Raw genomic sequence first — 243793 nt, forward strand, 5'->3', positions numbered from 1 at the left:
GTCTCAGCCCTTCTGCACCCCAGGCCTCCCACCAGGTACGCACCAGTGTGGCCACTGCCCACTGCCTCCACTGCAGAGGGGACTTCTGGGAGTCCCCCCCACCTATGAGGGTACGGACCAGCCTCCCCTGTGCAGCTCCTGCAGGAGACTCACGTGGGCCTCTGTAGTGGAGTCACAACTGGCCAGGGGGTAGAATGTTCTCCAGTGCCAGCCAGCAGGGAAAGAAGCAAGGGAGAGGCACACAGAACTTGCTCTGGGGACCGCCACCCACTACGTGGCATGTACTGGCTTGTGGTTAGGAGGACCTGGGTTGGAAAGCTAAGCAGGCCTCATCCCCACCCATCTTTCATTGAGAAATAGTTTTGGGGGGCGGGCTCTGGATATGCAGGGGACTGCTCAGTGGCTGGGCAGCTTGGTGGCCTGCTCATGGAGGGAATTCAGGCCTCCTTTAACATCTGCTTTCCATCTGCCAAGGGGGGTTGGCAGTGGAGGGAGGTCGACACATGATCCCCAAACCCCCCACCCCCGGAACCTCCAGGGGCTCTATGCTGGCTGGTGAAGGCAGGTAGAGGGACCCCAGTGTTGGGTGTGGACCCAGGCAGGCCGGCTCGAGTGAGTGAGGACAAACATTTGGCCAATCCGACAGGACACCCAGGGAAGAGGAGTCAGGCCGGAACCACACCCGGGACGTTGCAAAGCACAGATAATTAAGGAGGAGCAAGGGAGGACCCAGGCGGGGCGGGGGGTGGGGGGTGGGGTGGAGGCGGGGGAGGGCCAGCCTGAGACCAGAAGGCAGGGAGGGAGGCAAGAGCCAGGCGGTCTCCACGGCCTCCCGCTCTGACTGGCCAGCGGGTGGCGCTGTAGGACAGCAGCTGAGGGCCGTCAGCGCTCGTCCTGCCTGGCTGGGGAGCACCTGGAGGCTGGGGGCTCCAGAGGAGGCTGCGGGGGCTCCCCCGCACCTGACATACCCCGCTGCTGCAAGAGATGATAGATAAATGAGATTTGGCCTTTTTTGGCCAAATCAATATTTTCCCCTGGGCAGGCTCCCAGAAAAGCAGGCCTGGAGGGGTTGCTTACTTGGGGGGGGGCAGCTCTCTGGTCACCCCAGCAGCCCCTGCCCCACACCTCCACTCAGGTGGACTGTTTCTGGCCCTTGAGGAGACCCTGCCCCCAGGACACTCCCTTCCACCCCACAGAGGATCCCAGAGCCCAAACGTGGGCTTGTTTCAACTTATCTTTTCTCTTCTTGATGCGTCTGGACTGTCTCGTCCTTTGAGCACCCCTTCCTTGTCCCGCAGTCCCCCCAGTGTCGGGCTGCCCCCTCTTCAGGGGCATTAATTCATTAATAACAGGGAAGTAATACGTCATTTCGATCTGCTTCAGAGTGCCCGGCCCGTGCTGACTGGGCTGTCCCTGGACGTGTCCTGCCGAGCCGAGGGCGTGTGCCGTGGTGTCCGCTCCTGTCTTGCGGGGGAGGCACGGAGAGGTCAGGCCCCGCCCGAGCGCACACGGAAACCCCGCGGTGGAGCTGGGCATGCTCTCGCCGCCTGAGCGGCTACCTGACTCGTCTCAGGCCCCGTGGGTGCCCTGCTGTGCCTACCGCTGTGCTCCCCGAGTGCTGCGCTCCCCGAGGTCGCAAGTCCCCAGAGTGGCTCTGGCCGAGATGAATGGAGACGCTGGTTTCCCCCCCGGCTGGCGTCACGGGGGGATTTCAGGCCTCAGGACGGTGCTGCTGGGACCCTGGGGAAGCCGCCGCCTTCGGAGCCCCTGTGGGGCAGCAGCGTCATTTCAAGAGCTTGAGGTCGGCTCTGCAGTCATGATGGGGTTACCAGCTTCCACATAAAGACGCAAGAGGAGCATGAGCAGTAGCGTTTATGTCTCAAGTAGCTCAGTACACACGTGTGGGGAGAAGCCAAAGAACATGCAGGAAACCAAGGCAAGAGCTTGGCCCGGGAGATTGGCCTGCGCGTGCTCAGCCGGCCCAGCTGGGGGCGCTGTCCTCCTGAGGGGTGGCCAGGTGGGTCTGGGTGGGGAAGCCCACCTTGGTGCCCCGGATTGATGCCGGGGGAGGGGGAGAGGACCCCGTAAGGAGCCCCAGAGACAACTGGCTGGCGGGACAGGGCAGCGGGCATGGAGGGGGAGGCAGGCAGCAGCAGGCCGCTCTGTGAGGGCAGCAGACGCCTGGCCCTTAGCCTGGGGGCTGATGTCTGCCTTGCCAGGGTGCCCTGCGGGCGCAGGGTTGGAGGAGGCCCCAAGGTAGAGGGCCCCCGAGACTCAGGTCAGGTAGGGGTGGCTAAAAAAGGGGGGACTCTTAGCAAAATAACTAACCTGAGACCTGACTGTGAGGTCCTAGCCAGCGCAGGGCGTGCGTGGGCACGGGGCAGGGAGTGAGTCGGGGGGCTGTGTGGGGTCAGGGCCTCAGGGGTGGGTGTAGTTGCCCATCCGCAGGGTCCCCTGGCGCACGGGGTGCTCCTCCCGGAGGGCTTTGAGAGCTCGCTGGCGGTCGGCCTCGGTGGGGAACGTGTCAAGGTGGGCGCCCACCTGTGGACAGAGAGAGGACCTGGTCAGAGGGCGGGTGCCCGACAGCACGCTCCGAGGACTGCCCTTCACCCCTTTCCCGCTCCCTACTTCCATCCTGGGGCAATACTAAAAACAGCTGTGGGGGGCAGAACCGTGTGGGGGCCCTCCTGGTACTGAGGGGTCGGAAGCCCCAGGAGGGAGGCAGCGAGGGCCGCTGGAGGCGGGAGAACGTGCAGTAAGGGCGCCTCGCGGCAGCCACAGCCTCCTGGGGGCCTCCTGCTCCACATGCCGATTCACCACCCCTAAGAGCCCCAGCAGCCCCCTTCTCCGGGGACCCCCTGGTGCCCTCCGGGCTCCTTTACCCAAGTTGATTCACCCAAGGTTGATCCCAGCCCCTCCTGCCAGAGGCAGCAGGAGTCAGGGGCCCTCGCTCCAGCAGAGCCCTGGTCCCAGCACCGCTCCCCGCCGGAGGGGGCTTCTGCAGGGAGGGGCAGCGCAGAGCAGGAGCCTCCTGGTTACTAGTGTAAGCAGCCAAGACCCCGACCTGCCTGCCCGCTGCCCGCCCGGAGGTCCGGTGTGGGGGTGCCCTGTGGGTTTGCGGAGGACAGAGGCTGCCATGTCTCTGGGGCCAAGGGACGCAGGCTCTGGGATGGGCTTCTCAGATTCGCCTCAGAACCATCTGCGGCTGCTCTGACACAGGCAGAGCCCGGGCCCCGTCCCCAAATCCATCCACCAGGGCAGGGCCAGTAAGCTCAAGGCTTCCAAGACACACTTTATGTCCCTCTCGAGGGGTGCTTGACTGTCACACGGTGACCTGATGTTGCTGACACCCGGGTTCCCAGAGGCAGCTAGAGACGCCCCCAAGGCCTCCAGGAGCCGCCTGGGCCCATGCTGGCGGCGCCCCCTTAGGTCCCGTGGCTATGCCCAGTGGCTGGTGGCCTGTCACCTGAGTGTCTTCACAGGGCGCATAGGTCTGCTGTCCGCAACTCTGCCACACCCTCCCAGGCCCTTGGAGCGAGCTGAATGATGACCCCAAAAAGATATGTCCACGTCCCAACCCCTAGAGCCTGTGAACGTGACCCTCTTCGGGAAAGGGGTCTTTGCAGATGCCATCCAGTTGGGGATCTCAGGATGAGAACATCCTGGCTTATTCCGACGGCTCTGAGTCAGTCCCCCGACACGTGTCTTTCTGGAGACACTGGACACACGAGGAGGCCATGTGGGGAGAGCTGTGGTGGCCGCGGCCCGGGAGCCACCAGTGGGTGGGGAAGCAAGGAGGGGTTCTCCCCTGGAGCCTGGGAGGGGGCGCATCCCCCTGAAACCTTGATTTTGGCTTTATCACCTCCAGAACTGTTGGAGAGGCGATTTTTATTGGTTAAGTCACCAAGCGTGTGGCAATTTGTTCGCCTCGGGACACTGATCCAACTCTCCCGAGGCCCCCCCGGGGAACAGTTCGGCATGTGGGTGCCTGGGCGGTACAAATGGGGGTGGTGCTGATTTGGTGCTTGTGGTGGGGGCTGCTGATGGTGGTGTTAATAGTGGGTGGTATTGATCTGATGCTGGTGGGGGTGCTGATGGTGGGGGTGCTGCTGGTGGGGGGTGCTGCTACTGGTGGGGGTGCTGCTGGTGGGGGACTCAAAGCCCACTCTCATCTCCGGGAATCAGGTTAACACCAGCACACAGACGAGAGAAAACCCAGCTAAAAATTCTTTTTTGCGATCTCCCTTTACTTAGAAGCTTCAGTATGGAGGAAATACTCATCCATCCACCCATCTAAAAAATATTAAGCGGGCAGCACTCTGCCCACCTGGGCCTATGCAGGTGCTTCCTTTCACCAACTCTCTCCCTCCGCAGGGCAGCAGCCCCCTGCCTGCCCGCCTGTGCCCTGTACCTGCCGGGGCATCTCCTCACTGACCTCCCTCAGCGGAGGCCGCGCTCCTCAAGGCCGCCCGCCCGCAGCCGCGCAGGCCTCCTTCAGCAAACCTGGCCCTTTCGGGGCAGCTCGTCCTGCCCGCTGGGGTCTGTGAAGTGTCTTTACTGTCCTATCCCTTTCCTAATAAACCTGCTCTTTAATATAAAAAAAATTAAATTAAAAAATTAAAAATATTAAGCGGCTACTCTGTGCCCGAGGCAGCCAAGCGCTCACGCCTTCTGCTCGTGCACACGTTTCTGGTTCTCGCCGCTTCCTAAGGACGCGCCCGCGACCGCCCGCGCGTGTTCTGGCTTCACGACACGCTTAGCAGGGCGGGGGCTGCCGATGGGTCCCCACTGCACAGGCATCTGGAGGGACTGAGTCACCCAGGCAGATGGGGGAGCTGCAGAGGTGCCTGGCCTTGGAGCCTTGTCGGGCACCGCACTGCACCCCGGCACTGGTGTGGAGCCAGGCCTGCCGCTCGGCGGCGTGAGGTGTGCGTTTCTCACAAGCCTCAGAACACCCAGAGGCGTCCCAGTGCCACAGAGGGGCCCCCGGAGCCCTGGCAGGTGACGCGCCCGGCTCCCGGTCACCCAGTGAGCCAGGCCCGGACTCGGTGGGGTCTTTCCGAAAAGCCGGTTTCCCTTCTCAGGGGCTGGGAGGGGAGCCGGGGGGGCTCGCGCCTCCCAGACAGCAGCGGGGAGATGAAGAGCCTCATGACCGTGTGCGGTCCTGACCCCACGCCCCAGCCAGAGGATGAAGAGCTGTGGAGCAAGGAATTCCTGCCGCGCCGCTTCTAAATGAAGCCATCTGCGGCCTGTCTCCGCCTGCAGCCGGGAACGCGGTGGGCTTTGGCGGGAGATGGCTTTGCCTGGTGGAGCCGAGCCGCTCCGGGCCCGAGCAGGTAAATAAGAGGCCACCAGCAGCCCTAGGAGCCGCGGTCCTGCTTGAGGGGTGTCCAGAGGGCGCCCAGCAAGGCCCAGGGCGAGGCCCGCAGCGCCCCCTGCAGGATGGCGCGGCCCCTGTCACGCGCGTGTCCAGCCCCAGCAAGATCCGGGACCTGAAAAGGAATCCTGTCTGGGCCAGGGAGGGTCTCCCCAAGGGGCAGAGGGAGCTACCGGGAGCTGTTCTAGAGTCCAGGAGCCACCTGAGGTAGGGAGAATTGGGGCAAATTGGTGAAAATGAAAGCAAGTACTGGAATGCGGCCGAGGGCCAGGGAACGAGGGGCATGAGCAGTGCGTCATCTCAGGAGAGAGGTGGGTCGTCAGGGCTCTCCTGGGAACACCCCGCCCGCCCCCGGCAGCCTCAGCCTCTCTGCAGGAGGATGGGCAGGAGATTCGCAGGGAGCTGCGTTGGGAGGGAGCTTGGATGTCAGCGGGGACTCCCCAGCCACAGCTGGGGCCACTCCCCCAGGGGCTGTGAGCTGCCCCCGGGCTGGAGATGCTTGGAGTCCCTCTCCCAGGGGTCACCTGAGAGCACCCACGCTCGCCTGACCCCCTTGCAGTGAGTTAGCTTTTCCTTGGATTGATACCCCTGGTGGTAGCTCTGACATTGCATTAATTTTGCGGCTGACTTCATTTCTTCCTTCTTTCAGGCGACGCCCCTGTGCTGCTTCTGACATCTAGAGTCACCTGCTTAGCTAATTACCCCCCAGCCTTTCTTCCCCCCAATAATGACATTTACACGACAGCATTAACTGCTGCGTTTCCCTCTAAATCTTCTATCTCATCTCATGGATTGGGAGTCTCTTATTTTTATTCAATTCTCTTTTCATCTGTTTTCTGTCAAGTTTCTGTTTGTATTTCTTCTCTGGTCCTTAAGTTGTTTATAACTGTGCTTTTGCATTTTCAGGCCATTTTGTTGCTTACATTTGGGGCCGTTTCTAATTTAACTTGTAATTTAATCTGTGTGCCCGACCCTTTGGTGCTTGGTGAGCTCTTGCTGCTTCTGCTTGTGGCAGGGAATGAACTGAGGAGGAGGCGACCCGTGACCTGGGTGGGGTGAGATGCAGCCCCCGTCCTGCCATTTGCGTGTCTGTGGCCTGTGCGTGTCCACTGAGCACACCTGCCAGGCGCCGAGGGTACCGGGAGGCCAGCACCACACCATGGATTGGTCTATGATGGGTGTGCAAACTATTTTAAAAAGGTCCAGATTCTGTAAGAGCTTACAATACGAGACATCAACTCGTCCTTTGGGGCCAGAGAGGCTGTGGAGCTCACACACAAGCCAAGACTGACAGAGGGGCAGAGTGGAGATTAGAGGGAGCAGGGCCTCTGGGGGATTCTCGGAGGGGACCTCAAGGGCCGACCGACGCAGGGAAAGGCGCTCAGCTAGTGGGCTGGGGGGACTGCCTGCTCCGGAGGAGCCGGAGCCCCAGGCATCAGGCTGGGCCAATGGGAGCCCTGGGCTGGCCAGCAGAAGTGCCAGCTCTGTGCACAGCCGTGTGGGTGCCCGTCGGCCCAGCCACTCCCAGGCGGCGGCGTCAGCTCGGGCTGGGCCTGTGCCCGCCTGGAACTGACAAGTCCCAGTTGGCATATGTGCCCTGGAGAAGCTTCCAGAAATGCCTGCACGAGCCTCACTGAGCAGGATGATGTGGGCAGAGCTGTGCACTGGCCGACGGGGAGTGGGTAGACAGCAGGTGGTAGGGTCCACTGAGAATGCTGTGGACGCGCTGTGCCCCTCGGATCCCGCAGGGGTGCTGCTGGGCCTGGTGGCCACCAGCCACGTGTGGCTCTCGGGATTCCCAGCCACTGAAATGAAATTGATACGGAAGGCGGCCCCTCTGCTGCACGCGTCCCACCCCGAGTGCGGCAACCCCGCGGCCAGGGGCGCCTGCATCGGGCCGGGCGGGCCTAGCTCATGTTTCTGAGGCCCAGCGCGGCCCCGGTGCTCTCTGAGCGAACGCGTGTCAGTCTCAGGAACACGGCGCTGCATGAAAGAAACTTAATTCACAGGGTGGGCGGAAGGACGGCGCCATCTGTGGAAGCGTGCGGAGGTGCGAAGTGAGGGCTGGTTGCTCCAGCGGGCGCGAGGCTGGTACCACGGAGGGCGAGGAGGGGAGGGTGAACCCCGACCTGAGGGGGGACCTCAGGCAGGGAGGCGTCGCGAGTGGGAGCCAGAGGGGCTCCCCCACGTTTCCTCTTTTAAACACGTTTCCTCTTTTTAGCGTAAGTGGGAGGGATCAGACTGCACGTGGGGAGGCGCCTGGACGCCCCGCGGCCATCCAGAGGCCCCGCCACGCAGCTTGGGAGGCGTGACCGGGAGAATTTGTTTCTTCAGAAGTGACGCCAGTGATTGGGACGGGCTGGTGCCGGCTGCCCCCGGCTGGCTCCACTTCACTCGGCCTCTTCCCCGCGAAGCCCAAGGAAGCACCCCAGGCCGGCGCGGGAGAGGGCTGCTCCCTCTGGCCAGGTCCCTCTGCTTTCTTTTCCCTCCTCTGTCCTCACGACCCGCTCCTGCAGCTCGAGGCGCCGCGCAGGTGGGACCCAGGGCTCCGGCCGGCGGGAAGGCAGCGAGTAGGTCTCCTTCGCCCCTGTCCCCAGGGCCCCAGGCTGGCTGGCCCCGGAGGCGCCGGGCCTGTGCAGGCAGGTGTGTGTCCACAGCGGCCAGGAAGCAGCAACCCCCCGGACAAGTTTACAGGCTCCTGGGGTGGGGGTGGGGGTGTCCTGATCCCATCTTGCTTAAAGGGTAGCTGGGCCAACTGACCCCCACCCTGGGCCCTCAGCTGGACACCAGGCCTTCACCTGCCAAGTCTGGGGGCCAAGAGGGCAAAAGAAAGGATTTGAGAATAAATAGCCAGGTTGCAAAAAAAAAAAAAAAAAATCTGCCAAAGAGCTAAAAAAAAAAAAAATGACAGCTATAGAGCTTTTAGTTTTTCTCTTAAGTGACAACCGCTCCAGTGACCAGGAGGAGGGTTTTGCTTTGGAAGATGGAGAGGCTGTCTCCTCTAATGAGAGGGGCTGCCGCGCGCGGCTCAGTCCCAGGTTGGTCGTTCATGTCAGGCCGGGCAGCGGCAGGTCAGGGCGCGGCAGGATCCCGGGGCTCACAGGTGCCGCTGCCGAAGGGCTGGGCCTGGGCTCCGGTGTGGCCGCCGAAGGCCAAGGGATTCCCGAGGACGGCCTCCCCTGAGACATCTGGTCCCTGCACTGCTTTTCTGCTGCCGGCTCTGATTCCTCTGTGGCTCAGAGACAGACGGAGCAAGGACACGGACCGGCCCCTGCTGCGTCGTCAGAGGACATCCAAACTCCGGCCCAAGTGGCTGACATGGGGCCGCCAGGGGCCGGGCCAGGGAGGGGAGGCCTCGGCCCTCAAGGGGGACCAGGCAGCAGGCAGACTCAGGAAGGTTAAGTCATGGCCCAAGGAGACCCAGCTCCCAGAGGCGAAGTGGGCCCGGGGTCCAGGTCTCCTCCGCATGCCGACGGAGGGGCTCTCCTGGGGCAAACACCACCAGCCATCCAGGCCTCCAAAGGAGACTTGATTTGCTGCTTCTAGAAGCCAGGCCAGGATCTGTAGATCAGCCTCAAGATTAGCTAAGGTGGGTCAGCAGCTCTTGAGGTCGGTCGAGCCTGTCTGCTCCGTGCTGTGGGTATAAGAGCGAGGGGGATGCCTGGAGCTCCTGAAGACCCCCAGTCAGTGCCACTCGCTCGCCAGCTTGCAGACTTCACAGGCTTCTGGCAATGAGAGCCGTCATCCTGCATCCTGGGGAGTGGGACATGCCGGGCCTCCCCAGCACCCGAGACCTTTTCCACTTGTCACCCCTCCCTGCTCCACACACAGGGGTCTGGCGAGGCCCCGCTTCTGACTCAGGTGGCCGGATTGAAAAAAAAAAAGGACAAAACAGTTTTATTGAGATATAATTCACATACCATAAAATGCACCCATTTAAAGTGATTTATAGCACCGCAATCTAACTTTAGAATATTTTTATCACCCCCCAGTGAACCCTCAGTCCATGATCTGTGGCTCCCACCACCTCCCCCCGGCGCTGCTCCTGTTCGCATCTGTCCCTGCGGCTGTGTCCGGTGCCTTCCCCGTGACGGGGAGGCATTGCCGGTCGTGAGGTGCTGGCTTCTCTTGTCACCCCCACTGCAGCCGACGTTGGGGTTCACTCCCTTCCACTGCAGTGAGATTCACCGCGCGTGTGTCCGCGCTGTGCCCCCACTCACCAGCCCACGGCCGCGCCGTTGCCGTTGTCTGGCTGCTGTGAAGCGTGCTGCCGAGGGCCTCCTGTGCAAGTGTTTGCCTGGATCCCTCTTCTGCTGGGGATGGACCTCAGAGCGGGAGTGCTGGGTCACGTGGGAGCTCTAGGTTTAGCCTTTCTGGGAACTGCCACGTGTTTTCCAAAGAGGCTGCCCCATTTTTTATTCTCAGCAGTGAGGCGCGAGTGTTCCGAGTGTTTTCTACATCCTTGCAGACGCTTGGTTGGGGATGACGAGGATGATGATGTGACGGTGATGTGATGCGATGGTGATGGTGGGGTGAGGGAGGGACGATGATGAGGTGGCGAAGGCCGCCCTAGCTTGTGGGTGCAGAGTGTTCTTCATTGTGGGTTTGACTTGCCTCCCCCCAGTGGTGAGAGACGTGGAGCCCCTTCTCATGGCCTGACTGGAGGTTTGCGTACTGTCTCTGGGGGACTGTCTACTCATGGCCTTTACTCACTTAAAAATGGGACTGCTTACCATCACTGCTCGTCTTACCATTCGAGGCACAAAAGGCAAATTTTTTTTTTAAAGATTTGTTTTATTTTTATGCATACAAGAGCTGGGGTACAGGCCAGAGGTGCGGGGTGTGTGTGAGAAGATTCACCAGAGACAGAGTGGGGAACAGAACAGGCAGACTGACTGAAACACACTGCCGAGGGGAGCAGTGGGTGAGACAGGAGAGGTCTGCTGCGCCCTGTGGGTAGCTCCCTGGCTGGCAGGGAATCGAACTCGTGCTGCAGAGGCTGCGGACAGCTTCATAGGGTGGTGCTTAGCCCCTTGTGCCACCAGGGAGGCCCAAAAGTTTTAAATTTTGGTGATGTCCCATGTATCTATTCTTTAGGGGTTTTATTTTATTTCCTTTTATATAAATGTCATCTTAATGTAGCATGAAAAGAAAAGGATTTTTAGGGTACTTAGCACCTTAGTAAATGGCCCCCCAAGGCGTGGGTGGCACGGAAGGGCTTCATTTCACGGGTCGGCTCCATGGACAGTTGGTGGCGATGACCGTCTCCCCTTACAAAACACTCGGCTGGGTCCAGGCTCCTAACTGATTAGCAAGGTCCACCCAGGGCACGGGGTGGAGAGGGTGTGTGTCTTTGCCCCAAGAGATCCCAAGTCTCCCATGGTATCGAGGAAGACTCAGAACACCCAGGCGTTCTGTGCTCATCTGCCCTTAACTCGGCCCCTCTCTGGCTACCTTGGGCCCCGCACCTGGGATGCCCGTGGTCGGGAGCATGAACAGGAGCGCGGAGACCGAGAGCGGAGTGGAGAGGCCAGCAGGCGGCTGGCAAAGGAGCCAGATCCCCTGGAGTCTTGTTATTTATAGAGCAACCCAATTTGGCATGGGTGCGGGAACAAACAAGGAGTAGCACATGCTCTCATTGCCATCTCTGGGGAGGATAACGCGTGCGACTTTTTAAGAAATGGTTCTGCTTTTCAAAACCATTAGCCCCTGTGTAGGACGCAGAGGAGGGGCGGAAGCTCGCGGCGAGGCTGTCCGCGGCCCGGAGGAGGTGGCGTGGCCCCAGGAGGTCTTGAGTGCGGCCCTAACACTGCGCTCCCGGGTGGCCCCGGGTCCTCCCTCCGCCCGGCACGGCCATCCCTGGCCGGGCTGCTGCCCGTAGCCTCGGGAGTGGACCGGCCTCGGGTGGACGGGTTTCTTCCGTGCCTCCACGGGGCGGCCTGGAAGCAGCCTGGAAGCCATCGATCCATCCGGCATCTCGGCTCTGCGGCTTGGCTTCTCTTTGAAACCCCTCAGCCCAGGGAGGATGTCACGCTGGGTGTTGCGCAGGATCCAGATGCATGGCAGGGAGAGGAAGACCCCTTCCCACTTCCCGTCTCCATCTCGAAGCCCCCACCAGCCGGCACGTGCACGCGCGCACACACACACACTCACACACACGCACACCCGCGCACGCTCGCACCCCAGGATGCAAATGATAACTGCAGAGCTATCGCTTGTGAAGCTTGACAGAAAATAATGAGAAACACTAAATCTTTTATAAGGTCAACACTCGCCTTAGCCGAGCAGCTGTCAAACAAGAAAAGAATTTAGCGCCGGAGCCACGAAACTTCCATCGGCTCATTAAGCCCAACAGGGCCCGGGCCTGGCGTGGCGGAGGAGACGCCCGGCCTTCCGTTTTGTGTCAGTAATTTGCGGCGGAGGAGGCGAGAAGAAACAGCCAACGCCAAAGGGGCCCAGGGGCTGGCTGGGGAATCGTTAGCGAGCCAGGAGCGGCCTCCGCTCCTAATTGGAAGCATTGGGCATTATCAACGGAGGATTTGCCTTGGTTCCCTGACAGCTAGTGGGCCCAAAATGATCGCCCACTTGTCAGTGTAAAAGACCATTAAAAACAAACCATTTTGATTTAATTGGAGGCGGTGCACGTGGGGCCAGGTGAGGACGCGGTGGCCGCTCACCCAGGCTGCGCCCGCCCCTGCTGGTGGCCGGGGTGGGGGTGGGGCCGCCTGTGTTTTCCAGACTTTTTGCCTTTCAAAAACTGTCTGGGAGCGGAGCGAGTGGGAGACAGAACGAGACTTCACAGCAGCAGTGAGGGCTGTTTCCAGGGGGCTGTCAACAAACACAGTGACAAGCGGGCTGTGGGGGGGGTTCCCCCTTCTCAGAGTCCAGATGATGGGTGTCTGCTTGGTGCCATTCTTCTGGGGGGCGGCCCCAGGGGCGGGGGCTCAGCCTGCCAGCGGGCCAGGAGCCTCCCAGCCCACGCACCCCTCTCGAGGTGCCGGGTCCGCGTGGACACAGCAGAATGGAGCTTCCCTTTTTGTGAAGCTCTAGTGAGAGTGGGCGGCGCGGGCGGCGTGGGCGACACCTGGCTGCGAACCTGCAGCGTCTCAGAGAAGAGGCCACTTGCTGTAGATATTAACTTGTCCCCCTGATGGGCTCACCCAGCAGGGCGGGGCCTCCAAGCCCTCGGAGCCTCAACTCTCCGTAGCTCCTGGTCGGACGGTGCCTCCCTGCCTCCAGGGCCATGTGTTGGGCGTGTTAACTCAGCCTCCCACACCCCGTGGGCCCCTGATAAATATTAACTGGCGCTTGCCAGGTCTCAGGGAGGCCTAGAGATTTGAATATTAATCTCCCCCTCCCTTCCCGGGGCCGGGCTTCCATTTGCTGCCCGTTGCTTCCCTGACAAGACGCCACCAGCAGAGACACCACGCTGGAGGGGCAGCTAGGAGCTGGGGAGGCCCCCCAGACCCTTCCTGAGTGTGCGCCGTTCGTTTTGATGAAGGATCAGGCGGGGAGGAGACACCCGGTCCCCGCGCGCACCCAAGGCCAGCGCTCTGAGTTCCGCGGCTGCGCGCAGACAACGGGGATTCCTTAATTACTTTCTCTGGAAATGTACCTGGCGGTGCGTTCTCAGGTAGTGCAAAGCAGTTATGCAGGCACACGGTTCTTAGGCTGGCGGAGTCTTTGATTTTGTGCTCGGGTGCAAATTAAGTCCTTTGCCTGGCCATCCACACACTGCCCGCCAGCACCTTGGCGCTTGTCCACAGCAGCTGTCCCCGGCTCTGTGTTACTCCAGGGAAGCCGAGACATGCTCGGATGCCGCCAGTGGTCTGTGGCCCATTGGGTGGCTGCCTGTGGTGAGGGCTGGTGTTGCTTCCCCCTTTTTCTATTATTGGAATAACAAGCAAGAAGAATTTTTTCTGGTATCTTTTAGAAGAAACAGAACCTTCTGTAGCTGGTGAGGCCAGGCCTCTGAGTCACAAATAGGCATGGAAGATTTAAGTGTCTTCAAAACACTGAGAATATTGATGTCATATTCTGGACACTGGGGGCAATGTCAACAGGCAGGAGACCTTCAAAGGTCTTGGGGTAACTTTAACATTAGGGGCACCCAGTAGACACTAAACAAATCTTGGCTGGTTGGGTGGATGGATGATGGGTGGATGGTGGACGGATGCATGGATGGATGATGGATGAATGATGGATGGATGGATGATGGATGGATGATGGATGGATGGATGGATGGATGATGGATGGATGGATGATGGATGATGGGTGGATGGATGATGGATGGATGAGTGAGTGGGTGGGTAGGGGGACAGGTGGAAGGATGGATGGGCAGACGAGCAGAGGGTGGATGGGTGAATGGATGAGTGAGTTGGCTGGTGGGTGGGTGGGTAGGTGGATAGATGATTGGGTGGGCAGGTAGGTGAATGGATAGGTGGGTGGACATATGGACAGACATATGGATGGATGTACGGATGGGTGAAGGAACCCAAGTAAGACAGCAGAGCCCTTTGAAAGCACCTGAGATTCAAGCACCCTAAAGATCCTCCCTATCTGTTCCACTCATTGAACTTCTACACCGGAGTGGTGCCTTGTTTCTGTGGAGAGGTAGCCTCTGTCTTCTTCCAGGTGATCTGCAGAAACCTAATGAATTGCACATGCTGTGAAGTAAGACAGTCAAGGGTTGCATAAAGCAAAGATTTTTTGAAAAAGGTGTAGAGACACTAAGGTCGCTGAGTGGAACAGACTCAAACTCAGGTGGTTTCCGCCGCGCCAAGTAAGGGGGAGCCTGCTGCACCACACCCCCGCGTGTTTCCACGAGGGAAAGGGCCGAGGTGGAGCTGGATGACTAAGGTCACGGGCTTGAGATCAGACAGATCTAGCCCCCCGTCACATTCAAGCCATGTGGCCTCAGTTTCTCAAGCGCAGAGGGTCTTAATACCCACAGGGTCACTGCCTGGCCCCTGGGCCAGGGCCTGGCACGCAGAGGGCCCGCTCCAGGCACGGGGTGGCATTCAGACCCAGATGCAATGTCTCCCCAAAACTGCCCCCACAGAGGGGCTGCACAGAGACTCCTGTGTGGAACGATGCACAGATGGACACCTGCAACCGCAGCTTCGTTCAGAAACACGCACAGAGGCAGTTCGGGTGGATGACTCTGTAGTGGATGCAGGTGGAACAGGGCCGCCTGGCCAGTCCACAGTCACTGCAGTGCAGGGTCCAGCGTTCAGAGCTCTCTGCCCGAGGAGCAATCCAGGACCTGGGCGCCACCGAAGAAACAGTGCCTGCTTGTGTCTCTGCAGGGCTGCCCCTGAGAACGCGAGCGGCGGTTGCAGGGGCTCCTTCCGGAGGAGCCCAGCCAGCGGTGGGGAGAGCTGGGGAGAGGTAGACGGGCTGAACTTGAGAAAGGAGCTGCCACGGGCCCAACCGTGTTCCATGTCCATGTGTTGACACCCTGTCCCCCAGTGAGATGGTGGCCCCCTCCTGGGATAAGAGCCCTCCTTGGGGAGACCCCACGTGCCTGCTCCGTCTCTGCCTCGTGAGGACACTTCACCGGAGCCCGGCACCCAGGCCTGGGACTTGCAGCTCAGGAGCAGGCAGATGTCTGTTGTGTAAGCTGCCGAGCATGGGTCTGAGCAGAATTTTGGCTGTGGGGCCGTTTAGCAGACGAGAGCCTGGCCCGACAGGCTTCATACAGGAAACACGCGAGCAGGGATGAACAAGCACTTTGAACGATGCTGCGGAGGGGAGCTGGCTTGGGTCCAGGGAGCTGGGGCGCTGCCTGTTGGAAATGCAGGTTTGGCGGCGCCCAGAGCGGCTGGGTCAGCGTCCCGAGTGCCGTCCTCCGCCGGGGCCGGGCACAGCCACGCGCGGGGCCCTTCCACCGCAGGAACAGGTGTGAAGCCCTCTGGCCAGAGGGGCTGCTACCCCCAGGCCCTGCTAAGCGTGTCACATGCTTCACAGATGCGGACATGGAAGGGCCGGGGCTGCCTGGCGCCTGCAGCGGATCTGGCAGCTTCTGAGCCCCTCGGCTCTGTCCTCCTTCTGTGGCCCCATCTCTGCCACCCACCTTTGGATACAGCAGCAGGAGTCCTCCGTCGGGGTCGCTTCCCTCTTTAGCCTTGGGGCCAAACTGCAGTTTAACAGATGCTCAGGGGTCTTATCAAGGTCTATAGGCTTCCAGGGCCGTGGGAAATTCTGTTACTGCAAAGGCTTAAATCAGCCAGAGTGGGCAGGCCTGGCCACGACCCTCTGGACACCCATAAACACCGAGCTCCTGACCACACCATCCTTCCCGGGCCCCCACTTGGCCCCCCGCCCCAGCTGACCTCACGTGCGGGTCTCTCATGTCTGTTGGTTTCTCTAGGCCTGAGGCCAGCAGCAGCCAGCCAGGGGCCCGTCCCTGGCCTGCCCCGTGGTGGCCGTGAGCCTGAGGACACGACCGTAGTCTCCTGGCGCTGGTTCCGCCTACTGAGAGGCACACGCCGGGTTATTAGGAACATCATCATCAGTGAGGAGGACGGGCAGTGCCCCCGCCGGCCCCGAGGGCGGTGCCGTGATGAGTGTCCCGTCTTTGGCTCATCTTGCAGCCGTGGCCTCAGCTCAGGCCACCCACGTTGCTTTTGCTCCACTTTAAAGCACCATTTCCCAGGACGTCCTTGAGGAGAGGACAGGAAAACACCCCCATCGCCAGACTGTCTCCCCAGCGTGGGGCCTCCAATTCCAAGGGAGTCTGCAGCCCCCACCGGCCCTCGGGCCCGGGCCCCCGGTGAGCCCCCTGCCTCTCGTTCAGCTCACCTGCACGCGGCTCTGTGTGCCCGAGCCCTGGGCTTGCCCCAGTGAGTCATCTCAGGCTGCTGACCCGGAGACCAGGCCGTGGCCCCTGCAGGCCCTCGGGGGTCACAGGGTCATGGCGGTGCCTGGTGACGGCTGACCAGGGGCTGTAGAGACGAGGGCTCGGGGTAGGGAAGGCACTGCGGGGGCGGCAGGCGTTGCCCAGCTCCTCCTCAGGCCGGGGAGATTCTTGTTACGTCATCAAGGAATTATTCTTTTGGGGATCAGCTGAGAGGGGAAAGGGAGGGCCCCCCAAGGCCCCATCGATTCCCAAAATTCAACATGAGACTTTGGCTACTTCTGGCGATTAGAAATAGATGCTGATGTCAAGGCGGGCAGTCACCTCCATTTCCTGGTTCATTTTCAACACAAAGTTTGAAATACCTTCCCCAGGGGGAGGAGAGTTTTCTGGGTTAAACCGAAAATCCCCAGGTGCTGAAGGAGGGGGGCACAGCCACACCGGGGGCCCAGGACTCCCGCCGTGACGCCCGGTGCCTCCTCTGTGACCATCTCAGGGGCCTCTGGGCCGCCCTCCACCTGCCCCCCCCCGCCCCCTCCCGCCCCCCCCCAACCCCAGCTCTGCACTGGGCTTGCCCTAGTGAGAGCAGGTGCCGGAAATTCTGTGTCTCGGGCGCCAGGTTACGTAAAACCAGTTAAGGTGCCGCCTTTGTTTCCTCAGCAAGTCGGCTCTCCTGCATGCAGGTCGGATTTGTAATGGGGGTTTCTGTATTTCGGGGAGCCATGTCAATGGCACCAGGGCCCCTGAGTCGCTCTTCAGGCGGTTCTGCGCTGACCCATCCGCCCCAGCTGGCTGCCCCTCTCGCCGCAGGGGCGAGTCTCCCTCGATGCCACAGAGCAGCGGGATCCTCAGACGCTCGCCGGTGGGGGTGGGGGCTGGGGGGCTGGACTCTGCCCTTCCCCGGGGGTGGCGGGGGTGACGTGGGGCTGGCGACCCCTGCATGAGAGCCCCCATCTTTACGATCCCTCCAGCCCTCTGGGGAGGCGGCCATGCGGGTGGAGGGGCCAGACAGGCGCCGGGGCTAACAGGGTCCACTTCCCGCCAGCTGTGATCTGAGGCGGCTTCGTGGGGGGAGAAAAGCCTTTTCTTAGGTTCGGCAGCTCTCGCTCATCGGCGGCGTCTCCGGTGTCACCGTTGGCTGCCGCCCGAGTCCCCCGTCTCCTGTTCTGGGGGCACCGGGGCTCAGGAGACAGCACAGGGTTACTCTTCCCAAAGAGGGGGTGCTAGTCCCGCGCTCGGGGCACAAGCCGTAAACCAAGCCGTGGGCGAGGCCGTTGCTCTAAGCAGGGCGCCCAATCCTAAGCCGAACCAACAGCCGCCGGCTCGCGGGACGCCAGCGCTGCCCGTGAAGAGGCCGCGCCCGCCTGGTGGCCACGGAGCCCCAGCACGGGCCCAGCCCTCGTTGGACTCGGGGTCCCTGGTTCCAGCACCCGGCTGGACTCGACAGCCGCTTGGGGGCCGGGGTGGGCCCCGCCTTCACCTGGGCGGGAGCCGCCGCTGGGGGCGGGGGGCGTCTGTGAGCCGTGGGGAGAGCGGGCCGGGCCGGGCGGCACCAGGTTCAAGCACCCAGGAAAGGGGGGCCCCGCCCTTTGAAAACATGTTTTAGACACAGCCTCGTGGGTTCCGCGGACGTTCCGTGTGTGGCCCGATGTCCCCCAACCACAGGACGCGTCCCGGGAGCTGCGCCCGTGGCAGTCGTGTCTGCCGTCGCCGAGGTCGTCACACGCCCCCCGACAACCCTCACCCCGGGCGCGTGCAGGGCGGCCTAGTGCTGCTCGGAAGGGGGCGCCCCCATCCCCAGGTTGCCGCCACCACTCCGGGGACCCCTCCTGGACATGTGTTCCTAGCACCGATGCCCGTGGGGCTGGACGGGCCCCTCCACCCACGCCGCTCCCGGGGCACGGCGCCTTCGCCCCCGAGTCGCTAAGTCACACGCGCACATGGGCTGGACCGTCCTTGCCTGCGTCTACACTTCACCCTGCGAGCCCCCAGCCGCTCCCTCGGGCACCCACCTCTCGCCCCGCTGCCGGTGCCCCATCTGACTCACCCACATGTTTTGGGGAGTCTTATCGCCCGCAGCCTTTTCCGAGGACGGATAAACCGTCTGCTTTCCTGGCTGCTGTCAGGCCCCGGCTGCCCGGCCGGGTCTCTTGGGAGCAGAAGGGACGCGTGACGCGTGGTGGGCCGGCTGGGGCGGCCCCCGTCTGGGAAGGCCCGGGGGTTCCAGTGAAAGGCACGTGGCCGGGTGGGATCTCAGGCTGTGGATGCTGGACACCACGGGGCGGAGCTTCCCAGACCCCGGTCTGGCTGTCCCCTGCGCAGCTGCCGGTCCGCCCATCTGTCTGTGTCCACCTCGCGCCTGGCCGACGCACAGGTGCCCTGAGACAAGCTCCATGAATAGCCAGGAGTAGGGTGGACCGGACGGCTGGTCACCAGGACCCTCGCCGTACCCCCCCACCGTGACCTGACAGGGCGAGGCCTCCGCCTGACGTGTCCTCGGAAGGTCTTCCCAGCATGGGGCAGGCAGGCAACAGAGAGTGGCGGGGCCACCACCGAGCCCAGCCTGGCCGCCCTGGATATGCCTCTTGCATCCCTGCCCCGCCCCGCGGGGGCCAAGCCCTGCCCTTAGCCCCGGCCCCCTGCCGTGGCCCCCCAGCCGGAGAGCTCCCTGCTTGGGTGGGAGGCCAGGCGTGGTGCAGGTCCCGGCCTGGAGAACCCGAGGGCGGGCAAGGCTGTTCCCGTGATGGTTCAGTCTGGGCTTGGGGTCTGCCGCGGCCCCCTGCCGTGGGGCCCCTGACCTGTGACCTTCGCATGAAGGAATCGCAGGTGGGGAGAGACCCTCAAGCACGACTCCGCCCCCTCATTCTCAGACAGGAAACTGGGGCCTAGCGGGGCTTGGGGGCACCCAGAGCCGCCTCAGCGCCGCCGCCCCTCCAGGCAGATGCGGACCAGGAGGGGCCTGTGGGGTGCGGGCAGCTCCTGCCGGCTCTTCCCCGCGGCTCCTCCCTGGGGCCGCCCGCAGGGCCGGAGTGGAGCCAGCCTGCCTGGACCCGCCCCGGCAGCGGCCGCCGCCCCTGCCTGCTGCTTTCCCGTGTGGAAGGTGTTTAATTATTTCTGACAGAGTTCAGCGTCGACATCTGTTCGCGGGGGGAGAGTCCATTTAGGTTATCCATCACCGTGACAGGTTCAACTTTTTTGGAAGCGCTGTTTCCCTTCATAATGGGGCTGGGTGGGGCGGTGGGGGCGGCGGATCCGCGGAGACACGAGGCACAAAGGCCCGCGGGGCCTCGGGCGGGGTGGACGCGGCGGACAGCGCTGACCCGAGGGGCTGGCCCACCGGCCCTGCTGAGACTGGACCCGCGGGTGGGGGCAGGGGAGGCGCCTGCACTGCGCCCCCTGCTCGGGGCCTGCTCCTCCTCCCTCCATTAGTTCCTTTACTCTGCAGACGCCCCGCGCGCCCTGGGCCCCAGGACACGGGAGACGTGTGGGCTGGGCGTGTGGTCTCACGGACACCGGGGAGGCAGAGCAGAAGCGCCAAGTGAGTGACCACATCGGCCTGTCGCTGGTGGCTTCAGTGGCCGGGAGGCAGCTCAGGGCGGGGCTGGGACGTGAGGGAGCCCCTCGGGGGAGCACAGCCCAGCCATCCGGAGACGGGGCCTCTCGCCAGCCCTGGGCTGTCAGGGGCCGCTGCTCACAGGGCAACCTCGGTGTCCGCATCAGTGGACGGGCACCCCAGGCCTCTGCGCTAACGTGCGTCCACACCTGGCCAGCGCCTTGCAGCCCCTTCTGCGCCGTCATGTCTCACACGAGGGATGAGCCGCCCAGCAGCGGGTCTCTGCCCCAGGGTCTCTGCCTGCGGACCAGCCTGCTCGGGGGGATCCTGCAGCTGAACCTCCCCACAACGGGGGAAACACCCAGGAACCCGGGGCTCACGTTGACGCCCCTGAGGGATGCAGCCAGAGACTGGTCCCGGCCCCGCCCCACCCCAAGGGCCACACAGCCCTCACCGCCTGGCGTCCGCAGGGAGCAGGATGCCGCTCTGAGGAGGACGTGAGGACACACGTCAGTGGCCAGTGTCCGACGCTGAATCACAGGCAGTGACGAGGGAGGCCGCCGCTCACGCGGGGCCTCGTGACAGCCGGAGGCCGGAAGGGCTGGGCAGCCGGCACAGATCCCCTCAGGAAAACAGAAACTCACGTGTTTGTGTCTGCATTTGAGCCCTGACTGTGGCTCAGGCCCCAGGGCACCTTGCTGAGGGGGGCTCTGGCAGGGGGGCTGGAGTTAGCAGGTGGGGTGCTGGAGGCGGGAGGGATCCTCCCTGGCTCCGCTGGGGGAGGCCAGCAAGCCCCCCTTTGTCCATTGCCTGGGAGCTTCGGGGAGTTCTAAGTGGACGCAAGGGGGCAGAGGGGCTGGGAGTGGGCGCTGCAGAGCAGAGCACCTGGGGGCACCCAGTGTGTGGGAACCAATGGGCCCTCCATCCCAATGACGTCTGTGCCCCCAAGGACAGGATGTCGGGTTGCCCGGGGAGGAAGGCAGAGGAGGCCCGGCAGAAAGGGGAGCCAGGGACAGTGAGGCAGAAGCGGGAAGAAGGACGAGGTTTAAAAGGCAGGACATGGAGAGGGAAACAGTGAGGGGTGGGGCGGCAGGGCAGCGCCTCGGTGACCCCGCGGCTCCCGAGCGGCCGGTCATGTCCACGTGCTCGGCGGCACAGCTGACGGGCAGCGGGGCGGATGGCCGCTGACATGTGCTGACGGGGGCCACTGGGCAGGACCGAGAGGCCGCGCGGGGGGCAGGCGGCTGCTCCGGGAGCTCAGCAGCCTGTTCGATTTCATTAGGCTCAGGCGGGCACCGGCCCCTTCACTGTCTACACCACGGCGTAGCTCGGCGCAGCGGCGGCCGGACCAGGAACAGCGCTGCACAGCTGCGTCCCGGCCAGGTGTGCCCTTGCTGCCCCCAGAAGGACTGGCTGGGCCCGCATTGTTCCCCCATCACCCCAAAGCCACTGTCCCCAAATCTCCCGGTCCCCATCCTCTGTATCGCCCCAGATCTCGCGTTGTCCCCCCACCCCCAAGAGCTGCGGAAAGGAATCTCTATTTGGGGGCTCCAGGGCCACTGGGCCCAGTTACGAGGCCCAGGCTTGGCGGGCGAAGATCGCCTGCCCTTACATCAGCTCCCACCCGCCCCCCTCCCGGGATGCCACCCTGGGGGCTCAGCACCGTGCAGGGTTCTTGTGCCCCAAGTCCCCAGTGAGGATGTGGGCATCCACGCTCCGTCTGTGGGGGCGGGTTCGACCTGCCAGTGTCCACGCTGGGACCCCAAGCCCAGCTGAGCCCCACCAGCATCGGCCGCGTTTCCCGCCTGCGAGCCAGCAGCAGCCCCCAAGAGTGAGGCATCGGGGAGATCTCGCAAGCGGAGCTCTGTGCGGCACTGGGAGCAGCGAGGATGCTGGCGGCGGCCGTCTCTGTTGCCACATTGGTCGGAGGCTAGAAGCCCGCAGAGCTCCCCGTCTTAGCGCACAGGCCGGGTACAGGCCACTGGCCCCGGGAGGGAGGCCCGGGGAGGTGACACTGACCTTCTGGAAGTGCGGCATGTGCCAGAGGGCGTCCAGCTTCACAGGCGGCTTGTACTTCCTCAGCTGGCTGCTCCGGGTGTCGTACAGCTTCCCCAGGACCACCTGTAGCCGGGGGGTGGGGGCAGAGGCCACCGGTCCATTACCTGGCTGCCTGGAGGGCCCCGCGCTCTGCAGGGATGCTAGAGCAGGGTTGGGTGCTTGGTTTCAGGGGCAAGTCCTCGCCACAGCCGCTCTGGGGGCGAGGAAGGAGGACTGGGGGTTTCGGGGCTCCATTCAGGGCCCACGTGGTGTCTGCAGCTGGGACCCCAGACGCACAGAGCAAGCCCCGCTCCTCCTGCAGCGCGGGCCCCTGCCTCGACCCCACCCCCACCCCAGCCCCAGACAAATGTGCACAAACGTCAGCCCCCCCAACCCCCCAACCCCAACAACCCGCCCCCCGGGGTGGGCCCACGTTCACCTTCTGCTTTTTCTCCAGCTTAATGGCTTTCTGGGCGGCCTTCTGTTCCTGCACCCACAGCTGCTGGTACCGGTGCTGCAGCAGGTCAAAGAAGGGGGTGGACGGCCTGGAGGAGAGGCCCAGACCGGCCTTGAGGTCTCAGCAGGACCACCCCCTCCCGCGAGGGCACCTGCCTGCCGGCGGAGGCGCTAGCAAGTTGCTCTCCCAGGCCGTGCCAGGCCCTCTCCTGCCCAGTAGCACCGTGGAAGAAACACGGCCCTGGTGGGAGTCGGTCAACAAACGCTCACTGCTTGCTGACCCAGCGCTGCGCCCGGCCTCTGCCCAAATTCAGACAGGCTCCTCCAAGCTCCCTTCTCTCTGGGCCCCGTCCGTGAGCTCTGTCCTGGGCCCGTGCCCTCCAGTCCACCCCTGTCCTTGGCCCCTGGTCCCCTGGCCCGTCCTTAACAAGAAGCCCCGTGGGAATCGGGTGGCTGAGCCAGGGCCGCCCTCCACGCCTCCTCTGGGGTGTTTCCCACTGCCCCCTCGCTCTGCTCCCGCTGGAAAGGCCCTTGTGCCGCTCGGGAGCCAGCCTGCCCCACCTGGGGCCCTGCCCCTTGGGCGACGTCCCGAGGAAGCTGGACTTCACCGTCCTGAGTGCCAGCCCAGGCTCACGCGTGCTCACGCCCCCAGGGCGATTTGTCTGCCGCCGGCTGACGCCAAGTGACACCGGGTGACGCTCCACTGCGGGCAGGACCCAGAGCTGGCGCCAGAGTGCAGCCCTCCAGCCAGCCTGGCTGGTGCCGAGCAGGCCAAGCAGATAGGACAACCAGGCCGTGCGTGAAAGTGGGGCTCTGACTCCGGCAGGCGGCCCCCAGCTAGGAAGACGCTGCGGGTCTGCTTTGCAGCTTTGGCGGGGTGGGGTGCGGCCCTGGTCACCCCGGCTGCCGCGAGGAAGGCACGGGTAGCAGCCGGGCGGGATGTGAAGTGGCTGCAGCAGCCCCAGTGACTCGTTTCCTTTATTGTGGTCAGAGACGTAACATGCGGTGTACCCCGAGGTTGGTCTGGCCGTCGTGCTGGTGTGAAGCCACCAGGGTGTGTGTGCCACCACCAGATATTTTTTTTGGGGGAGAAAAAGCAAAGTAAACCCGAAGGCCGCCGAGCTCCTGGGCGGGCGGGAGCCGCCGCGGGGCTGAGCACCCCAGCGGCCGTCTGTGGACAGGAGGGCAGAGGAGCAGTGGGGCTGATGTCACTAAGGTCTCCGCGGCCACGTCCGCAGGTCTCCAGTGACGTCTCAGCGATGCAGTAAAGGATTCCGGGTTTCCATTTGAATTGAAATATGTTAGGGTTACAGAAAGGGGAAAAGAGAGTCAGCTCCTGGGTGGTTCCGGCCACACGCCGCGGGGCTGGTGCTGCCACGTGGGCACCAGGCTGCCTGCCCGACCTGCGGGAGAGGCGGGAGCCGGGGTGTGGGCCGCGCCCCCAGGATGCCCCTGCCGGGTTCCGGCTGGACAAGTGACCCATTTTCTGTGGACAGAAGATGCCAGAGAGAAAGGAGGGTGAGGATGACCCAGATTAACACCCGTCAGCCAGGGCGGTGCGTGGCCCCCGGTCAGACCCTGTTCAGGCAAAGCCGCCGCGCGGACGTGTTTGGGGACGAGTGTGGACAGTGAGCGCTGGCTGCGCTCCGGGGCCGTCCAGCTGCTGCTGCTGGTGGCGTCGTGTGTGCTGATGCCCTGTGGTTGTCTCGCTCTCTTAGAGAGACACATGCAAGTGTCTGTGTGTGAAATCATGTTTTCAGAATTAGAATTTGCTTTAAAAAACGCCATAGAAAATAAAACAGCAGGATGAAATCGAGGGATGTGGCAAGGGCGGAGGGAAGCAGCGGGCGTGGGCCCCCCACAACTCCCCCATCTCTCTGGGGTGTCCATTCCTGGGGTGCCCGAGCCCCACCCCCAGAGGGGGGAGAGGGAGAAGCATTTCTAGCGTGTCTAGGAAGTGGGCGTGGTGCGGGGTGTGCTGGGCTGCGGGGCGGTCCCCAAAGACATGCATCCGCCCGTCGGGGCCTGCGCGTGCGGCTCTGCTCAGGGGAGGGCTCAGCGGACACGTCACGTTGCAGGCCCCACAGAAGGGAACTAGTGCTGCAGATGCTGCTAGGGTGAGCCCCGAGCCAGCTCAGGACCAGCGTCCTCCTCAGTGACCCGCAGGCCGCGCTGAGGGAAGGGGCGGTGGGGACAGGCAGAGGCCACCACAGGCCAAGGACTGCCCGGCGCCCTGAGGTCAGGGGGAGCACGGCCACCGACGCCTTGACCGCCACGTGTGGCCCCTGGGGCTGTAACATTCCTGTTGTTTGGCGCCACCAGCTCTGCGGGCAGTGTCACGGCAGCCCCCGGAGGCACATAACGGGGGTTCCTCAGCCCTCGCTTTGGGAGACAACTTAGGAACTGCTGTGCAGCTGGGTGCCGCCCCGAGCAGGTCCCGTGACGGGAGAGCAGTGGCTTCCAGCTGAAGGGGCCAAGCAGCATGTGCACTCAGACCCAGGAGCTCGCGCCGGCTCGTGCTGCTTGGGGCTGGAGCAGCCCGCAGTGCCCACTCCAGCCCACGCACAGGCTCATGACCTCTGAGATCCCTGGGCTCTTAGCGCCCTGCAGACCCAGGGTATCCCAGCCGGCCTGTCTGAACAGATGTGTGCAGATGTGTAGGGTCGGGGGGCCCGCCGCTTTATCCCATTTTCAGAAATCCAACTGCCACGGGAGAGTTCAGGTTGACCCCGTGAACCTTTCACAGACACGGGAATGAGGAAACAGGGGGATTGTGAAGAGAAGCGACCCCCAAGGCCGTGCACCCAAGGGCCCGAGACTGCAAACCGCAAGCCTCTGGCTTTGTGTTTGATTTGGTCTGCACTGCGGTCTTGAAAGACTGAAACCATCGTCAACACTGGAAAATTGGGAAATTTTTTAAAAAATTTAAATTTTTTTTTAAAAATTAAAAAAAAAACAAAACACCTGCTTCCCAGATTGCCTCCACAATGTGTGAGTTCTAATCAGCTGGATCTGCTTTCCTAGATAACAGCACTATGTTGGTGCCCTTTAGCCCCAGTCCTCTCCCTTCCCTGTTGCCCTTTCCTGGGCTCGCTCCACTCCTGCGCTCCACCCATGTGGGATTTTGTAGCCCCAGAGCTGGATGCAGAGCCGGAGCGGGCCCTAAATATTCATGCACACACCCCTGCCTGAGCGCTGGTGCGTCGCCCCTCCCCCCGCCTGCTCACAGGCCTCCTGGGACCAGCCTGAGCAGCGGCTGTTTGGGGGCTTTGAAGCACCACTTGTGCCGGGAGGCCCCTTTACAGAGCAGCCTGTGGTGCGTCTTCAAACCGTGGATCTTTGTTTCTGGTTGCTCTACCCCTGTGGTGACTTTTATTACTTAATTATCACACGCACCATGCTTCTGAGCAGCCTAATTTATAGCCACGCGTTCTAACGACACTAGATGCGTAATCTCTCAATATCTACCCCAAGAGGCCGTTCACCGCGGCAAAGCTACCTTCCCGGCAGCCCCCGCCACACGCCACACCGCCTGGGACCCGCCCTCCCGGCCGCTGCGGCCGTGGCTGACCGTTTGTGCGCTGGTGGCCACACTGCTTATTATCTGGAGAGCGGCAGGGAGGGGCAGCCAGGCTGGTGAACCTTGCGGTCCCGGGGCCCGGCGGGCCAGCGGGCATCCTGTGGCCTGCCCACTTGTGCTGTGGCTCATTCACCGGGGCGAGTTGATGGAGAGGCTTGTCCCTTGGGCGAAACCCAAAACCTAAACTGGATCCCATCACCCCTCCATGGTCTCCCGCCGCTTAGGCTAAGTCTAGACCCTTGCAGCGCCCACAAAGCCCTTCTGTCTCCCCCCGACACCCGCCCTCCCAGCCTTCTTGTCCACCTGGAAACTTCTCCCCTCAGAACACCTGTGGCTTTTCCTGAGCCTGCAGGTTTCCGCTGCCGGTCCCTGCCCGGAGCCGGTGCCTTGCCGGCCCTCCCTCGCGCGCCCCCTCCGAGGCGGGGACGGTGGACACCACGGGGCAGGGGTGGGGGTGTCCAGCGGGGACTGGCGCCGTGCTGCTCCGGTGATTGTTGTTGTTGGAAAGAAGACGGGACGGAGGCAGAAAGGAAGCCTGGGCAGGGTGCGAGGGGCTGTGCTTAAGCCCGGGTGTCGGAGACTGGGCTGTGTGACCGGCCCGAGGGGCAGCCTGATGGAAATGGCAGGTCAACTGTCTTTCAACGACGTCACTGGCAACACAGCGTCCTCCCGCAAGCCCTTCTCCACCGAAATCTCACCCTGGGGGCGCGAGCTAAATTGATCGCAGATTTCAACACAAAACTGTAACCCTTTTAGGAGAAAAGCTTTGTCTAGACGATGACTTCTTAGATTTGCCGTCAGAAGCGTGGCCGCCGAGACAGAGGACAGACAGGCCGGGCTCCTCCACACAGAGTGTTTGCTCTTTGAAAGAGGCTCTTTACAAGATGAAGCGCAAACCGCAGACGGGGGACGCTCGCAGCCTCGCAGCCGGCAACGCACTCGCATCTCGAGCATCAAGGAACTCTCAGATGCAACGGTGAGAAACAAACAAGCAAAGCGCACAACAGCTTGATTAGGGAACGGGCCAAAGGGGTGGAGAGACATGTGATCAAAGAAGGTAAGTCAGTCCCCGTGACAGTGGGCAGCGCCCCCGCCCCCGGCAGGAGGCCACCCAAGGCGGAGCACCCGTCGCCGGCCGCCCACCCGCACCGCAGACACAGGCCGCAGGCCGCGCCGGAGGCTGGCAAGGACACGGGAACCTGGCCTCATGCCCGCGGGCGGGGAGCTGCCGTGGTCCTAGCCAGCTGTGCCCTCCAGCCTGGGCGTGGGGGGGGCTCTATCACCCAGACTTATGACGACACCCCACTTTGTTGGCACAGTGAGGAAATGGCATTTCTCAGGACACCTGCCCTTTGTTACGTGACGAGTTCAACTGAACTTGGTGCATCAGGACTGTGGAATACGACTCAGCAATGAAAAGGGAAGGGCTGTTGACACCCATGTGAGCTGGACAGGCCTCAAGGTTGCTGGGCTTAATGAAAAAGGGCAGTCCCAGAAGGTCAGGTACTGTTTGATCCCATGTAGACAACATACCGGAATCTTCCAGGGATCAGGGAACGGTGTAGTGGGGAGAGGGTAGCCTGAGGGAGAACATGGAGGGGGCAGAACAGGCCTGGCCTTAGTTGCACCGCACAAATCTACACATGTGATAAGTTGCACAGCGCATGCACCCTCATGTGTGCACACGGGTGATGGAAAACTGGGAAACGAAAGACCGTGTTTGGCTCCAGCGTCCACTGTTAAATTCTGCTGCTGCGCTGTAGTTCAGCCCGATTTTATCACGGGGGGAATGTGAAGAGCACGCGGGAGCTCCCTGTACTCTGCTTTCCTGTGAAGCTACAGTTTTCCAAAGTAAAATATTTCTTAAATGCAATCAAGCAAGCTAGAGGAAAGACCAAAATAGTTTTGCACATTATGGTAAAATATTACGAAATTACCGTCATACAAAGAGGTAATCAAAGCCTGTGAAGCCAGAAATGCGGGGAAAACGGATCACTGTGGTGTGTGCCAGGTGATCAATTTTTCAAAGTGTGTTATTTTTCTGGCTCTCTGTGGCTTGTTAATGTCTTCAACTTGTCATTGGTTCTGATTCCTTTTCTATCCCAATTAGTTTTCAGTTTTGTGCCTGAATTTGTATTCATGATTTAGAATCTTTTTTCTGAAAGAGAGCCCCCAAACTAGAATTAACTCCAGGCCCCACAAAACCTGGGGTGGGGGTGGGGGGACAAGGGGACCAGGCCAGGGGACCTGGACCCATGAGCCTCCTCACCTCGCTGTCTACAGTCTTCCAGAACTTTCAATAAAAAGCCTCCCAGGTCATTTTATGATCCCCAAACAGAACCCCGGAGAATGTTACACAGGGTTCTCAGTCTCACAAGTGCACGTGAAAGGGCAGCAAGTGAGGTATTTCCAGCTCCGGGCCGGCATGAGTGTCTCACGGAAGGCCTTGGCCAACCTGGAGCCGGGGAGGCGGAGCAGAGCCACTTGGACAGAGGCTCAGCCCTGCCTCCCCGCTGAGCCTCCAGCCAGGGAAGAGGAGAGTCTGTCTGGGGCTGACAGCCCCGCTGGCCGGGCCATGGGAACTGCTGGTGTGATGCAGTCTCCTGTCCTGGAGAGGGCGAGAAGTCACAGAGCCCGAGGTGTCACGCGGGAGAGGGTGGGGGAGAGGTGTTCCGAAACCGGTGCCCACTTACTGTGTGTGTGGGCCCCTGGTGCTGTTGGTTATTAGTTAATGTTGCATGTCAGGCGTGCGGACTGACCTGGCGAGGCCCCGAGACGCCACCAAGAGCGGTAAGTCTCCGCTTACCATCGTCCATGGGTTCTTGGAAATGGGGCCTTGAATCCAGGTGTGCCCCAAAACCAGGTCCCTGAGGGATGTTTCCCTCCACTAAGCTCAGATTGTTTTTCTCACCGATGTTTTAACAAAGCGCCGTTGAAGAAAAAAGACATGATTGGAGGAGATGCCGTGTAAGAAAACGGCACACACACACCTGACACAGGTGCGGATACACCTGGCACAGGTGTGAATGGATGGGAAGAGATGGAAGGAAGCCGCCCCCCATAGTCCTGGGGGAGGGGGCAGACTCCCCCCAGGCTACATATGGAGTTTACACGCCTCTTTTGACACATAAAGAGCAATAACTCGAACACCAAGTCTGCGAGGTGGCTTGGCCGGGGCCACACGGCATGCTGGGGTGATGGTGGACTCGGGTGCCCGGCTGGGTGTCAGGATGCCACTGGCCTACCTCCCAGACCCTTGACCTCCCGACATGGGAGTTTGCCCACAGTATGCCCAGACAGGGAGCAGCCAGGTGCCAGGGGCAGGCCCTAGTTCTGTGACTCGGCACTCGCTCCTGTGTGCTTGGTAACCCCAAGGCCCCCGGTGGGCTGGGGGGCCCGCAGCTCTGTCCAGGTTTGTCGGGGTGGCCTCCCCGCTGCCCTGCCGTGCCCAGACGGTTGTTTCCTCTCTGCTACCCGGGACTTCTCCTGCGGCAGCTGCTCTGCCCGGTGAGACCGCGTGGTCCTGCCCCTGTGGACTCATCCTCGTCTCCGCCCCCCACCGTCGGCCGCCAGCTCCTCTGAAGGGCCCTTGCGCGGTTCTGAGTGATGTCGCCGAGTGCGCCCGTGATGGCGAGGCTGCCTCTGAGGACATGGGCGCGGGCCAGTCTCCCCATCACCTGGCAAGAGCCTCCTGGCAAGCTCCCACTGCCCCGCGGCCCTGCCAACAACAAACCGTGCCAACTCAGCTGATGACGGGGAGGGGGTGAGTGAGAGGAAAGCAGCTCCCACTCAGGGCAGGTCTGAGACAAACTTCAAATTAGTTCACTCCAACCCATCGCGGCCGCCCGGCGACGGACGCGCCAGGCCGGGGTTGGGCCCGGTGACAGCCCAGACGGCGGGGCGCGGCGGGAGGCAGGCCATCATCTGCGTCGCTCGGCCGGCGTGGGGCTGACAGCTCTGATTTGCGGTGGCTCCTCACTGCCAAAGAGCGCGGCGGATCCGGGCCGCTTTCATGGCGGTCTGTCTTCATCTTCGCTGCTCATTAAAACTTCGTGGAGCTGGAGAACTTGGCGGAAGAGAGGCGGCGGCAGGAACCTTCTGAGGGACTCTGGGTACACGTTTGTTGAAAGGTGTTTGAGAAGGAAGCCTTGGGTCTGACAAACCGGATTTTAGTGCGGCTCTCCGCTCGCAGCGGGCTGAAATAATTGGTCATCAGTGACTGCTAATTCGGTTTAGTAGCCAGAGGCAATTTTTTTCTTCCTGGAAAATCAATGACAGCGCGGAGGTCTGTTCGACGTGGTTCCGCTCCAGACGGGTCCTTATTTGGCGCTTGATGCTCCTTCCCGCAGAGACAGCTGTTTTGTTAAAATGAAATTAAAATCTGGCTCCCGGGTGCCAGCGGCCTGCGGCTCCCAGGGGGCAAGAAGGGCGGGGGCCTGGGGGTGGCCGGGCTCCTCCTGGCTGGATGCCTCGGGCCCTGCAGGGTCGACCTGGGGGCACGGAGAAGGCTGGAGAAGGCTGGAGGGTGGTTCTGAATCAGAGCCGAGCCTACAAGGGACACGTGGTGGGGGGCTCGCACCCCCCTTTTGCTGGAGGTGGCCCCCGCACCCGCCGCTACCCAGCACTGGAGCTTCGAGCAGGCTCACCCCTCTGGACGTCGAGGCCCAGGGGCCTCCACGGGCTCCTCGCCTGAGCCTGTGGCGTTGCATTTCTTTCTTCTCCTTTTTTATTGAGTCCATCTGTGGTTTTCTCTGCATGCACCTGCGAGCGAAGTCCTACGTGCTTGTCTTCCTCCATCGGCCTCTCTCACCGTGCGTGACGCCCTCTGGGCCCATCTGCGTCCTCGCAAAGGGCGGGATTTCCTGTCTTATCAGTGATGACCCCGCTTGCCTGGGAGGTTTGGAGGCCGGGGAGACATACCCCGCACGGCCAGGGGCTGGGGCTGGGGCCTCGGCCTCCTGGCTCCAGGGAGAACTCCCCTCCCGCTGCCTGCGTCTCCGCTGGGAAGGGAGGAGGAAGGGGGTGTGTGGAAGAGGAGCACCCAGAGGCGGGCACTCTCAGGGCCACAGGAGCCAACACCGCCCTTGAGTGGGGGCCACGGCCTCTCCTCCCGCACTCCACGGTGAGTCTCCTCTTCAGGATGCCTGGGGTCACCCAGAGGGTGCATTGGAAATGGAGGTGCCTGGACCCAGCCCCCGTCACCCGCCACAAGGCGCCCAGATGGAGGCCCTGGCACCTGCAATCCCACCAACGGATTGACCCTTTGGGGTCACAGCGCTGAGTATTTTCCAAGCCAAATCCTCCAACCTGGTGGCCACAGCCCCTCTGATGGGGGCAGCTGGTGGGTCAGCCTGGCCCCCAGGGGGCCGCTGTGGCCCATCATTTGCCTCCCTCCAGCCCAGCTTTCTCTTAATTGCTCCCCTTTAGCCAGAGGGGTTCTCTGGGGAGGTGGTGTAATTTTTGTAATTGTTTGTGGCCCAGATGAAAGCCAGTGGCGGGGGTGGGGGGGTGGGGAGGCAGTGCTTGGTTAGCAGAGCTCCGGACTTCTACAGGTTGTTTGCAATTTGTTGACATTTTTCACAAGGGCAGATTCAATTAGCAGCTCCTGACCGTGCCCAGCAGCGGGCTGGCCCCCGGGGAGCCTCCAGCCCCAGCGCCGCTGTGGACACTGGGCTCTCCCGGCAGCTGCTGCATGCGCCGCCCCCTGCACGGCTGGCTGGGCTGAAGCCTTCTGGAGAGAAAGGCTCAAGGGGGCCGAGGGGACTTGGCTGAGGATGCTTTGTCCTTTGGACCCCCCCCCCGAATCTACAGGGTAGGGGATCTCAGCACCCCAGGAACAGGTGGGTGTCCCTGCCGGGAGGCAGCAGACATAATAGAGAGTGCACAGGGGCAACTAGGGTTGGCGGGCACACACCAGCCAGCAGCCTGCTTGCTCGGGGTCCTGGACCTGGAGGACTCCCGGGGCGCCTTGCTGTTATGGAGAGACTAGAAGCCGCACGGGTGCCAGCGGGAGGACCAGAGACGCCACGTGGGCGATGCAGATGGGCACTGGGTGCGGGCGAACGGGAGAGGTGGGGACGAGCAAGTAGGCACGGGGCCTCCCTGGCCTGGGCAGTGCCCGCTGCTGGACCGCGTTAGCCGCGCAGCCAGAAGGGGACGCGGCGTGGGGCGTGTTCCGGCCTCTGGACGGCCCTGGGGACAGGGCGGTGGGGTTGGGAGCGGTGTCCGCCACACTTCGCTTCTTCACTAGGAATTTCGGGGTGACGGGGTCGGCGCGCCGGCCTGATGTGATGTTGGTCAGTTCCAGGCGGCGGGTCCGTGGGGAAGCACCTGAACTTCTCTGCGTGTTTGGGGGTTTCCCAGTAAATACCCGCAAGGGACGGCCAGAAACACCCGCTCCCCGGCAGCAGTCACGCCTGTCATCCTGGCTGATTGGGATGTTTGAGGTTACGAGCCACTCTCGTGCTTTTCGCGCAAACGTGTCAGGCACAGGGGCCAGACTCGGGGGCCGGCCCTCTGGGGAGATCGTACTTCCAAAGAGCGTTTTCTCAAAACCCAGCGACGCCTACGATTCGGGGCTTCCTGACTGGGCTGGGTGCTTTGGTGATCGTAGAGGGTGAGCAGTGGGTGGCCCTGAACAGATGCGTCCTGGGTCACACCTCCACCCCCGTGAAGGATGCGCGCTCGGGAAGGAGGCTCCGCCGGCCATGGGGGGCCTTGAGACCCGCTCTCCCGGGCCACCCCATCAAGACAACACACGTCTTTCCGAGGCACAAAAGGGGAGACTCAGGCGCGTGAGGAAGAGGCTGTGACCCGAGACGAGGGTGATGAGGCCACAGCGAGGCCTGCCTGGGGCCACGAGCACTGAAGAGGCGGGGAGGGGTCCCCTCGAGCCTGGGAGGGCGGGTGACCGGGACACCTTGATTTGGGACTCTTGTCCTCCGGATTATGAGCGAGTAAGTGCCTTGTGTTTAATCCACCAAGTGTGCAGCCGTTTGTCCCAGAAGCGCCGGGAGAAGCAGAACGGGAGCCGGGCGGGCAGGTCTGCTCCGGGGACCGCCGGCGCCCACGAGGGCCGCCAGGACGGGCGTTGGCGGCGTCCGCTCCTTGAGGGACGGGCCTTCGGAGAAGTCGTGTTGTTCGACATTGTTTCATTACGAGGATGAGGGAAGCCAAGTGTTCCCAGAGGGGGCCGCTGTCCACGGGGTCGGCCCCCACGTCTCCTGGGCTCCCTCCAGGGACTCCCCTCCCGGAGGTGCGCACACAGGGCCTGGCGCATCCCCGCCGCCCCAGTCCGCGGGAGCGTGGGTGCCGTGCCCCTGCCCTGTGGGGCGTCCTGACGGGTGATCCCGCCTGTGCCCGGAGCGACCAGCAGAGCCCCAACCCTGACCGGGGGTGAGTGGATTGGAAAATGAACGTGGAACCCACAGGACGGTTTCCCATTAGAAGCTGGAGACCTTCCTTGAAAAGTGTGGTGATGTCTCTGTGGCCAGAAATTCGCCCTAGAACTCAGCCCTTGTTTGTGTCGAACAGCCCGGGGAGAGGTGGCTCCCTTCTGTGTCGTTTGGCTCAAAGTCGCTCTCCAGGAGGCGCCACCCTCCCCCGCGCCCCACCCCAGGCACAAGGCAGGCGCTGCCCCTGCCCGCCCCCTCTGCCCGCCCAGAGGCCTCTCGCGGTTGTATCCTTTATCTCCCCATCCCAAGCACCTGGCATCACGCCCAGGCCCTGCGGACACTGGGCAGCAGAGCCCAGGATGGCGGTGCCCGATGTGGCCTTTGCATCCAGCCCAGCACGACCACTTTCTGGCCACATGCTTGTGCGCAAGCGTGTCTGGGTCTCGGTTTCCTCCTCTGTAAATTGGGGGTGAGAGTTGCCACCCAGCGCTCATGCCACCCAGCTTCCCGGTTCTGGCCCCAGGGAAGAAGAAGCGTCTGCTGCTGGTGTCGTCGTTGATCGAAGGGACGGTGGGCGCCGGGTGTCGGGCAGCAAAGGCCAGCCCCCTCCAGCTGGCCTGGCCCCCATCAGCTCAGGGGCTGAGCCGGGCCCTGCCTCCAGCTCTCTCTGGGCTGGGCACAAAAGGCTCATTCTGGCAATTATTTCGCTCGTGGTTGCTGCATGGCTGTGGGAACCGGGGGGCTGGGTGCTGGAGGCTTCAGGACCTGGGTGCTGGGAGGCTTTGGGGCCTGGGTGCTGGTTGTTGCGAGGCACCCAGGGTGCTGGCTGGCCCCAGCCAGTGCCAGCTCTTCTGAGCTCCGTGTCACGGGAGCCGCAGTGGCACTGCAGGGCAGAGCCAGCTGCACCCCACATCCCTCTGGTGTGTAGAGACTGGAGGCTGCAGAGGCAGGAGGAAGGCTCCAAGCCCACTCCCCACATTTTACCCCCATATGGGCAGGGCCCAGCTCTGGAAAATCAAAAGCAGAGCCGCAGCCTGTGGATGTGGCTGGGAGGCCCCGAGGGGAAGCAGGAGCGGCCTCGTTAGCGCTGACCCTGGCACCCAGCCGCTCCTGATGGATGGGGTTCGGGCGGGACAGGCCCCGGGGGAGCGGCGGCTCTATCCATTATGGGCCCATCAGCGCGGCCCTGAGTCCTCGCTGCTCCCAGAGCCGCGAGCCTCGGCCGGGAATAAATCTCTGTCTGGGCCGCAGGAGAGCGGAGAGGGGGAGAAAAGCAAAACATGAAAAATGTCTCCTTTCTGGCTCTGACAACAAAGCCGCCCAGGAGGAAGGAGCAAGCGGGAGTTTGGGGAGTTGGGATGGGGGTAGGGGGGCAGGAGCAGCCCGCTGGGGGTCCCAGAGAGGCTGGGCTTGCTAGGAAGGGCAGAGGACGGGGCCCTTCCCCGGCGTCCCGCAGACACATCTTCCAGCTTTTAAGCAACTCTAGATCCAGATCCGAGGAAGCAGCCTGGCTCGGAGGAGGGGAGACAGACCTGGGGTCCCCGACTACAGCAGGGGAGCCCCGGCTGGCCAGGGAGGTGCAGGTCTGGGATGCAGCTGGTCAGCAGGGGGTCCTGGAGCTTCCTCTTCTCACCGGTAATCTCTTGCTAAGGGTCGTCATCTCTCCATGCCTCGCTGCTGTTGGTGGCTGTAGCTAGTGTTTGCTGCTGCCTGGTCTGGTAGCCAGGACCCTCCTGGACGGGGCTCAGGATGAGAAATGACTTCTGTGCCAGAGCCCGGCTCTGCTGGGAGTGTGCAGCCTGAGGATCCCAGCAGGAGGACGTGCCGAAATCCTGGCCCCTGGGCAAGTGAACCCCTGAGCCTCCAGCTCCCCATCTGTAGAAAGGGCTGGTAGGGCCTGCTCGGTACAGTCGTGAGGGTTTAATGAGATGGTGCAGGCAAGGTGTTCAATATGTACCTGTCGGCCGCTTAGTGAGGGCTCTCGAAGCTGGCCAGGACGACTGCCCTCCAGATGCACACACTAGCCCTCATTTTGTCCTCTGAAGCCCCTGAGAGCAAAGCCCCTCAATTGTCCTCATAGCAGGGCTTCATTTCTCATCCAGCTTGGCAACCTCACCTCTTACCATGTTCTTTCTACATGTGGTCTCCCCCACCCCACCGGCCAGTCTCCTGTTTATGGCTCTTCCCCTGGAGGTGTGTTGTCCCATGTATTTTTTTTAAGGATTTATTTATTTACGCATATAAGAGCTGGGGGGTGAGAGGATCCACCAGAAACAGAGTGGGGAACAGAACAGGCAGATTGATCAAAGTACACTACTGAGGGGAGCAGCGGGCGAGACAGGAGAGGTCTGCTGCGCCATGTGGGTTGCTCCCTGGCCGGCCGGGAATCGAACTTGTGCTGCAGAAGCTGCGGATTGCTTCATAGTGCAGTGCTTAACCCCTTGCGCTGGCAGGGAGGCCCCTGTCCCATGTATTTTTAACTTGATGTGACAAGTAAGGCTTGAGCATCAGAATAGAACAGAAAGGTCACCTCCTTTGTTCTGGACTTGCTACTTCTATTAATGTGGTCAGGAAACACATCTACTCTTTGAGGCACCGTGTTGCTGATTCACAGCATCAAGCAGGAGAGAACACAGCAGAGTTTGCTCGGTGACCCAGGACTCTTCTTTAGGACTCAAATTGACCGAGTCTTCGCTTTCAATAACTCTGTCTCAAACTCTTAACAGGCCCTGGACCACACTTCTGCTCAGCAAATATTTATTTATTTATTTTTTAAAGATTTATTTATACATGCACTGGGTACAGTCAGAAGCGCGGGAGGGTGAGAGAATTCACCAGAGCCAGAGCGGGGAGCAGAGCAGGCAGAAGGACCGAAGGACACTGCTGAGGGGAGCAGCGGGCGGCAGGAGAGGTCTGCGCGCCATGTGGGACCCTCCTCTGGGGGGCGGGGAGCAGCCGGGGATCGAACCGGCGCTGCAGAGGCCGCGGGCAGCTTCACAACCCAGCGCTCAACTGCTGCGCCACCGGGGAGGCCCTCAGCAAATATTTATTGAGTGCCTACCGTGTGCCAGCCTATGATGGTATAGTTATGGGCAAAAAGAACACAGGCCTGCCCACCAGGAGTGTCCAGCGGGGAGAGCTGGCATCGGGCAGAGCGCTCTGTAGCTGCCGCTGGGGCAGTGCTAGGGGGCAGAGGGGCAGGGCGGCCGCCGGCGGCTTCCAGGCTGGCTCCAGGCAGGGGGAGTCTCTGCGAGGTCCTCAGGCTCCCCCTGGCGGTGAGCCCTCATCCAAACCTGCCTCCGCTCAGCCGCCCCACACACCTGCGGGGGGTCTCCCCATTCAGAACCGGCCTTGGGTCCCTGGGACACGCGTCTGGAAAGGGGCTTATTATTATTTTCTAGGCGCTTGGGTGCGTGGCTTGGATTTCACCATCGGCTCCAGGAGAAACAAAATAACCTGGGGTGATCGATGGGCCCCTTGTAAGTTTGTAAAATAAATCAGCTTGGCAGAGGGATTCAAAAAACCTGTCAGGCAGCAAACATTTTTTAACAGCCTGTAACATTTCCTGCCTCCTTCGCGTTTGTCAGCGTCAGGCGCACGAGGCATCTGGTCGCGGGCGGGCCGCACACGGGCCCCGGCCAGCGGGTCCTGCCTTCTCACGCTGCTGGCTTTGCACGGCCTGAGGCTTCAGCCCCGGGAGGGGGTGTAGACGGCACTAACTGGGGGTGACCTGAGTACCTACTAAAGTTGCTTGTCGTTGCTGTTTCCATAGCCACGTCCCAGTGTGGATTTAACCACGCGTTCCCTCAGAGAGGTTTACTGAGCAAAGGCACTGGGACTGGGGGTGCGGCTGGGGGTGCTGGAGAACAAAAGCAGGAACATCTGTATATGGAGGGGGGACCCCATCGAGGAGTCTGGTCACCGGGAAGCAGGAGGTGAGGGGAGGGAAACATCAAGAAGGGAAGCCCATTTTGTTGATTGTTTAAAGCTTTACGGAAACGCCAGAACGAGAGCCTGACCCGAGGCTCGTTCCGCCTCCGCCCTTCTCGGTGCGGGAATATCTCGGGAGCGGCTCTGACCCTCCATCCTGTGTCTGTGGGGGAGACGGATCAGGGCCAGGGTCACCATCACGGGTGTTCAGGCCAGACTGCTGGGCAGCCAGGGCCAGGGGGCGGCCTCCCTGACCCTCTGTCTCTCCCTCCGCATGGTGGGGTGGAGTTGCTGCCTCCTATTTATGGACCTGTTCAGGGTTTCGAAGAGGCTGGACCCGCGTGCTCAGATGCTGACATGTAAGAGGAGCAACACCCCGCGGTTGCCATCGCTAATTCAAGGGGGCGCCCCCTTTCCAGCTGCCCTGAGCCAGACCCCGATGGCACAGGGCTCTCTGCTCATGGACAGGGTGATGGCCCCCCTGGCGGGCTCCTGGCCTCACGTGGCACAAGGCCTCAGGCAGGGCCTGGGCAGAGCCCAGGGCACCCAGAACCTGCCAGAGTGCCAGCTGCTGCCCAGCTTGTTGCGGTCCTCCCCCCGTGACCGACGGCGCCGCAGCAATTAGGCACAGCCATGGCGACGCTGTGCAACACTGATTAAAAAGCATCAATAATTAAGTGCTCCGCTAACAGTTACATTCCTGCCTCCAGACACTGCTGCTGGAGACCCGGGGCGTCGCGCGCTTTGGGATCTGGGTCGTGGCCTTACACGTGGGTAACGAGAACTGAGACTCTGCCCTGACCGGAATTCTGAGATGCTGCGGTGGCGAGAGCGCCGGGTGCGCCCAGGGGCGGCTCCGCAGTCGGCCAGGGGACGCGTGGCTGTGCCTCGCACACTGGGGCTGCGCCCGTGCCCCCTTTCCTGGCCTGTGAACTGAGCAGGACGATTCCCGCCTCACAGGCTGGATGGAAGGTCAGCGGCCGCGCGTGCCCAATGCCTGCCGCCCCACGCTCAGTCCCCGGCAGCCTCCCTGGGGGCCAGCTATGCGGAGGGCAGACGGGGCTGCTGGGGGATCAAGATGACCGTCTGCCCCTGAGGCTGCCAGCTAGGAGCCTGCCGGAACCAGAAAGAAGGAAACTGAGAGAAGCGAGGCGGGGCAGGAGTAGGTCGGGCGGAGAACAGACCCAGGCCGCCGCCTTTGGCCTTGTGGGGAAGCCGGGCCCGGACGTCCACGGCTTTTTCACGTGGCGAGTCATTCAGACGTTTCTTCCTTCGTCACTGCATGGGCCAAACCCTCGTGGGCTGCCTTGGCGGTCGCCCCCGGGTGTGGCCTGTGTCCACGGGACCCGCTTTCTCCAATCACGGCCTCCCTCTCCACCTCCTTGAGGCCACGGAGGGTGTCTGTCGCAGTGATGTGGATGGGGCCAAGCAGGCGGCTGGAAAGGAAGCCTCTGAGGAGTCCCTGATCCCGCTCTGGATGCCTCCTGGTGTTGAGGGGCTCGGGGGACTCTATCCCTCCCCCGCCATTTATTTTGTCCTTGGTATAATGCATTACAGGCAAGACAGTGGGGTGCAGGGGGTAGAATTCCGTGTGGCACACCCCAGGCTCCCGACACCCTGGCGTGAGGGGCTCCTGCCTGTGGCCCCGGCTGGGCCCTCCCTCCCAGCACGAGCTGCTGTGGCCGGCGCGGCCTGTCTACGCCCACGTATGTGTTTGTTGGGCCAGCTCAGGCCAAGGAGTCGGCGGTCAGCACGGTCGGGTCTGTTGCTTTTAAAGTAAAGAAATAAATACAGTCGCGGCCTGTAAAAGGCCCGGTTAGAGGATGGGCCTCGCCCATAACTTTAAAGTAATAGCCCCATTACAGGGTGGGGGGGGTGTCCCCGCTGTGCTGGCATCCTGGGGGTGCGGGGCTCCTGCAGGCTGGCTGGCATCTCAGTAAAAGCTTTTTCAGCAGCCACTTAACCTCCATTTACGAAGAAATAAAGCGAAATTGATGCTGATTTGGGCCTGCTTTGGGGGACATTTCTGTGCCATAAAAGCCCTCTCGCCCGCCATTTGCTGGGCTCCCCGTCACATCCGAAGGGGCCGCCGCTGATCAAGATAAAGCTTTATGGCCACGATATTTGCTGCTAACAGCAACCTAATGCAACATTTTCATTTTTGTGCAATTAATGTTAACGTCTGCTACGAAAATTGTCATTAAATACCATTTTAAAATCCATTCAATTTGCATATGCAAAGCCCATTTACCATCACAGCAGATAGAGCCGGCGCTCCGTCACGTCCCCTCCCTGGAATTGTAGCCACTCGGTTTTAGAGCAATTTAGGATTTTATATTGAAATCAGATGATAATGGATGTCCTCTCTGAGCCCACTTGACGCCAGCTTTTCCACGGGACACGGGAAACGCAGCCCTGGGCCTGAGCCACGCTCACGGCCCCCGGGCGGGGTTCCTGGCGGCCAGGTCCCCACGGCGGGCAGCCCGGCACGTGCAGGAGCTGGGGCGGGCGGCGCTACTGCGGAGCGGGGCCCGCGGTGTCAGTGCCACGCCACCGGACGCTTTCAACGGTCAGTCTTACGTTACCTATGTTTTACCACAGTAAAAAAAATGATCAGTCAAAAATAGGGAACCATAAAAAAGAAGCGTGGCAGATCCACAGGAAGGCGCCTGGTGGGGCCCAGGGCCGGGGGAGCAGGAGGGCAGTGGGGTGGATGGCCGGTGGCTCGGAGGCAGGTGGCTGGGTCAGGGCTTCCCGGTCACAGTGTCCGGATGGGGCTCGGGTGGCCGGGGAGTCCGATCACTGGCCGAGGGCTGAGCCGCGTCTTGTGTTTTCGGTGCCAACACCAGTGGCTTTTGTGCTGCTCGCTGTGCTGTGCTACGTGTGGGCTGGACAGGCCCGCGGGCAGACACTGCTGTTCTTACCTGCTCTTGTGTTCAGTCCTCTCCTTCTGGGAACAGAACCCCCGTTTCTACATCGCTTTCCCCATCAGCCCCTGTGGACTGTGGGGACTGAGTCTAATCACACCCCCTCGGGGAGGGAGGGATCAGGCCTGGCCAGTCCGGGCATCGGACTTCCCTGGACTTGGCTTTGGCTTGAGAAAGGCAGACGTGTGACCCAGGACGGGCCAGACTTGCATCATAAGCCCTGCCCGTGGGGTTGGCCTGTGGACGCTGGACCTGAAGGCTTCTGTTGTTCCCAAACCCCACTGGGATCTCCACGAGACCAGGGCATAAGAACAGGCCTGCTCCCGGCTGTTTTGCCATGTGAGGAAAAAACTTGTGAGAATGGAGCCAGATCTGGGGAGCACAGCCAAGACACGGAGACACAGACCAAATGCAGATGGGATGGCCTGGTCGCCTAGATCCAGCTATGCCTGAAGCTCGGCCCCTGGGCTTTTCAATCCCGTGAGCCAATAAATTCCCATTTAAAGAAAACCAAGGCCGTGTGAGTTGAGATTTGATTATGTGCATAGACAGTCGCCCATGCCGGGGTGGGACAGGGATCAGCGTGTCCCTCTGAGCCAATCACTGTGACCAAGTCCTGAGAACTGTGCCACCGGCCAGCCCGCGCCACCTGCCCTCCCTGGAGTCAGGCGTCACCCCCCCCACATTCTTCTCTAATGCAGTCTCCGTGAGCTCCTCCTTACCGTGCCCTCACCCCAAACGTTATGTTTGGAGGGACGAAGGGTGGCTCCTTCTTCAGACGCCGGTCCTCCTGGTCACTGATGCGGATATCATTGAACTGGCGGTAGAGCAGGGCCTCGTGGGCGGTCACCAGGCCAGCTTTCACTGCCCCGCGGTTCATGGCGATGTAATTCCTGGTCAGCTCTTGGGGGCAGGTGGGCTGCTGCTTAAACACGTGCCAGTGACCAATGGCTGGGGCAGGAGAGACGGAGCCACAGTGCCGGGGTCAGTCCGGGTGTGATGACCCCTGACTGAGCAGAAATGGGGGACAGGGCCCGGTCTCATCCCTCTAACCCAAATTCTGCTGTGTGAACACCCTGCGTGCTCCCCAGGAAGGGAGGGACCAGGATCCCCAGACGTTCCAGAGGGCGCCTGAGGCCTTCGTAGAAACGGCTTTGACCCTTTTGGGTCGGTGCTGAGTGTGTCCTAGGCGTGCAGCTCCCACGGCAGAGCACAGACGGTCTCTTGCCTGGAGGCTCCACCCTGGCTGGGCCCTTGGCATCCCCCGATGCCTAGACCTGACCCTGCTAGACACCCCCATCCCAACCCGGCCCAGACCCAGGGTTTCCACCAGAACCCCCCGTCCCCAGAATGTGGCAGCCGTGCGGTGGCAGTCTAGGCTGAGAGCTCCGGCCCCGGCTCCGAGGGCTCACCTTCTGGGACCCCTCCGTCCTGCCCCCGAGTGTAGAGGCCGTAGTTGAAGTCGATCCCAGGCAGGCTGCAGCTCCTTTCCCGCGGCTTGCCGAGTTCAGCCTGTTGGGAGGGAGACCGAGAGCAAAGGTGAGACGTGGGGCCTCAGACCCACCGGTTGTAATAAACTCAGGCACGGGGCGTCACGGAGGGGCTTTGCCCCAGGCCCTGGCAGGAACTTCGGGGCTCCTGGGAAATGGACCACAGAGCCCTCCTGAGTGGACCCCAAATTGCTGATGAGTGAGCTGGTGCTGAGAGGCGCAGGAGAGCAGAGCCTGAGGCACCCGAGCAAGGGGTGGCCAGACTGAGCCCCTGAAGAAGGAGGTGCCTTGCTCCCGAGGGCAGGAGCTGCGTGTGCCCCGACTGAGCACCTGCATTTGGGGCCAGCCAAGCCGCCTGGTTCGAGCTGGAAGAGACGCCCCTTGTGGTCATGTAGGGGACGCAGTCACAGGCAGCTGCGGAGACCCCCGCCTGGCCCCCTGTTCCCATGTGGGGCCCACCCACCATGGTCCCTGACACCGATGAGGACATGGCTGCCTCCTCGCCATCCCCTGAGGGTGGGACAAGGCCCACGTCACCCTCCGGGCGGCTGGGAGCCCCTCTTTCTCCCTAGGTGTCTGGTGACTCCTCCTTGAGCCCTGCCCAGGGGGTTTGCAGAGTGAAATCACCTCAGTTCCCCATTCGATACACCGGGAAACTGATGCCTAGAGAGGCGGCGTCCCAGGGGCCAGGCCTGGGTTCCTGCTGTTTGGTCTCCCGCTGGAGCGCTTCATCAGACCCTACCCTGCCCCTCTGAGGGCGGCTCCCCAGCTCAGGCCCTGTGCTGTGTGCTGTGAAGTCTTCCTTGTCATGGATGAGCTCTCGTGAGCTCTGGCTGTTCCTCGGACGATACTTGGTTCTTCATGTGCTTCTCCCCATGTAGTCCTCCTCACGATCGCCCTGGGAGGCAGGTCCATGGCCGCTCCCACTTCTCAAACAGGGAAGCTGAGGCACAAGCCACAGAGAAGGAAGTGGCAGAGCGGGGATTTGAACCCAGGTTGACTGTCTGCAGCCTACATGCAGATCCACCTGTTAATCCGCAAATCCCACTGGCTCCCTGGAGCCATCTGTGGACCTTGTCAAGAAGGCAGGGTACTGCTTGCTGCCCCGTCTAGCCCCCACAGGCCACAGGTGCTCAATACATGCCCGAGATTTAAAAACCTCTTCCTCTGGGAAGCCCTCCTGGGCTGCCCTCAGCCCTGCTGCACTTCCTTGGTATATGGCACCAGAAGGCCCCCAACTCCACCTTCAGGGCACTTTCAAAATCACACAGTGAGTCCCTGCTGTAGCCTGAGTGGGTCTGGACGAGATGATGCAGAGGGAGCAGCCAGCCGGTCACAAACTACTGCACAGCGTTGACTCCGCTGACATGAAGTGTCTCAAGTAGGCGAATCCATAGAGGCAGAATGTAGATTAGCGGCTGCCTGCGGCTAGAAGTGGGAGGGGAGCGGAGTGAGGGGGGCGGGTGGGGGTGACGGCTAAAGGGAGGGGTGCTTCTTTGGGGGATAATGAAAATGTTCCAAAATCGATTGCAGTGATGGAGGTGCGATTCTGTCAATATGTTAAAAACCACCGAATTGTGCACTTTAAATGGGTTAATTGTATGGCATGCAAATTAGCTCTCTATCAAGCTATTAAAAAAATTGCAAAGGGATGTAATTAAGTCATTAATTGTAGGAGGACCAGTTTCCCGTCTGCTTTCCCCTGTAGGCTGTGCACTTGGTCTTTACTTATTTGTTTTAAGGTTAATTAAAGAAATAGATATCACAGCAAAACGGAGTGGAAGACTCTGCGGTTTCCCACATACCCCCCTTGGTCTTTCTCCCCGTCTTTGTCCCGGGCGGGACAAGAGAGGCTCGAGTGCATGGGAGGCCAGCTGGACACCCACCAGCTCTTCTCTGCACGGTGCCTGATCATTTTTCTCCCTCTTCGTTCACATCTCAAATCTTAGGCCCCAACCTCCCTGGAGAACCGCAGAGCTCTGAGTTCCAGCAGGGGCTGGGGCTTCCGCTGGTTTCTTGAATTTCTTCCACACGACTCGCTCTGAGCTGCAGACAAAGCTCTGGCTCCTCATTTGTTTATGAAAATGATCCGGCTTCTCCAGTGACTGGCGGGGAAGTTAATTAAAATATGACTTCTCCGGGAGAGGCCCCGCCTCCCCCAGGGCAGGTGCAAGTGGGCAGGCTTCCAGCTGGCAGAGGAAGGACAGACAGACTCAGGAACTGGCTGCCACTCTGATGGGGGCTGGGGGGAAGGCGGGGGGTGCAGGGAAGCAGGCAGGTGCCTTAATCTCTGTGCTTTTTGGATAGGGTTGCCTGGGAATCGGTTACTGCTGACACACATGGAAGACAGGCTCATCCCCCAGTGGGGAAGAGTTATTCCACAAATAATTTATTTTATCCCCTCTCTGCACCAAGCCTGGGGAGTTCTAAGGTTAACAAAGCAGACACATAGCCCTGCCCTTATGAAATTGATCATCTTGCAGAAAAGATGATAAAACAAGTAACGACAGTCAAGTGCACCAGGGAGTTTGGGGGGTGACAGCCCAGACTGACTCTAGCTCTGAAGATCTGTGAGTCCATAAAATGAGCAAAAATGTTTGCAATGCCTTTATCTGGCAAAGAAATCTTACCCATCATATATAAAGAGCTGCTACAAATCAATAAGAAAAAAAGCAGACAATCCTATAGATCAAACATCAAAAGACTTGAATAGGTACTTCATTAAAAGGGCATCTGAGTGTCAAAAAAATGGGCAGAAGAGCTAAAAAGAAACTTCTCTGAAGAGGAAATGCAAATGGCCAACAGACATATGAAAAAATGTTCAACATCACTTGTCATCAGGGAAATGCAAATCAAAACTACCATGAGATACCATCTTACACCAGTGAGAATGGCACATATTAAAAAAACTAGCAACAACAAATGTTGGCGAGGATGTGGAGAAAAAGGAACTCTCCTGCACTGCTGGTGGGAGTGCAAACTGGTCCAACCACTGTGGAGAGCTGTGTGGAGATTTCTGGACCTACTAAACATAGAGCTTCCACAGGATCCAGCAATTCCACTCCTAGGTATTTACCCAAAGAATACAGAAACATCAATTCCAAAGAGCACCTGCACCCCTATGTTTACAGCAGCACTGTTTACAATAGCTAAGCTTTGGAAACAACCCAAATGCCCAAAAATAGATGACTGGATCAAGAAGATGTGGTACATATATACCATGGAATATTACTCAGCATTCAAAAAAGATAAACACATGCAATTTGCAGCAACATGGATGGCGCTGGAAGGGATCATGCTCAGCGAAATAAGCCAAAAAGAAAAAGAAAAATACCGGATGGTCTCACTCATAGCAGGAATCTAGAAAACTTAAATAAGGGACCAGGAAAAAGACTAATCAATGCAAAGTAATAATCAAAATCAACAATCAACTATAAACCAGAGACACACTACAGGGGGGTGGGGGGAAGAGGTAGGGGCGGGGAGAGGAAGAACTAGGGTCAAAATAAGGGGGGGTGCAATTGTATGGGGAGTATAACCGATATGAAAATGCATACATTGTACAAAGTTGAAAAATGATGTAAGAATTATATAAAATAAAATATTAAAAAAAAACCCACAAAGTAAAAAAAAAGGGGGGGGGCATCTGATTGGCCAAGACCCATAGATGTGAAGAAATTCAACCTCTGAGAAATACAAAGTTAAAACTCAAGGTTATTGGCAAAGATGTAGAGCAAGTGGAACATGCTTGGTGGGAGTGTGAACTGGTACAGCCACAGTGGAAGCATGTTTATCAGTATCTGTGCCTGCCGATAGCCTAACGGCTCCCTCCTAGACACCCAACCGAAGTGAGTTCCTATGTCTGAGAGTGCCGCAGCGTGTCAGAAGCCACCCTGGGCAGCTCTGCGGGCCTCCTGGCCCACCTCACACCCGGGGAGTTTACTCCTTTGGGTCCCAGGGTATCTGTCCGGGAGCCCCCAAAAGGCCCTGCGGGAGCAGCCTGGGCACCCACAGTGGCACTCATAGCCCACCTGCTGGCCGCTGCAACACCTGTAACCACACAACCATGTGCCAGACCCCGAGGAGGCCCCCACCCCATTACCCTCGTGCTTATGGCTGCTGCCCTCCCCCTCCCCATATTCAGACGAGTGACAGGCCCAGTGCCCCGAGGCCTCGGTGACCAAAGCCGCAGAGAACCACAGAGCAGAAGAGTGACCTTTGACTGCAAATGGCTGCTCTGTGTTTTCTCCCTGTGGGGAAGATGTGCTGATTCCACCCCCCGCCCCAGGCGCTTTAGAGGTAACCAGGCCCCCCCCATAGCACCCAGGATGGGGCACCCCGCTCTGTGCTGAGCTCAGCCACAGGCCTAAGGGGTGTGTGGTCCCCCCACTTTGCAGATGCAGGACTGGGGTGCGGGTAGGCCGAGTGACCAGGCAGGGACTGCGCAGGCAGAGCCCGTGTGGGTGCGGATGTTCCGGCTTGAGGGGCCAGGGCAGCCGGGGGTCTGCCTGTGTCTAGGGCTCCGTCTCTCCAGGGAGCCTCTGACCTCGCCCGGGAGGAGAAGCCCCTGAGAGTTCCCTCCCCAGCGCGACCAGCTGCGCCGCCTGCCCTTGGTCTCAGACGACACCCAGCCGGTTTCTTCAGTCCAAACCGCGGGGCCTGCTCCTTCCACCTCTCCTGGCTGCTGTTTCAAAACGCTGCGTTTCCCCCTCATCCCCCTAAACCTGCGGCTGAGTTACCGGCCCCCCGAGGCACGGGCTCAGGGCGATGCGTCCCTGCACTTTGCTGCTCGGAGCCTTCTCGGAGTGTAATCAAACATCAAGCTAAGTAGCAAATAAATCTCTCGATCTCATAAGCTGCACAGCGAGATCATGTAAATGCAAATGAAGGACCTGGTTTCAAGCTGTTGAGGGGGAGGGGAGGGGGCAGCACCGAGCCCCGTCGCCGTGACCGCCTCGCCGGAGAGGGCCATCCATCACCCCTGTGCCGGGACGGGCAGGCAGCACCACGCCGACCCAGGGGCGCGACGGGGAGGGCCCAGCGGGCGGCCAGGCAGGCCGGGTCTGCAGAAGCGTCCACTCCCTGGGGGCTGAGCGGGCGGGCAGACGCGGGCCCAGACAGGGAAGTGACTCGCCCAAGGTCACCAGGAAGTGACAGTTCTGCATCACAGTGACAAGCTGGCGGCCTGCTCCCCTCCCTGTGCCCCCCCTCCCCGAGCCCCGTTATAGACTCGGGGCGCAGGTTGTGATGACCTGGGAGGACCTTCTCTTAACTGGAGCCCTTGACCCTCGACAGGCACATCTAAAAGGAGAAACTTGTTTTACTTCTGCTCTTTTGAGCGGAAGGGTGGTGGTCAGTGACCCGGGCCCCCGGAGGGCCGCCTCGCCTCCCTGCCCCACGATCCCGCTCTGCTTCCTCCCAGGATTTTTTCGGTGAACTTTTAAAACAGTGTTAAGCTCCGTGTATGTGAAGTGCCGAGTCCTGCTGGGCTCTTTTTCACTGGCCGGCCTCCCGGGCGCCTCTGACCGCACGTGGACGTGGGCTCCTGCCCTGTGGCTCCCGGGCGCCGCCGGGGCTGGGGGGCGCCAGCCGCGAGGCTGGTAGTCCACGACGCACCTTCCCGCACATGATTGTTTATCTGAGGTTCTCATTATGGAAATAAATAAATATCCTCTATGCTAATCATGATCACAATTTGCATTTATATTGTGCTTTTCATTCGAGGATCTTCAGTCGTTTTACGATAATGAACTGCCCTCCGCCGCGCAGGCACGTGTGTGCAGATGCATGCGTGGGCGTCGCGGACACAGATATTTATTTAATAACTACCAGGCAATAGCTGTGGGATTTCACACAACCACGCTTTAATAGGATGCAGGGAAGTGAGTGGGGGCTTTTCAACTGTCAAGCAAACATCCATTTAGTTTAGATGCGGGCAGAGGGTTAATGAGCTACACTGGGGCGCCGCCCCCAGGCGGGGCATTCCTTTGTGGGGTCTGCTCTGATGCAGTAAACCGTCCAGTTGGTCCAGCTCCCAGCCCTCGGGTCCCGGGAGAAAACCCACCCTCTTGCAAATGCCCGCTGGCCCTTTGTCCAGGGCGAGGCCCGGCTCAGGCCCTCTGAGAAACACGGCGATCGAGTCCACCCATTTCGCCTCTTGGATGGGCAGTTCAGGCTGGTTGAGAATTTCAGAAGCGTTTTGGATGAGGAATGAGGAGCCACGAGGCTGGAGACCTGCTTTGAAGTGTCCCTTGAGAATGGGCTCGGGTGAGGCTCCAGGCTTCAGATGACCTCAGGGCTAGGCCAGAAAGGCTGCCTGTGCTGGCGTCTGGAGCCCCGGCCGTCCTGTGGGGGGCTGGTCGCTTTGAGGGGGCTTCCGGGCCCAGGATGCTGCCTGGTCTGTTTCCCGGTGCGGTTTCCAGGCCCCGGTTCTTCAGGCTGCCGAGCAGAGGGAGCTTCTGTGCAGAAGGAGCCCAGAGAATCATCCCAGGACCCCTGGGACAGGGGAGAGATGGTTTTAATTAGAGCTGAGAGATGGGAAATAAGGCAGAGAGGGCTGACATCTTAATGAGGTTTAATGAAGCTGTCTGCTGATGGGGACAGCTGTCACCCAGAGCTGTATCCCAGCCAAGCCACTCAGTGACAGAGGGGACTCGGGAAAGGCGCAGTTTGAAAGCTGCCGGGGAGGCCAGGGTGGTCAGACGCAGCCCCGGGATTTTCTCCCACGTTCCCTGCTTGGTTGCCATGCCCGGATGACGGGGATCCTGGCCAGCGTGCCACACCCAGGTCCTTCCCATGCCCACACTCCTGCTGCATCACTGAGCGTGTGGCCCTGAGGCCTCGGTGACTGTCCACTCCGTGCCTTAGGGCTTGGCCATGAGGAGCGAGCCTGGCAGGGAGTGCGCGTCTGAGGGCTGGGAGGGCCTCGCCATCCTGGCCCTTCTGAGCCTCGGTTTCTCTGCCTGCCCGGTGGCGATAATGTGACCTCCCTTGTGTGTGGGGCCACGGGTCAGGCCCAGAGTTATGAGAGCTGAGTTAGCCCAGCTCCCTCGTTTACCTCCTGGACACCTGAGGGCAGGTGTGGATTTCGATTCTGCCATCTGTACAATGGGAGGCTCCCTCAAGTGTGGTTGGCAGAGTTGAAGAAGCATAGGAAGCTCTCAGGACATAGTAAGGGCTCAATAGAGGGGGCTGCCGGATGATTCTCACGTGAGGGGGTCCCCAGGGAATGCTGACTTGCCCCCGTTTCCTTACTCCTGCAGTGGAGAGCTGCGGGGGTGGTCCCAAGGGCACCTTGTATGAGGAGAGGGCTCCTTGTCTTCCTTCAGGCCAGCTTGTGCCACCTGCCCAGGACCCTTGCATATTCCAGGCTGGTGGGGCAGACCAAAGCAGAGAGGGGTGTGTGGGAACCTGGGTGAGATTGGTGACCCCACCTCATCAGTTTCCTGGGGGCTGCTGAGGCATTGGTGACCAACACCATCAGCCTCAAGGTCATTACGTTTCAACAGCAGCTGGCCTTGGCCATCTGTCCCAACCAGCACCCACAAATCTCGAAGTTCAGGGTCAGAAACCCCTCTGAGGGCCTGTCTGTCTGTCCTTAGTGGTCTCTTGAGGTGCCCAGAGCCACAGACTCTTTCGCTAGGCGGCTCTGCTCCCTAGGCCCTGGGAGGTCCTCTGGAAAGGCTGGGGTTAGGGCCGGAGGGCTGCCCCTGCCCTTTCTGCTCTACTGGTCCGCAAGGTGGAAGCTGGCGCTGGCAGGACTTCTCACAGCTGCTTAGTTTCAGCAAATATTTGGTTCAAATGCCCCCGAGGACCAAGGAAACTTCCGGGCTGTGATTCCTTAGCTGCAAATCTGGGTGCTGGAGCCCTTGGTATGAGGGATGGTAGGTTGGGGGGGATCTTGAATCTTTGGACCAGCCTGAACCAGATGTCTGAGGAAAGACAGGCTCCATCAAGTGAGGATTCCTTCCTCACTCCGGGGCGGCGGCTCTGGGGCGGGGAGCACCGCTGGCCTGCAGGTCTGGACCCCTGGGGGCCAATGACCTCATGCTGCCCTGCTCCCCGCCCCCATGCTCCTCCCCACCAAAGGGGGACCCCAGAGGCAATCAGTGACCGGCTGAACGCCAGTCCCTCCCGGCTCAGGGGGAGCTCAGGGCACCTCCTGGGCGACAAGGAGGGGCTCCCGGGAAGGCAGCCGGGCAGCCCTTGCAGCCCTGTTTGGGGGCCTCCACGTCAGACTTCTTTTGAAGAGCAAGTTCTAGAACTTTCAGGAGAAAAATGCAAAATCACTCAAGGAGGCCATCTCGGAGGTCCCCTGGTGTAGACAGAGGGGATTTAGATCCAGACTCTGAACGCTCTTAGCCGCGTGACTCTGAGTGAGCTGCCTGACCTCTCAGGGCCTCTGCTGCCCATGCTGGTGCCTCGGGGCTGACGTCCCCACCTCGGCTGCAGTGATCACATATAACAACAGAGCTGACCCGAGGGGGCCAGCGCACAGGAGGGGCGCGTGTGCTGCGCGGGGCTCACCCCGTCCCCGTCTCCCGTGAGCCCCTAGTTGAGCAGGAGGAAGAAGCGCCTTGGAGCAGACTTTGATGTGGTCGACAAGGGAGGGAATGAGCGAGTCCCCGAGAGCCAGTGCCGGGCTGCAGAGCCGTCCCTCCCAAGGCGGGGCCGATGCCCGAGAAACGAGGGGTGCTCACGTGGCATCTGGTCAGTTTGACCACCACAGGTCAAAGCCGGGGGACCGCAGAGGGAGGAGATTTAAAAAGAGGCTCCCTAGCAGGAAAAAAAGAAAAAGGAAAGAAAGAAAAAGGGGGAAAGAGGGAATGATCTGTGTACTTTTCAAAACTTAAAACAGAAATCAAAGGCGAACTGAACTGTTTTAAGTTTTGACAGCTGCAGGGATCATTCTGTTTGGTTCCTCTATTTATGTTTTCATTTTCTTTATAGATTCATTGAAAATCGCATCATGTAATAGAGAAGAAAAATGTTCTGCGCCCCCCCCATAAACCCCTGTTCCTTCCCGACAACAGATGAAAACGCCAGCGCCCGTGATTTTTGTTTTGATGTATATTTCATGATATCTCATTGATTGTAAGTTTTATTTCCATGTCAATAAAAACGTGGGATTGTAATAAATGAGGAGGAGTTTAACACAAAATGGCAGCTGACCCGTGAGCCGAGCCTGTTAATCAGGAGCTGCGCGGCTGGCGCTGGGCCTGGGGGCAGGTGCCGCTCCCCTCCCGGGGAAGGTCTGGGACAACACAGAGGCCCAACGCTGCGGAGCCAGGACTGGGGCTGGGCCTGGCCCTCCCGGGGCAGGTCTCCTAGACCAGGTAGTGGACTCTGTTCCCAGATCCTCCAGGGAGTGGAGCTAGGAGGGCAGAAAGGGGGAGAGCCAACACCCCACCCAGCCGTGGGGCCTCCGGGAGGTGGCTGGGGGTCTCCTGCTTTGGAACTACAATAGGTGGCAGGAGCAAGGGGCTGGAAGACTAGTCCAGGGCAGCCCTAGGAGGGCCATCTCCCTTCTCTGGCCTCCGCATTCCCACCTGTAAAGTGGTGGCTCAGAGCTGGCGGGTCCCCAGGAAGCCCGCTGGTCCACCGTCCTCCCTGGAGCGTGCACCAGCCCCATGCATGTCTCCTAGACCCAAGCCGCCCGTCCTTTGCCCTGGGGGAGCGCCCTGGTGGAAGGGTTTTCGTGGCTTGGTGGGCCCCATTGTCAGCCCTCCCCCGGGGCCAGCGGTTTCTCAGCACCCCCAGTTCAGGGGCTTGGGGCGAGGGGGCCTCACTAAACACCCACAGCAGGGAGGGGTGGCCGTTGTTATCAGGAGGCGAGGCCACCGTCCGCCTCCCTCTGCAGCCCCCGTGCCTGGTGACCTTCTCAGCCCCAGCCAGAAAGGCCAGAATGAAGCTGCTGGGCCTCCCCGCGGAGCACCCCAAAGCCTCTCCTGCTGTGGGAGCGCCTTCCCCGTGTGTGAGGCCCCGGCCCTGGGTGGCAAAGACCTCGGGGCAGCCAGACAGAGCCCAGTCCTCCCAGGCGCACCACGTACCACCCACATCTGGCTACATCTGGAAGCAGGAGTGGCCCACGGCTCCGCTTGGGGGAGGGAATGAGGGGGGAGAAAGGGCCTCTGAGTTCCCCCAAAGGCGTTCCTGAGCCATCGATCCCGCTTGGGAGGAGGGGATGAACCATAAATGATTTAATGGGTGGCTTCGCGGTGGATAGGGCTGCCTAGCCCAGGTAAAGATTTCAAATCTGCGGCGTAATCGCTACATGTGAAATCTGTTTGTACTTAGCTTTGAGTCTTGGAAATTACCAAGCTCTGTGCTGCTCCTCCAATTAATCATTAAAGAATTAAGAGTGAGAATCCCCATTATTGTAAAAGACTCCGGTGATGGTCTTGATCCAACTTATAAAATAGACAGATTTGGTGCAACTGAATAATTTTCCCCTTCTCCGCACAGAAATCAGGAATGCGAGGCATACGCGGCGGCGCCGGAGTGAATGCTCACAAACTGGTGCAGACCGGCCTGTAATTACCAAAATAGAAAAAGAACAGCGTTTTGTAATGAATGACAAGCTGCTGAGCGGAAATCTAATTTGGTCTAATTAAGCAGCCTTTTGTGAGGATTTGTCTTTAGATGAAAAGAGGGAGCCAAGGAGATCTAAATGCAAATGAACTCCATCATTTTGGTTTTAAAGAGCGAGGCGCGGCCCTCTCTTCTTCATTAGATTATTCGTCCTCTCTGGTGTCACCTCAGCCGGCGCGCCCCACCTGCCCGGAGGAGCCTGGCATTTTTTTTTTTTTGTCCCTGGCCTCTCGTATCTTTTCAAACAGGACACCTTGCTGTCGACAGAGCTGTCAGGGAGCTTTTGCTTATTCCGGAGCAAATTTTATTTTGCCCAAAGTAATAGAAGCCGGTGGGGTTTCGCTTCCTCGAGGAGCCGGCTCCTGCTCTCTGAGGGGCACCTTCTGAAGCGCAGCGGGTTGAATGCACACCCAGTGCCCTTGACACCGACAGGGCAGCTTGGGTGACCGGCCTGGAGGCGCAACCCGCGGGGGAGACCAGGTATCCGGGTGAGCTCTCGGGTGCCCTGGGCCTGAAGCCGTGAGGCTGCATCACCCGCCCAGCCGCCGGCCCGGGCGGGTCTCTGGCCCTCACACCAACGTGCTGGGGCCACTCCCCTTGCCCTCGGTCAGCTGCTTGGAACACGGCGGAGGCCAAGTGCTTGGCTGCTGCTCAGAGATGCGCAAGGTCATCTCCGGCTTCCACCATTCACTAGAGGCCCCTCGGCATGAGACAAGTCGCGGGTATGGCGTCACGGCCGGAGGACACTGACAGCAGTAAAGGGACGAGGCACAGGGGCCGGGGGGCCAGGGCAGCCCTCCGCTGCCCTCCCAGGGAGACCATGACAGTGCGCGTGGAGGGCCGTGCCCGGGGAAGTCCGTCCGAACCTTGGCATCCGGGGTCTTATTGGGAGTCGGTCATAGCAACATGGCCGGCCACGCCGTTCAGTGACCTTAGTGTCCGGTCCCTCTAGAGGCTGACCGGACACTAGGTGGTCCCAGGCCCCCCACCAGAAATGGCATTGTTGGCAGGACCCGCCCGGCTGAAGCCCCCAGGCCGACAGGCTCTCCCACTGGGAGGACGTCCCGAGGGCTCCAAGGCGCCACCTCACCTCCCAGGAGCTGGGCGGGGCCTTTTTCTGGAATGTGCACAGTGTGGACAACCCAGCCCTGTCCAGCTGACCCTTCCTCACACGCCCTGGTGGGGTGAGAGGTGGGGGACCCAAGGTGCCCCCTCACACAGCCTCCACCGATGCTCTTCTCTGTGTCCCAAGCAACTGTGACCATTTTGGCTTCACCCCCGTCCTCTTGCCATGTGAGGCACCAAGGCAGAGGCGGCCGGCTGCAGGCTGGGGAGAGGCCCCCGCCCCCCACACCAGAGCCTCGCGCTTGGGCCGCCAGTCTGGGGCTGGGAGTATCAGTGTCTGCGGCTGAGCCGCCCAGTTTGGGTGCTTTGCCCCCAGCCCCGCCGCACAGAGCCCCCAGAGTAACGCTGTGTGTCCCGGACGCCCGGCTTGGCCAGGGAATGTGTCGCCCGCGGGCCCCTGGACCCTCCTGGCCGCACCCAGGCTCTCTACCCGCTTGTGTCTCGGTATCAACAGCGTGCCATGCAGATGAACTGTGCTCGCGTCGTCTCCCTGCAGCAGCACTTGGGGCGGGGGCGGGGTGTCTGCTGTGGTCACTGCTCTGTCTCCAGGGTCTGGACCAGTTCTGGGCCCACAGCAGGTGCTCAGTGACGCCTGAGCTGATGAGCCAGTGAGTGAATTCTCGTCACCTCTTAGTTCTGGAAGCCAGAAATCTGAAACCGAGGTGTCAACAGTGTTGGGTCCTTCTGAGGCTGAAAAGCATGAGCAGGTGCCGTGGGCAGCAGGAAAATGACCAGCTGAACCTGGAGCTAGATGGAAGGACCATGCCAGGCCATGTTTTAAGGGGTACTAGGGAGCCATGGATGGTTGTAGGTCACCGTTGCGGAATGATCAGTTGGAGAAAGACTGACAGACAGCACAGGAGAGACAGGGCAGGAGGTGGGTCCTGGGGGCTGCCTGTACCCTCCAGATGGGGGAGACAGACTGAAAACAGCTGCCAGGACCTTCCTGGTTCAGTGTCGGTGCAAGACGTGTGAGCGCTGCGGCTTCAAGTGTCCCCGAAGGCGACCATGTGGGAAAGCTGCCAGTGATTTCCCAAGGCATCCTTGCTCTTCCTGACCTCAAAAACCCCCTTCTCTCCGCCCCCCAACTCCCCTGAGTGCTCTCTGGGTTTGTACTGGGGGCCATCATCACCAAGGACATTCAGACAGGATTACCAGCGTGGCCCCAAAGCAGGTGCGTCCCCACCCCAGGGACCCCAGGATAAGGAGTGGGCTCTGTGGGCAGACCCAGCCTGGGCGCCTGTGATGTGCTCGTCTCAGACCGGCCTCGGCAAGGGTCCAGCGGTGACGGGGCCGTAAAACAGGAATTAATCACACGCTCTGTCCAGATTTCCCCACTGCCCGGGATGCCTGCTGTCCAGGCTGGATTCCTCCCATAGCCGGGCACTCTGACTGTCCTTTTCAGAAGATTAAAAAAAGCCTGATTTTGAAGGGAGGGGATCAAGAGCAAAAGCGAGCCAACATCTGCTGGAAAGCTCTCCATGAACCCCACGCTGGGCGAATGCCCCCAGAGGAGCAAAAAATCTGCAGCTGAGTCACCAGCACCCCAACAAGCAAACAGGTAGAAGTTGTTGCTTAAAATGATGCCTTTCCTTAGTGTGATGCAACCTCAGAAGGATGGAGCATCTTGACTACTCTGTACCCCAGAATTCCCCCAAGAAATCAAATATAATCCTCTTTAAGAAGCTTTAAATAATTTTGAGCTTTCCTATTGACTTATTAAAATGCAGCTTAAAACACGCCTTCAATGCAATCCTTTTACAAGGGTCAGGGATATAAAATTTGAAGAAATATGATTAGCAGATCCATTGGAAAGACACAGCCAATTTTGACGATTTCAGAGGAAACGTCTGGGGGCATTTCTGAACACCCCCCCCCCAGCCTGCCCAGGGACGGGGCCCTTTGGCCGGCCTCCTCTCTTCCCTGGGCCTGCAGCCCTGCACGCCTGTTCTCACCAGCTGGGCAACCCCTGATGCCCGGGAAACCTGCTGCCCGCAGCCTCCCCTGTGACCTTCCCCTGGGCCCCAGGACTAAGCATTGTTGGAATCTCCTTGTTAAGGGCTTCAAACGGCACCGAACATTCCCAGGTGGCCTTTGACCTGGATCCAGCGACCCGCCACACATACCCCCATTCACCGAAGCCGTGTCTCTCCCCGCTGGATGGAGCCCGTCACAGCCCTGAAATTTTTGTGTTTGTGTGGATGAATGAAATAATGAGTGAATGAATGTCCGAGGTCTTCCTAAGCACATGACTGGCCAACAGAAGGCCACACAGAACTGGGGCTAGGAAAGCCACGCTCTTCCAGGGGAAGGCAGCCCCCAGACCGCATACGCATTCGCTATTTAAATAAGAGATTCTGACTTAAAATGCACACTGAGCTTTGTTTTTAACCAAGCAAGGTCTTTAGAAATGCGAATCTTTACAAGAGACAAATCCCAGTTCTCTAGTTTTGACACATGCAGGTACCCCAGTGCTGCCGCCTTCAGGGTGGACGCCCAGATTTGTCAGAGAGCAGCCCCATGACCAGCGAGAAGTCTGGGTTAAGAGCTCAGACTAGGAGCCTCTCACTTTGGGTCTGTGCTCCAGAGTCAGGGAGGCCCCGGGCCGTGTCCCCATGTCCGAGGGTGGGGCCCACATCTGCTTGGGCCTGGAATAGGGCTCTCTCCAGATATGGGAGCTATTCTGATGGCTGTATCTTGGGGGTTCAGGGTGCAAGTGTGGGAGCCCATCTGTGAGCCATGGCTGCCTTTCTGGGCTCAGATTCAAGCTCTGATACCAGCCGAACAACCCCAAGCTAATGGCTTCACTCCGCTTTGCCTCAGTCTCCCCAGCTGTAAAATGAGTTTGCCAAATGGCAACTGCCTGCCGCGTTGTTATGAGAATCAGAGGAGCCGAGGCCTGAGAGGGCGGGACCGATCCCCACGAAATGGCTGCTTTCGTGGGTCCAAACAGGAGAAAAGCTGGCGATTCCATCTGGTCCAGCCCGGTCCTTGGCCCAGGGCTGGCTCCGCACACACTCGGAGCCCGGAGCCGCGCCTGCCAGCACACGTGCACACCTGCCGCCATGGGGTCTGCGTGGGCCGCTGGGCGTCACCCAACCCCATCCTGCTGCTGGGGCTGTTACTTCTTCGCCCAGCCCCATCACAGCCACCACGTGGGCAAGCCTGCAGCGGCGTCCTGCTCATGCCGGGATGTGCAGACAGAGACCCCAACTTGAGTCTCCCGAGGCACAGGAAGGACACAGCTGGGTGGCAGAGCGGCAGAGCGGCCAGGCTCAGCAAAGGCCACCTGCAGCATCTCCTGAACAACCCCAGGTACAGTTAGACAAGGTGTGACGTCCTAGCCTGACGCTCCTGACCGCTGCGGGGGCTGGGCTGGAAGTGGCTGGGCATCCCGTGTGCCCTCTGGTGGCCCAGCCAGGCGGAAGGCCGAGGGAATCAGCTCACTCTCATGGCAGGTTCAAGAATCGCTTGGAGTGAGCCGTGACCCGGGCTCATCCGGGTACACTGTCTGTCTGTCCTGACTGCGCTAAGAAAACCGTGTTGCCATGTGGCTTGAACAGCAGACACGAGCTCCTCACAGAACAGGTCAGGGTGCGCAGATGTGGGGCAGACCGCCAGCTCCCGCGTCCTCAAGGGCAGAGAGAGGCTGAGGGAGCCCTCGGGGGCTCTATTAGGGCTTGGAGCACCTTCATGGGGTTCCTCCCTCATGACCTGGTCCTGAAGGCCCCAAAGGCCCCCGACTCCAAAGGCCCAAGCCCCTTTACCATCCCCTTGGGGGTTATGATGTCAACATAGGAATGGGGGGGGGCACAAATATTCAGTCTACTGGAACCTATTTTTCAGGCCACAGCTATATTCCCTTTCCTGAGCGATGACTGCCTGCAGGCCGGGCAATAACCCCCACCCCCCAAAAAAGCAGGATAGAGGAAAGTGGTCTCCACACCTCCCACCTCCACGGCCCCCAGCAGGCCACCTGGGGGGTCCGAGCCCAGCCCTGGGGGCCAACCCGGCCTCTGCTGCCCACCTGTGTAGGGGGGGTCACCTTCAGGCCCAGCTCCCTCACCTGCCAAATGGCACAAGCAGACATGAGACTCGGCAGGTAGCCAGCGCCAGAGGGGAGGGCTGGGGCGGCCGGGCCATCGGGGTGGTTTGGAAATGCCTGCTTCACACACACACACACACACACACACGGGGCCACTGTCGGAACCTCGTCCCCTCCTGGTCTTGGTGCTTCACATTACTCACGCAGTGGAGGGCCGGGGTGAGGGGCCCGGGGACCTTTCTGTGCGGTTTCTGCAACTTCTTGAGTGTCTAATTATTTCAAAGTTAAAAGTTAAAATGCAAAATGGGAGTCAACGAGACCCCTGCGTCCAGCGGAAGGCGGCGGGCGAGGGAGGGCGCGGGGCCCCCCTCCGAGCGGCTCGCTCTCTGGGCCCCTCGCGCCCGCCCCCTGGCCGCGTTCAGCTGCTGTGGTATTTTCCTTCATTATGCCGGCGCCTCAGAAGTAAACCTCTCTAATTTTCTACACCACAGCTATTTATTTAAATGCTAACTCGCATTATGAAGTGATAATCCACACGCGCAGGAGATAATTTATGAAGCATTTAAATTAAGAGGAGCAGCTAATTGGGAGCATGTGTCTTATAAGCCCGGCTAACACCAGAAAACTGCAAATTAGGGGGAAACGGAAGATATTTTTATCTTGCTTTTATCTGCTTTTGGAAGGCACTTTGGGGGGAAACACCTCTGTGCTCCACGCGGGTGCCCAGCCCCTCGCGAGCCGGGTCTGCCCGCGCCCCTGCCCGCAGAGACCCCGCACGGGCCGGCCTGGAGGGCCGCCACCCCGTCCCCCTGGAGGCGCGCCTTGCTTTTTGCTCAGAGAGTGTCCCGGCTCCGTGGCAGAGAGATGTGGCAGCCACGGGCACTTTTGGGCGTCCGAGTGGAGAGTGAGGAAATCAGGGGCGAAGAAGCCCGCGAGCAACAGGTGCCACGTCGTTATTTCGCGTCTTCCATTTTGAAAGAGGGCGGCCTGGCTTCTGCGCACAGGTGAGGGTGCGCGGGCCACGCGGGGCCGGCCTCACGGGGCCACGCGTCCTTTAAGGCTGCAGCGAGCGCCCGCTCTGTGACACGCAGGAGGCGGAGGAGGGGGGCCCGGAGCCCAGGAGGAGAGGCTGCCAGGCCGCTGCTGTGGACGTAGAGTGCAGGGCTGTGGCCTGGCCTGGAGCAGCCCTGGCCTCCCCCGAGGGAGGGACATTGGAGCTGAGGCCTGAGGGTGAGTGAGACATCATGGGGGGGGCCGGGAATGAGCTGGCCTGGGACACAGGCTGGGGGCGGCAGGCACAGAGCCTGCTGGGATGTCACAGGGCCCCACTGGAATATGGGGGGCTGTGGTCCCATTCAGGGGCTCTGCTCTGGGTATCTGAGGCAATAAGGATCCTTTGAAGGCTTCTAAGCAGGAGGGACAGGCGACATCACATCAGCATCTGCTATGCGGCCCTTATCCCGGGCACTCGAGTCACAGAGCGTTCAAAGGCTGTTCTCCCACTGTCACCCCCAACCCCCCAAAAAACCTAAACCAACCAAACAGGAAATAAGGAGTGTGGGCGAGGACAAGGAGAGAGGGAGGGCTTGAGTGCCCTGGTGGGAAAGTGAATGGCGCCGAGCTGGAGGCAGCGGGGAGGGAACCCAAATTGCCACGGAGCCAGCGCCCCGCTTCTGGGCAGGGCCCCGCCAGACCTGGGAGCAGGGTTTGGAGAAGAGTTTTGCACATCCCGGTTCCCGGCAAGTGGTCCACAGCAGCCCGAAGGTGGAAGGCGAGGCTGAGCCTTATCAGTCTGACAAAGGAGGCTCAGCTGCAGCGCGTGGACTCACGGACACCCGAGAGCTGGCCCCCCGCGGCCCGGGCTGGGTGGCTTGTTCCCCTGGAGGAGCCCATCCTCTCCCCGCACCCCAGGCTAAGGTCTGTGAACATGGCCAGGGGCTGTGGCCCAGCAGTCACCCTGGGGTCTGGGGAAGTGTGGGGTGCAGGCCCTCATGGCTGCCTCTCTGGGCTTCTCTCCCCGAAAGTGAAGGAGCAGAACGTGCAATAAATGCGCGGGCCTTGGGAGCGGACGGCGCGAAAGAGATCAGAGTTCTCTCTGGGTTTTCCCAATTTCTCCCCCTTAGTGTTTGCAGGCAAAACTGGAAAGGACCCTGGAGGCTTTTTAAAAAATGCTCCCTGCTTTCTCAAGGACGCAGGCGCTCGAGCAGCCACGGGTGGCGTGAGGCTGCGCCTCTGGGGCGCCGGGAGACCCTCCTGTCTCTACAAAGCACGCTGGACACGCCAGTAATTGCCTTGTTATGGCCACCGGTGTCATCGTTCATCGGCCGGTCCCCAGAAGGGCCCGGGAGGGGGCGGTCCTACCTTTACCGAGCCCAGATCCCCCCACAGCCTTCCCTTTGTGGTCCCGGCAGAATAAATCCGCCGTTGCTCTTTGCTGAATGATCATGAAGACGTGATTAAGGCCCTGGATTTATGGCAGCTTGGGCGTGAGGACGGGCGCCGCGGGCCTGCCCCGGCGGCTGGGGACGAGGGCACGGGGCCAGGACGCCCAGGCGCAGGCAGTGGACATGCTCTCCCAATTGCCGCAGCTCCGGCTAGACTGACCCCGGGCCCTGGGCATGTCCTTGGCCTCAGGGTTTGGGCCTCCAACAGGGGGTCTTGTCTCACCCTGGGCAGTGGCCTCGGCCGCGTCCCCTCTTGGACAGGCCGGGGCTGAGCGGCCTGTCCATCCAGGTGGCTCCGCGTGACAGCAACGGTTTCTGCGGGGCCGGGACCCGAGCGAGGTTGTCACTCGCGGCCCTTGGCCCTCACTGGGGCCAGGCTCGTGAAGGGGCTTCTGTCAAAGCCTTGTGGTTTTTTTAAAACTAATTATCTTCTTGAGGTGAAGATGATGTAAAGTTGACCATTTGGTCTGTTCACAGGTCAGTCAGCACCCCATCTGGTGCCAAAACTTTCTCATCCCCCCAAGAAGGTGCGTGCGTTAAGCGCTCGCTCCGCCCCTGCTCGCCTCCCCAGCCTGGGCGACACCCGTCTGCTTCCGGTCTCCACGGATTGACCGTTGCTGGACACGCGGCATGTGGCCCCGTGCCGGGCTCCTCTCCCGGCGTCCGTCTCCGAGGTCCACCCGCTTGTGGGTGTGGGAGCCTCGCTGCGCCATGGCCGAGGCTGGTCCTTGGTGCGCAATGCTCGTGCTGTGCGTCCCCCACCCCGGTGGGTGTTTGCGAGGTGGGTGCTGTTAGCGCTCCATTCTACGGCGGGCCGGCCAGGGGCTCTGGAGGGCCAGCCACCATCCAAGGCCCCGTGACTCTCCAAGCGGAGGCGCCTGGATGCGCCGGACGGTCTGACCACGGAGCTGCCGGGCATCAGAGGGAGGCGGGCAGGCAGGGAACGGGGGTGGTTTCCTTCCGGGCCGCCCGCTGGCCTGTCCCTCCCACTGACTCTACGGCGCTGCGCTGGTCAGGAAACTGTGCAGCGTGTGCGGCCTTGCGGTGTGCACTGGGCTGAAGGGAGTTTCCAGACCTGGACACAAGAATTTCCTTGAAAGTCTTCAAGAAGCGCACACACCTCCTTGGCCGCCCGTCCACCTGTCCACTGCGGCTGGGGGAAGGTAGACAATCCCGGGGCTGTACACTGAGTTTCTACAAGGAAATCAAGCCACGTTTTATCCACATGATCTTTTCCCTTCTCCCCCAAGGGAAGCTGCCCTCCACCTGGTCTGGTATCACATCTGTGGGCGTCTTCACCCCTGCTGTGCTCAGGGGGGAGAGGGTGACTTCAAAGGCCCACGGGGTCAGCCTGATGTTGGGTGAATGAGCTCAGTCACGTGTTGGGTTTGAGGCGGTGCTTCCAAGATGGCATCATTTGGTAAACGAATGAATGGCAAATCAATGAAACTTGATTTAAAGAATTAAAGAGTGAAGTGCAGCCGTCCTGGGCTATTTCTGGAGCTCAGGACCCCGAGTGGGGGGTTCGCCCCACTGCGCAGGGCAGACACTCCCATGACACAGACAGTTCGACCCGACTGCGCGGGTCTACGCAGTGCTGATCCCCGGGTGTCCGCGTAGACCTGGCCTGTGAAGGAAGTAGCCATTTCCTCATGCTGAGTAGAGAGCGCGGTCAGGATGGACACCTGGCCGGGCACGAGGAGTGATGGATAGACACGGTCATGCTGGGAAGGTTCCGCCCGATGCCGGGTGGAGGGGGGCAGGCGAGTGGGAGCCTGGGCCTCGGGTGCCCTCCCGCCAGGCAGAGGAAGGTGGAGCCGCTGCTGGTGAGGGAGAAATCAAAGATCCCCCCACGTGGCCCCGGCCAGAGCCTCGCTTGCATGGCCAGGCCCACAGAGGGGTCGGCAGCCGCCTGCAGGGGGCCTCTTTACGCTCTGATTTCAGTTCTGATTTAAGGCCTGGCAGTGTTTTCATTGCTTCGCCCCGGATCTCGTGCAACGAGGCCACTCTGAGCCAAGGAAACCCACAGCCAGGCCGGGGCTTGTCTGCTGCTCTGAGCCAGGGGAGAGGGGCTATAAAGCCTGGCGAGGGGGCCGGGCCTTTGGAAGGAAGGCCGCTGCTGCGCCCCCTCCTGCACTGGGGGGCCGGGCCTGACACCCCCACGACGACGACAACAAGGACAGGAGGGGCGCTGTGTTGGCTCCAGGAAGGGGGAGAGGAGTTCCCGGCCCGGCTTTCCCGAGGTGGGACGGGAGGGAGCAGGCGTGCTCCTCCCTCTCCTGCCTGGGCATCCTCGGGCCACTCTCCCTGCTTCCCCGAGAGCCAGCAGCCGAGCAAGCAGCCACAGTTTGTTTTCGGCTGCCCGAGGAGGCTTGAAAGATGACAAAGGAGGCGTGCGGAACGCTCCCCGCGGCCCTGCCCCGATGGCGCGCGCAGACATAAAAAGCAAACACCATCAGTAACCTGTCTGGGCTCAGCAACAAGGCGCGAGCCCTCTCCCTGCCGGGGCTGTTAGCGGCGATGGATCTCTCCCAGCACTAAGCACCGTCTTTCCCAAGGCTGCATTACAATGATTTATAAACCCCATTTCTGGGGAAAACGAATAGATCAAAGTGAGGAGAAAGAAAAGGAGACACGAGCAGCTGGAGGAAGATATTGCAGCATGAAACAAAAACACAAATGAAAAACTCGGCAGAGACGCCGTCCTCGCTGCGCTGCTATCAGAGAAAAATAATAGCAGAATCTCGATTTTAATTCCTTTCTTTCCCCGAGATAAGATGCAGCCTCTTGTCAGTTAATGGGGTACGGAGTTGTCTGTGGGCATGTGTGGGAGCGGGGCTCCCCAGGATTGTGGGGCACGGGCTTGGCAAGGTGAGGGGGTGCTCACACTCAGCTGACCCCCACCTTCCTCCCCTCCAAGGGCCATTCTAGGGGCTCCTGTGTGAACAGGGGGTCATCCTTAACTGCTTCCATGTTGGGGCTCCCCAGGGCGTGATCAAGGCGGGATCTTTTCACCATTTCTAGCTGGATTGGATTGCCCTTTGACCTCTGCTGTTGTCTTGAAAACAAGAGGGAGAGGAGACAGGCCTGGGTGCAGGCTGCCTGGGGGCTCTGGGTCGCATCAGCTCATCAATGTAGATGTGTGACAGCTTGGGGGCCAGAGCTCCCTGAGCCCACAGGGGCGTGAAACCCAGTCCCTGTCTGATTGTTCTAGAAGGTTCACTTGGACTTGTCTCTGGAGCCAGGGGCTATCAGCATGAGGAGGCTGCCCTGCAGCACTGGGAGCTGCTGTGGGCACCAGGGTGGATGGAAGCAGGCTTCAGGACAGGGCACAGACCCCTTAGAAGTGACAGCTGCCGTGAATGGGGTGAGGGGCCGGTCCTTCTTCAGTTGCCCACTCAGAGGGGCTTCCCTGGCCCTGCCCAGCCACCCACTACGAGCAATGCTCCTTTAGATTACTCATTTGTTGTCTGGCTACCCCGCCCCCATTAGGATGTAAGCACCAGAGAAGCCCCTTATCTGGCCATTCACCCCTATTTTCCCAGGGCCTAGGAGAGTACCAGACACGTAGTAGGTGCTTTATAAAATGCAGAGACTGGATGGATGAGTGAATGAATGAAAGCCAACACGTGCCCGCACTTTCTCACTTAACCCGCACAGCAATGCTATTGGGAAGGACCCCTCACCCCACTTTACAGACGGGAAGATGGGCCATGAGGCTGTTCAGCCAGTGCCTTACTGGGGGACAAGAGCCGCTTCTGCGGACCCAAGGCCCACATCCTCCCACCACTTTCCTCAGCTCCCCCAGCCCCAAATTTAGGATTTACTGCTTTTCATTGACAGTTGCACCCCCTGGGAGGCTGAGTGGGGAGACAGGCTAGGGTGGGGGAGGAGATTGCTTTCTTTATGCATGAAAGACAGATGTGCTGTGTGGCGCGAAGACGTGGGCACTGCCAAGGTCTAGATCCACCAGACTGACCAGGCCAGAGACAGGCCCAGATAGTCTGCAAGTGCAGGAACGGGCGGCCTGCTCCTGCCGAGGCCTGGTGGGCTCTGCCTCGGACACCGGAGCCCTTCCTGCAGGCCCATTTACTGTCTTCCCTTCTAGTGGCCAGCCGGTGAAAGCAAAACCTGCGTGGGGCCACATGGAGGCTCATGTGCACGGAGTGTCAGGGCTTGCTGGGGGGTGGGGAGGGTCCAGGGATGCTCCAGAGACCAAGTGCTTCAGATAGGGCCCTGGTGCGGGATCTAGAGGGGAGGGCTGGCTTGAGTCAAGGGTTTATTATGGGGGCAGATCCCCCTTGGTCCCTGGAATCCACAAGCTGACCGGGACGGCTGGCCCCACCTCATTGTTCAGGGGCTAGGACAGCGCCAGCCTGACCTGCTTCTTGGTCTGTACCTGCCCTTACAAGCCAGCACGCCAGTCGCATCACCAGGAGTCTTCACTTGTGGAAAACCAACACTGTGGGTCTCTGCTGGCAGGGTGCTGGGTCAGGCTGTTGGGGTTCTGTTGGAAGGGTGCTGGGTCGGGCTGTTGGGGTTCTGTTGGCAGGGTTCTGGGTCAGGCTGTTGGGGTTCCGTTGGCAGGGTGCTGGGTTGGGCTGTTGGGGTTCCGTTGGCAGGGTGCTGGGTCTGGCTGTTGGGGTTCTGTTGGCAGGGTGCTGGGTCAGGCTGTTGGGGTTCTGTTGGCAGGGTGCTGGGTCGGGCTGTTGGGGTTCTGTTGGCAGGGTGCTGGGTCAGCCTGTCATACCACAGGGGAAGTTGGCCTGTGGCATCTTCTCCAGAACACACTGAGCTCTGGACCCATGTTGACACCTTGAATCGAGAGTCAGTAGACGGAACCCCCAGGACTTCTGCTCACTCCTGATGGAAGAAGATACTTGACTCTCCTTCATTTGAGTGGGAAAGAAAAACCAATGTTTCATCCTGAAAGAAACTTCTTTCCATGGTGGTTTAGCATTTTAGGGAGCACCCAGGTCCTTGTGTTCCCCACCTGATCTGATTTTTACATGGACGAGCTGCAAGGCTACCGAAAATTGGAGTTTATAATTGAAATATTGATAAATTTTTTCCCATAAAGAAGCTACTAGATACTGTAGTAATAACTAGGAAATAGGCAAAAAATAATAAGAATGCTTTTCTCTGCTTAGCCAAGAAATACAATGGCTGAGTTTATTGCTTACAAAACACGGCTGCCTTTCCTCAAATTGGATAGGAAAAAAAAAATGAACCTCGATAAATTATGATGCCCCTAAATTCCGAAGAATGTGCATCAATTATTGGGGGTGGGGGGTGGTTGCCACTGTTGTCCTTCTGGGCAGCCTACTTATTAGGACTGTAATTTATTATTATTATGCTTTGGTGCAAATACGCAGGCTGATAAAATTCAAATCTATTACAACAAACGTCCTTTCTCTGAATCAGTAAGAGACAACATTCCAGAAGGAAGTATTGTAAATTAGGAAAGCAGATGGCTCCTCTGCACTCAGAAGCGAGCACCCAAAAGACAGTCGAAGATGTCCCTTCGAGCCCCAGCTTCCCGACTCTCCACTCACTGTGGTGCGAGTGGGCAGCAAAATACAGTGTTGGGGATCACCCTCGGGGGCTCCCCCCTCCACTGAAGCCCTCTCAATGCAGATGTCTCTGTGTTACTTGTAAAAACAAGACTTTCGGCTTCAATTTTAATCAAAGTGAGGTGCATTTCCTTCTTGGAGAGATGCAAATCACATTGGCTTTTAAAACCACGAAGTGTTAGAAGCGGGAGGCTCTTAGGAATCCGTGTCTCCCTACGTCTTTCAGAGGAGGAAGCGGAGACTACCGGGGGGCTCTTGGGGGAGGTCCAAGCCGTGTCCAGCCAGTAGCCTGGACCCATCAGGCCTCACGCCATGAAATTGGGCTAAAGAAAAGCCAAAGGGCACGTTGACGGGCACACGCTGTGACGCCACGGAGGGGGCACACGGGGCTGATTCTCAGACGTCTTCTCACTGGAAATGGAACCACCTCCGAGGGCCCAGGAGTCAGAAAGGCCCACGAGGGCCCCTGCTCAGCCCTGCCTCTCGGTGGCCCTGAGTGTTCCTTGTGAAGCCAGCGGCTCTCCAGGCTGGGGCTGCTCCCCACATCCCCCCGCCCCCGCCAGGGGCCGGCAGCCCCCACAGCACCAGCCCATCCCGGACAGACACACTCCTGGGCATCCTTCTTTTCATCCAGCTGAGTCAGCCCCCAAGGGCTCCCCCAGGGTGGTAGGCCCAAGCCTTAGCAGCCTGGCCTGGCCTGACCTCTGGTGGGGGCCAATGTCAGTGGCAGCTAAATAATTCTTCCTTTCGGAGCAAAACAGAAAAGCCGTCTCCTTGTCCACGGAGCACTTCTTCAAAGACTCGGAGTCATTATCGCATTCACCCTTGGCCCTTTCTTCTCCTGTGAGTGCGCTGAGGGGTCCTCCTGTGGTTTCTGGGCTGCTCACCAGCCTCCCCCTCTTCAGGCCCGCCTGTGCCAGCTGATCAGACCTAGCTGGGCTCTCGCAGAGGAGGGGGCGGGGGTGGGTGTGGCCTGTGGGTGTCAGTGTGAGCTCAGCGCCCCTCCGCTGTGGTTGCGGCTGCGGCTGCGGGAGAACCGCTCTCTGCACCAGCTCGCTGCCCTTAGGCTCGAGAGGAGGCACCGTCCATGCTGGTGAAGCCTGAGCCCCAGGAAAGCAAGCCCTCTCTGCTATGGCCCCTTCCCCCCAAGGTCACACCAAGCTGGAGGAGGGTCCTCATGCAGTGCCCAGCCCTGGACAGGCTTGGAGTGGGGGAGTGGTGAGAACTGACTGGTTTTGGGAGATCTTGGAGCCCCTGCCTTAGTGTCTTGGAGTGCAGGGAGTAGGTGGGAACCTGCCGGGTGGGCGGCAACTGGGTTAACCTGAGGGGCAAACAGTGTCGGAGGAACCTGGGGGGAGTGGTGGGCATAACAGCGGGGTACCAGATGAGGGCCTGCGGGTCTGGTGCCGGCACACAGGGTTGGATGGGCGCTGGCTGCCGTCGTCGGCCCCACAGCAACATGACAACGTGGTAACAACAGGTCTCTGCCCGCCCAGGCCCGGCGTCCGGCCCCCGTCCAGCCGTCGCCCACAGTGCTGACCCACCTGCAGTCCCCGCGCGCGCTCCTGCGCTGTCCCACACACGGAGCCCCTGCGCCCTCCCCATCTCGTTTTCCGACCAGACCCTACATCATCCTCCCAAACTCAGGCATCGAAGTTTCACAAGGACTGACCACAGCAGGTGTGGGTGAGCGTGGGGGTGACGGGGGCGCCCGCGGCTGGCGAGGGGGCAGAATGGGGCCCTGGGCTGAAGTGTCCCCCGTGACCCAGACCCCACCCTAGACATTTACTCCGCCCCCCGGGAAGCGCGCGCTCAGGGCGGTGTCACTCACGGCAGCCCCCAAACTGGCATCCACCCAAATGAGCGTCCGGGTGAACGGGTAACGGCCGGGCAGGCCGGGCAGAGAGGCCGCGGGCGCGGGGACGCAGGGCAGGGCCTTCTGCCGCCAGACGCGCCCACACCAGGCGGGCCCCGAGCCGGTCTGTTTAGGAGAAACTGGACATTTGAGGGAAGGCCAGACTGGGGGCACCCGGGGAGGGCTGGGGAGCAGGCAGGTCCCCGAGCTTTCAGGCTGGGAGATGGTCCGTGGCTGGACGATGACAGAGGCCGCACACAGTCCCCAGGATCCCCCACGGTACGCTGAAAATGGTGGGTTTTATCGTATGAAAATAATAACCTAAAACAATACTTTGATAAGCACCAGGAAGAATGTCAAAGCAGCCTCCACAGCGGCGCCCTCTGCAGCCCCGCCTCGCCCCAACCCCAGCCAGGGCCGCCCGGCCCGGCCACATCTGTCGTCGACCGTTCACGCGGCCTGGGCCTCCGGCCTGCTGGGTCCCTGTCCCTCTCCACGCGCGACTGCTCCCGGGACTCGCCGGGCCCGGGGCCGGGAGCCGCCTCCGTGGCCTCGTCTGGGCCTCGCACCACCACAGGGGCGGGGGCCTCTGCCCCCCTCACGAAGGACTGTCGGTTGAGGGGAGGGAGAAACCCGCCCAACGTCGGCCACGCGGCTGGGCTTCCCACCGGGCCCGTCCGCCTGTCCGCGTCCGTGTTGTGACTTCAACACCGCCTTTCCGGCCACGCGCCGGGAGACCCCGGGAACCATGTGTTCAGCCGCTCGAACTGAATGCAGCGACCCCCCCCTCCTGCTCTGCCTTCTCGGTGGGGGCAGCCGCAGCCCTGCGCGTGTGTGATGTCTGCGTGCGGGCTTGATCCACGCAGTCGGAGCCGGTTCCTGCTCCTCGCGTCTGAATGAAACCAAAAAGCTGAATTAGCCCCCGCCCAGGAGACCAGCATCGCCTTGCAAACAGCTCGCACCTCCGAGCTGCCATCTAATTAAGCCGCACTCCCCAGCACAGCGCGTAACAGGGTCAGCGCGCTGGCAGTGGCCGCCTCCCCTGGCAGCCTCGCCGCCCGACGCAGGGGCCGCTGCGAACACGCCGCCCGCGCCCGCGCTGCCCTCCCAAGCCCGGCTCTTCCCTCGGCGGCGCCGCTTTGAAGCTGGGTGGCTTATTAAGAAGGAGTCCAGGGCTGGGCGGGGAGCGGAAATAGTGGCCGATTCCCCGGGTGGCCCCGTGTTCTGGGGGTGCTGAGCCTTTCAGCTCTCCTGGAAATCCACTCTCCACAAGGACGCGCCGGGCGTTGGGAGCCCCTGCTCGCGGCCGGGGCAGAGCAGGAGGGAGGGCTGTGGGCGCAGCCCGCCAGCCACGGACCCACCAGAGGCCTGCCTGCCCCCCAGGCTGTGTGCGAGGAAGGGTGGAGAGGAGCCCGGGGCTCCGGCAGGGGCGTGGGATCACCTCCCCCAGGGGCGTGGGGCAGACCAGCCCCCGCCACTCGGCAGGGTGAGGGGCTCTGGGCTTCTCCGGCCACGTTCAGTTATCCCCTGGGCTTGAAATGAAACCGGAATTAGAATAACGTGGCCTTTTTCCCTCCTTGGGAAGGGTCCCCTGTAATAGAAAACGATCAATTAATTCAACCTAGTTCACTCTCTGCAGCCCCAAAAGAGGGGGGAGCTAATTGACAGGTGGAGGCGCGCCTTCCCGGCTGCGTTCCGCGGCGCGCGGTGCTCATTAGCTGATTTTAAGGGGAAACACAAAATGCAGAATCAGAGGCCAAGGGCAGGTTCTGGAGAGAGTCCAAGTGGGGGTGGAGTCCCGGCTCCCCCACCTTCCTGGCTCTGGGACTCGGGCAGGGCAGCTCACCTCCCGGGGCCTCCCTCGCGTCCCCTCTCCACCGGGGGAGAACTGAATGCTGTCTCCTGGGCAGTGGGGGGAGCCCCCCCTGAGGGATGGGGCTCGGATCAGCGGGTTTCCCAGCACAGAGCTGGGCCCCCACCCAGCAAGCCGCTGCTCAGCTGTCGGACTGTGCAATTCACCGCCAGCCGTGAGAGGACAGCCCGGCACGGCCCGCTCACGTGGCCACCCAGGCCCCACGGGCGATGGGCCCGAGTGGCGGCTTGCTGTGCGCGGTCGAAGGCTCTTACAGGGGGGTGGGGTTGGGCCCAACCAGGTCTACTACTTGGAATTCAGTCCTTCCAGACCAAGGGACCCAGAAGGGGGCGGACTCGGGCATGAGCAAAGGCAGGCACAGGGCTTATGACTTTCGATATCAAGAGAAGTGCCTGTCCCCCAAATTGCTGGTAAGGAGCTGACTGTCGATGTGCTCTCCCCAACTCCAGCGAGACCCCCGGAAGGAGTGAGCGGGAGGTGCTCCTCAAGCAGACATCGGCTCGGCTGCACCACTGTGGGTGTGGCTTCAGGCAGCCTGTTTGGAAATCGCCAAAATGCGGATTCCTGGGCCTGGGTCAGACCTTCCAGGTGTGGCTTCGGGCATCATGTTTTAGACAGGACACCCAAGGAATCAAGCAATGTGCCAGGAGCTCCACAAGGTGTTTGTCCCAGCTTCACTGTCTGGGCATCTCTGTAGGGAGGGTGGACAGCAGACCACCCGGGCCCCTCACCCCAAACCCTCACCCAGAGGCATGGGCTAGGACAGTCCTGTCTGGAGCTCCTCAAGCTGACTCTTTACCTCCCAGGCTTTAAGGACACTCTTCACAAGCTCCTTTCCTCAGTTCCAAAGGCTTATCTTGGGGGGTCACATTCAGGGGTTCTCACCATGTCCAGGAACAAACCTCCCCCTTGGGGAGAGTTCCCACCACATTACCCAGAGAATCAAGTCAGAGAGGCCCTTTGTAACAGCAGTACCCACTCCCACTGGGCCATGACCAGGGAGAGGGGTGACCCAGCCCCACTGCTCCCCAAGGAGGGGTTCAGAGAGCCCCAGGGCAACAGGACAGGACACGTGTGCTCTGACTCATTCTGTTGTTTGCCAGAACCGCCACACGCATGTTCTGAGCGGCGTTCGTCACAGCGGCCTCAGATGGAAGCAACCCAAGTCTCCGTCGCACAAAGATCAACAAAATGGCCCGTCCATTCTGTGGAATACTATTCGGCCATTAAAAAGGAGGGAAATCACAACACATGCCACAACATGAGGGCGTGCTGTGGAGTGAACGAAATCAGACACTCTTGTCTGAGAGACTCGAGTCATCAAATCCACAGAGACGGAAAGTGGATGGCGGGGGCCCGGGGCTGGGGCGTGCCGGAGGAGTTGGTGCCCACGAGTACAGTTTCAGCTCGGGGTGATGAAAACTGGTGGCAGACACACCACCACGTCAGCCTGCTTCGTGCCTCTGAACTGGACACTTAGCAACGGTTCTGATGGCCAACTCGAAGTTACGTGCGCCCCACAAGTCTTCAGTGTGAGGAAGAGGGGAAGGCGATCTCCTGCCCCGGTCGCTGTGTCACCGGCAGCAGCAAATGATTTTCAGCCCACCACGCAGGGGACCCACGGGCAGCATTCGGCAGGCCACACCCAAGACCACGGGCGGCCCGCAGGCCTCGGGGCGTCTGCCGCGGCCAGTTTTCCGAGTCTGACCTTGGGCCTCTGCGAACCCGCGGCTGAGAGGCGGACCCGCCTGATCCCAGGAGACGCCGTGGCCTGCCCAAGCCGTGCGCTGCGGCTTCCTCTCTCCGGTTCCTTTTTCCTGGCGCACAGCCAGCCCATAATTAGGCAGGTTCTCCGAGGAGAGAAAGCACTTCCTGCCCAAATGACAAGCTGTGGATTATGCAGATCTCGTTCCAGATGTGGCATTTGTCTCCCTGGCAATGCTGCAGGTGGCTCCAGGTTTACTCGGCTTGAGGCGCCATCTGAGGGCCTTATCCTCACAAATACCTTCTTCCGTGGCTGCAGCGTGTGCCCGGGGTTCATTTTCCAGCTGATTTCCTTCAGAGCCACGAGGCACCCTCACTGTCGGAAATTGCAAGGGGAGGGGCCTTCAGAACCCAGCGAGCTGCAGGGGAAGCCGTCCCCAGGGGCCGCGTGCTGCCCTCGGAGTGTCCCGCGAGTGGCTGTTGAGCTCAAAGGGGCTCTGAACAAAATGGGAAAAGGCCGAGAACGCGCAGGTTCCGTGCAGCGTCGCGCGCACCAGCTCGTGGTTTGCAGACCCAAGAAGTGATTTTTAAGTGCAGTAGCTGCCGTTCGAGTGTCCAGGCCCCTGCGCGTGTCCTTGGAGGCCTGTTTTCAAGGGAACACGCTCTGTGCACTGAGCAAAATCAGACACACTCTTCTGAGCTACGCGAATAAGCAGGTCTGCAGGCACAGAGAGTGGATGGGTGGGGCCGGGCGGGGAGGGCCGGAGGGGGTCAGGGCTTGGGACCTGGCAGACCAGTTTTAGAGCCACGACTCCCGCTGGATCGTAGAATCATCTGAAATGAACACGCTGCCTGGTGAAACTGGCAAGGTGATCTGTTGCACGTGCGGGAACCGCAGGCCACCTTTGGGCGGATTACCTTTGAGCATGAAGGTCCATCGACACGCACCAGAGCCTGAATCGAGCCAGGGCAGCCGGCGGGCGCACGTGAACCAGCGTGAGGCTGCGGTGAGCCACAGCCCCTGCGCTGTCCGGTCTGCTGCCCACCAACACGCCGTGAAAGAGTGGCCCCTCGTGGTGTCAGCAGCTCCCCGAGATTCCAGGGTGGGGTTTCCCAAGCCCAGTCACATTGTGTGAGGACCGTTTGGAGCTGAGGTCGACCAGGCCCTGCAGGCTCACTAGGAGTGAGAACCACCCCCTTGTCTACCTCGGGTGGGGGGGGGTTGCTGATCGATGGGGGCAGAGTTAGGGTTTTTACCAGGAATAATCCTCGTATTAGAGGAAGGGCAGACATGTGATTACAGAGCCTCTGGCCTTCGGCATATGCGTTACCTCCCCTCACCCTGCGAGTCCCTCCTCTCAGCAGTCCCGGGCCCCCACCCTGAGCTCAGGGGCCGGCGGAGCACCCACATCTCTGTCATCAGTTTGCCCTTTTCCCTACTCGTCTGTGTGCTGCTCACGTGAGGTCTCTGCCAGTCCAAGAAGAAGCCAGAGAGGGGGAAGTGTTCTCTCCCCACGGCGTCTTGCAGCACGACCGTACCGGCGGTGGAATAGTATTCAGCCGTAAAAAGGAAGGGCATGCAAATACACGGTCTGCTTCTGTCCCGAAACGGGGGGCTGCGCCCACCCCGCCACGAGACCATACTTCCCAAGTGGCCTTTTGTTGTCTTTCTGAATAAACCATTTTGTGGGTGAAATGACTGGTTGCTTTTGTTTGAGCTCAGGTTCCATGGACGAGCCTCAAGCATGCTGTGCTAAGCCAGCGGGGCTGGACGCAAAGGGCTCACCTCGCAGGGGTTCAGAACACCCACAACGGTCACCTCCATGCAGGGGGGCTTCCTGGGAAGGGGGTTCACGCCTGAACCGCGGGGCCGTGGCTCTGGAGCCACGAGCCAGTTCCAGAACGAGAGGTGGCGGCCACACGGCGAGGTGATGTTCTGGGCGCCCCTGAATCGCACACTGTAGTGGACGCAGCAGAGCCAGGCGCCGAGCAGGGTGTGGAACGTGAACTTCAGGTGAGACACGCCCGCAGGTGAGGTGGACGAGGTTGTGTGGGCGGAGGCAGCACACGCCAACACGGGTGGGGGTTTCCTGTTTGGACACATTTTGCCAGTTACAGTCCCTCAGGAGGCAAAGGCTGGGCAGGCGAGGGTGGCGTTGTAATCCGCCGTGCTGGGGCTCCTGTTTCACGTTTGGGGGTGCTGAGACTGCGTCTCCAGCCAGTGCCCGGGACGCATGTGTGGCCGGTCTGTCAGCCACGCCCGCACGAGCAGGGGTCCCTAAGCTTTGCCCCCAAAGAAAAAGTCCGGGTCCCCCATGGGGCCCTGGCCTGCCTAGGATTTGTCTCCCCAGCACTCACCACTCACAACCCCCCCACTTCCTGCTTACAGGGGAGAAGGATTAAGGCAATTGGCAGCTTTTTCCAGTGATTCCAAGGTAGATTGTCATTTCAAGGAGAACACGTCCAGGCTGATTCAGAACTCTTGGTGTTCAATGTTTTCTTCTGTGTGGCGGGGGGAGGAGGAGGCAGTGGCCCCCCAAAAGAACCGTGCTGTTCTTCTGCCTTTGTGTTTCTGAGCATGTAAACCCGGTTTGAATCACAGCTAATAAACAGGTCATCTTGTACTTCCAAAATAAAAACACGCCGTATTTCAGTGGAATAGCAACTGTACATTAAAAAGCTGTCAACTTCACTGCAATTTCCCTGAACCTTGCACTGCGGAGAGATACCTTGTCACTCAGAGTCAGCGCAGTTTTACTGAAATATCTTCTTGTCTGCGTAAATAATGAGCAGAATTGCACGCGCGTCCCTGGCCCCGGCTCCTCTCCCCGCCCCCCAGCACACGCATGCAAATCGCAGATTTACTGGTGAGTGTCTGGAGCTTCACTTTGAAAACAAAGGAGGGCAGCCCACCAGCCCCGGACCGGTCTGGGACGCAGAGAGGAGGCGGGGTGGGGTCGGGGGCCAGGAGAGAGGATGGCAGTGATGGAAACAGTGGTCGCTGCAAGCTTCCAGCCAAGGAGGCTGCCCTGTCACTCACCAGCTATTTTGGGAACACACCGGCGGCGGCATCAGAGTGCTGTCTGCGGAGAGGCGCTGCCGAGGCGGCCGGCCCCCAGGAGGGGCGTGGGTGACACGGCAGCCCCACGCCTGCGAGGCTCCGGATTCATACCGCCTTCCACCCCCACCCCCACCCCGAGCCTCAGGTTCCTTGACTCTCAAGTGAAAACAATCATGACGGCCTCACGGGGTGGTGGCAAAGGACATGATGGCTGCCAAGGATTTGTCAGCCTGAAATGTGACTTAGATGCAGCCGCCATTGTTGCTCACCCGTCCGAGGGAATCAAGGCCTGGGCTTCAGGGTCAGTTCACCCAAGCCTGGGCCCCGCCTGGGTGTCAGCTCCACCTCTCACTAGCGGTGTGACCACAGGCGGGTGTCTGTGCCTCTCTGAGTCCCGGCCTCCTCAGCTGTAGACTGGGGTGACAACAGCACCCTGTGGAGTCGTGAGGACTGGATGTGAGAGGGTGTGTTCAAGCTATTGCCAGGCCCACAGGAAAGACTCTGCATGCGGGGGCTCTTCTTGTTGTAGCTGCTGCAGCTCGTGATAATACGGAGGGTGACGAGATGATAGTGGTGATGATGGCGACACTGATGTTGATGGTGACCTTGATGCTCAGGGTGACTTTGATGTTGATGGTGACCTTGATGTTGATGGTGACCTTGATGCTCATGGTGACTTTGATATTGATGGTGACCTTGATGTTGATGGTGACCTTGATGTAGACGGTGACCTTGATGCTGAGGGCGTGATGACATTGATGAGGAGGAGGACACTATGCTGATGGTGATGCCGAAATGGATGTTGTTGATGCTGGTGGTGGGGGTGAGATTCCCCAAACCTCTCTGACAGTTTGCTGAATCAGAGGATCCCGGAACAAGGAGAGGCCACCTCTGGACACATAGATCAGGTCGTCTTGCTCAGAGAAGGAGCTGAAACTCCATAGCAGCGGCTCTGCGGCTGAGCAGGAGAACTGACTGTCTCAGCCCGGAGCGCAGAGGTGGGAGGGAGGAAGAAGAGGCTTCAGTTTGGGATCCTTTGTTACGGCAGCCACAGAAGCAAATGCGCCTACCACATCTGTAACCAGAGCTGCGCTGTCCATCCCTGGGCTCTCCCTGAGCAGCGCCTGCTGTGAGAGACCGGGACGCTTCTGGGAACCCTGCTTCTGGGAACAGACAACTCAGAGCCACCAACATATAAGTCTCCGTTGGCAGGATCCACACCCAGACAGGCCCTTCCCGCCTGTCCTGCTTGCGCCGAGCTAGTGGACAGCAGGTACTGATGAAGTCATTAGTGAAGTCACCAAGCATTTAAGGGGGCGAAATGAAGGCGAGGGGCCCCGGGGTGCCCTCATGGAGTTGCAGGGAGAGGTCAGGCTGGACTCCATTAAATGCCATATTAATTGAATTCCCGCCGCCTTGGCAGAGCCGGGCAGCACGGGATCTGCGCTAAGTCTGCTCGAGAGCCGCGCGGCCTCACCAAATGCCACCGGGCACCAGCGAGGCTTCTTCAACTTGGCTGCCCACCCGCCCGGGGGGTGCCGCTTCAGAAGCAAACTTGCCGATCAGATTTGGGGGAGACACTCTAAAAAGGGATTCAGCTTCCTTTCCTTTTTATCTGGTTCAAAGTGAACGCAGACAAGCCCTTCTTTCTAGAATATCGTTGTTATTGACAAGGGGAGATAAAACTTCAGATCACCAAAGATCTGCTCTGTAGCTCGTGCTGGGCAGGGCAGGGAGGAGTCAGAGAGGGGCTCGTTGAAAATTCTTGAAAATCTCTCTCTCAGAACCCCAAAATGGAAGTTGCAGCATTAAGTAAATAAATAAAATAAGTGGGCAATCTGGCGGTGACATTTTCATTAGCCCACTCTCTTTCTGTCTCATTAGCCTTCATGGGGAGAGGAAGGATTGTTTTAATTAGCAGGGTTGGGAAGTCTTGCTTGGGTTGCCTCCCTCCTGCTGTTCCCAGGATTACCCTGTCAGCTTACACAAACAATACAAATCATGACCAGCGCAGCATCCCCTCAGAGGGCGACATAAGAAAGGGGCCCCGCCCCGGTCCCTGTTAAGTGTCTTTGAACACGGTCCTTTCTCCGCGCATTCGAGTAGAATTCAAGCGTAATATGGACCCTCTCCGACAGCTCAATATCCTCTCCCAGGAAGGCGCCTTCAGGCCTGTGTTCCTGCCGCCCCTGCAGGCTCCGGGAGGCCCGGGGAGAGAGCACCTCGGGCAGAGTCGCCACACCCGACGGGCTTCCCTTCGGGGTTACTTAAATGTCCCCTCGAAAGGCTGACTGGAAAGCGTGCCCCTGCTGGCTCCTGGGTGCACCCCATTGCTCTCGGCTGCCGGGGTTGGGGGGCGGGGGTGCGGCTGGTAACACTCATGCGCTTGACAGTGATCATGCTTCATGACACAAAGTCTGGCCACAGGCCCTGGCCTCACGGTTTCCGCCCGCCAGCCAGGCGCGTGGCTGCGTCCTTCCGGAGAGCGCCCTGTCTTTAAATCGTTGCATGAAAGTGTCTTAAGTTTGAAATGAAAAGTAAATCTAGACATTCACAGACATGCAAAAGTCACTCTTTACTAGGAAACAGTCTCCCAGGTGCTCATTAAACCATTTATTTATTCTCTTGTTCGACAAACATTTATTGAGCACCTACGTTATGCCACACTCTGCAGGCGCTAGGGGCAGAGATGAGTGAGGCCCGGTTCCTGCCGACGAGGGGCCCACAGGACAGACACTTTCACGGAGATGCCGAGAGCGACAGAAACACACCGCGCTCTCATGGGAGGGCCGGGGGAGTGGGCCGAGACAGCTGGGAGGGGGCCAGTGTCGGGAAGGGCTTCCGGAGGAGGGGCCCAGGGCTGAGTTGTAAGGGCTGAGAGGAATGGCCACGTGAGGACAGGAGCAAGGGGGTGCTGTGTGCAGAGAGCGGCGCCTCCGGCAGGAGACAAGAAAGTCACCATTTGGGTGCGTTCCCGCTGCGCCTGGGAGCACGGGAGCCTGGTGACGCCGCGCGGTGGACACCGTGCGCGTGTCACAGGCCCCCACACAGATCTATCTCGGGGCGCGCGGTGGACATCATGTGTGTCACAGGCCCCCACACAGATCTATCTCGGGGCGCATGGTGGACTTTGTGCGCGTGGCACAGGCCCCCACACAGATCTATCTCGGGGCGCCCGTCACACAGAAGCCATCGGCAAGTGCCCTACTCATCACGCCGCGGCACCACCTCACGGAGCGCAGTGAGTGGCGGGTCCACAGACCCCGGGCGTGTGTGCAGAGGCGGCGCCCCTGAGAACCACGGAGAGCCAAACGGCTTGCCCTTTCTTAGCTCTGACCGCTGGCATCATTTAACCTTTGCAACAACCCCGAGAGGGAGGCTCTAGAGGAGCCCTCTCAGGTGCAGGGACTGAGACGGGGAAGCATGGCGTGGAGGTGAGCCAGGCGCTGCAGCTGAAGAGAGGCCCAGGGAGGGTTAGGACAGATCTGTCCGCCCAAGGGCAAAGCCCAGGGCCAGGGCCGTGGGTAGAACAGGCTCACAGCAAGGGTTTCGGGGGAGGGGGCTGTCCCCCTTCACATCCCTCAGACTCTTCACCTGTTGCTTAGGGACCCCAGCCCTTTGTCTCTCCTACCACACTCTCCATTCTTCTGGTCTCCTTCCTGCCCCCAAATCTAGATCCATTATGTCCTGCTCTTTGATGTCCTTTCCAAGAACTAGAAATTCTGGGACCTCCCTGGTGGCGCAAGGGGTTAAGACACAACCTATGAAGCTGTCCACAGCCTCTGCAGCATGAGTGCGATCCCTGGCCAGGGAGCTACCCACATGGTGCAGCAGACCTCTCCTGACTGGCCTGCTGCTCCCCTCAGCAGTGTATTTCAGTCAGTCTGCCTGTTCTGCTCCCCACTCTGTCTCTGGTGAGTCCTCTCATCCTTTGCACCTCTGGCCTGTACCCCAGTTCTTGTGTGCATAAATAAATAAATCTTAAAAAAAAAAAAAAAAGAACTAGAAATTCCAATGACCAAACTTGTGCCAGCATTTTGGTTACTACGTGCTTTGTTCCCACTAAGACGGCTGCTTACTTGGGTGTGTTCCCTTGTGTGCCGTGTGCTGGTTTCCTGTTTGATTTCAAGCTTTTCTCTTTGGTTCTTAGCAAGCTGGCTATGCTGCCTATGACTTGTGTGGTGTTATGACGTCTTCTATATCTTTATATCTTGGCTGGGGTTCCCTGAGCTTATGTGTCTTGTAAATCTATCTTTGGGGAAATTTTGGTCATTATTTCTTCCACTACACATACATTAGACGTTTTGATCCTGCCTCACAGGCCCCCAATTGGGTAGTTTTTATTGCTGTATCTTCAAGTTCATTGACTCATCTGCTATTTAGATTCTATTTTGAACACGTTCAGTGAATTTTTAAATTTCATATATTGTGTTTTCACATCTAGAATTTCCATTTCGTTTTTGTTGGTTCTTTTTCCTATCTTTTCATGCATTGTGAACATACCTTCCTTTACATCTTGAGCATGGAGGTAATAGCCACTTAAATTCTTAATTGTTTTTTTTTAAAGATTTATTTATGCATACATATTTATTTATTTATGCTGGGGTACAGACCAGAGTTGTGGGGGTGAGAGGATTCACCAGAGACAGAGCGAGGAACAGAACAGACAGAGTGGCTGAAATACACTGCTGAGGGGAGCAGTGGGTGAGTCAGGAGAGGTCTGCTGCGCCATGTGGGTTGCTCCCTGGCCGGCCGGGGGATCGAACTCGTGCTGCAGAAGCTGCGGATTGCTTCACAGTGCGGTGCTTAACCCCTTCCGCCACCAGGTAGGCCCCTAAATTCTTAATTGTTAATGCCAAATAGGGTAATCTGAAGAAATAGATTTAATAAGGCAAATAAAAGGGGGGAAGAGTGAATAAATAGAAGACTTTTAAAAAGTAATTCACTCACTAAAAGGTATCAAAGGATACTACATCGTTTATTTAAATACACTGCTACAAACAACAACAACAACAACACAGTTATGGTCAAAGAATCTAGTTGAAATCTTGGAAATGAGAGAGGAAGAAAAATAATGCCCCCAAGTCATGCAGCTGGTCATCCATTCATCCATCCAACTGGCAGCACCTGTTAAGTACCAAGCACTACATAAGCTCTTAGGACACGAAGACCAAGAGCAACAATCCCTATCCCTAAGGGTTACAATACGTCAAGGTCACGTGAAATTATATACAAAAAAACACCAGAGGAGGACCCACGTGGTAGAGGGAGTCGGGGTAGGTAGCACAGGAGAGGGAGGAGTTAATCAGGGCCTCTGCAGATCAGAGTGCATTTTCCAGCCCTGGAAACAGTGAGGAAGGTTTTCCTGGCAGAGAGAACAGCCTGTGCAAAGGCATGGTGGCATGAGAGGTGTGGTGGAGGCAGGAAACAACTATAGTTAATTATTAGTTGAGCACACAAGGTGGAAAATAATTCATTAGTTAGGCAAGGGCCTAACTAATATATATTGTGGATGGATGGGTGGATGGATGGGTGGATGCATGATGGGTGCATGGATGGGTGGGTGGATGGATGGATGCATGCATGCATGCATGCATGGGTGTAGGGTTATATGGGTGGGTGGGTAGGTGGTTGGGTGATGGATGGATAGCTCTGTGAAAAATGAAAAGAAGTATATTGTGGGTCTCCCTTCAAGGAGTGTCCCAGATAGTTAGTGACCCATGTTAGGTAAAATTAAGGATTAAACACCAACAACATGGCAAAGTACCATGGATGACAGAACTGTGGTTATTCCCAAGTGGTCTACCCCACACTGGAGAGGAGACCACCCCAGTGGTCTCAGTGTTTGCCGTACCCACAGGCTTCATCAAGAGGGAAACCCCAAGTTCAACATCCAGGGCCTCCCCTTTGTGACTGCCTTGTTAGCTTCACCACAGCTCATGACCAGGCACCAGAACCCAAGCCCAAGGCTACATAGAATGTGACCTATTTTTTTTTTTTAATTTTGATCACTTTTTTTTTAAGATTTATTTATTTATTTATACAAGCACTGGGTACAGTCAGAAATGCGGGAGGGTGAGAGATTCACCAGAGCCAGAGCGGGGAGCAGAGCAGGCAGAAAGACCGAAGTGCACTGCTGAGGGGAGCAGCGGGCGGCAGGAGAGGTCTGCGCGCCATGTGGGACCCTCCTCCGGTGACCTGGGAGCAGCCGGTGATCGAACCGGTGCTGCAGAGGCTGCGGGCAGCTTCGCAGCCCAGTGCTCAAACACTGCGCCACTGGGGAGGCCCTGTGACCTATTTTGGCGATAGGGCCACTGCAAAGGTATTTCGCTGAGATGAAGTCATGATGGGCTGGAGTGAGCCCCTGATCCAATCCAACTGGTGTCTTTATAAAAAGGTGAAATTTGGAAATAGACTCACACAGGGGATGGCAGAGAGAGACCTGGCACTGACTTCTCAGCCTGTAGCAGGACCCAGCCAGTCCACACCCCGACCCCAGTTACCTCACCCCCAGAATGGCAAGGCAGTGTGTCATGCGCCGTCCAGGCTACGGTACGGGCCTTTGTTCCGGCGGCGCTGGCCAGTAAGCAGAGGATGAGACCATGAGACCCAGGGGTGACCTGAGATGGGGCAGGTGGGGCTGCAGGAAGAGGCCTGTGGGTAAAGGCAGGAAAGCGGGGTGTTCACACTGGGCAAAAGGCAGCGAGGCGGCTGCCAGGGGACCGGACGTGGCCCCAAGAGGAAGGAAGGACATCTTGCACCCAGGCGAAAGCAACTTGCACCCTGGCTCCTGTGCCCAGCAGAGGGGAGGGTGTTGGGCCTGAGCTCCCCAAACCTGGCCCTCTCTCCCCAGTCTCGAGGTAACTGGACCACTGGCATTTTGTGTTGACAAATTCACTGTCTTATTAGGCAGCGTCTTTTGTATGTTTAGATGGATGGGCCTGTAATGATCTCCTTGGCTGATTTAGATCACGTCATTTAAAGAAATTATGGCTGAGCTCCATCTTCTCTTCCCCCTTTTCCTCTGCCCCCCCTGAATTATTCCTGAGGAGGAAGCCAGTTAATAGCAGCGCGCCTGTGTAATGTAGCCGCCTACAATGTAGCGGCGCCTAATGGAGTTTTAATTTCCCCGTGGTGAGTCAATATTTGCTTTAAGAAAGAAAAATGTCACCATAAACCAATGCCCCAAATGAATTTGGTAGCACAGAGGGTGAGAGAGTCGTTTTTAGGTAAACAGTGATGGAAAGCAGGGTCGGGGGCGGAGGGGCCTCCCTGTTCACAAACAGGGTTGCTTATTTGCGGCTCCTTCAGACACTGCCTATTAAATATTTTGCCCCGCACTCGCCGATGACTGTCAGCGGCCTGTCCGCAGCTTAAAGGGCCCGAGACAACGTCGTCGTTATCATCTCAACGAGGAACAGTTTATTCCAGCCTATTAATAACCTGCGAGGAGGGAGCAGGGATGTCTGAAGGCCTGACAAGTGCCCCTACTTCCCCCAACAAGGAGCAGGTGGAAACCAGCTCCCACTTTTTAAAAAAAAAAAACATGTCAGGCTTTTTCGGGACCCTGCCAGGAAATAAAGTTCTGCGATCCTCCCTCTCATAATAAGTCTGTCCAAAAAACGCTGCTGCTGGTTCTGCTGAAAGATAGTTTCATTTCCTGCTCAAAATTGGTATGAAAAATTTGCCTTGCCAAACGAACATTGTATACGGAACTTGTCAAATCCTCTCTCCTGACACAAATAAAAGATAACATTGGCGGCGGCTTGTAAAGCAGCTCTGACAAGTTAGCCAGGGAGCCGGAGAAACAGGCGCATTCCGAGTCTCTGTGTTTTGGGAGCTGGGGGTGCCGGGCAGGGTGGGGGGCGCGCGCGGCCGGCTGGTGACTGCTTTGGGTAGCCATCCAACAAGTCCCTTTCATGTCGCTTTTCCATGGCATAATGACCCTGTTTCCAATTAGCCAAAACATGACAAAAATCTCAACTTTCACAGCCGCGGCGGCTGCCAGGGAAGACGGCCTGAGTGACAAGGCCTTTCATGCAAAAGTTTGCGGGCGCGCGGCGGGGCTGTGATGACTGCTTCTAACAGAGCGGGAAGTGATTCCTCGTGTGTTTAAAAATAAATAAGGTAAATGATCACCCTTTCATTAGATCTGTACTCATATCAGATAAGTGACTTTTTTTTTTCCTATTAAAATTGTTGATGGGAGGCCGTTCGCTGTTTATCAGCTCGGAATTACGTGCCTGTTCTCCAGGGCTGCCGGCCCTTAAAAATCGCGCTCGGCGCCTGGTTAGTAACAAGAAAAGACTCCTAAAACTGCAATTTCAGGGGGGAAAAAACCACAAGCAAGCGGCGCAGATTGCACTTTGCTGTCCCTGGAGGCTCGCGCTTCTTTGTTCTGCTAAGAAAAATTAACCTCAATCTCAGCCCCGGGTCCCTAGATTGATTATCATAGTCATTTAAATACTGTAATCTCATTTTCAGCATTGGGATAAGGAGAGGGGGGAGAAAGCTTGGAGGGGGTGGGGGCGGGAGGCAGGAGAGAGAAAGGGAACCGGGGTGGGAGGCGGCGGCGAGAAGACAGAATAAATTATCTGACAAAGGGAGCCGGCCTTTCTGCTCTCAGAGCCTATTTCGGATCCTTCCACTTGATTGGAAAAGTTGATGAAGTTTAAATGAAGCAGAATTAGAACCTCAGGCCGCTGAGTATTGACGGAGCCACGCAAGAATGTACAATTCAATAGCCCAGGTTTCGGCGGAAAACAAGGGAGAGGCCTAAATGGCGTAATCTTCAATCGCATCGAGCATCGCGCTGACAAGGCAGGGTAATGAGTTAGGCCAGATCAGGCCTGTTGGTTAAAGAAATTAATCCCTCCTGCAGCCGGAGCCGAGCTTTGATGCCTATTGTGTGGGTCCCGGTCCCAGTCTATCTAAATGCTAACTAACCTCGGGTGAGCGGGCTGTGCTTTCAGGGCTGCTGCTAATCTGATAACAATTTGCTCTCCTGATTAGGGGGGCGGGGAAGGGGCGGTGGGGGGAGAGGAGGAGGGGACACCTTCTCTTTGAAAGGGTGAAGCCACCCCGGTCAGCCCCAGGCGGTTTGGCCCCCCAGCCGCGCTGGCCCCCTGGCCAGCAGATGGGCAAGCTAGGAGCCCGGACCCCAGCCTGCCGTGGGAAACCAGCCACCCTCCTTGTAGACGTCTTGTCCCTTCTTAAGACTGTGCGTGTCACCGAAAGGGCAGACTCCTCCCGCCGCTGTCCCAAGCTGCTGCCAGCGCCCCTCCCTCATGGCCGCCTGTGAGGCCCCCTGCAGAGCTGGCTCCAAGCACAAACACCAGGGGCTCCCTCTCGCCTCCTGGCCCTCTTCTCCCTCTGGGGTGCCCTGCTTCCTCCCGTACACACCAGCTGAGTGCTGCGGCCTCCCAGCAACTTCACCTGGCTTCTCTGAACCACTCTCGGCTGCGCCCTCTCCCCTGCCCCAACTCTTGCAACGGGGGAGGATGTGGGGCCCGTGGCCCCGGCGTGACTGTGCTCAGGCCTGCGTGGGCAGCTTCTGTGCGTACGGGATGAGCTGGATTCCGCTGTCCGTTGGGCCGTGGGGTCTCCGGAATAGGCCTCATGGCACCACCTGTCAGGCCGCAAGCTCAGCCTCAGGGCAGAGCCCTACCCTCGCTCCCGTGTGACCTCGGGCCTGTCACCGCGTCCTCCTGAGCTCCCAGCGTGCCTTGCAGAGTGGGGGCATGTGTAAAAGCCGGGCGCTTGGTAGCCCACACAGGTGGCCGTCGGGGTCACCCAGCCCCTTCCATCTGTGATGCTGACCTTGAGCTGCAGCCCACAGACCTCGCTGGAAGTCAGGCTCCTCCACGCCTTACCCACACGACGGTCATCATCAAACCTCTCCACGCCTCAGCCTCCCCGTCTATAAGGTGGGGTGGCAGGAGTCCCATCTCTTGGGACTGCTGCACAGATTAGGAGGAGATGATGCCAGAGAGGGGCCAGCTCGGGCCTGGCACCCGTGGGCGCTGCACAGGGTGGCCATCAGCCGGCACAGTGGAGCTCCCAGCAGCCCAGCCATAGGCCTCAGCACCCCTCAGCACCCTCTCCGCTGGGGGGCAGGAGGGTGGGGGGGAGTTGTGCCCCGAGCATCCTGCCAGGCGATCCGGAAGATCTGCAGGGAGAGGCAAGCGGCTGCTGAGAAGAGACGATTTCAGAAACGCCAGACAGGCGCTTCCCTTTAGAAGGGAAGTTTTTGAAAGACTCGCTTAAACCTTCGAATTTATGCCCACTGGGTGCCTACAGAGAGAGCCAAATCTTCAGTGACAGTTTATGCAGCTTCCGGAGGCAGCCGCAGAGCCCCGCTCTCGGCCCTGAGGGACCCCTTGGAATCGCTCCAGCAGGTTCCGCCGAAGCACGAGACAGAAATTTGGAGTACGGCAGGAGGGGGGCTGTTTAACTTGCAAAAAGTAAACAAATTGCAGCCACTAACCCTAAACCAGGGAAGCCTGTGTCCCGTCCGCTGGCGCTCCAGGCAGCCGGCCTGGTGAGGGGATGGGCAGAGGGGTCCTGCCAGCAGGGGAGGGCGCAGGGCCATCTCCCCAGCCAAGCCCAAGCACCCCACAGCCAGGGCCTGCTGGACCCCGAAGGCCACGGTCCCTTCAGTGCAGGGAGAAAGGCGCCGGCCCTGGGCACCTGTCACCGAGTTCGGGGCTTCTCTCCTGGCCTTGCCGGAGCTGGCTGGTTTCTGTCACTTGTTTTGCAACACACCCCCTGCCCCAGGTCAGTCGCTGACTAGGGACCCCCCAGGATCTGGCCCCTACTCCCTGCTCAGCCTCCTCTCAGCTCGCCTTCCCCGTCTCCCCTAAGGCCTCCAAAGTTCCAGGCATCTCCTGACCTGGGGTCTCCTCACGAAACAATCTCTGCCCACCACCCACCTAAACAGGACACATGCTCTGCCCGGCTCCTCTCACCTGCCCACTCCTCTCACCTGCCCCCTCCCCTCACCTGCCTGCTCCTCTCGCCTGTCTGGCTCCTCTCACCTGCCTGGCCCTCATCTCAGGCTTTTGGGCTGAAGCGGCCCGTCCTCAGGGTAGGACTCCCTGGCCAGCCGTAGCTGGCGCCTCCCAGCCCCTGCCTCTCTGAGGATCTGTCTTCACCAGGACCTCCCACGCTGCCTGCAGGTGGAAACCAAGGCTCTTGCGTCCCCAAGGCACCCCCATACCTGCCTGGCCTCTAGGAGTCCCTCAAGAAGCATTTTGCAAATGCCGGAATGAGCAGATGCCGGGCAGGCTGGTGGTGGTTTCTGGGGGCCGGGCTGGGGGAGGGACGAGGCTCGGGTGCGGAAGCCCAGGTGTGGGAGCAGGCGTGGTGGCCAGGGTCATGGCGGGAGGGCGCGGTAGACGGTGGCTCACCGCATGGGGCTGGGCCTGGTGTCCCGGTGCGGGGCGTGTGTGCTCAGCACATGAGTGGGTGACGTGGGGTGACGTGGCCTAGGGAGGAGCTGGGACTCAGGTCTGACCCAGAACCCCCTTACTCCCACCACACCCATGCAGAAAAGGCCGCCCCCTTTTCTGGGCCACTTTCCCTCCCTTGTCACATGTTCATTTGCCTGAAGCTGATGAAGCTTTGGCTTCAGGGTCCTCCCTTGCACGCAGCCCCTTCCACGGCCCGGACTTGATTTCCAATGTTCCTTATAATTTTGTCCTCTGTTTTTTAATGAGAGGCCCCCAAATTGCATAAGCTTCAGGCCACACAATCACTCGATCTACCCTGCCCCAGCGCCCCAGTTCCCTCTGTGGACCCCAGGGGCTGTCAGCATCCAGCACATGCAGGCTAGCCAGGCCAGCCCTGCCTCCCTCGCTCAGGTGCAGCTGCCCCGGGCCTTGGGCCCAGCGGATGCCTGTCACCCCACCCCACCATTCTCTGTTGCTCTTATACCAGTTTCTGCCAACTGTACTATAAGCTCTTGGGAGGCAAAGCCTGTAGCCCAGGTGGCACCTGCTGTGCCCCCAGAATAGAGCAGGCGCTCACGGAGACTGCTGCTGCTTTCCCCAGGACGCTCACAGAACAGCGCCAGGCTTGCCGAGGACACTCTGCCCATGCGGACGTGAGGCCTTCGCGCAGGCCAGCCCCCTACTCCACCCCTCACCCCTCCACCCCCCACCGCCAACTGTCCTCACAGGCCCCTCACTCATCCTGCAGCTCTGCCCAGGAGCGCCACCCTCTGAGCTTCAGCAGCTCCTGCCCCCCCCTGGCCTCTGCCTTTAGTCACTGTTGTCGGCCTTACTGCTGGGGGCTGGGGCTCACCGGCCAGACCACACACGCACGGGAAACGAGCCCATCACTGTCCTCCCTGGACCTTTCCGTCGTCGGCGTTTGCTACACTGTGATGGGCTCGTCAAGGTCTTACATGCATAACCCCCCCACCCCCAAAAAATTTAAGTCTACTCTCTTCTTAAAAGTCTCCTGGGAGGAGCAGGAAGGCACCGCAGCGCTGCGTGAGCGGACATTCAGGTGCATTTGCACGCGGCCCACAGCCGCAGGCACCACCGTCCAGGGCGGCCCCGGAGCTGCCCTGCGCTCTAAGTCCCTCACTGGAAGTGCTCTGGCCAAGACGTCTCCCCTCTCCAAGTCTCTTTGCTCCCCCCACCCCCCGCCGCCCCCCGCCCGTCTTTGTGGTGGCTGTGGCCTCTGAGCTTCTGCAGGCCGGGCTCTTCCCACACGGTCATGCAGCGTGGCCGCTCTGCTCTGGGCCCCACACCGCCAGCCACCCGCCGCCCCTCGCTAAAGCTGCCCCTCGAAACCAAAGTGCTCCTGAGTCCCCGCTTTCATCTTCTGGACAAACTTCAGGGACTTGGATCCATGCAAGGAGACGCGTCTCGCAAACACCCGAGCTCACGGGTCTCCCGGCGCGTGTTGGTCTGGCCAGGCGACAGTATTTTTCAACAAGGGCACAAGGGGGTAAAAATAAGCACTTGGGTGGATTTGTCTCGTTGGCTGAAGTGCTAACAACGACCATCGAGTACTCGCTTCTTTTTTTTTAGACAAGGCGAGTGAGAAACACCCCACATTTACCACATGCAAGAAAAGAGACGCCAGCGTGACCTGGCTGTGACCGTCTGGCCTTGGCTTGTTTTTGTCTGACCCGCCAGAGGGTCCCAACACAGGAGCCAGCGGCAGGTGAGGCCGAGGCTAGAAGGAGCCCAGTGCCCGGGGAGCAGAGGGGAGCCCTCCTCCACACCTGTCCTAGCGGCCGGAACTGCACGAACACAGCACTAACACCCCAAAACTGTCACCCCCCAGCATTGGTGGTCTCCGGCATTAGCATTTCACATGGAATACATTTCACTGAGTTTCCTTGTCTTTGTACTTTTTAAACAGGTAGAGAGGCATTTTCTTTAAAAATGCAGTTGAATCAGACATTTTATGAGACCTCTGATACTCCTGGAGCCCCCGGAACAGCTTGAAAAGCAATACACTGGAAAAGCAGGTTTTGAAGTTCTGTCCGCAGGGCCAGGAGTAAATCAAGGAAACTTGGTCTTTCAAATAAAGGAAAAGCAGCCTGAACCACACCATGAGCAACACTCAAGCCGCCGAGATTCTGGAAGGTGCTGGAAGCGACTGCTGACTAGTTCCCCCCACTCGACCTTCCCGCCACAGAGTTCTGAGAGCCACGGAAACAGAAGGGGGCTGAATTTCAACCAGAGGAACCCAAAGTCTGAGGTCTTCATTAAGGGTTCAAAGCAAAGCACCACTTTCCAGAAGAACAGAGAGGTGGGCAGGCGCCTCCGTCCCAGCGGCTGCCCCCAGGGCTGTGGCCAGAGGCCTGCCTGGAACAGCTCTGCTTTCCGAAATGGCCACAGGGCTGGGCAGGGCGAACAGCTCTCAAGGATGTGAGTGGGGGCCAGGAAGAGGGAGGCTTTGATTTACAAAGAAGCAAAGGAACCTAGGAGACGGTTGCAGGGATAAATAACCACAACGCTTTTCCTAGAAAAACGGCACTACCCACCGGCCAGCAGAGCCAGGCACCAGGGCGGTGCCTCATTTTCCATCCCTCTTCCTTACGTTTTCTTTTCTCCTGTCACACTGGAATTGAACGTGAAAAGGCTGCAGCGACCAGAGGTGTGTTATCGGCAACAGGTGAAGCCGAATGGAGCATTCACACGTGATAATAACCCTGACCCACATGTGGGCCGCCGTGTTTGTGTGTGTGTCCGGGCCGCGCCTCTGTGCATGTGTTTCCACCAACCAGCATCAATATTTATCATGGAAGTCGCCTGTTAGTGGGCCTGGCGTGGCCGCCTCATTGCGGAGGGCACCCAGTCTGAACACCCGGGATCTAAATAAAGGCTTCCTCGGGATGATAAGGATAATGATCCCAGCAGAGCGTCAAGCCTCGTAAAGTTGAACTCAAATTGGGGTGAAATCTAAGAACCTTTGGGATCTAAGGAAGACACAGTCATCTGGCCCCAGGGAGCTGAGGTTCCTTCGTGTCTGCCCTGTGGGAAGCTGCCTCTCCTCGCCCCCGGGGTCCAGCCCACCTCCGCTCCTCCAGGAGTCCTGGTCTCCAGGAGTCCTGCGGCGGCGGCCTCCTCCCACATCCAAACCCTTCTGGGCGGTGCAGTTCCCTGGAAATGTACAGGCGCCACTGTGACTGGCTTGTCTTACAATTGATGTGTGTGTGCAAAATTAAGAGCTAATTCCTGAGCGCTTTCTTTAAGGCAGGTACAGTGCTGAGCTATATAAACATAGACATATGTGTCCCATGGCATAGAACATGTATATCACATACACTATATATGACATTGTATGTATCTATGCATAGATCACGTGCATATATAGGAGTATTTATATAGACACCTGCTTACGTGTATATATATATATATATATATATATATATATACACACACACACATATACCTGTTCCTCCAAGCTAAATAGTTAACTAGTGGCCAAGGACTGAATTCTAAACTAAGTTCTCGATTGCTTTCAGGGCTGCAAGAGAGCTGAGGGTGGTGCTGGACACCAAGTAAACTTATAACCCGGCAGTCAATGCATCCCGAAAAATCAGTGCAGCTCACTTTGGAAGGAAGTTGAAATGCGATTTGAATCAGATTCACCAGTCAACATTTTTTGTTGGGCAGAGGACCCCACCTGGGTTGGCTCAACTCATTATTGTGTGTTGCGGCCGATAGGGTGGGGGGCTGGCCGCCGGCAGAGCCGTTCCCATCCCGCTTCCGCCACCAGCTTAGGCTGGACCTTCGGCCACGTCCACCCCCGCCACCCCCGGCCTTGATGTCTCTAAGCAGGAGTGGGACTAGCTGTGTGGAACCCTCCCCCAGCCCCCAGCGCTGTGATTCTGTGACTCTATTGTACACATGCAGGCACTTCTTATTTGTGACATAAACCCCCACAGAAAAACAAAGTCCGTCATAAATTATGAAAAAATCGGGCTCCGTGATCATTTGCACTTTCTAAAGCTGCTGGTTTCCATAAATCCTGCCGCCTCGCAGGGCGCCTCTCCAGGGCGACAGGGACGCCAGGCTGTCAGCGGCGCCCCGAGCAGCCTCTCCCTATAATTGTATTGACAGGATATCAGCCGCGTCCCGGTGGCAGGAAGCTCCTGACAGGGCTGTGAGGGAGCCTTGAAGGCTGTGGTAGCGGGATCCTGTGCGGAGTCACAGAATTCTGGGGAAGCGAGACGCGAGCGGGGCGAAGCTGGGTTCTCTCGCTATTTAATTTTATTCTTCCCCGAGAGTCACATTTGAAGGAAAACTGGCTAACCGCCCATCACTTTCTACAATCGCGTAGAAACCCTTTCTAATGGAAAATATTTACATCTTTTTGTGGCCACATAAAACACGGAGTTGATTCAATCAGCCCCACGCAATAACCCGTTGGCTTGGTTTTAAATGAGGCAAAGAGTTGTTGCGCGGGGAGATGAAATAGCGGCTCGGTGTCTGGGTTTTCACTTTTTGCTTGGTTACTGTGGCAGCTTGCAGACACGTTCTTGAATAACTGATGCGTCTCTCCGTCCCGGTGAATTCCATGGGTGTGAAATAGCAGGGCCGGGCCTGCTCAGGCGGTAGGTCTGCATTTTAAATGAGAAAAAGCAAAACCCCTGATCCTTTCCACCGGAGAAAACAATCTGAACAACAACCCCCTCCAATATGGCGGAATAAATGATGATTCCTCAGGTGCTGTATTCTGCGGGTGTAGAGGCAACATTCCGCTTCCCACGTAGACAAACCAAAACACCCTCCAGCTGCCGCCTTCCTTTAAGGGCACCCAGGGCAGCGCGCACGCCTCCCCACCCTGTGCACGCCTGAGAAGGAGCAACTAAACCCCGGTCAGAAATCCCGGGCTTGTGACACAGACCTGTCACCGGGAAGAAACCCACGAGCCACGCCCGCACGGACACTGCAGAGACATCGTTTAAAAAAGCAGTTTTTAAAGGCGCCACAGTCTGGAATATTCTGCATCTTCTCCTGTTTACCGGTCCAAAGGTCCCCAAAGTTTTTCCCCTATTTAAATTGTCTTTAAACTATAGGCAGCTGTCCAGGGTCATCCACTCCTAGGATGACGCTGGACAGGTGGGCAGTGGACAGGAAGGGCTTCCAGCCCAGCCCCGCCAGGACCTGGAGCAAAGAGGCCCACCAGACGCCCCGGTGGACACATCTGTAAAGAGGGGTCTGGACAAGGTAACAGTCGGGTTCCCTTTGGTTCTTACTGTCTTTGCAACTTTTATTTAGGTGAGCTTTGGTAGGAAATCTTACCAAGCGGGGACATGATCTTAAGCACTACAGGAAGTACCTCATAGCCCATCAAGAGCCTGAGGGGAGGGGAGGGGAGAGGAGGAAGGAGGAAGTGCCCTCGGCCCCCAGCTGCCCCGACCACCACCGGAAAGTCGGGCACAGCACCGGGATGCAGCCCTGCACTGCGCCCCAGCAGGCTGGCCAGGGCAGTCTGCCCCGGTCCCTCTCCCCAAAGACAGAGCCCCTCGTGGTGGGTCAGGCATCTCCCGTGCATATTCCACCGTGAAGTTTGGGTTCAGGAATTAGACTGATTTCACCCTGGAAATTGTTCAGCTAGTGCCACCCAGAGGCCAAATGCGGTCCCTGACACGGAAGGAGAGTAAAAGGGGGCGTGAGGGGCAGAACAGATATTGTGTATGCGTGACCTGCGTACTCCTGGCCGTGTGTGTGTGTGTGTGTGTGTGTGTATACGTGTACAGTTATGATAATATTATAATCTATTCTTCCAAGATTGCAGCATAGTATAAATATGCACACGTGCGTGAAATACTGTGTGTATGTTTGTGCGTGCATATGCACACGCCCATCTGTATGTGTGTGTGAGCATATACGGCTCAGGGGGGTAATCACGCTACTAATTCGCCGTGGGGATCATAACCCCACAAAACCACTCATTTTATATTGAAGTTGGCAGCGGTCGCCTGCAGAACCTGCCGGAGTAAAAACAATGACCCAAGACGGAAGCCTCTGATCAGAGGCAGCGTGAGGAGAGAGTCCCCCCTTAATCCCGGAAAGGTGACGTCCATCTGTCCGTCCCATCTGTTAGCTGAGAGTGGCGCTTCTCACCTAGAAGTAGGCGAGGCCCTTGTCCCACTGTGGGGGCCGAAGAACGTGGGCATATGGGGTGGAAGGGCCTGGCTGTGACAAGCCAGCCTCCCCCAGGGCTGGCGCGGGACGCATTTTGGGGAGGGCAAAAGGACAGTTGAAATTTCGCAGGACCCGGTGAACTCCGCGAGCGCCGGCTTGGTGGCCAGGAGGCCCGGGCTCTCGGTGCCAAAACCCTAGACCAACAGCGAAGCCCTCTGGGCTTTGACGCGCGCGGGCCTGGCGCTGCCTCATCTGTGTTTACGGGGCTCCATGGTTACCGCCCGCGCCCCCTCCCGCGGCCCGGAGCTGCGCGCATTTCTAACCGCACACCGCCCTCCAGCGGCGCGGGGTGCAGCGGCCCGGGGCGCACCCCGACTTCTCCCGCCGCCCCAGCAGGGCGGTGTCCGGGGAGCGGCCCGGCGGGAAGGGGACGGAAGCGAGCGGCGCGCTTCGAGGGGAGGCGGTCGTGGGCCACCGCGGCCCCGTCCCGGGTGCAGGGCAGGGGCGGGGGTTCGCGCCTCGCGCCCCGGGGCTGTCACCCCGCACCTGGGTCCACCTGAGTCCGGAGGGGGAACCGCAGGGTGAGCCCCCTGGCGGCGGCCACAGTCCCCACGGCTGCGCCCCGGGGCTGGCACGTGCCAGGCGCTGCCCGGCCCGCGGCGCGCGCTACCCAGCCTTCCCGGCACTGCCTTCGGGGAGGCCTGTGCTGCCCACCCTGCGGCCGGGACGCGGAGGCCGGGGCCACCTGCCCGTACGCGCGGGGTGCGGGCGGTGCCAGGCGCCGGGCGCGCGGGTGCCGGGGGCGAGCGGGGGGCGAGCGGGGGCGGCTCACCTTGACGATGAGCGGGTTCTGAAACATGGAATCCCTCACGACCCCCAGCCGCTCGTTCTCCATGCCCGGCCGGATGTCGGCCACGGTCAGCGGGCGCCGCGGGGGCGGGCAGATCTGGCTGACCGTGCGGCGCGCCGGCTGCTTCTTCTTCCAGGGCCTTCCGTCCTGGCGGGGGCTCTTGGCCTCGGGCATCCCGGGGCGCGGGGCGTCCGCCGCGGCTGGCACCTGGGCGCGGAGACAGACGCGGGGCGCGGGCCGGGCGCACCCCTCGGGCCGGGTGGGCGCCCCCGGGTGGGCGCGGCTCGGCCGCCTGCTGCCCAGAGCCCGGCAGCCCCTCTGCGCCCCTGGGCCGCCCCGAGCGTCTCCTGGGCGCCGCGCTGCGGACCGGGAACCGGGGGACCGGCAGGACCCCCCTCGAGGGAGAATGGGGCGGTCCGTCTCCGTGGCGACGGGACGCCAACGGCCGGGGAGTTCGTAGAACGTTTTCCAGAGACTCCTCTTGGTCACCGAGGTGGGCCTGCTCAGAGGCTTCGCAGCAAAGAACCAAGACCCACGACTGGGGAGTGTTAAAGGGGACCGGGCCCCCCGCGGCTGACGAGGCAAGTGTGCCCTCCGCGCGGGCCGGGACCTGACCCCCAAGTTCTCGCCTCCAGACAGAAACCCGAGCCCTGAAGTTACTGCTGATCCCCCGTGACCTCGGGCTCGCAGCCTCCCGGACCCCCGCTTTCTCTTCTGTGAAGTGGGTGTGGAGGTTAAGATCCGCGGTGACCAACTTTGAGAAATGGAATGGAGGGCGTTGAAACACACAGATTCCTGAATCAGAATATGTGCAAACGGGGCCTGAGGACACGCTTTTATAAAACCTCCCGCCCCCTTGGATTTCTTTCAAAGTTCGTGCTGTCTGGATGCACCAGTCCCGGACATTTGGCACCGTTGCTTCACTGTGTGTGTGTGTAAGAGCCAAACCCCTTTTTTAATTTTTTTTTTTAAGATTTATTTATTTATTTATCTACACAAGCACTGGGTACAGTCAGCACCGCGGGACGGTGAGAGAACCCACCAGAGCCAGAGCGGGGAGCAGAACAGGCAGAAGGACCCAAGCACACTGCTGAGGGGAGCAGCGGGCGGCAGGAGAGGTCTGCGCGCCATGTGGGACCCTCGCCGGCAGCCGGGGATCGAACGGGCGCTGCAGAGGCCAGGGGCAGCCTCGCAGCCCAGAGCTCAACCACCACGCCACCGGGGAGGCCCCCAAACCACTTTTTGAAAGACATGCAGACCAGCATCATATTTGATCCTCAACGCTGCAGCAAGCATCTGCCAAGAACACGGCAGTCCTCATACTCAACAGTGTTGTCATTATCGAGTCCACAGGTCTTCACGGCCTGGTAGGAGTGCCCCATGTGCATACACAAAGTTGGGAACCTGCACTTTTTAAGTTACCCAAGCGGTTGGTGCAGTGTTTTTGGAACCACTGGTCTGGCTGAACTTGAGTCTGCCTTCCAGTCCCAGGCAAGTTTGTGGGTTTGTTAGGGGGAAATGATGTCCTGAGTTAATCCCATACAGGCTTTGTGGACGCCACCCCCACTCCAGACTAAAGCCATCAAGACATTGGGAAAGACAAATCCCGTCACCACCAAGGGAGGGTGGCTGGGACCTGAGGGTGGAGTTGGGCAGCCAGGTTGGATATAAAAACCAAACACGTGGGCCTTGGGCTCTCTCTGGCTCGTGATCGCTCGCCTCCTGGCCTCACCGCTCCTGGCTGGCGGCCGACTCTGAGAGCGCCATTTTGGGATTCCTGATCGGCGGATTGGGTAGGACTCATTTAAAACTTCGTTTTTTTTTTTTTAAAGATTTATTTATTGATTGATTGATACATACATACATACATACAAGCACTGGGTACAGTCAGAAGCGCGGGAGGGTGAGAGAATTCACCAGAGCCAGAGCGGGGAGCAGAGCAGGCAGAAAGACCGAAGTACACTGCTGAGGGGAGCAGCGGGCGGCAGGAGAGGTCTGCGTGCCATGTGGGACCCTCCTCCCGTGGCCGGGGAGCAGCCGGGGATCGAACCGGCGCTGTAGAGGCTGCGGGCAGCATCACAACCCAGCGCTCAACCGCTGCACCACCGGGGAGGCCCTCATTTAAAACTTTGTCTCCCACTTTTCTCCCAGAGCTGTACATTTCCTCATTTCCCCTTCCCTTGTAAATAAACCTTTTATTAACCTTTCACGTGTGCCTGCAGTAGAGCATGGATAAGTCCTTTTAAGAGCGTGGGTGAGGACCCACAGTCAGGCACCCCGTTTTGTATCGGGGTTGCTCTACAACAGTTTGGCGCCCAGCGTGGTTTCCAAGTTACACCCGCGGTTGACCAGCCCAAAGTAACATTCCTTGTGTTGGTCACCATAAGCGCACTAGTTCTGCAGGACTAGCAGTATAATATTTGTCTCTAGTCCTGAAAAGTCTGTTTTTTCCCTATGCGTACAGCCCTTGTGGGTGCGTTTTGACTCAAATATGGCCTCAACCATGAGCCTATACAGTTTCATCCCTAGCCTGAGTTCTTTCAGTTTCCTTCCGGCCTTGAATCTGAGTAGTCTTCTTCCATTAAATATCACCACCAGTTTCATGAATATAAATAATTTGATGAAGCCTGGTGTATGGCACGTGATTTTACTATTGTATACATACATGGGTGGTTTACAAGCCATCCCTTTACAGACTGTGTTTCTGGGTGGTTTTTTGGTAATATGTGTAAGCGCAATTTGCTACATTCTTGTTTCTATGAGAGGTAGAAGTTCTACTTCACATACTGAGAATGTGCAACAACACATTCAGGCTCTTAACGTAGCCATGCAACAACAAATTCAGGCTTTTAACGTGGCCATACAACAACAAAATCAGGTTTTTAACGTGGCCATACAACAAAATCAGGCCTTTGATTTAACTATTAAGTGCATGAGGGATGAGAACCGTAACATCTTTGAGTCAGTTTATAAAAGCATACAAGATCAAGCCTTTAAAAGTATGCAGGACAGGATAGAGGCCACCCTCCATAAATTGGATATGGCGGAGGCTCGGCTTATGGCACAGAGAAAGGATAGACCTTCCCCTTTCCATGAGGACTGCCAGCGAGCAGAGTTAGAAGAGGAGGAGCATCATATTTTAAATACTTTAAATACATCAGGACAAAATCCTCTTCCACGTGACAAGGCCCCTCCCGTGCAGACCCCTGAGGCTGCACAGCCTCCACTGCCCTCTGGGGAGGACACTAAAATGGTGTCTCCTCCCCACACTAGACTGGGCACCCATTTTGGCAGGAAGGATCACCCTGAGGCAGGACAGTTTCCCCTTCGCCAGATGCCAATGGGCGGCTTAAATGAACATGGGAGACCTGCTGGGTACTTTTGGTCGCACCATCCGTTCAGTACTGCGGACCTCCTAAATTGGAGGAGCTCTGTTCCCTCGTACCGGCAGGCTCCCAAGAGGATGGCGAACTTGTTTGCCTCTATCTTTGTCTCCCACCGCCCTAACTGGGCAGATATACAGTCCATGCTGCATACTTTATTAACGCTGGATGAGCAGAGGATGGTATTCAGGAAAGCCAGGGAGGAGGCTGACCATCTCCACCAACAGGATAGGCAGTCCCCAGAGCCAGAGATTGTTGTCCCAGAGGAAGATCCTGGATGGGACCCCAACAATGGAGGAATGGCGATGTTGGACCTGTATAAAAAATGTTTATTGGTAGGACTGGAGCAGGGGATCCCCAAACAAAATTTTAACAAAATATTAGAACTTGAACAAGGGGCTAGTGAGGATCCATCCGAGTTCCTTGAGAGGATTATTCAGACGTATACAAACCACACGGATATAAATCCAGATGCCCCAGAAAATGCTCGTTTGATCACTATGACGTTCATCACATATAGTGCTCCAGACGTAAGGAGAAAGTTAGCAAAGGTAGACGGCATCACAGAGCTGAGTCCGTACCAGGTAGTGGAGTTAGCATTTAAGGTTTATAATAATAGAAAGAACAGGAGACCGAAACCTGCGACTTTTTTCCTACAAAGAGACCACAGGACAGGGTTTCAGGAAAACCATAATGGACTGGTCCATATGAACTTTTGCTGAGCACACATACTTTGAAACTTGCAGGCATAAAACCCTGGGTACATCATTCCAGAGTTAAGAAAGTGCCAGAAGGAACTGACCCAGAGACAAAGTCACTGGCCTTGTGAACCCATTGAGGACTTGAGATATTTGTTTAAGAAACAGAAAAAACCTTGAATGTTACTGACTTCTTTTCCAGTTACTGTTGCAGGATACCCAAGGACTCATTTTTTTCTGAAGAAACCCTGAGGAAAAAAAAAAAACTAACATGCTCTAAGCAGTCTTCTTCCTTTCAAAGTTTAGGAGACGTGAAATAACATCTAGGATCATGCATGTGCTGGCAGTATTTTTTTTTTTTTTTTTACACAGAAAGGCATTCAATCTTGATTTTGGTATTTCTTTTTAACTTTTGTTTTTAACTTTGAGATTTTTTTTCTCTGCTTGTTTTTGTTGTTACTTTGGCCTATCAGTGAAACTGCAGTTGTATGAGATATCCCACGCGTGATAAATGGTACCTAAAGAGCTCTTTGTGTCTATATGTTGTATGTCTGTATGTCCTTTCCTTGTGTCCTTGTCTTGACCTCCAGTGGTTGACAAATTGGTACACATGGTGCCCAAAGACATTGGAAAAAAAAAAAAAGAGTCTCCAGTTATGAGAAAAACTAAAGGTTATGGTTTGATTGTCAACATTGTGCTACTGAACTAAGCCGGTGCCTTCATAGAGATTGAATATTGTTGTTTCTGTTATTTTTCTGATATTTATGGCAAAGCTTCCCAGAAATCTAAATTCAAGTACAAATTTGGTAGCCTGTCATTTGGCTGATGCAAGGAAATTTTGTGGAACCTCAGTAGAGCTCCTGAGACACTCCACAAAGTTTCTGCCTTTCCTCCTGGGAAAGGCATTAGATGAATTTGTTCTATTTGGCTCACCTAGTAGAGTAAAACTAGAAGGGAAGCATTATCACTTGGGAACACCATGACCTGATATGGATGTAAATTGTCAATGATGATTGTCACCTTGTAATATTGTATACTTCAATTGTTTAATATCTACAGAACTTGTTTCTGAAAATATAGGGAGAAAAGGTCTCAACAGATTCCTATTGATGGAACTGTTGAGAGTAAAACTTTCCTACTAAGGACTGAATAGACTTGGAAATACACCTCATATTTACTAAGTTTTCCTTGACATAATACTGATGATTTTTTTGCATTTTGTTCTAAATCCACAAAGTTTTCTTGTTTTGGTGACCAGTATCTGCAGCAAGGTTGTAATTTTTTTTTCTTCCAACAAAGCTAACTTGTATTTGCATTTTCTCTCCCCTTGATACCAACACAGCATAAAAATAGTGGTAGTAATCTTTTACTACTTATCTCAGAGTCTGTTTTTGCATAACTTCCATAGGGATTTTGTTTAAACTGAAAAAAATTGGACATAAGTTTCATTGTGTGGCTTTGTGTGGAGCTCCTCCAGAAAGTTGAAATAGAGCTGAACCAAGAAGAGGAGAACCTGTTTGCTTTGTTCGTAGGGTTCCAGAGACCTCCAAAGAAGGTGAGGAAGCTTGCCTCCATTGGCAGGACTGGACAACCCGGCCAACGAAAAGTCCCTGGTACCCTCGAGAAGAGGAAAGCCCAGGTGGAGTCTGATGAGACCAACTTGTTCCAGAAGCCTACACGGACCGGATGTCAACAGTTCGCTCTGAATCCTATATGGAGTATTCCAACGAAGCCAGCTAAAAATTGCTGCTTAGTTATTCTGCCCTGTGATTTTATGCAAAAATAGGCAATATGGTTTAAAAGTAGATTTAGTTTGGGCCTCCCCGGTGGCGCAGCGGTTGAGCGCTGGGTTGTGAAGCTGCCCGCAGCCTCTGCGGCGCCGGTTCGATCCCCGGCTGCTCCCCGGCCACCGGAGGAGGGTCCCCCATGGCGCGCAGACCTCTCCTGCCGCCCGCTGCTCCCCTCAGCAGTGTACTTCGGTCCTTCTGCCTGCTCTGCTCCCTGCTCTGGCTCTGGTGAATTCTCTCACCCTCCTGTGCTTCTGACTGTACCCAGTGCATGTATAAACAAAAACAAACAAATAAAGAAAGAAAGAAAACATGCCTCTATATATATAAAAAAAAGTAGATTTAGTTTGCAAACTTTTGCTATGCTGTTAAAAAATTTGGGATCAAGGTTGAGAGAATTTGTTTTTACATAAGTTGAACCATTTTAAGATTTTTTTTTCCTGTGATTTTTGACATATCTGCTGTCTTGTTCTGGCTAATGCCTCCAGATGTTTTCTTTCGGCTGGGACTGATTAACTGTTTTTCCAGGAATGGAGGACTTTTGCTTTCCACAATGGACACTACCTGGAGGGATTCGTTTTCTTTCAGACTGGAACCCTGGAAAGTTTTCATCTGAAACTGTATCCCAGCATCCATATGTTTGATCTTCATCACCATGGAAATGGTGGCAAAAAGTGAAAGGGGGGAATTGTTAGGGGGAAATGATGTCCTGAGTTAATCCCATACAGGCTTTGTGGACCCCACCCCCACTCCAGACTAAAGCCATCAAGACATTGGGAAAGACAAATCCCATCACCACCAAGGGAGGGTGGCTGGGACCTGAGGGTGGAGTTGGGCAGCCAGGTTGGATATAAAAACCAAACACGTGGGCCTTGGGCTCTCTCTGGCTCGCAATCGCTCGCCTCCTGGCCTCACCGCTCCTGGCTGGCGGCCAACTCTGAGAGCGCCATTTTGGGATTCCTGATCGGCGGATTGGGTAGGACTCATTTAAAACTTTGTCTCCCACTTTTCTCCCAGAGCTGTACATTTCCTCATTTCCCCTTCCCTTGTAAATAAACCTTTTATTAACCTTTCACGTGTGCCTGCAGTAGAGCATTGATAAGTCCTTTTAAGCGTGCGGGTGAGGACCCACAGTCAGGCACCCCGTTTTGTATCTGGGTTGCTGTACAACAGGTTCATCCATTCATCGTCATCTTCATGAAACGTGTAATATCCACCAGACTCAAGGGGTTTACCTAGACCGAGTTGCACCAAGGACAAACCCAAACTTCAATGCCTTAGATGCCAGCAGTGGAAAACACCAACATCACATTTCCAGAGCAAACGAGGCAGCCTAACAAATGCTCAGCTAAGACCTGGAGCAGCCTTCGGGGGTGACATGAATGCGTGTGCATGTGTGTGTGTGTTTATTTCTCCAGGCTACTTCATTCCCAAACTTTCCAGAGAATGTAAGCTGTGCACTTTTTACCCAAACCACATGGCAGCTCACACAGTTAGTAGGGGTGGTGCAGTGAGGGGCCGGTAGGGCAACAGTCAGCCACCTTGAACAAAATACTCTATGCCCTAGTTTTCTTAATCACAAGGTGAGGCTGGTAAAACCCAATAAAGATGCCTTCAACAGAGGGCTGTTAGCAGAGAATTGAGAAAACTAGTTGCTGATGTGGGTTATGTTCACTATACAATAAAGCTAAAAGCATGGATGGTGCAGATACTGACCTCCATTAGGCTGGGTTCAACTTTTTTAATCATTAAAAATCAAGATTCTGTTGAAATGGGACGATTGGAATTGTAGCTCCAAACTTCACCTAAGATTACAGCAGCTCCTGCACCAGCAGCTGCCCGCCTGCGTTCGGTTTCATCTCCTACCACTCCCCCCTTCATTCATTGGGCTCCAAATGCCCAGGCCTGGTTCATTTCCTCCAACAACCAAGTTCAGGGCCTTTGTATTTGCGTCCGGCCACAACCGCTTCCATCTGGATTTTTGCTCACCCTTCTCACCTAAATTCAGCTTAAATATGGGCCTCCCCGGTGGCACAGTGGTTGAGCGCTGGGTTGCGAAGCTGCCCGCAGCCTCTGCAGCGCTGGCTCGATCCCCGGCCGTGGGGTGAGGGTCCCACATGGCACGCAGACCTCTCCTGCCGCCCGCTGCTCCCCTCAGCAGTGTCCTTCGGTCCTTCTGCCTGCTCTGCTCCCCGCTCTGGCGCTGGTGAATTCTCTCACCCTCCCGCGCTTCTGACTGTGCCCAGTGCTTGGATAAATAAATCTTTAAAAAAAAAAAAAAGTCACTCCTCCAGGAGCTTTCCCTTCCATCTAAAGCAGCGGCCACGGCCTGCAGCCACTATCACACCGCCCTGCTGCATTCCCCTTGGAGGATACTCTGACCTTAGCTCGCTTGATTTGTTTGCTGTCCGGGGTCGGGGACCCCCCCCCCGTTCATTTCTGCAGAGCCCGTGCTAAGTAAATGGGACGCGCGCGCGAAGCCTCGAGCCAGGGGGAGAATCGGCCCCACGTTTCAGTTTTAGGATCACGCTCGGCCGCGCCCCGTCCCCCGAGACCCCAGGAATAAAACCCGCCCGCCGCCGAGCGAGGGCCCGGGCCGGGGCGGCCCTGTTGCTATGGCAGCGGGAGGCCGGACGTGACGTCAGGCCGCTTCCGCTTCCGCCGCACACTTCCGGCTCGGACCGCGAGCGCCGGCGCCTCGCAGCGCGGCTGGAGGGCGCCTGGCCGCGCGGGTCTTCGGGCGCGCCCAGGTCAGTCGCGCGGGGGGCGCCCGCGGCCTCGGGGGGCTCGGGGGGCCGCCCCGCCCTGGCGCCGGGCCCGAGGCCGGGGCGGGGGCTGCGGCGGCGGGAGTGGGTTCCCGGCCTCCGGGCCGCCGGGCGCCCCCCGCAAGGCAGGGCCCCTCCCCCCCCGCAGCTGGGGGTCGGGGTGGGGGGCGGAGCTGGCGCCCCGGTCGGGACCGGCCTCTGCTCTGCGGCCGCGGCCTGCTGCCCCGGGGCCTGGACGTGCGGGTGGCGGCGAGCGTGCGGCCCTCGGGGAGCCGCGGGCCGGGGCCCGGAGAGCGCCTGCCGCCGCGCTCTGGGGATGGGCGGGGGGCCCGGGGGGCGGGGGGTCCGGAGAGCCCCTGCCGCCGCGCTCTGGGGATGGGCGGGGGGGGGGGGGGTCCGGAGAGCCCCTGCCGCCGCGCTCTGGGGATCGGCTGGGGGGGCGGGGGCCGGGGGGCCGGGGTCGGGGGGCCCGGAGAGCTCCTGCCGCTGCGCTCTGGGATCGTCGGGGGGCCCCGGGGGCCGGGGAGCCCGGGGGCGGAGACCTGGCGTCCGGAGAGGACCCGACCTGTGCCGGGAGCCGCAGAAAAGGCGGTGTGGTCCACAGAGCTGGGAGGGCGAGGGGAGGCCGGGCTGGCGCCCGGAGCTGTTAGTGCCTGCTGCTGGCTGGGCCTGCCGTGGCCGCGCCAGAGGGAATCCTGGCGACCTCCGGGCGTCTGGAATAGTACAGAATTCACGACCATGGCCCCAGGCTTGTCACTTGTCTTGTCGTCTTACTTTCTGGTGCTTTTTTCCTCTGAGGGCTAATGTTTAAAATGCGTTGCAATAGCAAGTCATTGACATTTTTCCCAAATAGGAATAAAATGGAAGGAGAACCAAGCCTCCTGGAAGGCCACACTCCCGATTTTGCCAAGAAAAAGAAAAAGCATTCGGTACACAAGGAAGGGCATCACAGACACCCCCACAAAAGTTTCAGAGACCCCCTCCTGGCAGAGGAGCAGTCTCACGTACCCAAGAGTCACAAAAAAAGGAAGGATTTCCAGGATCTCGATGAGGCTGAGCAGGCCGCGTCTCTGCCCTCAAAAAAGAAAAAGAGAAGAACTAGTGTTGTGGGTGTAGACGAGGCAGCAGGCGTGACCTGTGTCCTGGTGGATAAAGAAAACACAGAGAACGTGTGGCAGCGCTTGAGAAGGGATGTGGATGTGATTTACATTGATGCGAGCAAGGAGTTCAAGGCAGCAGAGGAGCCGAAGGTGGTCAAACTTTCACTTACTGAGTCCCAGAAGAACGAGGCAGAAGAACAGCGTGATAAAGTGAGAGCAAGAAAGAGTAAAAAGCATCGGAGGAATGTCGACTCCTACGAAGCTGGCGCACATGGGAGCCTTGGCCTGCCCCGGTGCGAATCACCCCAGCAGGGACCCCTGCTGTCTGGGCGTCCAGGAAGTGAAATGGCATCATTGCCAGGGTCTGCTAAGAAAAGCAAGTCTAAGAAAAAAAAGAGAAAAATTCCAAAGAATCAGGAGTGTGACATGGGGGTCGGGCCTGAGAGCCTAGAGCGATTGTGCACAGAAGGATCGCCAGCAGCCTCTGAGGCTGGGGCCGATGGAGGCAAGAGAGAACCTAGAAGCCGAAAGAAAAAGCGTAAGAAGAGGAAGCAGAGGTCTATTGCGGGCACCCTGGCAGCAGGTGGTGAAGAGAGCCGGGATGGCGCGTCCTGGGACCCACGGCACAGTGCTGGTGCCCAGCCTGGAGGGAGCGCGAAGCCCAGGCCACAGGAGCAGAGCCCAGCCAGCTGGCAAGAGGCGCAGAGGTGAGTGGGAGTGTTGTGGGAGACTGCTCGCCCGCGCCTTGAGGGGAGCCTGTGGGGCAGTGCAGGCTGTGCTGAGCCCCCAGCATCAGCCTCCCCCCAAGTGTGTAAGTAAGAGGCTCACGTAGATTCCCACTAAGAGCCATTTTGGTCTAAAAGTCTCTGAATAAGTTTTAAAAATCATCTTAGGGGCCTCCCTGGTTAAGCACCGCCCTATGAAGCAATCCACAGCCTCTGCAGCATGAGTTCGATCCCCAGCCAGCCAGGGAGCTACCCACATGGCGCAGCAGACCTCTCCTGTCTCGCCTGCTGCTCCCCTCAGCAGACCTCTCCTGACTCGCCCGCTGCTCCCCTCAGCAGTGTGTTTCAGTAGATCAGCCTGTTCTGTTCCCCACTCTGTCTCTGGTGAATCCTCTCATCCCCTTGCACCTCTGGCCTACACCCCGGTTCTTGTATGCATAAATAAATTTAATTTTTAAAAAAAGCATCCTTGGACCCTAAAAGCACCTTTGTTTTTCTCTGCATAGAGATCGAAAAAAGGATTAGATTACCTGGAGTGTGACAGGACAGGGACAGAATATAAATTAGGGGGCTTGCCAGTGACTTTAGCTGACTTAACTGGTGTCATCATACAGGGCGTATTTTTTAAACCATTTTATCTCCGTTCGGCACTTGGGACAGAGGTTCTTCCCATTTCACGCGGTGCCTTTCTTAGACGTTAAGCTGTCCTGGTTAAAATAGTTGCATGCAGTTCAATGAGAGAGGTCCCCATTTATGGAATGTTGCTAACAGACAGGCCCCCCTCACGTCATCCCCTGTGCGGTCTCACCAGGGGCATTTTCAGAGCACAGAGCATGAGGGGACAGTCATCTCAGCTGTGGGTTTGTGTTGGGCCTTGGCCCTCTCAGAGCTGTCGGCCCTTTGTCACACAGGTGCGTGCGCACGGGTGGTTTTGCCCCCGTGTCCCATCTAAGCGGTCGCAGATGTGCTTGAGCATACTGAGGGAAGGGTCAGAGTTTGGGGATGAATTAGTGGTAAAGACACAGAAACTAAGCAAAGGGGGACAAAGTAGCCATTATTAACTGCAGCCAAAAGAACTGCAACCGGATAACCCCTGAACGTTTATGTAATGATAACCATTGTGTTACAAAGTTTCACTCATTGGAGCATTTCCGAAGACGAGAGAGGTGTCTGGGGTCTCAATAGGCCAGCCACTGGCTTATTTAGAAGCCGGTATCAACAAGAAGGCAAGAGACTACTGTCAGGAGGAACTCCCGGCGGAAATAGGGCTGAGGTCCCCACTTGCCTTCTCGTGACCTGCCGCGGACCAGCACAGCAGTAGACGATGAGGCCACCTCAGGGTTGAGAGAAGCGTGCAGGGTGGTCAGGGCGTCGGTGAAAGAAATGACAAACAGACACACTTCAAGAGTGAAAATCTGGGGCCTCCCCGGTGGCGCAGCGGTTGAGCGCTGGGTTGCGAAGCTGCGCGCGGCCTCTGCGGCGCCGGTTCGATCCCCGGCTGCTCCCCGGCCACCAGAGGAGGGTCCCACATGGCGCGCAGACCTCTCCTGCAGCCCGCTGCTCCCCTCAGCAGTGTACTTGGGTCCTTCTGCCTGCTCTGCTCCCCGCTCTGGCTCTGGTGAATTCTCTCGCCCTCCCGCACTTCTGACTGTACCCAGTGCATGTATAAACAAAACAAACAAACAAACCAGCAAACAAATAAATAAAGCATGCCTCTATAAAAAAAAAAAAAAAAAAAAAAAAAGAGTGAAAATCTGAGTGTAATTTTCTTTGAGTTTGTGACCAGTATATGTATGTTTTCCAAAAGCACAGGAACAATGAATATCCATGAAATCAGCTTGCTCATGGGCTCAGCCTATCCCCAACAGGGCGGTGATCTACATCTGGACTCAGCCTCATTCCTAAGTAGATAGACCATTAGTTTTGTTTTTAAACTATATAATCGCATTTTTTATTAACTACTTTTTAACCTAAACTATATTTTAATTATTACAGGGTTTAGTAATGTTTCATTTGAGTCAGCCTTGTTTTAAGGATTTCATATGATTTTTTAATTAACAAGCAATGACCTTTATAGAAGAAAGAAGGAAGTTTAGAAAGACAAATAAGGGATTAAAGTTTGTAGTTCTAGAAAGACGGGATAAGGTTTTTTTAGCATTCTTGTAGTGGTTCTTGGTGGTCGTTATCTTTTGATAAGCTTCTGTCTTTTCAGGGAACTTCGCTGTACTTCCTCTGCTTCAGGGTGTTTTGCTGTTCTCCCCCTGCCCGCTGGTCGCCGGACCTAGGGACCGTGGCGAAAGCCATTCCTAAAGGTCACTGCAGGGGGAGGTGCAGCAGGTATGTCTTCAGGGGGTTTTGCTGTTCTCCCCCTGCACGCTGGTTGCCCAGCCGGACCTAGGGACGGTTAGCCCTAAAGGTCACTGCAGGGGGAGGTGCAGCAGTGACCTGAGGCAAATCCATGTTAGTCCAGTTCAGGAGACCGAAGCCCTCAGACTGAGTCACCTGCAGCTGCCTGTGAGCTTTAATGCGGCGCAGTCTGAGTGAGGGTAAGAATTTCGGGGGCTCTTAGGGCAGGTGAGATGATCATTAACTCTCTCCCCCCCACCCCCCCAGCTTAGAACCTGTGGAGGAAGAAGAAAACACTTTGGAATCAGCTAAAGGTTCTGAAACAAAATACTCCTCTGAAGAGTCAAGAGCCTCCGATGGCATAGACGTGGATTTGGACTCCGCCACGAAGCAGCTCCAAGAGTTCATCCCCGACATCAAGGAGCGGGCCGCCACTACCATTAAGCGCATGTATCGGGATGACTTGGGACGCTTTAAAGAATTTAAAGCACAGGGTGAGCAAGTGAGAAAAATACAGGTCTAGGGCAGTATTTCTAGAACGAGCTGTTTGTATAGTCTGTGTTGAAAGTTTCATGAGCATGTAGTTCATAAGAGATATTTTAAAATATCTCTTGTGAATCTGTCACGCAGTGGAGGCGCTTGGGGATAGACAGAGCAAAGAATGTAAAGTTCTATCCGTGCACGGAGCAGGTGCGGGGCCTCCGTGTGCCTGCCGGCCCGTCCGCACCCGCAGCTCTTGCCGATTAGGACGTTTGAATTTTGAACAAGTATACCTTTTTTTTTTTTTTTTTTAAAGATTTATTTATTTATACAAGCACTGGGTACAGTCAGAAGCGCGGGAGGGTGAGAGAATTCACCAGAGTCAGAGCGGGGAGCAGCGGGCGGCAGGAGAGGTCTGCACGCCATGTGGGACCCTCACCCAGTGGCCGGGGATCAAACCGGCGCTGCAGAGGCTGCGGGCAGCTTCGCAACCAGCGTTCAACCACTGCGCCACCGGGGAGGCCCAAGTGTACGTTACTTTTTAATATTAAAAAACACTGTTTTCAAAAGAGGCTGGTGGCACAGGAAGGCCACCTTGGGACAGGATGACCAGGGAAGGCTTTGGGATAAGCGGCGTGGCTGGAGCTGAGATCAGGAGACACCGGCCCCACAGCAGGGATTGCAGGGCTACGCCAGGGCAGGGACGCTCTCGCTCCACGACTGCTCTGTGCTGACGGCTGCAGGCCAAGTGGTGGATTTGCTTTTTCATAATATTCTTTCTCCCCCCTGAAATATCCTAGGTGTTGCTATTAAATTTGGCAAGTTTTCTGCAAAGGAAAATAAGCAGTTAGAACAAAACGTGCAAGAGTTCCTGTCCCTAACAGGAATTGAGAATGCGGACAAGCTGCTGTACACAGACAGATACCCGGAGGAGAAGTCCATCATCACCGATTTAAAGAGGAAATACGCCTTCCGGGTGCACATTGGTAAGTTTAGAACCCTGACTGTCCACCTTGCACCGCTTCCCAGCCTTCAGGGAGACGCCCTGGGGCGAGCCCCACGCAGCGCCTGGCCCCGCACTACTCTGGAACTGTGGCTGTGCTGGTGTGGCGCTGAGAGCGCCTGTACCCCCGCCGGCGCGCTGGGGGATTTGAAACATGTGCCTGTCTCTGCACATGGTGCTGTAAGGTCTTTATGCAAAATGAAATAAGCAACATCTTGGTTGCCTCATTCATTTTTTTTTTTTAAGCTTGCTTCTTATTTATTTATTTATTTATTTATTTATTTATTTATATGAGCACTGGGTACAATCAGAAGTGCAGGAGGGTGAGAGAATTCACCAGAGCCAGAGTGGGGAGCAGAGCAGGCAGAAGGACCGAAGTACATTGCTGAGGGGAGCAGCAGGCAGCAGGAGAGGTCTGTGTGCCATGTGGGACCCTCCTCCGGTGTCCGGGGAGCAGCCGGGGATCGAACCGGCGCCGCAGAAGCTGCGGGCAGCTTTGCAACCCAGCGCTCAATCGCTGCGCCACCGGGGAGGCCCTTCTTTCATTTCTTGCTTGGTCATAATCATGACCTGGGCCTGTCCTCCTGCTCCTCATCCTGGGTTTTGTACCTGTGCTGCCGGAGCAGGCCCCAGGGCCCCTGCAGTCTCCATGCTTTGGGGAATCTGTGCTGTGCAGCCTGAGCCCTCCTGGAGACGATGCCTGGAATGCTAGGAGGTTCATGGACTGGACTGGATTCCAAGAAAAGGATTTCACGGGTGTCCTGTGGGATGCACAGGGGGAGTGGCAGTGAGCCCCTCAAGAGGGCGCTTCCCCTGTGGGCGGGAAAGCACAGAAGGTGTGTGTGTGTTTGGAGCGTTTCTGTCTCTTCCGAGGATGACTGTCATCTATCTCCACCCTGACATGCCTTCCCTTTCATTTGAAAATTACTTTGCCAATATGCAAATTTAGTAGACCAGAAGCTGGTCTGTACTAAGCACAGATCTCTGCAGAGAAACTGGGGATTTTGTACAGGACGGCTCTCTTCAGGGCACATGGCGCCCCAGCCACCTGCAGGTCTAGGGCAGTTGGTGTTCTTGAGGGGGCAGCGTGCCGGCTTCCTTTGTGACCCTGACACCACTGGGTGCCGTGGTCTCCGCGCCCCTCTGACTCTTCCTTCTGACTTTAGGTAAGGGCATTGCCCGGCCCTGGAAACTCGTTTACTATCGAGCAAAGAAGATGTTCGATGTCAATAATTACAAAGGCAGGTAAGAAACCATCCTGAGCGCCGGGGGCCAGTGCACCTCTCTGGCCTTTGCTGATGCTCTAAATGGAAACCTCCGCATCAGATTGCAAGTTCAGACAATGAACGTTGTTGTGTGAAAGCAGAGGGGGTTTTGTTGCTCTAAGGGAACCTTGGTGTTACTTTCTTAACCTCAGAGAGACCCTGTTTACCTCCAGAAAGAAACTACAAGAAAGCTTGATTTTTTTTTTTTTGCTTTTTTCCCCTTTAATCCCTTCCATATTCCAACTTCCAAAAAAGTCCCCTGAAATGGCAACAAGGAAGCTGAAAACGCCAAGGCAAGCCAAGCCAGAACCAGCAGTGCCCCCCACAGGGGCCAGGCTCGGGCGCTGCGGTCCTTTCAGCCCGAGGTAGTTAGAGCCAGCACAGAACAGGCTGTCCCAGAGGGGCTTCTGCAACGGAGGACCCCCAACAGGGGTCTGAGAAGACTCTGAGAAGTGGTATTGTTTGGCCTGGAAAAAGAACAACTTCCCGTAGGCATCTGGGAACCGGGCATGCCCCGTAGGGAATCAGACCTGGGCCCAGCTCCGGATGAGGCACGGGCGGCCTAGCAGTAGCCTCTGCTCTGGCCCCGTTTCTGGAAGCACTAACGCCTTGCTGTCCCAAAGCCGTCCTGGACCACACTTGTCAGCCTTTCTGGGACTCCATGGGTGTTGCCTTTGTGGGGACATCAGCCCCTGCTTCCTCACTCGGCAGGTGGTAGCATGGCATAGAGGGCTCTTTCCTCATTTGAACATTGAGGTATCTAATCTCAAATCCATGCACAATGTTCCAGTGTGCTTTTCAGTTCTTCTCTGTGATACTTGTTTTTATGGAAAATGTGTGCCCCTTCAACTCCTTAGGTAGTTACTGCGTAGTTGTGTCAAGCCACTTGTCACATATTTATAGGATGCCTGCTGTCGGGCAAGCATTGTGGGTGCCGTGGTGTTGCACACCCCGCTCCTGTCCCTGCCAGGCCCCCAGCCATGCTGCCCACGAGGGTGGCCCCAGCCTCCTGTCCGCCGAGGGCAGCGTCATCCAGGTTGCGAAGGGCTGAGGCACATGTATGCTTAAAGGATTGGTGTGAGCATCGGGGTGTGGAAACCCTCCTCATGCCTCTGGGTATCAGCTCCTGGAGAGGTGATGGCATTTTTCAGCTTTTTTTAGTTCAAGAAACTGTATTATTTGATCCGTTCATTAAAATTTGTTTTCACGTGACCACCAGTAAGTGTCAGGTGCAGGGGCTCATGTTTCTGCTGGGCTGTGCTGGTCTGGAGGACGAGACAGATCACGGGCCCGCACGTACACAGTGGTGAGGGGTGCGAGTGAGTGCGGGGAGCAGGGTGCTTTTCGGGCGCCTGTGAGCTCAGCTTGTCAGGGAAACAGGCACCATTGAAGCTGAGTCTGAAGGGCCTGAGGAGCTCCAGGTACCAGCCGCTCTGCAGTGAGCGCTGAAGCCAGAACGGGGCTGAGGAGAGGGGACCCGGCCTGGAGGCACATTATGGATTGTGTGTGTTGCTGTGTGAAGTGTGACGCCTTTAGGGTTTGGATGGGGAGGTAACGCCATCTGCCTTGTGGCTCTGACCCAGGTTTAACCAGTGCCTGGGCAGCGGCAATGGGGCTGCGGGGTGACCGTCGTTGACATGGACGCGCTGGTCATGGGTGACAACCCATGGGTCATGGGTGACGACCTGCCGTTCTGCCCTGCCCCCTCCGCTCTTCCCCACAACTGTGGCTCATGCAAGGAGAGCACGGCCGGGTTCAGCCTGTGACGAATCCAGCGCATTGACATGCTTTCCCTCCCGCACAGGTATAGTAAAGGAGAAACCGAGAAGTTGAAGATCTACCACTCCCTCCACGGAAATGACTGGAAGAAGATTGGTGAGATGGTGGCTCGAAGTAGCCTCTCGGTGGCCCTGAAGTTCTCCCAGATCAGCAGTGGTAAGTGGTGGTCTCTGGTGCCCACACCCAGGAGCACGTGGGTCTCGGCCATAGCCACAGCCCCAGCCCCTGGTACTTGGCGTGGCCAGTTTTCCCAGGACTTAAGGCAAAAATCAGAACTTCTAAAAATTTTGTGCAGTCTAGATTTTTTTTCTTGGAAATTTCTTAATTTTGAAATACCCACATTTTCAAAATTTGGGTATTTCCAGATATCCAATTTCCAAAAAGACGGTAGGTTGGGTTGAGGGGGGCTCAGCACTCGGTGAGCCAAGCCAAAGATAGGTACAGGCTGCTGGTTCCAGGACTGTGAGCTCTATAGAGAAGAGGGGTGAACTGCACCCCCGCAGAGGAGGGGCTGCAGAAATTCTCAGGGTCTCCCACCAGGTACCCTGTTGGTGTCGTGGCGGCTGTTAGCTTCATGCTCGGAAAGCCAGGTGGGGGGTCGCATATGTGACATCAGTGTCGTTTGTGTATGTTACATATTTGGTCGCCCCACATCTTTTGCCAGAATGCGTTAGTCTCAGAAACAGGAGGGACGGCTTTTGTGCTTGTGAAGCTGAAAAACAAACCCAGATACACACATTTCCTTTGTGGGGCCGCTTCCGTTTGCATGTGACTGATAGTTGTGTTTACATAGTTAAGTTGTTGCCCATATTCATCTGGAAAGTGTTCAGACTATTTTTCCAGAGCAGTTTTAGGTTCTCTGCAAAATTGAGAAGGTACAGAGATTCCCCGTCTGCCCCCACACAGACGTAACCCCCGCCACACCCCCACCTCTGTCACCATCCAGGAACCTACACTGACATGTGAGAATCCCCCAAAGTCCAGAGCTTTAGCCTCAGTGCTCACGCTTGGGCCTGTATGGCCTGTGGGTTTGGACGAACGCCACATGGCGCATGTGTTCTCCGTACCAGTTTGTTTTTAATGTTCTGTTTGAAAGAACTTGCTTTATGTCCGTAGAAAGAAATCATGGTCCTTGGAGTAAGGCGGAAACCCAGAAACTAATCAAGGCCGTTGAAGAAGTGATTCTGAAGAAAATGTCTCCCCAGGAGTTAAAAGAGGTGGATTCTAAACTTCAGGAAAATACCGAAGGTTGCCTGTCCATTGTTCGGGAGAAACTCTACAAGGGCATCTCCTGGGTAGAAGTAGAAGCCAAAGTAGAAACGAGGAACTGGATGCAGTGTAAAAGTAAGTGGTAAGTCCTAAGGCTTCTTACGCCATTTTGACCCTGACAGTGTCTCTCTCGAGGCAGTGTGCAGGGTGGGTCGGTTGGTGAGGCTCCACTCTGTCAAGTGGAGAGCGTCCCCCCAGGAAGGTCACCTCTAGTCCGAGGCTCCCGCCCCATGAGTCACCCCTGGCCGATTTCACTTAGCATAGAACTAGCCCTGATTTGTTGTGACTTCCTCACGAGCAACTTGAACTTGTCTAATACTGAGTGTTGACCCCTGGTCTCTCCATTCTATCCCTTTCTAAGTCTTCGGTCACACAAGGCAGCCATCTGTTTGCTGCAGGTGGCAGGCCGTGGGCTCTGCTCTTGGGCACACGACAGGTCATGCCCTCACAGGGCTGCCTGCAGGAAGTGGTGCGGAGTCCTCGCGGCTTGACGCCCCTTCCCAGGAGCCTCGGGGTCCCCAGCTGCCACCGAGCAGTGCCAGCAGTCTGGCCCACCGGATGAAGCAGTGTTGGGAGTGTCCCCGTTCCTGGAACCGGGGTGCCTCAGGCTTTGGAGTGTTGCAGCTCAGTGCTGAAACCGCAGCTGTGCTGACAGATCAGCCTCGTCAAGAAGTTCAATGTGAACGTCTCAGCACCAAGTTAATTGAGCATAAAAATGACGATTGATAGTGACATACAAAGTTAAATCTATCACTAATTGCATCCTTACCCTATGAATGTCCACTGAGGTGCTACTGAGTTTGGGAGGGGCAGCAATGTTTGTGGCTTCCTGAAACCTGTTCTGTGTGGGGTTATTGTTTGTGAGTCATTCAGAATAAAGTGATTTTCTTCAAAAAAAAAAAAAATAAGTCTAATCGACCACCCGTGGAGCCAGCTGTCTTCATCAATATTGGAAACGTAACAGCCGACCAGGGAGCCATCAGGGTATGACAGATTTTACTATTCAAGATGAGTACTTTTGAGCTATCTTTCGTTGGGCGGGTACTTTCCTTCGGCCCTTCAGGGACCCCTTTCCTTCAGCCATTAATTGGGCACTAGCGGAATCATTCAACGTTTACTTGTCTGTTAAATCGACTTCCAGCCACTGTTTGTGGGAATAAGAGCAACGTTGTCTGCTTTTTTAAACTGATCAGAAACAAGTGGAGCTTCCATGGTATCCTTTCTTCAGCATCTGCTAATAGGCTGATTCTTTTTCTGCCCTCCTTTTAAAAATTTGTTATGGAAATCTGCTAACACACCAGTGTTGAGCTCCTTGTACCCGCCATCCAGCTTCAGTCCCCATCAACTTTCTACCATTTTATTCATCCTTTCCCACTTCTTCCTAGGTAAGTCCGTGGTGTTAGAGTTAGCTGTCATGAGTTGCAAAAGTTAGAAAGTGAGGGGCCTCCCTGGCGGCCTAGGAGTTAAGTCTCAGTATTATTACTGCTTCGGCCTGAGTTCCATCCCTGCCGGCCCACATGGCGCAGCAGACCTCCTGTCTCCCCGCTGCTCCCCTCAGCAGTGTGTTTCGGTCAGTCTGCCTGTTCTGCTCCCCGCTCTGTCTCTGGTGAACGCTCTCACCCCCCACACCTCTGGCCTGTACCCCAGTTTTATACACACACACACAGAGAAAGTGATTCTGAATGAGGGAAATTCAGATGAGAAAAATACAGAAAATCTTTATGGAAACCCTTGAAGGTAAACCCGTTTTTCTTTCTTTTCTTTCTTTTGACCTAGGACTGAAATTCTAACGAAGAGGATGACGAAAGGCCACGACGTGTACCGTGGCGTTAATGCCCTGCAGGCCAAGATTAACCTGATCGAAAGGTACGGAAGCCGCCGGGCTATTCGGGCTGCTCTTTCCCTCTGGCCACGCGGCAGCTTCTGCCACCGTCGCCGCGGCTCTGGCCCTATCCCACCACTTGCTGCATGCGTGCCCGGGGCATGCTCTGGCGTTCTAGGTTTTGACTTATTCATCTGAAATGAGTAAGCCGTACCTCTGAGTGGTGTTGAGAGAGGAATTAATGCTTGTGAAATGTGCTGTGTTGTTGAAGGCTTCTGTGCGGAGAGAAGTTTTTTCTGTCCATTGGAGAATGGAGGTGAATAAGTCAGGCCACGCCTCCTGCTCTTACGGGCACACTCTGCTGTCATGGTTGCTGTGTTTCAGTTTCGTGTTTGCATTCCGGTCACTGCAGAGTCCTCCCACTGAGGGACGGGACCTAGGCTCCCTTGCGCATGTCAGATATGTAGCGCAGAGAACAGAAGCACCCTTTGGACCAGGCCCCTGCCCAGCTCTAGCCTCCCACCCCCTGTCGTGAACCCTGCTGTCAGCGCATACGGGTGCTTCCTGAGTCACCAGCCTGGCCTGGCCGGCCTGGTCCACCTTTATGCTTCTTCCAGAGAGACGCTGCGGGCTCGCAGCCTGAGTCGCAGGTCCTGAGTCAGGCAGGCAGGCCCTAGTGGTGGTGCACCCTGTAGTCGTGAAGCCGAGTCCATGACTGGGACCCTCATCTCCCTGTCTGCAGATTGGCGGCCACCCCCCACCTCAGGGGTGTCGAGGGTAAATGATTAGTGGTTGCCAAGTTCTTAGCAGTGTCTTAACGTGTGCTATTGCCACGTCCGCCGTGAATGGGGAGCATGCGCTTTCCTCTAAGCAAGCAGCCTGGTTCTGTGGGAGATCTGCAGGCTCGGGAGGAGAGGTGGCTGTTCAGCCTGGAGCTTACTAACTCAGTGACCTTGGGCTGACAGGCCCGCTGTGTAACTGAACAGGGGTGGAGTGCACGAAGGTTCCAGCACACCAACTTGTGCTTGAAAATTACTTGTTTCCTCACAGGTTATATGAAATAAATGTGGAAGACGCTAATGAAGTGGACTGGGAAGATCTTGCCAGTACCATCGGGTAAGGCCGTCTGTTTATGATTAAGCCAGTTAAAAGAGGAGAAATGATACCGTGAATGCCTGCCTGCCTGCCTGCCGGATGTCACGGGCATTCATGGCACGTGTCTCTCCTCTTCAGTCTCTTGACTGTTTTTAGTGCCATGTAGGTCATCTCCCCGGAAGTGTTTTGTGATTCCCGCTGTTAGGAAGCACGTGCCGCTGTGGCCCACCCACCTGCTTCAGCGTCCCAGTGTAGGGAGCATTGTGTTGAGGCGGTGAGATTGCAGCCTCTTGGCTTTAGTCTGAGGGAGTACGTTTTCCGGGGACTTAGACTTTAACAGGCGTTCTGGAAAACCAAAGGCCCAGGATGACACTTCTCCCGAATATGAGCTCCAGGGCATTTTCTAGGCTCTGAGGATATGGCATTGTAGCGGCAGGAAGGGCACAGGGCAAGTTCTATTACCGGAGCAGACAGGGTAAAGGAAAAGAGAGTCCTGGAGCTCTCGGTGGCTTTTTGCAGGCTTTTATTGGGATTTCCCCAGGTACACAGCAGGCAGGGGTGCTGGGGAGTCGGGAGGCTGGCAGGCCTCCCAGCCCTCAGTGAATCTTCACTCTTCGTGGGCCCTCCGGTGTTCTCTTGTGGCCTTGTTCTCTCCTGCTTCTGCTGTTCTCTTTTGCTCTTTCGTTCTCCTTCCAGTCTTCTGGAGTACCCGTGACGCCGCCCATATAGGCCCAGTCTCAGCCCAGGTGAACCCACCTACGTGTGCCCACACCCCACTGCAGGTGCGCCGGCCATCAGGCATGCATTCAGGACTGCAGGATTCCATCATCAATCCTAATGGTGGGAGGACAGAAAAGCCGATACTTTTTTTAACCTTACCCTACAGGCCTTGAACCTCCAGCAGGCTGTTGCATTTCCCTCTGAGATGTGAGACAGCTTTCCACCCCCGAGCTGTCGTCCCCTCTCTGCGTCCCTCACTGCACGGGTCCTCATGCAGGGGACAGGCCGGGTCTGAGCTCAGCCAGGGGCACTGCTCTGCAAGACATAGTCCCTCCAAACAGATCACTAGCTGTTGAGAACTGTGGAGTTCAGGGATTGGTGGGCTTCTGGAAATGGGGGAGCGGGGGATTGTTTGGCCCTTAGTTTTAGGGGGAGGACCATGGGGGGACTGCTGTAGCCGACTGACAGTCAGAAGCTGGGTCTGGTGTGGAGCTGTGATTGATCCATTAGGAAGGGTTTAAAACTGGTTCTGGGGTTGGTTATATATAGCTGGGGGTTGTGGCCAAAGAACAAAGAACAATCAGTCTTTTTGTTTCTTTAATTTGGAAAGTTGGAACCTTTTAGTGCCAAGCCCTGCCTGGAATTACAGACACCTGCCATGATTCTAAACTCATTCTTTTCCAGCTCACCTGACGGGGGTAGGGGACACCCACTGGTCAATGTCAGGGATCCAGGGTGTGGAGGAGTGTAAGGGGCAGGGAGACACGGAGCAGGTTTTCTATGACCCAAGCAGACGGGGTAAAGGGGGAGGAGTCCTGGGGCCCTCAGTGGCTTTTATTGGGATTTACCAGGTACAGCAGCAGGCAGGGGTGCTGGCAGGCCTCCCAGCCCCCAGCAAGTCTCCACTCTTTCTGGACTCGCCGGGCTTCTCTCTGTTTCTCTGCTTCTCTCGTGGTTCTGCTCTGGTTCATTCTTCTTCCCTCTTGATTCTGGTAGTTCTGTTCTCTGCTCTCTGCTGGCGTCCCCATGATGACACCCTTAAAAGCGCAGTCTCAGCCCAGGTGAATCCCATCTACCTATGCCCACACCCTACTCCAGGTGCCCACCATCAGGCATGCATTCGGGACCACAGAGTTCCCTCATCTATCCTAATGGTGGGAGGGGCAGAAAAGCCTGATGCTTTTTACCTTACCCTACAAGGAGGGAGGCCCTGCTTTGCACCCTGTCATCTCCCATCTTGAGGTGTACTCTTGTCAACGGAGCCCTCCCCCCCATGGTGCCTTGCAAGCCCTCACCCAAAAATCCAATTCGACCAATAAATGTCTATATAGTTTGTGGGTTTTTTTTTTTTTTTTTTTAAGATTTGTTTATTTAAGAACTGGGGTGTAGGCCAGGGGTGTGGGGGGTGTGAGAGGATTCACCAGAGTCAGAGCAGGCAACAGAACAGGCAGATTGACTGACTGAAATACATTGCTGAGGGGAGCAGTGGGGAGACAGGAGAGGTCTGCTGCGCCCTGTGGGTAGTAGCTCCCTGGCCAGGGATCAATCTCGTGCTGCAGTGGCTACAGACAGCTTCATAGGTTGCGTCTTAACCCCTTGCTCCACCAGGGAGGTCCAGTTTGTGGGTTTTTAATGATTTTAAGCAAAACAATATATTTAAAAGTGAATTGTTCTGATTAAGATTTATAAATCTCAAAACTGTAGAGGTTATGTCAGCTAGTGAAATACTGCTCAAAATAGTACATTATCCAGGTTTAGTAACAGACTAAAGAGAGTGAAAAGGGGTGTAATGGGGTGACATGCACCTGAGGAGGTGTGATCTCTTCCCCTGAAACACATGCAGGGTTGCGAACCCACGTCACCTCAAGAAAAGGAAAGTAGAACAGATAGAATTTTCATGGTTTTTAATTTAGTGCAACCACGTGTAAAACTCCATCAAACATGTAATTATTGTAAAAATTGTTTAGCTATTTAAAAATAAATAGCTCAGTCAATAAATAAACAAAACAGTGAAAAGTCATTAGATTAAAAGTTCTGTTTCTTCAAAATCTCCGTTTTGGGTTTCGGCAGAATTGATAGAGCGCTCCTAGTGAGTGTGATGCCCACTTCGTGTTAAATGTCCACATGAGCCTGGGTCTGCAGAGCCTCTCCTGGGCCCATTGCATTGTGGGAAGAGGGGAGGGAAAGGGTGGACGCCTCAGGACATGGTGTTAGATGCTGGGACCCCATGCAGTGCAGTTCATCCGTCAGCAAACAGCTTGTGCTCTGAGGTGGCTCAGCCCTTTTCCCTCATTTGTGTGGGGATGTAACGGGGCCGGGAGAGAGGGCGCTGGACACGTGCACAGGGTCCGTGGTCAGGCGGTGGCCCCTGTGGTGAAGAGCATGAAAGAGTCCAGTCGGGCCTTCCCCTCCACACACCTCCCGGCAGAAGCACTCACGCCCGTCATGGTCACTGCTAGGCTAACTCTGGAAACTGCATCTCGCTTTTATTTAAGAAAAACTTTCCAGAAAGTCAAGTTAACAATTTTCACTTTAAAAAACCATTGCAGGTGTGGTGGTTTTTCTGTCTTGGAATTCTGTAGATTGAAGATGTGCTCGATTCACTAAAACATCACAAGCACCTGCTTTTTTTTGCAAAATAAAATAATCAGGGAACTTGGAATTGTACGAGCACGACTTTATCCTCCGGTGGTTCAGGGTGTAGGCTCTGGAGTCAGCCCCCACCCCGAGGTGAAGTCCCAGCCCTACCCCGTAGCTGTGAGTGCTTGGGCAGCACACGTGCCTCAGTTTCCTCCTCTCCAAAGAGGATGCTCCTGGCGGTGTGGGACGCGCTCGGGCAGGGCCAGCACCGAGCCGCGTGCCCACACGTGAGCTGGGGGTAGCCTGCCTTCCCGGCCGGTCATTTACATCCTCTCCCAGCTTGAAGCTGTCTCGGCCTGCTCGCTTTCTTCTGTGTGTTTACCCAAACAAATGGTAGCTTCTCACACGCGCCTTACTTTCATTTTGCATTTCTGGACATGATGACTTCATGGTCAGGAGCAAGAGGTCTGCTCTCTCTGTGGACTCCTCGCCCTGAGGTCTCGCGCAGAGTGCCTGGTGCCGAAACGGTCAGCCTTCACACGGACTCTCTCTTTTCTCTCCAAAGGGACGTTCCTCCATCTTACGTCCAAAGTAAGTTTTATAAGCTGAAAGCTACGTGTGTTCCCTTCTGGCAGAAGAAGACTTTCCCAGGTCAGTGTCCTCAGCAGGCGCGCAGTCAGACAGTTGCAGTCGAGCAGTTAGTGCCGCGTAGCACGTCACGTGCTGGCCGTGTGACTTTGGGCAAGCGGCTTCACTTTTGGGAGCCTCAGTCCTAACGTGGTGAGCACTGGCAAGTTTGAGCCCCTCTGTGGCAGGACTCTCGGGGTGCTCTGTGAGGTGGTGCCTAGAAGGCGTGGTGCCTGGGTGCAGCTTGTGCCTCCGCCGCCGCCGCCCACCCCACGTGCTCACGCACAGGCTCACGGGACACGTGCGCACTCATGCAGCTCCAGGAAGAGCGTGAGCTGCCGATCCCTTCCCTACAGCCTTGTGTGGACAGCGTAGCTATGTAATGCCCAGTCTCATCCGCACAGCTACCTGGGCCTCCGCACAGACCTGCTCTCCAGGTGGGGTCCCGGAGCAGTTGCCGGCACAGCATTTGGGAACTGCTGATGGGCTGACGCCGGCCTGCGGTGTGTGATGAAATTGGTTTTGCAGTCAGCAGACACCAGGTCCTGGGGTTGAATCTGGCTTCACCCCTACTAACTCCGGATCCTTGGGTATCCCTCAGTATCTTCATGCCGCGGTTTCCTCATTGGCAAAATGTGCCTACCTCGTAGGAGTTTTGAGAGAGTCGAATGAATGACTCTAAGCTAGTCAGAACGGTCATCACAATGACAGTCCCTTGTTTCGATCTGGGCCCTCCATCCTTTGACCCTGGGGGAGAGGCCTGTGCGGTTAAATCTCTATTTCTTTCCTTCAGAGATCATAGACTACCTTTATGAGACCAGTCTCCCTTTGCTGAAGGAGAAGTTAGAGAAGACGATGGAGAGAAAGGGCACTGAAGTCCGGGCCCCCGCAGTGCCCAGGCAGGTCTTCCTGTTCAGAGACATCTTCCACCGCGACGACAGCAGCGAGGGGGAGGACGCCAGCCAGGACGGTTAGGGCGCCGGCCGCCTCCGCCGTCCTGGGCTCTCCGGCGCCTGGCTGTGTGCCCGAGAGCTGTCGGTGCCCATGGCCGTTCACGGTGGCCAGCAGGAGGGCATGAGAACGATAGCCTGTGGTGCGGGACATTAAAAATTAATATATTCATAGCAAGTGTGACTGAAAGAGGAGCCCTTGTGCTGATTTAAATTTCAGTGCCATTAGACTGAAAATCGTCAGCTGGTAGTGGTTTTGTAAAACGAGTATCCCAGTCCCCGATGACTGTAGCAGGGGGTGGGGACACCCCGGGGACGTGTCAGCACGTGGCTCAGCTGTGAGTGGACTGAAGACCGGGAGCGTGATGGCTTCAGGAATGCACGCACTTTTGCTTTTTCCCTGTGTGTGCATGTGTGCGTGTGTGTGCTCAGGGTGTGTACGTCTTAACGGTGCTGGGTGGGAACTGTGGGCCTGGGTCCTCTCTTGCTACAAGGGACCACCGGTGTGTCTTGCCTACCACCGTGTGTGTCTGGTCACGTTGAGGGCTACGTGGCTTCACCCAGGACGCCCTGTCAGAGCCAGTCACTGGCTTCACCTGCTGTTTCGCTGGGAAATCCAACCCAAGCCAGCAGTCTCTCCTCTTGTTTGGCTGTTTTTGTCTTGGGAAAGGTGCCGTGTGGGCTCTGGGCACAGCTCACACCTAGTGGAATTTCCAGAATAATTTTCACATTGGGCCAGTTCATCGGTCAGATAAAACCACCCTGAGATTTCACACAGGGATTCAGTATAGGGGCTGTGGGCCGCAAAACTGATCAACAGGATGGAAGAGGAAGGGTGGATTGCCCAGTGATGGGGAGGCAAGGGGCAGCCGCTGCACCCCCAGCCCCTCACGGCCTGCAAACCCTTGGACAGGCCTGTGCTCCCGACCCTTCTCTGCCACACACCCTCAGCAGGAACCTATTTCTCCTTGGGACACAGCAGCTTCTGCCCCTCCTGCCTTGTAGTTCTCACCAGTCCCTCCCCAGGGGGGGCCCTTGCCAGACCCTGCTGTTGGTGAGGGAAATAAAGTATCCGGGCTTCCAGCCGCAGCTGTGGAGGGGAGCACGCAGAGGCTGTGCTCTGAGACGTTCCTGTGGTGTCATGCATGTGATGTGCTTAGTGCCAAGCCGGGCATCTCCCCGTACCTGCCCCCACTGGAGAGAACTCTGAGAAGCACGCTTAGGCACGGGGGTGCCCCCAGCCCCTGCAGCCAGCGGCACTGTGCAGATACACACGCAGACACTCGATGGGTGTTTCCCTGAACCTGTGGTTACCTCCTCCTAGACGTCAGGTGTGCCGGCCTCCCTGCTAACGGGCATGTAAATTGTATGTTCCTCTAGGAAGACAATCTGGTAAAGCACATCAAAGCTTCATACTGTACATATTCTGTGATCCAGTAATTTTATTGGAAACCTACAGAAGTGATTGAGCTAGTGTGTAAGAATGACCAGGCGGGGGCCCCATTTTTATAATATGAAAAATAGGAAAAAATGTAAATAGGAAATTTATAAATTTCTTAATGGTGAACTTGTTAAATTGTATATTTCTTGGGTGGGCTATGAATGCATTGACTAGAAATTGCAGCGATGGATTTGGGAAACAGTATTATCAATGAAACAGTTGTTTCAGAAGAGATATATTTTCTTGATTTGTATAAGTAAAAAAAATAAAGGAAATTGATTGTGTCTAGACATGCATTAAAATGTATGGGAGGAAATACACCCCACATGGAGGCGGTGCTTCTCTTGCCGGGCTTGCTGGCCGGCGAGAACGCCAGGTTTCTGCGGCCCAGGAAATCAGACGCCGGGACCTGAGCTCCGCGGTGCTCGCGCGGTCGGCACGGCTGTGATTCGGCTGCATCTCTGCTCTCCCCTCTCCAGAGTCCATTACAAGGGGGTCTGTTGGCCTCAAGGGACACCCTCCTAGGGCCACGCATTTCAGCTGTCGTCTCCCCCATTCAGAGGGCAAAAAGGGACTCTTCCCACGGCTCTTAAGTCCTGACTTTTGGTCTCCTGATGCCACGTTAGGGCACGTGCCCAACTCAACAGCTCAGCGCTGCCACTGTGGCCAGGAAAGTAGGACCGGGCTCCTGCTCTGGACTCCTCTCAAGCTGGGGTTTAGTTCCCACCCGGTAGGGTGGGAGGGGAAGAGGTGACTGAGCTGTAAGGAAGCCATGCACACACAGGCGGGGCGTAACTTAATGTACTTTGTCAAAGTTCTGTTTTTGTAACTTCTATATGGCTCATGCCGCTGGGGGGAAAGTCCGCCAGACAATTTTACCATCTGCCCCTTTAGCATAGAATTTTGAAGGAAAAAACAAAGGGCAGGGCAGGCTGTTTATCAAAACAGGTCCAGGAGAGAAGCAGGTTGCAAGGGGACTGGGGTAGGTTGGGGAGTGCAGTTTTGCAGGGCTGTGAGTGCAACTGAGGGGGATGGACAGAAGCAAAAGGCATCCTAGAGATAGATTTGTTTAGCTCCATGAATGGGAAAGTTGAGGCCACAAAATGGACAACCCCGATTTAGAGAGAGGGCAGGGGAGAAAACTACGTGATGTCTGCACTTGGGAGAAAGTGGGAGAGGAAGAGCTGAGCCGGTGTGCGACGAGGAAGAGAGGAAGGGAATGCCTGTGTCCCCGGGAGTGTGGCTGAGAAGCAGCTTGTCTTAAACAGTCGACTGCATTGTGACCGGTTCCTGGGCATTTCTGGGAATGTCATTCCCTGTTTTTAAGCAATGTGACTGTATACGACTCCTCGGAGATACCACAGGAGAAAGGCAACATAGCTGTGATTTCAAACACATGACATTTTGGGAAAGACAAAACTATGGAAATGGTTAAGAAGATCAGGGTGGTCAAGGTAGGACTGGATGGAATGAACAGACGAGCATGGAGGGCTTCGGGCACCGGAGGAACTCTGGATGTTGTTATGATGGTGGCTACATATTATTATACTGCTGTCCAAACCCACAGAAAGCACAGTGCCGTGAGCGCAGTCTCAGGCACGCCGTGGACTCTAGATAATGACACGTCAGCGTAGGTTCATCAGTTAAAACAAATTACTCCTCTGGTGTGGGGTTGATAATGGGGTAAATGGGGGAACTGGGGAATCTCTGTATCTTCCTCTCAATTTTGTTGTGAGCCCAAAACTTCTCTCAAAAAAATTTAATCTGTAGAAAAAAATTGGTCAGACGACTCAGGTAGACGGTCCACAAAGAAGGTATGTTAATTCCCACGGAAGACCTGAACAGACATGTTCCACATCACTAGTTCTCAGAGAAGACAGTGGCGTGTACGTTTAACCCACCAGAATGGCTGGACTGTAAGAGACAACGGAAGTGTTGATGAGGGGCCTCCCTTGTGGCGCAGGCGGTTGAGCACCACACTGGCACTGTGAAGCTGTCTGTGGTCTCAGCAGTGTGGGTTCGATCCTGGCCGGCCAGCAAGAATCCCACATGGCGAAGCAGACCTCTCCTGTCTCGCCCGCTGCTCCCCTCAGCAGTGTATTTCGTCAGTCTGCCTGTTCTGCTCCCCACTCTGTCTCTGGTGAATCCTCTCACTCCCTCATACCTCTGACCTGTACCCTGGTTCTTGTATATATAAACCTTTTTTTTTTTTTTAAAAAAAAGAAGTGTTGATGAGCTTGTGGAGCAAATGGAAGGCTTATTCTTGGTGTATAGGAGAATCTTTGGAAAATGGATTACAACTTCTCCTAAGATTAAGAACACACCTCCCCTGTAACTCAGCATTCCACTCTTGGCTACTTATCCAAGTTAAATGAAAACACTAAAAGACTACACAGTGATGTTCAGAACAGCTTTCCTCGTGGTGGTGGAAAACTGGACCAGTGTATCGGTCAGCAGATGAGCGAACGAACAGAGCGAAGCGGCACATTCTCACGGGAGCTGGTGGAGACCCTACTCCACAATAAAAATGAACTGCTGATACACGCAGCACCACTGTGAACCTCACTTTGTGTGGAACAAAATACAGACACGAAGGGGTCCCTAATACGTAATTCCACTGATCCCTAGAGTAACCTAAATCTAGGGCGATGCTGAAATTAGCTCAGTGGCTGCATGCGCTGAGTGTGGAGAAGGGAGTTCACTGCCAAGTGGCAGGGGGCCTCATTTTGGGATGAAGCTGAGATCACACAAAAGCAGAGGGCTGGTAACACTCCTCGGGCCACGGACTGAACTCTGTGGGTTACACATCATTGTGTTAAGGTATGTCAGCTGACAAAAATGGACTAGAGAAAAATGCGGAGATGAGGATTGGATTGTTGCGAATCCAAACTGGAGGATGCGTCCCATGATCAAACTGGAGGAAAGTGACGAATATTGTCCTTTTCTGTCATACAATACTGATCTATGAACTCACACTCTATGTGGAAATGAGAGTATCGAATGACACGTCATCTCGGTAGCACACCAGAGAGTACCTGCAGGCGCCTGGGCCTGGCAGCCCGCCTGCGAGGAAAAGCTGGACAGACGTTTCCTTCACTTCGGCCATCCCGAGGCCACCCCGATCAGCTGGATCGTTCACTTGAAGTAAACTTTACGCAAGTCCCTCGGCCTCACTGGAGAAAAGACTCAACTCCGCGTCGTCCGTGTGGAGACGGTCTCGCTCCTGGTGTGGGGACGAGCAACTCCCAGCCTCGTGCCTTGCACGGCGTCGCTCGCGTTCACGGTCTCCTGGATTTCTCCTGGGTCTGGGGTTTGTCCGTTTCAAAATGAACGCGCGGGACGGGCGGGCGTCCGCAGGAACGTTTCCTGAGCAGCGGGCAAGGGTGCGAGGCGCAGCTTCTCCCGCCGAGCGGCGGCCGCGGGGGTGGGAGACGAGCCCGCGCCTCGCTGGCCTTGCGGGGCGCGGCCCCCAGCCCTGGGCTCCCCGCTCCTCTCCGTGCGGGAGCCGGGCCGCTCGGGCGTGTCCCCGAGAGCGCGGGCTCCGGGAGTCCGCGTCCCCCTGCGGGGCCTCGGGGGCACCCGCGCCCCGGTTTACCTAACGCGCGGGCGGTTCTGTCGAGGCGGCGGCGTCACCTGCGGGGCCGAGGCCGGGCGCCGCCAGCGTCGGGGTCTTTCCTGCGCGTCCCAACGGCCACCGCCCTCTCACGCGGGCCTCGCGGGCAGGATGGGCGGCGGCGGCCGCGCGGCTCGGGCCCGGGTCGGGGGGACACGCGCGTAACGGTCACCCCCGCGCCCCCCCGCCCTCCGGCGGCCCCCCCGCCCTCGCGGCCCCCCCGGCCCTCGCGACGCCCCCGCTCGCGGCGCCCCCCGCCTCGCGGCGCCCGTGACGCGGGCAACGGTTTCGCCCCGAGCTCGACCCCGGCCCCGAACGCGCCCCAACGGCCCCCGCGGCCCCGCCCCCGCCGGAACGTTCTCGACGCGCGCCGCCCCCCCCCCCCGCTCGCCCGCCAGTCTCCGGTTGGGGTTCTCCCAGGTAAGACGCGCCCCGCCGCTCGGCCTCGGGGCAACCCGGCCGCCGGGCCCGCCGTCCGCGCGGGCGGCGTCGCTGGGCCGCGCCCGGGCCTCGGCGGGGGGAGGTCGCCGCCGTCCGCGCAGGGCCCGGGGGGTGCCCCGCGCCCGCCCCGCTCGCGCCCCGCCCGCCCCGCCCGCCGGCCCCTCTCGGGCTCGGAGCGCGAGCGGCGCCCCCAGCTCGCCCCGCACCTCAGGCCCTGGCAGCAGAGGCGCTGAGGAGAACACGCCCCTCAGGCGCGACGCGCCCCGGCGGCAGCCCCGGGCGGGGGAAGCAGGAAAAGGGGCGGCAAGACCCGAGGAGGGCGGGGGAGGGCGGGGGAGGGCGGGGGAGGGCGGGGGAGGGCGGGGGAGAGCCGGCGAGGGCGGGGCCACCCGCGGGCGGCCCGCGCGGGGCAGGGTGGGGGCGGGGCTTCCGCGCCTAGGCCCCGCCCCTACGGCCCCCGCCCCCACAGCCGACGCTCCCGGTGGGCCTGGCCCCGCCCCTGGGGTGGCGTCACGTCCGGCGCCGGGGCCGCCCGGCGGGCCGAGCGCGCTCTTCCCACGCCCCGCCCCCGGCCCCAAAACACGGCGGCGCCCTGGGCGGGGCCGCGGCGGCCGACGGCGCGCGGGGGCGGGTCCTCCGCCGGCGGCGCCCGCGGGTTGGGCGCCGGTGCGGGCCGGGGCGCCCGCCCGCACTTCCGCCCTCGGCCGACGCGGAGCGGGGCTCGGAGGCGGCGGCTGCGGGCGCGAGGGCGGCGGGTGAGGCGAGCGGCCGCGGCGCTGCGGGCGGGGCGCGTGTGGAGGCCGCGCCGGCGCGGGCCGGCGCGGGGCGCGGGCGGGCGGGCGGGCGGGCGGTCCCGGGGCCGGCGCCCGCCTGCCCCCTGCGCCCCCGCCCGCGGGCGCCTCGGCCGGGCCGCACTGGCCGCGCGCGGCTCGTCGCCGCGAGCCCGCCGGCCCCGGCGGGGCCCGTGTCCGCGGCCGCCCCGCGGCGGCGTCGGGAGGCGGGCCCGCGGCGGAGCTCGCGCCGGCGGCGGGGCGCGCGCAGGTGAGGGCGGGACGCCCGCCGGCGGGGCTGCGCCGCGTCTCGGCCCCGGCGCGGCGGGCGGTTCCCGGCGCGACGCCGCCGGCAGGTGGGCGAGGGGGCGGGCGGCCGTGGTCTGCGCCGCCTGCAGCGCCGGGGCGGGGGCGGGGGCGGGGGCGGGGGCGGGGGGGTCCCCGCGGACAGCGGGCCCCGGGGCGCCGCCCTCAGACCACTTTCCGCCGGCGTCCCGGGTGCGCCTGTTTGAAAAAATAGACTCTGAACTTGATCCGTAATAACTCGCGTCCCTCTTCTCCGGCTTTCCTCGGGAGTGGAATACGCGCGGGCGCGGGGTGAGGCGGGGGCGCCGCCGGGATGTCGGGCGCAGACGGACGCGCGTCCAGGCAGCCCGGCTGCTCGGCCCCGGCGAATCTTAGGGCGCGCAGGGAGGCGCGACGGAGGGGGCGATGCCGAGGCCACATCGTGGCGGTCTCAAGGGATGAGCTCAAAGAAGTGAATTTTATCCCCAGGCTGTTGAGTCGTTTTCGTTTGTGCGCTCAGAGGACGGCTTTGGCGGCCTTTGGCAGCATTTTGGAGGACTTAGTGCTGATCAAACAAGAGGCAGGGCTTTTGGCTGGGCCTCCCTGGTGGCACAAGGGGTTAAGACGAAACCTATGAAGCTGTCCGCGGCCTCTGCAGCTCCAGTTCCATCCCTGGCCAAGGAGCTTCCCTCATGGCGCAGCAGACCTCGTCTGTCTCCCCGCTGCTCCCCCCAGCAGTGTACTTCAGTCGGTCTCCTGTCCTGCTCCCCACTCTGTCTCTGGTGGAGCTTCTCACCCCCCACACCTCTGGCCTGTACCGCAGGTCTTGTATGCATGAATAAATCTTAAAAAAAAAAAAAAAAAGAGGCAGGGCTCATTCAGGATTCTTCTGTAATACAGACAGTGAAGAAGTGCTAAACTAAGGCACAGCAGGGACTCCCTGGTTTGGTGGCGCAGGGGTAAAGTCTCAGCACTATCAAGCTATTGCCAGCGACAGAGGCCTGAGTTCCATGCCCGCCAGGGAGCTACCCACATGGCACAGCAGACCTTTACCATCTCCCGCTGCCCCCTCAGCAGTGTATTTCAGTAGACGCGCCTCTTCTGCTCCCCACTCTGTCTCTGGTGAATCCTCTCACCCCCTGCACCTCTGGCCTACACCCCAGTTATTGTATGCATAAATAAATCTTTAAAAAAATAAACTAAGGCACAGCAGATGACTCAGGTAGGAGCTCAAGGAGGAGAGAGTATAGGGTCATTTCCAGGTTGCTGGCTTTAAGATTGAAGGGATGATAATGCCATAAATACAGAGAATACATGAAGAACAAATGTAAGGGGAGGACTTTGTTCCATTCTGTTTTCTTTGAGGTAGGCATAAAAGCAGAGGTGGTGCAGTTGGATATCGAATACATCCTTGTGGAATTCTAGGCTAGGCTCTCATGTATTGAGTAGCTGAAACAGTTGAGCGTTGCACTAGGAGTCTGCGTACATCTCAGTCTTTGGGATGCTGCAGCATAGGTAGTTGGTGAAGCAGTGGTTTGAATAGGTCACCCAGAAAGCACATTGACTAAATTAGGTTAGAGTCCTGAGAACAAGCCTTGAGAAAATGATATTGGGGGCAAGATGATGGAGGAGGAGATGATGGTGAAGGAAATTGGGTAGCATAGCCAACATTTTCATATGCTTTAGAGGAGTCAAGGAAAGATCCTGTTTGATTTGGTAATAGAGGTAATCAGGGGCTTTTGAAGCCAGGGTGCAAAGGAACTGAAACTGTAGATTTTTTTTTTTTAAAGATTGATTGATTGATTTATACAAGCACTGGGTACAGTCAGAAGCGCGGGAGGGTGAGAGGATTCACCAGAGCCAGAGCGGGGAGCAGAGCAGGCAGAAGGAGCGAAATACACTGCTGAGGGGAGCAGCGGGCGGCAGGAGAGGTCTGCGCGCCGTGTGGGACCCTCCTCCCGTGGCCAGGGAGCAGCCGGGGATCGAACTGGCGCTGCAGAGGCTGCGGGCAGCTTCACAACCCAGCGCTCAACCGCTGCGCCATAGGGGAGGCCCTGTAGATTTGTTTTTCAACAAGTTAGCTGGGAAGTGTAGAAGAAAGTGATTGTTATTTAATACCAAGAATCCTTAATACTGAGATGTGCTAGCACGCGCTGCATATCTCTGGTGAAGAACCCTTGCTGACAATCAGCTTTGTCTGATGCTGGGGCTTGGCCTTTGTTGCTGTCTTACAGCTTGAGGATTCCCCAGCGCATCCATCTGCAGTCCAGTAACGGTTCCAAGCAGTTGAAGTCTGACAAAGTTAACAAAACTGACCTCTAGAAGAACTGAGCTGTACAGAACCTTACACAATGTGCAGTCCTCTACCCACGGTACATTGTACTCTGTTTAGATTTCTTGGTCTTAGCTGTCAGACCAGCGGTGATTTTAGATTTGGGAACATAACCTCATACTGTGGCCTTTTGAGAGCAAATGGAAACATGTTTCTGTTTTTGAAGTGCTCTGTGGAACTATTCCTTGTCTGTTCCGGGTCCTATGGCTTTATTATTTGGCTGTAACTCCCAACTACTTAAGAAAATTTGATTCTGCTTCCCGCAGGGTGGGTGTAGAATGTTCTCTGAGTGAAATAAAAAGCAGACTCTTAAATTTCTTAGTAGAAGGTTTCTCTTGCTTGCTGCTATTAATAATTTTTTAAAAAGTAAACATCTTATTTGTACCTCAGTCCCTTCTTTAAGTTTTTAAAAGGTGATTCAAAACAGTTGTTTTGGAAATGTTCAAAAAGTTTCACTTTCTATTCTCAGATCATTTAGATTCATTTCCTACACTGAAATCACTGGCAAGGACAGTTTTGACAGACTTTCTGCTTCCTGGTATTAAGATATTGGCCTTTTGGGTGTAAGAATTTCTTTGAATGAAATCAGTTTGTATCCTGTAGTAACATAGTATCCATAATGTTACTTAGCTTCCCCTTAGTTGTACAAGGTAGGAATTAATAAAATGTAATTGAGTTAGAATTGTCAGAAAGGGCGTGGCTCTCCCTCCCCACCCCAGCAAGCATTCTTTTTTTTTTTTTCCTATCTGAGAATTGCGTAGCTCTTGTTTTTCTACTTTGCTTTTTAGAAAGTCCATAATTAAGGGCTTACTGAAATACATTTCTTATAAATTTTGATTTCTACTTAAAAATCTTTTTAAATAGTCTTTCCTGTTGAAAAGCGTAATAAACGCACGTTAGGAGCATGAAGAAAGTAGACAAGTAATAGGTAATAAATAAAAAAATCATTTCATAAAGCAAATGCATGTATTTGATTACTTACACATTTATATATAATTGTTTGATTGTGGATGTAAGAGAAAAGTAAGTTTTGTTTTATAAGTTTATTTGAGGAGCTGGCCTTATGCTATAGAAGCTGCAGCAGGAACATAGTTTGTTCCTGATCTCCCAGGGGCAGAGGTGATGCGCTCTGCCTCACACACTACCGCGCTTCTGTACCCAGTCCGTCAGTGACTGGGGCTGTTTTTCAATTTTCATTGTCCCTTTTCTTCTTGAGACTTCTTAAACATTTTAAACATTTCTGTATGAATTTTAATACCTGCATATAACCTCTGTGCACACGTGTGTGTCTGCGTGGTGCTGGTATATCTGAGCAGGACGGCTCCGTGTCCCCCTGCCAGTTTTCCTCCCCGTGGGGAATGCCGTCGCCGCGGAGCAGCTGCGTGGCGTAGGGCATCCATTTGATGGAATAAGCGCTGTTGGCTTTATGGTCGAGTTTGCAGCTCCCCAGTAGGCTGATATTTTACATTCACTGGATAATTCATTTTAGGACAGGCTTCTCAAGATCAGGTTTGTCAGATAGTTTCCTGGCCCAATTCCCAGTAAATCCTTATTTTTATATGAAATAACTCTTGTTTAATTCCCTTTGGTCTGGTGCTTGTCTTTCTTGTTGCAGACTGGCTGATAGCTGTTTAGATAATCCTCGCTTTGGGGGTTGTTTAACCCACTTTGGGTTAGATGTGTTTCTTCTAAGTAGACTGGGCTCTCTTAAGGGTTTTGGAGAAGCGCACTGCGAAGTTGAAGTCCCTTCCTCATCACATAATATGAACAAGATTTACCCTGATGGTGTTAACTTTGATCACTTGGTTAAGGTTGTGTTTGCCAGGTGTCTCCACTGTATACCTGTTTATCTCATTCTGTTTTCTTTTGAGGAGAGTCACGAGTCCAGTTCCCACTTAGGCCAAACCAGACAAAATCCTCTATGAGTTTTTATTACTGGTATGGTTAACACTTAGGGATTTCTATGTTTCCAGGCATTTCAGGAACATGTCTTTGGAGAACGTGAAATGCTGACTCCAAGTCACCATCAGAACACTTCAAAATCCATGCTGTGAAAACGCTGATAATTCTCTCTTCGTATTTTCCATCAGTAGGTATTACGTAGTTTTGATTCTTTATAGCACAGCTGTATATTGCCTTATAATTGTAATTAACAAAGTACTTTCATTATATTTTTCATGTGTCAAAATTAGTTTTTTAAAGCGCATGCTCAGAGTTGAGTTTAGTCAGCGGTGGATCAGTCACAGGAGGTTCGGGCTGCAGTGGAGGCATGTTTTAAATTGAACGTGAGGGTCATTAATCGACCTGTACCCATTCTTCACGGGATAGGCCACAGCTGCTTTGTTTTCTTCTCCTCTAGCGTTAGATGTCTTCTTCTCTGCTGCTGGCTGCAGAATGAGCACATGCTGCTGGTGTACGCCAGGTGGTGGTTCCACCGTTGATTTCCTGAAGTGCTATGCCTCCAAGACCCGCTCCAGTGAGTTTCAGACCGCTGATGAAGACCTCTGCTACTGCTTAGAGTGTGTGGCTGAGTACCACAGAGCAAGAGAGAGCTTGCAGTTCTTGCACGAGGTAATTGCCATCACATGGCAGTGTTTTCCAAACTGGCCCCTGGGAAGGGAATAGATTCCAGCTCTGTTGGAAGCATCAGAGAACTGAGGAAGGGATTTAAACTTTGACGGCTGCTGCATATCTGGCACCTGATTCACGGCCTGGAGTGTAGTAGATGCTGAGGAAGTGCTTCCTGACTGATGGATGGAATTGGAACCAAGAGCAGAACTGTATGATCCATTGCTTTTACTCATTTTGATATAAAATGATTTTATGAAATGATGTGTGGGGTTTTTTGTTTTATCTTTTTATGTCAATATATTTGGCAGGGTTACATTCAAAGTCCTGTCCATTGAAATTTTTGTTGTTGTTGGTTAGTAGGTTTTTTTCCCTTTTCATTTAAAAAAAAATTACTGAGGTAACATTGGTTTACAACAATGTGCATATTTCAGGTGTATGTGTTCTTGCCTTTCACTTCTGTAATGGGCTAGTGGTATAAACCTATACGGGCAAGGGTATTTTCCAGTCTTAGTAACGGAGGTGAAACAAGCAGTTCTAAATATGTGACTTCGAACATCTGGTTTATTTACTTATTTGCTGAAAAACAGAAGAGAGACCACAGGGATATGTGTAACACAGAAGGGAGCAGGATTGTGAATCTGTTGTGAAAACTTTTGCATTTGTAAATTCTCGTAGTTTTAGAAATGTCTATATTACAACTGGTGTTTTAAGTGAGTACCTTTGGTTGGAATATAGATGGCCTACCTCTGTCCTTGACAAGAAGCTCCAACTTACTTCCTTTTTAATAGAGTACAGCTTAAGGGTATGCTATGGTATTTATAGCCAAACTCTGTAAGAGCAGCGTTTAAACAACTTGTGCTTGAAGTATCCTTCATATAACATAAAAGTGGCCGTGTTTCCTTTAAATAAATGTAGTATGTTACATCTAGTATTTCTAACTTCTGAATTTTTGTACTAGAAAAAGTACATCCCTAGAAAGAGTGTCACATTTTGTTGATAAGATTTAAAGCGTGCTGCCCATTTTTCTTTTCCTGTAGGTTTTATGGGAATTAGAAACCTTACGTCTCATAAATCACTTTGAGAAATCCATGAAGGGGGAAATTGGAGATGATGATGAATTGTATATAGTAGACAACAATGGGGAGGCACAGCTGTTTGACTTCACTGGCCAAGACTTTGAAAACAAGCTTCGAGTTCCTCTTCTTGAAATACTGAAATATCCTTATCTACTTTTACATGAACGTGTTAGTAAGTATCTTGAGTGTTCCTTAAGTTATGTTAAGAATTGTAAGAATTCAGGCTTATTGAAATTCAGGCTTATTGTATTGAAAATTTGTCTGCTCAATGTACTTAGGGTACTTAATTACATTTCCCCTCAATATTTTATTATGCAAGTTTTCAGATGGATAGAGAATGAGTTACATATGCACACCACATGGATTCTGCAATTGCCAGCTTCTTGGTATGTTTGCTTTGTCACATTTGTTCAGCTATTCATTCAGTTATTTTTCGTTCTGTTTTTCTATAGCAGAGTTTCTCAACCTTGGCACTAGTAATAATTTGGACTGGAAAATTCTTTCTTGTGGGGGCCGTCCTATCCCTTGTGGATGGTTAGCAGCATTCCTGGCCTCTGTCCACTAGATGCCAGTCTCACCCGGCCCTCTGACCTTCCCTAGCTGGGACAACCAAAAATATCTCTAGGCTTTGCCAGATGTCCCTTGGACAGGATGGGGAGTCACCCCTGGTTGCTAACCACTGGTTTGTGGTGATTTTCACTGATTGCTGTGTCATGGCATATTATATCTGTCTAGATTTTGATTATTTATATTTGCATTTCTTAGTATGCATCTCTTAAAAGTAAAACCATTTTCCTGATATGTCAAACCTAACAAAATCACAGTTCCTTAAAGGCATCTAATATCTATTCATGTTCAGATTTTCACGGCAGTGGCCAAATGGTTTTAGGCAGCTGTGTTTAAATTAGAGACAGGCCAGGGACATACATTACATTAGATTCCTATATCTCACGTCTCTCTCTTTTTTAAATTTATTTTTGAGCAGAAAAACTGAGGTGTAGATCAGAGGTGTGCGTGGCGGGGGGGCGGTGAGAGGATTCACCAAGACAGAGTGGGGAGAAGAACAGGCAGATCTACTGAAATCCACTGCCGAGGGGAGCAGCACAGAGACAGGAGAGGTCTGCTGCATCCTGTGGGTAGCTCCCTAGCCCGGGATGGACCTCAGGCCACAGTGGTGATAATGCTGAGACTTAACTCTTAGGCCACCAGGGAGGCCCTTCTCACATCTCTTTTAATGCAGATAGTTTATGTATATGAATGAACACATGCTTTTGTTTTTTTTTGGGGGGGGGGACATAACTTTGATCTGTGGAGACTGTGGTTGCCCTGGAAAATAATGCCCTTTCTGCTTTGTTTCCTTGTTGTTTAACTTATTTCTCTGTATTCTATTTTCAGTAAGGTGAAAAGTAGTCTAAAGATTTGATAGGTAAATCCTTTCTAAATAAATTCAAAGTCACTAGATTTTAAAATCCTAACAAGTCTTTTTTCAAACATTTATATATCCAGGGAAGTAGATAGCTTGATGATCTTTCACAAATTAAGCCCCCGGTACAGCCAGATCCAGCCAAGATGCAGCCTAGCCGCTCTCGGGGAGCCCCTCTGCTTTCTAATCACTGCCCCTCCCCTAAGCCAGCCGCTCTCACTGCGGCATTCTTTAAAGCTTGACAAGCCAAAGTTGATTCATCTGATAGGGTTAATGTGTGAGTCTCTTCAGCACATTGCTGAATGATTAATGAAATGTCCATGAAACAGTGGGAACTAAAACAGCACTGGCGTGGATCGGCTGGTGGAACGGCATTGAGAGTCCAGGGTAAGTGTGTTCCAGGAGACCAGTGTTTGGTGGTGTAGCACCCAGTGGAGAAAATGGGTTATTCAGAATCACTCTGGTACCGAGTGTGTCTGTGTCGATCAAAATGTGAAATGCTAATGGAATTGGATCTATAACCATGCTTACAGAAGATGGACATCATTATACCAAGCCAAAAAAGAGATAGATATACTAGTAAGTCATAGTGGTTCACAGAACACCCTGTGATTAACCAGTTAGTCTGTGAGATAGCTCAGTATTGTTTCTACATTTATAGCATCAGCATTTGTATTCCTCGGTTTTTTAAAAAAGAACTTTCATTTAGAGAACAGTGAAAGGAGTCGGATTTAGAGAATCTTGGTAAGTCGAGAAGACTTACGTCTTATATTGACTACCTTATTTTTTCTGTTTAGATGAGTTATGTGTTGAAGCACTTTGTCGGATGGAACAAGCGAATTGCTCTTTTCAGGTTTTTGATAAACATCCAGGGATTTATTTGTTCTTGGTCCATCCCAATGAAATGGTGAGTAAAAATGTTAAGGCAATGAAGAACACTACTTTAGCAGTAATAATAGAGGGTTTTGGTGTGTATTTTGTTTAAAATATTTGCCAAAATTTTTTTTTTCTGATATGATTGCTACAGTTGCCTTGGGGGTTCAGTGGGATCAAGGGAGGAGCGTCTGGGTGGGGTGGGGGAGGACTTCCTACAACGGTGCTTAGGGGAGGAGCTGAACTCTGTTCACTGTGTTGACCTGAATTAATGGAGGAGAACTATTCTCTCTCGCTTTCCTTGCGCGCCTGCTCCATTCCAAGCACATGGAAATACTAGTTGAAAGATTTGAAAAAATTATTTTGCCAATTGATGAGATTCTAAAAACACATGGAAATACTAGTTAAAAGATTTGAAAAAATTATTTTGGCAATTGATGAGATTCTAGAAAGTAGGGGTGAAGCAGGGATGGATGGGGTTGGCGATGAAGAATGACGTAGAAGTCAGAAGAGCAGGCAGCAACAAAAGCAGAGAGCTGCCCTGGCGCCCAGACCCCTGCTGGGACTTGCGTCCTGTGGCCTTGGGTCAGGCGATCTGTGCTGGCATCTACTCATGTCACCATGTGGAACCGAGTCACCGCATTACACCCGAGGCCATGAAGGGCTGCCCGGCTAATAAGACTAGAAAGGGGGATTTTTAAACAGTTTTGTTAGTAGTAAAGAAAGCTTAGTAGTGGAGTTTCCAGTTAAGGTGAGTTTCAGCCAAACCATAGCAATGATAGAAAAATTTTAAAAAGAAACATTTAGAAAGGTATAGTCACATTCCTCCAAAGGTGAATGTTTCTGTGAACCAGCAGTAGAGCAGAAACACAAAATGACTGGAAACCTGTAGGTCTGGGTGGCTGTAGGTAGCTGGGGATTCAGTTTGTGTAGGGTAATAGGAATTACAGGTGTACACCTGGTAAGGCAGAGAACCAGAGAGTCGAGGTGCTTAATACGAGAGTGGAGCTCTCCTGACCGTGAAAGAAAATAGGTGGACAGTCTGCCCTGTACCCTCTTGGATTGGCTTTTTAAGAAAGCTGCATACCAGCAGAGGAGGGAGGGCCAGCAAAGCAGCGGGCACCTGGGCCGCACACCTGCAGCTTGGTGACTGAGCCTGCATGTCCCTTAGTGACCAAAGGTGGGAGTCCTGAGTTGCCGGTGCTGCTCATACTGAACGTGATAAAAATGAAATGTATATATAAGAATAAATGAAAAGCAAGAATTGTGAATATGTTGCAAGAGTTAATATAAAACTGACTAAATACTGTGGTAAAGCTTATAATTTTTTTTAAAAACTTAGTTTAAGGAAAGTGACTATATCAGTAACAATTCAGATTAGACAGTATCAGTAGGGTGGGCTGACAGGTAGGAGACTAATGCTGTGAGAGCATGTGTGCTGGGTTTTCCTCCTACTAAGGGCAGAGGTTGGTAAGAGCTATTTTTTCAATTGCTTTGAGAGAAATAGAAAAAAATATGGTTAATAATGGATTTTTAAATTTTTTTGTGACCATCACCAGCAGAATTTTTAATTTTTTTAATCGCATATACACAACTTTAAGGATATCAATAGTGACTGTCAGTTAAAAGAGATCAGAGTGGATTCTGGAAGAAATAAAATCTAGATCACTTTTGTTTCATAGAGACACACGTGAAAATTGGGTACAAAAAAGGTTGATGTAAGGGATCGGAAAAGAAAAGACAAAACTGACCTACGTGAAGCTGGTGAGGCTGTAATTATAAGGAGTGAAATAATTGGAACAAGGTCGTGCGAGGTTTACTGCATAATCATAAAAAGTTAAATTCACCTGTGTCGCAGTTCTAAATAAGTAATATGCCAGGTAAGACAGGCCCAGAACAGTGATTATTGTTGATAAAACTACAGAGACGAGCAGGTACTTTGGTCGTTAGACCCCACGTACTCCCCTTCAATATTGATGAGTCAGTCAGGAGACTACAGAAATCCATGACCTCATGTAAACTGTACATCTAGCCATTTTTCATATATGCACTAAACACTACGCAGATGGCCATATATCTCACCATAATGAGAGCTGGGCAGATGTCAAGGCCGTGGTGTCGTGCCTGCCGTGATCACAGCGCAGTTTGTATAGAAGTGAACAATCGAGGTGTTTCTACGTTTTGAAATGAATATATGCTAAAAAAGAAATCAAATTTAAGAATACTTAGAACTAAGTTATAAAAATTTGTAGGATATAGCAACAGAGGTGCTTTTTAGGGAAATTTATCTATGTGATTATGGAAAAGAAGAACTCAAAATTAGCTCATTTCTCTTCAGAAGCTAGAGAACAAAATTGAAGTGAAAAGGAGATAATAAAAAATAGTGAGTGGAACTCATTAAAACAGACAAGAAACATGTAATAGGGAAAATCCCAAAGCCTAAAAGTTGACTTTGTGTAAAAACTTGACAAAATGGACAAATTCCTGTCAAGAAGGATGAAGGGAAGTCGAAGAAACAAACAGATGAGGAGCAGGACACGTTATAGATAAGTCGAGAGCCTGGGTAATAAGTGTCGTAGACAAGTATATTAAACAGTTTTGAAAACCTAGGCAACATAATTCCTAGAAAAATATAGCTTTTTAAAACTGTTGGATATGATAACTGTTAATAAATTGAACCAGTTGATAACCCTTCCCTTCTCCCCTCCAACAAATCGGTGGGCTCGGTGATTTCACATAGGGAGTTACATTACACACTCTGGGAATAGAGTATCCTCATTTTATGCCTCTCCTTCCAGAGGAAAAAAATACTGCCACATTTATTTAAGACAGTATTACTCTAAAAAATAAAAAGATTAAAGCTTAATCATTAATATAGTTATAAAAATCCTAAACAAAGTTTTAGAAAATACTGGGCCTCCCCTGGTGGCGCAGCAGTTGAATGCTGGGCTGCGAAGCTGCCTGCAGCTTCTGCAGCGCTGGTTCGATTCCCAGCCACCGGCGAGGGTCCCCACATAGCGTGACAGACCTCTCCTGCTGTGCTCGCTGCTCCCCTCAGCAGTGTATTTCACCACTCTGCCTGTTCTGTTCCCTGCTCTGGCTCTGGTGAATTCTCTCACCCTCCTGCGCTTCTGACTGTACCCAGTGCTTGTATAAATAAATAAATAAAAAGAGAGAACTTGCTTCTCCAGCACACTTAAAAAAAAAAAAAATAGTATTAGAAAATACAATGTAGTATAATTGTATTAACAGGTTAAAACAAATAGATGCAAAAAACTTAAGAAATTTGATTAAAGTCTTCGCAGATGAGAAGGAAATTCCATAATCTGATAAATACAATCTGTTAAAAAAAAAAAAACTAAAGAAATTGAATTGTAAATTGTACAAGACCTCTGCAGGCAAATTGTAAATCCAAGTTGAACTGATTTTTAGTGACACATCCCCTTGAAAATCATGAATAGACAAAGTTTCTATAGAATGTTAAATTAGGACTCTGATCAGTGTAGTGAAGAAATCAGAAAATGAAATTCAGGGCATCAGAATTTTAAAGGAAGAAATAAAATGCCACATTTGCAATGATAGGCTCATTTACATAGAAAACCTTAAAAGAATCTAAGTTATGAGCAAGAGGAATTTAACAAGGTCGCTGGGTATAAAATGTATTTATAAAAAAGTCAGTTATACTTCTGTATACAGGTAGCCAACAATAATTAAAGAGAAGTTTCTGTTTATAGTAGATTCAGAAAATGCTGAGGCACATATCTTTAAAACGTGCAAGACCTCTGCAGGCAAATTGTAAAATTTAATTGACAGGAAAGAGGACCTGAATAAGGGAAGAGATTCTGGTACAGGAATGAGAAGGCTTCGTAGGAAAGGGTGCTGCAGGCATTTTAAATATATCCCAAGAGTGTTCTTAGCACGACATGCTAAGATGAGTCTAAAAAACTTACATGGGGGCCTCCTGGTGGCGCAAGGGGTTAAAGATGCAACCTATGAAACTGTCCGCAGCCACTGCAGCACGAGTCTGATCCCCGGCTGCCCAAGGAGCTACCCACATGGTGCAGCAGACCTCTCCTGTCTCACCCGCTGCTCCCCTCAGCAGTGTATTTCAGTCAGTCCGCCTGTTCTGTTCCCCACTCTGTCTCTGGTGGATTCTCTCACCCCCCGCATCTCTGGCCTGTACCCCAGCTCTTGTATACAGAAATAAATAAATATTTTTTTAAAGATTTGTTTATTTATGCATACAAGAACGTGGGTACAGGCCAGAGGTGCGGGGGGTGAGAGGATTCACCAGAGACAGAGTGGGGAACAGAACAGGCAGATTAACCAAAATACACTGCTGAGGGGAGCAGCAGGGAGACAGGAGAGGTCTGCTGCTCCATGTGGGAAGCTCCCTGGCCGGGGATTGAACTCGTGCTGCGGTGACTGTGGACAGCTTCATAGGTTGCGTCTTAACCCCGTGCGCCACCAGGGAGGCCCCAATAAATAAAATCTTTAAAAAATAAAAATAAAAAACTTAAATGGAAGAGGAAGGAGCCAGTATTCCTAGGGCATATTTGCAGAGTAAAAAACAGGAGACTAACTACTAAACAGGGCTCACTCTGAAGCTTGGATAATTAAGATGGTGCTGTTGGCATCTGGACAGACAAGGTGGCCAACAGAATGAAAGAGCTCAAGCAGACTCACTCCTCCTTGGCTCTCTCATATTTATAGAGGTGATTGTGCAAGATGAATGGGGAAGAGAGTCCGGAAATGGAGAGGATTAAAAGTATCTATGAAAAAAAGGAAGAAATTAGGTTTGGGTCATAGTTATAAGTTATTAATGTAAATAGATTAAATGTCAAAAACCGGCCAAACTTCTGGCAGAAAATGCAGGTATTATTTAGATCTGAGGGGAAGGAAAGGTTTCTTGAAAAGAAACCATTGATTTAAAAGGTTGATAAGATTGACTAGCTCAGAATTAAGAACTTAATATTTGTTGCAAGGCACCTTAAAGAAAACTAGAAAAAAAATTAAATTGGGAGAAGATATGAACAGTACTAACAGGACCCCAAAAGAAAAATGGACGAAGACCTGAACAGGGATTTCCCTGGCCCAGAATCAACAAAAACTGGAAACAACCCAAGTGCTTCATCACTGGAGAGTCAGTAAAACTAGTGTGCTTGCCCGGTAGGGTGCTGGGTATCGGTCAGAACTAGCTGTCGACTTGAAGCAAAGTGATAAATGTTAATTATAAAATATTAATTGGAAAGTCTCCAAGATTTCATAGGCGGAAACCCTTTTTATAAAGTCAATAACAAAATACAATGAATAACACTTAGCAATTCAGGTAAATGCTGTAACATAAACAATAAGGGAATGAAGCGCTTGGAATGGAAGATAATGTTGGTCCTGGGTTGGGAGGCCCGCAGAGGTAGCAATATCTGTGGTGAGGGGGCCTAAGTTTCTGCGTTGGATGGTGAGTTTATGGATGCTTTTTGCATTATTAAAAATTGCCGGAGTCCAGCTCCAACCGGGGCAGGGTCCCCAAAGGACGAGACGGCATCGGCGGAGGTGAAGATGAGGAGACACGGACACTCGATGAAGGTGCAAAGTATCATCCTGCTGAGGTCTCGGCGGGTCTTTATTTGTCCGTGACAAGCAGGCCGCGGGCGTACATCAGCGTGCGCAGTTGGGCAGAAAGATCACGGTCATCGCACTATTGTCGAGAGCAGTTTGGTGGGGGCTCTTTGACCTTGTACCGAGATGATGACGTTCATTATTCTTTGAGAAAAGTACAGTTGCTACACAGAGCGTTCCTGTTACAATCATTTATCTTTCACAGCCGAGCAGCTATCCTATTAATGTTAAAGCAGGCATATGAGCTCATTTGATTAAAAGTTGCACCTCTACTTTTATCATAGTGAAAGATTAACTAAATGTTAAAGAGTCTAAGGTTAGAGAAATGTCAGTGCCATTTTCTGTAGGTTACCTACACAGCACGGGGAGTTTATTTGATCTAATAATTAGGGAACGAAGAAAGGGGGGTCTCCTCTAGCTAATCTGGTCATCCTGAGGATGGTACATAATTACATGATCAGAAAGAAGCCTCTTGTTCATAAGTCGCCATTTACCAACCCTTCTTTTTATCAAAGAGCTCCGCACACAAAAGGGTCGGGGCGAAAGCCGAGAGCAGGAGTGGAAAAGCTCATTGTGTTCGTGAGTTTACTGTATAGAAGAGAGTGGCAGAGGGGCATTTGTTAGGGGCCAGACAGAGTCAGTTAGGTCGTTTTTTCATAGTTTCCGGAGTGTCATTTAGTGCTTATGCCCAGAAGATTAGGAAATACTAGAATTTGAGTTACTAGCCCCAAGCAGAGAGAAACTCCGGCTATTTTGGGATATGTTGTTACTGCCCCCTTGCTTTGCGGCACTGACGTCACTGAAACAGTGAATTGTAAAACTATTTTTTTTGACCACGTCATCTATGTTTAGATGCATAGCGTAAAAGATCACCAACCACAAGCATTGCCACAAACAAAAGGAAAGGATCCGGCGGGAGCCGGTTATGGAGCCTCCTGACTTTTCAGGAATTTCCCCCATGCCCGGACCTTGTCAGACAGCCTGAGTAGCCTGGCCCGCGCCAAAAAATCAGTATTTAAAAGTGGTCCATGGACAGCCAGAGTTGAAAGTGTGTCCTGATGAAGGGTTGTAGTTATTATAAATCAGAAGTCTGGCTCCCTGGCCCTCACCCAAAAAAAAAAGAAGCCAGCAAAAGACTTGATTTCCTTTCACTCAAGTGGGAACAAAACACCTACGAATGTCAGAGAAAGCAAGGCTGGAGTTGACATGTTTACCCAACAAGCAAGGATGCAGCGGGTCCCAGCACAGGGAACTGGAAACCAGTAGAAGATGGAGAGGAAAGCCCCAGTCGTCAGGAGTGTTAGCGAAAGTCCGTGAACCCCAGCCGGCGGCTGTGACATGCATGCTGAACAGGCCATGGGATGGAAAGGCAGAACCTGGCCTCTGAGGTGCTGTGCCTTCTGTCACAGGTGTACCTGGAAATACAAGTGATGGGAGGAGACAGATACTTGTCTGGCTTGGAAATGTGAAACCACAGGCCTGTTTTCAGAAGAAAGTTCCAGTCTGCCTGCCTGCTTGGCGCCTGCTTGTAGAGACCAGTGCAGATGGTTTCCAAAGGGTCATGCCTCAGCTGAGTCCTCCTCAGATCCCCACACATAGATCCCAGCTGAAGTTGCCGAAGCCATAAAAAAAGTCACTGATAGAATTAAAAACGAACAATTATACCCAAAGAATGCCTTCTTTAGAATTATCAGGTGCAGAATGTAAAGTTCTTAATTAAAAGAGAGACCTAAAAACCCACTATCAGATGACCAGGAATATTTTTTTAATCTTTTTTTTTTTTTTTTTTTATAGAGGCATGTTTTATTTATTTGTTTGTTTTGTTTATACATGCACTGGGTACAGTCAGAAGTGCGGGAGGGTGAGAGAATTCACCAGAGCCAGAGCGGGGAGCAGAGCAGGCAGAAGGACCGAAGTACACTGCTGAGGGGAGCAGCGAGTGGCAGGAGAGGTCTGCGCGCCATGTGGGACCCTCCTTCCGGTGGCCGGGGAGCAGCCGGGGATCGAACTGGCGCTGCAGAGGCCGCGCTCATCTTCGCAACCCAGCGCTCAACCGCTGCGCCACCGGGGAGGCCCTGACCAGGAATATTTTTAAAAGATTTAAAGAGAATAGGCACATTGAAATGGATGTAGTGGCTACCTAGATGTGGCCGAAGGGGGATTCCGCTTGTAAGACAGGGGAACAGATGGCTTAGTGCATTACACGGCCCGGGATGCAGGATGGCGTGAAAAGGTTTAATATAGGTTCACTCTGTTCTAGAAGGAACTAGGGGAACAATGAAGAGGTGGTAATGGTGGGTCATGCTAAGCAATCAGCGGCGGGCACAGCAAGCATGCACTGGCAGACGCTGAGGCACAGAAATAAAAGGCATGCCCATACCTGTGCTCACGGTGGTGCCACCTTGCGTGGTAAAGGCGAAAGGACTGGAGGGAGCCAGAGAAAAGGAGCTGCGGTCCGCTTCTAAACCACAGAATCCAACCCATAGCCAGGGCAACACCTTCCGTGCGCACAAGGAAGATGGCAGGGCTGATGGTCACACTGTTCTCCCCTGCACTGCAGTGTCCAGAGCAGCGGCAGCACTTGTGTTTAGTCAAGTTGCTTTAGCCTCCCGTAATCTGGAACATTTCCTTAACCTTTCTGTGTCTTTTATGACAACTGCGTTTCTGAAGACTATAGCCATTCCTGACGCCGTCCTTTAAAAAAAAGCCACAAAGCTCCTCACTTGGGGCTTGTCCTCTGTTTCTCCTGGTCAGGCGCAGGTTGTGCGTTGCCAGTTGGAGTCTGTGTGTGTGTGTGTCCTCCAGGGATGCTGCAGGCAGAAGCGCACCGTGTTGCCTGCCCGTTAGCACGATAACTTTGCTTGTTTAGTTGAGGTGGTATCCAGTTCTCCACTGTGCAGTTTCAGTTTCTTAGCTGCTTTAAGATCGTGATAGATAACCTGTTCGTCGACTTTTCTCCTTCTTGCCTGAAACAGATTTTCTAAAATTACAGATAATTTTTCAGCTCCAGCACACTCCACATTTATCAGCCAGCAGTTGGTATTGATTGTACCAACCAAGAGCTCTTTTCCCTTCTCCCGTTGGGTTATCAGCAGTATGGACAATACTGATACCTCAGGATGTTAAGGACAGAAAGATCTCAAAGGAGCCAGAGAAAACACTATCTATGAAGGAGCTGCAGTTAGCTTCTCAACCAGAAAGACAAAACCCAGAAGATACTATGTTTTTATTTTATAGTGTAAGATTCAGTATTGGCACTTTGGCAGTGGGTGGGTGGACTGACACAGACGTGAAGAGGTATCCGACATTTATATAATAGTGTAAATCAAAAGCCTATTTTTTTGGTACATTATTTTATGTCTTTCAACCTTTTTTTGACCATAACCTACAGTAAAAAATGTCATTCAGTGAACCCACACATGCATACCTAACATTTCGTAAAACCGTACTCTTACTATGACGGAGACGCTCTTGGTATTTTTTTGTTCAATCACTAAATTTAACTTGTAGCCCACAAGAAATTTAAAATCTCTTACCTATGCTCTACTGCCACTTAGAGGTGATATCTTTTGAGGTCTTGATATTTTTTGAGGTCTCTTCAGTTTTTTCTTCCTTTTTTAAAACTTTGTTATGGAAGAACAAGTATACAGAAGCGGGGTAGTATGAAAATCCGCATAGCCATTGCTCAGTTTTATCATTTACAATACATGGTGAGTGTTCTATTTTCCTTTGGATCAGAGTAGCTCTTAGACATCAGAGCATCTTGTCCATAGGATAAAAAGCACTTTTTTTAAAAAAATCACACCTGTAATAATTCCTTAATATAATTCCAGTCGATGTTTAAATGAATAGAAATGATTATTGCATAAATAATTTGTAAGGGTTTGTTTAAGGTCCACACGTTGCATATTATTATGTCTTTTAGGCTGCAGAAAATCCTGTTTTCTTAATTAGGTTCTTTATGTAGACATGTTGAATGAAGTAACAAATCTCTTATGCTTTTAGGTTCGACGGTGGGCTATCCTGACTGCAAGAAACTTAGGAAAAGTGGACAGAGATGATTATTATGACTTGCAGGAAGTCTTGACTTGTCTTTTCAAGGTCATAGAGTTGGGGCTTTTAGAAAGTCCGGACATTTATACTTCTTCTGTCCTCGAGAAGGGTAAACTGATTCTTCTTCCCTCGCACATGTATGACACTACCAACTATAAAAACTACTGGCTCGGTGAGTGTCCTTCCCACTTAAGCATTGTTTGTATTTTCACATTGCTCCTGAGTAACCTGCACTTCAAATGATTTCTTGGTAATCTGATTAAAATTGCCAGACGAGAGGCTTTCACAATTTCCAATTTTTGTCATTAAATTCACTCACCACTACACATCTTGTTTTAAAATTTTATCCTAGAGGGGCCTCCCTGGTGGCGCAGCGGTTGAGTGCTGGGTTGCGAAGCTGCCCGCAACCTCTGCAGCGCCAGTTCGATCCCTGGCCACCGGTTGAGGGTCCCACATGGCGCGCAGACCTCTCCTGCCGCCCGCTGCTCCCCTCAGCAGTGTACTTCGTCAGTCTGCCTGCTCTACTCTCCGCTCTGACTCTGGTGAATTCTCTCACCCTCCCGCGCTTCTGACTGTACCCAGTGCTTGTATAAATAAATAAATAAATCCTTAATAAATAAATAAGTAAATAAATAGCTGGAGGTGGTATAAAATAAATATTTCTTTTAAAAAAATTTTATTCTAGAAACCACCTGTTTTCAAGGTAGGTTTTCAACTATGGCAGATTTTTTTTTTAAGATTTATTTATTTATACAAGAACCGGGGTACAGGCCAGATGCGCGGGAGGGTGAGAGGAATCACCAGACAGAGTGGGGAACAGAACAGGCAGACTGATGAAATACGCTGCTGAGGGGAGCAGCGGGCGTGACAGGAGAGGTCTGCTGCACCATGTGGGATCCTCCCTGGCTGGCTGGGAGCGAACCAGTGCTGCAGAGGCTGCAGACAGCTTCACAGTGCGGCGCTCAACCGCCTGCGCCACCAGGGGAGGCCCCACTATGGCAGATCTTTTAAAGCAATATGAGATATAACAAAATGTTAGTATGGCAGGTAACTTTGATATTTGATAGGTATTAGGCACTTTGATCTATTTCTTAAAAAGTAGTTTGTTACTTCTTTTTCCATATGTAAAGTATTTTCCTGGGGGGAAAAAAAGCAAGTTTCTACACTGTCTCAAAGTAGTTGAGCCTCCCTCGTTGATCCCAGATCTTACTTGTCAAAACTGGCAGTGATTCATAAATGAAATATAATGGGCCTTCAAATTGAAGGCCTCTCAGATTTGGTGGAATACAAATTGCATCGTTGTCATTTTAGTCATTTTCTTTTTTTTTTTTTATAGAGGCATGTTATTTATTTATTTATTTATTTACTTGTTTGTTTGTTTATACATGCACTGGGTACAGTCAGAAGCGCGGGAGGGTGAGAGAATTCACCAGAGCCAGAGCGGGGAGCAGAGCAGGCAGAAGGACCGAAGGACACTGCTGAGGGGAGCAGCGGGCGGCAGGAGAGGTCTGCGCGCCATGTGGGACCCTCCTCCGGTGGCCAGGGATCAAACCGGCGCTGCAGAGGCTGCGGGCAGCTTCGCAACCAGCGTTCAACCACTGCGCCACCAGGGAGGCCCATTTTAGTCATTTTCTAACCAAGTTTTATTCTCCAGTGAGTCTGTCATGTTACTCAGGAGCACTTACGGTAACTTTGACTCAAGCATTTGAGGAACTCTACACTGCTCTGCTTTATCTCACTGCTATGTGATTCTTTTGCTAACTAACCCCAAAGAAGGCATTAGAACAGTGTTACTTAATCCAAGAAAACTTTATAAATAATCTTACAGGTATTTGCATGTTGCTGACCATTCTCGAGGAGCAAGCCATGGATTCACTGTTGTTGGGCTCAGAAAAGCAAAATGATTTCATGCAGTCAATACTTCATACTATGGAGAGACAAGTGGATGGTAATAAACTTTATTTGCTAAATGCTTTGGGATCTGGTGATGATGCACTTTTAAAATAGCCCTGTCACTGCAAGGGTTTGGGTGCATAGTATGGAGAAAAGAATGAACTCGTTACAGTTTTGGTCACAGATTCAGAATTTTAAATTAGAAGGGGACCTTTAGAATTTAATTCAGTACCTTGCTTGCTTCAAAGAAGAGACTGAAGCCCAGGGATGTAAACCTTCATTTTCATATCGAAACACTCATTGAGTGGGAGCATCAAGACTAGAACCTATAGGAGATACATCTGTAATGACATGGGAGGAAAAGCCTTCCCTCTCCCACTGTCTCCCCCCTTCTTCATTTCATTTCGGCTCTCCAGGCTCTAGCCAAACGTGGCCATTACAGATTTCCGCTTTTCAGTCCCAGTCGCTGTACTTCCAAGGCTCAGTAGCCACGTGTGCTCCGTGGCCCCTGTGTCGAACAGTGTCACTATAGGACATTTCCATCATCACAGACAGGGCTCTTGCACAGGGCTGCTCACAGTCTAGAAAATAAGCTCTAGAGCTACCACTTGACTGAGCCCCACTTTTTCTTTTTTCCAAAGATTATTTATTTATACAAGCACCGGGTACAGTCAGAAGCGCGGGAGGGTGGGAGAATTCACCAGAGCCAGAGCGGGGAGCAGAGCAGGCAGAAGGACCGAAGGACACTGCTGAGGGGAGCAGCGGGCGGCAGGAGAGGTCTGCGCGCCATGTGGGACCCTCCTCCGGTGGCCGAGGAGCAGCCGGGGATCGAACCGTCACTGCAGAGGCTGCGGGCAGCTTCGCAACCCAGCGCTCAACCACTGCGCCACCGGGGAGGCCCTGAACCCCACCTTTTACTCAGGGGTGTGTCAAACTGATCAGGGCAGATCTGAAATTGAGTGTGCTCTTTTTGTGAAGGACCGAATCAATAAAGATAAGCAGCCCAGAGCCTATGAAGACATCATTTCTCCTCCTCATTCACTTTTTTTAGGGAACTGTATAAATATAAATTGGGGGGAATTCTAAAAGAAATACAATATTCTTTTTTGACCACAGATTTTTTCCCCCTAGATTATTCCTGAATAACATTGTTACTAATTAATTTGCCAGCATTTACTACATAAATTGCTCATTGCTTCCCTTGTGCCTTGCAACTAGAATTCTGTCCTGTTTTAGTGCAGCTCCCCTAACCTTTAAAACTTTACATAATTGTCATCTCCTAACGGAGGATTTTCTTCCTTACATGAGCACTCACCAGACGTAACTGTCAGCTGCAGCAAAGGATAAAAAAGTACATGAGAAGATCCTGATTATGATTTTTAAAAAATAGTCTTAAAGAATCCAAGGAAAATAAAATCTGTAGGTTCTAAAGGAACTAAATCACATAATCAGTGACGGGCTGAGAAGACCTGGTGTTAGAGGGTGGTGTTTGGGAGGAGGCATTTGAACAGAACGTGAAGGGGGCGAGGATCTTCACAGGTGGTGCCGAGTGTGACGGCATTCTGGCTCCTAATTGGGGCAAGGCCAGCAATCTCTTTTGCTGTAGGTAAGGTATGATTGTGGGAGTATGAAAAATGGAACTGCAAAGAAACAACAGAGTAAGCTCTTACAAGTCCAGGATCCAGTACTTTGAATTTTCCTGGGAGTCATTAAGGAGCAGTGAAGGTCTTGGAGTAGGGCGGTGTCTTGCCTCTGTGTGTGATAGAGAAGCAGGGAAGCACTAGAGCTAAGAGCTTATGAGTAATGGGAGTTCCTGCCAGCAGCATCAGATGCGGGTAACAAAGTGTTGGGGAATGGATAGATGAAGCATCTGTGTCTGCTTACACGTTGGTTAAGGACATTTCCGTCATCAGTCCGTTACACCAGCCAAATAATGTAAGTTCAGGGTCATTTTAAACCAGAATTTGTTGTATTGTGGACTTTGGTTAGATCTGTAAATATCTAGTTTTCCTTTCTCGTTCTTTTTTTCCTCTAATTTATTGAAGGATAGGAGTATGAAGTTCTGGAAGAAGTTGCAGAGCTAATTGTTTTGGGTGTGGCAGACAGGTCGAGAAAGTTTTTACTGAGGCTATTCATTCCCCATTTAAAAATGACTGAGAGGCATATGGTATTGCTTGAAAAAATGCAAAAACGTTTAAAGAATTTGTCAGCTTTTAAAAACCCATGGTTTGGCAGCACTTTAAGTTACTCGTTACTTTGCTTTTGGTTTTGTTGCCGCCCACATAGAGTGCATGCTTCTTTTTTTTTTTTTTTAAATAGAGGCATGTTTATTTATTTATTTGTTTGTTTGTTTGTTTATACATGCACTGGGTACAGTCAGAAGTGCGGGAGGGTGAGAGAATTCACCAGAGCCAGAGCAGGGAGCAGAACAGGCAGAAGGACCGAAGTACACTGCTGAGGGGAGCAGCGGGTGGCAGGAGAGGTCTGCGCGCCATGTGGGACCCTCCTCCTGTGGCCGGGGAGCAGCCGGGGATCGAACCAGCGCCATAGAGGCCGCGGGCAGCTTCGCAACCCAGCGCTCAACCGCTGCGCCACCGGGGAGGCCCGAGTGCATGCTTCTTGATGTATTTCTCTGGTGCCTTTTTCTGACTGTTTTGTAACTCGGCCATGCCTCTGTTGTGTTTCAGATGATAGTGTGGACCCTTTCTGGCCGGCATTACACTGTTTCATGGTGATTCTGGATCGCCTTGGATCTAAGGTCTGGGGTCAACTTATTGATCCTATCGAGGCCTTTCAAACCATCATCAACAATGTGAGCTACAACAGAGAGATCCAGAATATACGAAACAGCTCTGCACGGTTAGTTCAGTGAGCGTGTCAGGGTTTAAAAGCCGTCTACAAAGAAGTCTGTCATGACTGATTTGACGGTAGGGTTTTTTCTTTTTGTTTTTTACGTCATTTCAATAATTTCTGTCCTTAATATTTAAGGGCCAAGTATGAACCGGAGTCATTTTTGGATGACATGGTGTCTTGCAGCCAGATTGTGTACAACTATAACCCCGAAAAGACCAAAAAGGTATAAAGCATTTGAGACTTGCAGTGATGCTGTCACATGGGCAGTATCTCACACAGCTGACCTGCTGATTTTATTCTGAATCAACTGCTGCATGAAGACTCCCTGAGTGAGCAGATGTGCTGTGCCAGGAGGGCGGGCTCAGGCTCAGTGTGCACACTTTGGAAGATTAATTTGTCATGGACTTGGGAAGCTGGGAGTTTATGGGGGAGGGAGATAAGTGACATGACAAAAAGTCACAAGTACCCATGGAAAAGGGCCATAGTGTCTGGAGAATTTATAAATTTACCTGTTCATGAAAACCTCAAAATTCAACTTTTCAGATTTCTTGGGCGGGGCGGGGAGGGGGGGCCTGTATTTAAAACAGTATGTGACGAACCCGTTACGAAACCCAAGAACATTGCGGAATGTGTTTTCTTGTTGGCAGCTTTTGTGTCACACCTATCAGGAGTGCTCCTTGTTTATCTGAACGTCAGTTTTTCTTTCATTGTAGGATTCGGGGTGGAGATCAGCCATTTGCCCAGATTACTGTCCTAACATGTATGAAGAGATGGAAACATTAGCCAGCGTGCTTCAGTCAGACATTGGTCAAGACATGCGTGTCCATAACAGCACGTTTCTGTGGTTCATCCCTTTCGTCCAGTCCCTCATGGGTCTGAAGGACTTGGGTGTGGCGTACATAGCAGGGGTCATCCATCATCTCCACTCGGAAGTCAAGGATGTTCTCAACCAAACGGATGTCGTATGTGACAAAGTGACTGAATTTTTTCTTCTGATTTTGGTGTCAGTGATTGAACTACACAGAAATAAGAAGTGTTTGCATTTGCTGTGGGTGACTTCCCAGCAGTGGGTGGAAGCCATCGTGAAGTGCGCCAAGCTCCCCACCACTGCGTTCGCACGGAGCTCGGAGAAGTCAGCTGGAAACTGCTCTAAGGGGTCGGCGGCGGTGGTGTCCTCTCTGGCGCTGCATGCGGTGCCGTCCAACTCTGTGCAGCTTGCTTGTGTGCAGCTGATCCGGAGTCTTCTCAAAGAGGGCTATCAGCTTGGGCAGCAGACACTTTGTAAGCGATTCTGGGATAAGCTCAACTTATTCCTGCGGGGGAATTTATCTCTGGGCTGGCAGTTGACTAGTCGGGAAACCCTGGAATTACAGACCTGCTTAAGGCAAATTATCAAAAGCATAAAAGCCAAGGCCCCTCAACACTGTGCTTATGTGGATCTGACTCCTGCGTGTAAAAACCCTCCTGCAGTTTACAAAAAAGAAAAAAATGAGCAAATAGGGAAGAAATCTAAGAAACACGTGCACTGTCTGGAAAACTCCAGCCCCACATTTTCTAAAGAACCAGTGAAAACAGATGCATGTCAAATGCAAGAGACTGTATTGGTCAAAGCAACTAGCACTATAGTAGAGGATAATAAGCAAAGTTATGTAAAAGATTCAAAGCTACAAGACCGTCCCTCAGCTGAGCTATCCTTGAAGCAGAGCAGTAAAAACCACCACACCGAGAGAGCTCCAGGTGCAGTCAGAATAAGTACAAGGAAGCAGAAGTCTGTAAAAGAGAATCCCTCTTACACGCCAAAGAGTAGTGTTTTGAGAAATAGTCCAGAAAGGGGATGTGACAAGGGAATAATATCAACACATTCTTTAGCTAATTCTAGCAAAAAACCTTTGGAAAAGATGGCCACGTCAAATGAAGACTTCTTAAAGGATGATGCTCGTGGCAAAACCTCAGAAACAAAAATGAAGGCACAAAAAGATGATATCTGTGCTAAGTTATCACACGTAATAAAGAAACAGCACCGGAAAAGTACTCTGGTTGGCAGTGCTATCAATTTAGAGGAAAACCTGACTCACTCAGACATTGAGAGTTTCTTTTCAAAGAAAGATGCAGCAGGTCAGAAAGGGGATGGCTTTATACACAATCCGGGTTTACACCCTAATGGTATTCTGGATGATAAAAATGGAGAACAGAAGTCTCAAAACAGTTTGTTGCTGAAAAAACAATTGGAGTTAGGTATTTTCTCTTCCCATGATAACAGCGGTCAAGTTCAGGACTGCCGTGTTGGTGATAAAGATCTGGCCCCTCTTACAGAAATGACCAATACTTTCTTAAAGAAAACATCTCCCTTTGAAGATCCTTTGACTGTGTTTGAAAAAAGAGATAAGGAAAGTGATCAGAGTGCTGATCAGGTTTCTCCTGACTTGAGAGAGCAGGCCTCTAGCGCCAGTCCTAAGTCTGACACCTTAACGGATTCACAGGTAGACAGAGACCTCCACAAATTATCTTTAATAGCTCAAGCCAGTGTTATTAAATTTCCTTCAGATTCAACTCAAAAGAGCTTGTCCCCTCTACAAGGAAAAGTGAAAGATGGTTTTGTAACGAACCAGAACGCTGTTGCGGAAGGCCGCTGCGGACAGGTTATTATTATTTCAGATTCTGATGATGACGACGAGAGAATGCTGGGTTTTGAAAACCGCATTAGACAAGATAAAATGTGCCTAGAGAAGCAGTGTCTGGGGCAGCGTGCTTCGATCTCTGACACGCGAGTGGAAAGGGTGATAAAGGAAGAAGAGACTAAATCTCTTTTGCAGCTTGAAGAATCTGATTCTCAGATGTTTGAGTTTGAAAGTCAAAATAAAGTGTTTTCAGTTTGGCAAGATCAGGAACTGGATGACAAGCATTCAGCTCAAGAGGATGAAGAAAAGTCCGGTCTGACCTGTAAACCTGCTGTCACAAACCAGTGGGCTTATACCGGTTACGCGTCTGAAGAGGTCATGGAAAAAGAGGGCACCGAAGAACGCGCAGAAGCACAGAGCGCTAGTATTTCTGTTGGGGAATTTTGCAAAGTTGAAGTAAAAAAGCCAAAGAGAAAACGATTTGACAAATCTGTGGACCAAGATCCTGTAAGGTCTTCCTCTGCCAACGATGAGTACCAAGCTGATAGTCTCAATGAGGGAGATCTGACTGAAAATGATTTTAAAATTATCGACATAAAGACTGTAACTCCCAGCTCAAGTACGGAGAGAGCCGCCGCAGCTCCGCTAAAGAGGTCTTCTCCAAAGCTGCGTAGTTACTCCAGACCCATTAGGAGAGTCCGCGTCTCTAAACCTAAGAAAACACATTCAGATACCAAAAAAGGCCCGAACAGAAATTCCAGTTACCTCACTTGTAGGACAACTCCTGCTATTGTGCCGCCAAAGAAAGCTCGTCAGTGTCCTGAACCTGCGTCAACAGCCGAGAAATTTCGCCTTAAAAAGGGTCCTCGCAAGGCATTTGAGTTGTCTCAGCGGTCTATGGAGTACATAGTGCAGTTACGTGACCACGGCAAGAATGTGGGAGCAGTGGATATCAGAAAGAAGACTAAGTTAATCTCTCCTCAGACTCTCTCTGCTAAAAATAATAAGAAATTGCTGACAAGTCAAGATCTTCAGTTGCGAAGGCAGGTGAGACCCAAATCACAGCACAGTAGACAAGAACTTTTTGATAATGGTAATGCAGAGCCCCGCGCAGCCCAGAGTTATGACATGTTTGCATCGGACTCCGGTGGGTCAGATTATAAGCGAGGAGCTAAAGCAGCTGCCACCAGTAATGGAAAGCAGTTCATACAATGTGTGTCTTCTGAGCCAGAACCCATGAGAGCAAAGCATGTTTCTGAGGTGACCCATGACACGTCTCTTTCAAACCGGTGTAATTCTGTGGTGCTAAATGGAAGAATCCTGGCGAGTGAGGCAGCGGCCTCTACTTCAGCGGGCCCTGCAGGTGGAGGCACCCGCGCCACACACTTGGCCACTCGGAAAGAACCAGAACCCGAGGCTGGCAGTGACATGGAGGACGATAGTTTGTTTTTAACACAGAACGATCCTGAAGACATGGATCTGTGCTCGCAGATGGAGATTGAGCCGGCCCAGGGGAAAGATGCCGTTCAGGTGGGCACACATCCTCTCGGCCGGCCTCAGGTGGAGACTCCGAGTAGCCGGACGTCTAAGCACAGAGATTGTAACGAAGCCGCAAGAGCCCATGGCGACGGCTGCGCAACGCACGCTGAGGCCAGAGCCGCGGATGAGGATGTGTTCCGTAAGCCTGCCTTGCCCCTGCCGCCCTCTAAACCCCTGAGGCCTTCCAGGACGAAGATTTTCTGCTGTACCTCACGAAGTGCTAACCTTTCCAGGTCTTTGGAAAGCGACGCCGCGCTCCCACCAGCTCTAAAAACCAAGTCCAGCGGGGTGCAGTCCAGCGTGAAGGTGCCCCAGCCAGCCTTCCTCGGGCCCCCAAAGCCGGTGGCGGAGGTGAAGAGCCTGTGCAGCGTCCTTCCTTCTCAGACTCCGGCCGCCGCCGGCAGGCCGCCCTACAGGCTTCCCTTTGCTGAAAGCAGATCTTTCTCCCCGGCCTCTTCAGGCAACATTCTCTTGCCGTCGCAGTCCATCTCGGACGCCTTCGTGAAGGAGGTCTTGAAGTGGAAATACGACATGTTTGTGACTTTGGATCAGTTTGGGCCTCCCGCGAGCCTGTGTCATTCCGTCTGCAGACCGGTGCCGGTCAGATTTCAAGATTATAGAGAATATTTTAATGTGTTTTTCCCTTTGATGATACTGAATACTTTTGAAACGGTAAGTATATGTTTTAATTGGGTACACCGTGCCGTGTGCAGTTGCTGCTTGAGCTGAGTGCGGAGTGCAGTTAAAGTAACTGACCTCTTGATTTGGATGTAGTCTGTAGACTTCCGGCTGCACAGCCGCTCTAGCCAGGTTCTCCTCAGGGGTGGTGGCTGAGGGGACACCTCTTAACGTCTGCCCTGCTGGAGCTTGTTGTGTCAGCAGCATAGGAGGAAATGGTGCTTTTCATTCAAAGAGAAGGGGAGGCTTCTCCGAGGAGATGGTCTCCATCTGCATTTAAAAAAGGAAACAAGGGCCTCCCCTGGTGGCGCAGCTAATGTGCGCTAAGCTGCCCATTTGATCCCCAGGGCCGCCAGGGAGGGTCCCACATGGCATGTAGACCTCTCCTGCCGCCCGCTGCTCCGCTCCCCTCAGCAGTGTATTTCCGTCAGTCTGCCTGTTCCGTTCCCCGCTCTGGCTCTGGTGGATCCTCTCACCCTCCCGTGCATCTGACTGTACCCAGTGCTTGTATAAATAAATAATCTAAAAAAAAAAGTAAAAAAGGAAACAAGCAGGGATAACCTTCCCTGGCGTTTTCTTGGGGAAGTGGCAAAGGGGAAAGTGCATTTAACGCCACAAAACAGTAAATCCTAAGCTGCTCCGTAGACATCTTCCCAGTTTCTTACTCAGAGCACTGCTTTTCCCCTCTGAGTGCCTCCCCCACCTCAGCGTGTCCATTCTGCTCTCTCAGCCTTGGGCCCTGACTGGATTGCCAGGTAAAGTGCGGGGTCCGAGTTGAATTTGAACCTCGGGAAACAGCTTTAGTGCTGGTGTAAACGGCTGTAGTGCTGGCATAAATATCCGTGTGCGCCATGAAGGGTGTTTCTTGGTGTTCTCAAAGCAGGTAAGGGGACAGGAAGTAGATACTTATGTTTTTCAAATTCCTTAAGAACAAAAACTTGAGGGCCTCCATGGTGGCGCAGGGGGTTGAGTGCAGCGCTGTGAGGCTGTCTGTGGCCTTTGCAGTGCGAGTTTGATCCCCGGCCTGCTGGGGAGCAACCCACAGGGCGCAGCAGACCTCTCCTGTCTCACCTGCTGCTCCCCTCAGCAGTGGATTTCAGTCCATCTGCCTGTTCTGCTCCCCACTCTCTGGTGAATCCTCTCAACCCCCGCAACTCTGGCCTGTACCCCACTTCTTAAAAAAAAAAGTAAAAAAAAAAACCTTGAGTATGTAATAAGACACTTAAATGGAAATGTGGCTAGTCAGAGTGACATTAAAGTTAAAGAGCTGTGTGTGACTAACGGCTTCTGAATTGGACAGTGTGTCATTCTGGCACAATTTTTAAAGAATTGTTAAAGCAGCTGTAGGTTAACAGCAAAATTGGGCAGGGGTACAGGGGCCCATCCCCAAACACACTCATGGCCCTCCATTGGTGACTCTGCGCCCCAGACTGGTACTTGTGTCCTGTGTTCAGATAGGAGAGCCCGCATCTTCTCACCGTTGCCGCCAGTCTGCAGCCCACTCTTGGTGTCACTCTGGGGTGACCAGCGTGTGACCTGTGTCTGCTGTTGTCTTATTAGAATGTGCTTCGCATATTCATCTCTTCCTCCTCCCTACTCCCTGGCAGCCACTGACCTTTCCACTCTCTCCACGTCCTCCATAGGTTTGCCTTTTCCTGGGTGTCACGTAATTGGAATCATACAGCTTTCCAGATTGGCGTCCTTCCTGTAATACACAATAGGTTTTCCTGTGTCTTTTCATGGCTGTACGATTCATTTATTTATTTATGCACACAAGAACTGGGTACAGGCCAGAGGTGGGGGGGGGGCGGGGGCGGGGTTAGAGGATTCACCAGAGACAGAGTGGGGAACAGAACGGGGGGCTGACTGAAATACACTGCTGAGGGGAGCAGCGGGCAGACAAGACGTCTGTTACACCATGTGGGTTTCTCCTTGGCCAGCCAGGGATGGAACTCGTGCTGCAGAGGCTGCAGATTGCTTCATAGTGCTGTGCTTAACCCCTGCACCACCAGGGAGGCCTGTAATTCATTTCTTCTTACTGCTGAATAATCTTTCCTTGTCTGGGTGTACCTCAGTATATCCAGTCAGTTGCTAGAGGACATCTTGGTTGCTGCCAAATCTTGACAGTTATGAATGAAGTTGTTGGGTTTTTGTGTGATAGAAGTTTCCAGTCCATTGGGGTAAATCGAGTGGTGCAGTTGCTGCATTAGACATTAAGACTGTTTAGGGGGTTTTTTGTTTGTTTTTTTAAATTTATATATACAAGAACTGGGGCACAGGCCAGAGGTGTGGGGTGGGGGGATGAGAGGATTCACCAGAAACAGAGTGGGGAGCAGAACAGGCAGAAGGACTGAAATACACTGCCGAGGGGAGCAGCGTGCGAGACAAGAGAGGTCTGCTTGCCATGTGGGTCAGCTCCCTGGCCGGCTGGGGATTGAACTTGTGCTGCAGAGGCTGCGGATAGCTCCATAGTGCTGCGTCTTAACCTCTTGTGCCACCAAGGGGGCCCAAGACTGTTTAGTTTTATAGGAATTTGCCTTCCGAAGTGACTAGAGGCGCATTTTGCATTCCCCTCAGCAATGGCTGATGAGTCCCATCACTCCATCCTCACCAACATCTGGTGACGTCAGCGTTTTGGATTTTGGCCGTTCTGATGGGTATGCAGTGCATGTCTCATTTAATCATTTCTTTTTATTGAGTTTTAGGAATTCTTTGTATACTTTGGTTAATAGTCTTTTATCAGCTGTGTCTTTTGCAAATATATTCTCCGAGTCTGTTACTTGTCTCCATTCTTTTGAGATTGTCTGTTATAGAGAAATTTTAATTTCTCTGTAAAGTCTCACTTGTCAGTTGTTACTTTCATGGTTCTTGCCTTTGGTGTTCTGTATGAAAAGGCACCTCCATACCATACCCAGGGTCGTCTGGGCTTTCTGCTCGGGGCTCCCAGGCCTTCCATGTAGTCATGCCTCGATTAACCAGGGGTATGTTCTGAGAGGTGTCATGAGGGGGTTTTGTCCTTCTGTGAATGTCATGGGTGTACTTACTGCACACCCCGTGTTGTCAGGTGCCACTGCTGTTGACTGAGTGTTGTTATGTGGCGCGTGACTCATTTTGTATTTTACATTCAAACTATGTTCCATATTGAGTTAATTTTTGTGAAGGGTGTAAGTTCTGAATCTAGCTTCATTTTTTGGCATATGAATGTCCAGTTGTTCCAGCACCTTTACTACAAGACCATCTTTGCTCCACTTTGCTCTACCTTAAAAGAACCAGCTAATTGACAGCTTGCTGGGGTTTTGATTAGGACTGCATTGAATCTGCAGGTTAAGTTGGGAAAATTTGACATCTTGACAGCGTTGTGTCTTCCTGACTGTGACCGTGGACCTTGTCTCTATTCAGTTCCTCTTTAATGCTTTCATCAGAGTGTCCTGTTTTTCACTCATAGATCTTATACTTATTTTGTTAGATTTATACCCAAAAATGCCCTTTTAGGAGGTGTTCATGTAAATGGTTATATTTTTAATTTCTAATTACATTTGTATGTTATATAGAGCTGTGATTAACCCATCTTACTTTGTATCCTGCAGTCTTGCTCTGTGTATTAATTCTGGCACTGTTTTTTCTTTTTCAATCTACATAGATAATCATATCTTTGAAGAAAGTTTTATTTTTTCTTTTCCAATTAGAAAGCTTTTTATCGCGTAGTACTAAGTAGAACTTCCAGTATGATGTTAAAAAGAAGTTTTTAATGTTTCTGTCTCTTGGAAGTCTAGGTTTTACATTTCACTGTAGCTCACTTTGGCCATTTCTACTGTTTGGCATTTGCTTTCCAGGATATCTTAACTTTCCTAATTTGTTTTGTATAGGTGGCCCAGGAATGGATCAGTTCTCCAAATAAAGAGAAATTCTATCAGTTGCATGTCCGAAAATTTCCTACTGAGTATGAAAAAAGCTGGGAGTTGGTGGGTAAGTTCTTTTGTGTATAACTTGGGCCTTATATAATCATAGGAGCCTTTCACTGAAGAGGAAATATCATTGTTTGAATATATGGGAGATAATGTTTCCTAAACTGAGTGTGTAACTTTTTACACAGAATGTTTAAAATGTTAATGAGGGTTATTACTGGGACAGTTACAAATACAGAATTCATGGTGTTAACCACTAGCGGGTGGGGGAATAGGCATCATGGCAACAGTGTTTGTAGATTCTGAGTACTTGGTCCTGTCACCCATCAACTGTCTTGTGATTTTCTCTCCTTTCACTTAAGGAAGAAGGCACATATGTGTGCCTTGGGGAAGGTGCTGTAGGGCCCTGTGGAATATTGTAGAATACTGGCCAGCAATAAAATTATCACCGGCCCTTGACATTCAGAACCAGCCCTGTGAGCACATTAGTTTACATCTTACCCGCAGACCCCGCACTCAGCTCTGGGAAGTGTGGATATTGGAGTCCTTTAGCTACTTCGTGACGCTTTCACTCATCCAGCAGGTGTTCCCTGACCACACGCCAACTGATAGTGTGTGATTCTAGACGCCGGGTGTAGAGCTATGAAGAAAATGAGATCCTCACTTCGCTTGACGTTATGTTTAATGTATCATAGATGTCCTTTCAGAGTTATCAGATAGTAAGACATTGCCCATTTGCAGCTGCCTGTCACGCATGGGCTCCCTGTCCCGCCTGATCACCCAGTAGGCGGTGGGTGCACGGGTTGTGACTCTCGGGTCCGATTGGCAACATGGCTGGCCTCCGGGTGTGGAGGTAGAGGTGTCTGGTGGGAAGTAGAGGAACAGGTTTTCCCCACATGTCAGAACGGCACGCCTCTTTGTGGGGGACTAGTACGTGTGTGGGTGTGCCACATTTATTTTGTTCATCAGCTGGTGGACGTGTGGACTGCTTCCACCTTTCAGCTGTGTGAATATCCAGCTTACTTTCAGTTGTCAAACTTAAGTTGTGCTCAGTCCTCTCCTCACTTCCTGTCCCTTGAAGTAATCCGGTCTCTATAACTGTCATTTTGCCTTTGCTTGAATTTCCTGTAAATGGAGTTACTGTGGTGTAGAATGTTCTTCGTACTTGTGTCTGACTTTGTTGCTCAGTGTAATGCTTCTGAGATTACTTCATGTTGTTGCACAACCTTTTTGTTGCTTTTTTTCACTGCTCAGAATTCCATTGTTTCTGTTCACCACAATTTGTTTCTCTGTTCACCAGTAAATTGACCTTTGCATTGTATCCAGGGTTTATTTTCGTGTATGATGTAAGGGCGAGGGGTATTTTTGGACTCTTCTGAGTAAAGTGGTTGTGAATATGCATGTACACATCAGCATGGATGCATGGACATAAGTTTATATTACTCTCTTGGATAAACATCTCGCAGTAGGCTTGTTGAGTAGTACATGATGCTTCATTTTATAGGAAGCCACCAAACTGTGTTTCAAGGTGGTTGTTCACTATACATGCCCCCCTCCCAGTGTATGAGCGCCCCACGTGTTCCATTTCCTTATCAGCATTTTTGACTTTGAGGGTTCAGTGGGCACTAAAATTCCTTATTCTAGAGCTTGTTCTGTTTTGCAGGTCCTGCTCTTTTTACAGCTGTGCTTTCCCCCTTGACATGTCACCAGTAGGTTCCAAATTCTTACATACACTTGAGTCTGTTTCTGGATTTCTCCTGAAATTGTGAAAATGGGGAACAAAAGAATCTAATTAAAAACTTAAATTTGAAGGAAACAAGCTGGTTAATTACTTTAAATATTGCGGTTTCCTCTATTTTGGTCTTGTAGTAGCTCCTTAGACAGATGCTTTTATACCATAGAATCCAAATCTGAAGCGCCGACGGGACGGGCGCAGACCATGGGGAAGCACGTAGCGCCCACTGGTGCGGTGGAATGGCTTGAATCCAAGTTCCAGGGTTTACTGTCCTTTAACTTCCTTTAAAATTCTGGTTCAGTTATATAAATGCTGACTCCTTGTTCTCTCACAGTTTCTCTTGAGGAATGTGAACTGGCCAAGCAGCTTCATCCAAAGGAAAATGATTTGGTATTTTTGGTTCCTGAAAAACTAAGTGGAGAGAAGAAGGATGCGAAGAGAAATTGCATGCAAGATCCCCATGAGTATTACTGTGGTTATGTCCACAAATTCCGCCGCACTTCTGTCAGTAAGTTTCATAACGAGGCGCTGGCGAGAAGTCTGTCAGATGTAAAGTCTTCTCTTCCTCCCCTTTAATTGCTCTTCTACCAGCCCTGTCTCTGCCGTGCAGCTGCCAAACCTGTGTTGGTGGGTTGGTCACTTGCCATTCAGTCCTTTAGTTTTTCTAGATTCACCTGGGAAGAAACAGAATTTATTGCTCTAGATTTATGACTTCAAAACTTTCTTTTGTGGGGCCTCCCTGGTGGCTCAGGGGTTAAGTCTCTGCACTGTGAATCTATCTGCAGCCAATGTGGCCTGAGTTTGATCCCCAGCAGGGAGCTACCCACATGGCGCAGCAGACCTCTCCTGTCTCCCCACTGCTCCCCTCAGCAGTGTACTTCAGTAGATCCACCTGTTCTGCTCCCCACTCTGTCTCTGGTGAATCCTTTCCACCCCCCTGACCCCCTCACATCTCTGGCCTGCACCCCAGCTCTTGTTTGCATGAAAAAAAAAAAACAAAAATTTTCTTTGTAATGTCTTCTCCTCTGGCACATCCCTTCCTCTGTCATTGTATTGGCTTGCAGCTTGTCTATCTCTCACAGTCTGATACATCTTAAATCACATTCCAGCCTTGATTTTGCGACTGTTACTGAGGAGGCCAGACCTAACTCATTGTTATATAATGGAGGCTTTCGCTGTTCCCACCGTTCAGTCCATGCTGTTGTGGAGCCTCTCCCTGTCGTGGAGAGGGCAGCGTGCCCGCTCTTCCCTGGGTGTGTGTGTCCTTTTCTCCCGAGCCCTGCAAAGCTGTGAGAATTATCTGTTCTCTGCTCATTGGGGAGTCAGGGCTCAGGGATGTCAGGTAGTTGATGTGGACCCAGAATCGAAGCCTACTTTTGTTTGGCTGCAAAGTCCACATTCTTTATTCTGCACCAAGCTGCCTGTTTGACTATCCTAGTCTTGGCTGCGTGAAGAAAACAGGATACCATTATCCCTTTGCTTTCTTTGCATCATATTTTAAAAACAGCACAAAGCTCCTTGGCATTCAGTGTCGTGCTGCGCTGTGACGAGTGTGCAGAGTTGTCAGCATGGCTGGAGCTCGGTTCTTGGAGTGGGCAGCATCAGGGGTGCGGCAGGCCTGCAGTGCGCTCTCTGCTTTAGACTCTAGGAAATTGTTACACTGGCCAAATTAATTTTTCTAAGATTGTCTTTTTTCCCTGAGTGCCCAACTGTCTGACTGCCTCTATCTGGAGACTGAGTAGACATTTTCAACCTACTAGCCCCAAAAGTTCTTGAGTTTTCTCCCTGACATCTGCTGTTCCTTCAGGTTTCCCCATCTTAGTGAGTGGGGCCTCTGTGCTACGTTTTTCGGGCCCATCCTTGAGCCTGCCTTTCTCTCAGAGCCTCCATCTCATCCGTTGGCAAAGTTTAGTGACTCTTCCTGTGCAGCATATCCAGAACCCAACCCCCACCTCCACGTCTCTGTCCTCGTCTGCACTACCGTGATCTTCTACCCCCCAGCTACGTAGACCCTCCTATGTGGTCTTTCTGCATCTGTGCTTTTCCCACTGCAGTTTATTCTTCACTCTTTCAATGAAGGTGATGCTTTCAGTGTGTAAGTCAGAGCACGTCACTTCCCAGCACAGAGCTGTCCTGTGCTTTTGGCCTGACTCAGCAGAACATCAGGAGCCCCCTTCACTCCTGGTGCCCTTCTCCCTGCGTTCCCTTCCCCCACACTAGCCACGTCCCTGTTCCTGAAACACCCCAGCCGTGTCCCTGCCACGTGGTCTTGCAGTTGCTGATTCTCCGCCTGTAACTGTCTTTGCTCAGATAAGGGCTTTTCAAGCCTCTGCTCGAGTGTCTTGCCCTGACTCCTGTTGACGGTGACCTCCCCCCGCGCCCCTCCTTTCCTCATCCCCTTTCTCTGCTCCCTCTGAACACTCGGCTCCACCTGGCACCTTTATTTGCTATCTGCCTTCCTCGTCTACAGAGTGAGCCTCTGCGGACAGGAATGCTGACTGGCTCTGAGGAGGCATTCAGTAAATATTTATTGAGTGAATTATTTAATATGTCATACAATAAACATAAGGTATAAATTACCTAATCCTAAATAACCTTTTTAACTGTATACCATTCTTCACTAGTAACTGAAGTTGTTTTTCTCCTCCTCGATAACAGTGCGTAACGGGAAATCTGAGTGTTCCCTTTCCATCCAGACTCAAGATACTCTGCCAGTCAACTTAAATGAATTGGTGAAATGCATTGTAATCAGTTCTCTGGTAACTACACAAAGGAAGTTAAGAGCCATGTCTTTGTTGAGTGATCAGAGCCAACTGGCCAGAGCTGTTCTGAATCCAAACCCCATGGACTTCAGTACAAAAGATCTGCTGACTACAACGTCAGAGAGAATTGTGAGTAGCAGTCGCTGGATGATGGGAAGTGAGGCCATTCACATCAGGACATCAGAGCGTCACTGTGTGCAGTGGTGCTTGTTCTTTCTCGTACTCGAGAGTCTGCCTTAGGTTGCTTGGCCTCTTGCCCACCGCAGGAAGCGGGCCGCGCAAGAAAGCATTGCATGTGCATGAAACGGGACAGTGGCAGGTGACTAAAATGCTTGAGGAGGCACAGCTTTAATGGAGTTAATTTTACACTTGAAAGGTTGATGTGGAGAATTGACAGGTATTGTTCTAAGTGTGAAGATCAGGTTGTCATTTTGCGTGAACACATATTTCTCACTGTAGGAACTGTCCATACGTCCCAGAAATGAACACAGAGAAAGACAGAAGGAAAGTCATCATATTGAAGCCCTGCCGTGCCCTGGGGTGCACTCGGGTGTTCTCTAGTCAGTTCTCTCTCTCCGAGGAAAGCTCAGGGACTCCGAGGTTAGGAGTTGAGAGTGTTCTCTCGCTGGGTCACATCGTGTTGGGAAAGGAAGTCTTGGAATGTTTTTGCTATGTAAGGACAGAACTGATTCAAATGGGAAGAACCAAAGAATAAATAGAAGAAAGTTAGGGCGTGACTTATGGTCATTTTTGTAAGAATCACAAGTAAAACACAGTTGTATTTGTAGGTGGTCTGAAAGCCTATGGCCATCATAAGTGACTTTCTCGAAATGGAAATGGTTCTGTGATGAAATGTCACTTTGGGGTGTGGTCTGATCACAGCCGAAGCTTTAAGCTTTGGGTTAGAGGAAGCTCATGCGGGTGTTTCTCAAGTGCTGCTGCGGGAGGCACAGCTGTCTCTGGTGTCTTCCGTGCAGACTGCCTACTTAAGAGATTTCAACGAAGACCAGAAGAAGGCGATAGAGACCGCGTATGCCATGGTGAAGCACTCCCCGGCGGTTGCCAAGATCTGTCTGATTCATGGGCCACCTGGAACGGGAAAGTCGAAAACCATCGTCGGCCTCCTGTACCGCCTGCTGACAGAGGTAGTGTGCGAGGGCCTGCTGCTCGCGGAGAGCGGCGCGTGCGGGTGTGAATGAGGCGGACATGCCGTCTCCCTGGTGTCTATCTTAGTGGTACCGTGAGGAACTGTGACGTAGGGAAAGGGGCTGCAGAGAGAGAGAAGGTCAGAAGAGGAAGAGCAGAAGATGCTCCTGGAGGCGGGCTCCTGGCCTCCTTGTAGGCTACGTCTGTGGCATCTCGAGTGTGTGCCTGGGCCATGTTTTGGCACACTGAGTATTGAGTAAAAGAAGCGTGGAGGGAAGTCAGGCTCAGCAGTTAGGATAGAATTTTGTGACAGCAGTTTTAACAGCAATTTGTCAGATGCTGTTGCTTTTATTTTTAACTATAAAGGAAACTTGACCCTCCGTAGGAGGAGAGAACACTAAAGCTGCGTAGTAGCGCTCATCAGTGTTTTGTGTGTGTTTGGTGTATGTGGCGACTTGCAGACCCAGAGGAGGGGACATTCGGATGAGAACTCCAACGCCAAAATCAAACAGAACCGTGTCCTCGTGTGTGCGCCTTCCAACGCGGCTGTTGATGAACTGATGAAAAAAATTATCCTCGAATTCAAAGAAAAATGTAAAGACAAGAAGAATCCTTTAGGTAGGGTAATTCTTAGCCTTTTCATTTATTTTTGTTTTTGTTTTTAGTATTTAGTGTGGGCAACTGTGGATGGCCCACAACAAGCTGGTTCTGGTAATAACTTCAGCTTGGGGGTGTGACCTGCATGAGCTCATTAACTCACGTAGCAGATACTACTGAGCATTTACTTGGTGCCAGGCTCTGTGCCAAGGAACGTCAAAGAGATGGTCCCCAGAGGAAGTGGGTGGGCTAGTGCCAGGTTAGTGGGCATTGTAGCAGAGTTGGCAGTCCCAGAGTAGGGGTGAATGTGGGGATCTCAGACTCCTTAGCATGAACCTTAACTCCACAGGGCAAGGATTTTTTTTTAAGATTGATTTATTTATGTATACAAGAGCTGGGGTACAGGCAAGAGATGCGGGGGGCGGGGGTGAGAGGATTCACCAGACACAGAGCGGGGAACAGAACAAGCAGACTGATTGAGACACACACTGCTGAGAGGAGCAGCGGGCAAGACAGGAGAGATCTGCCGCGCCATGTGGGTTGCTCCCTGGCCGGCCAGTGATTGAACTCATGCTGCAGAGGCTGCGGATTGCTTCATAGTGCAGTGCTTAATCCCTTGCGCCACCAGGGAGGCCCTCCACAGGGCAAGGATTAGGGAAGACTTTCAGAGGAGGTGATGTCTAAAATGAACCCTCATGAGTAGTTAAAAATTAGCCTTGGGAAGTAGGGGAGGGAGGAGACGCTAGCATAATTTACCGTGAATGAAAAGGACCAAGACAAAAGAACCTCGGATAGATCAGTAGAGCTGGGCTATCCTAAGCTCCCTGCTATCTATAGCTTGCCCGAGTGTTAAACTGGAGAGTAGAGCTGTAAACTACACCTCAGAGGGAACCTGTTTGCAGTACCCTTGACGTATTAGTGAAGAGCATTATCATCACAAATGATCCAGACATTCGAGGGAAGATGTAAAATACACATTTACTGGCTCTAACGCTCCGCCTCTGTAGTGAGTGCGTGCTTATGCTTTGCCCCCGATGCCTTCCCGGGGCTAACCAACTTTTATTTCCCTTGAGGTTCCCTGACGGTGCCTCTTAGCAGTTAGGATGAGCTTCAACTGCAAAGCATAGCGGCGCCAAATAGAGCAGCTTAAATATGATAGGTGCTCATTTCTTCTCTGGCGAAGAAATGGGCAGTGCAGGATGAGACTGGTACCAGTGACTCTGCTTCAGAGGCCTGAGACCAGGCTCCTCGCTGGTTCCTAACTGTGTGTGGCTCCATTTCTGAGAGCTCGTTGTGGTCAGAGAGGGCTGTGTCAGCTCTGGGAGTTGCGGGTTGAGGAAAGGGTGAAGCAGGCCAGTGGCAGCAGACAGCGCTAGTTGTACTGCTAGCTTAGCCAGAATCTGTTGCAGGAGATGCTGGGACATGTCATCCCTGACTCAAGGGATCACCCACATTTTTCCTTCCACTCCCATCTGTCTCCTACTAGAGGCTTCTTTTGCTCTCAGACTCAGCTGCAGCTCTTTCCCTCAACTGTGTTTGCGAGATTTGTGGTTTTTTGGCTCTGCTGTCATTCATATTAGCAGCTATTAGCTATTTCGTGTATATAATTTATTGTTTCTTGATAGAAATGTAAGGGCTTTCTCCTTTTTTGGTTGTTCTTCCAAACCTTATTACAGTGAACATTCCTGTACTTAAGCCTGTTTCCCAGCTGCAGGTATGAGATGTTCACTGCAGTGAGGGAACGAACTGGCTGTGTCAGACTGTAGAAGAATTACAGGACACCCACGCGCCCCCGCATTCCTGCTAGAGGCTTCTTTTGCTCTCAGACTCAGCTGCAGCTCTTTCCCTCACACTGTGTTTGAGAGATTTGTGGTTTTTTGGCTCTGCCGTCATTCATATTAGCAGCTATGGCATCTCCTGAGCAAACCAAGGCAGAGGCACCTGTTCCCCATTCCTCCTCTTTCGGACCCTTGTGCTCTGTGGTCCCTTTAAAGTACAAGCGCCCGTTTATAGGACTTTAGTCTCTTGATTGGAATGGAGGTTTTGCCAGTGTAGACAACTGTCAGATGCTCTGGAACTAGAGATTTTGAAACCTGCATTTTACTGAATGTAAGTTTAAAAGCAAACGCATAGTACCTAGACTGTGGCCAGCCCTGGTTCCACGGAAGCCACAGCGGCTCGGGCGCTTTCTCCTCTGGGTTTCAGCTTTCTGTTTGTTTTTTGCCTCTGGGAATTTCTCTTGCATTCTCATGAACTCATCCTGCCGTTTAAAGGAAGTCTTTTAACTTATGGAGAATTTCTGGGTGCTAATAGTGGATGAGTTTCCAGTGGATGAATCCCGTCCACCTTTCTGGAGGAGAAATGGGCTTGAATCCTTCAAGTAAATGTTGGCCAGGGAAGACGGCATTTGATGTAGAAGAACAAGCTGGACTGGGAAAGGCTACGCTGTAGACAGCTGGATGAGACGTCATTCATCGTCCAGCGCATACCTGCTGCCTCGTGTGTCAGCCTCTCTTCCAGGCAGTGGACTGAACAAAGCCCTGTTCTCTCATGGGCGCAAGAGATGGCACAGCGCGTCACGTTGGGCTAGCACACAGCCAGTAATGCGGTAGATTTGTAGATGAAATCTTATGTAAAGTGCAATTGCCTAAAATAAGAATGCAGTTGATAAACTAACCAGTTAAATGGTATTTACAGTATTTTGAATCACCATACTCTAGTAGAATTTCCAGCATGTTGTGACTCTTAGATTCTGCAGTAGCAAGGTGATGTGGAACAGTTTCAAAAACTTTCTCTGGATAGGTTACAGAAAAGAATTTTCAAATAAGATTGTGTTTTGGAAATTCAATTGTATATTAATATATATGTCTTTACATATTTTTGGACTATACTGTACTTAAGAAATCTATTTTAATTTATCTTGCCATATCCCACCTACCATGAAATATTCTACAGAATATAGTTTGAGAAGCATATATGTACCTCTGCAAATTACTGTTTATGTGACCTCGCTAGCTCTTATTCGGTAGAAATGGAAGGTACATGCCTTACAGAGTTGTTGTGGAGAACACCTTAAGTGTGTATGAGCCTCTAGTGCCAACTGTCTTGTTCAGTAGTTCATGATCGCTCCCTTCTCTGATCAGTAACGTGTTTCTTTATATCTGTTTGTAATATGTCTGTTCATATGTGTGCACTGTGGCTGTCCTCATTAATCTCTTAAATGTGATATTTTTCTCAACAGGAAACTGCGGAGATATAAATTTAGTACGTCTGGGTCCAGAAAAGTCTATTAACAATGAGGTCCTAAAGTTCAGTTTGGACAGCCAAGTCAACCACAGGATGAGTAAGTACTGGCTCAGGCAGGCTTCTGTGCTGTGTCTGCTTTGTGTGCTGAAAAGTGCCTGGGCAGTAGGGGATTTAGTGACTGTAGAACAGTTTAGCTTTGAGAACTGGTTCTTCTTCTTCTGTGTATATACACATGTGTGTTAGAATTAGCATATGATTTTTTTCTTACTTTTTTTTTTAGAAAAAGACTTACCTTCTCATGTTCAGGAGATGCACAGAAGAAAGGAATACCTGGATCTTCAGCTGGATGAGCTTTCCCGCCAGCGTGCTCTATGCCGGGTTGGTAGGGAGATGCAGGTGAGCGTTTATTTGTTGTTTCAGGCAACCACATCTTGATTGATGTTGTATAGCTCCTAGGTACACAAGCTAGTTGAGTATGAGTATTTGGTCTGTTCTTTCATTGTGGAATAGCATAATTTATGTATAAAAATTATATAAAAGTGGGCCTCCCCTGGTGGTGCAGGTGGTTGAGCACAGCGCTGTGAAGCTGTCCGCAGCCTCTGCAGTGCTGGTTCGATCCTGGCTGGCCTGCGAGGGTCCCACATGGCGAGCAGACCTCTCCTGTCGCGCCCGCTGCTCCCCTCAGCAGTGTCTTCATCAGTCTGCCTGTTCTGCTCCCCGCTCTGTCTCTGGTGAATCCTCTCACCCTCCTGCGCATCTGACCTGTACCCCAGTTCTTGTATAAAATAAATCTTTAAAAAAATATATACAAAAGTGGCTTGCATCAGGGATTAACATCAGGGATTAACAAATTTTTTTGAAAGGGACAAGTAAGTAAATGTTTAGATTTTGCAGCCAAATGGCCTGTTTCAACCACTGAACTCTGCTCCTGTAACATGAAAGCAACCATAGATGGATAATATATAACAAATGCATGCATGTGGCTCTGTTTCAATAAGACTTTATTTACAAAAGCAGACGGTGAACTAAATGGGCTAACAGGCTGTAGATTGCTGATGTCTGCCTTACTTTGTTTCTATACTGCAAGTGGAAGAAACCCAATTAAGTTAGACAAAAAGGGAGTTCAGTGGCTCCTATACCTAGAAATCTGAGAATGGATTAACTTCAGCATGGCTGGATCCAGCGGCTCAGATGAGGTCCTTTCTGTATGTCAGCCATTTCTTCTTCAGGAGGTGAGGAATACTAGTATTTTGGGGCGCCAGAAACCCAGCAGGAGGTAAGGTTTCTCTCCCAGCCTCTGGCTTCAGTTCCAGGGAAGGACTCTGATTAGTCACTAAACATGCAGGCAGGTCTGATGCTTGTTTCTTTTCTTTTCTTTTTTTTTTTTTAAAGATTTATTTATTCATACAAGCACTGGCTACAGTCAGAAGCACGGGAGGGTGAGAGGATTCACCAGAGCCAGAGCGGGGAACAGAACAGGCAGAGTGACGAAGTACACTGCTGAGGGGAGCAGCAGGCAGCAGGACCACAGCAGGCGGCAGGAGAGGTCTGCATGTCATGTGGGACCCTCGCCGGTGGCCGGGGATCGAACCAGCGCTTGCAGAGGCTGCGGGCAGCTTCACAACCCAGCGCTCAACCGCTGTGCCACCAGGGGAGGCCCCTGATGCTTGTTTCTAAGGACAGATGCTGGGGCTTACCACACTGTAGCCAGAGGGGGGACTGGGGTGTGGCTGAGAAACCACCTTTGAACCATCTAGAGATTGGGGGAAGGAGCTGTGAGGCAGGGGCACTGTTGATCACAAGGGCTGCTGGGGAGAGAACAGGAGCTTAACCTTTGCTTGTGACCCTGCGGACTGCTGTCTTGGGCGATGTGCTGAGGGGCTGGTGTCCGGGCAGAGACCGGTCTGCACAGGTGCCACCACCCAGCCGGCATGCAGCAGCTGTGTGCTCCATCTGCTGCTCCACGCGTGTGGTTCGGCTGGACTCTGCACACATGCAGGAGGGAGCCAGGACTTGACTGGGAAGGAGAAAACAGACTGGTAGTGGAGGTTCACGCTTTGACATGTGAGGTAATCCACTGGAAAACATTATACAATGCTTGTTTAATTTTAATGATGGCATTCTAATTTTTTTCAGAAGCAAGAATTAGATGAAAAAATTGCCAGCGTTTCAAAAGAAAGGCAGGAGCTTGCTTCTAAAATTAAAGAGGTAAGTGATTAGGTACAGCATTTTCTAGTTTTACTTTCCTAAATTATAAAATAGTGTTGAAACCTGTGGACCTCACAATCACATTTAAAAAGTTATTATAAAAAATTTTAAACAAAATTAAAAGAAATGGTGTAATTACATGTCCACTTACATTTTTTTATTTAGCCTAATGAATTCTTATCACCAACTGAAATCTCTAAGAGAGATAAAGTATCTTTTCCTTTTCTAGGTCTCGGTAAGTATCTAAGGAGACTCTTGTTAGTCTCCTCCCCCCAAATCTGTTGATATTATGCTGTAGATAGTTAATGAAAATAGGCTTGGGGGTTTCCTTATTAAAGAGAAAGAAAAAAGGAAAGGCCTGTGTTTGGGTTACCAGGGGCTGGTAGCTGGCGTGGACGTGAAGCTCGGGCAACTTTTCTGCAATTCTTGGCTAAAAGTGTCGTCTCTGCGCTTGTGTCTGTCCGCGGGGACCCCCTCTGGAACGCGCATAGCCTCCCCACTGTTCTTTGACTATAGCGATGTCAGTTAAGATTTGGATTGATTGAAGCGTGGACGAGCCCTGTTTCTGTCCTGGTCACCAGAATGCGGTCTTTGTGAAGCCAGTCTGGGGGTTGTAGGGAGAGGGTAATATTAGCTGGTAACGTGTTTTTTGAGCTGAAATTTTTCTTTTGGATGGGTTACTATTTTTAACTGAGCACCAAATTAATCTTCCAAATTTAAAGATGAATCCCAAGTGCACAGGTATTGGGTCTTTGCTGCTCTCCGCATTATTCTGCGGGCTATGGAATTGCATGGCCTGGCAGATTTCCTGCCTGGATGGCTGTGAGGGGAGGGGGACCCACAATGCTGTCACATGGGGCCCTCAAGAGAGCAGAGTTACCCCCCACCCCTTAAAGCCTACAGGTGCGCTTTGTGATCCCTGTGAGCAGATCATGTGCAGGAATGATCACTGCTGCTTTCCAGGAACAAACAGGCGAACTGCACTTCTGATGGAAACGCTGCTCGGGTACTTGAGCACGATGGCCTGTGCAGTGAGGGGTCCGGCCCCCTGCCTGGCTCCATCACACCATGTTGCGTTATAGAAACTGACCGGGTGTTTACTCACCCTGGAAGGACAGTGCTCATCCCTCTCAGAGGTTTTTTGTTGGCACAGGCTTTCCAGTGGGCATGATAGTCCAAGAAACTAACAGGAGAATGTGTGTTCAAGCACAGTCCTCACCCTGGTACTATCCAGGTACATCACAGTGCAGTGTAATGGTTTAATCTCTGCTTATTCCGACACCTGCCGCGTATGTCTGGCTGTCATAATCGTAATCTACTTTGACCAAATGAGTTTTTCTTGATGTGCTTCCGTCTTGTTTGGAGCTGAGGCTGCACAGCAGAGCAGTGCTTGCGTGGTGGTTTCTGGTGATCTTGAATGTTTCTGTTGTTTTCTAGGTTTGGGGTTCCCCTCTGCCACTTACCAACTGCTGTTGTGTCACGTAGCAAAGGGTGGGTGTTTTGTAGTCAAAATAGGCCTGTCATCAAGACTTGATGTAAACTGAGTTTTGATCAACCTTCGTTTGTTACCTTAGGTTCAAGGACGCCCCCAGAAAACACAGAGCATCATCATCTTGGAGTCCCATGTCATCTGCTGCACTCTGAGCACCAGCGGTGGCTTGCTGCTTGAGTCTGCTTTTCGTAGGCAAGGAGGTGTCCCCATCAGCTGTGTCATTGTTGACGAGGTCAGTAGCTATTGGCCGTGCAGCCTCGAGCACTGCCATCGGGAGCAGGTCTCAGGGAGCTGTGGCTGCTGAGGTGTTGGCAGGCGGGCTCTGGCAGCTGGTCTTGCCTGCCTGGACCCGGGTGTGACGTTGAGTCACGCTGCTGGTCACCCACCGCGGCGCACCTTGCAGGCCCACGTTTGGGTTGTCATCCGCGGGATACCGATTATTCCCAGCAAAGCCCCCACTGCCCCAGAGTCGCTGCTGCTTGCCGCTCTGGTTACCTCTGGAGCAGTTTTAACATAACTTTGAAAAGCTCTGCATCACGGCATTTCCAGCTAGCATCCTTATTCCTAGCTCATCACTGAACAAGCATGTATTGGGTACCGACTGTTTGCCCGAATGTCGAGCCAGAAGACAAATGAGAGACAGAGACTCAGTCCCGGAGATCAGAGACCCGGAGTTCGCCGGAAAGAAAGAGCAGGGTTCGTGGGCTCGCTGGAGAAAGTGTCGCTGACTGAAGAGCAGCTTGAGTGCTAAGACCGAAGAGGCTTCTGAGTGGCGTGAAGAACGTGGGGTACCCGCAGCCCTGTGTCCCTCAGGCACACGCCCGGCAGGGACAGGGACACACTGGAGTGACACTCCGCTGGGACTGACTCCTGAGTGCTCGCTGACCTCAGAATATATGTGTGGTCTTGGGGGGTTTTTGAATTGAGTTATTTCTGTTTTTCTCTCTAGAGGAAATCTTATTCTTGCTATTTGGTACAGAAGAAGAAAGTGATACTCCTGAAGGGTTAAACGTCTATGAATTGGAGAAAATGTATGTGGATAAATAAATAGCAGCGGGAGTTAAGGATATTTCTCTGTCTTCTCTTACCAAGGCTGGGCAGTCTTGTGAAGTCGAGACTCTCACTCCGCTCATCCATCGTTGCAACAAGCTCATCCTGGTAGGCGACCCCAAACAGCTCCCTCCCACCGTCATCTCCATGGTACGTTCTTCTGTTCTTAGTGCTTAAAAGTAGAAGGGGTTTTTGTTTGTTTTTCCTGGAAACAGAGGGGTCTCTCTTGGATCATCATCTGTTGTTTGGTTGGAATAGCAGGGAATGGCTGAGAAGAGAGAAACCTCTGTTGTCCCTTGTTCGTGGTGGTGTGCGTGTGTGCAGGAGAGCGTCAGCGTCAGCATGGTGAGAGGCACGGGCCCGTGCACTAGGCGCTTGCTGTGGGAAAGGCAGGGTGAGGTGCTGCTAAAGCCTTCTCTGACTTCTTTTACCAACATAAACATAAAAGAAAAAACCCAGCCCCCTGCTTTTTATTTAAATATGTGCAAAGTTCAGGAAAACATTGACGAGATTATTTTTAGGGAGCATTTCCAATTTTAGAGTCTCCTGCATCCCTCGCATCGGAAAGCGTGCCCTTCGCACCCCTGCGAGAGTGAAGATGGAGACTGAGGCTGTGCAGGGGACCGGGGCCTCCTAGAAGTGTACCCTAGAATTAGCAGTTGGTAGATGTTTGGGTCATCTGGATCGATCTACACCATGGTTTGGAAAATAGCATAAAAGTTCAACTCTTATTAATGCACAGATTCTTTGTACAAATGTATAGAGTCGTGCCTGTGGAAAAATCCTAGAGAACAGGCCGTTTCGGGACACTTCTGTGCAGTGTGGCGTGAAGAGCATGTGGTTTGGTTTTGTTCTTTGAAATCACTCAACATTGTCATGTGGTTCCTTGGAGTTGGAGCGCAGGCGCGGTGTTGCGACTGCCACCTCAAGTGGTGTGTTGGTTTGTGCTGGAAAGGAGGGAAGGCGCCGCCCTACAGAAGAGTAGACGGTCGGATTCTGTCAGAGTAGCTTCTGTTGTCCCCACGCTCGCACGGCCTTCATCAGCATGTGTGGGCTTTCTGAGGAGGAACCCCTGAGCTGTTAGGCCACGTGGCTTTCAGGGTCTTCCTCTCTCTGGAGACGTCTTTCTCAGCATCTTGGTCGTTGGTGATCTTGTGTCATCTGACTTCCCATGTGGCACTCGAGGTCCGTGATGGCTTCCTGGCAGCGGGGAGAGTGTGAACATGCCCCCGCAGATGGCTCTGTTTGGCCCCGCAGAAAGCGCAGGAGTATGGCTATGACCAGTCGATGATGGCGCGCTTCTGCAAGCTGCTGGGCGAGAACGTGGAGCACGACGTGATGAGCAGGCTGCCCATCGTGCAGCTCACCACCCAGTACCGAATGCACCCCGATATCTGCCTCTTCCCTTCCAACTACGTGTACAACAGAAACCTGAAGACCAACAGGTGGGCCTCAGCCTCGCTCCCAGCGTGTTCCATTGCAGCTTAGAGTGAAGAGCCGCGTCACTGTGTGCTTATGTGTAGCCATAGAAGTCCCGAGTCCAAGGCCTGATTGTCGTCTTTTACTTGTATAAAGTCACGCTGATTGCAGCAGGTGCAGACCGGCAGAGGATGGACAGGGAGAGTCAGTGGTGACGTTTTTTTTTAAAGATTTATTTATTTATTTATTTATTTATACATGCACTGGGTACAGTCAGAAGCGCGGGAGGGTGAGAGAATTCACCAGAGCCAGAGCAGGGAGCAGAGCAGGCAGAAGGACCGAAGTACACTGCTGAGGGGAGCAGCGGGCGGCAGGTGAGGTCTGCGCACCATGTGGGACCCTCCTCCGGTGGCCAGGGAGCAGCCGGGGATCGAACCGGCGCTGCAGAGGCTGCGGGCAGCTTCGCAACCCAGCGCTCAACCACTGCGCCACTGGAGAGGCCCCAGTGGTGACGTTTTGCTACATCTGCTGCCGGTCTCTGTGCTGTGCTCACGTTCGTTTTGTTTTTGCTCTTTTGAAGTTTTTGGAGAAAAAAAAAAAATCATGCCGTAGTCGACATACGTCCTCACAACCCCTACACTAGGTGCTAACCAGGCCTGGTCGTGCTTAGCTTCGAGATCAGATGCGGCCTTGCGGGCTCCGGGTCGGGTGGCTGTGGGCAGTGTGGGGTCCTGCGGCTGGCTTCTCTCTGTTGCTTTACCAGCAGGAACTTTCCTGTGACATGTGTCATATTTCAATTCATGGATCATTCCCCCTAGTCCGGGAATAGGATTAAGGTTGTTTTGTACCTTTCACTAAAACATTTTTTTTTAAAGGTCTTTCCTTTCCCCTTAACTTCCCCAGCACCTGCTCTGCAAAAAAGTGGTATAAATTTAAAAAGCCAAAAAGCTCTTACAACTTGTATTCTGAACGGTGGCTGCTTTTTTGTAGAGTGACTGAGACCAGTCGGTGCTCGTCAGACTGGCCATTCCAGCCTTACCTGGTGTTTGACGTGGGAGACGGCGCAGAAAGACGGGACAATGAGTATGTGCTCCTGTTTCTTCTGTTCGCAGGGATGGTCCCAGAATTGTTATTTTGTTTCTGTTTTTATTCAAAATATTTTCCATACACATCTCTGTCTAGTTTTGGGGCACAATCATTTTCATTTAGCTATATCAATAACTTCCCTCTTTTTTTTTTTTAAACATGAATTACTGATATTTCTCTGTCTTCCAGCTTCTTTCCTTCTTGACTGTGTCATGGGGAACATGTTATCTAACACGTGGTAAAACCCTTGAGTAAATACGTGCTAAGATCACAGCTGCGCATCGGGCCGACCCGGCCCTGATGTGAGGTTATTGTGGTTGAGCAGGGGGGGTGAGTGTTAATCAGGGCGCCATCAAGAATACTGGATTATGAATTAGGGAAGGTGTTTGGGTGGTCTGTGATTGATGCCAAAAAGGAGTGTTTGCTAATTAGGGAAGAAAGTCCACGTTGCCAGAGCTTCCTGTGAGAGTCAGGAGTCATGTCCGCAGCGGTGTTTGTTCGCACAGTACAAGCCCACCCCTGCCAGGAAGTGGGAGGCGGGAAAGTCCACCCCTGTCATGAGAGCTGCAAGGCAGCTGGTGTCCTGCATGAAGGTCAGACACGTGTTGAGACGGAGATGAAGGGAGAAGTTAGAAACACAGAGGTGTGCAGCGGGCAAGGGGTCTGCAGCCTAGAGGCCGTTGCGGAGCCGGTTAGAATGGAGCGGGGGTGAGAGTTGAGCCCTGAAATCAAGGGATGGACGGTCACAAGGAGTGTTGACCGGAGAGGTAACCAAGGGATAAAGGTGCAGGGCACCCCAGCTTGCATCTGGTGTTGCGATGAGGGGAGGCCTAGGCCTAGGGGCTGACCTGAGAGTGCAGGAGCAGACCAGTGAGGAGGGTGTTGAGGACAGGAGCAAGCCTGCTGCTGGGCCCTGTGTGGCTGGTCGCGGCAGGGGTGGCCAGCATGTTACAGGCTGTTCCCTCGCTGGACTGGCACGCGGGCCCCCCTCAGTGGTGGGGCGGTAACTCAGGGCGACATCTGTGCTTTCTCAGTGGCTAGAAGACAATAAGCCCTTACAGTTAGCTATATGTTAGTCACATTTTCATTATTACACTTCTGTTCTTAGAAGACTATTTTGCCAGATGAGCTTGGTGTCTAAATGCCAGTTCACTTCAGAATCTTTTCTTACAGCTTCATGTTTCACTGAGTGTTTATGCCTATTTATGTGTGTGATATTATGGTCATCATCATAGTCACCTTGAAGCACGAATGACTGAATAAAAGATGAAGCTGCCTGCCTGCCCTTTACTGTGATGCAAATGTGGATGGGAAGTAGCCATTGGGTGTGATTAGCTTTGATGTGTTGTTCTTTTTCTCCGTTTTATTTAGCTCATATGTAAATGTTCAAGAAATAAAACTGGTAATGGAAATAATTAAACTTATTAAAGACAAAAGGAGGGATGTCACTTTCCGGAACATTGGCATCATCACCCATTACAAGGCCCAGAAGACCATGATTCAGAAGGATTTGGACAGAGAGTTTGACAGAAAAGGGTGAGGAACCTATTATTTTTTTTTCAGGTGTCTGTCTTTTTGATCTGCATAATAGTCACTATAGGAGTATCAGTTGGTTCTCATTCCATTCTCAGGAAATAATTCCTATCTGTGACTGATGAATAATTTATAATTTCCATGTAATTGTCTAATATTAGTACCTTGAGAATCCGTATTAAGCTGTTTGATCAAAAACTCTAACCATAGTCTTGAAAATGTTTTAACCAGTGAAATGACTTCACTCACATGTGATTAAGAGCTAATTGTTCATTTAGAATTATATCACTATTAAGAAACCTGCACCAGGTTCACAATTCTTTGGTAAGAAATGGCCTCTAGTTAATGGAAAGAAATTTCCTCTAACTTGTAGCTCTCTTGTTCCGTTTCATGCAATACATTTCTGGCCTATGGACCTCAGTTTTGGGTCGGGGGCGGGGGTTCACTTTTTTAATGAAATGGCTTCAGTCCTAGGAGAAACTTCATAGGGCTTGACTTGCTTGTGTATATATTTTCCTCTTCATAATTTCTCTGAAGTGATTTTTCCCGCACCCTAATTCTTTATTTTCAGGTCTTTGACCTCATAGTGCATCTTCGTTTTTTCACAGCTTCAGCTTTTCCTGCATTTCCATTTGGTCTTGAGTCCGGGCGCATGTTAGCTACTGGTCAGGCCTTCTCAGGGTGTCTGCCTAGATTGTGTTCTCCTGTCAGGCACTGGGTTCTCTTGAAAGCTCTTTGGTTATTGGAAAATTCAGTTTCTTGTTGGTTGTTGAACTAAAGCTGTTGTATCCTTTCTTGCTATTGTCTGGGGATAGTCCTCAACCCTCGGAGGCCCTCCATAGAGTCTTGTCACACAGCCCTCAGAGGCAGTTTACAGCATGCTTATCTGCTTCTTCAAAGTCAGGATGTGTATTTGGACAGGTACTGCCAATATTTCTGTTGAATTGAAAAACCAGAAAGGAGATAGATGGGAAGAAGAAAAGGAGCCTAACTCTGGGGCTGCCTGAGGCCGTGTCCATGGTGTAGCAAATCCAGCCCAGGAGGCTGGACTGTTGCTCCCACGGGCCACTCCGGGGCACAGGTTGGCTTCCACTTGTACCCCCGCAGAAGGAGCACCGCCTGCCAGTTGGTATGTTGGCACCATTATACCTGACAGGGCATTGACGGAGAAACTCCAGGCCTTTACCTGTGGCTTCATGACTTGTTTATTGGGATTCATTCCAGCAGACTCAAGAAGTCTCGTTTCCATGTAGAATAAATTATTTCCCCCTTTTAGTGCCTTTGTGTGCAGGATGAAGATCATGATTTTGTTTTCTTTTTATATCAGCCATAAAATTATAGAATAAATATTAGGAATCCACTAATTCAAAAGTTTTTTTTTAACCTAGAAACACACAAACAAGCAAAATTGACTCAGAAAAAAAAAAAAATTAAAAAACTGAAGTGGTTTGTACAAAGTAAAGAAAAATCCAGATTTAGACTTCACTGATGAATTCTACCAAACATTAGAAAAAGAATTAACAGTGACTCTTCTCAAGCTCTTCCAAAAAATCAAAGCAGAAAGAAGACTTTGTAACTCCTTTTATGAGACCAGTATTGCTGATAGCAAAGCAACGGAAAGACCGCACAGGAAAACTACAGCACAGCATCCTGCATGAATATACCTGCGGCGCCCTCAGCACAGCAGCGGCGGCGGAGCTCAGCGGCTTAGTAAAAGGGTTAGACACTCCAGCGGAAGCGGGTTATCTCAGGAATGCAAGCTTGGTTCAACAAACAAAAAATCAATGTGGTGATACTCCATATTATTAGGATAAAAGGGGAAATCCCACATGATCATCTAAATAGATGTGGAAAAAGCATTTGACTGAATCCATCATACTTTAATGATAAAAACATTCAACAAACTAGGAATCGAAAGGAACTTCCTCAACCTAATAAAAGGCAGCAATGAAAAACCCAGAGCAACGATCATACTTGATAAGACTGAAAACGTCCCCCCTCAGATCAGGGAGGATGCCTAATCTCGAGTCTCACCTGCAGCAGTGTCTGAGCTATTCTCCAAGACAATTAAGCAAGAGAAAGGAAAGGATATTGAAAAAGAAGTAAAACTCTTTTCATAGATGGCATGACCTTATATTTAGCAACTAAAAACTTCACATAAACTCTTAATCCTAATAAATGAGCTCAGCAAAGTTGCAGGACATGAGATAAATACCCAAAAATCAGTTGTGTTTCAGTATGTTAGCAGTGAGCAATCTGGAAAAGAAATTGAGGAAAAATTATCTTTCCAATAGCATCAAAAAGAAGGGCATACTTAAAATGGAAGGAAGTGTAGGGCTTATACACTAAAAAGTATAAAACATTGAAAGAAGTTGAAGAACAACCTAAATAAATGGGAAGACGTCCCATGTTCTCGGCCTAGAGGCTTACTGCTGCTAAGATGGCACCACTCCCCAAATCTGAGGAAGATTATAAAACCTGTAAGGACAAAAGGTAGATCTGTGTGACTACAGGTGCGGCAGCATCTTGGGTACGACTGCCAAACAAAGGTAACCAAAGGGAAAGTAGATAATGGGACTCTTGGCAATGAACAATTTCTTTGTGTCAAAGGACACTAACAAAGGGCGGGAAAGACGAGGTACAGAAGGTAAGAGAACGTGTGCAGGTCTTACATGCGCGAAGACTCTCGCGTCCCATAGAAGCAGCTCATTCAGCTTACTACCAGGGAGATAAACAGTGTGGTTCTTTAATAGACCAAGGATTTGAATAGGATTCCTCAAAGGAAGGTAAGTGGCCAACAGCCCCTGGAAAGGCGTTCTACAGCGTTTGCCATCAGGGAACCACACCTCAAACCACAGGGAGGTGCCACTCACCCACGCAGACAGCCAGTACGAGGAACCCGTAGACCGTTTGGTGAGGATGTGGAGTAAGCCCTACCCTCGTGTGAGTGGAAAATGGCAAATCACTATGGAGAGCTGGCAGCACCTCAGAAAGTTGAACATGAGATTACCACGTGACCCAGCCCGTCTGCTCAGGTGTGTGCCTGACTTGAAAAAAGGTTCCCACTGAAGCTTGTGCAGGGATGTTCGCAGCGATGTGACTTGTCAGGAGGTGGGAACAGCCCCGGTGTGCCCTCAGCTGAGAAGGGTGAGCTGTGGTTCATCCGTGCACAGAATTTACACCAAGCAAAAAAAGCCAGACACAGGAAGACACATATTTTATGTCAGATTCCAGTGTAGAAAAATCCATGGAGACAGAAAGTACGTTGGTGTTGCCGGGGCCCAGGGAGAAGGGGAGTTGAGAGCTGGCTCAGAGGCACAGGCCTCTTGGTGATAGAAATGTTGAGTTGTGCATGGTGGGGGCTCTGGTGCCGTGTGGACTCCACCTGATGGCTCCGTGAAGGCACTTCTGGAAAGTACTGCTATGTAGACACGTTTAACGATTACCTTACATTTTCCAGTGAATGTGTTTCTCTCTTGTGAATAGGCCAGCAGAAGTGGACACTGTGGATGCGTTCCAGGGGCGTCAGAAAGATTGCGTTATTGTTACGTGTGTCAGAGCAAATACTTCGCAAGGTTCCATTGGGTGAGTAACTGTCACTGACTGACTTGTTTAAAACCCAGAGTTAGATCTGTTTTCAGTCGTTATTCGAGAAAACCATCTTTTGCTTAGTTTTCCTTAATAAAGACGTGTACTATCCTACAGTTTCCTTTTCAAGTTCTAGATAAGTATTGCTAGATCCATTGTGAGGTCCGCTTCTCTTGGGACCTTGGATATTAGCCATTTCTGTGTGAATTTGTTCTTTCACTTATTTTTTTCTTGAAGATTTATTTATTTATGCATACAAGAGCTGGGGTACAGGCCAGAGGTGCGGGGGGTGAGAGGACTCACCAGAGACAGAGTGGGGAACAGAACAGGCAGACGGACCGAAATACACTGCTGAGGGGAGCAGCGGGAAGACAGGAGAGGTCTGAGGCACCATGTGGGTAGCTCCCTGGCCGGGGATGGAACTCATGCTGCAGTGACTGTCAGCTTCATAGGTTGTGTATTAACCCCTTGCACCACCAGGGAGGCCTCTGTTCTTTCATTTAATTAGAGTGAAATAAATCCTTGTATCAGATGCATTTTGCAGGAACGTGTTACTCAAATGGTATGTGTCCCAAAGTGGTTTTCTCTTGTCTTCCTGCTTTGGCTAAGCGTGTAGCTCTTAACAACTGCAGTTAACTTGTTGTGGATGCGGAGTGCACTGTCATGGGCAGCGAAGGCCCTGAGGCGTCCATGTAGTTATTTTTTCCTTCTGAGGAGAAGCTAAGAAATTTCCAGATTGTGTAACTGCTCTTAAAGGACAGTGATTTGTCCCTGTCCCTTCTGAGGGGTAGATGCTCCTACGGGTGGAGGCCGGTTAACTCAGGTTTTCCCAACTATTTGAAATTTCCCCTTTATCATACACCAGTGCTGATACTTCTCAGTCCTCAGATCTGTTGTTGGTGTATTTATGCACTAGTTCTATAATATTTTAATAATCTAAAATCTAAAATTAACAATAATTGATCCTAGTATTTTTTAGGAGGTTTTTTAGACTTCAAAGTCATACTGCTAGAGTAAAATGTCCAGTATCTCATTGAAATCAAAGTAGGAGATTGACGGACAGCTGCGCCACAGGGAAGGAAAGTGCTGGGTATTTCGTCGTTAAGAGACTTGCTTCTCTGCAGGTGCCTGTGCTGGGCAAGAGTCAAAGCCCTGGGGACTCCCCTGGTGGCGCAGGCGGTTGAGCGCCATGCTGTGAAGCTGTCCGCAGCCTCTGTAGTACGGGTTCGATCCCGGCCAGCCAGCGAGGGTCCCACATGGCGCGGCAGACCTCTCCTGTCTCGCCCGCTGCTCCCCTCAGCAGTGTATTTCAGTCCTTCTGCCTGTTCTGCTCCCCACTCTGTCTCTGGTGAATCCTCTCACCCTCCCGTGCATCTGGCCTGTACCCCAGTTCTTGTATAAATAAATCTTTAAAAAAAAAAAAAAGTCAAAGCCCTGGGACTTTAAACCTGCCATCCAGGTACCGACTGTGCACCTTAGTGACACGCGAGTCATCCTGTAGAAAGAAGTTTTGTTTGTTTTTTTTTTTTTGCTTAGGTTTCTGGCAAGTTTGCAAAGATTGAACGTCACCATCACGCGAGCCAAGTACAGCCTCTTCATCCTTGGGCACCTCAGGACCCTGATGGTAAGGACGGTGCTTGGAGCGGAGGGCTCGGCGTTGGCTGCTGCTGCTGCTGCTGCTGCTGGGCTGAGGCTTCGTTTTTACTTTGCATCACAATCGTGAGCGTCTTGCCCCGGTGGTTACCTTCTCCAGCAGCCTCTTCCTGGGAGCCCCTACACACGTAACCCTCTCCCCACTTTCTCAGCCTGCGACCCCATGTGCCCTTAGATGGTCCTCCTGAGAACGGCATGTCGGCACTGTAGGCTCATCCAGGGGTGCGTGAGTTCACACGAGGGAAGGGCTGTGCGGGCCGAGCGCTGAGGCAGGCCGTGGGCCGGGGCGCGTGCGGGGTCGCCTGCAGGGCGCAGAGTGCTTCTCCAGCAGAGGCGGCAGGTTCACACCTTTGGAAGACAAACAGTAACGTATCAGCCAGAGTAGGTGTTTGCTGCTTGATGACCAGGGGTCCCAGCTGCCCGGGCTTTTGGGATTTCTCCGTAGCCAGGCCGTCTAGGCCCCCATTGCAGAGCGCGCCAGCAGAGGGCGCTCAAGCACCGTCTCCCTCCCCGGGGCTTCACCCAGCCCTCAGGTCTCCGGCTTTTGTGAGTGCCTAGAGAACAGCTTGCCATGCTGCATGCATCTGTTTTCAAATTGATACTGAATTTTTTTATAAATTTAAGTATTTCTATTTTTATTGTATTATAAATACCCACCTTTATTTTTAAGAAATGATTAAAAATCTGTTACATCACTCTTAAGTGTATCCAGTAGAATAGAAAGATGACATTATTGTTCCTGCTCTTTGAAATTTGATTCCCATGTCTACTGGAGTAGTACGTTGTTATATTAGTCTTCCTGTTAATCTCACTATTAAGCTTCTCTGCCTCAAAAATTTGTGTCAAATTGAAAACTTCAAAAGCTTCTTAGTAATAACATGTGAGAGCCTGTGTGTGGGCTGCACGGGCCTTTGTTTTTTTGCAACTTCCTGTGAGTCTGTAGGTACCTGAGAATAATGGGTGGGTTTTTCCAGGTGTTTTCTGAGATCTAAATAAGGCCCTGAGTGTTAAAAAATGATTTCTTGTCTATTGTTAACCTAGTGCAAGGATTGTTTCTAGTACAAAGCATAGTGGTGCTGAATTTTGATCATGTTTAAACCTGAACTGTGAACTGTTACAGTGGCCTCTTAGCGACTTCGCTTACAGGCGCCTTTGTGGGCGCAGCGGGCGTGGTGAGTCCCAAGGGTGGAGGGGTGGAGCAGGGAGGGGCCGCATCCAGGCTAGTATCTTCCCGGATAAAGATAGTTTAGCCCTTTGCGGCTTCGGGGCCCCAGGGAGTTGGGTGAACGCTAGGACCTCTTTGCAGAGCCAGGCCCTGCACTCGGAAGGTGGGGCCCCCTGTTCCGCAGCGTCAGCTGCATCCCAACCCCTCTCTGGTGACCATGCGTGGTCTGCACTCCTCGCATGGGGTCCTGGCGTGCGCACCCCCAGGAGCAGCATGTCTACTTCATTACATCTAATCAGCACCCACACGACAGCACGGGGCAGAGGACACCATCTGCATGGCCGCTGACCACTGGGAGCCCGGGATGGTGGTGGGGCGCTCACGGGCCAGGGCTGGTCTTTATCGCTCTTCCTTTCAGCCTTCTCAAGAGTCTCGTCTGGAAAGTTTGCTTCTTAGTAGTTCAGAAATGAAAGCTGAACTCCGTGCTGCCCAACATCGGGTGCGTCTCTGGGTGTAACTCTGCCTCCTCTTGTTTCCAGGAAAATCAGCACTGGAATCACCTGATACAAGACGCTCAGAAGCGGGGCGCCATCATCAAGACCTGTGACAGGAACTATAAACACGACGCCATGAAGATCCTGAAGCTCAAGCCCGTCCTGCAGCGGAGTCTGTCCCACTCGCCTGCCTTGGCCCCCGAGGCGTGCAGAACCCCAGGCGGCCTGCCGGGCAGCAGGCCAGACAGCGGGCTCGCCACGTCGCCCTTCGCGCCCTCCCTGTACCACGCCCCTCCCGACACCAGGGAGTCCATCGTTCCTGCAAAGGATGCCGAGCGGTCCCCCGCGCAGGATCAGCTTCGGGACCCGCGACTGCTCAGGAGAATGGGCCTGGCTCCCGAGACACACCTCAGGGACCCGCAGCCCCCGAGCCCCCAGCACCCTGGAGCAGCGCTGCCATCGGGAGAGCCCGGCTTCCCGGGGAGCCCCCAGGACCTGGGCGGCACGGTGCTGCTGTCCACAGTCAGACAGGCCTGTCTGGCGCAGTGCGAGCCCCTGGCTACTGGCCCCGAGGCCGCTGCCAGCAAAAGGAAGTGTGAGCAGCGAGGAGGGCTCAGCCACAGGAGGGAGACCAGGGCTCTCAGTGACGGGGCCCAGGACACATACAGCGCTGTGAGCCCGCCTGTGAACTGGGGCTCTGGCTGGGACCCCAGGAGGGTACAGGAGGACAGTAGCTCAAAGAAAAGAAAGCTGTTATAGGGAGGCCGGTGGCGCGGGCAGCTGGCCACTGTGGGTGAGATGGGCGCCGGCTAGTGGACTGTCCAGAGGAGGGTTTTTGTTTTGGGGGGATTTTTTTTGGCCTTGAATGGGGTGTGTGCAGTGGGAAACGTGATGATGCGTGCTGGGCCCTGGGCTGCTGGCCGCAGCGCTCAGCCCACTCTGCGTTAGCGACGACGTCCTGGGCGTCCCAGACTTGACGTGCTCGCGTCCGGCCTGCGGGGGAGGGCGGCGCGGGGAACACTGTAAGGCGGGAATGTACGTGTGCGGAGCGAACAGCAAAGTCCGTTTCCATCGACTAGACCACTCTTCTTTCCCGCTTAGAAAGCTGATGCTAACAGAACAAGCTTTAAATTACAAAATGGTGAAAGAACGGGCCCCCAGATGTGGGCCGGGCAAGACCGCTCTTCCCGGCGCGGGGAGTGTGGGAGAAGCGCTCCTGCCCCCGCTAAGGCCCGTGGCGAGTGGGCGTGCGGCGGGCAGAGGCGGCGCGGGAGGGGAGGCTGCGCTCGGTGATGGCGCCGGAGTCCAGCTTGGCCGGCGCAGCTGCCGGCGCTGAGAGCCCCCAGCTAGGGCGCCCCTGAGCGGGGCTGGGAGCTGCTGCTCTGGAGCGGGAGCCACTGCCCCCCCTCCCAGGACGTGAGTGGGCACCGTTTGAGATTTTCTTTTTCATCTGCTCTAAGCCAGTGGGTCCGTGGTGGTCGGAAATTCTGTCCAGACTGGTTCTTCCCAGCTTGACAAGAACGCTTGCCCGCCTCGGGTGCCTCACCCCCAGCGTCCCTCCTTGGGCATCCTGGCCTGCTGGGGTCCCGCAGGTGCTCCTGCCCCCCGGAGCCCACCCTGGTACCTGTGGGTGGGGAGCTGACCCTTGGCCTCAGGATGTGAGCCAGCACAGGCTGGGGGAGCCCCTTCTCCTGGGACAGGAGACGGCTCGTTGTCACGCTCACCTGCGTCCGTGCGCTCACCACCACCCTGAGCAAGGCTGGGCGCGGGGCGGTGCGCCCAGGGCTCTGAGCTGAGGAGGTGGGACACGCGTCTGGGGCCCGGGCGTCCCCTCCCTGCTCCGACGTCACGGGATTCAGAAACGTGTCCTGGGCTGTGGCTCTGTCCCCCTCCCCCGTCCTGCTAGAGGCCTGCTCCCGCAGCCGTGCTCACTGCCCGCCCCGTGCACCCCCGGCTGCTCAGGCCCCACCGCCCCACTGGAGCCCGGGCAGCGGGGAAAGCATTTGCATCAGTCTCGCCTGTGGCCAGCGTGGCCTGTACCCTGTGGCTGTCGAGGCCACTTGGCGTCGTGTGGCTGCGTGGGGAGAACGCCCTGTCTCCTTCCGGTGTTCGATCTTCCCCCGGGAAGGTTCCTCGACTTGTTCTGCTTCTCTGTACATAATTTGTCTTGGATTCATTGTGCTGCTTTATTTCGTTCCGTGTTCTCAAGTCTGACCAGGAGCACATTTGGTAATTACATGTGAATAACCTCCTGTAAATGAATTTTATAACAAAATTGTACTAAACTATTTTCTAAAGTTAGTGTTTGTAGATGTTTTTTTGCAGTGGCTTCCGCACTTTCCCGTGCTCTGAATTCATAGCTGGGGTTTGGCCAACGGCCCCCCTGTTGACTTTGTTAAAACCTGAATCTGAAGGGGATGCGGCCGAAGCCGCTGAGGCTGCCATTTGACTTCATTGTAGGCCGAAATGATTGGGTGGGGACTTGATGCACATTTATTACCCGGCCCACCCCCAGCTCTCCTTGCTGCCTGCAGGGTCTCCCCAGGCCACACCCTGGTGCTGTGCTTGTCCACGTGCTCGGAGAAGGGGGTGGTGGGGGTGGAGACCCAGTGAGAGCTGCTCAGGGCAGCAAGAGCTGTGGGGGGGAGAGGGAGGGGCTGGAATGGGGCAGGAGGCAGCGCCCCAGCAGGGAGCGGCGATGGGTAGGAAGAGAGTGACGCTTTCCCCTTCCTTGTTGGGGGATAAATCACTGGGGAGCTAGGGTTCAGCTGCGGCTCAAATGGCGCGCACGGCGCTGTGCAGCACCATAAAGGCAGGTTTTGTGCCTGGCACCCTCCATAACTCAAGGACCTGGGTTAGCCGCCCCCCATCATTTGCCAGGTCATGGCATTGGTGGCTTTGGGGGGCCCAGACAGGGCGCTGGGAGGCAGTCCTGTGTGGGCTGGTGGCCCGTACCCTGATTTAAGCAACAGTACTGCACTTAAGCTGGCACTGCCAGCCTGGGGTGCACCTTGGGACTGCTGGGGAGTTCATGCAAGATCCCCACCCAGGCCCCACCCTGGAATCCTGATTGGCCTGGAACTCTCAGGTCTCCAGCCGCCCACCTGGTGGCCTGGCTCCTGCGGGGGTCCTGAGACCAGCGACCTGGTGCCCACAGGGGGCCCGTCAGCCTTGGGCAGGGCATCCTGACCCGGACAGGCGCGGTCGCCGTGACAAGCCACTTCGCTTCCTGTTCAGCATAGCAAGGCCAGGGGAAGGGGAACCTGAAAGGGGGGGCACCAGGGGCATGCAGGGGGGTGTGGCCAGCAAGGCCTCAGAAGGCAGCCAGGTGGGTGGGTGCCCTGGGGTATACACCCCAGTGGCTACTCTTCAAGGAAGGACACAGCAGGGTCACGGCTCCCAGTTTCAGCAAAAGAGCAAGTCAAGTCCTCGCTGCGCCCCGCAGGGTCTCAGAAACTGTTGTTTGCGTGGAAACAGCAGAACCTCGACGTGGCGGGAGGGTCACTGACAACAGTCACAGCGGCCTTCCTAGCGGGTATTTCCGATCATAAAAAAGTCACCAAACCGCCTCCCTGGTGGTGCAGGGAGTGTCCGCAGCCACTGCGGCCTGAGTTCAATCCCCGGCCTGGGAGCGACCCACATGGCCCACAGACCTCTCCTGTCTCCCCGCCGCTCCCCTCAGCAGTGCATTTCAGCAGAGCAGCTCCCCAACTCTGTCTCTGGGGATCCCCACACATCTCTGGCCACACAGCTCTTGTACGTATAAATAAAAAAGAAAAATCACCAAACTTCCAGCTACAGCTCCGAACCACGGTCACACTAAGCCGCCATTCCTAGTCACTCGCCAACCTGCTCACTCCTGCTGAGCTGGCGGCAGCCCATGGCGGCTCCGGCCCTGGTGCAGGCCCTGCAAGGACAGGTGGTCACCCGGACCCATGTGACCAGCCTCGGAAGGACACCGAGGCGCGGGAGAGCCGCCAACTGTGGAGCCTTGGCAGGGGGATGATTTCCTCAGTGACACCCACAGTGGCCCCGGAAACCACAGGGGTGTATTTGCGTGGTGGGCCTTGGTGGGGGGTGACCGCTGGCCATGCACACGGGGGGGCCTGCCAAGCTGTTTCATTTTGGAACCTCTGTCCCCACCTGTCCCAGGGCACCCGGGGCCCTCGTTCTGGCCCCTGCGGCCTGGGAAGAGGGTGCGGCCCGCGGTGTGGCGCTGACGGGCTTGCGCTGGAAGGACACGGACTTGCAGGCAGCAGAGCCTGAGGCCACTGGGCCAGCTCCTGTGCTCCACCAGCTGCCTCCCCGCCCCCTCCCCCGCCCCCAGCCTCCTGGCCTCAGCTGGAGGCTGGAGCTCGTGCTGGCGCCCCCTCCAGGGCTCAGGTGAAGATGCAGCGACCTGGTGCTGGGGAAGCCCCTCGCATGGTCCCCACCTTTGGTGGCCCCCCAGGACACGAGGGTGCTGGGCAGGTCACACCTGCAGACACAGGGGTGGTGCTCACGTGACCTGCGGGGCGCACGTGTCTGCCTCTGGTGGTTGGAAAATGAGACGCAGCCCCCCCAAAAAAACCTTTGCAAGCAGCACTCATCGCGTCCTGTGCACAGACACCCCACAAAGCACCAAACAAGCAGGCGTTGTCAGGCTGGGGGCGCGGGGAGCAGGCGCTGTGACTCTGCCCTGCACGGGGCCGCCCAGCCTGATGCGACCCCCAGGACTCCGGGGCGGCGAGGGCCTGGGGCCTAGAGCCCGGCGCACCTGCGGGCGGCGCCCACAGCTCCCCCAGAGGGGAGAGTTACCTTAACGACACCCAGCAGGTCCTGGGATGCGCGGGTGCGGGCTCCGTTCACCTGCGGCACCGCCCCTCCGCCTGCTGGGCCGCGGCTGACACCCCCCAGCCCCGACACCCCCCAGCCCCGGCTGGGCTCCCTCCCGCAGAGGGGCCGCGTGGCCTCAGTTCACTCCAGCGACCCAGGCGTGACCCAGACGCCCAGGCGGCGGCCTGCCCACGCCGGGCCCGCAGCTACTCGCTACAGCTTCATCTCCACGGGACCGCGCCCCACCCCAGGCCCGCGGCCAGGAGAGCCCCGCGCCCGTGCGCCCCTCTGGCCCGCCTGCGCCCTGACCCTCACCCGCGCGTCCTACCTCACTGCCTCTCAGCCAGAGGCCGCTGGGGCCGCCCGGCGGGGTGCGGGGTGCCCTCCCCACACCGCTGGTGCGGACCCTCCTCCACCTGTCCCCCTCCCCCTCGGCACCTCCTTACCCAGTGACTCAGACGTCCCGTGCCCCGACTTCCTCTGCCCCTCGGCCTTCACTCCAGGGAGCCGGGCCCCTCCGGGAAGAGGGGTGGTTAGGAAACAAGGACGGCCAGGGACGGCGCCCTGCTAGGCGCCTCCAGACCTGAGCCCCGGGGGGAGCCGGGACTGTTTGCTGGTCAAGCCAATCAGCCCCCAGCTGGGCTCCCGGCAGGCGGAGGGTGTGGACTTGCCAATCGTAATCGCCTGCACCTGAGCTGCATCTGGCTCCCGCCTCCCGCCCTCCCCGGGGTCCTGCCCGCAGGGGGAGGCCTGGCCCAGGCGAGCCTGACCGGCAGAAACTCGTGGTGGCAGAAACGAGACCCACAATGAACCCCTTCTCATCACCCCAGTTCTCTCCCCAGCCCCCCTCCCCGCCCCCCACCTCCCCAGGCAACCTCTGCTCAGCTCTGACTTTGCCTGTCCCGGCACATTCCGCGCAGGTGGCAGCTTCATTTCTCGCAGCCCCTTCTTGTTGGGCCAGTGTCAGAACCTCGTTTCTTTATCTCCAGGACGATGTTCTAGCCTGTGCCCTGCTGGGCGCCCCCTCTCGCCCGCTCCCGGACTCCTGGTTCCCAACTCGGCTGCCGCGGCTTTGCTGAGCGCCCTTGGTGACGGCCTCCGTGCGTCTCCACACGTGCGGGTCCAGCTTTTGCCCCAACACCTGCTTTGGGCCTTTGGGGGACTCAGCCAGGAGTGGAATTGCTGGCATTTAGTCTGCACAACTTTTTAAAAAAGATTTATTTATGCACACAAGAGCTGGGGTGCAGGCCAGAGGTGCGGGGCGGGGGTGGGGGGTGAGAGGACTCACCAGAGACAGAGCAGGGAGCAGAACAGGCAGACTGACCGAAGTACACTGCTGAGGGGAGCAGCGGGGAGACAGGAGGTCTGCTGCGCCATGTGGGTAGCTCCCTGGCCAGGGATTGAACTCGTGCCACAGTGGCTGCAGATAGCTTCATAGGTTGCATCTTAACCCCCTGTGGCACCAGGGAGGCCCGGTCTGCACAACTGTAAAGACAGATGAGTTCGTTGCAATGTCTGAAGACCCAGCGTCTGACATGGACGCAGCTGTCTGCTGCCTCTCCAGGGGTCTAGAGAGCCGGCAACGCCAGATGTGCGTCCACTCGGCGTCCATGGCCAGCGCTTCTCGCCTGTAGGGGGCGAGAGGCTGGCCTGCACAGTGACCCCGAGCATACAGCCTGCGTCCCCTTTCCAGCACCAGCGCTCAGGCTAGAGTCCAGGCTGCCCTCGCCGGCCCGCGGGCTCACCATCCCCCTCGCTGTTGGGCCGGCTGAGCCAGGTGCTGGCCCGCGGGGAGGTTCCAGAGCCCCCCACGTTCTTTCCACACACCCACAGACCTCTCCCTGCTCTCAGCGCGGCGGAGGCCCTGGGTGCCCTCACACGGCGCCCCCTGGCAGCTGCGGGCCTCTTTTTGGTTTCCAGAACCAGCCTGGGGCAGGAGGGGCAGCCTCTGTCTGGGCGTGGTTTGAGGCCTGGAGCCCGGGTTGGGAGCCCGCAGGCAGCCGTGGGTTGGGGACTAAGACCTCGGGTCCGTGTGGGGGCTCCACTGGGTCCCCACATTTCCAGGGCTGGGGCAAGCGCACAGAGGCCACCCACCACGTGTCCGCATGTTAACAGCGAGGGGAGCAGGACGGGGCGGGGGACACGCTGGTGGAGGCTGGCGTGTCCTTTCCCAGGGGACCCCTGGATGTGGCTGGGACCTTCCGTGTCTGGGATCTCCATTTCCTGCCCCCCTCGCGCCCCTGGTCAGTGATCCCGCGCGCCCGCCTCCCCGCCCCCACCCCCAGCCCGTGGCTCCCTGGGGTCCTGGGGCAGGAGGCAGGGCCAGGCGGAGGGGGTGGGGCGGAGGCCGCCAGGGGGAGGGGCCCCTTACTACGGGGCACAGCGCGGACCTCCCAGGACTCAGGCCCCCGGCTGGGCCCCCAGCGCTGCCCGCCCACGGGAAGACAAAGATCCCCCGGCGGGGGGCACCCGGGGCGGCCACCGCAGCTGCACCCACCTGGCCGCGGGCTCCCACCACCCGTGGGACAGCCGGGCCTCAGCGCCACCAGGGACGCAGCCCAGGGGCCGGGCAGCTGCGTCTGCAGTGGGGGAGCCGGCTCCGTCCCGAAGGGGCAGAAAAGAGAGGGCGGGGTTTTGAGTTTCCATTTTTATTTTAAAAGACCCCCTTGGATAGTCGAGCCCCTTGCTGAGGCGTCTCCGCACCGGCCGAGACGCACGGGGCAGGGGCACAGCTGCCGCCCCCGCGGGGCACAGACCCGGGGGCTGCTTCCCAGCTCTCCTCGCCCGCTGGGCCGCCCTGGGCGTGCCCTCCTGTGCCAGAGCCCCCGTTTCTCCCAGCCCGGCTGCGGGGTGGAAAGAGAGAGCCCCCCTCCCTCGGAGTGGGAGATGCAAGCGTGGGGTGTGGGCACGCGTGGGGGCAGCGCTGGCAGCGCCTGGCCCGCAGGCATAACAGTGGCTGCCCCTGGCCAGCTGCCCCAGCATCTCGGTGCCCTCTCTGCACCTGGCCCACTTGTGCATGTGTGTGCATGTGTGCGTGTGCGTGCGTGCGTGCGTGTGTGTGCGTGTGAAGGCAGGGCGGGGGGCGGCTCCATCCTTCAATCGTCCTCTTTTCTGCTGCCCACCTGGAGAGGGTGTTCAGAGCGGGCATTGGGGGGTGTCTCAGCGGGGAGATGGCTTGCTGACCCCGGCCCCGCCCGGCTTGCGCCCAGGAAAGGGGTCCAGCCTCGGCTGGCGGCGGCCGGGCAGTACCAGCGCCTGCTCCGGGCGGAGGGCCGCGGGCAGCTTCATTGTTATCTTGCGCCTCTGTAACCCCGGCTTCCTTCCCCTGCTGGTTTGTGTTTAAAAAGGAAAATAAAGAAGTAAAGCTCTTCTCCACGTGCCTTTCCCTTAGCTCCTCTGGCCCGAGATGCGCGGGGTCCCCCTGGGGCTGCGGAGGCTGACGGGCCCTCCGTGCGGGTGTGGGGGCAGGAGCGGGGCCTGGGGTGGCTCCTCAGCCCCGGCTGGCCAGGGTGTGGGGAGAGGCTGATGGCTGCTCCCCAGGCGCCCATGAACGCCTGGAGCTGTAAGGCTGGGGGAGGCAGGAGCTGCTGAGGCAGCAGCTGCTTATTTAGAGGGGGCAGGAGGGGGCAGGGGGCGGGGGCCAGGCGGCTGCCAGAGGGGCTGACGAGAGGCTTTTCCCTGACAGCAGAGCCATTCAGATGAAGCCCGGCTCCCCAGGCTCCCGGCTCCCCTGCCCCGAAGCCCCTGCAGGGGGAGGCTGCAGCTCTGCCCTGGGGGCGGGGGGTCCTGGGGGGGTCTTCAGTAAACACTGGGCTCAGCCAGGGCTATTCTGAGTCCCCTCCTGCTCCAGCTTCTCAGCACGGGCTTACTCCCCGCCCAGCCCCTCTGGAAAACAGGCAGGGGTTCTCAACCTGGGTGATTTTGCCCCCAATTTGCTCACCGGGCACTGGGTGGCCCAGCGAGTGGCCGTGCCGCTGGTGTCAGGGGAGAGGCTGTCCTGAGCTGACTGCACACAGGCCTCGTGGACGCCACCCCCACCCCAGACCAAAGCCGTCAAGACACCGGGCAGGACGAGTCCCATCACCCCCAAAGGGAAGGTGGCGGGACCTGAGGGTGGGGCGACGCAGCCAGGGTTGGTATAAAAACCAGACACGTGGGGCTGCCCTGGAACACCGGCACCGATTGGCTCGGGGCCACTAACACTAACATCCTACAGGACCCGGGACAGCCCCTGCCCTGTGCCCCCAGCCCCCAGAATTATCCAGCCCCCCATCAACAGCTGCGGGCTGAGAAGCGTTAGGCCTCAACTGCGCACCGGCGGGCGTGGGTGCCGTCGCCCAGCTGAGGGACGGGGGCACCGCCACGAAGGCTGGCCCCGGCTTGGGGCTCGCTGACCTTGCTTTCTCCTTCTCCCCGCGGCTGGAAGATGTCAGCTTTCCAAATGGCCGCTGGCAACGTTCCCTCCACCCTCCGGCCGAGGGCAGGGCCTGAGCGGCCCTCGGGGACCCTGCTGCCACTCTGATTTACGACGCGCTGCCCCTCCACGCCAGGGAAGCTGACACAGCGGCAGGGCTGGGGGCTCGGGAGGACAGACCCAGCCCACCGAGGCCCCTCCCTGCCCCCCAGGGCCCTGGGGCACCTCTGGGGACACACCCAGGAGACACAAGTGGGTGTAGTACCCGACCCTGAGCCCCTTTGCGGGAGCCCCTGCGGGTGACGGCCTGTTGACAGCTCACGGCCACCCCCTCAGGCGGGAACCTCAAGACACGGGAGGTCCAGGCCCCCTGGGGGGACTCCCCGCTCCCTTCCTCTTCCCTTTTCCTCTCCTTCCTTTGTCTTCACGACAGGGTGCCCCCCAGGAATCCTGGACCGGCCCTGCTCGAGATGCTTCCATCACAGGGTCCTGGTGTTAGGGGAAAGGCTGTCCTAAAGCTCATTCCATGAAGGGTTTGTGGACGCCACCCCCACCCCAGGCCCAAGCCAAAGACCCTGGGAACTCCACATCCCATCCCCACCCGAGGGAAGGGGGCTGGGACCTGAGGGTGGGGTTCAGCAGCCAGGTTGGGATAAAGCCAGACACGTGGGCTTTGGGGGTCCCCCATTTTGGCTCCCCGCCAGCTCGCAGCGTCCGGCCAGCTCTGAGAGTGACTTTGGGTTTCCAGGTCGGCGGATCGGGTAGGACGCGTGAAAGACTTTATTTCCCTATTTTCTCCCTGAGTTGTCCGTTTTCCTTATTTCCGTTTCCCTTGTCAATAAACCTTTTATGAACCTTCTGTGTGTGTCTGCAGTGGAGTATTCGTAAGTCCCTTGTAAGCGCGCGGGTGAGGACCCCCAGCCAGGAACCCGTTTAATATCGGGGCTGCCCTATAACACTGGGAGTTCACTGTCCTGGTGTGGGGAGGCCCGTGGCGCTTTCAAATGGCAGCCGGTGCTGGCGTCTACTGAGAAGTGGGTTTGCCCGGCCCGCCCTGTGCCCCCGGAAGTGGAGGAGGAGCCGTTCTGGAAAGACCCGCCGGGACAGCAAGACGGACCCCCCCGGGGCAGGGCCATGGGTGTCAGGTGGCCTGCGGGTAACAGAAAACCCAAATTCCAGTGTTGTGATCACATTAAGGTTTATTTTTTTCTCACATATGAAGAAGTGGGGAGGTCGGCAGCCAGGGCTGGTGTCCCCAACTCTGCTGGTCCTCAGAAAAGCCACGTTCACTTTCCGGGCCCCACCATCCTGGGAGATCCGCTGGCACCCAGGGGTGCTAGGTGGCCCCTCCCCACGCCCCACGGCAGGAGTCCCTGAATGAGGAGGGACAAAAGAGAAAACTCGGAGCCCAAAAATTTGACCAATGGAAGCTTGGTGGGGAATGGGGGAAGGGGAAGCTTTTAAGGAACTTTCTAGAAGCCCCACCCATCACTCCTGCTTATGTGTCATTGGCCAGAACTGGGTCCGTGGCCACTCCCACCGACCAGGAGGACCTGGGTGTTTCATTTTAGCTGGGCTGAGTGGGGTTCTGTTAGAGGATGAGGTGATGATGGAGCTGGGGAAGCGTAGGGGTGGGGGTGGCGGGGTCTGACCTAAGGCACTTCCCTGGGGGGTTGGGAGCTGCCCCTGCAACCTGGTGTTGAGGGGGACGGGGGGGGGGGGGGGGCCTTTGGGCTGAGAGGCTGTGGGACATGTCCAGCTTCCTCCTCAGTGTTGCGACCTCTACTTACCCTCAAACCAAGGGCCGTTAAACAGGCTTAGCACTGCCTTGGGGGCCTGTGGGGACTTGACCATCCCAGCTGCAGCTGGAGCCCCGAATGGCATCTATGGGACTCAGAATCCCATGTGCTCTGGAAGAATCCCATGGGCTCCAGGACCCCAGGGCCTCTGTGGCAAAGGGAGGATACACCTCACACCCCCAGGCTGCCCCTGGGTCCCGGACATGCCCCCCAACCTTCAGGAGAGAAAGCAGAAGGGGAGGGTGGCCCCATCACCTGCCTGCGTCCACCTGGGGAGCTTGGCCAGCAGGGGCCTTGGGAGGAGGTGGTGGCCGCGGCTCTGGGCCGCGGGTTTGGGGGCATCTGAGAGGACAGGCCCACCCAAGTCACATGCTATCGGAATGTCCTGCTGGCCACTCCCTGGACCCCTCAGCAACGATAGGTAGGCTCAGCATGTCCTGATAAGTTTGGGAACACTGAGAAAAAGTGCCAATTGACTTTGGATTTGGGGGGGTAGAGAGACTACCTCCCAAGCTTGGGGATCCTCCTACCACGTGGGTCATTTGGCAGTGCCACCCCGGGCCGAGGCCTGAGAGCACTCTGGGCAGCCTGCCTGGAGGAGGGGGGCTTCTTCGCTTGCCCGGGCCTGGGGAAGTGGGGCCCTGACAGTGAAATCCACTTTTTAAGGCTATTTTCAGGCTCCTCTTCAAACCCCAAACCTACAGGTGTGAACAACACGGAAAGAAAGCAGGCCCCGGACACAGCCTTGAGCAGATCCTTTACTCGAGAGCGTACACCGCCAGCCGCGCCGGCTGGGGTCCCCAGGCGCCCCCCTGCCAGGGGAGGCTTACCACCAACAAACAGTTCTCCACACAGCGAGTGGCCACCCGCCCAGCCCTCCTGCCTGCCTCCCGCCCAGCCCTCCCGGCCTGGGTCTGGCGGGCCGCAAAGGAAAACAGAGAATAGAAAAGAGATCCGTCAGCGACTAGTGTAGGCAACTGGAGTTTCGGGTCCTCTGGCTGATGGTGCCCGGGGGCGGCGCAGGGGCGTCTGCAACAGTCGTGGATGTGTCGGGCCGGGGTGTGGGGCGAGCAGCGCCTCTCCCCGTGCCCTCTCCCCGCCAGCAAATGAGAACAGTAACCATAGTAAGGAAAGAGTGGCGGTTAATACAAAAACTAAGACCAAATGCAGGCCCGGGGGCGGCCCGCAGCCCCCTGCGCGGGAGGGCAGCGCCGGGCGGGGCAGGTGCCGGGGAGGAGGCAGGAGGACTCTGCTGAGTAGCACCTAGGAGCAGCGGGGCCGCCCCGCGCCCTTCTCGGACGCCGGCTCTGGGGTCTCCGGGCCCCCCGGGCTCCCCCGCGCAGGGCACGCATCAGCCTTCCCGGCCGGGTCCGGGGCTCAGCAGGCCAGGAGGGCGGCCAGCCCCAGCAGCAGCGGGCAGCCGAGCAGGGTGGCGGGGCGCGGGGCGGCCGCGGGCGCGCGGTCGCAGTCCAGGTCGCCGGCGTCGCCGGCGGGGCCGCAGCGCGGCTGCTCGCAGTGCAGGCCCGTGTAGCCGCGCGAGCAGTTGCAGCGCTGGTTCTTCAAGCAGGTGCCGCCGTTCAGGCAGAGCAGCTGGTCGTCGTCGCACACGTTGGCTGCGGGGCGAGGGGCGGTTAGCGGGGGCGGCCACCCCTGTGCGGGGACCCGGTGGCCTCTGCGGGAGGCCGGGCGCGGCTTAGCGTGGGGTGCTGGAGGCTGTGGGTGCCCGGGAGCGCCGAGGTGCCTGCCTGGCACCCACAACGCAGGCGGGGGAGACCCGGCCCCGCTCCCTCCGGCCCCTGCCCTGCGGATCCCAGTGCCACCCCGGGCCGGCCGGCCTCGGCGGGTCCCCGACGCCGCGCACCCTCTCCAGTGCCATGGCCGCGCGGTCCATGCTCTTCCCGCCGCCAAGGCCGCTCCTGGCCTTCACCTCCTCGGGGGCACCCCTCCCTCCCGCTGCCCCCAGCCCTCCCCTCCCAGCCCAGCCCAGCCCTTCGCCAGGGACCTCGCGGGGGGGGGGGGGGCTCCACGTGGCACCCGCTCCACTACTTCGGCATCTGGCCGCCTAGCCCCGGCCCTGCCTGGACCCCACCCAGCAGCACCCGGTCCCCACCCCGCGCCCGCGGGGCACTCACGGTGGCAGCCCTGGCGCCAGTAGTGCGTGGGCAGGCAGTCGTCACACTTGGGGCCCACAGCGCCCTCGCGGCACTCGCAGAAGCCCGTCTCGTTGCAGCGGTCGTGCAAGGAACCGATCTGGTTGCAGTTACACTCTGGACAGACACGCGGCGGGTCAGGGAGCCTGTGCGCCCCAGCCTGGCTCCACCTGCAGCCGGCCCTGCCTGTCTCCACTCCCTGGCCCTGTGCCCCACCGGTGTCCAGGCCAGCCGGGGTGTCCGCTCTCCAGGGAAGGCGGGCTTGCTTGCCTGACATCCATTACCCACCGGCTCCCCTTTCCTGACCCCTGCAGTGCGGTCTGGGCTGGCCTCCGCATGCCCTCCCGGGGCCTCCTCTCTGCATCTGTAACTGGATCCTCCCCAGCTCCCACCTATGCCTCCACAGGCCGAGAGAGCTTCACCTAGGCCGCTCACCCCCCCACCCCTGGGGGTGGGCTCAGCCCAGTCTACAGCTCCTTCCCTGGGGGGGGCGGTGCGGAGGTGGTACAGCCCAGGGGCCTCCAGGCTCCCCTGCTGCTCCCCAGTTGGTTTTTTAAGGCCTCTGCTCTGTGGGGAGGGCAAATGTCCCCCTCTGGGGGTTCCTGAAGCCCAGGTCTGAGCCTGGGGGTAAAGGCAGAGGGAGGTAGGAAGAAGGGAGCCAGGAGGGGGCCAGGAGGGCACCGCCTCTGACCGCCCAGAGGCCTGGTCTTCCGCCTGCAGCTGGCCAGCCTGCACGGAGGCACCATTCTGTTTTGATCACTTTCTGGGGTCCACCTCCATGATTCGCAAGGACAGCCCCAGCTCCCCCTCAGCTGGCCTGGTGGGTGGGCATGGGGCCTGCAGAGTAAGTAAAAAGTATCAGGCTTTTCCGCCCTCCTGCCTTTGGATTGAATGCCTGCCTGATGGCGGACACCTGCAGTAGGGCCTGGGCTTGCACCGGTGGATGCACCTGGGCTAAGATGGGGTTATAAGGGCCAGCAGAGGGGCGCCAGCAGAGCGAAAAGAGGGACCGGAACAGAACCAGCAGAGAAGCCGAGGCCACGAGAGAACACCAGAGAGCCCAGAAAAGAGTGAAGATTTGCCGGGGGGGCTGGGAGGCCCGCCAGCCTCCCGGCCCCCGCCCCAGCACTGCCTGCCGTGTACCTGGCAAACTCAATAAAAGACTGAAAAAGCCACCGAGGGCTCCAGGACTCTCCTTCACCCCGTCTGCTCAGGTCATAGAGGTCCTGCTCTTTGGCCTTCCTGCCCCTACAGGGCCTCTGGGGGCTGGGCACCCTAGGGCTGAACCTGGCCTCTACCCAGCAGGGCATGGTTGTGGGCACCCCTTCTAGGTTGGGGGCCCTCGGGGGTGGCTTGGCCTGCCCTGGGCCAAACCAGTCCTGAAACAGGACTTTGAGACAGCAGGTGCCCACGGCGGGGCCAGCTTGACAAACGGCCTCGGCTTCGAGAGTATTTGAAGACAAGCTTCAGCCACAAAGAACTGATAACTCTGAACTGGAAGTGGAGGCCAGAGAGGAAGGAGACTCCAGCTCCAGGGCCTGGGGAGGTTGTTAACAGCAGCTTCCAGAGGCTTCGGTCTCCAGAGCCAGCTGGCCAGAGAAGGCCCTGGAGCTGGGACTCCACAGCCTCCCGGGGATCCTGACACTGGGGTCTCCCGACCCCACCTCACGGCTCTGCCCTGCGGTCCTGCGCCCCGCTCCCCGCGCTGTGCCCCCCAACCCGCCCCGCGCCCCGCCCCGCGCTGACCGATGCACACGTTCTCGTCGTCCAGCTCGGCCGAGCCGTTGCGGTAGTAGCCCAGGCGGCAGTGCTGGCAGTGCTGGCCCCGCGTGTTGTGCTTGCAGCTGACGCACGTCACCACGTTGAGGAAGTCGATGTAGCTGCAGCGGTTGGAGTGGCCGTAGCACTCGCAGTCTGGCCGGCGCGCGAGGAAACCCGAGGGTCAGGGGGTGAAGGGAGAAGCTGCGTCCTGCCGCCTGACACCCTCGCCCACGCACCCCACCGTGCCCTTGGGGAAACTGAGGCCCCGAGCGGAAGGAGCCGCCCACCAGAGACGGGCAGGGAGGTGCTAGTCTCTGGAAAGTGGCCTGCACCCGACAGCGCCCCTGGCCCCCAGGCAGCCCCCATCTGGGAAGAGCCCCCTGTCCCAGCTGCGGGCGGGGCACCAGGAGGGCCAGGGGCCGCGTCCGCCAGGGACCTGGCAGGGTGCCCGGCGAGGTGCTCTCATGGACGCCCACGTGACACCCGGTGGCTTGGAATGATCCAGGCAGGCAGGACAGGTCATGCAGCCAGGGAAGACGGTGGGGGCTCCCCTTCCCCCATCGCCCCCAGAGGTCCCGTAAGGCGCAGAGGCATGCACGGGTGCAGGACAAGATGGCGCGGGCGGGAGCTTGCCCCCCGTGCTGCTTTGGAGGATGGCTGGGGGCCACTGCCCCCCTGCTGGGCCTTTCTTTTTAGCCTGAGCAGGTCTGCAAGTTTCACCGGCCACGAAGGCCTCACTCTCCGGACCCCCAGAGCTAGTGGCTGACAGCCCCCTGGGCGTCTCTCTACCCCCACCCAGTCTGGTCCTCTGGTCCAGCTTGTCCCTCCTCCGAGGGGCAGCCAGCGCCACATCGGCACGGGGACCGGCCAAGTCCACGACCCCGGGGTGGGGCAGGGCCGTCTGTCACGGGGGGGGGGGGGGGGGGGGAGGTTTGGCGAGGAGGGTCACCTTTCCTGCCGTGACGGCCCATCCCTTGGCGTCTGTCCTAAGAGCTCAACCCCGCCCTGAGCAAGAAAGTGTGCCCTGAAGAAGGGACTAGCCAGGGCCCGGGGCCACCCCTTCCCCTGGTCCCCCCGGGGACAAGGACGAGGTGAGGCATCCTCCAGTGTCCCAGATCTGGCTTCGACCGCCACGAGCCCCCGGGCCCCTCCCGGAGAGCCAGGCGGGCTATTTCTGGCCCAGCCTGCCGGCCCTGGGCCTGCCCACCCAGGCTGACTCGCGCTGCTCCGGGCTCCCTGGGGGAGGCAGGGCGGGAGACAGTCCGGCTTCACCTTGACCCAGCAACTCCCAGGGCCTTCTCAGCTCCTCTTGGCAGGAGTGCGGGGGGCGGGGGGGGCCGCTGGGGCCGGCCTCCCTCTCACCTGGGAGTTCTCCAGGAGGCATCATGGGAGATTTGGGCTTAAGCCGGAAAGGTCCGGAGGCCTCGGCAAGGGCAGGGTGCGGGCGCCCACAGCTTGGAGGGGTTAGAAACACAGCTCTTCCGTCAGCCGTGGCCCCGGGGATGGGTGGGCCGCAAGGACCCGCCGGTGCCATGCAGCTCCCGAGGGCCCCAGGTTTGAGGTGACAGCACCTCCGGGGCATGAAGGGGTGCCTACCTCTGGTCCCCTTCAGAGACCGTCTACACAGCGGGCGGGGTTACCCCGTGACTTGTTTCTCTCCCCGGAAAACATGGCCTCTTCAGTCACCTGGAGCACCAGACCCAGGGTGGGAGCTCGGCGCTCGGGGCCGGCCTCTCCCTCCCTTTCCCAGCACTGTCCCTCTCCGGCCAGCGGGAGTCCTCCACCAACCCCCGTCCTCCCGGCCTCCAGCCCAGACCCAGGGGCCCAGGGGCCCCGGCCCGCTCAGTGGGTCAGCAGCCCTTGTCCCCGCGGCCCACGGCCTCGCTTCGGGGCCTTCAGCCGCCAGCCTCTGGGTCACCCGGAGGACCCCTGACTCCGGCCTGCGCGTAGTGGTGCCCACTCAGAGCCGCTCGCCGGCAGAGGGCGCCCAGAGGCCTGCCCCTGGGGCCGGGATGAGGTGGGGGGGGTGGGGGGCGGCAGGACCGCATCCTCTGGAGGCTCCGGGCCGGCCCACTGGCTGCCAGCAGGGTGAGACTCGTGTCCCCGATGCCCCGGCCCTTCATCAGCCACCGCGTCTGGTCAGGCGGCTGCTCACTGCCAGCCTTTGCCCAGCTGCCCTGCCTCCTGGACGGCACCGCCCTCTCCCCTCATCTCACAGGCAGCCCCTTCTGGGCCCGACTGCTGAGCGCCCAGCCCCGAGGAAGCCCCTGACTCTCTGCACCCCATCAAAGCGCAGGGTCCAGTGGATGACGTGACGGGCGGGGTGCAGCCTACTCGCAAGAGGACCGTCTCCGCTTGGCTCTTAAGCCCTTGGGAGAAGCACAGGATTAAAAGGCCTGGTTTGGTGGTGCCACACCCCACCTGTCCACACAGGTGAGACCTGGGGTAGCGCGGGTAGAGCGCCCAGGGCCCCTCCCAGCTGCCCACCTGCTGTGTCTCCTACAGAGGGAAGACGCTCCCTGGGGTCTAAGGGTTATCACAGGCGCTGCCCCCCATACCTTCTGCACTGGAGGACACCTGGGCCCCCGGGGGGCTCTCCCCGAGGGGGGCAGCTGTAGATGGCCTGATCCACTCTTGGGGGAAAGAAAGAAAGCAAGTTACATGGGGGCTGCTGGGGAACCCTGGGGACACACGGAGGCCTCGCACCCCACTCTCAGGGCCCCTAAAGCAGAGCTGTAAGGAGAGGGCTCTGTCTACACAGGCCAAGCAGAACTGTGTCCAGATCCACGGGGAGGTGGCAGCTACACACAGCAGCCGGCGGCGGGCACATCGGGACTGGAGCCAGCGGGAGGGCCCCGGGCCCGAGACTGCATACTCTGGTCAGCCCTTCAGCAGGACACCTGACTTGGGGACTCCCCATGTGGTCCCCATTCCCACTGACGGGGAGAGTTGGATGGGCCGGATCGCTTCAGGCTGTCACCTCTGGCTAAGGCTGGGGAGGCAAACGTGTGTTCAGGTCAAGAGATCAGACATGTAGAGGCCCCTGCGGCTTCCTGTGCAACCTCGATCCAGAGCAGGGCGCCCTCCAACACTGGGCGTGCTTTTCCCCTGACCCCAGTTAGGGTCCCAGGGGGCGTCCAGCCCCGGGTCATGCTGTGGTCCCACAGCGCGGTCCCCACGACTAACAGCCTGCAGCTGGGAAAGCAGCTGGGCCAAGCCCCTGAGCCCCCCACTCTGCCCTGAATTTCAAAGGACAGCCCGGAGGGCCAGGGGAGAAATCTGATTTTTCCACTTCTTAGAGGGATACGCCTAAGGACGGCTGATGGGGGAGAAAAGAAAACCCACCCTCCGGAAGCGCGGGAGGCGGGCCCAGCTGGGAGCCAGGCCTCTGCGCTCACGTTGACACTAATAAGGTGCTCAGTGAGGAGGGCGGCCGGCCGGATTGGCAAGGGCTTCATTAGAGCTGCAGTAAAGCCTGCCCGGAAGGCACTCCGTTCTGGAGCCTTCTCTCCCACCGTCCTGGGGGAGCGGGGAGTGTGCTGGGAGAGGCTTCCTGGCCTGGGGCAGACGTTACCCCCGGGCACCCCTGCCTTTGGCTGCGGGAGGACATGTGCCCTGTGCATGGGCCCGGCTGGCCTCCTTAGGAGGCGCCTGGGGAGACGCAAGACCTTTCTGGGCCGGGTGGGGCGGGAGAGTCCCGCTGGGCTCCCCTGAGACACCTGCGGGTGTGCGGGGAGAACATTCGCGGTGGCCTGCTGGGAGCCAAGAGCAGATGGAGGCCGTCTGTTCCATGGGAGTTGGGGAGCCGAGTGCAGCCCCCCAGCTTCAGGGCGGAGCCCCGGAGCTGCACAGGTGAGTTCCCAGTTCCAGGGCTGCGAGGCCTTCCAGGCTGTTACTTTAAGCAGCTGCTTCTTCCTTTTTTCTTTCCCAACAGCTTTATCCGGGTGGAACAACCCGGCCATAAAATCAGCCGCTCCAGCAGGCTCACCTGTGGGCCTAACCCCAAGTGGGGGGGCGAGCCTGGAAGCCCCCCACTGCCCGCTGTCAGTGGTGGGGGGTTCAGGTATAAGGGCCCAGCAGAGGCTTCAGTGGTTAAGGGGAGCTGTGGCCCCTGGGGGGGCTGTCCTGGTCATTGGCTGTCACGCCAGAACCCTGTTCCCCTCAGCACCCCGGCCTGGCCGGGGCCAGGATACAAACCTGACCATGCCCTCGAGGAACGTCTGCTAGTCCAGCCTGAGGGAGGGGTGCCCCTTCCTCACTGGGGTCCTGGGGGCCCTAGGGGTTCCACTTACCTCATATCTACTGTCAAGGCCTCTGGCTCCTTAACGCCCAGCTTGGAGGCCCCCCCCACCCCCAGCACCGCATCGGAAGCAGCTCGAAGGTGGATGGTGGAGGAGGCGCATGGAGCCCACGTGAAGAAACTGTGGGTCGTGGAGACGAGACGGGACCGCGCGTCCGGCCTCCCACCCTTGTTTGTGGCTGTCCTGGGCTCGGTGGGGGCAGCACAGTTCCGGAGGGTCCCGCCCTGAAGCCCCCCAGCCTCCCGGCCAGCCCCCCACGCCTGCCCAGGCCTCCGGGGACAAGGAGGAGGAAGGCAGAGGGAAATGGTGGGGAGAGCCAGCCTGGGTGCCCCAAGAATTAAGCAAGATGGCGAGGAAGGCGGAGACTTCCCACGGAACTCACCCTGACTTGGGCGGGCTGAGCCCCCCACCCAAAGGCCGCCAGGAGAGGGCCTGGCCCCAGTCGCCCCCAAATGCCAGCATGTTCTAAACCCTGGCCGCGCCGACTGGAGGAGCTTGCCTTCTCTGCTGACGCTGCTCCGCCTGACCCCCCACATCACCAACAGAGGCCAGACCTGGTGGGGCACGGCAGAGGCGGGGCAGCTGGGGCTGCACCTGGGCACCCCGCTGCGGGCTGTGGGGTGCTGGGTCCACGGAGGCCCATGCGGCGGGTGTGGAGGGGGCAGGAGGAGTGGGGTGGTCACGGGGACTTTGGGGACTGGATCTTTCCGGAACATGCAATGCCTTGTCCAGAGACAAGAGGAGTGGGGGGTCATGGGGGGTGAGAGGGAGGGCGTGAGGGGGGCCGGGGCCACAAAGAGAAGCGACTTAGGACCCTACCAAGTGGGCCAGCCGCCCCTGCGGGACCCGGCTCCTGCAGGCACCCTCTCCGCCCTCCGGGACCCCAGCAGCTCGCGGTGTGGGGCGGGGTGTGGCTCCCAGGAGCCCTGGTGGAGGGGTGCCCCGAAGCGTTTCTGAGAGTGGGGGCTTCACCAGCTGGCGTCTGATGCCGGCAAGTCCTTCCCTGCTGACCTGAGAGCAGATGGCGCTGCCCGACTTGGGGGAGGGGCTGAACCGCGACGCCACAAGCCTCCTGCTTCGCTGGGCCTGCTCTGCCAGGGGGGCCTGCTGCTGCCAGGGGGGCCTGCTGCTGCCAGGGGGCCTGCTGCTGCCAGGGCCCCGCCCTCGCCCGACCCTCCTCCACCTCTGACCTGCTCTAGGCTGCTCCGGACCCACCTGGATCCCTGCTGGCCGCCCCCAGCCTGGCCCAGACTCCCCGGCCCGCCCGGGCAGCAAGTGACAGGGCTGCCCGCGGGAGCCGAGCCCCGGCCGGGGAGACTCTGCCCTGGTTGGGGGCGAGGCCCCCATGCTCTCCTGCAGGCGGGACTTTTTCCCCAGATGCGGTGGCGGGAGGAGGGGGGAGTTGGCCCAGGGTGAGGGGCCCACGGGTGGCTCCCCCTACTTTCCAAAGCAGCACTGGGGGAGCTCGAGGGTGCGGGGCTCGGGCCACAGGAGGTGACGGAAGGCGGGGTGAGGGCGCGGAAGCAGGGGGGCCAGCACGAGCAGGGAGGTCCCCGCTTTCTCTCCAGGTGGTGTCTACTTACTGCCCACCGAGCCCGCAGCAGCACCTGCAGGGAGAGAAGCGGGGTCACGAGCCTGTCCCCCCCGCCTGCACGGGACGGGGGCGCGTGCTGGGTGCACCCCTGACCTCAGTGGTCACGGGCCCGAGCTTGCTGTGCGGGAGCTTGGTCACCCCATTTCATTTTCACTGCTGGCCCTGGATGTGAGGGTTGTGACTCCCCTGGGCACCCTGACGGGAACCCAACACCCCCTGGGGCTGCACACATGCATTCCATCTGGGGCTCTGGGGTCCTTCCTGTGGGGGAGGGGGTCGTCCCAGCGGCTCGCTGAGAGGGGGGCTCGAGGAAGGGGGGGTGGCGTCGGCCTGGGGCCTGCTTCAGTCATGTCTTGGAGTCATTTCCTCCCGTTTATCCCTGAGGAGGTGGGGACCCCAGATGAGAAGCTTTAGGCTGAGGACCCTCCAGCCTCACCCCGCTCCTGGGAATCGGGGGAAACCCTCCTTCTGGGGACCTGGAGCCACGCGGACAATTCCCAGGGAGGCTGGGGCGGGGGGCAGTGCCAGGGCCTCCCCGAAACTAGGGAGCTTTGGAGCCCTGAGGGAGAAGGGGTGGAGCCGAGGAGGCCCGGCCCGTCTGTCCCTGCTGGTGACACGGAGGGGTCCAGCCTGGGGCGCCACGGTGCGAGCTGAGGTAAGTCTGTCTGCGGCCCTTGGAGGGTCCTTCTGGTGGAGCCCTGGGCACTGCGAGGACCGAGGGGCGCCAGGAAGGGGACCGGGGGGGGGTGCAGGGGAGGCTGGCAGCGCGGACGAGGGGAGGCCACTGCACAGCAGACGGGGAGGTGAGAGGCCCCAAAAAAGGTTCGCGAGGCCACATCCCGCCCAGAGCGGGGGCAGCTGGCACGGCGGGCAGGAGGGCGGTTGTCAGCACTGGGCTCTGCGTGCTCTGAGGGCAGAGCGTGGGGAGTCTCCCCTTCAAAGGCCTGTCACGGCCCCGACCGGCCTGTCGCGGCTGCGGCGCGGCCTTCAGCCCCGAGGGCCTGGAGTCACATGAATCTTTCAGTGGTGGCGGATGCGGGGCTCCTGCCCGCCTGGGGTCGCGGGGCAGGGGGCAGGTGCAGGAGCCCAGGCCTGGCTCTGGAAGCCGCCACCCACCGGCCTGGAGCCCCCAGCTCACCGTTCCTGGAGGCCTGCTCCTCGGGCCGGGCCCGGTAACCCTCCCGCCCCCTTCCCCAGGCCCCGTGCCTGAGGGCAAGTGAGGGGCAAAGGCCGGGCGATGCCAGCCGAGTCTCTAGGAGGGCAGCCAAGGGCCGGCCCAGGCCCTTCTCCACTGCTCCTCGGGGGCGCCCCAAGGGGTGTCCATGGGCGCACGGCAGAGCTTCCAGGGCTCTTGACGGCAGAGGGCCGGGGGGCCCCAGCTCCAGGGCTGCTGGGGTAGGGGTGGCCCCCCGCACCTGGCTCCGCGCGGGTTGGAGAGGCCCCAGAAAGGCTTCTGCTGAGGATGGAGCTGCTACTCAGCCCGCCCGGGCTGTGGGGTCTCGGCCAGCGCCCCCCACCGCCTTCGGGGTCTTCCCCTAGCCTGGGGCCAACGGGGGTGTGGGGGTGTGGGGGGGGTGAAAGACGGCCTGCGGCTCAGCCGGCCCAGCCAGGGCGCCAGGGCAGGGCGGCCCGGGTTTCGCGGGCCGTGGGGTGGCCAGAGGGTCTCGCTGCAAGGTCGGCGCGGGAGCCGCCCCGGAGGTGCCGCGCGGCGTGCCCACGGGTGCGTCTGTGCGGGCTCTGCGGGGCCGGGCGCGCGGTACGTACAGGCGTTGGGAGAGCCGTGGGGCAGCGGCAGGTAGGAGCCGGCCCTCCAGGAGCGGGTGCGGAAGTTCTTCTTGCACTTGCCGCAGTCGGGCCCGGTGGTGTTGTGCTCGCACTCGCACTGCAGGCTGCCCTCGCGCACCGCGCACAGGTTGGCGTGCAGGTTGCACTTGCACCTGGGGACACAGGGGCGGAGAGGTCAGGAGCTCCCGGGCCGGGCGCCTGGGGGAGCGAGGGCCCCCGGGGGGCCTGGGGGAGCCGCCTGGAAGGGCCCCTGCAGGTCCCCTGCTCACCACGCACTCCCACTTGGGTGGCGGCTTCGGGGGCTCCTGCGTCTCCACGTGGGGTGTTGAGACGCTCTCACCCCCCGGGGGGTGCCCGGCTAATGTGGCTCCCGAGCCAGGCGGGTGACAGGAGCCGCTCACCAGTCCCTCCTGGTGGAGCCCTGGGGTGGCCCCGCCCTTGAGAGCAGCCAGGGCCCCCCGACGCCCAAGTCCCTCTCTGCTCACCCGCACGTGCATTATTCATGCATCCCCTGCAATATTTATAAGCGACTCATTATTCTGGAAACTGGTAAATAAAGGGAAAGAACCCAGCGTTTGTCCTGCCCGTCCTGTGTAAGCAGCACCCCCGTGTCGCCGGCCCCGCGAGGGCCGTTCTTTCCACAGGCGCGTTCCAGGGAGTCGGGAGAGGGAGGAGCCGGCGGGGAGCAGCCCGGGCTGGAGGACGGGGGCTCCTGGCTGCTCGTGGCCAGCCTAGAGCCTCACAGCGGGAGAGCGGGGCGCAGCGCCCCCGGGGCCGGCAGCCGTCCCGTCAAAACGACGTGCTTGCGTCTGATGCGGCCACCGGGCCCGCCACGCTCGGCGGACCCGCGGAGGCCAGAGAGGCGTCTGGCCAGCCGCACCGCACCCCAGGAAGGCTCCAGAAGAGTTGCAAGGGGCAGAGATGGATAAGGGTGGCCGAGATCAGGAGAAAGCTCGGGGAGACGTGGAACCCCCCTGGGTCCTGAGTCCAACCACCTCCCGTGCCCCCAGCGGAGCTGCGCCGCCCCGGCCACCCGCTCGCCGCGCCGCCGCCCACGGCGCCCAGTGACTGCTGACGGGGCCCAGCCCCGCGGCCACGCTCTCAAAGGCCTTCTCTTTCAGAGAAACACACGGACACACTGGCAGATAAAAGGAGGTGCTGGCGGGGACTCGCTTCCCAACAACACGGAGCGGGAGAGCCGGCCAGAGGGGCAGAGGAAACCGAGGGGCCGGGCGCAGCGAGGAGCCGGGCAGGCCTCTCCCCGCCTCCCCGGTGGTGGTGGGGCTCCGCCGTCATAAGTTCGAGAGAGACAGAGCACCCCCCCCCCCGCCACACGGGCAGGTTTCCAAGGTGGATTGTCAATATTTGTAGAAAGCAAATTGCAGAATAACATCTTTAGTAGAATCCTATTTTTATGAAGATAAGCAGAGAGAAATATTTATAGGGCATCTGTTACGCGCCAGGCTCCGAGCCGGGAACAGCGGGTGTGTCCGGTCAGCAGCCCAGAGGGGTCCCCGCTCCGCGGAGTAGGGGTGCTAGCAGGGAGACGACTGCAAAATCAGCAATGGGGGGAGGGTTCGGGGTGACTGGAGGGCACGGGGCAGGGCTAGGGACGACGAGGGGGGCAGGGGGATTTCCAGGGCAGTGGAATGACTGCGCGAGACACTGTCACGACACAAGACTTAATCCTTCGTCAAAACCCACCGAAGGCAGGACGCCGGGAGCAGACCCCCGCCAGCTGCGGACTTGGAGTTTGTACCCATCGCGGGCGGCGCTGCTCGTTGCCGGGAACGCACGCGCCACAGGGAGGCAGACTGTCCACACCGGACCGTGCGGGGAAACCACTGCTCAGCGCCTGCAAACCCGGGGCTGCTCTGAGATAAAGACCGTGGGTTCAGCATGGAGGCCTGCAGTGGCCGGGGGGCGACGCCGAGCACACCCCGGGCGCCTGGGTGGCCACGTGCCCGCTGCGGGGTCTGCAGCTGTGTCATCGCACCCCGCGCGGGCTGCGCCCTGACGGGACTCGGGTTAAGCAAGGCAGCCGTGCAGGCCCGCGGGACAGGAGCCGGGCTATCGAGCACAGGGCTCCGGGGCAGGACAGGTGCCCAGAAAGGACGGCCTTAAAGTAAGACCTGAGCAGAATCAAGAGTCAGGCAGAACGGGGAGAACGTTCTGGAAGGACGTCAGAGCAGGATGGGGGAGGTGCTGTGGCGAAGATTTGCTCAGCCAGGGGGTCTGAGACCAGCTCAGGGTGGGGCACAGGCAGGATTTTATTCTGTGGGTGACTGAACGCCCTCAGTGGGGTGGCGGGGCCCCCAGGATGCCCTGGGGCTCACAGCCACCCGGGGTGGCTTCTTGGGGGACGGTCTGTCTGGGGGACGAGAGAGGAGAGCCCGGCAGGGAGGGGGAACGGCCGGGAGCTTCAGCCCCTCCAGCCACAGGACAGCACCCGGCCAGGGGTGGCGGCACCAGTCACCGGTCACGCTCCCCTGGTCTCCACGTCGGGCCACGGCCCCCCACGGCCTCCATCATGCTGCCCCACCGGCTGAGCTGGCTCGGGGCTCCCTCCGCCTCTGCTCGTCCACACGACGGATATGTGGCCCCCGCGTCTCCCTCCGCACGCCCCTTGGGCCGGACCCTCCATCTGGGCTCTAGCTGCCCCTCGTCTGTGTCCCTCCACTGAAACTCTGCTGTGGGGCCACCTTCTGGGCATGGACGCCCCCGCCCCCCAGTTTCCAGCAGCCCTGGGACCTCACGTGCTCCCCTGCCCGCTGGTCTCAGAATTGTGGGGCGGCCTTCCTTCCCGAATGTCTCCGCTGGTTGGTGGGGAGATGCAAGTGCTCCGTGCTCCGGAGCTAGCAAGGTTGTCAGGGGGGCACGTTGGTCGTAGGGGTGAGGCCTTACTGGGCACCCCGGATGTGCCCTGCTCACAGCCACAAAGCTGGTGCTGCCATCACCCCCAACACACCCGACCCCCAACCCAAGAACCGATTTGGATACCACAGTGGGTGGAGCACTGGCATCCCCCCAATTCTTGACTGAAGAAGTGGAGCACTGGCATCCCCCCAAAGTGACTGAAGATGGAGCCCTGGGGAGGGTCATTCAGGTTTAGCAAGGCCCTAAGGGTGGAGCCCCCGCTGCAAGAAGAGGAAGAGCACAGGCCGCCTGCGGGGGCCGGTGGGGGGGAGCTCAGCAGGAGGAGGCAGCCGTCTGCAAGGCCAGGGGGGCCTCCCAGAGCCCCACCAGCCGCAGCTCTCGGGTGGGGGGGATCCCCAGGGGTTTTGGCCGATGTATCCAGACAGGCCTGCGCGGGCGCCTGTGCGCGGGCATACTTGGCTTCCGCGGGTTTCCTCACTTCCGGCACACCTGGGGCCTCTGGACAGAGGGGTCCTGCGAGGAGGTTTCTGGAATGGAGGCGCCAACTCCTCAGGAATCTCAGGGGGGCAGAGTTCAGCTCCTCTCCACAGACAAGGAGAGTCACCGCCCAGGGCCCTGCCTTGGGAGCCCGGCCTGGGCAGGCAACGCAGACGCAGGAGGAAGAAGCCCCGACCCGCCCGCCCGCCCAGCACAGCCCCCCCCACCCCACCCCCGGCCGGGCTGCGCCTCCTGCCCAGACATTTCCCCGCACCCCTGGGCCAGTTCCCCACGGAACTGCTTTCTGAGTATGACCCCCAAGAGCCATCGGTCTCCCCCAAAACCACCACCTGAGCCACCTGACCCCACCACACAGCCCTTTCTGGCTCATCCGTCAGGAAACACTATTTAGTAATGAACCGAGGGGCAGCGGCGGGAGTGGCAGGGAGAGGGAGAGGCGGGAGGCGGACACAGGGGCAGAGAAAGGCGGGAGGGGGCGGGGGGGGGGAGACGGAGGGAGAGTCGGAGGGAGAGTAGGAGGGAGAGTGGGAGGGAGAGTCGAGAGGGCCACGGGGCAGGGCCGGCCGCCCGACGCTGGCCCAGGGCCGCTGCATGGGGCGGCCTCCAGCAAGTCACTTCTCTGGTCTCAGACCTTCCGTCTGCAGTTGTGCAGGCCGCCTGCCGGTCAGCGCTGATACACTGCAGCGCCCAGGGAGGAGGGAGGGGCACAGGGAGGAGGGAGGGGCACAGGGAGGAGGGATGGAGCACGGGGAGGAGGGAGGGGCACAGGGAGGAGGGAGGAGCACAGGGAGGAGGGAGGAGCACAGGGAGGAGGGAGGAGCACAGGGAGGAGGGAGGGGCACAGGGAGGAGGGATGGAGCACGGGGAGGAGGGAGGGGCACAGGGAGGAGGGAGGGGCACAGGGAGGAGGGAGGAGCACAGGGAGGAGGGAGGAGCACAGGGAGGAGGGAGGGGCACAGGGAGGAGGGATGGAGCACGGGGAGGAGGAGGGGCACAGGGAGGAGGGAGGAGCACAGGGAGGAGGGAGGAGCACAGGGAGGAGGGAGAGGGACACGGGGCTCTCGGCCAGCATCCGCACGGGGCAGTTGCTCAGTTAAAGGCCAGTCAGGGTCACGGTCAGGCAGGCTGGGCCGACGCGGCGGCAGGGGAGCAGCCCACAGGCCCAAGGCCCCGGGTCTGGGAAACTGCCCGAGGGGCAGCGCTGCAGGGGGATGACCTGGGCACAGGCCACACACCCTCCCTCTGGCGCCTCACCCCGCACTGGGCCGCCCAAATGCCAGCTGTTACTCTTCCTGCCCTTGCTAATGGCGGCGGGTGACAGAGGTGGGCGCGGGCAGGCCCTGGCAACACAGAGAGACCTTGCCCGGCAGCCCCAGCAGCCCGGCCCCGGGACACGCCTGGTTCTGCAAACGCTGCCCTCAAACCTCTCCCAGCAGCTCCCAAACCGTACAGGACTGACCGGCCCCCCAGGCCCCCGGGGCCCCCAAAGGGGGACAGGCCCCCGTCCATTTTGAGTCCCTCCGAAACCCTGCTTTAGCTGGGCTCCCGCGCCGTCTCTGGCAGCCCCACCTGCCCCCCGGCTGCCCCCCGGGCTGGGCCCGGAGCACCCACCACCTCGGTGCCTGGAAGCTGCCCCCACCCCCGCCTTCGCAGACAAGTTCTCCCTTTCCGTCTGCTCGCTGAGACCCCAGGGAGCCCCAGGCACCCCACAGTTAGAGGCTGTGCCGGGACCCACCTCCGGGGGAGGCTGTCCCAGAAGGTCAAGTTCTGGGGGGGCGGGGGGTTCTGCTGCAGGTGGAAGCAGCCACCCGCCCACCGGGGCCCGCCCGCCTGGGACACCGCAGCGCCAGCAGGACAGCGGCCCCGGGCCCGGTGGAGCGTGCCCTGCCCCACAGGGCTGGGCTGTGCGGAGCTGCCGCGGGAGCTGCCATCTGGATCTGGGCCTGGCACCGGAGCGCGAGAATCGTGAGCCCGGCCTTCCCTCCTTGGGCGCGCGCGAGCTGCGCTTGGAGCCGGGCCCAGGCAGGCGGGAGGAATGTGGGTCAGGGCTGCCGGAGGTGATGTCACCCGGGCTGGGGGAGGCGCGGGAGGAGGCGGAGTCTGGGTGTGTGCGAGGTGCTGGGAGCAGGGCACCCCGCCAGCATGGCAGAGACCTGGGGGACAGCCCCTGCCTGGCACCTCCCGCACCTGCCGGTCAGGTGTGCCCTGGGCCAAGTGGCTGCGGCTCCTGCCGCCCAGGCCGGGGAGGGGACACGGGGCTGTGCCCACGGAGCCTGCCTGTGCGCCAGGGCCCTTCGCCTGCAAGTGGGGAACCCGCTCCAAGGGCTGTGCCCGGCAGGGGAGCTCACCTCAGGCCTCTGCCGGCCTGCGGAGGGGACTGTCTGCCGCGAGCGACCTCGGGGAGGACACCCCGCTCCTAGGCTGGGGCATGACTGCAAGGATGTGGTGGGGGCCGGGGGCTCACGGGGGGAGGGTGTCCCCCCACTCTGGCAGGTGGCCTGGCCCCCCGCGGGGCCTCAGGGTGGGTGCTGGCCGCGCCCCTGCCCAGGTTCCTTTCCCCCGGGGTCATTCTCCCGGGCACCTCCAGGCCCAAGCCAAGTTGTGATGGGGTGCATGACCTGGGGGTCTTTGATCATCTTTGGGGGGACAAAGGGAGGGGCCCTGACCTTGGCAGGGGCCAAGCAGGTTGGGGAGGGGGCAGCAGTGAGAAAAGAGAGCAGAGGTGGGGGGAACCCAGAGAGGTGGGCTGTAGTGAGGGGCCCAGTGACCGCAGGGCCCCGTGGGGGGCCTGGTGAAGGGGGTGAGGGCAGGGTCGGGCCATGCAGGGATGAGGCGCGGGCGCAGGAGAACCTGAACCCTCTGGGTCAAAAGGCCACCTGCCGAGGCCCGCGCCGGGAGGGCAGCGTGAGCGGCTCGCGGCTCCCCCGGGGTAATGTGGATAAATGGCGCCCGGTGCTCCTTCTGGAAGGAATCAGACCAGCAATTGAGTTCATTGGCCAAATCAAATTTGGGCTTCTGTGCGAAGTCCTTTTTTATTAAGTGCTTTAACGGACATCGCCTTCTTCAGTCTATTGATAAATCCCATTACCCGCTGTAACGCCGGAGGCAGCATCCAGGGCGCGGGCCGTGGGGGCGCTGGCCGTCGGGGCGCCAGGCTGTGCTCCCCCCTGCTGTTGGCAGCAGACACCCTCCCCGGCCAAAGCCAGCGTACAACGGCCTCTCTCCCGCGCACCTGCCGATGACGGGGGCGGGGTGGGGGTGGAGGAGGTGATTTGGAGGTTCCATTTGGCTGGAGAGGGTCCCCCAAGGGAGAGACTCACCTGTAGAAATGGGGTTCGGGCTCAGGTGATTAAATACCAACTCCCTACAAAACACAAGGGCCCCCATTCCTCCAGCCTCTACGCACGCTGGGCAGCAAACTCCCAGGCCATCCTCACCCCGATTCGCAGCTGGGGGACCTGAGGCCAGGAGACGGGAGAGATGCCCCCCGGCCGCGCACCAGCAGACGAGAAGGGCAGGACCCAAGCAGGAGCGTCTCCGGACACCCTGGCGCTGGGCTCATCCCAGAGGGCCTGCGGGAGCGGGGGGGGTGAGTCCCCGTGGTGGCACGGACGGGTCTGGGGTCACTGGAAGCACTGGGAAGAAGTGGGGGTTCTGAACTGGTCGTGAACCTGCCAGCTGCACCAGCTCTCTCTCCCGCTGCCCTCGCCTCCTCCCCTGAGCTCTGGGTGCCTTCCGCCTGGGCTTATTCCCATCGGAACCCCAGATGCTGTCCCCCAAGCCCCACCACCGGAACACCAGCTGTGCGTGCCCCCCACTCCCCCCAGCTCACTCCCATTTCCCCACTGCCTTTCAGAGGCAAATGTCCCCAAAGCCTTTTCTATGTGCTCCTTTTCACCCTGGAACCCCCCCAGGGGCTTCCCCCCCACCGCTACCCCAGTGTGGGTGCCCACTCTCTCTGGTGCGCCCCTCCCTTGGCTTTGGGGCCCGAGCCTTGGGGACTTTCTCCCCCACTGGCTCCCCACTCCCAGTGTCCTGTCTTCGCCAGCCGCTTCCCAGAGCTCCGTCCGGACCCAGGGCAACCCTGTCCCCCCACTTCTCTGTGGTCTCATGAGCCCCTAGTCTCGCCCGCACTCCAGACATGCACGTCCCCATGTTCTGGGGGGCTCACAACAACGGGTCCAAAGTAGAACCCCCGCTCTGCCCTGGGATGGCCAATCCCCAGAGACGCTCCGCAGCTTCTTCTGGAGTCACACGCACGCCTGTCACGGCCGGCACCCCACGCGCGGCCGATACCCTTGACCCGCGTCCCCGAAGCAATGGCCACACCCTTCAGGGGGTGAGCGGGGGTGGGGGGCCCACGCGAGCACAGCGGCGCACGCCCCAGCGCGAGGCGGGCCCGGGAGGACGAGCAGGCGTGGGCGACGACGCGGAGAACATGGAAAAGTCCCAGCTCTGTGACGGGAAAGTCGAGATTCCTTAAAAAGTAAAAGTAGGACTTTCACGGGGGCCGCTTCAGGTGTTTCTCTGCAGAGAAGGAAAACACTGATTCGAAAAGACACCTGCGCCCCGTGTTCAGGGCCACGCTGCCGGCGACAGCCCAGGAAAGGCCCGGGCTCTGGCGCGGGTGCCCGGAGAAGCCACGGCGTCAGCGCGGGCACGGGACCAGGCGACGCCTCGAGTCCGTGGTGAGGCCACGGGACGGCTGTGCACACGCCGAGGGGGAGCTGCAGGCGCCCGGGGCACAGCCCCGCTCCAGGGCAGGAGGGCGCTGCAGACCTCAATGCCCCATGCCCCGGGGCACAACTGAGCCGACGGAGGGAACGAACCTTCGCGGGTAACAGCGCGATGGCTCTGGGGGGCAGCACGTCTGCGAAGGGAGCCCGGGAAGGACAGACGCCGCGGGTCCCGCTTCTAGGGGTGACCTGGCACACAAGGCGCCGAGCTCAGTTTCCGGGAACAAGCTGGAGGCTGGCAGAGGCCGGGGTGGGTGAAGTGGGTGAAATGGGTGATGGGGGTGGGTCACGAGGCGCCAACTTCCAGCCACAGGCTCAGTAAGTGCCGGGGGGTCGCGGAATGAGCTGCGGTCCCTGGGATCCCCGCGGGGGTGAAAATCCCCAGGCAAGAAAAAACATTGTAACTACGCGGCCCTGCCTGGGGCCTCACGAGCCTCACTGGCCAAAATGTACACGGACATGGGGCCCCGCGGGCCAGAGCAGGCGGAGAGGCCTTCACACCTCACGAAGACGGAGACGCCACCGAGGAAAGGGACCCAGTCGCCAGCAACCGCAGACGAGGCTCGGGAACGCGGCGGGTGACAGAGGCCAGTCTAAGGCCGGGAGGGGCTTCCAAGAAGACAGAAGTGGGGTGACACCAGATGAGCCACGCAGGGGACAGGGGTGGGGGGCGCGTGGCCAGGGGGCGCCTTTCTTGGCGTGCACAGGGAGTCCTGAACCACTCACGCATCCCAGGTCACAGGCTTGCACCCCCGAGGGTGTGACAACATGAGAAATCAGGTTTTGAAACATAAAAGAAAGTTTCCTCCGGAAACTCCTCTCCAGCTGCGCCCAAGGGACGTGTGACGTCTCCGCCCGCCAGCGTCTCGCGCCGGAGCCCGTGGGTGCGGCTGGCTGGCTTCTGCCCCACGTGGCCTTGGCGGCCCCTGGGACGGGGTCTTCGCAGAAGAGGCTGAGACGAGGTGGGGTGGAGCAGGTGGGCCCGCACCCAACGCAGCCGCGCCCCCGTGAGCAGAGGACCGGGACCTCCGCCGAGACGAACGGACAGAGGCAGCCAGGAGGCCGCTGGCCTCTGCCAGAAGCCGGGAGAGGCACCCAGGGGCCCCCCAGAGCCACCTCCCTTGCCAACACTTGACTCCAGGCTTCAAGCCCCAGAACTGTCCAGCCCATGCGCTCCTGTCGCCTCAAGCCCCCCACTGTGGGGCCAGCGGCAGCCCCTGGAAAACATGCAGGTGTTTGTTATTATTAAAATATCGTCCGATGCTCTGACCCATAGCGAGGGAGCCCTCACCTGGCCCAAGGGGCACCCACTCACCCCACACTGTCAGCAGGCACTGCTGTTGGTGATGCCTCCCCAACTCATTTGCCGGGCTCCCCAATCTTCGGGACCCCATCAGACCCAGGGTGCCCCTCCTGTCCCTTCCTGCTGAGGGTGGGCCCATCCCCTCCTTTCTCTGTAGAGTGTGGAGACATGTAGCAACAATACATTTACCCCGTCAGCGTTCTTGAGGCTACCGTTCCGCGGCCTCCAGTCCACTCTGCGTCGCAGCCCAGCTCCAGGGCTTCCCAGCTTCACACACGGAGTCTCCACGGCCCCCGCCCCTCACCGCTGGCACCCCCCCCCATCTGTCTCTGAATGTGACGGCTCTGGGGGCCTCCAGGGAGAAGAATGGCATCTGGTCTTTGGTGGCTGGTACATGACGCCCTCCAGTCCACCCGCCATGGCCTGGGTCCTTTTCCTGGCTGAGTAATATTCCAGCGTGTGGACCAACCGAGCCTGTTCACCCACCATCTGCTGCAGGACACCAGCTGCTTCTGCCTGTGGCTGCAGTGACTGCCCGGAACACGGGCCTGCAGCACCCCCTCCAGAACCTGCCTCTCTGCTTGGGGGTCAGCTCTGATGTGGGCTTGCCAGTCGCATGGACACCCCGCCTTCTACACTTGTGAGGACCCCTTCCCTGCACCTTCACACTCTCCCCAATCCCTGCTCTCCAACCCACAGCCACCCTCGTGGGCACACCCATCTCTTTCTGACCCCCAAGCCTCAGTGTGCTCAGCCGTGAGCTGGGAACAGGTCCTCCTGGGAGGGCAGGAGGGGAGCACGTGAAGGCCAGGAGGCGCTCAGGGATGATGGTTAATGTGGCAAAGGAGGAACCCCTCCCACTTGCCCCCAACCTGGCGTGGGATGGCAGAGACAAGGAACCCCTGGCAAACACACCCTCCCTTCTCGCCTTGCTCCCCGTAGAACGGCTTTCAATGCAGAAGTGACTAGAAGGGGCTGGAGGCCGTCTCCTCCCCGACACCCTCTGCCCTCCACATTCACAGGCCCGAAGCTCATCTCCTCCCTCACTGTTTCTATTCTTGTCCCGAGTTCCGTCCATCTCCAGTTACGGGTGATCAATAGGGACAGGACGTTTGTGGAAGAAGAAAAGAGGGTGAGACTGGGTCGGGGTGGAGAGAGGAGAAGAGCAGGGTGCCCCTGGCCCAGGGGTTCCGGCAGCCCTGTGATGAGCGGCCAGGTCCGACAGGATCTGGGGGGCCAGAAGCTCCGCCAGGCCGGGGCCCCACATGCCCCTCTGGGCCCAACGGCATCTCTAGGCTCTAGCTTCCCTCTCTCCGAGGGGTTCAGACTCCTCCTGGTAAAAAGGGCGCGAGGATGCAACGCCGGGTGCCAAATCCCCCAAAGGTGACGCGGTGTGCTCATGTCATCAACATCTACTGCTGTTGCGCAGAACAGGCACCCAGGACCCTAACCTGACACACAGGGCCTTCTCCACCAGCTCCCACAGACCCCAGCCTGCTCTGCTTGCACACCTCCAGGAACGGGGGGCTTACTCCCTCTCCAAGCCCCAGCTGGCCAAGGCCCAGCGGGACTGGTTCCCTGGAGCCTCCAAGAATTTTCTGGGCAGAGGAACCTGCCCCTGGACAGGACCTGGGAGGAGAATAGCATGATGCCCTCTTCTCCATCCCAGGGGCAGGAAGCCAGGGCTGTGGGCTAGAGTTCGGGGTGACCCCTCCGCAGGGCCTGCTGAATGCAGTCAGTCTAGAGACTGTGCTGCAAGAACCCAGGACGGCCTCGGAGCCTGGGGCACGCGGGCAACCCCCAAGTGGCCCAGAAGGGGTCTTCATCGTACCCACACGGGGCTCTCAAGGAATCTTCACATGATATCTGCTGGGTCTGCTTTCGCGGTATCGGGAGAGCTGGCAATATTTGGTTTGCTGAACTTTCAGGGACTTGCTCAATCCATCTTTCCACAGACCACACCCCTCCCTATTTTCTCTCTGGCCTGTGTTCCCCACATATGTTGTCTCTGGGCCCCTGGGGTTTGCAATCCCCACTGACTCAAAAAAGCATACTTCACCCATGTCCTTTCTCTGCCACATCCCTGGTGGGAGGGTGAGCATGGCCTCCCACCCAGGCAGCGTGGCCCCCACATCTCCCTTCCCTGCCCACCACCTAGTCAGATGAGGAAACCGAGGCTCGGTCGGTGAAGGTGCTCCAGCTAATCATCAAGGGGCCCGGTCGGCCCAATGATGCCCGAGTCCAAATTCCCCTGTTGCTTTCCTCTTCTCCAGCCCGCTTGGCAGCCCTCACCCCACACCCCACACCAAGGCCTGGGCCTCGGTGCTCTGGACCAAGAGCTCTGCTCCAAGCACAGCCCGGACGCTCTCTTTCCCCTCCAAATCCAGAGTCCCCCTGGACTGGCTGCAGCCGGGTTGAAAGCTGGCCCTCCCCTGGGCTCTCCTGAGTGTGGGAAGAGAAAACAGCTCCCACCTATTTCCTACCTTCCGGGAACGGGGCAAACCCCTCTTCTCTCTGTACCCAGAGAGAGCAGGACCGGCAAGGCTGGGAGGGGAGGTGGGCCGGGACAGAGGCTCCTCCGCGCCACCCGCCACTCCACTCCCACCCCCATGGGGCTGCCCAGCCCTGTCTGCCTCCTCCCTCACCCTTTATTCTGTACCAGCTCCTCATTCCCAGGCCTGGCTTCCTCAGTTTTTCTGCCCCCAAACCATGTCTCTGCCCTCTCCCAAACCTCATCGACAACCCCTTGAAGCTGGAAATGGCTGACATTCGTGACAGAGTGGGAGGAGCCATGGTGTTTGGATCTGGGAGAGGGAAGAGGAGGGACTTGAGCTTGGGCACGCTGGACAGCCTGGATCCCGGCTGTCTGGTGCTTAGCTAGCTGTATGGTTTCCTCATCTGAACACATGAGACAGCGTGGAGCGCTGTCCCTGGGGGGAAACCCTGTGCTGGCATCAGGTCTGGCTTGCTCAAGGCTGCAACCTCAGCTGTGGGGCCCGGGGGTTCACTAACCACTGGAGAATTGAATGTCTACAGCTCAAAAGAGAAAACGCACATGAAGCCCTCCGCTCAGGGCTCACAGGAAATGAGCTTGGAGCAGAGGCTCCGTGAAGCCCAGCCATGCGCCTCGGCAGGCTCTGGGGGACGCTTCGTGTGACTCCAGGCCGTGAGAGTCCGAGGGAAGCCCAGAACAGGCTTAATCTGAAATCCCAGACTCCGAGAGCCCTGGGGGGGCCCCCAGACAGCTACTCACCCCGGGGGAGGCCCTGGGTGGCCTCTCATCAAGGGCATCCCTTGGGCGGGCCTGTGTCCACCGGTGCCCTGCCCCATCTGCCCCTCTGGCCCAGCTGGGTCTTCCCGCCTGGAATTTAAAAGGAGGAACTCGCTGGGCCTCCCCTGGTGGCACAGCGGTTGAGCGCTGGGCTGCGAAAGCTACCTGCAGCCTCTGCAGCGCCGGTTCGATCCCCGGCCACCGGCGAGGGTCCCACATGGCGCGCAGACCTCTCCTGCCACCCGCTGCTCCCCTCAGCAGTGTCCTTCGGTCCTTCTGCCTGCTCTGCTCCCCGCTCTGGCTCTGGTGAATTCTCTCACTCTCCCGCGCTTCTGACTGTACCCAACGCTTATATAAATAAATAAAGAAATCTTAAAAAAAAAAACCAAAAAACAGTTTGCACTCCCACCAGCAGTGCAGGAGAGTTCCTTTTAAAAAAAATAAAAAATAAAAAAAATAAAAGGAGGAACTCGCAGCCCTTCGCAGAGGCATCTACCCAGGCCTAATGAATCCGTGAGGCAAGCAGCCGCGCCTGCCTGCCAGCCGCCTGAGGAGTACTTACTTCGTCTGTGAATTGATTGCCGCACTTTCGCCACCACACAGCTCACGCCGCCGCCGCAGAGGTTGGGAGCCAAGGGGAGCTGGTTGCTGCTGGGCCGGGGCCTCCCTGCCACCTGGCCCAGGAGGTTTGGGGTCCAGGTGGCGCCTATGCTCGTGTTACAGATGGGAAACTGAGGTCCAGAGAAGGGTGTGGGGGCTGGAACACACCCAGCCCCAGGCCCTCCAGCCCCTGCACAAGCTCTTTGTTTGAAAGGGCTAAAGAATGAGGCGCCTGTGGGCCCCGGCCTGCCCGTCCCTGAGTAGGCGCTGCCCCACCTCCGCATCTCAGTCCCTCCTAGGAGAGAGCCGACCCCCAGCCCCCCAGGGTTTAGGGGTACTATGCATCCTGACTGTCACCTCCCAGCCTGGGCATGCAGCCTCCACCCCCCAGATATGGGGCTGCCCCTGAGCCATCTGATGGATGAAGGTGGGACACTGACCGGGCTCCCAACCAGGCCAGAAAGTAGGTGCAACCCCCAGAAGGCATGGGGACCTGGTTCCCACCCCAGAGCTGCTGTGGTGGGCGGGATGGAGGGTGGAGGGAGCGTCCTCTACCAACCAGACTGTTGCATCCTGAGGGCAGAGGCCCAGAGATGACCTGCGGCCCAAACCTGGACACAAAATAGCGCCCAGAGAGTCGATCCTTGACCCCCAACTTCCACAACAGTGGTCATCTGTCAGGTGGGTTCCAGAACATTCTGATCATAAATGTCCTGCCCTGAGTGGGAGAGGGCTAGAAACCACGGGTTCAGAATCGTTGACCCTCGCGCCCATCCGCTGGCCTTGAGCTTGACCCCACCTCTGAACGTCTGTCCCGGGGTGCACACGCGGTGGGGGCGTGCAACACAAACAGGCCAAAAGCCAGAGTCCCGTCTGAGCCCAGCGGCCGGCGCAGCCGTTTTCCCCGCATCGGGAAGATTTCCTGCGCCCGCACCGACCTCGCCCTGCGTCTGCTCAAGGTGCAGAAGTCACATGCAGACACGCCACGCCGTGAGGCAGCACCAATTCTTCTCCCCAGTGGCCGGAGCTGGGCGCTTTGGAGATGCCCACAGTCGGTGGCACAACCTGGGGTCCTGGCACTGCCCCTGCCCCTGGGATCTGCCATGCTCTTGGCCCTGACTGTGCCCCTATGCCTTCGGGCTCAGCTCCGTCCCCCCTCAGCCTGCCCAGGTCTCTGACTCTGTTACTCGGACTATTTGATGCCACACTTTAAAAGCACATCTCATGTGCCAGGCGCCTGGTAGCTCTAAGTGCTTCATCCCCTTGAACTTGAACTCTCACCACACTCCAATGAGAGGCACGATTGTTATCACCCCTTCTTCAGAGGGGGACACTGAGGCACAGCCTCACGGCTCGTGGATGGCAGAGTCGGGAAATCGGACCCCGGCTCCAGACGCCATCCTCCCAACACACCAGTGAGTCTCAAGCCTGAGTGGGCCCCACAGCCCCCCAGGGCTTGCCAAACAAGGGCCCAGTAGGTCTGCCGTGGTGCCTGAGAACATGCATTTCTAGCCAGCTTCCAAAGGACGCTCTCCCTGGAGGCCCAGGCCAGCACGGGAGCGTCCTCGCGGCCACACCTGCGTCGTCCAGGACAAGCAGCCCTTGCAACTCTGCCGAGAGAAGTTTGGCCCTTGACTGGCTCCTGGGAGGTCACTTCTGAGCCCTTGCAATGTCCCACCTGGTAAGAGTCTGTTCACCTGGGCATCTTGGCACACCAGGCAGTTTATGTGAAAGATGTGCCTCACGGCGGGGATTCGGATCACACTGTCTCAACTCAAGCCCTGGGTCAAGGGATTGGAGGCCAAGGCCAACCACCTGGGCAGTCAGCCATCCCATGTGATCAACTCCGACAAACCCTGGACCCACGTTTGTGCAAGTCCCGGCTGGGCACACTCTGCCTTGTGGAACCTCAGGTCACTGGGGAAGTGGGCACCGTGTGCCCTGCTGGGCCAGAGGGCAGGCGCTCCCCAGGCCCCGAGCCTGCTCGCTTCTCTGTTGCCGATTCTAATCTGTAACTTTCATTGCAATAGACCAAGCACAAGTACAACAGCTTTGCTATGTTCTGTGAGTCTCTCCAGCAAATCTTTGAACCTAGGGGCGTTCTTGGGGACCCCCAGATATAGTGGTCACTTCCTGAGCACCTCCTGAGCACCCAGATGTTGCCCAGGTTCTGTCCACGCTGCTCCACTCCCCACTCCAGACCTCCCAGCACGTGGTCAGAAGCAGCCCAGGCCCCAGAGGACGCCGACCACTCACCATTCCTCCTCTGCATGGAGGACACCCGGGCATTGTGCCTGAGCAGCCCCAGCTGTCACCTGCAGCACCTTTGTGTAACTTCAGGCGATGTGCTGGGTAGCGGGCGGCATCTCAGGTATCACCCCAGGAACCAGGTAACAACCCGTGTCCAATGTCCACATGCCGGGTATTATCCTGGGAACCAAGCCATGCTGTGGGCATCAGGTAACACCCCAGATGTCAGACAGCACCCTGGGAACCAGGTAACATCCCGAGTAGTGACAGTTCAAGGAACCAGCTAACATATCAGGTAACACACTGAGAACCATGTCACAGCCCACGCGCCAGGATCCTCCCAGGAGCCAGAGAACGTCCTGGAACATCCCGAGATCTAGACAACATCTTGGGTACCAAGTAACACCTCAGGTATCACCCCAGGAACCAGGTAATATGCTGGACACCAGGTGATGTCCTATATCACCCCATGACATCTGCATCAACCTGTATCACTCCAGGAGCCAGGTGACACCTGGGATACCAAGTAACACCTCAGGTATCATCCCAGGAACCAGGTGACATTCTCGGTGCTGAGTAACAGCCTGTGACATCCCATATTGGCCCAGGAGCAGTTATCATCCTGGTTACCAGGTAACAGTCAGGATCCGGATAGCACCCTGGGTACCAGGTGACACCCAGGATCCAGGTAACACGGTCACCAGGTGACATCTCACACGCCACTCCAGGAACCAGGTGGCCTCTGGTGCCCGGCGGCCTTACCTGCCGATGACCTCGATGTTGGAGATGGCGTAGAAGTACTTGTAGAGGTTCTCCCGCTGCACGTAGGTGCCGCCCAGCGCCGGGCGCAGCAGCCGCATGCGCAGGTCGGTGAGGGTGAAGAACTCCTTGAGGCCCTTGGCGCTCTCCAGCCGCGTGTAGAGGTTGTCCATGTTGCGCATGTCGGGGCCAGCGAAGATGGCGAAGCGGTCGCGCACCTCGAAGCGCACGTGCTTCTCCTTCTTGGAGCCCGCCCAGCGCGAGTACTCCTCGGTGCACAGCACCCGGTGGGCGCCCGACGACGACAGGTCGCGGGCGCGGCGGGCGGGCATGCCGAAGGCCTCCACGCAGTCCTCGGCGTAGAACTGGTAGGGCTGCCACGTGCGCCCGTTGTCCAGGGACTTCTCCAGGACCATGGCGGTGGGCCGGCCGTACTCGAAGGTCACCACCACGTCGTCCGTCAGCTCCACGCTCTTGTTCCATGACAGGGTGATGTTGGCCTCCAGGGGGCTGGGGTAGCGGCTCCACGTGACGCTCTGCCAGTAGGTGACCAGCCCCTCGTCCTCCTTGTCGAACATGAGTCTGGGCGGGTGGGCCAGGTCGGGGTTGGAGGCGTCACACTCGTTGCTGCACAAGTAGGGGTTCTCCTGCGGGGGGAGAAGAGGAGCCAGGTGGGTGTGGCCGCCGGGGGGTGGGGAACCCTGAGCGCTGGCCCGGGCAGGCTCCCTGCCCGGGGTGCGGAGCCTGAGCGCCAATGTCCGGGCACCGGGAGGTGTCTCCGGCAGGTCATCGGCGCCCATGTCCCCAAAGCACAGAAGCCATTCCACTCGACGGCCGCCCGAGCAAACGCACACCTCCTCCTACTTGAAATACACACACTCGAGGACAGCCGCTGCGCCCCGCTCCCGGGCCCCCCAGCGCCCCGCTCCCGGGCCCCCCAGCGCCCCGCCGGTGGAGGATGAAGGCCTAAGTCTCTAACACATTGGCTCCGAGCCGTCTCCAGGGTCTTGACCCACCCGAGCCCAGCCGTTTGCGGATGCCAGTCCCCTCCCCCCATGGGCCCTTCCACTCAGTCTCAAAAACTCCTACTCACATCCTGGCTCGAGACGGCTGCTCTGCGACACCTCCCCGGCCCCCTGAACAATGTCAGCTGAAGCAGAGGCGCGGAAGTCGGTGTCGGCAAGTACCTGCGGGCCCCCCGGCGCCGTGCGCACCTGGCAGACCTCGTCATCGAGTTTCTCGGGATTCTCTCTGGATGGAGAGTCCGGGGCTTGCAAGGGCGGCAACCCTTGCCCAAGGCCTCCACTAGGGAGAGCCGGGAGCACCCCCACACCTGTCCAGTGCAGATGTCACAGTGACACCTCCAACACCTGCGCCCGCCTCACCCCTGGGCACACTGGAGGGGTGCTGGGGCCGCTCCCTCACAAAAGGAGGCGCGTCTTTGTGCCAAGTCTTTCCGGGGACTTGGTGCCTGCCTCAGGCCCAGGATTGAACACTGAGGAACTGGGGGCACACTGCCCCTTGCCGACTCCTCCCACTCTCCCCTGCACTGCTCCAGGGGCCAGGGGGCTGACGGCCCCCCTCCAGGGCAGTTCAAGCTGCTCCCTGTGTCTAGTCCCCAGTGCGCGCGCCCCTTAGGGGCCTGGCGTCATCACTGCCAGAGTGGCTCCCGGGCTCAGAGGCTGGAGGTAGGGGGCAGGGGGAGGGGTCAGGGCTGCGCACCCGCTCTGCGCGATGCTGTGCGGGTGGGGACGAGACATGTGTCAAGCCCCACAGAAGGCACGCCACCAGGGGCGAACCCTGACGTCCCCCGCGGACTTGAGTTAATAACAAGCCACCAAGCGGGGACAGACGCGCCGGAGCCGGGCGGAGTATTCACCACGGGGAACCCCGCCGCGTGCAGCAAAGGGTGGCGACCGGGGACTCTCTATTCTGTCAATTCCCTGTAAACCTAAAACTGCCCTGAAGAGCGAGGTCTGCTAATTAAAACACAAGAAGCAAAAACCAAAGCAGACCACCTGCCCCGGAGAACCACACGGCGCCCGACTCCTCGCAGCCCTTGGTGGCGAGCACTTCAGGCCTCCGGCCCTCAGAGATAACGGAAGAGCTGGATCGGAGCTAAAGTCTCTCTAAATGAGCCATTCCACTCCCACGGGGCGAGGGCACCTCCCGAGGGCTGAGCCGGCACCCCCGACCCCGCACTCCCACCAACCCCCAGGCCACCCTAGGGACGCAGGCCATCAGCTTTGATGTCCTTCGGTGGAAGACAGTCCCCAGGCTGCCCGGGCCTCCCCGTGGGCAGCTGGCCCTGGAGTTTATGGAGGCAGGTTCCACAAAGCAATCCTTGCCCAAAATAGCTCTGTCCTCTGTCCCCTGTGGTGCCGTCAGCCACCCCGCCTGGCTCAGCCCTGCTGATTCTTGGGACCCACAAACCCAGGGGGAAGGAATACACCATTGAGTCCAGCCCCTCATTGAGGGGGGCAGTTTTGAGGCCAGGGAGAGGCAGGACTGACCCCGCCCTTCTTGAGAGTGGGTGGCATTCCTGTCCTGGACAACCTCAGGTGTGCAGAAACGCTGCTGACCTCACGTGCAACACAGCAGGAAGAGGGGCTGGTTCTGGCTCCAGGGGTCCAAGCCTCCTCTCACCCCAGCTGGGTGACCCTGTGTGTCTTCTGAATGGGAAGGGGCTGAGGGGTCCCCTGGAGATGACTTGATGGTCTCTAGAGACCAGTCTTGGTGACAGAGGGGTAGGCCCCTCCCCAGACACCTCGCCGGGAAGGACTCTTGGAACCTGGGGGCAGAATGGATTCTGCTCTTGCTATGGGTGGGGGAGGGTGGGGTGGGCTGGTGCCCCGGAGTCACACCTGCACATCAGAGGTAGGAAGGAAGATGTGCTTTGTACTGGGGGTGTTCCTCCCAGCCCTCCCCAAAGCAATCACCCTCTTCCCAAATCCCCTGTGCCCCCTCTATTGCTCCTGGTGCCTCGTTAGGGGCTAAATTATGTCTCCTCAAACTTCGCATGTTGAAGTCCTGGTTCCAGCATCTCAAAATGTGCTGTATTGGGAGATGGAGACCCTAGAAGGTGATTAAGTTAAAATGATCCCGAATTCAATCTGACTGGTGTCCTCACAAGAAGAGGACCATGTGAAGAGGCAGGAAAGGGTGACCGAGGACAGAGGCCTCAGAAGCCAGCCTGGCTCAGCCTTCAAAGAGCAAACAAACCTTGACCTGGGACTTCAAGCCTCCGGAACCTGAGGAAATAAATTTCTGTTGTTTAAGCCACCAGATCCCAGCAAACGGATCCCTGCCTCAGCTCGGAGGGGCAGGACTGAACTCTGAGTTTTTGATGATGTGATGATTTCCCCAGAAGCTCTCTGGGGCCATCCTCTGTGAACCCAGCCCCGCAGCACGCTGACACCAGGTGACGGTATGCAGGCCTCCTTGTCCACCTGGGGAGCTCCTGTCAGCCCAGCACTGAAGGCCATGGCTTTTCCCTGGCTGCCTGGTCCTCTCTCCCTTCTGAGCTTATGCTCCTGCAGCCCCTCTCCCTCCTCTCAACTTCAGAGCCCTCCTCCCTGCACCTCCTCCAGGAAGCCCTCCTTGCATGACTCAATCTTTGACCCGAGTGCCCTTGTCATCTATCATGGGGTTGTTAGTGTGCGCATCTGGTGCAGGACAGAGAAGCCTCCATTTAGGACCTGGGCCTCAGTAACTGTTCATGGGATTGTAGTTATTACTGTCCTCATATTCATCAGTTATTAATATAATTATAGATTAATATGGATATATCGCCTATCGAGAGCTGATATTCCTATTAACTTCCCAACTGCTGTGCGAAACCCATCCCTCACCTTTCCCCCGTCCCTCTTAGTCCCCCCCAGCCTTCCCTTCCCTCACCCTGCCCGGCTTCCCGGAGGACCCCACTGGGGATCTCTCGCAGGCTGCAGGGGCACCCGGCCTGTCTGTCACCGGGAAGACTGACTCGGCTGGTTCTGCCAGAGGACAGGGGCTGCCAAGGCCGCGCTGCCCTAACCTGCAGGCCCGCTGGCCCACCGGCCGGGCCCGGGAAGCAGATGGTCAGGAACTAATGAATCAGCCTGTGTATTTACCATCCGCGCCGGCTGCAGAGCGGGCTTAATCAACAGCGAGCACAATAAATAAACCCCGAGCCATGGCTCTTCTCGACACCCCCTCACTCTCTCCCTCCTGGTCCTCTCCCTCCCCCCACCCTCCGATTCGAGATCCAAGATCTCAGAAGTCCGGTCAACCTTAGGGGCACGGCTGGGTGTCGGCTGGGTGTCGGGGCGCTGCATCGCTCGTCTTTCCCAAACACCATTTGCTCCTCTCTCACGCCGTCTGTTCTGCCCTGGGCTGGGGGGCGGCGAAGGGGGGGTTCCAAGGGGTGGGCCTGGGAAGAGGAGCTGGTTCTCCCGCAGCCCCAGCCCCCAGCCCGGCTGCACCTGACAGCTGAGTGCAGTGTGAGTGGGGGCGCGGGGCGGGGGTGGGGGGCCGGCGCCTGCCAGCCCTTCTCGCTCTGCACATTTCTCTACGAGATCAGATTAACTCACGATGACACGCACAGTGCAAACCAGTGGCCCAGCGCCAGGGAGAAACAGCTAGGGACTCTGGAGGTACATCTCGTCTTAGGGTGACCCCAAAGTCCACCTTTGCTATCATCAAAAACAGTGATTCACCCCCAAATCACACCCTTGATCAAAAGCCTTGGAACTTTCTCCAGAAAAACACAACAGAGCACATTTCACTCCTGAATTTGCCGGCAAATTCAGGGAATGTGTGGAGCCCCGTCCCCGTTAGGAACCCCTGTTCCAGAGACTGGGTCTGCAGTCTGGGACCCCAGCGCTAGTCCTCCGGGGTTGCGGCCACGAGAAAGTTGCTTTACATCCCCCAGCTTTTACTTTCTCATTCAATATCATGTGAAATAATGTGCATGAAACATCCAGAAAATGTCCCCAAACAGGCGGAATCACCATGAAACTGCAGCCCCGCACGCCACGGCTCCCTAGTGGCGAAGGGGAGACCCCAAAGTCAGCTCAGAGCCCTCGGGGACACCGTGTGCAGGAGCAGGGGGACCCCAACATTCACCGAGGGCCAGCAGGTGCTGCGCCAGGGTGGGCACTCACACCAGTCCCCACCGTGTCCCCACAGCCCCCCCGGGGAGGCAGAGGCTCCAGTCACCCCAGAGTCACGGGTGTTGGCCTGCCCTCGTTACGTGCCCTGGACTCTGAGGCATCCAGCCAAGGAAAGTTGGGGGAACCGACCCCCGTATCTGTGGCTCTCCTGTCGCTACAGTCACACAAAGGTTAGTCCGGGCAGGGGAGGCGGGCCTGCGGGGTGGGCCAGGGGCGCAGGGCGAGGGGCAGGCAGCCAGCCCTGGGACAGCGCCGCCAGCAGGGTGGGCGCGAGCTCTGGCAGCCGCCGAGTGAGAGCTGCCTGGCGAGGACTGTTCCATGGAGGAAACATTTCCTACCACGCTTTTCAAACCTCGCCACGGTCTTTTAAATGCTTTTGCTTTTATGTTATTTTCTGTACAAAGCGGGCAGTGGGAGTCAGAGGCCGGTTGTAAACGCTGTAGACAAGCTCCGGGCAAAACACATAATTGAGCGGGGCGGTCAGTGCTGGCGGGTCTGGGGCCGGGGTCCGGGGGAGTCCGGCCGGGGGACCCAGGCCCGGGAAGGGCTGTCACCAGACGCGCCAGGAGCCGCGGGAAGAGGAATGAGCCACGTCTCAAGGACTGACCTTGCAACCGAGCCCGCGTGGGCACAGATTCGCAGGACTTGGGGTACGGGCCGGCTGAGGGGTGCGGTCCCAGCTGCTCAGTACCCCGCCTCCTCTTGGCTCAGTTTCTCCACTGGAGGGGAAGCTCCCGGGGGCAGAGGAGGCCGCTGCCCCTGCGGCCATCCTGACGTCCTCAGGGCTCGGGAACCTTGGTTGACAGCGGGACTGTCCAGGGGGATGGGCAGCACCCACGCGGGGTGGGGGGCGTGCACCACCGCCGCCTGCCGCCGCCGGGAGCTCCACCTGTCCGCCTCCAGCCGGGCTGAGGCCAGGCCTTCGAGGAGCGGGCGTCGTCCCAGGGGCCGCTCGAGGAACCTGCAGGACGGGCCCTTTCTCTGCATCCCGCAGGAGGGGAAGGCACCCAGCGGCTGCCCAGGGTCACGAGGCTCGCGGCCGGCGAGGCAGGACAGCGCGGGAGCCGGGCTCAGACAAGTCTGGCTGCGCCCTTCACCCTGCAGGGAAGGACACGCCGCCCCCGCCGGGCCACCCCTGCAGCCCCGGGAGGCGGGCGGCCCGTCACCCCCCATCGAGGCGTGTGGGCAGGCCCAGGGAACAGTTTAGCAGCTGACAGATTTTTCTGAACCTGTCTGCCGAGTTGCCAACTGAACTCGGCTCCTCCTCAGCCCTGTCAGCCTCGGCTGGGGCGGGAGGCGTCTGCAGGGGGAGGCCGGGCTGCAGGGAGAGCCTGGCCACGCCGGGCGCAGGAAGGACGTGGGCCTGGCCCTGGGAGGCGGGAGTTTTGGGGGGCATGGAGGGGCTGGGGGAGCAGCACCAAGTCCCTCTGACAGAACGGAACTAGGAAGGGGCCGCTCGGGAGGGAGGAGGCGGCCCCACCCCCACCGTGGAAGATGCTCTGAGCAACTGGGCTGGGTTCTCCCAGCCCGGGGAGGCGTCTGTCGAGGACCCACAAGCCGTGGCCCACGAGGTAGGAGTTCGGGACTCTGTCCCTGAGCCCTCGTGCGGGGGCAGGGCCTTTCGCCACCAGTGCCTCAGTTTCCCCGTTCATGGAGGGGCCGGCGTTGACACCATCCCAGGGTCTGCCCAGGCCCTTGGGGCGGGGCTCGGGGACACATCCCCACCTCCCCCTCTCCAGGGAGAAGCCGGGGTGCTGGGGGAATTCTCCCTAACAAATAATTTCCTATTTATTGGTAAGAAAAGTTGCAGCAGAGATAAATTATTAACCAAGCGGAAACAGAGATTCTGTTCGGAGCCAATTCTAATTCTAGAGGCCCTGATGGTCTCTCTCCCTGCTCCTCTCTCTGGTTTCATTGATCCCTGTCCCTCTTGCTCTCTCTGCCTCTCACTCCTCCACCCGCAGGCCCCGCTCCTCTCCCCTGTGGAGTTTCTCTCCGAGCAAAGCCCTGGACAGCAGCAAGGTCACGTCCCGGCTCATGAGTCAGCGGAAACTGACCCGTGTGTTCCGGGCGGAGCTGCGAGGCGCAGGAGCCCGACCGGCTTCTGGTTGTCGTCCTTTGGGGCCATCACTCCGGCAGGGACACCAGGAGCCAGGCCACGAGTCTCTGGAAGCCACCCCGGCCCCTGACCCTGACCCAGCCACGGTGGACATCCCCCAGGGGCCCAGAGCCTGCAGCCACCTCCCGCCCTACCTGACGGACACGGGCATCTGTCTTAAGTGCCGGGAGGCGCTCCACTCTGCTCCAGCTCCCCAAATTGTTCGGAAGGAACAGGGGGGTCTTTAACTGCCACCCCACTCACTGTTTACCTCCTTCTAGAACCTTCCATGCAGGGCCGTCCCCGCCTCCAGCAGGTGTTCACCTGTGGTGGGACACGAGCAGCACATCCAGGTGGAGCTGGGACCTTGAACCCCCCACCGACACGTGGGCTGAATCGCCCTGCATTCCTCTGCCCCTCTGTGGCCCATGGAGGGACCCACCTGCGGGGCTTCAGGTGGGTGCATGATCCAGCCGGCTGCCATGGCCTCTGGTCCCAGCTGTGGCTCCGCACCGGGCAGCAGTACCCTGCCCAGGACACCCGCCAGGGGAGGGTGCAGCGCCTGGCATGCAGACTCCCTCGTCAGCAGGACAGCAGGGTATGGGCCTGGCCAAGCAGCTGGCCACGGAAGGGTTCATTTCTCCAGGGACTTAAATTTTTATACTTAAAAGTGCATCGTGCTGCTTTGTCCGGGGCATATGCGGGTTCCCCCCAGGCAGATTTCGAAGAACAAGAATGTCTGGGGTGTGAAATTCTATCCTGGCTGGGGAGCCTGTGCTGACTCAGGGCCCCACCCTCACCCGGCATCTGCTGCACCCCAGTCCTGCTCCTGCTACCACATAACCCCAGACACAGGAGGGCGTCTCAGGCCGGGAGGCACCTCCTTGCGCTCCTTACAGACCTCACGACAGGGAATCATCGACAGGGAACTCATCGCGGGGGAAGCAGCCCAGCCAACGTGCCAGAGGAGGTCTGGCCACCTATGGGCTCCACAAGTCTCTGCCCCAGGCCCCTTCTCTTGCCTTTGGTGTTGCGTTTTCTGCTTATGCTGTAAACATCCTCTCATTGATCAGAAGGGGGAGAGAGCCTGGCTTAGCCAAATCTTCCTTCTCCCCCAGGCCAGGAACTCAAATGGTTCTTTTCCAGGGCCCGGGGGAAGCTCAGCCTTCCCCGACCCTTCAGCCCCTTCCTACTCCCCCTCCTGCCCTGAGCACAGACTCTGCCAGGTCACCCCCGTCTGCCTGGCAGCCGCCCCATCTCGCCCCCGAACCACCCCCGCTCCCGGGCCAGGCGCGCCCCCCGAGCCGCTCCACACTCGCGTTTAATACTTTTCTAAACAGTAAATAGAAGTCGAGCGGGAGGAGCGAGAGGGAGCGGAGCAAAGCACGAAGCCGGCGGGTGGGGGCGGGGAGGGAGGACTCGCGGCCAGAGAAGCAGCAAAGTGCATTATTGATTCAGGACTTAGAAAATGCTTAGAGAGGAGGAAAGCGCTCTGCTCTCTAAAAGCCTGTGCAAAGCGCAAGCTAGACGCACGCAGCCTTCCCAGAGAGGCCGCTCTGCTGACATGAATATTTTATCACGGAGGAAAAAAAGGGGCTCGGAGGATTTAAATGCTGGGGCGGGTGGAGGCAGGGCAGGCTGGGGCGAACCATGGGGTCTTGGTCCTGAGAGGCGGCCTAGGACTGGGGGGGCCGCCCACGGTAAGGGGAGGGTCCTAGTGGGTAGAAGCTGGACCCCCCACCGCCCGTCCCCCTCACCTTCGCCCCAGCACCCCTGCCACCCCTCCACCACCTACCCCTGGGCCCCAGCTCTTTCCCCACTTGCCACCTGTGGCTCTTTAGAAAACTCCCCTGTGTCTTCAGCTCCCTTGCTGAACCCCAGCGCCCCGCTTTGGGGAAAGTCCAGACCCGAACCGGTTCTGGCTCTGCCCCCCGCCCCACCATCTCCCGCCTCTTCCCGCCTGGTTTCCTGCACAAACTCCGCACAGGGATTTGCACTGGCACCGCCTCGCGGCCATGGTCTTGTGGCGATTTCATTTTCTCTATTCACCCAGCCCCAGGCTCGGCCAAGTCCTCATTTTCAAAATGGGGAAACTGAGGCAGGGGCTGGTTAGGCAACGTGTTCAACAGCACTTTGTCGAGAAAGCACCAAGACCCCGTGCGCCATGAACCCCGCTACGCCACCTGCCTCCACGCACCGGCCTTCTTCTGTAACAGGGTGGTCCCCAGGAAAGGGGGAGGTTCCCTGCCCCACCCAAGGGAGGGTGGAGCTGAGCAGGGAGAGGAGAAGCTGCAGAAGAGACTGAGGAAGGAAGCAGGATGGAGCCAGAAGGAGACCTGGAGGAGGCGCATGGAGCCGAGAGACACGTGAAGAAACTGCGCTTGTCTTTTGGTCGTGGACGGGGTGACACAGATGTGGGTGAGACCCGTGGGGAGGTGACCATGGCGGCTTTTATCTTGATGTTGATTTTGCTCTTTTCCTTCCGGGCTTGTCTGGTTGTTTCTGGCCCTTTTCTGTGGGTCCCACTGGAAGATGCTTTAGACTTGGGGCAGGCTTTGGGGCCTTGCTCTGGGCCGATCCCATATGGGTGGACTTTTACCCACAAGGGGACGGGTCACTTTGGGTGCTTCATTTAGAAACTAGACTCTTTGCCTTACCTGTATTGTTTCCTAGTTTTATTAAAGTTCCTTCCCATTAAAGTCTCCTATGTTTTGTGTTGATGCGGCGGATGGCAGAACCCATGTAGAATAGGCAGGTTTGCGGGGCTTGGGCTGCCCCTCCCCCTGTCCTATAACACTTCCTTTAGGGGAACGAGGGATTTTTGTGCCACAGATGTCTGCGCCTGCAAAGCACACACAAAATTCTGCCGAATCACTCGACGATGCTATTAAAGCCATTTTCCCGCCTTGGTTGGGACGAGCTGCTTCCCTCCAGCCCTCTGGGGGGTCTGCTCCCGCTCTCTTCCTCAGGGAAGACACCCCTGACGCCACTCCCAATGCCCCCCACGAGCACTGGCTCACATCTCCCTCAGTGACTGCTTCTGACCATCATCTGTGGGGGTCCCCTCCACACTGTGTGCTCCATGAAGGCAGGGGTGGAGCCTGGGGCAACAGGTGCTTACCTAAGCATAGATATACCCCCCCAGCAGGTCCCCTCTCTGCGTCCTCCACTCTCAAAAGGGGGTCTCTGGAATGGATGTGGCACCAGAGGGTTGCCCGTGCCAACCAGCACAAGCTAAGACCTTCGAGGGCTTCTTCTGGCTGGTGTTTGAGGAAAGAGCAAGAAGGCCCTAGGCCTGCCCCCACCTGGGCACATCTGGGCACACCTGGGCAGGTGCAGCACTCTGCGGAGGAAGCTCTGGGCGGGGGTGGGGGTGGTCAGGTTTCACTCATCTGTTCCTTCACTTCCTCAGCACCTGCTTCTGAAAGTCCCCTGTGCTCTGCAGTCATCATCTGGCGAGGGGGCGGGGCATGAAGACATTCCTGCTCCCTCCGCCCAGAGCAGAGATTGGGGGTGTTCCAGATTTTCTGCCCCAAACTGAAAACAATAAACCAGTCAACTAAAACCCTCGAAGGGACTCACAGGCCCGGCCAGGTTCAGAGCCTGGTACAGCGGATCCAAGCAAGGGCACCTAAGCGTGACCTCTGTCCTGCCACCTCCATCACCCCCGCTTGATGGGGTGGGGGGAGTGAGGCCCCAAGGCCAGGCACGGGCTCCATCTCCCACTCTGTAACCCAAGCACTCTGGCCGCTCTGCTGAGGCCACAGACCCCGCCGAAGGCTGGAACCCTGTGAATCATGCAGACAACAAGCCTGCAGGAAGCGGACTGGGAAGGTCAGGTAAGCTTCCTGGGGGAGGCGGAATTTCAGAAGAACAGGCCCAGGAGGATGGGTGGGCTGGATGTGGACAGGCAGAGGGAGAGCCCCCAGACTGGGAGGCCCGCGCCCCAGGCAGAGGGACCCAGGGAGGGGGTGTGCAAGGACCAGATGTGCGAAGGCTGCCGGAACAGATGGGTTAAGGCCCTTGGCGGAGCCAGGAGCCTGGGGGCGCACAGGAGATAAGGCCGAAGGAGAGGCCTGGAGCCAGGGCAGCCTTGACATTTAGCAGCTGCAGGGAAGGCCTGACTCAGGCTGGCCAGCCTCCTTCCAGGAAGAGAGGCTCAGAGCTGGGAACAAAGGGCGAGGGGGAGTCGGCAGCGCTCAGGTCCCAGGGAGCCAGAGCAAGGATGGAGCCTGCGGCTCAGATGCTGGAAAGAGTCCTGAGAGCCAGCTCTCCCCTCTGCTCTCTGCATTTAAAGAAACACCTCGATGCCCAGGCTGGGAGGGAGCGGTGCTGTCCTGAGTGGGCAGGGGGGTGGGGGTGTGTGTCTCAAACTTGGCTGTGGCCTGGGCCACCTCGGGAGCTTTGTAGATCCTGACGTCCTGGCCACCCCAGAGACTGCGGTGGCTGCTTCAGAGCCCACCGCCCAGGCCCTGAGAGCTGCTGGGGGTGGGGCCCTGGGGGTGCCCACACAACTCCTGCCCAGCCTTCTCTGCTCCTCGGTCCGTCCAGCGGCTGCTTGCGCTCGCGGCCTTTAAGAAGGGGACGCCAAGGGCTGGGAGACCTGGGGCTGGTGGAGGGGGCAGTCACGTAATCCGCCCCCCTTCCCTGCTCCGAGGACACTCCTTACAGTGGTCCTCACGTTAGGGTGGCCTGGGGGACACAGCCCAGGCCTTGGGGCAGGCCCGCGTGCGGCTCACACTGCCCAGGAGACCGCAGGGCGCGGCAGGGGTGGGGGCCGCTGCTTGAGGAGCCTGCGGTGGGGCCATTCTCAACTCAGGGTGCCCCTGCCCTCAGCCCTCTTTCCTGGCCTGGCTCTCCCCCAGGCTGAGAGGCAGCCAGAACCTTGGGAACTGGGTGGGAGGGGCGGGCGCCCAGGGCCAGGCAGACGCCACCCCCACCTCTATTTTTAGGTCCATTATTGTCCGTTGTTTGGTGTATTTTTTCCCTACTCCTTCCCCAGAAAAACAGATCAGGTTCCTCCGGGCGCAGCCTTCCCCGGAGTGGGCGCGGGGAGCCCGCACACGGCAAACAGACGCGAACTAAGTGAATTATCAAATAAGTGGATTAGCAGCCTCGGCATGTCTGTCCCGTCCCCCTTCCTCTGGCCGGCAGGGTGTGCGGGGGGGGGGCCTCGCCAGCACAGTGGGCAAGCACATGTGTGCGCACACACATGCCAACACACACCAAGCAACACACATGTGACATGCATAAGTGCACACGTGTGCACTACACCGCCACATGAAACACACATGCACACCACACATAAATGCACACATACCACACACGTGCACACACATGCACAGAAGCAACACACACAAAAGCACATGCACACAGTGCACACACGGCACACACTCACACACGCACGCTGAACACACACATGAGTAAACATGCACGGCCCCAGCCCTGGTCAACCTCGGGGAGCCTGCAGGAGGGAGCGGCACTGGGTCAGGGGGCCGGTGGAGGTGCCGGCCCCCCCGCTTAGACGCTGTGCGACTTGGGCAAGCGGCTTCGCCTCTCTGAACCTCACGTTCAAAATGGGAGCAAGTACAGAGCCTGCCGCGAGTGTCTGAGAGCGTCGGGGGCTCGTTTCAGTCGAGTTCTCGGTATGCAGCAGGCACTCAATAAATGCTAGTTGTAGGCGAGCAGGTGCACCCTGTTCTTGGGCCAGAGGTGGCCAGGAGGCCGGGGAGCCGGTCACCCTCAGAGCCCCGCCCGCTGTGGCAGCGCCCCCTCTGCCCCCAGCCCAGGGGACGTGGATGGACCACTGAGTCCTGCGGGGCCTCCTGCTCTGAGGAGAGGGGACAGGCGTCAAGAAAGCCTCAGACACAGGCACAGACAAGGAAGAGAGGAAACACAGGGGGCCCCGGTGAGCTCGGGGTGGGGTGTGTGTGTGTGTGTGTGTGTGTGTGTGTGTGTGAAGGCACCTGGGTTCTGTAAGGGGCTCTGATGCCCAGCGCGGGAGCCCTGCTCTGGGTTTTGCTGCTGAGGGGTGCGCTGGCTTCCTGCTTCGTCCCCGCTGGGGGTCCCCGCTTTCCTCTGGGCGACCCTCCTTCTCTGAGCTCGGAAGCCGCAGGGAGCAGAAGCTGGTGGGGATGAATACGCAGCCCCGCAGGGCACAGGCCGAAATTCACCTCCCAGAGGGGCCGCCCAGCTCCAGCAGCCAACACCGTCCCGGGCGCCTGGTGGAGGCTGGGAGCCGCGCGGGCGGCTGGCTGGGGTTTGGGAGGGTCGGGGAGGGCGCGGGGACAGAGACAGCGTGCGCCCGGGCCAGTGGCTTCCCCTCTGCGGTCACCTGCCTCTGGCCTTCTCGTGATTCCCCAGGGGACAGGGACACTACAAGGCCCTGCAGGACTCAGTGGTCCATCCACTTCTCCTGGGCTGGTGGCAGAGGGGGCGCCACCACAGCGGGCAGGGCTCTGAGGGTGACCGGCTGTCCGGCCTCCTGGCCACCTCTGGCCCAAGAACAGATGGCGGCCGAGGCCGAGGGTGCACCTGCTCGCCCTGTTTCCCTGTTTTGCAGGCCCATGCTTGGAGTCGAGTGACAAAGGACATGGGCAGTGGAGGGAGCTGGGACGGGGCTCCAAACAGCCCAAAGCACCAAGACAAACTGCTGGGGACATGGGGCCCGAGTCCTCCTCGAGGGGCACACCGAGATGGGCAGCGACCCACGAGCAAGATCGTGCAAGTCCCTGCTAAGGAGCAAACCCCGAGAGGCGAGGTGGCTGTGCCTGGGGATGCTGGTCCCCTCTGCAGCCTCAGGACAGCCGTCAGGTTCGTGTGACAGCACGGAAAGGACAGTGGCCAAGCCCGGGAGACAGGTCCTGGCTTTGGCACTGTGCAAATTTGGGGCGGGCTCTCTCCCTCTCCTTGCCCCCCCCAGCTGTCACCCTGCCGCTCCCTGCTGCAGAGAACACACGTGCGCGGAAGCGGTTCGCAGGGCTTGGCACACGGGGAGGTCTCGGAAACAGCCGCCGAGTCCCACGAGGTGGAAGCCCCGGCAGGCAGCCAGGCAGGCGTGCATCCCCGGCTCTCACTTCCTGCAGCTCCAGCTGAGGGCTGGGGTTGGGCCAGCGGCCCCCCTACCTGGGTGGGAGGCTAATGGCAGGGGCTGCAGTGGCAGTGATCGATAACCTTCCGCCCACCTTCCGGCCTCACCCCTGACCCCACAGGCCAGCCCTAAGCACCCTCCCTGCCCCCCTTTCATGGTACGTACACAGCAGGGAGAACCTCGCTTGCAGGGGAGTTGGGTGGGGGCCCTGGAGCCCTTGTGGTCTTGGAGAGGCGGCCCTGAGCTGGGCCAGGTCTCGGGGGCCACCCACGATTGTGTCACCCCCGCAGGTCGGCAGCGATGTCAGCCTGGGGCCACGTCTCCCCAACATGTGGCACCACCTCCTCTGAGAACCCAGTCTAACATCTCAGCAGAAAGGAGGTTAGAGAAAGAAAGGAAAGGAAGGAAGGGGGCGTGTGGGTTCTCCCTTCCTCTGCATCGCGTGGTGCGGTCCCTGGACAGCAGGGTCTGCTTTTGAGTTTGGGCCCAGCTTCTCAGTCCCAGAGTCTCAGTCTCCTCACCCATGAAATGGGTTAATAGGGCAAAAGTGATTCCCGCCATGCAGGGTATTCGGGAGGGTTTGACGAACTCTGCACACAGTGTGTTTGGTGCTGCAGTGGAATAGATTTGAGATCCCAGAAATAAACCCTCACGTCTCTGGTCAATTGAGTTTCAACAAGGGTGCCAAGAACGTTTAATGGGGAAAAGAACAGTCTCTTCAACAGATGGTGCTGGGAGAACTGGATATCCACACGCAAGAGAATGAAGTTGGACGCTTATCCTACACCACATACAGACGAGAGCTCAAAATGGATCCGCGATCTAAATATAAGAGCTAAAATTACAAACATCTTAGAAGAAAACATAGACATTCAGGACCTTGGATTTAGCAGTGGATTCTTAGCTCTGACACCAAAAGCACAAGCCATAAAAGGAAAAAATATTAAATTTGACTTCACTAAAATGAAAAAATCTTGAGCATCAGAGGACACAATCAAAAGAGTACAAAGACAGTCTGCACAAAGGGGGAAATATTTGCAGATTTGCAAGTGCGCGTCAGATTAAGATGTAGTATCCAGGGTATATAAGAATATGTAGAAACAGTAAGAAAAAAAGACATTCCTATTTTTAAAAATGGACAAAGGACACATTTCCCCAAAGAATATACACAAGTGACCCATCAGCCCACGTGTCCCAGCATCGCTGGCCCTCTGGGAACCGGACATCAAAACCACAAGGAGATACCATGTCCTGTCCACTGGGCCGGTCATAATAATAAAAAACAAACCCAGAAATAAGCGTTGCAAGGAGCTGGAGATTGGAAGGCCTGGAATCTTTGTACAGCGATGGAGAGAATGTAAAATACTGCAGCTGCTGTGGAAAACAGTCTGGCCATTCCTCAAAAACTTAAATACAAAATTACCATATGACTCAGCAATTCCACGCTGAGGTGCATGCCCAAGAGACATCAAAACATACATCCCCGCAAAAACGCGTGCATGAATGTTCATAACAATATTATTCATAAAAGGCAAAAAGTGGAAACAACCACTGATGAATGGATAAGCCAGAGAGGCGGCTCCTACGATGGAATATTATTCAGCCATAAAAGGGAAGGAAGCGTTGACCCAGGCCTGGAAAACATCGCGGCGTGGAAGAAGCCAGACACAGAGGCCACACGGCATGTGACTCTTTGACATGGACCGTCCAGCAGACACGGAGACAGAAAGCAGATCCCTGGCAGCCAGAGGCGGGAGGGAGGGCTGGCGGGGGCGTGGCTGCCAGCGGGCATGGAATTTGCTTTTGGGGCTGTAAGGAGGGGCTGGTTGTACAAGAGTGTGAATGGACCGGATGCCACTGAACGGACACTTAAACCTGGTTAAAAAGGCAGATTTGGGGCCTCCCCGGTGGCGCAGCGAATGAACACTGGGTTGAGAAGCTGCCGGCAGCCTCCGCAGCACCGGTTCAATCCCCGGCTGCCGAGGGTCCCACATGGCGCGCAGACCTCTCCTGCCGCCCGCTGCTCCCCTCAGCAGTGTCCTTCGGTCCTTCTGCCTGCTCTGCTCCCCGCTCTGGCGCTGGTGGATTCTCTCACCCTCCCGCGCTTCTGACTGTACCCAGTGCTTGTATAGATAAATAAATAAATAAATCTTGAAAAAAAAAAAGGGGGCAGATTTGGTGTCCCAGAACCCACAACAAGAAAAACTTTAAGTGGTTCATGTATGTGAATTTCACCCATTACTAGAATTAAAAATGTGTGGTCTTGGGTGTTCACCTAACTTAGTGCAGGTGCTTTTGCACTGCGTGAGCACCTTAAATCCTCCTGCGAGACACAGACAGCGAAGAATGTTCTGTGTCAATTCCATGTCCGTTAGAGATGTTTAGAGCACTTAGAAGCAGACGCCAGAGAGAGATCACGGGACACACCTTTCTACTCACAGCACTGTTTTCTTTTGCTTTGAGTTTCCATGAGGAGAACATTATAATATTTGATTTGAACTTGAATTAAAGTCCTAGTGCACAACACACCTCAGAACCCCTCTATTCACACTGGGCTCCCGGGTTTGTCTGTGTGCGACTCGTGAGCTCCAGCCTAGATTTCCCCCAAACTCCCAGAATGCATCCGGCAATCGCCGGGGACTTCAGACGAACTAGCCAAAGCCCGCTGCACAGTTGGGGAAACTGAGGTAAGGGGTCACCCGACCTCCGTGTGGCAGAGCCTAGAGCGCCCGGCTGGCATCCAGGGTTCATGCTGTGCTAATGCCGCCCCCCCGCCCCCCACCACCCTGCCAACAGTTGGTGTGTGCCTGGGGAATTAGAAACACATTTTCATATATTTAAGCAAATCTGCTACTGCTGAAAACAATCAGAACCTGCAAAGAAAGTCGAACAGAACCAGTTTCTGCATCTCTGCTATTTCCTACCTTCCCCGTCCCTCCCGGCCCTCCAGGAAGGAGCGTCCTCGTGGGCCATGCGGGCCTGGCCGGCGGGAGGGCTGGGGTGTGGGTGGTGTGGGGGAACTGAGGAGTGCAGCCCAGTCCTGTTCCTGGGGCAAAGGGTTGCAGCTAGGCACCTGCTTTTGCCCCAAGCCCGCAGCTTGGCCTGCTCACCATGCCCTCCCCACCCCTCCCCCTGCACCCTTGGCCTCACCCCAACCCTGGAGAAGGGTGAATCCCTGCTCCACCATCAGTGTTGCTTGGGGAGCCTCAGTCTGTCCATCCCCCAAATGGCGCAGCAGCATTTGCTGCCTGCCCCCCAGGCTGGCGGGGGTGTAAGGGGTGTCCATGAGACGGGGTGGCAAAGCTTGCCCCCTCCCGACAGCCACCTGCCTCCTGCCTGTGTGTTTTAGCACATGCTGTTCCCTCTGCCACTGAGTCCTTCCAGCCCCCTGGCCCCCCCGATGCCTGACAGTCTGTGTGCCTGGCAGTCCTGAATGACTGTCCCATTAAAAGCTGCCATTCGAGGAAGTAAAGCTCAGAGAGGTTGCCTCCTGCCCAAAGTCACACAGCAGGGGATTCTCTCTCTCTCCACCCCTGGGCCACATCACTGAGCACAATGGCAGGGATGTGGCCAGATGGGGGCATCCCAGCCCACCTGGGTTAGGGAGTCTGGGAGTGCTGCCCGGAGGAGGCCATGTCCAACCTGGACCCTGAACAGTGAGCCGAGGCCACGTGGGTCGATGTGGATGCCTGGATGGGAAGGAAGGAGGGTGTTCTGGGAGCGCAGGTGAGGGGGAGCTGGATCTCAGGGCCAACGGGCGAGACAAGATGTGCCCTGGCCTCAGTCCTCGGGTCGGCGCGGGTCCCCCGCCCCTCGCGAGCCACTTGCCCTTCAGCTCTGCTGTGTTTCTCCTGCACCTCAATGTGCAAGAGTCACCTGGCTGTCCCATCGCACAGAGCTTGGCATGACGTCAGGCTTGGATGGTGACTGAAAGTGTAAAAGAGGAGGCCGGGGTGGGGTGTTCCCCATGCTCTCCTCTGGCCTGGGGGGCTGAGGATGCTGGCGGGGAGGGGGCCTGAGCACCGGGCCGGTCAGCCTGGTGCTGCTGGAGGGGAACAGAAAGGCGGCAGAGGCAGGGCAACTGGACCTTGGCTTTGCATGACGCGTTCCCTGTCATGGTGAGGATGGGCTGGGGCTCCAGGGCCTACCTGCCCTCTGCACTGACCAGCCCTGCAGACCCCCTGGGGGAGGAGCGGTGCCACTTGCTCTGCGTCTGGTCAACTGAGGCACAGAGACGGCGAAGCAGGTTCTGGGGAAGACTGGCCCAGGCAAGTCCCTCCCCGGCCTTCTCCCGGTGTCCTGTCCAGCAGGACCAAGGTACCTGTGGGACGTCTCCACACACAAATGTCTAATGTTCTCCCACATCAGTGCAGAAGAATCAAGAGGCTCTAGAACGGCTCAGACATGAGAACATAGCTCAGCCACAGAGAGCACAGCCCCCAACCTGGCCCTGTCTGGCCCTCGAGAGAGGTGCCTCCTTCCCCAGGAAGCTGCTGGCGGGCCAGGCGGCCATGACCCTCCCTCATCGCAGAAGGGGAAACTGAGGCTTGGTGAATTTAAACACTTGCTCCAGATCACCCGCCACTCTGCAAGCAGCTAAGCTGGGATGTGGCTCTGGCTGGGGCATCACCCCCTCTCTGGACCGCCCGCCAGGCTCCCAGGTCACAGATGTCACCCTCGGCTCCCAGACACTGCCCCTCCCACCCCTTCCTGCTCTTCACCTGCACCCTCAGCGCAAGCCCCAACCTGCAGAGGCCCGTGGGGCCACGAGTCCCCCTTCATCGGTGTCACACTCCCCACAGACCTAGCCATGTGCGTCCACAGTGCCCAGATTTCTTGTTAAAAATGCAGCTCCTGGCTCAGCAGGTCTAGCGCAGGGCCTGGAACTCTGCATTCCTAACAAGGTGAGTCCAAGGACTTCCCTCTGGGGAAACGCCGCCCCTCGTTGGTGGCTGGTGCTCTCTCCCACCCTGAGTCGCCACCTCGCTCCTGAGGCTCAGCAGCCAGCTTTTGTCTCAGCACAGGAAAGGCTGTGCCCTTCCATGAGGTAGTGCGGGCAGCGGCGGGCAACCTCCTTTCCAGCCCAGCGGCTGCTCCCCTTGGCCAGCCCCACCCTCGCCCCAGGGTCCTGGGGCGAAGTCACCCTGGAGGGGTGAAGGCGGCCCGAGGGCCTTGTCCTTCTCCGGCTCCCTAGTCTGCAGCCTCACCACGCTGGCCCTCGGAGTCCTGGGGTGCAGGGACCTCTTCTCCTGCAGCCCCTCATTGAAATTTTGCCCTTGCCCAAGAATCCTCAGCTGAGAGCGCATCCCTGTTAATTCTCATTGTGCATTTCGAGCCCACAGGCTTTTATTTATTCATTTATCTTGGTCTTTCTTCCCCCGCCCCTTCCTCACCAGGCTGGAATTTACAATTCAGTTCTCAGGTGGCCTTGCGGAAGGACGGAAGCCTGGGTGGAGGGGCGTCTACACCTGAACCCCAAAAAGCCACTCCTGGCTCCTTTTGCACCCTTGAGGTGCTCAGGGGCCCTGCTCTGCTTAGCTATACCTTGGGACAGGCAGGGCTGGGCCCAGGGGCGATGCTTGGGGACAGACACCCCCTGGTGTGCCAGCCTGAGGGGGCGGGGGGGGGGCCTCTGGTTACCACAGGGGTGCTCCCTAGTGGCTGGCTGACACCACCCAAGTGGCGGCCCCGCAGGTTAAGTGGCCGCAATGACACGCTTAAGTGGGGGGCCATGCCCACACAGCCCTCTGAGGTCCCAGGACCCCCGGGGCAGGGCAGGATATGCCTGGTGGCCTGGACACCCCAGGGTCCTGCTGCCGCTCCTGCAGAGACGTCTCTGCTCCACACCCCGCAGAAGCTGCGCTGGGCAAGGGATGCGGCCCCAGGAAGGAGCGGGCGTGCCAGGGCCGGCCCTCGGGCGTGGATGGGCTTCCGGCCCACCTGCTAAGCTGAGCGGCCTTGCAGGGCTGGGGATGCCCTGCTGACACCCACCGCGGGTGAGCGTGGTGCCACCCAGAGCACCCCAAGGTGACTAAGTGAGACACGCACCGGCATGCTCGGTGGCAGCAAATGGCAGGGCGGGGGCTTGGATCCACCTGGATGTGACCCCTTCCTCCCTGCGGAGGTCAGTCCCCAGAAAGGCTGCCTCCGCCGGCCAAGGCAGCAGCCCTGTCCTCGTCGGCACGTTTGTAATCAAACGCGGAGCCGGAAGGCCGCGTGCGATGAAATATTTAAGCTCATCAGACAGGTGCGAGACCTGAGGCCCCACCTCCGCGCGAGAGGCTGGAGATGCTTCTCCTCCGCCCCTGCCCTCCTCACCTGTCTTCTGAGGAGAGAAGGGGCAGGGGACAAAAGCTCCTTCCAGATCTCAGGACACGTGCCAGGACTCAGGCTGAGCTGACAGCAGGACGGGGGGGCACGCCAGCCTGGCAGCTGCACTGGCTTCTCAGCGTGAGGGGGCAGGGCAGAGGTCCGGGGCCAAGGGCCCGCTCTGGCCAGGAGAGGGCCTCGGACTTGCACCCAAGGGTCACCTCCACCCCGGGAGCCCTCGACCAGCGCTGGCCCCATGAATCACAATTGAGCCGCCCGCCCCTGCTCCCCGGCACAGGAAGGCGGCGGTGACCATTGAAGAGAAGAGCCGCAGCGCAGGCTCCAGCACCAGAGGCCGGGACTGACCCTTCGGGATGTGCAGAAGAGTCTCCCCAGGAGCTGCGGCGGGCGGTCCGCCTGGGCCCCCAGCCTGGCCTTGTCCCCGACCTTCAGGGGCGGCCCCTTGGCCCACCCCTGAGCCACGCGGGCCCTGAGGTTCCTCGTGGACTCCAGCCCAAGGACCCTCTGGCCTGTCGTCTTCTCTCCTCTCACCGTCTCCCTGGCTGGCACCTGCTGGCCCTGCCACCGTCCACAGTGACGGCCCCATGTGAGGCGGCCCCTCCGGGCGAGAACTACCTTCCTGAACTGACTGCTCTGGCCCCAGGGAATGAGGCACCCCAGGACCCCAGGGGGACACCCACTCAGTGCAGCCTGAGACCCGGAGGCTCCCCAGGGGACAAGTGGAGGTGGCAGCCACCCCAAGGAGGCCACTGAGTCCCCCCATCAGTGATGTGGGGTGGGGGTAGGCGCCTGGGTTGGGGGAAGCTATCAGGGGACTTTGGAGCCGGACTCTGAGACCTCAGCTGCGCTGCTCCCGGGGAGTAGCCTCAGCTTCGCCATCCCTCGGTGGGCATGACAACAGCAACGCCCCAGGGGCACTGGCTCTGTCTAGGCCCCGACCTGAGCATCTCATCAGCGTGGCCCCTTGAGTGTGTGCTGTTGTGTGACCACTTTACAGCGAAGAGACAGAGAGCCAGCGCCCCCCACGGGGGTACAGATGAGGCCGCATCCTCATCCAACACGGACTGGCCCACGAGGGACCCGCTGGCCCAGGGCCACCCCCGCGGGGACTCGCCCGAGCATCCGTGGTCGCTGTGGTTTTGTTACTTGGATCCTCAAGCCCCGAGGCTCTCCGACCCCGACCCCACCCTCTCTTAAGCAGGGACTCCAGGGACGGCCTGCACGGCTCCGCCCCCCACTCGCCAGGCGCGCACAGAGGGGGAATTCAAAGAGGTGCAGCCCGGCATCGCCCCGCCAGGCCCCCTTCCTCTCAAGAACCAGGCCTGCGCCCCCACCATGCCTGCCAGTGCCCCCACCACTGCCCCACCACTGCCCCTGCCAGTGCCACCTCAGCACGTGGCCTGGCCTGGCCGGCGGCACTGTCTGCGTGGCTGGTGGGGAGGAGACGGCAGCGCAGGGGGGCCGAGGGGTCAGGGGCAAGTGAGCACAGACGTTGCCTGGCTCGCCGGCCCGGAGTGCAGCAGCTCCACGGTGGGCGGGCGTCTCTGCCGGGCTGCAGAGCTGCGGTCTTCCCGAGCGGAAGCGACCAGGTGGCCGAGAATTTCCCCCACAGCGCACGCGGTCACGTGACCCCGAGTCCACGGGTGGCCTTCGCTTTGGCGCCTTTCCAAGGTGGGACCTGGCCGCGGTCCCAATCCAAGGCGCAGGGAAGTCAGCCTGGCCTCCTGGCCCTCCCACGCTGCCCGCCCGCCCCGGCCTGTCCCAGACGTCCCCGCTGGGCTGGGCAGAATGACCCCGACCGTGTCAGGCTGACTTACGTGCGAGCAGAACCTCTCTGGGGGGTCTCCACATGTGATGCCCGAGGGCTCCACCTTCACCTTGACATAGTCCTTCAGGCGCATCACCTTGGGCTGGCAGGCGTAGAACTCCCAGGTGGGACCCTCGTCCGAGGTCACCCAGGATTTGCAGATGTCGTAGTCCGCAGCGGCCCGCGGGAGGCAGTGCAGGAGGAGCGCCAGCAGGTGCAGCATGGCTGCGCGGTCCGCAGGGTCGGGGCCCGAGGGGCCCTGCACAGGCAGCGGCGGGCTCAGGCGGGACGCGCGGCCTCAGCATGGACACCCACGGCGACCGGGCGGCGGTGGCCGGATGCCCCAGGGCTCGCCCACGGCTGGGCCGCAGCGGCCAGGGGCCTGGCTTATCCCACGGGCCGACGGGGATGCCTCAGCGCCAGCCTTTCTCAGACTGCTGATGGGCGAGTCACAAAGTTGCCCATAACTTCGTGTCCTCCTAACCTTGGCATTCTGCCTCTCCCAGAGGTGGAT

The 243793-nt window shown here is 56.8% G+C and overlaps 4 protein-coding genes across 13 annotated transcripts; 2 read left to right on the forward strand and 2 right to left on the reverse strand.

Annotated features, from left to right (window-relative positions):
- Positions 1-1862: 1862 nt before the first annotated feature.
- Positions 1863-92516, reverse strand: CFAP77 (cilia and flagella associated protein 77). The gene is made up of 6 exons (XM_037492962.2): positions 92323-92516; positions 41525-41624; positions 40835-41063; positions 22265-22370; positions 21808-21909; positions 1863-2541 (listed from the first exon to the last, which is right to left on the reverse strand). Exons 1-6 carry the CDS (start codon positions 92512-92514, stop codon positions 2419-2421), a joined length of 852 nt encoding a protein of 283 aa, XP_037348859.1. The 5' UTR covers positions 92515-92516; the 3' UTR covers positions 1863-2418.
- Positions 92517-100913: 8397 nt separating this feature from the next.
- TTF1 (transcription termination factor 1) lies at positions 100914-120486 on the forward strand. 5 transcript variants are annotated; one of them, XR_008549619.1, is made up of 11 exons: positions 100914-100958; positions 101827-102780; positions 105412-105638; positions 106425-106610; positions 107794-107872; positions 109697-109827; positions 110788-111022; positions 112717-112806; positions 113813-113878; positions 117614-117748; positions 118578-118600. XR_008549619.1 is itself a non-coding variant. In XM_037491425.2 (11 exons), the coding sequence occupies exons 2-11, from the start codon at positions 101834-101836 to the stop codon at positions 118757-118759; spliced, it is 2229 nt and encodes a 742-aa protein (XP_037347322.1). In that variant the 5' UTR covers positions 100914-100958; positions 101827-101833; the 3' UTR covers positions 118760-120486. The 5 variants fall into 5 exon arrangements, 4 of the variants coding, with proteins under 4 accessions (XP_037347322.1, XP_054545186.1, XP_054545187.1 ...); XM_037491425.2 differs by having other exon boundaries at positions 117723-117808; positions 118578-120486; XM_054689211.1 differs by having other exon boundaries at positions 117723-117748; positions 118578-120486.
- A 3700-nt stretch (positions 120487-124186) lies between these two features.
- SETX (senataxin) lies at positions 124187-184194 on the forward strand. Of its 4 annotated transcripts, none has more exons than XM_037492892.2 (27): positions 124956-124984; positions 127519-127656; positions 129590-129709; positions 129976-130187; positions 131225-131435; positions 133484-133593; positions 143184-143403; positions 145060-145179; positions 147812-147983; positions 148113-148200; positions 148691-152806; positions 156679-156778; positions 158787-158960; positions 161111-161343; positions 162192-162359; positions 162822-162978; positions 166199-166300; positions 166484-166599; positions 168340-168411; positions 169986-170135; positions 170996-171103; positions 172211-172398; positions 173363-173455; positions 174830-174994; positions 178478-178576; positions 180116-180203; positions 181937-184194. In XM_037492892.2, exons 4-27 carry the CDS (start codon positions 130011-130013, stop codon positions 182648-182650), a joined length of 7941 nt encoding a protein of 2646 aa, XP_037348789.1. In that variant the 5' UTR covers positions 124956-124984; positions 127519-127656; positions 129590-129709; positions 129976-130010; the 3' UTR covers positions 182651-184194. The 4 variants fall into 4 exon arrangements, with proteins under 4 accessions (XP_037348788.1, XP_037348787.1, XP_037348789.1 ...); XM_037492889.2 differs by having other exon boundaries at positions 129590-129705; XM_037492891.2 differs by lacking the exons at positions 124956-124984; positions 127519-127656 and adding an exon at positions 124187-124208 and having other exon boundaries at positions 129590-129705.
- Positions 184195-194296: 10102 nt separating this feature from the next.
- Positions 194297-243586, reverse strand: NTNG2 (netrin G2). 3 transcript variants are annotated; one of them, XM_037492935.2, is made up of 8 exons: positions 243290-243552; positions 220808-221451; positions 204490-204662; positions 202715-202738; positions 198193-198306; positions 196816-196983; positions 195052-195186; positions 194297-194532 (listed from the first exon to the last, which is right to left on the reverse strand). In XM_037492935.2, exons 1-8 carry the CDS (start codon positions 243500-243502, stop codon positions 194297-194299), a joined length of 1707 nt encoding a protein of 568 aa, XP_037348832.1. In that variant the 5' UTR covers positions 243503-243552. The 3 variants fall into 3 exon arrangements, with proteins under 3 accessions (XP_037348832.1, XP_037348830.1, XP_037348831.1); XM_037492933.2 differs by lacking the exon at positions 198193-198306 and adding an exon at positions 199389-199463; XM_037492934.1 differs by lacking the exon at positions 198193-198306 and having other exon boundaries at positions 243290-243586.
- Positions 243587-243793: the final 207 nt, after the last annotated feature.

Source organism: Talpa occidentalis, unplaced genomic scaffold, assembly GCF_014898055.3.
Source record: "Talpa occidentalis isolate TD23 unplaced genomic scaffold, MPIMG_talOcc4v2.1 talOcc4.7, whole genome shotgun sequence".
NCBI classification, from domain to species: Eukaryota; Metazoa; Chordata; class Mammalia; order Eulipotyphla; family Talpidae; genus Talpa; species Talpa occidentalis.

Coding starts and splice junctions, on each gene's coding strand:
- CFAP77 (XM_037492962.2), bottom strand. CDS start 92,514: ATGCCCGAGGCCAAGAGCCCCCGCCAGGACGGAAGGCCCTGGAAGAAG. Junction 41,625..92,322: donor AGAACCCGCTCATCGTCAAG/GTGAGCCGCCCC, acceptor CCCTCCCAACAG/GCTGAACTCGGCAAGCCGCG. Junction 21,910..22,264: donor AGCTGGAGAAAAAGCAGAAG/GTGAACGTGGGC, acceptor CCCCGGCTACAG/GTGGTCCTGGGGAAGCTGTA.
- TTF1 (XM_037491425.2), top strand. CDS start 101,834: ATGGAAGGAGAACCAAGCCTCCTGGAAGGCCACACTCCCGATTTTGCC. Junction 105,639..106,424: donor TAAAGAATTTAAAGCACAGG/GTGAGCAAGTGA, acceptor GAAATATCCTAG/GTGTTGCTATTAAATTTGGC. Junction 109,828..110,787: donor GTTCTCCCAGATCAGCAGTG/GTAAGTGGTGGT, acceptor TTATGTCCGTAG/AAAGAAATCATGGTCCTTGG.
- SETX (XM_037492891.2), top strand. CDS start 130,011: ATGAGCACATGCTGCTGGTGTACGCCAGGTGGTGGTTCCACCGTTGAT. Junction 130,188..131,224: donor GCTTGCAGTTCTTGCACGAG/GTAATTGCCATC, acceptor CTTTTCCTGTAG/GTTTTATGGGAATTAGAAAC. Junction 178,577..180,115: donor ACTTCGCAAGGTTCCATTGG/GTGAGTAACTGT, acceptor TTTTTTGCTTAG/GTTTCTGGCAAGTTTGCAAA.
- NTNG2 (XM_037492935.2), bottom strand. CDS start 243,502: ATGCTGCACCTGCTGGCGCTCCTCCTGCACTGCCTCCCGCGGGCCGCT. Junction 204,663..220,807: donor AACATCGAGGTCATCGGCAG/GTAAGGCCGCCG, acceptor CTGTGTCCCCAG/GTGCAAGTGCAACCTGCACG. Junction 196,984..198,192: donor GCCTCCTGGAGAACTCCCAG/GTGAGAGGGAGG, acceptor CGCGCCGGCCAG/ACTGCGAGTGCTACGGCCAC.